Here is a 288,358-nt window from a genome sequence, read left to right on the forward strand (position 1 = left end):
TTCTAAAGTTCCGGTTAGCTCCATTGGAACTGGCTAAGTCACTTCCAAATGAACTGTATCTGCATATTGATAATAGGTGGAAGTATGCAATGGACTCGGAGAAACAGATTAGAGAGAGAAGTCTGGTTCATCTCTTTCCTGACATGTCAGTAGCTAAAATAAAGGAACATCTGACAACCTACAACTCAAAGTTTCTTGTCAAACAAAGAGCCTTAAAACTGATGAATGGGCTATATATTGAAGTGGAAAATGAGACAAAAGCAAAGTGGCAGGAAATCTTCAAAATCAAGGATGTCAGTGAGCAAGCTACAGTTGAAATCGTTGATGTCACCGAGCACGATCCTGATGTCACTGAGCAAGGTCCTGATGCTACCGAACAAGACGCTGCTGACACCATTCAAATAGATGAAGATGTCATGGATTCAGAGGCACCGGAACAGGAAATGATAGAAGGCACTGCATATGCAAAACTTGTATCTAGTGAATCAGTCTTGGAACAAGTTCAACCTTATCCACCGGTCAAGCAACCTGTCTCAACCAAAACTCCTTAGGATACAAATCAAGGCACTGAAGGTCACAAGTCTACAGTAGGAGAAGGTACTACTCAAGAACAAACATCTCAAGCACCTTCTAGCACTACAAATGTTGCAACTAAGACACCAAGTACCGAGACACCGAAGGAATCTACAGAGGCTAAAGGAACCGATCAAAGTGTTGCCTCTATCGAGCAACCTACCGAGGGTCATCAAGCCTCACAAGCCCTTGTCTTAGTTCCATCGATGAAAGGTAAAGAAAAGAAAATGAAAAAGCATAGTTTTAAAGTTGATTTGTCAAAACCAATAGTGTTGCCCAATGTAGATATATCAAAATTGAAAGGGCAGGTACTCATTAATTTCGGTGAACTGTGCAAAGCAAAGGCCAAACAAGAGAAGCAAATGGCCATTCAAAAGAAAAAGAAAGTACTTCAGAAGGTAAAAACACTCCTAATAGATATGCTACCTGAAGCTACAGTATCAACTGATGCAACCATCCACATTCAACTGGATGAACTCCTAACAAAGATAGAGACATCTGGAGTAGATGCATCGGAGTATTTGAGCAAGCTGAAAGACAAAGAGCTCACTACCAAGATGATAGAAGAGGTACAAAAAGCTATAGCTATTGGCAAAGTTAAACTTGTCAAATTTATTGCTGAGTTGACTCCTCAACTCAAGCACATTCTTTATTTATTTCAGAAACTCTGCACATTTTCTTTATTCATTAAAGACATTAAGAATAAAACAGAGGCAATTGAGAAAGAGATCACCGATCTCTCAAGCAAGTTGACCACAGAGCCAAATTCAGTTCAGAATTTTTATACAAGGTTACAATAGCTCATGGCTCAACAATTGGACCTAAGAAATGAAGAACACAAGATTAGGATGGACATAATGACACTTTAGACATTATTCCTTCCACATCTTTCATCAGTCCAAGAACAGATCAACCGAGCCACATACTTATCTACTGCTCAAGAGGGAATTACTCTAGATGGCTTAATATCACTATTGGCTGATATTCAAGCACATTATTCTTTAATGGACAATGTAAAGGATGCACTCTTTGTCGCTCTCACCGAAGCCTGGACCAAGTACAAATTCATTTTTGATCAGTTACCACCCCTAAATGGTAATTAAGTTTTTTATGTTTGTCAAAAAGGGGGAGTAATATGTTACAGTACTAGGGAGTAATACAATATATTTGGGGAGTGATACAGTATTGAGAGAATGATATAGTATTCGGAGTATAGTATATAGGATGAGTATACTGAGCAGAGTAAGCAGAGTATCCAAGAGTAGTAAACCACACAATAAACATAACACTAAGCAAAGCACACATAACATATCACCGAGCATGCAAAATTAGAGTTTTGTACAGTATATCGATAAGGGTAGTATATCTGATATATTATATTATTGACTATTGTATATACTGTCAGTATAGTCAAATTTTGAAAGTATATAGATTTTTGAGTTATAACTTTGAAAGTAGTTTTTGTCAAACATCTCAACTAATGTCAAAAGGGGAGATTGTTACTACTTATCAGATTGCGATTAGTTTTATGTCAAAGTTATACTATATACTCTAGTCGGTTATCTATTACCGAGATATTCAGTCGGTATGCACAGTCTAGTCAGTTACAGAAGAAAAGCAGTCACAGAACGCAATATACACCGAGCTATCTGCCGAGTATCTTTACATGTCTACCGAGCAACAAAGATGACACACCGAGTTGATATACACCGAGTGAAACGTGTTACCAGATTCATTGAACCTACACATGCATATGAAAACGTGTTACAAGATCGAGGCACATCTAACCGTTATCACATTGGAAATTGCACTTAAATATTGTGTATGATTTTAAGGTCATTTAACCAATAAAATAATTTGCATGGTTATTCATTCAATAAATCGTGTTTGTAAGATCAAAGCAATGAATTGGATCACCGTCATAAGAGATCTATTTATACAGCATGAGTTAAGAGTTAAAGGTGTGTGCATGAGTGTAAGAAGACTGTTACAGAGACACAAAGGTCATTGAGAAGGTTTTCAAAGAACAGTCAAAGAACAAAGTAAACAGAAGGGTTTACCGAGTTACTATATGGGTTATCTTATTCTGAGCACAAAATCTGCTATAACATTCCAGATGTAAAGTTGTAGATATTTGTAATAATTTTATTGTAATATTGTGAAGTTGTAAGAGAAACCTTTAATAGGGTAAAAGACTCTAATCAAGTCTATAAATTGCAAAGCCTCTAACCAGGTGCAACATTTAGTTTAAGTGTTGTGAAATCCTTTAGCAAGGTAGATCTAACAGATCTTGATACTCCTAACAGGGTAAGCTATCAGAAATAGCTAAACATGTATCTCTAACCGAGCACTCTTTATTATTACAGTAGTGAAGTTGTAGGTGCCATCCCCACCGTAGTTTTTCTCTCTAACCAAGAGTTTTTGCGTAACCAAAATATATGTGTTATGGAGTGAATCATGTATGATTGTTATCTATTTGTTTTAGCTTTATATTATATTTTTGCACTATTCGGTTTATGCATAATAGTCAAGTTATTATTGAAGAAATTTTTTGGAGTACTGATTCACCCCTCCCCTCTCAGTACATTATCTTTCCATATTGGGCCTAACAGACAGGCCACTTGGCATTTTGTGCACTAGGTTGGCCCTAGAAGGGATCTAACCTAGCTACACAACAACACTCCCTCTTAGCTAGGGAGGATTCCTTCTGAATAAACAAGTCATATAGTGACTACCACCATGGCTACTCCCATGAATAATACGTTCACCATAGCTACTCCCAGAGGGTAAACAAGAACATCATGGAATTTCTTCCATGCTACCCACCATACCTACTCGTAGAGGGTGGACTCACCATGCCTACTCGCAGAGGGTGGAAGAGGGATTTCACCTCAACCTTCTCCTAGAGAAGGGTGCATTACCACACGCCTACTCATAGAGGGTGGCTCCACCATGCCTAACTTACAGAGGGTGGAACGAGGGCTCTAACCTCATAATTCTCCCAGAGAAGAATTCATCTCCACCATGCCTACGTGTAGAGGGTGGATCCACCATACCTACTCACAGAGGGTGGAACCAGGGCTTTCACCTCAAACTTCTCCCATAGAAGAATGCATTAACAAGGGATTGCACCTCAAATTTATCCCTCACAGAGAAGAATGAAGAATGCATTAACCAAATCTTCATGATACAGTGGCTCCCTCTGAAGTTGGAAAGTCAGGCTCCCTTTGAAGCTCAAAAGTCAGGCTCCCTTTGAAGTTAAAAAGTCATGCTCCCTTTGAAGCTAAAATATCAAGCTCCCTCTGAAGCTGAAAATGTCAAGCTCCCTCTAAAGCAGATATCAACCTTCTAATCTCTTCATCCAAGGTTACTTCTGACAATAAGTCAGACTCCCTCTAAATGTTGATTCTTCCTCTACGAAGAAATGCAAGAAATATTCCTTCCTTGAATGCAATCTCTGATTAGACCTCTGTCTCAATGGCAGGCATATCAATGATGTAATTATGGCCTCTTTCAAAGAGATTGTAATGATTATGGTTTTGTAATATTATTACAGGAACAAGTATCTGTGTGGCCAAATCATCAATCTCAAACCGGACATCTAGAGCTATAACATGCTCAATAGTTATAGATATAAGAGCCGAGAGTTGTCCAGTAACTAGTTCATGCGTGGAACTTGCATTAATAGGACCTTGACCTCTTGAAAAAGTATATTTAACAAACTTGGAACTGTTATGTAACTTACACTACTTTTCTCTGTTTCTATCTTTCCATATGTGCATGGACTTGCAGAAAGGTCTATGACAACATATCTACTTGAGCTCAACCACATTTGTGATGCTCCTCCTCCATTATAACGATACCGATGAATATAACTCCCCTCTTGCTGCATCATTTGCTCAGTGGTAAGTCCTTCAATTTTATCAAAAATTAGAATGAAGATTGCATTTGACATTGGCCCATTGATCTCCGCAGCAGAAGAATATTCTTCAACACAAAACAAGTAGGTGTAAAGTCTTCGAAAAATTGGCTCAATGGTTTTTGCTTCAATCTCTAGTAGTGGTACTTTTTTTCCATACACTTTCTGCCTTGTTGAACCTACAGGTACCATTGCACTCCTCACCGCTTGCTCCAAAGCTATCAGCTTTGGTTTCCCAACAAGAATAACATTATAATGAAGATCATGCTCAATGACCAATGGTAAAGCAGTCTCCAAACATGCAGGATGGTGTGATGAAAATCTCCATTTCATAAACTCCTCCAGCTTGCGAGCATCCAAAGAGTACCTATAGCCACCATCACCATTGAATCCAACCAACACAATATTTATTTCAAGTGGAACCCAAAATCCGTGGAACCTCAGTTGTGGAAGAATGAAGCAATACGTGCACTTCGGACCTCAAGTTGGAGATATCTTGGAAGGCACTGTGATGCCACTGCGGGTGCCCTGGATCGTGTCTGAATGCCTTCTTCACCACACATTCAACTACTCCTCTTCTTGATAATAATTCTAAAATGGATAAAACTACCAAGGCCTTCCATTAATCCAAATATTTCATTCTCCTTCCCAAATCAAGAATTTAAATAAAAAATGTTTGATCGTGTACTTGCACTCGCCTAGATTGTTTCACAACTTGATTGTGCGGTCACACAAGGTGGACACAATCTGACGATTGTCAATGGAGAAGGCCACACTGAGGACATCCTTAGAGTGCCCCATAAAGCGTGGGGTGGTGAGGCCGGTGTTGAAATCCTCGAGCCTCAACTCACGGTCCCACGACCTCGACAAAGCAAACTGCCCATTTGATGAGATCACCACGTCTTGTATGAAGTGAGAGTGGCCTGTGAGGTGATGCCTCAACATGCCATAGGTCATGTCTTTGGTCAGTTTCCACAGTAGGATGGATTTTTCATGCGAGGCAGACACAATCATGTTCAAATTGTTGAGGGGCATCACAATGGTCATCACCTGGTCTGAGTGCCCCTCCATTGTGTCACACAGTACTAGTGCTTCCACCATGTTTCCTCGCTTGACCAAAAAATTCTTCTTTCTACTCTAGTTTTGGTTTTCCCCTTACCTCTTCTCTGTATGGTGTATTGAACTCCCTCAAAAAACACAGGATCTTCCTTGAAGCGGTTAGACTCTATAGAAGGAATCCGCTTGGATACCATGTTGAATTTATGATAGTGCTTGTTGACCACATGCAAACATCGGATTTGTTGCCTTCCCAACAATAGATGATAAGTTCTTATTGTCACCCCTGATCACACTACATGTCCTTCATGTTATTGAATTCATGTCATTGATGCAATCATGACCTTGCATATATATGAATCAATACTTCATAATAGACCTCAAGTTAGCCATATACTTTTGGTGCCAAGGATAGGGTAAGATCTATATATTACAAGTTACATACGAGTCTCCCTTAGTTTCAAGTTATATTTAACTTAATCACAAGTTACCCATAATTGGTTCGCCCAAATAGGGCCTGCCCTAAATTAGACTTGTACAACTAAGATATCCAAATGCCAAGGCCGACAGGCCACTTGGCATTTTGTGCACTAGGTTGGCCCTAGAAGGGATCTGACCTAGCTACACAACAACATAAGAGACCTCGATGTCAAAATATATCAATTGCTAATATCATTCTCGACATGTTATTAGAAGAGTACACGTGGACTTATAGAAAGAACAAGGATGTGCACCAATTGAGGGTATAAGAAACCATGAGCCAATGCTAGAAAAGTGTGTTACGTTACGGGTTCGTGTGGGAAGAGAGAAAATAAATATGGATTTCATGGGATAGAAAGTTGTGTTATGCTAGGTGATCCATGGGAGGATGGATTTTTTAGGAACCGAGAAGGACAATTGAGAGGGGGGGGGGTGAATCAGTTGTCAATAAATTGCAACCCAAAATAGATTATTCCAACTTAAAACTCAGTGTCGGTAAAACAGATTAACAATTATAGTATTATCGATACAACTTAATGCATGAAACAGAAAGAGAAACAACATCCACAACACGACACAAAGATTTTGACTTGGAAACCCAATAAGGGGAAAAACCACGGTGGGAAACCTTACCCACAATTAGATGATACTACTGCAGATAGTAAGTGAATACAATAATGGGGTCTGCACATGCAGAAAGGCCAACCGCCTAGAGCTCACTGCTCAATCACAAAATTAGGAGTCACATTGACTACACAGTTGGATGGTTAAATCCAATAACAATGTACTGCTTCAATTTAGCATCTTCAATGTCGGATTTAGTACCGGTTTAAGCTCTGCACATAAGGACCAAACACCTTCATAACCTTTAACAACCTTCCTTCAACCTTCAGATGATATCTGTGTGATTCGCACAAGGATCTTCTTGTTTTCGCTCTTTACAATGATCTTCAATATACGCACATACTCACACTCTTCTTCCAAATAAGATCTTACAATTATTTATACAAAACCTAAGACTTAATCATTAGGTTGGCTCCCAAAATATATTACATTTAAATCAATTACAAAATAAGTCTTGGTGCAATACAATATGTCGACCTCAATACATTCACATTATCCAATAACAAATCATTTCCAAATCGTGGCGTGCTGATCTGGAACATGTTTTCCTATGCCGGTTCATAACCTGGACCTATCTGTTGGTTAAGGCAAATATGTGAACCCAATCAGTCCAATACGCAAAACACCAAATGCAAACATCCAATCCATGTCTTCAACATAACCAAATGATCTCCAGATGATAACAAGTCATCATCAACTTCCTGAGCTGTCGGTGAAATATATACTGGTAACTATGCATAAGTCAATATCCATACTGGGACCACAATGTGTTGGTTCATCAATAAACCAATATAACCAGAGTGCCAAATCAACAATGTAGACCTCCAAAAAGATAAGTGTTGACATCAATGACAAAACCAATGCAACACATGATGAAGTCATCCATAATACCAACAATCTCCCCATTTGGCATTGATGGCAACACTAGATGGAAAAACATCTAAGTGCCAAAACAGAATGCCAACAATCTCCCCTAAATAGAACAACACAAAGTTCTGTACCAAAAATAGAAACAGTATAACCAAAACCAAAATACATCTTCAAAGTACAATGTTTTTCCATAGACATCTCTCCCCCTTTGACATCAAATGCCAAAGCAGTTAAAAATCAAAACATAAAATACAACTAACTACTCCCCTTGAGCAGTAGCTCTCTTTCATCAAGCTGGAAAAAGGTTTTTCTGTTAGTCGCTGTCGGTTTGATGCTAATCTGCATCATTTAAGTCTTTGTCGGTGGGGTGATTACCCCAAGCTTCTCTTTGAGATATTCAAATGTTTCCTTAGGCAAAGGCTTTGTAAACATATTTGCAATTTGCTCTTTAGTGTTCACATAAACCAATCTCACTTCATTTGCTTCAACGTTTTCTTTCAGAAAATTATATTTAATAGAAACATTCTTTGTTCTAGAGTGAAATACCAGATTCTTTGATATATCTATTGTTGCAGAGTTATCACAGTAAATAATTATCGGTTCATTGCATTTTACCTTGATATCCTTCAACATTTGCTTGATCCATAATACCTGAGTGCAATTAGATGTTGCTGCAACATATTCTGCTTCTACTGTAGATAATGATGTGAAAGTCTGCTTCTTGTTGATCCATGAAATTAATCTTCTGCCAAGCAATAATGCTCCATCAGTGGTACTCTTTTTGTCATCCACATCTCCTACCCAATTTGCATTTGTATATGCACATAACTCAAAATTGTCATCCTTAGGATACCATAAACCAAGATTTGTTGTGTCGGTTCATCAATAAACCAATATAACCAGAGTGCCAAATCAACAATGTAGACCTCCAAAAAGATAAGTGTTGACAACAATGACAAAACCAATGCAACACATGACGAAGTCATCCATAATACCAACAAGATTCTCATGGGACAACAAGTTGTGTGAATCACGCAAAAAGAGAAAGGAAGAGTTGAAATAGTCTAGCAAGATGTGTTATGCTAGTCAACTCATCCTACAAAAGGGGTAAACAAAAATTTATTCTTATTGCAAGGCCACTAAATATTGAAAATTGAAAAATGAGTCAAAAGGTATAGCAAGTTGTGTTATGCTAGTCATCTCATCCTACTATGATATTGTCTAGTTTCAAGAATGAAGCATGAGGATGTAGCAACATGTATAAGATAAATGATAGATTAAATGAAAATTTTTTGGTTTTGGGAACGAAACATGAGGATGCAACAACTCGTATAAGACAAATTATAGATATAATTGAAAATGTTTGGTTTTGGAAATGAAACATGAGAATGCAAAAAATTGTATAAGACAAATGATAGTTGACAAAGATTGCAACTCGAAGGCTACATACATGCCCCTCCTTAAGATGTCGACATAGTCATATGTTAATGTCTTAAGGTATAAAGATAAGACACATATAAATACTTTCATCGTCAAGGAGATGCCATCTAGGCAACAATGCATGTAATCCAAGCTAGGAAGAAAGATGCATGTAGAGGTTTCATTTTTTAAAGCAAGGAAGAGATAATTATATTAGAGACATCTCTCAACAAATGTAAATGGATCCTTTTGAGGGATGCATGATTAAAGGAAGAAGAGACCTTTGCCTAAAGATATCTACCTCTGAAAAAGTGAGGAGATATTTAATAAAGATGACATTTTTGCAAGGAGAAAGAGATTGAGAACACACACTTTCCCCTTTGCTAGAAAAAGTGGATTATTAGTGAAGGATTACACACTTTCACTAAGGAGAGATTTTTAATAAAAGATGTATCATTTAAAGAAAGGAATGGGTCCTAACCAAGGGACACACGTACTCACATGGAGGATGATTCTCTTCAAGAAAGAACATCAAGTTATGAAAGATGCAAATCAACAAAGGAAAAGTGAATCCTTAGATAGAAGGAATGATTTAAAAACTATTATTTCCCCCCCAAGCACGGAGACAATAATAAATAGACTATTATGTTTCTCACAAACTATGATTGCACCTTAAATTATACCACTATCAATGACAAAGAGCCCCCAAAAGATAAGCTTCCAATGTCACATAGCGAGGATCAACATGATAGGTCATAAATGTTATTTGGAATGGTGGTGATAAAGATGCCACTCGTTGTAATTTGTTACTTGAATGATACAAAAAGTCAATGAATTGTTGAATTTTAGTATGCAAATATTTAAATTCATTAGTGGAATTGCCATGGAGTTGACGATACATACAAAAAGAAAAATAGACCGAGATCTTTTTATGCTTCCTTATTCATTTGGGCCAAAGCAAGGTAAAAAATTAGGTTTGAAGAAGATAGGACAAAATACTCTCTTGTTGTAATGAAAAATGGGAATAAGAGGACATGGATGCATTAGACAATGGGGGAAGGGATGATGACAAAGGAAGGGGATGAAAACCTAAACTTTCATTGGAAAAGTGTGATGTAGATTTCTCATGAGCCTCAAAACTTTGTTGCACTCATCCTAAATCATGTCCATGTTAGAAGTACAGTTTCCATTACACCAAAAGATCGACCTATTAATGCTTGATACAACCACTAGACTTATAGAATCCACGGAGGTAGTTAAGCCATGTCAAAAAACTGAGCGTTGTGCTACACAACACAAGGAGACTAAGGGCACACAACTTGCAACAACAACCCCCCTCAATGAGGGGATTTGAACTTGTGATCTAGGCTTTGATACCACTTGTTGAACCCAAGGTAGGATTGGGAGCAGGGGTGAATCAGTCCAAAAAAATTTAAATGCAACACATAAACAATTAAACTTCAACACACATCCAACACATGAAAACCAATATTTATAAGTGGAAAATCCAAACAAGGAAAAAACATGGTGGGAGTTTTACCTACAAGATAATCTATTATATAGTAATGATTACAAAAAGTAGAGCTAACTGCTCTAGACTTGCACACCAAGGCTAACTACTCATGGGGTAAGATACAAAAAGGGACTTGCAAAACCTGAAGCTAACTGCACTCAGGACAAGATACAAAAATGATATGAAAAGAAGGATCTCCTGAACATGAAGTTGTCCTTGAACTCTACATCAAGCAACCGTCATCAACACACTCAGCTCTAATATCAACTGCCAACACTCTGCCTCAAATCTCTATCACAGTATCCACACAACTTGCATATCATTCGAACACAACTCTTCTTCTTCTATTTACCAAACCTCATAGATTATCCTCACATCTATATTCATCACACTTTCCTTCCTTGCATCTCTTCACTCTTCTACCTCTCCAACACATCTCAAACATACACATTCTTATATACAAGATAGATAATCAAAGCTTAAACCAAGCCAAATTGAATCAAGATACACTTTTTGAACCAAAGATACACACATTGACCCACTCCAAGGGAAAGAGGGGACCAAAATACATCTTCCAAAGAACAATTCACTGATCCAAAATCACCAAAACATAACCAACAACATATCCACATGCTATGCATCCATATAAGCAATTTGTAATGCCCCGCCAAGAAACCCCAAAGGGATAAAGCTAAAACACAAGAATAGAGTGCAATTTTTTTTTTTTAAAATTAAACACAACACGATGATACAATGAGATACCATAAGTTCATAAAACACATCAGAAGACTTCAATAACACCTAAAGAGTTTCCCAACGTGATTACTTAATTCAACACTTAACTCAACTCACGCTAATTAATCCAATTAAGCTGATTGACTTAATGATCAGATAATACTTTGAACAAGGGTAAATTCGTTCGGTAAAATAAAATTATAGATAACATGATAAGGTTCATCCATTGAGGTTAAAAGTATAGATAACATGATTAAGTTCATCCAATAAAATTTAACCATACATTACGTTCAAACTTTCATTAAAACATAAGACATGCATCTAATTTCAGAATGTACTTTAATTTCATAATAAATTAATGAATATTTTCCATGCATACTTAATTGCATTATGAACAATTGAATACATTCCATTATTCAAATCTACATTCTTCATGATCCAAATTACTGCATTTAATAAGATGACTACATACATGCATTTAAGATTTACTTCATCTAATCCACATTATACATTTTAACATAACATCATCCATACATGCTAAATTAAAAGGAAACATAAGAACGTAAACATCACATAGCACAAAAATGATATCGGAGTTCACCCCTAGTGGGCTACATCTCCGGGTTTGCTCAACTGCAAGACCTCTCTGATAAATAAAAGGGTGAAGAATACATAAGGTTCACATCATTTACATCCTGCCATCAAGGCATACATAAACCAATAATACATATGACCACATCGGTCCAATAAATACATGAATGATCCCTGGATAGGAAAAAGGATCCAACTGAACATAATATGAAGCAAATACAAAGATCATATGGAGCATCCGCAAATTGTCTTCGCAACCCATCATAAACAACCCATGGTCTAACATGAATATCAGGTTCTCACAAGGGCATAAACAACAGGATGACTCCACAACAGTGCTCCTATCAAAGACAACACAACAACACACTAGCGAACATAAGGGACAAGTGTCATCACATAACTTGGTATGGTTACCACGGTAGGTCTTCGTAGGTTTCGACCCCATCCACTGGGTTACCCTGACAACCTATTCCAAACCTCTAGTCCATCCAAGCCTCATGTGGATCCACACATTCTTTCGTGAAGACAAGGTTGATGGTTTGCCATTTAAGGGCTTCTCACTGCATGTCGAGTCTATACTAGCACTCATCCCATGCGTGAGGCACAATTATCTTACTTAGTGTTTTCATTATCTAAACTCTCTAATATACTATTAGGTTATCACTTATTTAGACACACTTTTGATGGGTTACCCAACAACCACTTTGGGCACGACCCCCAATCGAAAGCCACTTTCCCATATGACACTAGACCATAATCCAACGAACTCCTAAACCAAGGTATACACTAGGACAAGCTTACGAAGTTCAATATGACAGGGATACCTACTTGGTCAAACAAGACTTCATACGAGGTGCATTGACTGATGATACTCTAACTAGACACTTGACCAGCTATGGTCAACCATATACCAACATATTAACACTCGCATAAAGGACATGACCGGATAGAACACCATCACAAGAAAAAATTAAATACTCGAGATCAAGGACATAAACATGTACCCAAATCAACATACGACAATAATCAACAATCACAATCAAGGACTTGCCATTTCATAAGCAAATGCGAATACATAAATTTACACATGCATAGGTATAAACCGGAAAGGACAACCTTTTCCATATTGTTTAAACATTAAAATCGATCCAATTTTCTAATAGATCTAATTAGATTGCAATTTTGTCTACCTTATCTAGGTTCATGTCTCTCATGGTTTTCTAACTCACTAAAGTTCATTGCATCATACAATTATTTAAATACTTCATCGTGAGTTTCCAAACCAAAACCTCATGATAATAAATATAATATACCCATAACACCCAATGATATAAAATCAACTATTCATTAATCACATAAAAATATGATATTCATTTTCAAAATAAAACATCATTTTCATCCTATCTTGACACGATTTATCTAAACTTATTTTTTTTTTGAAACCAAGATATACTTTCTAGAAAATAGAAATATACATTTAAGGAAACTTAAACTAGATAATCATTTCCCAATGAAATAAAGTTCCGAGGCATATATTAAAACAGTATACCAGCTAGAAGGATATTAATTTGTATATATATATATATATATATATATCTTTATATATACCTTAATTAATAAATCCATAATTCAACCGCAATTAATGTATATTTTAAAAAAATATACATTAATTACAAAGGGCAATTAATATATGATTAATAATACACATCAATTTATTAATCACTACAATTAATATATATAAATGTTATACATTAATTAGTAATTATAAATTAATATATTATTAATAAAACATTTAAAAAACAACAACTAAAATTTAATATATTAATTTTTTTTGTTTTAAAAATAAATTGCCACATAGTGGCCCCCACACCATGATTTCCACGGGTTGTGGTCTCCACAGTCGTGGAGAACCACGAACTGTGGTCTCCATAGTGTGGAGCCACGGTCGTGGCCTCCACGATGTGGAGCCACGGAACGTGGCCTCCACGATGTGGAGCCACGGAACGTGGTCTCCACGGTCTGTGGTTTCCACAACTGTGGATTCCACGGGGTCGTGGGTAGAGCGAAAGCTCCCCACGCCCAATACGCAAGCTAAAAAAAATATTTAATTAATTTTTTTTTAAATAGCTTCATTAAAAAATATAAACCCCAATTATGAAACATAGTCTCAGACAGAGACTTAAACATTTTTATTTTTTTAATACAAACTTATAAAAAAGAACCCTAGTCTGATTTATTCACAGTCTTTCACAAAGAGAGAAACAAATTTTCTAGAATACCCATGGTATTCAAAATACATAATTTTATGTTATTGAATAACTATCAGATAAGCAAATTTTCTCAACCAGAAAACCATATTTGGCAAACTAAGATGGATTTACACCCATTTATCTACTCCATTTAACCAATCTTGCCCCAATACAAACCAGTTTTCCCAAAGCTAAAACTCAAATCTAAGAACATTCATGGAGTTTAAACAAGGTTTTATTGAGAACAATAAAAAAACATCTCTATTCAGCAAATAAACCAAAGAGGTAAACCAAAACCTACCTTATTCAACAAAATCCTGGAGAGATTTGATGAAGAGCCCAACCTGCAAGCTCAAGAAATCCTTCCTTCCCCAAAATGCCCAATTTTCTCCATCCAAATATATATTTTTTTTGAAATACTCTCCAAAATAATCCTCCCCCATATTTTTCCAAAACCTAGGTTAAATGGAAGATTGTTGACCAAAAATCACTTTTTTTTTTAATTTAAAATATTTTCTTTTAAATAAAATCCAAAAATCATTCTTTTCAATAAATCAAATATATTAAACTTGCTTTTCCAATAAAAATTGATTTTCTTAAATAATTGAAATTAACCTTTCTATTTCCAAAATGCCAAAGAGGTTAAATATTTCTATTTTGAATAAATTTAATCTTTCCTTTCAAAAAACATAAACTGAATAAATTCATCATTTAAAATTAACCATTTAAATCGAACTTGCTATAAACAGGAATTGAGCAATTTCTAATTAATGATTACTCGCATAAAGGAAACCTATTTAATTTAGTCCCTTAATTACTAATGCATAAACATACATTTAATCAAATTAAAAACTAAGGATTAAATACTCAATTTAACCACACACAAAACACGCAACCCAAGAAAGCCAGACAAACAAACGACCTGCATACCCAACCAAAAGGAAAACTAACGGACGACTGATGATGCTCACTTGAGCACGACTAGGGTAAAACGAGGGTCTTACAACCACCTAAACCAATCTCTAAGGACCAAAGAGGTACACTCAAACCTGCGAATCCAGGTGGAGACAAACCTCGCACCCATGTGGTACTGTACCTGCAATCTCATGCAACCATGAGTCTCACGCACACACACACACACACATAATGAAAGCGTTAACCCGAGATTAATAACACGAATTAGGAGAGCAAATAAACTTATATAAGAATTGATGCGAAAACCACATTAACAGGTACCCACAATAATCATAACATCTGACTATAACATTATAACATGGTAAACTAACCAAGGTCAAATCGAGATTAGAATCTGATTAAGGCAGGGGTACTACACAATTAACAGTCAAGAACATACTCTTCAATGCAAATAATAAAAATTTGGATCTCCACACGCTACAGTGAGACCCATAACATATCAAACACACTTCCACAAATCATATCCGGACCTAAGGATAGGTCAAACATAGAATCTCACAACCAACAACGATCAATGCCACAACACCTGGAGAACACAAAAATGTTTCCGAACCAAAGAACCATCATATCCATGATACAAACACTATATCCAATAAAGATAACAACAACACTCAACACTAGCAACAGATTTCAGATCCAAGCACTTTTAGATCAACCAATAGAAGAATTGCAACATCAACAATACAACAAGATAACTCTACACCACATACATTCCAAACCAATCCGGAACAAGAAGTTTGACGTCAATGACAACCACAACGACACATCAATGCATACTTTCAACAATCCACTGTATCCATGTTTAGAATCAAATAGAGGAGTTGGAATGTCTAGAGGAGAGGGTTCATTCTTATATTAAAGAGCCTCAATCATCACCAATACATGTTTTGGAAGAAGATGTGGGAATTGATATAAAAGAGGCAAGTGGTGTAAAGTCTAATGTATCCCAATTCTTCGTTAAAGTATCACTGACAAGAAATTGTGTTATTGAAAGAATCATAATGCGAAAAGAAAATATACATCCAACTTCATCTTAAACAACATCATACCAAAATGATAGCATTTCATGATGAATAGAAGTGGAAGTTAAATACCTTTATTTATTGTCCTATATGTTTAGATCGATATAAGAAAAGCGAACTCTATTCATCCTCAATGTGGAAGTGAAGTTAAATACCTTTATTTATTGCATTTACTTCCTATATGTTTAGATCGATATAAGAAATACGAAAAAGAAAGAACAAATCTAGTTAAAGGAAAAACCAAAATCGTTTAAACTAGCGAGACTCGACCTGGGGATCTATTATCTGACAATCATTTGTAATAACCACACTTGCCGTTTCGCGTCTTTCAATGTTATTATGAAGCGCATAATATCCCCAAAAGAAACCCTAATTGTGTAGTTTGGTTTCAAAGTTTCTCTACAGGCATTCATGTGGGTCTGTACAATAACCAGTTGATCACAAATACGTCTGGTACATATAATTATCAGTAGTATCGGCAGATTTCCACTTTTCTCGGCAGATTTGACCAGTAAAACCATGGGAGATGAGGCGAAGGAAGCCAGCAAAGAAGGCATTTCTCCATTTGGTAAGCCGTCTGCCCTGCCATTTGATTTGTTTAAGCAGCTCAAGACGACAGCAGACGGCCCCTCCATACGTAAATTTCAACCTAAATTGAAGGCCAGAAATTCAGCACAAAAATCTTCATCTGCCAAGGTTCAAAAAAAAATGGAGAAGGGAAAGAGCAAGAATGTTGTTCTTCCCAAGGTAGAGGAGCCATTTTTAGCCTTAAAAAAGGAAGTCCCAAATGAGAATTTGTGCGGTAAACATGGAGACTCTGTTATGATGGATGTGGCAAAGAGAGGAAGTGAAGCCAAATTGGGGAAGATGGAAGATGTGGAGATGGGTGTCAAAATTGGGAAGACTGGTGAGGGTAATGATGAGGCATTTGCCAAGCCAGGGGAGGACAAAATTGTGAGGGAAATTGATGTTTATTTCACACCCGCCATAGATCGGGATACCAAGGTATGGTTCCTAAAACTTGTGTGTTTTACAAGGATGATTTGGATAAAAGTTGCCTCTTCCTTCTGCTTTGTTTTTCTTTGTTCTTTCGTTCCTTCGGTTCTAAATGGTAATGGCATCTCTCTGTTTTTTTATTCTTTCGTTCTAAATAGTGATGGAAATTCATAGAATGGAAAGATTTTTAATTACCATTTAAATTTTAAATTTTTTGGGCCAATTTCAGTAAATAATTAGAAAATGTATTAATTATTATGATGATTTTTTTATTAAAAATAAATTAAATTTTGATGAAATAGTAGGGATCTAAAGATGGAAATGACTGATGGGTTTAAAAGATAGACTATATAATATTTATTAAGATAGACTATATAATATTTATTTGCCACCATTTACTTGAAATATACTATTAAGAGTTTTCATTGTATTTCTTGAGGGAAAATGTACATATAGCGTGTAATGTTCATGGAGCTTGAAATTGATTTTAGATCAATGATGCAAAAGCAATTTTGGACCTCATGAACATAACAAATTGTGGGTATATTTTATTGAGCATGAAATACAATAAAGACATTACATTATATTTTAAATCAATAGTGGAAACTAAAGATTGACAATATGATTCTATAAAAACTAATAAATATGATATATTGTTGGTGAATTAATTTATATTTTTACAATATCTTATAATTTTTAAGTGGATTTGATCTAATCATGTAAATATCATGGCAAATTTTTAAGTTAAAAAGTTTAATAAAATAAATGAATATCGTGACAAATTTTTAAGTTAAAAAGTTTAATAAAATAAATGAATATCATGTCAAATTTTTAAGTTAAAAAGTTTAATAAAATAAATGTTATGGTGATTTAAATAATACTAAAATAAAATTTTGTTAGAAATTGACCATTCAAGTTGACTTATAGTTTGAATTATTAATTAAATTGTGATTCTCAAATTTTAACTTTTAATCAATTGACGACGAATACGAGCCACTGAAAATATCACTATTCATATATTTAGGGTGATTACCATTCTTTTGCGCTCTATACGCTCAACAATTTTATTTATTATATAAGATTGGAAGGACGGAAAGATCCTTTCAATTGAAATTTAAGGAACATAATTTATGAATTCATGGAAATTGAATAGTGACATCTGTTTTAGTAGAGTATGCACACTAGCCATAACATGACATAGCCTAGCCCCTTAAGGGTCGGTTGCACTTTGGATAGATCAAGTTGTGGGTTTGACTTCTATTTTATTGAGGATGTTGTGGTGTGGGTTCATTGTGCATTGCACAAGAGAGGTTATAAAGGGTTAGGCTTTTAACAAAAGTTAAGTTCCATGAAAAAGAAAAAATAGAGTGATTTAAGATTAGTAAACATCCTATTATTTTCAATTAACAAGATATTCTCATCATTCATATCTTAGAAACATAGAGTGGGGAAGAGTTTATATAATAATCATAATATATATGATGTTATTTAATTTTATATATCAAAGTATAAAATTAATAATAATCATAATATTAATGATGTTATTTAATAATAAAAATTAAAGTATATAAATAAAAATTTATTTTTATTTAAAAATAATAAAATTACAAAAATAATTATAACCTATTTTAGTAGACTACGACGTAAGTGAAATAAACATCTCAAGAATGATATTTGTTGTGTCTTTTACATAAATTTATTTAAATATATATTTTATTGGAACAATGATTAGGAGACTATTATAGAGATACTTTGAGCTTGATGTTGATGGGAGGAGGCTACACTTGTGAATTTGTCTTAGGATGCTTTGTCAACACCCGAATCAGTCCTCTATAAATTTGGGCTTACTTGAATTAGTCTTCTATAAATTTGGGCTTGTAATTATGTTTGAGAACCCAACATTGTTGAAAAATACATCCAAGGGCCTACCACAGATAAGGGGAAGACTATTGACTTCTTTGGGAGTAGTGGATGGAAAACACACCAAGTAAATATGCATGTGTTGATACAATTAAGACCAAACTAAAAGTAGAATCAATTTGAAGTTTCTAAATGTGAATTTGTGATGCAAGTATACAATTATATGGTGATCCTAAATGACCTATGATGATGTCTTTAAATACAAATCTTGTACACACATCTCAAAGACTTTTGATATGCAAGTTATTGCTTAATAATCATATTGTGAAAAAGTTGAATTGAAAAGTAGGAGATATATAATTCAAAATAGAAGCATTAATAGTATTATAAATATGATCTAATATAAAAATAAAATTCTTGAAAATGAATCAATCTTATTTTAAAAGTTAAATACAAATAACATTAAACGATAAATTGTTAAATCAAATAATACATCAAGTAAATCAAATTAATTACTAATATTATATATTTAAACCATTCATAAATCAGTGAAATACACTTTTATATGTTATTGTTTTACTTGTTATTGTTTTACTTGATATTCATTCTTGTTTAAAGAGTATATGAATAATTACTTTTGAAACCAATTATTTTATCAATACTCGTCAAATTTATAGATGTGCCATGTATAAGGGATGCACATGAGTTGAAGATTAATTAATAAAAAGTTAGGAGGTTAAATTTTTGAAAATTTAAGTGTATTTAATTGCTGATTTATAAATTATATGTGTAATGTGTCGGTCATATATATATATATATATATATAAGAAAATAATTAGAGTACATAGGTATTGTTCCAAGTAGGTAGTTTTGTAGGTGAAGTATTGAAGGTATGTGGCATATTTAAAGATCGTACCATCATTCTCATCATTTGTGCTTAATTCTGTATCTAATTTTCAAAGTTATTTTGGTTTTATCTGCAGGTTTCTGGTTGTTGTTATTTTGGTTTGTTTAGCATATACCCTTTGTGCTTAATTCTGTAACTAATTTTCAAAGTTATTTTGGTTTTGTCTGTGGGTTTCTGGTTGTTGTTATTTTGGTTTGTTTAGCATATACCCCTTTGTGCTTAATTCTGTAACTAATTTTCAAAGTTATTTTGGTTTTATCTGTGGGTTTCTGGTTGTTGTTATTTTAGTTTGTTTAGCATATACCCCTTTGTTGTATTGAGGCTTAATGATTTTCTATGGGGCTGTTTGGATTTTGTGGTCTTTATGGCTTAATGGGCTTTATTGTTATAGGGTTTCAGTCCCTTCAAAACCCGTTTTTGCTTTAATCAAAAACTAATTTACAAAGTAAAATAAATAAAAATAGTTAAGTCAAATTGAAAATAAAATTATATTATTTTCATTTTTATATTTCCACTTTATAATGCATAAATTATTTTTTATAGGATTATATATTTTTTTAGTTTTTATATTAGTTGTCTATCTATTAAGCTAAAGGGTCTAGAAATTGTACACTTAATTTTAAACATCTTAGAAATTTAAAATCATATGTGATGATTTTGAATGACTTTTACATTTATATAGTAGCTTACTTCATAAGTTCATGGCTTACAAACTTGATGTCACATTAGTATACTCCACTTCACACAAGATTGTACCATTTATGAAAATAAAATTAGTTTAAAATATTTTCTCAAAATAAACTCAAAACTAAATAAAAATTTGATATGCACCATTACAACACATGCCAAGAATTACAAACATTTTTCAATAATAAAAACTAATAATTTTACTTTTAAATGTTAACCCTTGACTACATAGGTTGTTCAAGAGCCAAAATTCAAATCATCTCAATTGAAATTTTTAAAGAAGAGGTTCAAAACTATAGATTCAGATAAAATCGAGATGATAAATATATGCCTACCTGAGATTTTACATCCACTGTTATCCCTACCCTGTTCCTTAGTGGCCAATTATGGATAATTAACTTCTTTCTTGGGTGTTTTCCTCATAAATGCAGTTGTCGGCATCTATTTTTGTTTCCTCCATTTAAGGGAATGTTCAGATGCACACTTTGTTATTATTTAAATACATTTTTTCTCATTTCTTTCTTGCCAGTTCAATCTTACTTAGGATTAAGGACCTTGAAACACATCCTTAAATTTTTGTTCCACTGGATGTATCCCATGCTTATCAGATCACAGCCAGGGTTTTTACTCTCCTTTACATTACCAGAACTTGGCAACATGTTATATTGTTTTCTTCCATTAATATCGCTTGTATCTGGTACAGCAAATTTTGTTACAATTTGAATAAATTTGTTGTTACAGATTTATCTGATGCAGTATCCACTTCGGCCATACTGGCGGCCATATGGACTAAAAGAAAAATGTGAGGAGGTATGCTCTTTAACTTCTGTGCCTAGTTAAAATCCTGAAAGTTTTCGGGTGCTTTAAATAATTGGAGTAAAGTTATCAGGTATAATAGTTGTAGGTTGCCATTCGGTAATAAAATTTCACAAAGTACTTTAAGCAAGTTCTGCAAACTTTCAGCTGCTATGCCATTGTTTACAGCTTTTATAAATTCATGAAGCGCTTACACGTCTCCAAATTACCTGTGTGTTTAAGCGATTTCTTAGAATTTAACTTAAATGAAGTTGATCTACATTTAACAGGTCCAGGTGAGGGTAAAACCAAATCAGGCAAGGCTCGAAGTTGATCTGGTTATGGATAAAGCCGGGGAAAATTATGATCATAATGCAATCGAACATCTGAAAATTACAAAACAGGTTGGATTTGTTTGATGCATTTATCTTCATTTTATATATGAATTGTGACTTTGGCTTTCAAAATGTTGTCCCATTAAGTTTGATGTAGCGTTTTTTAATTTATCTCCATGGGATAAACTATCAAACTGAATAATAGAAAGGAGAAATTTTTTTCATCAAAATTTCACATATTTTAGTGTGGAAAGATGCATTTTTTGTTTTTTTTACGGAGGTTTTAAGAATATTTTAAAGCTGATTGTCTCATGAAGAATGTGAATAAAAAATTAATAAATAAACATCATTTTCTTTCTATTTTTCTATTTTTTTTTTTGGAAATCTAAAATATTAACTAATGTGAATCAGTATTTCTAAACTTATTAATAAAAAAAATTTAGAAAAATAATCCCCTTTTATTGAAAAAAAAAAAAAAAATGTTTCAACACCAAAAAAATAGGAACCTTTTCATCCTTCGACATACACTTAAAAACGCCCCAGGCTTCAGATTCCACAACTACTGTACACAAAGATTGAATAACAAATTTTTTTCTAAACTCCAGACAACACTCAGTCTGAAGCAAGTCCCTTTTAAAAAAAAATAAAAATCACGAACTGCCTAACACCACACACACCATAAAGCACGAACTCCCCTCCAATTTCATAACCCCTTTGTCGTATATCAAAAAAAAACTTAAATCTGCATCATCCTCATTTCGGCCAAACCACCTTATCTTCTTTTTCAGAACTACACCAAGAAAAAACGAATCCTAAAAGAGAATACATATTTATATCTGTTTTCACGCACTCTGTTTTTCAGCTTTTTTCATACGCAAAAATGCATTCATTCGCATTATACTTGCTGAGAATACTTGCTGGCATTCATCACGTCTTCAGGTTCACGCCCATTCACGCCCAGAAAACCTCTTTTAGTAGAAACTCTTTGCTAGCCATATCGACTTCAACTGCAACAGCCATAGACATGACATAAGTAACCCGCACCACCATTTACTCTATACGTTTAAGTATTTCAAAAGAAAGAAGTTGCCCGCCAGAATCATAAACAGCTCTCGATTCCTCATAAACATCTCACGTCTTTCCTCAAAAATTAAGCTTGGCAAAACAACCAACACACTCATTGACAATCATCATCTCTTGGTTAAATCACAACTCTTTAGCGCACTACCCGTATATAATTAAAAAACGATTCCTTAAAAGACGACTCTCCTGAATCACAGAAAAGCATCCACAAAAAGGAATTCACGATTTTCTTTTGAAACGACAACAATTAATAGAGTCTACGAGCTTTAATTAGATTCCACGATTTCCTTGTGAAAACGACAACAATATATTCGATGAAACCAAAATAAGACAGTCGAATTTTGTTATAGTGGGTTCTATTTTGAGCTCTTGCGTTGTGGAAGGCAGATGTATTAATTATGTCGACTATTCAAGGATGACTGACAGAAGGACAAGCAAGTTCACAACTAGCTTAAGCAGACACAACCAGCTGAAGTAGGCAAGCGAGTAGGTGAAGTAGACAGACAAACAGGTGAAGCTGACAGCCAAGCAACTGAAGCAACCAAGTAACTAGCTGAAGCACACAACCAACCAGCTCAACTAGGCGAACACACAGCTTAAGTTAGTAACCGAGCAGCTCAAGCAAGAAGCCAAGTAGCTCAAGCTCTCATCCAAGCAGCTCAACCAAAATTGAGAAGATCTAATGAATAATTAGCAGCTTGAATAGCATTACAAATTCAATCCAATATTACTTTGAATAATCCTCCAGCTTGAATAATCCAAGCTTGACAAAAGCTATTTGACATCAATGACAAAATGTCTTAACAATCTCCCCCTTTGTCATTGATGGTAAAACCATCTCTATCTACAGCTATCAGAAACCAAACCAATGCTACTTCCCCTAAGATACCGCTCCCCCTTTGACACCAATGACTGATACAAATCTACAATGAATCAATGACTGATTTGAATCTGCAAACACTGAAAAGGGGCATAACGTGATGCAATAGATACTCCCCCTAAAGAAGACATCTCTTCAATGATGGAGTGAAACCACTCTTAACTTCTGTCTCAGCCTTTCAAATGTATCTCTTGGCGATGGCATAGTGAACAAATCTACAATTTGATTTCTAGTAGAACATATTCAAGTTTAACCTCCTGGTTGCTAACCTGTTCTCCTAAGAAATGATATTTTATAGGAAAATGCTTGGTTTTAGAGTGCAAAACAGGATTTTTAGATATATTAATGGCACTTGTATTGTCACAAAAGATAGATATAAGATGACTGAAATGTATTTTAATATCTTTTAAAATCTGCTTCATCCAAAGAACTTGTATGCAACAAGACACTGTTGCAATATACTCCACTTGAGCCATGGATAGAGAGATAGACTCTTGTTTCTTACTATGCCAAGAAATTCAGCAACCCCTAAGGAAAAAAGCACCTCCACTTGTGCTCCTCCTATCATCAATTGAGCCACCTTAATTTGCATCTGTATAGGCTGTGAGTGTGAAATCATTCCCTTTAGGATACCAAAGCCCGTAGTTCAGTACCCTTGAGATACTTGAAAATTCTTTTAATAGCATGAATGTTAATTCTTGTAACGTCGGTCGTACAATTTCATAATTCCGATGCATGAATTGATTACATGTTAACATATATAATAATAGATAAACTATTAGTATATACGTTAACAATAAATAATAAATAAAATCAAAATCGAATTATGGTGTTTGCCACCGGTCACACCCTTTCATGTTAACAGGCTGTAATTAAGCGATTAATAATAAATCGTGTTTCCTCACGATCAGTCAATCAAGCGATGATCTTAATATTTGTTAACACGTTGTGTTATCATGAGTGGTACATAGGGAAGAGATGTGTCTTCCCATGTGGGAAGACATCTCTCTTCACTACATACCCTCCCATTCACATATATATAACATGCATACAATGAGGAGGAAGACAATACCGCAATCGATAAGTGTTGTGGATCCTTCCATTCACAGTACAACAGTTCAAATTTAATTTCAGATTATATCTTCATCTCTTCTATCCTCTTGATCACAAAATTTGAATAATCTTAACATATCTAAGTTAAGGAAGATCAAATTAAATTCTATAACGATCATAAGGACTTTCACCCGGCTCTTAGTAGATCACATTCCTATAACCCTAATGGCAAACGGAGTTAGGTTTGAAGATCGACTAGATGGAGCATCAAATTTTGTATCTTGGAAATTCAGGATCATGCTTGTTTTGAAAAAAATTAAAATTGACTCTCACGTCAAACGTGAAATTCCTGAACCCTCTGATGATACGGAGAAAATTCAGTGGAGCAAGGACAGTGAGAAGGCTCTTAAGATAATTGTGGATTCAGTGAGAGACCACATTGTGCTAGTTATTTCTAAATATGAGACGGCTTTTCAGATGTTCAAAGCCTGTAATGTCCCCTTCTCAGGTGTGATGTTTCAGTTGATCGATGGCCTATTTCAGAGACCCATAGGCTACTCAATGGGTGGAACTAGGGTTTCCAGGTTTGGAGGTTGTTGTTGCTCGTGAATTAGAGTTTGGATCGCGGATTCTTTTTGGGTTTTCAGAGGGCTTCGCAGTGGTATGTCCGGCTTTGCGTTCCAAGCACTTTTTGGAATTTACTATTTTTAGTAAATTCTATTTCTAGCAGTGGTCCTGATTATTTTGGCACGGTTGGTTCTCTTCTTCAGTTGGTTCAGTTGCCTTCGTCACTTTTGGCCTTGGGATGTTTTTGGAGAGATAAGTTCATTTCATTTAAATAATGTTATGTTTTAATGTTATATTTTAAAGTTGACCCCTTGGCCTAGCTTCATCACTTCACGTTGTTTTAAAAGGTGGTCTTCAAGGGTGGACGCATCATGGAAGGGATTTAATATTTCCTAAGGTATAAAATCTTGCTTATGAAAAGGGGTGCCAACTTTATGAAGAGAAGTGAATTAAAATAAAGGTTAATTAAAGCTTTTAAAAGTGGTGCCATCTCTTGGAGGAAAATTCAAATATGAAATTAGGGCGCACATTCTAGAAGCCTCTAGAGATTCCTTGTTAAGCTTCTAAATGGAGGCCTCTTCCCTTCATTTGGCATCGGATGTCTATGGAAGTGTTACTCTGCCGGAATGGTATTGGAGTTGCTTCGAGGAATGAATGCCTCCTAGCCTTGGCATTGCTTCTTGCTTGAAAGATAGCAACTAGTGGTGATTTAGTGTAGTTGTAAGAGTTTGTAGTGAGGATTGCATTGTAGCTTGATGTGTGTTGGAAGTTCAGTTATTTGCATTTCATTTCATTTTCGGGAGTCGCGGTTAGCAGGGCAGATTTGTAGTTTCACTCGTATAATTCAAGATAAAAACATATTCATTTTGGGTATTGCATATTTCCTCTTGTTTTGGCTGGGCGCTCCTTTGTGCAAATTTATAGATTCTAATATGAAGTGTTTTATTTTATAGAGAAGAATTGCCATTCTTGCCTGGCGTCACTGCTGGGAATTACCTTGGGGTTTGTGTTAAATAATTTGTTGGGTTAATGTCTGATTTCTTGGTATTGGTTTGTTCGCCTCCTTCATAGGAAGCCATTGCTTTTGGTTTTGGGTCATTCGGACTAGTATCGAGAGAGTAATGAGCATTTTAGTGATTCCATGTGTTGCTGATTAAGCATTTCAAGTGCAGGTCTGTCGTAAATCAGAATATTAAGATTAATCCTTGAGTAGAATTTCTTGGACTTATCATTTTGTTAAGCCCGGGAGAGTCTTCTATATTGTTGCAGCATTGTATAGTCTTAATCTTATGATCTTGGCAAGCATTCACTATCATATTGTAAGCTGAACAGTAGTATTGGCAGCATTTCTTCTCATTTTCATTTCACGCTTGTTATTTACATTTAATTCCATTTCTAAGTTCTTAGCATCTCCACCATATGGTAGCTCCATTCGCTCCCTGGGTTTGAAAGCACATGCTTGGTGTCGAGTTTTCCTTCCAGCAGTTATAATTGTAAAGATCCTCTGACCATATGTTAGTCCATCTTGGGCACATTCTTGGTTAGAGTTGCTTTCAGCATGCACTAAGATCCTCTGACCATATGTTAGTCCATTTTGGGCACATCCTTGGTTAGGGTTACTTTCAGAATGCTTTAAGACCCTCTGACCATATGCTCACGCCTTGCCCAACCCGAGATCCTGGTGTCCATTCTTGGTTAGAGTTGTATTCCACATCGTTTTGGTTTAAGTGCTAACCCTAACGGATGTGTGTTGCATTACTTTTTGTAATGGAAAAATTGAAAAAATTGGTCTGGGATATTTCAGTGGTATCAGAGTTTCACATCCTGCCATCCTGTGAAACAAACCTTCTATGAGTGACAGAGAAAGAAGATACTTAGCAAGGGAAGATAAGAAGGCTGCAAGTCAGTTTCAGTTTCAGTGGTATTAGGTTCCTGAAGGTCAGACAACATCAGAGGTTTTGACGGCTCATTGGGAGTCTTCTTCGGAAACAGAAATGGGGGATAGTGAGAGGCCAGTGGGTGGTACTGAGAGGTTTACAAGCAGTCGGGATGAAAGTGGAAAAGGAAGGGAAAGAACACCAAGTCCGGGGAGGAGGTTCAAGAGGAAGATGGATGCATTAATAGATATGGTATCTCTCATGATGGGGAAAATGGGTCAGAGTTCCAATTCACAAAACAATCAAGGGCACACCGGAGAACACAGCGGCTCCAACTAGCATAATGAACATGCTGCTCCGCATACCTCAAATAGAACAAACATTTCTTCCAAGCCTTTTAAACCCACCTTCTTGGCACTAGTAAACCCTCAACCTGATCCGGGAGAGAATGCATCATTTGTGGAACGGTATCTTGAACATAGGGAAGCAACAGTACAGAGGGATTTGCATCAAGCAATCAACAAGGTTATGCTTCCACATTTTGACGGGAGTGACAGTAGTTCAGCTAGAGCTTGGATTCAGAAGTTAGACAACTATCTAGCTCTTATACCCATGACAGAAGAGGAGGCAATCAAGTTTGCTACGCTTCATTTAGATGGGGTAGCACACGAATGGTGGTACCATGGTCTAGTCACCTTGGGGCATCGGTCGATCACTACCTATGATGAGTTCACCAATAGGCTCACAGTGTTATTTGAGAAAAAAGATCCAGAAGTGCATTTCAGAGAATTGGCACAACTTAGACAACATGGCACAGTTGATGCTTACATAGCCGAATTTCAGAGGCTTTCAGTAATGGTCACAGGAATCACTGAGAGGTGGTTGGTGATCCTATTCAGTGAAGGGCTTATGGAACCACTCAAGGGTTGGATTAAAGCTTTTGATCCATCCTCCTTACAAGAGGCAATGAAAAAAGCAAGAAATATGGAGTGGGCTGATCCTAAGGCAAAAATTCAATCCAAGCCATTATTTCACAAAAAGGATAAAGGAAAGGGACCTCACCAAATTCACCAAATTGAATACTATTCAGCTAGAGAAAGCGATTTTGATTCTTTAGACCAGCAATCAGATTGTGATGACAGCGAAGTGGAAAGAGTGCCCGAAGAATCTGAAGGTGAAAAGGGAAGTGGGGGTACCTTGGCTCAACTTTTGAGCTTTCAAAAAAATGAATCCTTCAAGGTTCGAGGGATGATTAAGGGGCAGCAAATAGTTGCTTTGATTGATACTGGAGCAACGCATAACTTCATTGATGAAGTGGTGGTGGCAAAGAAAGGGTTGCAAATAGAAGATTTTGAAGGCTTCAAGGTTATGGTTGCTGATGGGTTTCACATTTCTTGCACCAAGAAGATCCCAAATATGTCTATGCAATTGGGCAACTACAAAGTCAAGGATTACTTCTATCTAGTCAGCATTGGAGATACGGATGCCGTCCTAGGCATTCAATGGCTGCGTTCACTTGGAGAGATCTCCCTAAATCTGCAAACCATTGAGCTCAAGTTTCAATCCGATGGGAAGAAGGTGGTGTTAAGAGGAATGTCTAACGGTGGACCTCGGATTGTGTCATTCAAGCGAATGGCAAAGTTGATTCGGCATGATCAAGTTGAGTGGGCTGCATAATGTATGATTCTCCCAGCTAGTCCGGTTGAAACAAAGAGGGACTACCCTCTTGATATCCAACCCTTACTCACCAGGAAGAGTAAAGTGTTTGCTGATTTACCTCCTGGGCCACCTCCCGAACGAGGCTCAGAGCATGTCATAGAGCTCAAGGAAGGGGCTAAACCAGTTATCACAACTCCATATGGGTACCCTAAGAAGCAAAAGGATGAGATTGAGAAAAACATTAAGGAACTCTTGGAGTTGGGTTTCATTCGTCCAAGTAAGAGTTCTTTCGATTCAGGATTTGTCCTTGTGAAGAAGAAGGATGGTACCATTTGCATGTGTGTGGATTATCGTGCTTTGAATCAAAGCACCATAAAAAATCGATACCCCATTCCAAGGATAGATGAGCTCATAGATGAGCTACATGGAACCAAGTTCTTCTCAAAGATTGATTTGAGGTCAGGCTACTACCAAATTCGGATGAGAGGGTCTGATGTTGAGAAGACAACATTTAGATGTCACTATGGTCACTTCGAGTTTTTAGTCATGCCATTTGGGTTGACTAATGCTCCTGCTACCTTCCAGTCTTTTATGAACAAAATCTTTTTCAGAAGTAGTTGAGGAACTTCGTGTTAATCTTTTTTGATGACATTCTGATCTACAGCAGGACATGGGAAGAACACCTCAAGCACTTAGAGGAAGTGCTTAGCATCCTTCAAAAAGTCTGTTTGCCAAAGAATCCTTATGTGAATTTGGAATGAAGGAGCTACTTTACCTTGGTCACATAATCAATGCTGATGGAGTGAAGGTTGATCCGGACAAGATCAAGGCAATAGTTGATTGGCCACCCCTAGAGAACTTGACTCATTTGAAAGGGTTCTTGGGTCTTTGTGGTTTTTACAGAAGATTTGTGAAGGGCTATTCACAAAATGCTGCCCCTCTTACTGACCTCATGAAAAAGGGAGCTTTTTATTGGACAGAAAAGGCTCAAACTACTTTTGATAAGTTTAAGAAGATCATGAGCTCTTGTCCGGTTTTGGCAATTCCAGATTTCTCTAAGCCTTTCGAGCTACAGTGTGATGCATCTGGAGAAGGTGTTGGGGCTATTTTGATGCAAGACAAGCATCGCATTGTGTTTGAGAGAAGAAAATTAAGAGGTGTTGAAAGGACCTACTCCATCTATGACAAGGAAATGCTTGCAATCATGCATGTATTAGCTAAGTTCAGACAGTATTTGTGTTGTGACCATTTCACACATCGCCCCATTAAAATGGGGACCCCCTCTTTTTGCTCGTTTTTGCTCGCCTTTTGCTTTGCTTTTTAGGGTTTTGGTAGTTTGTCAGTTGTCTGGATTAGGGTCAAGCCTTAGGGTTTCCCGTTTTGTCGTTTTCAAGCCAGAATCCAGTCAATCTTGAGAGTTTTTTGAGCTTCCTCTCGTAGGATGCAATTTTGAATAAAGTGAATTCGCCAGAGGCTAAGTAAGTTGGTCTAGTTTCAGTTGGAATTTTGAATGCAGAGTCTAAATTTGCCCAAGTATTGATGATGAAATTTTTGATTTTGTCCGATTGAGTAATTTTGACCAAATTTTGAAAATTTTGATAATTGATCCCGGGCATTGGAAATGATTTGTTTTTGCCTTGTGAAGTGACTAAACTCGCAAAATCTTGATAGCAAAATCGCTCCTGTCCCTCAGTGAAGGACCGGAGCTTGTTTCTCAAAATCTTACTGTCTCTGCAGGATCAAGACAAATTTCGAATTAGAAGTGATAAAGGAAGGCATGATTTTTCCGTTGAATATAATTTGAAGAATTTCACAAGCATGGAAATGTGCCAGGAGTAAAAATCGCTCCTGTCCCTCAGTGGAGGACTGGAGCTCAAAATCAAACATTGCCTTGTCCTTGCAGGATTTGAACAATTTGATGATTTGAGGAGAACCAAGGAGATATGTTTCATCAGTTGAATATAATTTGGAAGTGCCTTTGTGAAGGAAAATGGACCAAAAATGCAAAATCGCTCCTGTCCCTCAGTCAGGGACCAAGGCGAAATTCAGTGTAGCTCCTGTCCCTCTCCCAGGGACCAGAGCGAAATTCCTCATGAGGCATGTTTTGGGCAAAGATCAAGTGAACATTAAGTTTGAGGCAAGAAAGGAGGATGAAATGAATCCGTTGAAGACAAATTGAAGATTACAAGACATCAACAGGAGACTCAAATAGGCCTAGGCGCTCCTGTCCCTCAGTCAGGGACCAGAGCGATTTTTGCCTTAGGTCAATTTCTCGCCAAGTTTGAACGAACTCCAGGCCAAAGATGAATGAAAGGGGACACAATGAGTCCATTGAAGATAAATTTTGAAGTTAGCAAGTTGTGATGGAGCCTACAAGTACAAATTCGCTCCTGTCCCTCAGCCAGGGACCAGGGCGAAATGTTAGTTAATTTGCCTTTCTTCAAAGTTTAAGATCACTCCAAGTCAAGATGTAAGGTGGCAAGGACGTTTTGAGGTATTTCGACAAAGAACAAAGTTACAAAGACCGCCGAAGTTGAACAATTTGCATCAAATGCCCAAATTCGCTCCTGTCCCTCAGTCAAGGACCAGAGCGAAATTTCTATGAAGGCTTGGGTTTTGAAGGTTTATCAAGTTTCAAGTGTCCAAGAGGGATCGAAGGACCTCATTCTACATGGTGAAAGCGATTGCAAGTTGATACAAACAAGGTTGAGCCCAGGATGCCCAAGTTCGCTCCTGTCCCTCAGTCAGGGACCAGGGCGATATTTACCATACTAGCCAAATCCTTCAAGATCACGTCAAAGCCAAGGTACACAAGGTAGAAGATATCGTTTGGAAGGCGATCAACAAGAAACAAAGGTTACAAAACAACAAATTTAGGCTAAGATACAAGGTTCGCTCCTGTCCCTCACCAAGGGACCAGGGCGATAATCCTTCAAGCATCAAAATGCCTTGTTAATGACAAGAGAAACAAGCATGGAACGAAAGGCTAACGTTGTTTCTTCCTCATGATGAAATTTGGTGATCGTAGAAACAAAGGTCAAGGAGAAAACATCAAGTTCGCTCCTGTCCCTCACCAAGGGACCAGGGCGATATCCACCTTAGAGGGCACTCATTCACACAATCAAGACGATCAAGCTCGAGGTTTTTGATAAACATGCCAGTTTCAACGTGGAGATGGAGGTTCTGAACGTAAAAAGCAAAAGAATCCAGGCTAAAATGACAATTCGCTCCTGTCCCTCTCCCAGGGACCAGAGTGATAGGTTGTATCTTTCCACCTCTCCCAATTTTGGCGCTAAAACAATTGTTTTTGAATTTTATTAAATGCTAGAAAAATCGAAAAATTCAATTAAATGGCATTTTACGCATGAGCATTTAATTAATTAATTTTGCCTATTTAAAAAATCGAATTAATTAAAAAACGAAGGCATTAATTAATTAATTATTATTTTAAATGAAAAATTGGAGCGCTTGGATTTATTTTTATAAAGTCGACCTTGGTTTTTATTTATAAATTGTTTTAAAATTGCCTTATTTCACCAAGTCGGCCTAAGGTAATTGTAAGGGTAAAGCGCCTATAAAGGAAGGTGAATTCATTTCATTTTCAAATCATTATTTTACCTTCATTCATATGCGATTTTGGAGAATAAGGAGAAGTGCGAATTTCTATCCAAAGGAGTGCGAGTTTGATTGGATTGAGCGAAATTGCCAAAGACTACTTCAAGGACCCCAAGGGTGGCGAAATTGCTAAGGTGGACATTCGCTTGAGAAAGATTACGTTGAAGACACCAAATTTTGATTTGTGCCTAGGCGATTTTCTTCATTTTGCATTTTAGAGTTAGCTCTCAAGTGAGGTATGGCGAATTTTTGTTTTTGTTTTGAATTGTTGTTCGTCATTGCCTTAAAATTTTGAATTTTGAAATTTTGAATTCCAATAGCTCAATTGTTTTTTAGGAAATGATAACTCAAGGACTTATCATGAAGTTTCCTAAAATTAATCTAATCTATGCTATACATTACAAAGTCTAGTTACTTATTATGAAATGTTGTGTAGGTATGGCGACCCTGAAGGCGGGAGCATCCACCAGCCGTCCAGCTCTCATGAAGGAAGATCAAAAGACCGAAGAAGTGGAGACCAAGATCATGTCGAAGTGGAGCAACATTGGAGATACCAACTTAGGCAACTTCAGCATGAAGAAGTTTCGAGAGGTCCCTTACATTGGCAAGCCATCACCTGTCGCCCGGAGAATAATTGAGAGTGGCATCATTAAGGCGGCCGGCTTTCCTCCAGCAGTACAGTGCCATGAGTTGATGATCGAGTGTGCTCGTCACTATGATCCACAGTCCAGAGCGATCGTGTCCAACGAGGGAAACACTTTAGCTTATCTTTCAGAAGAGGCTATAAGCGAGGCTTTTCATCTTCCAGAGCATAGAGATATGGTCTACAAGAGCATAGAAGGAGCCAGGTCCATGTACGAAGATGATCCAGATGCTTGTCTAAACATCATCAACAAGAACTGGTTACTCAAGAGTCGTCCTCACCTAAGCAAGATCCTGAACACACCACATAGGATCTATTTTCAGGAGGAGTACAGAGATTTGATTACAATGCTCAATCGAGTTACAGGAGCCCCTCAGGCCTTCTACTTTGAGAAGTGGATGTTTTACTTTATCCAGGTGATAGTTCAGGGAAAAGGAACGATTCATTGGGCTAGGATGATTAGTCATTGCTTGGACGTACAGTTGAGGAGACTCAAAGCTACCAAGTCCTTCCACATGAGTTCATATGTCATATATGCCTTGATCAGGAGCTTTGAGTACGTAGGACTACCTCACAGAGGAGTGATTGGAAGAGGACCCGGCAAGGTCAGAGTTTGTGATTCCTATGTTCACTTGCATCATCCGCCAGGAAGCAACTACAAGCTAGTTAATGATACCTTCACGATGAACATCACAAGGACGTTGCAAGGTGGGATTCACAACAGATTATCTCAGGATGCACAGGAACTAGTGAAGAGGTACGGTGCTTGGTTTATCCAGTTTCCGAAGTTTACTTATATTAGAGTTCATGGATGTCATTCACCTCCATACATGTTGCCGAGATATCCGACAGACAGAATTGTGTTACTTGAAGTAACAAGACAGTTGGCAGCATATGCAAAGGCATTCAGACACAGGCATGGGAATGGAGTTCCGGTACCTATCATTTTAGGCAATTCAGTTGAGGTATGTCCTAATGCTTTAGCCATGGATGACGCAGAGAAGGAGTTAGCTTTGTATTCTTTTTCATCCTTTGCCTTGAGAGAAAGCTTTGATCCACATGGATATATAGAGGAGACAGTCGGTAGGAAGTTTAAGCATGAGTTTCAGATAGAAGATTTTATGATGAATCTCTTAGACGATCTTGAAGTGAAAAGAAAGATGCATTCTAGATTGCCTTTGGATTTCATCAGGAAATGCAGGATTTACAGAGTCGCCGACCAAGCTCAGGACAGTGGCAGACATCTCCAATCATCCTATGATCGAGAGAGCAAATCAATAAGGTTAGATTGGAATGAGCCCGAGATCGTGGATCTAGATGCTTTGATGGCTCCAGTCTTGTCTTGTACTCGCAGATGGGTTGATGTGCAGCATCAAAAGTTGAGAGAGCAAGGTATAGCTATGACTTTCACTTTGGAAGAGAAACCAGCCGAAGGTGGAGCTAGTGTAAGCGAAGGCAATCCTAATCCTAGAAATACAAGTGAAGGCGACCTTCGATGTGCAAGTGAAGGCAATCTCCATCCTAGAGGTTCGAAGAGGAAAGAGAGACCTGAAAAGAGAGAATCTTCCAAGAAAAAGCAAGGGGCCAACCGAGATCGTTCATCCGGCACATCTTCTCGACCAGAGAAGAGGACACTTGAAGTGGAAGAATCTATGGAGTCAATGGTACAGAATGATAGGCAGGAAGAAGGATAGGCATCGCAAGGGTCACCAGATGGATCTCTCCAAGATTATGAGCTACATGAAGATAGAGAAGATAATGAAATAACATCTCCCCCCAGAGAAGAAGAAATATTGCATAAAGAAATACAGGTTAAAGAGACAAGATCGGCCATCCCAGATTGGTTGAAGGAAAGATTAACCAAGGTGATCGTGATTGAGGAAGAAGATAATGTAATTGATTTGGAGAGCCTTGTTGGACGTTCTCAGGAAGTGACAGAGAAGAGGAAGGCTACCAAGATGTCCAAGATGATTAGAGATGAGACTGGATCCAGAAAATTACAGATAGCTACACCGGCAGTGGACAAATATGAAGGGGAGATCCTAGCAGGGGAATATGATATAGAGACATTTGAGCTAGGTCCATCCACAGCCGAACAGACGATGGACGATGCCACTGATTCATTTGAGGCCTTGAAAGACAAGCTTAGAGAAGAAATGGAGAAGAATAGAAAGCTTGAGAGAGAGGTCGGTGCATGGAGAACATATTTTAGCCATCTCAATGAACCTTTGGGACGTCAGGATCCAGCAAGATCACCCGTGCAGGCACTTCCCCTTCAATCGATTAATGAGGCAGAGAGATTCAGGAGTATGGTCCAGCGTATGAGTACTTGGATGGACAAATCTCATACAGTTGCCATAGAATTTGCAACAAGGATGATGAAGACTATTCATAGGGCTATCCAGATTCTTGAGATCATCCACAACTTGATGATAACAGTAGTCGCTTTTGCCCATACCAAAGATGTTATCATTCCTGTCTTGAAGGTAATCAGACAAACATCGAGGAAGGTCTTAGCACAGGAAAAGATCATGGATGGAGGACCTCACAGTTTGCTTCAGTGGTCAACCTTACTCCAGATGAAGAGTGTTCTCTTTGAGGACATCAGTACTAGATGTAGCCATGTTGAGGAGGTGATCAACCCAATCCAGGACAGAGTATTTGAGGTACTTCGTACCATTCTTGGCAGGAGGATCGAAGTTGAGACAGATGTGGATTTGCAGGAATTGGAGGATAGAATCAAGGTCATCTTTTGCAAGGACGCTAATATCACAGATGAGCAACAGGACCAGATGTTTGCTACCATGCTCCTGATTGAAAAGACTAAGGAACATGAACCTGAATGGGACGTAGCTCTTCTTGAGGCATTTGATCAGGTCATCCATTTGGAAGAAAGAATGAAGAATCTTCCCGAGATTCCAATTGCTGAGATCGAAGGAATCGTATCAAGATTCATTGCATATGCTAAAAAGGAGCATTGGAAAGGGAATAAGATTCTAGATGAGAGGTTGTTGTAGATGACATGGCACCTTAATTGTCATTGGTCTATGTCTCTTAGGTTTTTGTGCCAAATTTAATATTTGGCTATGCATTTAATATTGTTCAGTAAAAAAGAGGCTATTTGTAACAAACCCTAATTAGGGTTTAGGTGTCATGATCTTGACCGTTGATCTGCTTTTGATCTGGACCATTCATTGTAATTGAGGATGCTATTTATACCCTCATTTCATTTCATTTTTGATAATTAGAAACTAGAAAGAGAAAGAGTTTGATGTATTAGAGAGATTAGAGTTTAGAAGCAATTTACTTTTGTAGCAAGATTGAGTTTTGAAGAAAGAATTCAAACAATTGTTGTACATGATGACTTTGAGATCAATGAAATATTAAAGTTATGGTGTTTTGTTGCAACTCTCTTGGTTATCTTCATGGTTGTTCAATTTACTTGAATCATACTCAATCAAAGTAGTGTGTTAATTAGAAGGACAAAGTGTTGGACTTGATCTTTGGTAGGATTCGCTTTCCAAACCACTAGCTTTTTGTTGATTGTAGGAATGCCTTGCGTGGTCGACTGGAGAATACTTGAATTATTTAACCTTTAATCGTTGTTGTATCTTGGATATGTACCTCCGTGGTAGTATCTTTGATCTTTGATGTATTGAAAATCATTTGTTACCTTAGAAGATCGCATCAATTTCAATTGAGTTGTTAGCTTATGGCAAAATTGAAGTTGGTAGAATCTCACCAAACCTTGTCCACATTAAGTCATTCTTAGGGTTAGGCTAGATTAGACCTCTTGCAAACCCTATCCTTTTGTTATTTTTTGAAAAAAACTTGTTTAACTCAGCAAAATCTTCGGCAACGTAAGGCCCCTTGAGGACACAGCAAATCACAACGACCACTGGTGCTTATCCACACGTAGAGACCCTACTTACAAGAACATTGGAGTCATCCTAACTGATCCTTTTTGCGAATCTTCAGCAGTTAGTGACTTTATTCAAGAGAGGATAAGATGCCTTTGGGTATTTTATTCTGTGTATGATGGTGTACAAAATACATGTCAACAATTTGGTGGGGAGCAAATTTGTGGTCAAGACTAATCACAATAGTCTCAAACACTTCATGCATCAGAAGGATTTGAACGAGAGACAACAAAAGTGGGTGAGTAAGCTTCAAGCTTATGATTTTGACATTGAGTATGTCAAAGGGAAAAACAATATTGTGGCTGATGCTCTATCTAGGAGACCTCATCTGAGCTCATTGTGTGAGCTCATTGCTAATTGGAAGTGTTTATGGTGAAAATGGATAACAATGATAACAATATTGAAAGGCTAAATGAATTCAACCACTAAACCCTAGCCTAACAACAACAAAGATCCACCATAACATATGAAGATAACCTAAGACAATGCAAAATAACTCAAAATCACAAAGATTATACCATCACATGTCCAATAGGGTTTTGATCTCCATTCTTCCTATCTCCATTGATCTTGCTTGATATACTTGCTCTCAGATTTTTGTATGCACAAGAGCTCAATAAAGAACGGAATGTGGTTGCAAGTGGAATTGTAGTGTAGCCAAGTTGCATGAAAGATCATTAGCATGAGTGATTAGGGTATGTCATTAGGCATTAGGGTTTGACAATGAAGAAAGAATCTTCTTAAATAGAAGACACAATAAGAAATGGAGGGTTAAGATTGAGAGGTGTAAAAAGAGAGGTCGGCTAGGATTAGAGGGTAGGTAAAAGAAATAGCAAAATAATGAAAGAGGTAGGTAGTGTATGAATTAAGAGATGAATGACATGTGTCATGTGTAGAAAAAGATAATGAATTAATTAAATAAATAAAGATTTATTTAATTAATAGAAGAAGTAGGACAATTAAATAAATAAAATATTTATTTAATTTAGGAAAGGGGTAATTTAAATAAATAAATGTATTTATTTAAATTAGAAATAAGGCTAGAAGAGGATAAATGAATTAATTAAATAAATAAAAATTTATTTAATTAATAGAAGAATTAGGCTTAGATAATTAAATAAATAAAATATTTATTTAATTAGACATGACAATTTTGAGTGTCTACATTTTGCCCCTCTTTGAGACAATGCGGCTTGTCGCGTTGTTTCAAAGAAGATAAGATGAACTGATACAGAGTTGCCCCAAGATGGGAATTATATGCCCCCTCGAGAGATTGGATGAAAATGTCTGAAAAGATTGCAAACAATCTCTCGATAAGAAAGACGGGATAGAATGGACTGATCAGATAAAGTGACAAAGTCACGGGATGAAAAAGACTGACTCGGGAAATGAAGACGAGGGCTAGGCTAGGCTATAAGATAGACCACGGGCAAAAGACATCCTCATTGTCATCTACACCGTCACAAGAGCTTAGTGCAAAGCGAAAATAAAGCAGCAACAGTCAGCAGCGATGGCTTTTGTTCACAGATTCGACCGTGTTCGTCGATTCTAGAGGCCAACGGAGGCAGGAGAGCCAGTGAGTACCACAAAACCTCCTTGTACTTTGATGCATTTATTGTTGTCATTAATGCATACTAGGTAATGTAATAAATGCGCATTTATGTCTTCCAGGTCAAATCGGCAGTTTTGTGATGAACATATGCTGTCGATTGGATAAGCTGCTGAGAGGATACACTCAAGAAGGTCCTCTAGGGAAGACTAAGATAGATCAAGGCACTTTGTGATGAACAGTGAGTACCAAGATAGAGTACTTTGTGATGAACAGGGAGTACTAAAATATGAGCAGCACTTTGTGATGAACAGGGAGTGCAAATGTGAGTAACACTTTGTGATGAACAGGGAGTGTCACACACGTAGTACTTTGTGATGAACAGGGAGTACTACTAGGATAGATAGCAACACTTTGTGATGAACAGTGAGTGTCACTAGGATAAATAGCTATGTGCATTTAGATAGCGAGTAGCATTTTGTGATAAACAGTGAATGCCACTATGACTGACATGATTTGATTTGCTTGACTGTAGGAGGACTTGCCGATGCTGGAGTCACGGGAGAGATTCCCATCGACTCAGAGGTTGCGACCTGAGTTGATAGCCGAGGACTGAGCTGCGATTGAGGTTATGGGATTGAGATACATTCTGTATGTGCCTGAGTTTCGGGTGAACATGGGATTGTTGACTGCACTGGCTGAGAGATGACACTCAAAGACTTGTAGTTTGCATTTGCCGATGGGTGAGATGACAGTCACCTTGGAGGATGTATATAGGATTCTACGGATACCGATCGATGGGGAGTTAGTACCCTATGATCGAGACGGAGATAGGGATGCACTGAGACGAGTGTTCTAGGATCCAGGACTAGGGATGAGGGTGGGACATGTGGCATGGGATACCATGACATGGACAAGATTAGCACTACCAACAGTGTTGGCAGGAGTTATCAGTGGGTTCCTCTGTCTGGATAGGATGACACGAGGGGTGGTTGCAGGGGACACAGGGGCTAGGAGAGTTGATTTTGGGGTGGGTCCTTCTAGGGCTCAAACTCCGTCGAGGCCAGGCGGCTCCGAGGGAGGGAGTTCATCATAGCCTTAGAGGGCTCCCTATGTATCAGTATTGTACCATTTTTGTATTGTAGACACCTGCGGGTGATTTTGTAGCCATATGATTCTTTTGACATCATTGTATCATGACACTTTTGATTATATATGAGATGAGTCACCATTTTTTGCGGCAGCTGTATGCATGTGTACCTTATGTGATGAAATGTTCTTATGTGATACATGTTTTATGATATGGATGCTTATATGATGCAATGCAATATATTTTTGTTCTTTTATGTTGTATATGTGATGCATGATGCAAATGTGAATGTATGTAATGCAAATGAATATGATAATGCAAATGATTATTTACATAATGAAAATGTGAGATGTGCTAACATGTGTTGTATGCAGGATGTGATGCAATTGTGCTATCTATATGTATGTATGAAATGCTTATATGTGGTGATGTAGGTGTAACTATATGAAATGCAAATGTTTTTGGTGTGTCATTATACTCAGTCATGTGATAGCGGGCTACGCGGACTCGAGAAGGACAATGGAAGTCAATCAAGAAAGGGGGATGGAAGACAGAAGATATGAACGTGAAAGAGCTTCTTGTGCATTATCATCATTGAGCTTTATTATGGCAAAATAGGTTATGACAATCGAGGCATTTGTTCGGCCCAAAAAGTCATTGTACCTGTTTGCATGGAGATAAGACAGTCACAAACAAGGAATGCCCCAGTTCATACTAGACTCATAGTGTCCTCATATCCTTGGACAAGTCATAGCATTACTAAGAGACAATCCACAGACAGCAAATGCAAATAGGTGACGATACCCCATCCTCGCCTTTCTAGTCAAAGACATCCTGGAGATAGAATCTCTAGTCAAAGACATCCTGGAAAAGCTAAAAGACATGTCACCAAAAAGATAAAATCAAAAAGAAAACCAAGACTCGACACCAACATCCACTGTAGTCCTCAAGTTTAGTGTCTCTTGTCACTTGTTTAATTCTTATTCGATTGTGGTCACAATGTTCACTTTCACAAAAAGGATAGATAGCACTGAACCATATGTTGTCTGAGTCTGTTGAAAGATTTGATTTTGTTGAAGCTCATTGTTGCTGCTGTGTCTCATTTGAAACTGACTGAATCCATGAAACTGATACTTTATTGTGGAGAAGATGGAACTTCATTGCGGACTGGCGATGTAGATGTTGCTTTATTGCGGATTGTGCGCGAATAGACTGAAGGAAGCTGGAAGAAACTGTACTCCTCGAAACATGTGATGTTCTCAGTTCCACACCCATTACTAGACTTAGGATCGGCCGTAGTCACAGAGAGGATCCGATTTATTATGGATGAAAAGGGGGTGAAAAGGGAGGGTTATGGATGGCTAACCAATCTTAGGTAGATCAATAACAAGCCATGATGGGAATGGGTAAGTTTATTGTGAGTGAATAGGTTGTGAGTGTGTGCAAAGTGAAAGGATGAAAGTGAATCCTGAAGGAGGGAGGAGCAAAGTCCCTACGCATGGCGCTGGTGACCCAGTTTTCACCATGGTACTTGCCCAGGGCGCCACCGAAGTGGTTTTCACCGTTGGACGAAATTATTTCTCTTTACTTTTTTCGATTTTTCAATTTTTTTGTTGTCACAAGGCGCCTGTTTGCCAGGTTTTCACCAAGTAACAATTTTTTTGTTTTATAATTTTTTTTGTATTTTTTTTGAAATTTTTTGATTTTTTTTGTATTTTTGAATTAGGATGTTCCGAAGAGCTTATGTGTAGAACCTGCGAAGGTGCATGCTGTTGATAGGATCCTCCAAGGGTTCACCTTCTGTAGTTGAGAGCTGATATGCCCCAGATCCATATGCTGCTGTGATGATGTAAGGACCAAGCCAGTTGGGTTCAAATTTGCCCTTCTTATCTCTGTCTTGTTGATTCTTGGGGTTCTCTCTGAGGACTAAGTCACCTACCTCAAATGTGCGAGGCTTGACCTTGTGATTGTAACTGCGACTCATTCGTTGTTGGTAAGCCTTGAGATGATTAAAAGCAGTGTGTCGTCGTTCCTCCAGCAGTTCTAGTTCTTGTAAGCGAGAGACCCTGTAGTCTTCATCGTTGATTATGTTTCTCAAAGAGACCCGTAAAGAAGGTAGCTCGACCTCAATAGGCAAGATGGCTTCAGAGCCGTAAACAAGTGAGTAGGGTGTAGCTCCTGTAGGTGTGCGGACACTTGTGCGGTAGGCCCAAAGTGCAGGATTGAGTTGGACATGCCAGTTACGGCCAGCGTCGTCGACTGTCTTTTTAAGGATTTTGAGAATTGTTTTATTAGACGCCTCAGCTTGGCCATTACCTTGGGGGTAATATGGTGTGGAGAAACGGTGAGAGATATGGAAGCGCTCACAGAGTTCACGAACATCCTGATTCTTGAAAGGACGCCCGTTATCGGTAATAATGGAAGTAGGAATCCCGTATCGGCAAATGATGTAGTTCAAGATGAAGGTAGCAATTTGTTTCCCAGTAACTTGTGTGAGAGGCACGGCTTCAATCCACTTTGTGAAATACTCTGTGGCTGTGATAATGAATTTATGTCCATTGGAAGAAGGAGGGTGAATCTTGCCTATGAGATCGAGTCCCCACTGACAAAAGGGCCAAGGAGATGCAAGTGGTTGTAGTTCCTGTGCTGGTGCATGTATAAGGTCTCCATGAATTTGACACTGCTTACACTTCTTGACAAACTGATATGCATCTTTTTCCATAGTAGGCCAGTAGTATCCAGTCCTGATGAGTTTCTTGGCCAAGGTAGGACCACTAGTATGCGGACCACATATCCCTTCGTGCACTTCTCGTAACGCAATCTGAGCTTCGTCACTCTCTAAACATCTAAGAAGGGTGCCATCTAGACCTCGTCGGTATAGGATATCAGCTAGGATAACGTATCGGGAGGATTGGCGAATGAAAGTGCGGCGTTGGTTGTTCGATAGATCGGGAGGTAAGATATTGTCACGAAGGTATGTGAATATGGAACCATATAACTGGGATTCAGGACCAACAACACATATCATTTCAGTAGGAGTGATCTCGTGTGAAGGAATCAGCAGGTTGTCTACCAGGAACTCATAGCAGGTCTCATTTTGCGGTAGATCAATGAGCGAAGCAATTGTAGCCATGGCATCAGCAGCACGATTCTGTTCTCTTGGTATCTGCTCAAACTCTATCTTTGCAAAGTGCTGTTTCAGATCATCTACCAGTTGTTTGTAAGGCATTAGCTTTTCATCTTTTGTTTGATAATCATCAGTTACTTGACAGATGACAAGTTGAGAATCCCCAAAAACACGAAGTTCTTGGATCTTCCATTGAACTGCAATTCTTAGCCCAATTGTTAATGCCTCGTATTCCGCTATATTGTTGGTGCAAGGAAATGATAAGCGGTATGACTTTGGTATAGAATTGCCCTGGGGAGTTATAAAAAGTATACCTGCTCCTGCCCCATGCTGTGTGTATGAGCCGTCAAAATATAATTGCCATGGCTTTGCAGGTGATATCGTTAGAATGGACTCATCTGGAAATTCTGACTGTAGAGGAGCATCATCTATCATGGGAGCATCTGCCAGTTGATCTGCGATGGCTTGTCCTTTTATAGCTTTTCTGTCCACGTATTCAATGTCGAATTCACTCAAGATCATTATCCACTTGGCCAGCCGCCCAGTAAGTGTAGCTTTGTTGAGAAGATATTTTAGTGGATCAATTCTGGCAATCAACCTAGTCTTGTGAGTGAGCATATAATGTCGTAATTTCTGTGAAGCAAAGACCATAGCGAGACATGCACGCTCAATTGGTGTGTAGTTTAGCTCGTATCCCACCAATGTGCGACTGATATAGTAGACTGCTTTTTCCTTGTCGTCAGGTATTTGCTGTGCTAAAAGTGCCCCCAGTGCTGTTGGAGTAGCTGATATGTAAAGTAGCAATGGTTGATCTGGAATTGGTGGCATCAAAACTGGCGGGTTCAAAAGATAGTCTTTAAGTGCCTGAAAAGCCTGTTGACAGTTCTCATCCCATTTGAACTTGATGTTTTTGTGTAGCAGGTGCTGAAAAGGATTGCACTTATCTGCAAGTTGTGCTATGAATCTTCGTATGGACTGGAGTCTCCCTTGTAAAGACCGAAGTTGACTGATATTCTTGGGTGGCGGCATGTCCAAAATAGCCTTGACCTTTGCTGGATCAGCCTCTATTCCTCTTTTAGACACAATGAATCCTAGGAGCTTCCCGGAGGTTACTCCAAAGACACATTTCTTAGGATTTAGTCTTACCTTGTACTTTTCCAACCGATCAAAAGCAACTGAAAGTATGTCCAAGTGTGTATTTCTGTCTATTGATTTAACCAAAAGATCGTCAACATAATCTTCCACGGTTATGTGCATGAGATCATGGAAGATAGTAGTCATAGCTCGTTGATACGTGGCACCTGCATTTTTCAGCCCAAAGGGCATGACATTCCAGCAGAAGGTTCCCCATGGACAAGTAAATGATGTTTTATGTTGATCTTCGGGTGCTATCCTGATTTGATTATATCCAGAAAATCCGTCCATTAAAGATAACATCTCATGGCCTGCTGTGAGATCAACAATTAAATCAATGTTTGGTAATGGGAAATCGTCCTTTGGACAAGCCTTGTTGATATCCCTGAAGTCTGTACATATTCGGATGCTGCGATCTGGTTTGCTAACAGGTACTAAGTTGGAAATCCATTCGGGATAATCAATTGGGCGTATGAATCCGACATCCAGTAATTTCTCCAGCTCTGCCTTGACTAATAATGCCACTTGTGGATGCATTTTCCTCAATTTCTGCTTTATTGGTTTTGCCCCCGGTTTGACTGTTAAATGATGCATTACCAAATCCGGGTCCAGTCCAGGCATATCAGCATAAGACCATGCGAAGTTGATTTGTCGTTCCTTAAAGAAGCCTATGAATTTTGCTCTCTCGGCCTCTGTCAATGATTGAGCCAAAAATATGTTGTGTGGAACCTCTGCTGTACCAATGTTTGTCTTTATAGTCTCCTCTACCAACATGGATGATTTTTCCTCGTATGATGTTGGGAGAATGTCAAGCCTTCCATCTTCGGGCGCCTCAGAGAGGTTTTCACCCTCAGATACGTCCTTTCTTTTTACTTTTTCGGAGTCAGATAGCGCCACAGTGTGGTTTTCGCCATAAGACCCTTGTTTTGTTTTTATTCTCACATTTTTGCGACTAGAAGGCCCGACACCCTCACCAAAGTATGCTATGTTGTTGAGCTCTATGGCGTATCCTGTTTTGTGGTCTCCAGGGGGAAGATCATCTCGAATGCCAAGGTAGTCGATAATAGCTTCGTCATTTTGAAATGTATCAAATTGTGCTGGTCCTTCATGATCCCAGTCAATGAGTTGGGGGTGAACAAGGGGAAGGTCTTTAGTGTTTTTAGAGTCCGCAAGGCTAATAGTGAAGATGTGGTTATATTCAGGTATGTCCAGATAGTCATCGAGGTCGTCAATGGCACTCTCCTCATCAGTTTCGATCGTGAGCGAATCCAAATTGTCGTTACTAGTAGCACCCTCAGGGACAGGTGTCCTCATCCTATGTGATCTTGACCTAGGGCCTTGAAACGACGACTGTGTGGGATCCTCATGGGTCGGTTCCTGACCAACTCTGAATTTCTTGTAAAACTCCTCCTCCTCTGTAGGTTTCTCTGGCTCTCTAAATGTCTCGTTGAGCTCATAGTCGCTGGAGGATTTGTCTGAACCCCATTCCCATTCGTTGGAATCTGTAGAATAGTCATCTTCTTGTTGAACTTCAGCCACTTTGACTCGCCATATCTGTTTTGTTCTTTTATTGTGAATCTTAGGATTTAGAAAACCAAGCCCCTTGGAGCGTTCCCTTCTTGTAGTTAGCTCAGGTTGTAAAGGCTCCATGACACCTTCTTTGCGTAGTCCAAGAGGACTTTTTCCATCATACCCGAATCTTTGCAGAATTTTGAAACCTTTGCCATAGTTCTCACAGGGTATTATAATTTTATCATGTGTATCCTCTTCAGCGTCCCTATATAGCATTTTATATAAATTTTCTTCCTCTAGTTCGCCCCATTTTTGAAAGATGGTAGGATCCCATTTGAGTAGCATGATGGAGATTTGCTTATTAGGATGTGGCCTCCCATATTCCTTGGGGGAGTTCATGACTTGTCGTAAGAACATTGTTTGATTCAGAGTGTATTCTCCCATGCCTTTGTCTTGAAACTTGGCTCTAAGTTCACCTTGTTTGGATGTCGAGGGCTTTAATGACTCAGGATCAATATATGCTGAAGAAGGAGTAGCCTCACGATTGCTGGGAATGATAGTCTCAGTATGTGATCTCAAGTTATTGCAATATATGAATGGATTTGGATCACCATTGACCGTTACCTCGACTCCATTATGAGGAAACTTAATGCATTGGTGGTATGTTGATGGGACTGCCCTCATTTCATGAATCCACGGACGTCCTAGCAATATGTTGTACGTGAGGTCTAGATCCAGGACTTGACAAACCACGTCCTTTGTGACTGGCCCTATTCTTAGTGGTAAGATGACCGTGCCCTTGGACGAACGCTCTTCATCATCATAAGCCTTAATAGTGATTTGGTTTGTAGAATTTACAGCTTTGTCAGAATATCCCAATTGTCTGATGGTGTTCAATGTACAAATATTAAGACCTGCTCCTCCATCTATCAGGACTCGTTTTATTCGGTGTTTATGTATGAAGGCTTCAATATGTAGAGGTGCATTATGAGGCTGACTTATGGAGGCGTCATCGGCTTCTGTGAATGTGAGGGAGTGTGGAACGGATAAATATCCCACCATGGCTTGAAACTGGTCCACGTTTAGATCAGTAGGGACGGCAGTATCTCTCAAGGTTTTATCAAGGATAGCTTTATGTGCAGGAGATATACGTAAGAGCTCAAGAATAGAGATGAGTGCAGGTGTTTTCCATAGTTGTTCTACAAGGTCGTACTCAGGCTTGGTAGATGAAAGATTGGTATTCTTGGTAGAGGCACCTGGCAATGTGATCTTACCTCGACGGGTTGTAACATGACATTCGGAGGTAGATGCGGACGAAGATCCCACACCTTTTAGGACAATTTTGGGTCTTTGAGAAGGATTCTCAGGATTTTTGTTTTTGATAGTAATGGTAGAAATATGATTGTCCATTGAGATGTGATTGATAGTGGAATCATAATTGTAAGATGCTCTAGTGTAATTGGCTTGATCATCTGTGACTTTGCCTTTTCCCTTGTCATGTTTTGGGAATGGTTCCTTAAACACCTCATGCTCTTGGTTAGATGAATGTCCCTCAATCTCAATATCTCCTCTGTCAATGAGATCTTGCACAATGTTTTTCAATCGATGGCAATTACTTGTCTTATGACCCTTGCTCTTATGAAATTCACAAAATTCATCATCATTCCACCAATTTGGTTTGACCTTTGGTTCATATGGAGGAAAATCTGGGACCGTGATTACTTTGTTCGCTACAAGCTTTTTGAATACTGATTCAAGTGGTTCTCCCAATGGAGTGTACTTCCTTCATGGTTTGGAAGCTGTTTGATTGTTCACTTGATTGTTGGTAGAATTTGAACCAGAAAAGACGAACTTTGGTCTTACTGTGTTGGCATCAACAACACCATCATTAACCGTGTTCTTGTTCTTGTTCCAAAATTTTGGTTTGTCCTTTCCTTTGAAGTCCTCTTTGTTGTCTTTGAATAGCTTGATAACTCCTTGTTCAATTAAGACCTTTTCTGTTGCTAGGCCCTTTTCAATGACATCCTTGAATGTAGACAAACAAGCTTTTCTGAGATCATAGCCAATAGCCTTGTTAACGTTTTGTGTGAACATTTCCACCATTTGTTTCTGTGGGATTTCGCAAGAGCATCTGCTAGCTAAGTTTCTCCATCTTTGTAAAAATGACGCAAAAGATTCTCCTTCCTTTTGTTTAGTATTGCACAAGGTAGTAACTGAGACATCTGTTTCTATGTTGTAAGAGAAATGTTGAATGAATGCTTCTGCCAAGTCGCCCCATGACTTAATACCAGGAGGTAATTGAGAAAACCATTCCATAGCTTGATCTCCTAAGCTCTGTGGGAACAACCTCATTAAGTATGTTTCTTCTGCCGCTACCTCAATACAAGCTGTGAAGAATTGTCTTATATGTGCCTTGGGGTCTCCTCTCCCTCTATATTTGTCAAATTTTGGTGTTACAAAGTGCGGAGGAAACGGAGGCATTGGAATGCTCTTATCGAAGGGATAAGGGCATATATCTCTCATAGTATATGTGGGTTTTGATGTGCCCATGTCTTCCACTTTCTTTTGTAGATCTCTAATTTGTTGCTCCAAATTATTTTTGGGAGGAGACTGATTTCTTGTAGCATACCCCATGTTTGTAACACCCATTTGAGGAGGAGCTTGTTGCATGTATGGATGATACTGATCGTAGACATGTCCATATGGAGGTCTATATTGTTGTGACATATATGGAGCACTTGGCATAACTTCTTGTTGAGGGACCCCATATCTGTTTTGCGTATATAAACCATATTCAATAGGCCTTTCATTTTCCATTGTGTTGCCCCCAATTTTGACATGAGGTCTCCTTGTGTCAAAATTTTGAGGATGTCCTTGTGTATCCACTTGTCTTAATTGACCCATATCTTGAGCATGTGTTTGAGCATAAGGCCTCCATGATGGTCTTTGAGTGTAAGTATCATATATTTGAGCTTGTGTATGTGGTATTGCTGGTTTTTGAAGCAAAACTGATGGTGACTCCGGCATCATATTATTTGGTCCTCCACTATTTGGTCTCCTTTGATCCATGTTAGGTTGAGTTTGTTGTGAAGGTCTACTTTCCATAAGTTGAGATAAGTCAAAATCATGCGGTATTTTGGCTCCACTTTGTGCCATCATGTTTAGAAAATATTGACGATCTCTCCTCATTATCTCTTCAACCAATCTATTGAATTGAGGATCCATTACAGATTCTTGTATGTCTGCTGATAGTATTGAAGAGTTGTCCACGGTGTCATTGTGTGTAGTATTGTTGTTTATAGCGTTTGCGCTCTCCACATTTGGATTGTGTCTATAAACATTCATGTCTGGTAATGTAGTGTGCTCAGGATTGTAGAATAGATCATTGTCATACTCATAAGAACTCATGTTGGCGGACCCTTGAGCTTCTTTAGCTTTTCTCCTAGATTTTTGAAGGCGGGTTTCAACCATGAACTAGGTGTTTGACCAAGATGTGAGAGACTTAGATGAAAAGTGAAAAGAGTATGGAAGACCAAGAGTTGTATGGAGTGTAAATGAATCTGAAGTTTACTTGCAATGTCCAAAGTGTAAGACCAAGTATGTAAGTATTAGAGTAGGTGTGACTTCCAAAGAGAGGATAGTTTCTCTTGATGAGGTAAGCTGACCTTGACTCTAAGTAAGGCCAAATGAGACCCAAAGGTAAGAAACCTTGATGAGGGACCACTTAGCAAAGTGTAGTTGTATGTAGTGTGTTGACAAAGTATGATGAGGACAAGCAAGTGACCTTTTGACTCAAGTTTAGACAAGTATGAATGTAAAATGAGGTATGAAGCAATGATGGACTATGTGAGACGTTAGAACAAGCTGAATGCTAGATGAAATCTGAAGAGACAACCTAGGAAGCTCAAGTATTCCGAAACTGATTTCTTTTGTTTGATGGACTCTGAAATTTTCTTGCAATTTTAAACACAGACGCGACTGTATCCTTCACAGACGCGGTTTCCTGACACAGACGCTACTCTGTTAAACACAGACGTGATTCTGAGATTTTCCTGTTGATGTTTGCTGGGACTGTAACAGTTTTTTTTTTTGCAATTGTGGACATAGATGCGCCTGTATACTTCACAGACGCGATTCCCAGACACAGACGTGTCTCTGTTCGACACAGACGCTGATAAAAACACAGACGCTATTCTGTACTTCACAGACGCGTTTATCCGACACAGACGCGGTTTGAACAGACACAGACGCGTTTCTGTAACCTTAGTGCAATCTTTCCTATCTGTGAATTTGTTTTGCTGTGACCAAATCTGATTGTTCGACTGTTTTTCGTGACAAGAGGACACAATGTTGTTGAGGACTCAGTGTTTGCAAGTGTTTAGACTCCAAAATGACTCCAAGAAAAGTGTGTTGTTTGATGTAAAAAGTTTTTGCATACACTTGAAGACACAAAAGACACAATGTTTTGGTGTTTTGTTTTGAGTGTTTGAGTGTTTAGCATAAGTCAAGCACAATTCTTATCGCTGGCCAAGACAATAGTTGTTGATCCCACATGGGGTTTTACCCCCGAGGCTACGCTATTCAGAGCGGATACTTAGATGCTTGACCTCACTGACTCCACCCTCGGCACTCACTTCTCGGGTCAGCCAAGCATCAGTCTCCATGAAAACTCCCCATGGCGAACTTTGTATCTCTACTAAGAACCGTATGTGTGTGGGCCGCTACCAGAGGTCCGACCTCCTGCCCCAACAACTAGAAGGATTTGGGCCTCTAAAACAAAATGGTGCTAGTAAGGGCATCCGCTCGTGTGGCCATACATGCGGCACTTTCAGCTCTGTAAATACAGAAGGCTCCCAGCCGATAGGGGTTACGCCCTACAAATGATCAAATAAATTTGATCAAACGGGTTTATGGGGAGACATAGTGTCGGTATGAACTAATCAGCACACGTTATTCATAGTTTTCACCATGAATACATTTGATTATAGTGGTTTGGATGAGGTGGGTTTTCCTCGCTACCACTTGGGTCGTTCTCTTCTCACTAGTAGTCCTAATGACCACACGGGAAGACAAGCCCTCTAAAGAGTAAACAAAAAGAGCCTATTGCTCAAGACACAAAAGACAATGATTCAATTTTAGTGCACCAATTGAAGTGTTTGCTAAGCTATGAAACAAGGCACACAATAAAAATTACAAAACCCTAGCTAAGGCCCTGCAACAAAATTGTTAGTAGTTTGGGTTGTTTCAAATGATAACCCCTTCCTGCAAGAACACGAGTTAGGTAAATTTTAGAAAACCCAAAAAGACTTTGTGAAAAGGGGCCTTCAACAAAAACGTATTTGCCTCCAAAGCAAGCTGCACAAACCAGGTTAGCGAGATCTGCAAAGGTTAGCCGAAAATAAACCAGATCTGAAACCCTAAGTACAAAATCCGAAAACCCGAATCAAAGAAACTTGAAAAATTTGCAAAACAGAAAGCACAGACGCCTTTATACCAGACACAGACGCGGTTCTGTAGTTCACAGACGCGATCAGAGGACACAGACACGACTTCCGAACGCAGACGCGATAAGATCAGTCACAGACGCAATTAAAATTCTCAGACGCGATTCCAGAAACCTGCAAAAATAAAAATCTGGCAAAAACACAGGCGCGATTCACGATATCACAGACGCTTCTGAAACACAAAAACGCGATCCGAACACTCGCAGACGCGGAAAAAAAAACCTAAAATGTCGTCGAAATCGTCCGATCTGCAACTTCAAAAATGCAAAATCTGCAACAAAAATGTTAAATGCAAAGGGACAAGAGTCCCACCGGGCGTGCCAAAATGTTTATGGTGAAAATGGATAACAATGATAACAATATTGAAAGGCTAAATGAATTCAACCACTAAACCCTAGCCTAACAACAACAAAGATCCACCATAACATATGAAGATAACCTAAGACAATGCAAAATAACTCAAAATCACAAAGATTATACCATCACATGTCCAATAGGGTTTTGATCTCCATTCTTCCTATCTCCATTGATCTTGCTTGATATACTTGCTCTCAGATTTTTGTATGCACAAGAGCTCAATAAAGAACGGAATGTGGTTGCAAGTGGAATTGTAGTGTAGCCAAGTTGCATGAAAGATCATTAGCATGAGTGATTAGGGTATGTCATTAGGCATTAGGGTTTGACAATGAAGAAAGAATCTCCTTAAATAGAAGACACAATAAGAAATGGAGGGTTAAGATTGAGAGGTGTAAAAAGAGAGGTCGGCTAGGATTAGAGGGTAGGTAAAAGAAATAGCAAAATAATGAAAGAGGTAGGTAGTGTATGAATTAAGAGATGAATGACATGTGTCATGTGTAGAAAAAGATAATGAATTAATTAAATAAATAAAGATTTATTTAATTAATAGAAGAAGTAGGACAATTAAATAAATAAAATATTTATTTAATTTAGGAAACGGGTAATTTAAATAAATAAATGTATTTATTTAAATTAGAAATAAGGCTAGAAGAGGATAAATGAATTAATTAAATAAATAAAAATTTATTTAATTAATAGAAGAATTAGGCTTAGATAATTAAATAAATAAAATATTTATTTAATTAGACATGACAATTTTGAGTGTCTACAGGAAGGACATGTTGCTCGCTGATTAAGCCAAAAATGAGTTGGCAATCAGCATCATTGAAGGTACTTTTCATGATGAAAGGTACAAGGTGGTTGACGGGCTGATACACTACAAGGGTAGAATCTTTGTGGTGGCTGATTCTAAGCTCAGAAAGAAGATATTGATGACATTCCATGACATTCCACTTGTTGGTCATCAGGGTTTCTTCAAGACATATAGGCAGATTCGGGAAAGATTTATTTGGAAAGGGCTGAAAGGGGAAGTTCAATGCTACATCCAGGAATGTCCTATTTGTCAGATGAATAAGAATGAGCACACTCTACCTGCTGGTCTGCTGCAACCTCTTCCCATTCCCAACAAAAAATGGGAAAGCATATCAATGGACTTCATCACTGGGTTGCCAAAGGGCCAAGGCAAAGATTGCATATATGTTGTAGTGGACAGATTGACAAAGTTTGCTCACTTCTTTGCCATCACGAGCTCTTTTTCAGCAGCTCAAGTTGCAAATTTGTTTTTTCATGAGGTGTACGGTGCTTACTCAAAGCACTAGTTATCACCCCCAAACCGATGGACAAACAGAGATAGTGAACAAGTGGTTGGAAGGCTATCTGAGAAACTATGTTTCGGAGCAGCAAAGAGCATGGGTGAAATGGCTCCATATAGGCGAGTATTGTTACAATTCTTCCTTAAACATGTCAATAAGGATGTGTCCCTTCATGGCTCTCTATGGTTATGAGGCTCCTAGCTTTGCTGATTTGGTGTTTGGTGATAGCAAAGTCTCTCAACCCAAGGATATGTTGCAGCAAAGTCAAGACATCTTGAAATCCTTGAAGAACAACTTGCAGATTGCTCAGAATCAGCAGAAGATGTATGCTGATCAACGATGCGTTGAGCACTCTTTTGAGGTTGGAGATATGGTTTATCTTTGACTACAGCCATACAAGCAATCTACTGTCAAGAAGAGTGGAGCTGAGAAGCTCAAGCCTCATTTCTATGGGCCATTCCAAGTCATCAGAAAGGTTGGAGTAGTAGCTTATGAGTTGGAGCTACCTTCGAGTAGTAAAGTGCACAATGTCTTCCACGTGTCTCACCTCAAGATGGCACTTGGACATACTGTTATTGCTTCTTCACAATTACCACCTTTGGACGAAGAAGGGCAGTTGATTTTGATTTCGAAAGAGATTATTGATTCCAGAGAGCGTTCTTTGAGAAGAAGAACAATCAAGGAATACTTGGTGAGATGGAAGAATTTGCCCTTGGAGGATGCAACTTGGGAGAATGAGGAGATTTTGCAGCATCCAAACTTGCAATTGCTTGAGGACAAGCAATCTTGGGGAGGGCATACTATAATGTCCCCTTCTCAGGCGTGATGTTTCAGTTGACCGATGGCCTATTTCGGAGACCCGTACGCTTCTCAATGGGTGGAACTAGGGTTTCCAGTTTTGGAGGTTGTTGTTGCTCGTGAATAAGAGTTTGGATCGCGGATTCTTTTTGGGTTTTCAGAGCGCTTCGTAGTGGTATGTCCAGCTTTGGGTTCCGAGCACTTTTTGGAATATACTACTTTTAGTAAATTCTATTTCTGGCAGTGGTCCTGATTATTTCGGCACAGTTGGTTCTCTTCTTCAGTTAGTGCAATTGGCTTCGTCACTTTTGGCCTTGGGATGTTTTTGGAGAGATAAGTTCATTTCATTTAAATAATGTTATGTTTTAATGTTATGTTTTAAAGTTGACCCCTTGGCCTAGCTTCATCACTTCAAGTTATTTTAAATGGTGGTCTTCAAGGGTGGATGCATCATGGAAGGGATTTAATATTTCTTAAGGTCTAAAATCTTGCTTATGAAAAGGGGTGCTAACTTTATGAAGAGAAGTGAATTAAAATAAAGGTTAATTAAAGCTTTTAAAAGTGGCGCCATCTCTTGGAGGAAAATTCAAATGTGAAATTAGGGGGCACTTTCTAGAAGCCTCTAGAGATTCCTTGTTAAGCTTATAAATGGAGGCCACTTTCCTTCATTTGGCATCGGATGTCTATAGAAGTGTTACTTTGCCGGAATGGTATTGGGGTTGCTTTGAGGAATGAATGCCTCCTAGCCTTGGCATTGCTTCTTGCTTGAAAGATAGCAACTAGTGGTGATTTAGTGTAGTTGTGAGAGTTTGTAGTGAGGATTGCATTGTAGCTTGTTGTGTGTTGGAAGTTCAGTTATTTGCATTTCATTTCATTTTCGGGAGTCGCCGTTAGCAGGGCAGATTTGTAGTTTCACTCATATAATTCAAAATAAAAACATATTCATTCTAGGTATTGCATATTTCCTCTTGTTTTGGCTCCTTTGTACAAATTTATAGATTTTAATATGAAGTGTTTAATTTTATAGAGAAGAATCGCCATTCTTGCCTGGCGTCACTGTTGGGAATTGCCTTGGGGTTCGTGTTAAATAATTTGTTGGGTTAATGTCTGATTTCTTGGTATTGGTTTGTTCGCCTCCTTCATAGGAAGCCATTGCTTTTGGTTTTGGGTCATTCGGACTAGTATCGAGAGAGTAATGAGCATTTTAGTGATTCCATGTGTTGCTGATTAAGCATTTCAAGTGGAGGTCTGTTGTAAGTCAGAATATTAAGATTGATCCTTGAGTAGAATTTCTTGGACTTATCATTTTATTAAGCCCGGGAGAGTCTTCTATATTGTTGCAGCATGTATAGTCTTAATGTTATGATCTTGGCAAGCATTCACTATCGTATTGTAAGTTGAACAGTAGTATTGGCAGCATTTCTTCTCATTTTCATTTCACGCTTGTTATTTACATGTAATTCCATTTCTAAGTTCTTAGCATCTCCGCCATATGGTAGCTCCATTCGCACCCTGGGTTTGAAAGCACATGCTTGGTGTCGAGTTTTCCCTCCAGCAGTTGCAATTGTAAAGATCCTCTGACCATATGTTAATCCATTTTGGGCACATTCGTGGTTAGAGTTGCTTTCAACATGCACTAAGATCCTCTGACCATATGTTAGTCTATTTTGGGCACATTCTTGGTTAGAGTTACTTTCAAAATGCTTTAAGACCCTTTGACCATATGCTCATGCCTTGCCCAACCTGGGATCCTAGTGTACATTCTTGGTTAGAGTTGTATTCCACATCGTTTTGGTTTAAGTGCTAACCGTAACGGATGTGTGTTGCATTACTTTTTGTAATTGAAAAATTGAAAAAAATTGGTTTGGGATATTTCAAAGCCCTAGCTGACATTTTGAAATCAACAACACTAGCAGGGCTCTCACCTTGAAGAATCAACTATACCATATAAAGATGAATAAAGGAGAGACAGTTACATCTTATTTCTTGAGGATCACTGAGCTTTGGGATCAACTATCCACTATTGGACATCTAGTAGACAACAAAGAACTTGCTATGGTGGCCCTAAATGGACTTCCTACCTCATGCGAATCATTCATTCAAGGAATCAGTGCTCGTTCTAAATTTCCTAAGTTTGATAGATTGAAAACCGATTGCATTCAAGAGGAATCTCGACTTGTCACAAGAAGAATAAAACAAAACAATGGTAATGAGGACATTCAAGTTCTAAACTCTAATTCCCACAGCAAAGGAAAGAAGAACTTTAAGAGAAAGAGGGACAACGACTTAAATGAAAAGGGGTCTTCAAAGAAGAAGATAGACATTTTTGAAGTACAATGTTCAGATGTGACCAATATGGGTACTATGCAATGAAGTGTCTAGACAGGATCAAGAAACAAGCTTCAATGGTAGAAGTTAAGAAAGGGAGTGATTTCGAGAAACTAGTCTTCTACTCAGCCCTCTCTAGTCAAGTCACCTCTAGTTCCAACACATGGGTGATTGACAGCGGAGCATCTCGACACATCACTGGATTTCGTGAGCATCTAGATACACTTGTGGAAAATTCAAATGAAGAAGTGACAATTGGTGATGACTCAAATTATCCAATTATGGGAATAGGAACCTGCAATATCAACCTAAAGTCAGGCATATCCCTATAGTTGACTGGAGTTCTATTTGTACCTGGTATAAAGAGAAACCTTGTCTCAATTTCTGCACTTGAAGATAGGGTTAAAGATTAATCTTTATGGAAGGAAAGGTACTTGCTTGGCCAAAGAACTCCACCATCAAGAAAGCCCACACAATTGGAGTAAGACAAGGGATCCTCTACAAAATTTGCACTACTCCACCTCAAGCCTTGATTCATGAGACTCCAAATTCGAATGAACTTTGGCACAGAAGATTAGGGCACCTTCATTTCCATGCCCTACCTAAGATAGAGAAGATGGTGATTGGCTTACCCAAGCTAAGCCATGGTTCTGAAGGAGCCTCCAAGGGGTGTGCCTTGGGAAAGAATACTAAAGGGTCTTTCAATTCTAGCAACAGTAAATCCAAAAATGTATTAGAATTAATTCATTTTGATTTATGTGGACCCATGTCTGTACCCTCCTTAGGGGGATTTTTATATTATGTAATATTTGTAGATGATTATTCTAGGAAGACCTGGATATATTTTCTGAGGTACAAAGAGTCTAAAGAAATCCTTTCTAAATTTAAGGAATTCAAAGCTCTTGCAGAAAACATGATAGTTAAGAAAATCATAACCTTAAGAACAAACAATGGGGGGGAATACACTTCTGATATGTTTAAAGATTATTGTATAAATGCTGGGATTAAGGGGGAGATAATTGTACCTTATAACCCACAACAAAATGGGGTAGTTGAAAGAAAGAATAGGACTATTTTAGAATTTGCTAGGGCTATGTTGTTTGACCAAAATATAGAAACCTCATTTTGGGTTGAAGCATCTAGGACAGTTGTGTACATTGAAATTAGATGTCCTCATTCTCTTCTTGATAATAAAATCCCTGAAGAAGCCTTTGCTGGTAACAAACCTGAAATAAGTCATCTTCGGATCTTTGGGTGTCCAGTCTATATTCATGTTCCCAAAGAAAAGAGATCAAAGTTAGAGCCTTCTGGAAAGAAAGGGGTATTTGCTGGGTACAGTGAAACCTCTAAGGCTTACAGAGTATACATACCTAGACAAAGGCAAATTGAACTAAGTAGAGATGTCATCTTTGAAGAAGACATAGCATTCAGGAGGTCCAAAAGCTCTAATGAATTAGAACACCAAGATCCTCCTACAAGCATGGATGAGGATCACACCCTTGAGATTCAGAGGGAGACCCCTGAAAACGCTGAGTGTGAAGTTCAAGTCTTACCTTTAGAAGAACATTATCCCGAAACTAGGAAGAGACCACTTTGGGCTAAAAAGATGCTTCAAGAGGCTGAAAATTATGTTGCTCCAAAGGGGACCTTCAAAGAAAGTAAGAGACCTAACCTATTTTCCAGTTATGCTGCCTTGATGAGTGAGACCATTGATGTAGGACCTTCCTGTGTTGGAGATGCTCTCGAGCATCAAGTTTGGAAAGATGCTATGTCAGAAGAGTATCAATCAATTCTGAAAAATGATGTCTGGGATATTGTGCCTAGGCCTAAAGGCAAATATGTGGTATCTTCTAAATGGCTCTTCAAAATCAAACATGCAGTAGATGGAAGCATTGAGAAGCACAAAGCAAGGTTTGTTGCCAGAGGTTTCTCACAGAAAGAAGGTATTGACTATGAAAAGACATTTGCTCATGTTGCCAGATACACTTATGTCCGAGCAATTTTGTCTATTGCAGCATCTAAAGGATAGAAAGTCCATCAAATGGATGTTAAGACTGCTTTTCTGAATGGTAAGATTGAAGAAGAAGTTTATATGGAGCAACCTGAAGGTTTTGTGATTCATAAGGCTGAATCACATGTCTGCAGATTAAAGAAAGCCCTATATGGACTGAAACAGGCCCCCCGAGCATGGTATGAAAGAATTGATCACTATCTCTTGGAATTAGGGTTTTTCAAGAATGAAGTAGATCCAAATCTCCACAAGGTAATCAATGGTGAATTATTAATTCTTGTTCTTTATGTTGATGATCTACTAATCACAAGAGAGGATAATCGTATTTCTTGGTGTAGGGAAGAATTAGCCTCTGAGTTTGATATGAAGGATTTAGGAATTCTTCACTACTTCCTTGGATTGGAAGTTTGGCAGTAGGTAGATGGTATAATCCTTAATCAAGGAAAATACACCATTGATATACTCAAGAGATTTGGAATGATGGATTGTAGATCCATGACCACACCTATGGAGACAAATCTGCACAAGTTAAAGGAAGCAGCTGCAGAATCAGAGTTTGCAGATCCTACCCTCTACAGACAGATTATTGGATCTCTGATGTATTTGGTAAACACAAGACCTGATATATGTTATGCTGTTAATACACTAAGTCAGTTCATGTGTGAACCTAGGGAAATACATCTTGTTGCTGCAAAGCATATTCTAAGATATCTTCGAGGAACTATTGGTTTTGGTCTGAAATATAAACATGTAGATTTTGACCTACATGGATTCATTGATTTTGATTGGGCTAGAAGCGTAGTTGACAGGAAAAGCACATCAGGATGTTGCTTCAGTTTAGGATCAGGAATGATCTCATGGGTATGTAGAAAATAGTAAGCAATTGCTCAGAGTTCTACAGAAGCTTAATACATTGCAGCCTCCATGGAGCAAGAGAAGCAGCATGGCTTCGGACATTGCTTGTATGACTATTTGGTCAGCCCTTAAATCCTATTGTCATCTATTGTGACAATCAGAGTTGCATCAAGCTTTCAATGAATGCAGTATTTCATGACAGGTCTAAACACATTGAGATTCCTTATCACAATGTTCGAGATATGGTGGAAAGGAATGTGATCCGACTGAATTATATTAGTACAGGTGATCAGATTGCAGACATTCTTACCAAGCCTCTCTCCAGGATCAAGATTGAACACTTTAGAGATAAACTTGGTATGGTTAAAATGCTATTTAATTTTGAGATAGAGTCTCATTTATTCTGATATATTAATATATTTAAGATGTTTAATGTGTAAACTCTTTTATTTGTCATGTGTGTGACTCCATGACTTCATGGGCCCTGTTGTGACGTTTTCACACATCGCCCCATTGCAAATGGGGACCCCCTTCTTTTTAGGCTCTCCCAGTTTTTTTGGCTTGCATTTTTGTGGTCTTTTTGCAGCAGTCTCGTCAGTCTATCTGCTTTGCAAGTTTTTGGGGGTCATATTGGTCAAGTATGCCTTTCGTTTGAGCAAATTCGGCTAAGCCTAGGGCTTGTTTTGTCTCGTTTTTGGGTTTATGCCTTTTATCCTAGATTTTAGGGGTTTCTGTTAGGGTTTTGGGAAAACTGAACATACGATTGGAATCAAGACCCTTCAAGGGACCTCCTAGTAAAATTTGAGCCCAAACGGAGCAACTTTCTATTTTTAGAAAGTCCCTATTTTTTAGGGATTTTTTTGAATCCCGGGATGTTGCCATTTTGCCAAAAATCAAACTTACTATTTTTAGTAATTTCTATTTTTAGTAAGTTTCTATTTATAGTAAGTCATTCCTGTGTCCTGTTTTAGGCTCTAACTTTGACATTTTGGAAAGTTTCTATTTCGGGAAAGTCTATTTGTGGCAGGATCAGGCTAGCAGACAGCGAAGAATCAACATGCACAATCACTTCTAAATCTGGAAAGTTGAAAGTAGACAGGCAGGGGTCTAAAATGGCTAAGTATGAGAATCATCCCTAAAGTGGAAGGCACAAAATTGTTCGAAGTCTGGAAAATCCACCTTCAAAATCCCAAAGTGGCATCTCAGCACAGACAGTGGTCAAAATTTGGCTGTTTGGATATCCTATTCCAGAAGAGGAAAGCAAGCATGATCATCCAAGTCTAGAAATTCACATCAATCCACCAATGTCATCCTGATCCGAAAATGGCCTGAAATTTAACTAAGTCTGGAAATTTGGAAGATCTTCCAAAATCTAGAATTTGCATTATGATTCCTATGGACCTGAAACCATTCTCAAACATCCTGACAATATATATGAAATATAATTTGAAATATACTTAAATGTTATATTTCATATATATATCCTGACGAAGAGCCTGCAATGATGGAAAAATCCATGAATCCATGAACGTGGTGAAAATGCGCCCAAGACTGGGCTGGGGCGCTGAATTGAAGATGCCATTCACAAGTGCAATAATCTACCTCTCCATGGATAGAGCCAAAATGTGCCCAAGACTAGGCTGGGGCGCTAAATTGAAGATGCCATTCACAAGTGCAATAATCCACCTCTCCATGGACAGAGCCAAAATGCGCCCAGGTCTGGGCTGGGGCACTGAATTGAAGATGCCATTGACAAGTGCAATAACCCACCTCTCCATGGACAAAGCCAGAATGCACCCAGGCATGGGCTGGGGCGCTGAATCCAAGAAGTCATTCACAAGTGCAAAAATCCATCATTCCATGGACATGGCCAAAATGCGCCCAAGCATGGGCTGGGGCACTGAATCCAAGAAGTCATTCACAGTGAGAAAATTCATGAATCCTTGGCGTGGTAAAAAATTTCGTCCAAGCAAAGAATTAAAAATTTTGCCTAAGGCACGGAATCCAAGGAGTCAAGGAGGAATAAAAAGAAGAATTCCCCTTGGGCGAATTTTCAGTTATGCTATTTTTAGACATCAAATCCCGGCCAAATATGGAAATTTTTATAGATTCAAAATTGGGGTGAAATTCTTCATCCAATTAACCTGGCTCCTAAATTTTAGGAGGATCCCAAAAAATAGGGATGTTGAAAAGGAGACATGTGAAAATTTGGCTAAGTGTTGGAAATTCCTTCCTTCAGGACATAATTCCAGGAAAGGTGAAAAATTGATTAAGTGTTGGAAATTCCTTCCTTCATGACAGAGTTCCTAAAAAAGGTGAAAATTTGGCTAAGTGTTGGAAATTCCTTCCTTCATGACAGAATTCTTGGAAATGTGAAAATTTGGCTAAGTATTGGAAATTCCTTCCTTCAGGACAGAATTCCAGGAAAGATGAAAATTTGGCTAAGTATTGGAAATTCCTTCCTTCGGGACAAAATTCCAAGCAAGGAAGAAATACACCCAAGGATGAATTGAACATAAAATTTCTAAGGCAAGGAAGAAATCAGGGATGAATTGAACAAGAAATTTCCCCTCCAGGGAAAAAATTGAAAAATCCATTCTCGGGCATCAAATCACATCCAAATTTCTAAAGTTTTACAGATTTGGATTTGTAGGAGGATTTTCTCTCTCCTGGACCGTGGAACCCTAATTTGGAAATTTTCCTAAAAATAGGAAATGTGCAAAATTGATAAAAAACCTTCTTCAAGCAAGGAAAGTTGAGGAGACTTAAAGAAAATTCTTCTTGAATTGAATTTTCCCTCTCCAACAATTCCAGATGTGTAGGAGCGGATATACAACGGTGGGGTCCACTTGCATGGCGAGGATCTATTGAACATGTGGTAGTAAAGTGGCGCATTCATTACCAGAATATTTGACCAAATGGCGACCCGGTCATTGCATGTTGAATTTATGACAGATTCCTTTTGCATGCAGTCGCCGCATGTGGAAATGATGGATCATTTATGACATAGTGGGGTGATTTTTGCATGGATGAATATTCAACGCATGTTGGACGAATTTGAAGGAGGTGGTGCATTTAATACGCAGTGGATGCTATTTTGGGTACTTTTGAATTAATTGTATATGGGCATGATGGGTTATTAATTGGAGATTCCCACCTTGTTGCATCATGTGTGGAGAATCTTTTGGGCAAACCCTAATTAGTGTTTTGCATGTAGCTAGGGCTTGAAGCCTATAAAGGGGTGACCCCCCTCATTTGCAAAAGGAGGGAGCTTTGTATGAAATTGTTGCGATAAGTTTTTGAGAAAATAATAGTGAAACATTGTTCTCTGATGGTGTCCACTTGAGTTATTTTTTCAAAACTTGCATGGTTTCACCTTCCTCACTTAGATTAGAAGTAGTAAAGTGCTTTGATTTCAATGGAGAATGTAATGGTGTCTGATGAATTTCCATGGTTCATACTTTTTGTATCTTGCTGATTGTAAGTTGTAGTGTAAAGTTAGCTTGAGCCACTAAACTTGTGCTAAGTTCGGTTGTGGATAGTCGTTTGAATTGCGCCATTTTGGGTATTCAAATGCACTTTCTCGATCTGAAAATCCTTCAATATCCTCAGAAGATTGCACCGGTTCTTGTGGAGTTGTAGTTGAACTTGGCGAAGCAGAGCTTGGTTTATTTGAAATTTGTCCACCAGAGCACTATTCATTGTTATCACTGCCCTTAGGAGTAGATTTAGATCCTTCTGAGTCCTTTCCCTTTTACTTTCAGTTCATTTTAGTCTGTTCGAAGTAGCAGCATTGCAGAATTGCTATATCCAATGATGGAGTTCCAGCCACAGCAAAGAAGTGAAAGAATGATGCAAACGTAAGGCCCCTTGGATTACCAGCAAACACATCAGCCAATTGAGTCATGTCTGTAGCATAAAGGAACCTTGGAGTCGATTGTTTGAACTTCTTGCAATCTTAGCATGCAATCGTACTTTGATCAAGAGAGAGTGAAGTGACCGTTAGGCAACTTTATTCTGTGTTAGACGCTGTCATAAAAAACACGTCAACAGGCCCCCTGTGAACATTATTGAAGGGTGACGACTTTTCAATAATGAACACTTGTTTCAAATTGATAGTAAGGTGACGATTTTACAATTATCAATTTATCTATCTTGATGGATATCATGCGACTTGATATCTGTGGACATGTCATGATAGTATATATCTCTGAGACATTATGGTAGATATCAGTTGGTTGATATCATTAAATAAACCATAATTATGATAGAGATCTTCATGGTGAATATTATGGACATAATATTCATGCACATGCCATGAATCATTATCAGTATGGTAGGCATCATGTGACTTGATGCCAGTGCACATACCTTACTTGATAACTATGAGTTATGGTGAGTATCATGAGACTTGATATTCGTTGTTGAACCATATCTCTGAATATCACTATGGTTGATATCTCTTCTCTCCACAATCAATGGATGAATTGTGATGTTTTCTCTAACATGAAATGTGTCCTCCCTAGCTAAGAGGGAGTGTTAATTCTTGTAACGTCGGTCTTACAATTTCATAATTTCGATGCATGAATTGATTACATGTTAACATATATAATAATAGATAAACCTTTAGTATATGTGTTAACAATAAATAATAAATAAAATTAGAATCGAATTATGGCGTTTGCCACCGGTCACACCCTTTCATGTTAACGGGTTGTAATTAAGCGATTCATAATAAATTGTGTTTCCTCACGATTAGTCAAGCAAGCGATGATCTTAATGTTTGTTAACGTGCTGTGTTATCATGAGCGGTAGTAGGGAAGAGATGTGTCTTCCTATGTGGGAAGACATATCTCTTCACTACGTACCCTCTCATTCACATATATATAACATGCATACAATGAGGAGGAAGACAATACCCCGATCGATAAGTGTTGTGCATCCTTCTATTCACACTACAACAGTTCAAATTTAATTTCAGAATATATCTTCATCTCTTCTATCATCTTGATCACAGAATTTGAATAAACTTAACAATGAACATGAGTCTCTTTAGGAGTAGCCTAGAATCTAGCAACATATCCTACAACTTGCATCATATTAGGTCTAGTGGCTATTACACACAACAAACTTCCTATCATAGGCCTGTAAAGTGTTTGATTAGCATATGAGGACCCATCATCTTTACTAAGTTTGCAATTTGTTACCATAAGAGTTCTTACAGAAGTATAATCTTGCATTTTAAATCTTTTCAACATCTCTCTAATATATTTAGTTTGGAAAATAAAGATACCTTCCTTTGATTGATGAATTTGTAGCCCAAGGAAGAAAGATAGCTCTCCCAACGTAGACATTTCAAACTCCATCTTCACGTTGGTAGCAAAAATCTTACATATTTGCTCACAATCGCTACCAAATATTAGATCATCGACATAAACAATTACAATCAGCATATGTTTACCTTCCTCTTTCACATACAAGTTGCTGTCCGCTATGCCTCTTTTGAATCCTTGCTGTTGTAAGTAATAGTCCAGCCTATCATGACAAGCATGTGGTGCTCGTTTAAGGCCCTAAAGATCCTTTTTCAGCTTGTAGACAGTCTTGATTATCTGATTACACAAAACCATTTGGCTGCTGTACATAAACCTCTTCATTCAAATTACCATCCATAAAAGCAGACTACATCCATTTGAAAGACTTTAAGACCTTTAAATGAAGCAAAAACTAAGAACATTCTAATTGCTTCTAATCGAGCAATTGGAGCAAAGGTTTCATCAAAGTCAATACCTTCTACCTGGGTATATCCTTTACACACAAGCCTTGTTGTTTCTCTTCACTTGGCCATCTTTGTTCAACATATAACTAAAGACCCATTTTGTGCCACTCACATCCTTGTCCTTAGGCCTTGGGACAACTTCCCAAGTTTCACTTTCTTGAATCTGATCTGACTCTTCCTTCATAGCAGCTACCCAAGACTTGTCTTTTGCTGCTTTTTCAAAACTTTTTGGCTCATCCATGGATAACAAAGAAATGTCTTCATCTTCATACATACTTAGTTCAACATCGTTCCATAGGCACAAAAATAATCCCTATAGATTTAACAATTTATACATCCATCACACTAAAACTTCAATCATTCCAGAAGACACAAAACTTTAATCCGTTAATATTGCTATTATTAGATTCATAGTTGGACTACTCGCGACTCGGCTCGACTCGCCAAGCCCCTAGGAAAAAAACTCAGAGAAAACTCGGGAAAAACTCGACAACTTAAAAACACGCTTAAATTTAATAAAAAATGCATTGTTTTGCAACATTTAATGAGAAGATGCATCCAATGAGTCAATAAATGATAACACAAAAGAAACAAGTTGATTCTAGATATATTTAAATGGAAAGTGTCTACAAAATCGCATCCTCATGAGGAATGTTGATGGTTGGAAGCCTGAAAGCAATATAGTAAATAGTTTTTGTAAAACCAAAAGTAAATACATCATTACAAATTACAATTACAACTTCCTCTTCCCAGCTCTAGCAAAAACTTGGGGAGAGGTAGAATTAGAGGGTCTAGTCCTATAAGTCTGCAGTGGGCGTGACTGTGCCTCCTCGCTCGGTATGGCTGGCTCATCCTCCATCCTGGATGAAGCTATGTCTCCACCTGCTTCTGGCACTGGCAATGAATCCTCCTCATCTTCCTCTTCCACTTCCTCGTCAATGTCATCCAACCCAAATCCACCCCCCTTCTCCATAGCCTGCCTCTCCAAATCAATGATGTCAGTGTTGGAAAACAATGGAGGCTGCTCCTGTGATGTCCAATCATTGTAAGGATCTATATCATCCAAGTCAATTGGACCACCTTCTACTTCCTCTACCTTCCTTACGCGCAATCAAAGATTATATTGCACGAAGATAAGGTCATTGAGGCGTTTCTGCGCTAACTTGCTCCTCTTCTTTGTGTGGATTGCTTCAAACAAGCTCCAATTGCGCTCACAATTGGATGAACTGCAAGGCTGACATAAGATTTTGAGGGCAAATTTTTTGAGATGTGGGGTGTTTCCACCCCAATTTTGCCACCAAGCATTTGCAAAATAAATAAAATGGAAAAGTTAGAAACCAAAGAGAAAAGGCAAAACATAATTTATCAATCATTTTAGATGCATGTACTGAGGCCCTCCATGACCTCTCCATTCAGATGTGAGTAAGAACCCCCGAACCTAAAACGAGGGTTGAGGAAGTACCCTGCTGCATGAATGGGTTGGTGGAGCTGATTGTTCCACCTCCTATCAACAATTTCCCAAATGGGATCAAATTTGAGTCTATCCCCTTTGTAGTAATTTTTGATAGATTCCTTGGCCCTATCCATGGCCTCATAAATATATCTCATTGGGGTTTTATCTCTATCCACCAAACGAAGAACTCGAACCAAGGGCTCTGACACCTACAATTGAAAAATACAAATTACAAAAAGATTAAATAATGAATTTACAAATTAGTAATGAGAGACTTGAATCAAGAATAATTAAAATAAAAAAAATTAAAGTTTTGAAGTTACCTTCACAATCTCTGCAGCTCTTTGTGCAAATTGGTTGTTGAAGACTATGCATGCGACAACCTCTCCTTTAGGCTTCTTTGAATAAGGTGAGTCAAGCCATTCTCCACTCACAAACATTTGTTTCAAAGAAGTCAATGCAGCAAGAAGGCTTTGCAACGTCAAGAAAATCGGTACAAACCTTGTGACACCAACTCTCACCAAATCTTTCCCTTGGCTGTGCTGTCCCATCAAATTTAGGACCCAAGGGTGATTGTAAATATATTTGGTGATCCTCCATGCATCTTCCGCAACTAGAGTCACCCACTCAAGTTTTCCTATGTCCTCCAAAAGAAGGTCAAGGATACGTGCTGCACAAGGTGTCCAAAAAAGAGTGGAGTGCCTCTCTGTTGTGAGGTATTCACACATCGCCCCATTGCAAATGGGGACCCCTACTTTCTCTTTCTAGGGTTTGCTTTTTAGGTCTTTTTTAGGTTCTTGTCTATTAGCTTTTGCACTTTGAGAGTTGAGAGAGGGATCATTAAGATAGCAGGCTCTGCTTGAGCTAGGGTGAGTCAGTAGATTGAAATATCCTAGACCAATTTTTTTCAATTTTTCAATTACAAAAAGTAATGCAACACACATCCGTTAGGGTTAGCACTTAAACCAAAACGATGCAGAATACAACTCTAACCAAGAATGTACACTAGGATCCCGGGTTGGGCAAGGCGTGAGCATATGGTCAGAGGGTCTTAAAGCATTTTGAAAGTAACTCTAACCAAGAATGTGCCCAAAATGGACTAACATATGGTCAGAGGATCTTAGTGCAGCTGAAAGCAACTCTCACCAAGAATGTGCCCAAGGTGGATTAACATATGGTGAGAGGATCTTTACAATTACAACTACTGGAAGGAAAGATCGACACCAAGCATGTGCTTTCAAACCCAGGGTGGGAATGGAGCTACCATATGGCGGAGATGCTAAGAACTTAGAAATGGAATTAAATGTAAATAACAAGCGCGAAATGAAAATGAGAAGAAATGCTGCCAGTACTACTGTTCAGCTTACAATATGATAGTGAATGCTTGCCAAGATCATAAGATTAAGACTATACAATGCTGCAACAATATAGAAGACTTTCCTGGACTTAACAAAAATGATAAGTCCAAGAAATTCTACTCAAGGATCAATCTTAATATTCTGATTTATGAGAGACCTGCTCTTGAAATGCTTAATCAGCAACACATGGAATCACTAAAATGCTCATTACTCTCTCGATACTAGTTTGAATGACCAAAAACCAAACGCAATGGCTTCCTATGAAAGAGGCAAACAAACCAGTACCAAGAAATCAGACATTAACCGAATAGATTATTTAACACGAACCCCAAGGCAGTTCCCAACAGTGACGCCAGGTAAGAATGGCGATTCTTCTCTATAAAATTAAACACTTCATATTAGAATCTGCAAATTTGCACAAAGGAGCGCTCAGCCAAAACAAGAGGAAATATGCAATATCCAGAATGAATATGTTTTTATTTTGAATTATATGAGTGAAACTACAAATCTGCCCTGCTAACCGCGACTCTCGAAAATGAAATGAAATGCAAATAACTGAACTTCCAACACACATCAAGCTACAATGCAATCCTCACTACAAAGTCTCACAACTATACTAAATCACCACTAGTTGCTATCTTTCAAGCAAGAAGCAATGCCAAGGCTAGGAGGCATTCATTCCTCGAAACAACCCCAATACCATTCCGATAGAGTAACACTTCCATAGATATCAGATGCCAAATGAAGGGAAGAGGCCTCCATTTATAAGCTTAACAAGGAATCTCTAGAGGCTTCTAGAAAGTGCGCCCTAATTTGACATTTGAATTTTCCTCGAAGAGATGGCGCCACTTTTAAAAACTTTAATTAACCTTTATTTTAATTCACTTCTCTTCATAAAGTTGGCACCCCTTTTCATAAGCAAGATTTTAGACCTTAGGAAATATTAAATCCCTTCCCTGATATGTCCACCCTTGAAAACCACCTTTTAAAACAACTTGAAGTGATGAAGCTAGGCCAAGGGGTCAACTTTAAAATATAACATTAAAACATAACATTATTTAAATGAAATGAACTTATCTCTCCAATGTTGCCAGGAATAATCATCATGTTATGTTGTTATATTATGTTTATGTTGTCGTCGGTAATAATGAGTTACGACGGCCAGTTAGTTAGCCGACGGGTAGGTAGTTGGAGTCGCGACGGTTGTGTCGCACCCCTTCGGGTATTATATATTGTGTACCTTTTTACTCAATTTGCCACCGCTACTGCTTTCCCCGTCAGAATCTTCATCATCGTCAAATGAATATTTATTACTTTTCTTCTTCCTTGATGTTTTGTATTCGCTCTCTAGGTCCATCGCCCTATTATAGGCGTCGTCATATGACGTCGGGGGTACAATTTTCATCTTTTTTCGTAGGGAGGATTTCAATCCTTCAACGAACCATCGTTTCTTCAATCCTTCTGCTGGTTGGCTTTCCATTTTACCCAGCAATTCCTTCAGCCTCCTGCTATATGCTCGTACTGTCTCCTTGGTACCTTGTTTGGTATTGTATATCTCCATTACAATTTCATTGTCATCACGGAGCAATCGAAACTCCTCCGTGAATTCCTTCTGTAGATTGGCCCACGTGGCCACTTTTTGCTTGTCTACATTGGAGTACCAATCTATGGCAACTCCTCGTAACGTGGCTGGGAACTGCTGTACTCAGTCATCCTGGTCTGTCACTCCGTTGGCGGACCAAATGGTTTCACATGTACGGCAGTGTCGTAAGGGATCTTCCTTGCCCTCCCTTGTGAACTTTGGCAATTTCTGTTTACTTGCCATCCCACCGCTGGGTCTTGCTCCTCTAATTCCTTGTGTGCTTGTACTTGGCGATCCTTCGCCTCCTGCAACTGAACCTCCACTCGTGGGTCCTCCAGAGGAAGTTGCTGACACCGAACCGAACAAATTGCCTCCCATATGGTACCCTTGTGCTCCCTCGGCACCTTCGGTCGTACTGTCACCTTCCGCTATCTCCCTCCGGTTGGTTGTCTCCCTCCGGTTGTCCTCCGAAATGGACAAATTCTTTAGTAGGTCTCGGGTAGCGTCGATCAGGTTTAGACTTCGCCTTGTTTGTTCCACCAACTCTTCGCGACTTCTTACCCTATGGTGGTATTCTGGCGAACTGTAGAGTTCTCCTTCAGCACCCTTCGTGACTCCTTCTTGGTTCCCTTCGGGCAACCCTACGACAGTGTAATTCTCTCCGTCTATTTCTGCCTCCGCAACCTCCTTGACACCTCCTGGGTTCCCTTCGGGAAACCCCTTGGCCGGTCGTCCCTCGGCAAGCTGCCTTAGCCTATGCCTTCGTTCTATCTGCTGTCTAAGATTCAATGCGATTTGCGCCACTTCCCATTTGTCACTTTGTATCTTTTTATTTTTGTCCTTATTTAGTCTATTGGGCATAAGTCACTTCCGTACACAGCAAACACACGCCATGTACAAAAAAAAACTTTTTATTATTTTTATTTTTATTTTGCCTTTCGGCCACGATTTATATCAACAGTGTGTCGGGATTATTCCAGGGTTCAATTTCCCCTTCGCCTCTTGCCATCACGCTCTGCGTCCCACGACGATTGTTCCCTTTGTGCGTCGTCACCCTCTGCGTTAATCTCACCGACAGGTAGGCCCATCGTGTCCGTGCGCCATCCGTGTCTTCCGTTCCCGAGTTCGTCTAGGCAACGGCGCCAAATGCCTAGCATAAACTCCCGCACAGCCGCACACAAAGCCGCTCTGTCGTCATGGTCCGCTGTACGGTGGAGGGGTGTAGGCCGCACGGGAAGGTGGCCGCACGATCGAAGGTGCCAGTGCTGTTGTTGACTGTACAGGGAGGTTGTATGGTCAGGGTGCCATCAGGGACATTATAGTGCCAAAAAAAAAAAAAAACGACGATGACCAGATTTAAAATGATTCGCTGGAGTTTGAAGCCAGGACCTCGCGATGGCGCTGCCCCTCGACCTCGCTGGGGACGTTGCCCCCATACCCCCAGTTTATTTTTGAGCTACAGAATACCACGGGAAGTGTTGTGGTTGTTCTGTGAGAAAGAAGTCTGCAACAAAGCATTGGCGGGGAAGCCATAAGTCGTAGAGGGAGACGGATTTGGAGGTTGGGAACAAATAGAGTTTGAGGGAAGGCATTGTAGGTCCACGCAGTTTTATGACACCAGGGAGTTATTCGGTTCAGTTTTTAGCCTTTGGGGAGTGTGATGGAGGATTTGAGGTGTCTCTTAGCATTTGTGCCAGCGGATTGTGGCCACCTCCAGGCATGACTGGTACGCTTTGAGGAACTCGGAGTATGTCTCGGCTGGACGTGAGGTTGCCTTGGTGGATGCACAGAGGACTCGGGAGGAGCTGACCACCAGGCTGGAGGCAATAGTCGCGTGAGACTTAGTTCAGCGTACCCAGGAGTTGGATGCTAGGAGAGCAGCACGGGTGGCTATCGAGGACAAATTGGCTAGGGAGACAGTATCATTTGAGTAGCAGTTGGTGGAAGCTGAGACTGAAAAACGTGTTTTGCAGACAAGTTTGGGTTAGGCACAGGAGGATTGTGATGGCAAAGGAAGCAATATTGGTGAAATCCGCACTTGAGCATCGGATGGTAGTAGAAAAGGGTTTTCAGGCGAGGACGCAGCAAGTGTATAAGATCTGGGCCCAACTGGCGTCAGTAGTTCCTGCCGTTCATCTCTATTTTGTATTAAGTCGTCGGAGTCGACTTCTTTTCTTGGGGGGGATCATGTTGTCGGGAATAATCATTATGTTATGTTGTTATATTATGTTTATGTTGTTGTCGGTAATAATGAGTTACGGCGGCCAGTTAGTTAGTCGACGGGTAGGTAGTTGGAGTCGCGACGGTTGTGTCGCACCCCTTCGGGTATTATATATTGTGTACCTTTTCTTCGAAGTATGATCATGTTAGTTGTGTCAGATGTAATGTTATAAGCACTTATTGTACATGAATTGTGGAATTAATACAGAGGCTGGTTATTTAATATATTTCCATTATGTTCTGTGCATTTACTTTCTGCATTTAACTGTTTACCCGAGAGGGCAAACATCCAAAAACATCCCAAGGCCAAAAGTGATGAAGCCAACTGAACCAATTGAAGAAGAGAACCAACTGTGCCGAAATAATCAAGACCACTGCCAGAAATAGAATTTACTAAAAATAGTAAATTCCAAAAAGTGCTCGGAATGCAAAGCCAGTCATACCTCTGCGAAGCCCTCTGAAAACCCAGAAAGAATCCGCAATCCAAACTCTAATTTACAAGCAACAACAACCTCCAAAACTAGAAACCCTAGTTTCACCCATTGAGTAGCTTACAAGTCTCCAAAATAGGCCATTGGTCAACTGAAACATCACGCCTGATAAGGGGACATTACAATCCCCCCTCCCCAAGATTGCTTGTCCTCAAGCAATTGCAAGTTTGGATGCTGCAAAATCTCCTCATTCTCCCAAGTTGCATCCTCCAAGGGCAAATTCTTCCATCTCACCAAGTATTCCTTGATTGTTCGTCTTCTCAAAGAACGCTCTCTGGAATCAATAATCTCTTTCGGAATCAAAATCAACTGCCCTTCTTCGTCCAAAGGTGGTAATTGTGAAGAAGCAATAACAGTATGTCCAAGTGCCATCTTGAGGCAAGACACGTGGAAGACATTGTGCACTTTACTACTCGAAGGTAGCTCCAACTCATAAGCTACTACTCCAACCTTTCTGATGACTTGGAATGGCCCATAGAAATGAGGCTTGAGCTTCTCAGCTCCACTCTTCTTGAGAGTAGATTGCTTGTATGGCTGTAGTCAAAGATAAACCATATCTCAACCTCAAAAGAACGCTTAACGCGTTGTTGATCAACGTACATCTTCTGTTGATTCTGAGCAATCTGCAAGTTGTTCTTCAAGGATTTCAAGATGTCTTGACTTTGCTGCAACATATCCTTGGGTTGAGAGACTTTGCTATCACCAAACACCAAATCAGCAAAGCTAGGAGCCTCATAACCATAGAGAGCCATGAAGGGACACATCCTTATTGACATGTTTAAGGAAGAATTGTAACAATACTCGCCTATATGGAGCCATTTCACCCATGCTCTTTGCTGCTCCGAAACATAGTTTCTCAGATAGCCTTCCAACCACTTGTTCACTATCTCTGTTTGTCCATCGGTTTGGGGGTGATAACTAGTGCTTGGAGTAAGCACCGTACACCTCATGAAAAAACAAATCTGCAACTTGAGCTGCTGAAAAAGAGCTCGTGATGGCAAAGAAGTGAGCAAACTTTGTCAATCTGTCCACTACAACATATATGCAATCTTTGCCTTGGCCCTTTGGCAACCCAGTGATGAAGTCCATTGATATGCTTTCCCATTTTTGGTTGGGAATGGGAAGAGGTTGCAGCAGACCAGCAGGTAGAGTGTGCTCATTCTTATTCATCTGACAAATAGGACATTCCTGGATGTAGCGTTGAACTTCCCTTTTCAGCCCTTTCCAAGCAAATCTTTCCCGAATCTGCCTATATGTCTTGAAGAAACCTTGATGACCAGCAAGTGGAATGTCATCAAAATCTTCTTTCTGAGCTTAGAATCAGCCACCACAAAGATTCTACCCTTTTAGTGAATCAGCCCGTCAACCACCTTGTACCTTTCATCATGAAAAGTACCTTCAATGATGCTCATTGCCAATTGATTTTTGGCATAATCAGCGAGCAACATGTCCTTCCAATCACCAATGAGCTCACACACTGAACTCAGATGAGGTCTCCTAGATAGAGCATCAACCACAATATTGTTTTTCCCTTTGACATACTCAATGTCAAAATCATAAGCTTGAAGATTACTCACCCACTTTTTGTTGTCTCTCATTCAAATCCTTCTGATGCATGAAGTGCTTGAGACTATTTTGATCAGTCTTGACCACAAATTTGCTCCCCATCAAATACTGTCTGAACTTAGCTAATGCATGCATGATTGCAAGCATTTCCTTGTCATAGATGGAGTAGGTCCTTTCAACACCTTTTCATTTTCTGCTCTCAAACACAATGGGTTGCTTGTCTTGCATCAAAACAGCCCCAACACCTTCTCCAAATGCATCACACTGTATCTCGAAGGGCTTGAAGAAATCTGGAATTGCCAAAACCGGACAAGAGCTCATGATCTTCTTAAACTTATCAAAAGTAGTTTGAGTCTTTTCTGTCCAACAAAAAGCTCCCTTTTTCGTGAGGTCAGTAAGAGGAGTAGCGTTTTGTGAATAGCCCTTCACAAATCTTATATGAAAACCACAAAGACCCAATAACCCTTTCAAATGAGTCAAGTTCTCTAGGGGTGGCCAATCAACTATTGCCTTGATCTTTGCGGGATCAACCTTCACTCCATTAGCATTGATTATGTGACCAAGGTAAAGTAGCTCCTTCATTCCAAATTCACATTTGGAGTCTTCGGCAAACAGACTTTCTGATTCAAGGATGCTAAGCACTTCCTCTAAGTGCTTGAGGTGTTCTTCCCATATCTTGCTGTAGATCAGAATGTCATCAAAAAAGATTAACAAGAAGTTCCTCAACTGCTTCTGCAAGACTCCGTTCATACAAGTCTGGAAGGTAGTAGGAGTATTAGTTCAACCCAAATGGCATGACTAAAAACTTGGAGTGACCATAGTGACATCTAAATGCTATCTTCTCAACATCAGACCCTCTCATCCGAATTTGGTAGTAGCCCGACCTCAGATCAATCTTTGAGAAGAACTTGGCTCCATGTAGCTCATCTATGAGCTCATCTATCCTTGGAATGGGGTATTGATTTTTGATGGTGCTTTGATTCAAAGCACGATAATCCACAAACATGCGAATGATACCATCCTTCTTCTTCACAAGAACAACTGCTGAAGTGAAAGGACTCTTACTTCGACGAATGAAGCCCATCTCCAAGAGTTCCTTAATGTTTTTCTCATTCTCATCCTTTTGCTTCTTAGGGTACCGATATGGAGTTGTGATGACTGGATTAGCCCTTTGGTTGAGCTCTATGACATGCTCTGAGCCTCGTTCGGGAGGTGGCCCGGGAGGTAAATCAGCAAACACTTTACTCTTCTTGGTGAGTAAGGACTGGATATCAGGAGGGTAGTCCCTCTTTGTTTCGACCGGACCAGTTGGGAGAACCATACATTCCGCAGCCCACTCAACTTGATCATGCCGAATCAACTTTGCCATTCGCTTGAATGACACAATCCGAGGTCCACTGTTAGACATTCCTCTTAACACTACCTTTTTCCCATCGAATTGAAACTTGAGCTCCATGGGTTGCAGATTTAGGGAGATCTCTCCAAGTGAACGCAGTCATTGAATGCCTAGGACGACATCCGTATCTCCAATGCTGATTACATAGAAGTCATCCTTGACTTCGTAGATTTTCAATTGCATAGAGATATTTGGGATCTTTTTGGTGCAAGAAATGTGAAACCCATCAGCAACCATAACCTTGAAGCCTTCAAAATCTTCTATTTGCAACCCTTTCTTTGCCACCACCACTTGATGAATGAAGTTATGCGTTGCTCCAGTATCAATCAAAGCAACTATATGCTGCCCCTTAATCATCCCTCAAACCTTGAAGGATTCATTTTTTTGAAAGCTTGAAAGTTGAGCCAAGGTACTCCCACTTCCTTTTTCACCTTTAGATTCTTCGGGAACTCTTTCCTCTTTGCTGTCATCACAATCTGATTGCTGGTCTGAAGAATCAGAATTGCTTTCTCCAGCTGAATAGTATTCAATTTGATGAATTTTGACTCCCTTTGGGCAAATATTATCTTGGGACCATTTTTCTCTACACCGGAAACATAACCCCTTTCTTCGGAGTTCGTTAAGTGTGTCATAACCCCTCTTTGGACATTGGATTAAATAAATACGATAATTAAAACGTTTATTAATTAACATTTAATAATATTAAAAAATCGTCTCATTTATGAGACTTCACGATTTTCCTCTAATATATGATTATTAATGTTTATTATTTGTTATGACTTTTAGTTATTATTATTGTTTTATTTTAATGTAACGTTCATATTTCAATTATTAATATTTTACCATAAAATACTATTAAAACATAAAATAGATATATTGAATATATTACACTTATCATATAACGTGCTATTTAATAAATATAAAATATAACATAAATTGTCCAAATACATTATAAATAATATCATATTAATACGATACCATAAATAGAACCAATATTAAAATACAATACAAATTTTGATCAGCTTATGGATAGCTGTTCAATTTCTACCAATCAATCTTAATTCAAAAGCTAATGTGTATTTAGTCTCTGATTTATGTGAGTTATTATTATTATTAATGTTTGTTTGATACTATTATTAATTTATTAATATTTATTAAAATTTGTTTGATATTATTAGTAATTAATTAATATTTATTAATTAATTAATAATAAAGAATAAGTCAGCCTCCTTTAATAGTGGTGACCCTTCCTTGAGTCACCACCCTCCCTTTCTCCTATAAAGCATCGAAAGGGAGGGGGCAACGGAGGGGGATAAGGAATAAATTAGAGAAAGGGGAATAACCAGAACTTGCACTTCATTGGAATAACTCAAGAAGTGTTCAAAGAGAGAAGAGTAAGAATTCTGCGCAGAAGTGAAAACTTCGGAAAGAGTTCATTTTTATTCGCACGCAAACATAAATAATATCTGATGTGAATGGATTTATGGCTCTCAGATCACCACGTTACATAACAGAAATAGTTGTTTTAGGTTGTTGGTGAGGGTTTTTGGTTATCAGTCTTATATTATATTTACATTATAGGGTGAGCGCATTCTATCATCTCAATTTGCAAGGTATAAGGAAGTGATCTATCTCATTCCATGAGGATCGGAAGGAGGGAATGGGAATCCTTTTATCTCTTTATCCATATTTGAATTTGCTTAGATAGAGCGCTTGTCTGATTGGCAAATCTGGTTGTGGGCATCTAAATATACATTAGAGACAACACCATTATTGCTGCCACAATACATATTCAGATTTGACACGGCAACTTCATCATTCTAAGCATCACCATCTTTGTTGAATACCCAAATCGTTATATCGAATATAGCAGCACCTTGTGATTGTTCAAGCATATCGACATAACAGACACAACACAAAATTACCATGCATTATCAGACCAGCAGGATAGCAAATATATTACGATCCTATCTTTGATCTGATAAATACATCAGAGTTAATGTGAGAGGATCTTAATAATAAAACAGTGTTAAGTCAATTAATGCTGATTGGTGGAGAGAAGTTTTGGCTATCTATTCGATCCATAGCAGATTGCGTGGGCAGTCAAGGGAGGAAGTGAATTAAGAGGAGGCTACAGCAGATATTTATGTCCAATACATGATCAGATTTAATTATTCTATTTGACTCAAGCAGCACTCAGAAAACACATATTGATTGAGCATCATTTATAATTATCTTATGATGTGGAAGCTTGTTATAAAGGAAGGAACACCACGTGGAGAGTCTTTGTTTTGACAGAGATATCAGATTTGAGAAAAAGGGTTTTCAGTAGAAACTCAGGTTTATTAGTATTGAATTAAGCTTGCCAAGTGTTTTGTGGGCTCCACATAATAAATATTCACATGCCTATAATAAAAGAATTCTCATTCAATGTTTGCAGTAATTAGAAAAGGTTTGGAGATTTGGAGATTATTATTGTGTTTTAGTAGCAAGCTCCACTAAAGGGAATGGGACCCAATTGAAAGTCTTCTGAATATAGGTTGTGGCTTTTATTTTAACCCCACTTAAACCTTGGAGATTATTGTTTGGGATTTGAACAATCAGCATTACCAAAAGGTCAACAATGATCTAAGAGGAGTCAACAACATGTTGAAGATTGAAGATTTTTTGTTCGGGAAAATTATTTGTGTTTTTTTCATCCATTAATTGTGAGATATAAATCAGATGGTCTGAGGGGTGTCTACAATATAGTAACATATATTTCAAATAAGAGAATCTATCAAGATAAGTACCATTTCCCCAAACTAGCCTTAAAATTTTAAGTTGTATATTATAATGAAATATATCCAAAATTAATACAATTATATATATAAATGTATTACAGTTCTCATATTAAGTTGGAATTATTGTTTCAGGACTAAATTACTGCAAATTCCAAAAGGGGACATTACAAAGTGTCTCTGGGTCCAGCCTTGTGCCATGAGTGTTATGCTGTTTGAACTCCTTATGGTGAGGTCCCTTTCCTTTATCCTTTTTGTGAAATAATGGCTTGGATTGCATTTTTGCTTTAGGAGCAGCCCACTCCATATTTCTTGCTTTTTTCATTGCCTCTTGTAAGGAGGGTGGTTTGAAAACTTTAATCCAACCCTTGAGTGGTTCCATAAGCCCTTCAGTGAATACGATCACCAACCGCCTCTCGGTGATTCTGGTGACCATTACTGAAAGCTTCTGAAATTCAGCTATGTAAGCATCGACTATGCCATGTTATCTAAGTTGTGCCAATTCTCTGAAATGCACTTCTGGATCCTTTTTCTGGAATCTCTCTGTGAGCCTATTGGTGAACTCATCATAGGTAGTGATCGACCGATGCCCCAAGGTGACTAGGCCATGGTACCACCAGTCGTGTGCTACCCCATCTAAATGAAGTGTAGCAAACTTGATTGCCTCCTCTTCTGTCATGGGTATAAGAGCTAGATAGTTGTCTAACTTTTTATCCAAGGTCTAGCTGAACTACTGTCACTCTCGTCAAAATGTGGAAGCATTTCCTTGTTGATTGATTGATGCAAATCCCTCTATACTGTTGCTTCCCTATGTTTATGATGTCTCCCATGTCCTTTATTCTTCCTTTTATGGTCCACGAAATCATTCTAAGACATGTCTAACTTGATTTCATCAGGAAGAGACTCATACTCAGCACGATTAAGTCTCAATTGTTCCACAAATGATACATTCTCTCCCGGATCAAGTTGAGGGTTTATTGGTGCCAAGAAGGTGGGTTTAAAAGGCCTGGAAGAAATGTTTGTTCTATTTGAGGTATGCGGAGCAGCATGTTCATTGTACTGGTTGGAGCCGCTGTGTTCTCTGGTGTGCCCTTGATTGTTCTTTGAATTAGATCTCTGACCCATTTTCCCCATCATGAGAGATACCATATCCATTAATGCATCCATCTTCCTCTTGAACCTCCTTCCCGGACTTGGTGTTCTTTCCCTTCCTTTTCCACTTTCATCCTGACTGCTTGGAAACCTCTCAGTGCCACCCACTAGCCTCTCACTGTCCCCCATTTCTGTTTCCGAAGAAGACTTCCAATGAGCCCTCAAAATCTCTGATGTTGTTTGACCTTCAGGATCCTAATACCACTGAAACTGAAATTGACTTACAACCTTCTTATCTTCCCTTGCTAAGTATCTTCTTTATCTGTCACTCATAGAAGGTTTGTTTCACAGAATAGCAGGATGTGAAGCTCTGATACCACTGAAATATCCCAAACCAATTTTTTTTTATTTTTTCAATTACAAAAAGTAATGCAACACACATCCGTTAGGGTTAGCACTTAAACCAAAACGATGCGGAATACAACTCTAACCAAAAATGTACACTAGGATCCCGGATTGGGCAAGGCGTGAGCATATGGTTAGAGGGTCTTAAAGCATTCTGAAAGTAACTCTAACCAAGAATGTGCCCAAAGTGGACTAACATATGGTCAGAAGATCTTAGTGCATGTTGAAAGCAACTCTAACCATTAATGTGCCCAAGGTGGACTAACATATGGTTAGAGGATCTTTACAATTACAACTGCTGGAAGGAAAACTTGACACCAAGCATGTGCTTTCAAACCTTGGGTGGGAATGGAGCTACCATATGGCAGAGATGCTAAGAACTTAGAAATGGAATTAAATGTAAATAACAAGCGTGAAATGAAAATGAGAAGAAATGCTGCCAATACTACTGTTTAGCTTACAATATGATAGTGAATGCTTGCCAAGATCATAAGATTAAGACTATACAATGCTGCAATAATATAGAAGACTTTCCCGGGCTTAACAAAAATGATAAGTCCAAGAAATTCTACTGAAGGATCAATCTTAATATTTTGATTTATGACAGACCTGCACTTGAAATGCTTAATCAGCAACACATGGAATCACTAAAACGCTCATTACTCTCTCGATACTAGTCCGAATGACCCAAAACCAAAAGCAATGGCTTCCTATGAAGGAGGCGAACAAACCAATACCAAGAAATCAGACATTAACCCAACAAATTATTTAACATGAACCCCAAGGCAGTTCCCAGTAGTGACGCTAGGCAAGAATGACGATTCTTCTCTATAAAATAACAGACTTCATATTAGAATCTGCAAATTTGCACAAAGGAGCGTCCAGCCAAAACAAGAGGAAATATGCAATACCCAAAATGAATATGTTTTTATTTTGAATTATATGAGTGAAATTACAAATCTGCCCTACTAACGGCGACTCCCGAAAATGAAATGAAATGCAAATAACTGAACATCCAACACACATCAAGCTACAATGCAATCCTCACTACAAACTCTCACAACTACAGTAAATCAGCATTAGTTGCTATCTTTCAAGCAAGAAGCAATGCCAAGGCTAGGAGGCATTTGTTGGTTTGAAAATTTTGTACACTTGGGGAAATATACAAAATTGTGTTTTCAACCACAGCACACGAGTAAAAACTCTCCTAATTAAGTGAAGACTTTGCCTATCTAACTACAACTGAAATAAAAACAGGATGGGACAGGAGTCTTCCTTCTATCTTCAAGAAAGACAATATCCTTTTCTCTTCACAGAAAAGGATAGCGATTGAATATGAACAACAGTAACCACTTTCAAATTAAATGAGAGAAAGAAAATGAAGTTTCTTTAAAGCTCAAAGACTCTCGTCACTTCCTTCGGGACGAGACAGCAATATCAAGCTCAAAGACTTGACTATTGGAAGTCCTATCTACCTTTTGCTATACTAAATTTTACAATGAATAAAAGATAACAACTCAAAGACTGGAATAATCTATTCTTTCGACACAAAGACAAGAACTAATGCAAGCTCAAAGACTTGCTGCTATTTCTTATCAAACAGTAATTTTTCCTCAAGAATAGATGCAAGGTCAAAGACTTGTTGCTCCTTCAAAAGAGTTTCCTATTTTAATTAATCTTCTCTACTTGCAACTCAAAGACTTCAAATCAGATTAGACTAAGCTCCTTTATAAACACTTTGCATAGAAGAAATAAAAAGATTCAAACTCAAACATGTAGCTCAAAGACTCAAAACTTGAGTAATCCTTCTTTATTATTCTTCAAAAACTTTCAATCCACATACATAAGCTCAAAGACTTCTTGTTGTAAATTTGGCAGAGTTTTTGCTTGCTTTTCCAAAAGATAAAAATTACAATGGACTCCTCCAGTATTTATAGAAGAAGAGCTTTCAGAAAAAGGTGGGAGGATCCTAACTAACTTGAGAGATTCTCTCAACCACCAAGACTCATTCAATAACTAACTGAGACTTCATTAACTAACTAATAATTACTCCAACTTAACTAAGACTTATTCCAACTACAGTCCTGATCGGACACAACTTGTAGTTGCCTTACATGTAATTACAAAAGTGCAAGTAAGGTGTAACTTGCATTTTACAAAAAAAAAACTTTTACATGTAACTTGCCAAAATTAAATTACAACTAAAGATTACAAAAGAGGGAAAATTCAAGAAACACTTAAGTTGCATTTTGTGAAGACACAAATCTTTGAAATTTCTGGATGCTCGCTTGTAGTCCCCCAGGATTTGGTTTATGGGTGTTCTTGGCAACAACCATGGTCTTCACAATAGTTTCGTGACACCGGAGGAGTGCAGAATTGTTTTTATCCAGGATAGACTAGATTTCATGCAGAAAGGCTTGGTGTTTCATCAATGCTTGAATCGAAGCTGCCGAGAATTGTTCGCTCCTCCATTCATTATGAATCCTCATCTGTAAATCAGCAAGAACTTCTTCTGGAACTAGCTCTCTATCCTGACTTACTATGTTGCAAGAGGCCCTTTCACAATGTGAGACAATATTTCGGTAAACTTCGCCCCGAAATCTCTTTGCATCACCGATTTCCTCAATGAGGGATTTAAGAACAAGGGTCTTGTTTTCTAGGAGTTCTTCAAATTCCAAGTACATGACCCTGGAAGAGATGATGGTGTGCTCTTGTAGAACACTCAGCTGTTGTTGGGGCATGGTACGCCAAATTGTCAAACTTTCTTCAACACTTTTCAGATTTTTTTTGAAAGTATTAGAAGTTTGATCTAGTTTCTCCTCAACAGTTTCCAACTTAGACATTATTTGAAAAATGTCTTTCATTACCTGTACACATTGATCATGAAGTTGATCAACCCAGGAATCCAGTGCTTGTACTTTCTGAGCAGCCCTTTCCACTCCACGAATTGATTCTTGGGAACCAGAAGAACCTATGAAGTTACTCCCTTCAGCAACAGGTTTTGTAATTTTATGAACGACTGCCATAAGTTGTCGGTTTTCCTCTTCTAGCTTGCCTTTCTTTGCTAGAAGATCATCACACCTTTGGACAATTGAAGCAACAAGAAACTGAGCGTCATGTTTAATGACCTCATGCGTTGGCTTGCCCAACTCTATCCTTGTAACTTTATAATCAGCAGCTGACATTTCATCAAGTGGCTTATCTGCAATAGGTTCCACAATTTCAGCTACCTTCATCTTGTTGCCTTTTGAGGATGATTGAGGTTGAAAAGATGAAGGAATTGACCCTAGAACATGATTTTCGCTCCTGACCCTTCCAAAGGGTCCAAAGCGAAAATCCTCAAAGTCATCTTTTTTTTTAAATTTGGGCAAAGCTAAGCTTAGACAAGGGTGAGAGAAGGTATTTGGATTGCCTTAGAGTGGAATTGGGTTGCTAAAAAGGCACATTTTGAAGACAAATGAAAATTTCGCTCCTGACCCTTCTAAAGGGTCCAGAGTGAAATTTCCAAATTCTCCTTTTTCCTTGCAAATTTAAGACAAGATTTTGCTTTTCATGACTTGGAGAGGAGTGAGGCAAGATGTTTTATGCCTTGGAAGTGATTTGAAGATGAAAGGATTGGAAAATTGCCCTAAAACCTAATTTTTGCTCCTGAGCCTTCCATAGGGTCCAGAACGAAAATCCTAAAACCAATATGTTCCTTTCAAGTTTGTGCCAAGACAAGACTAGACCAAGGTAGAAATTGCCCTTGAGACCACCTTTGAGTGGGTGTTTGTTTCAAAAAATGATGATTCTAGGTCAGAGAAAGATTTTCGCTCCTGACCCTTCCAAAGGGTCCAAGGCGAAAATCTCAAAATCCCCTATTTTGCCTTGCAAGAACAAACCAAGCTTGGGTGGAGTGAATGAAGAAGACCATTGCCTAGCCTTGAGGGGTGGATTGAAGTTAGAATGATGGAGGAGTAAGCCTAATCAAGGAAAATCGCTCCTGACCCTTCCGAAGAGTCCAGGGCGAAAAACATCAAAGACACCTTTTCCTCCAAAATTCGAGTAAAACTAGGTCTGGACTACAGTAAAAGAAGTCATTTGGAATGCCTTGAAGAAATTTAGACCTTCAAAAAATGAGAATTTTGAGCTCAGGAGAGAATTTCGCTCCTGACCCTTCCAAAGGGTCCAGAGCGAAATTCCCAAAAGAACAATATTTCCTTCAAAAATTGATAAGCCAACTCAGTGATTGAGATGAATAGACCCTGGAGATTGCCTTGGAGGAGGTTAATGATCAAACTAAGGTGAATTTTGACCTAAAAAGTAAAAACCGCTCCTGACCCTTCCAAAGGGTCCAGGGCGAAATGCACATTATCACCTAATTTGCATATGTGAAATGATAAAATTTGAAATGCAAGACTTTAATTAGGTCGAAACAAGCATGAGCTCGCTTTCCGGAAGATTTTGGAGTCAAGAAAATGAGATATTCAGGTCCAAATTTGAAAAATCACTCCTGACCCTTCCAAAGGGTCCAGGGCGAAATCATCAAAAGGCCTATCATTCAACCTTGTTTGAATAAGTCAAGGGCAAATTGCAAGATTGTAAAGACAAGGACATTAAATTTGCAAATATCGGTTGTGAAAATTTCAATTCAATGTAAAGTTCAAACAAGCCTTGAAGTGGTTTAGACCTTCATCATCTTGGATATTTCAATGCCCAAGGGAGAAAGGAAACTTCATTAAGCCTCAATCAAACCTCAATATTCCTCAATTTTCACTAAATTTGCCAAAATTAAGACATTTGGGGAAGCTAGATCAAATTCACATAAATTAAGGTCTTTACCATTTAATTAATTAATTTTTAAGCCTTAATATAAATATAAAATCCACCTTGGAAGCTTTGAAATTAATTATAAAACTTAAAAAAATGAAGGGGAGCGCTCAAAATCCTTTTCTTTGCTTTTAGCAAGTCAGCTTCCTTCTAAAGGGGATTTTATTTGTTTTATTGCTAAAAACCTAGGTCGGCCTCATGGTTAATTAGGGTGAGCGCCCTATATAAGAGAGGAGTGTTGTAGCATTTTCAAATCTTTCATTCATTATTCTTCTCAAGTGCATTTCAAGAGCAGATTGGAGGAGCGAATTATACCAGATTGGAGGTGAATTTCTTGCTTAATTGGAGGCTAATTTCCAGAATTTGCTAAGTGGTTGGAGGCTAGTGGAAGGCGAATTTCTTTTGAAGGTTAATTGAGGCATAATTCATCCAAAGGGAGACCAAAATTCAATCCTTATTTTGCAAGATCTGATCTTCTTTCTTCCATTTTCCAAGGTTCATAGTTAAGCTTTCAAAGAAGGAGGTATGAAGAATCAAATTTTTGAAGTTTCTATTCAAGACTTATTTTGATTTCATAACAATCTTTTAAAAATCTAAGTCTTGTAAAATCTGATTTCCATTTGTAATTAATTTGAAAATTTATAAGTCTTGGATTTATCATGTCATTTTCAGATTAATGTCTAAATTATTCCCTTGAAAGGTCTTAGATCCTATGCTTTAAGATATTATGCTCAAGGACTAATTTAAGTTTTTGTGTAGGCATCAAATGATGACCCCCAAAGCCGGAGGATCTACTACTCAGCAGGCTCTCATCAGAGAAGATCAAGCCAGGACAAGGAAGACCTCCTTCAGTCCAGCAGCATCAAAGACGACCTTCTCCATCTGTTTTCCAATCCAGCATTTGAAGGAAAGCATCACTAAATTGAGCATTAACCAGGTGTCAGACAAGGTGGCATCCCAGTCATCACTCTTCCAGTCGGGTTGGTCCACCTTAGCATGTCCAGATTCAATGTACCTGACTCATTAAAGATGGCACAAACTTCGATGTACCTACCTTGGCTATCCATTGGTCGAATATTCCAGAGAAGTGTCCAAATAATGCAATTATTTCATTGGTCAGAATTAAGTTTGTTGTAACAAACCCTAATTAGGGTTTCATTGTAAAATCTTGGCCATTGATCTCGAATTGATCCAAGCCGTTCATTGTATTTGAGGATGCTATATAAGCCCTCACTCATTTCATTTTAAAAAGTTAGAGAGAGAGTTTAGAAGTTTAGAAAGTTAGAAAGTTGGAGAGAAATTAGTCATTGTTTGTAGCAAGATTGAGTAGTGAAGAAAGGATTTTGAACAATTGTTGTCCATTTGGCTATGAGATCAATAAAATATTGAAGTTATGGTGTTTTATTGCAATACTTGTGGCTATCTTCATGATTGTTTATCTTCTTGAATCACTCTCAGTTGAAATAGCATTTAAATTTTAAGTTTGAAGGACGAATTGTTGTGCTTGATCTTTGATAAGATTCACATTCCAAACCACTAGCTTCTTACTGATTGTGAGGACACCTTGTGTGGTCAACTGGAAACATTAAGATTGATTAAGAATTCAATCATTATTGGAAGTATTGATATGTATCTCTATGATGGTATCTATATCCTTGATGATTTGAAAGTTATTGAATCCCTTTAGAAGATCGCATCAATTCCAGTAGTGTTGTAATTTCTTGGCGATACTGAAATTGGTAGAATCTTATCAAGTCTAGCGTTCATTGAGTCATTCTTAGGATCAGTTTAAGTCTCTATTCCCCGAAACCCTTATCTTTTGACATTTTTTGAAAATCTGTTAGTGTTAGGAAAATCCTGTTCCCTTCCCTCATTTGAAAGAAAGTAATACGGACAAGCTTTCTCTGAAAGTGCGTAAGGCCCCTTGAAGAAACAGCAAACACAACAACCACTGGTGCTTATCCACACGTAGAGATCCTACAAAAAGAACCTTGAAGTCATCCTGATTGATCCTTTTCGTGACATCTTCAGCATTCGGAGACTTTAATCAAGAGAGGATAAGGTACCTTTGGGTATTTTATTCTGTGTTTGGTTGTGTACAAAATACACATCAACAGGAAGTCCACCTACATCAGCAACATTAAGTGACTAAATTGATAATGCAAACAACTGAAAATTACAAGAGGAACTTGATTATAGTAGAGCCCTATGTTGAAGATGAAGAAGTAATCAATATCTAATGAAATGGGTTCCTTCTTAGCCAACGATGATGCCCTCTCCCAGCCACCCCTGTCCTGATGTAGAATAAAATTATGCACAGCCTTCAAGTCTCCGTTTAGGCACCAAATATCATTACAATGCCCTCACAAATGGAGCTCTCCAACTGGGAAGAGAAATCGATGCACATATGGGCCTCTATGAGTAAAATCATGGTCTGCCTGAAGTTGCTATGATGACTGGTAATGACTGAGATTCAAAAATCAGAATATGTGAGATGCAAATCGATTCCTAGATAAAAAAATCGATGAAGATTCCAAGCACAAATTGTCTCCAAAGATTGTCTCCAAAGAACTTCCAATTGAACTTAGCAAAAATTGGCCCTTGGCCGGCCACAAATTTTAATCACCAATGAAAGGACTGAAATATCCTTTCCAATCTGCAACCCTTTGGAGGATATCTCACCACCTTAGTTATGCTAATCTATGGGATTTTCTGCTACCAAAGACCAAGTAGACAGCCTGCAGAAACCCTTGGCTCCACAAAGACTCATCAAATGCCAGTGTCAATTACCGAATGAATAGAAGCGTAGCCCCTCCCCTTTTATTTATACTATTTCCCCCTCTTGAAGTCAGCCATCTAGAATCTTCTAATAAATCATTAATAATATAATTTTATATTTGCACTTTATGTCATTTAATTTCCTCCTTGGCTAGGTGCTCAATAATTATTAAAAAACATGGCCCCATTTTAATGATGAATTGACCCCTTCATTAAATTGCAATTATAACCTTATTTTATAATGTGCCATTAATGAATAATTATTAATAAAGTATTACTTTAGTGATAATTAAAATATCATAACTCCATGAATACTCATTATTTCTCAATTTCGTCTGAACCAGGGAGTCATCCATTGCATCCATTGTGCATCCGATTGCCTTACTAAAAATAGTAAGGTTCCATCTCAATCACCCCATGGCTTACTATAAATAGTAAGTATGAGAAACTGAGCCAAACGAAGGCCAAATCCAAACCAAACTGAGCTTCGAAGAAGATAACACTCTGCCAACTGCCCACCAGGACCCTGTAACCCTCTGCTTTAGCCTATGAGGGCCAAAATAATAGGCTAAACGATCAAGACAGGAACGAGCTAAAAAGGGGACATTACAAATTAAAAAAAACAATGTAAATACATGACCTAGCTAACCCTTGCCAAGAAGAAGCAATTGCCTTTGAGTGCCTTTAAATGTAAGATCAAGAGAATCGATTACACAATTCAAATCAGAATAATTCAATAGCAGATAAGGAGTGAATCACAGCAGATAGGTGCACTTTTGTGCAAAGAAATCAAATCTGAAGCCAAGTATTGAATGGGAAAGAGAGAAGCACCTGATTTTTAAGAACCAAGATAGGAAGAGGTTGACGTGGAAATCTGAAAGGAGGTGATTTTTGAGAGAAATATCAGCTATTTACATGCAGATCTGAGTGAATTCTTTCACTATTTAGGCATTTCCAGATTAAAAAACAAGAGAAAACACCATTAAAACCTGAAGCAACATTATTTGGGACCAATTTCCAGAAATCCCAAGTTAAAGTTGTTATTTCCAGATTGTTGGGGGTAAAATTAGAATGCATTTTTTCTGGAAAATTTTGTGCAAAAGTGAAAATAAAGGTTTGAGAAAGGTTTGTGAAGCATTTTATTGCATTTTGGGATTTTGGATACAATGATATTTTTTTGAAATTCCAAAATGTGTTTCTTTGTTTCACAACATTTTTGAAGAATAATGTTTTCATGCAATTTTCTTTAGTTCTTCAGAAGTGGAAGTCAATGAACTTTCATTTTCTTATTATAAATTTCTTGCATTTCTCTGAAGGAATTCCAAAATTAACATAGGAGTTTATTCACAATTGTAATTTAAAGCTATTTCTTTTAAGGAATTATGCAAGGGATACTCTCGGAAAGGATGGCGAAAGATGAAGATGAAATGGGAAAGAAAAGACCAAGGAAAGCTTTTTGAGGAACCGAAGTTGAATTGAAGAATACTTTGAGAAGCATGCAAGTTGAGGAAACTGCACTTGTCGCTCTTGAGCAGATGGTTTCAAAAGAGTTAATCATAGTTAGAAACTCATCTGGTGGAGATATAAATAATGGTATTATATCTGATGAAGATGATGCAATTTGGGAATATGAGCCGTCACAATCAGTCAAAAATACTGGATGATGTTGAATGTCAAGAGATATTGTTGGAGATGCAAAGACTTCTTTATGATGATGCAAAAGTGGAGTTGAAACAAAGAGCTAAGGTGGCATTAAGGATAGAAATCCTACCTACCTCACCAATAACAGGTCAAGGATTATTGTGTCTAGATTCATTGAACTTGACTTCAAGAGAAAAACAAATGTGTAGAAGGCATTAAATGCAATATTACCTTTTTCTCATTGGCCTTTCTCTAAAAGGATATGTAATGAAAGATTTCTAATATTCTCATTGGATGACATTAAATGTATGAGATAGTAGGTATACTTACACCCATTTAGGGTTTCCTTGATTTTTCTTGGCCGTTGATTAGAATCAATTTGGGCCTTTGATTTGTAATAAGAAGTCTATATAAGGCTTGTCCTTTTCATTTGTAAAAGGTGGAGATTAGAAATTGTTGTCGAGACTATGCTGGAATAAATACATAAATTTCATTGAAGGTATGGCAAACATTTGTATGAAGTTTCAATATTTTGCATGTTTCTACTTCTCAACATTTAGTTAAAGTTAATTGATTTTAATGGTGAAATGTGAAGATATTTGATAGATTCCTTGGTTCATACCATTTGTAGTTTGTTGATTGCAAATTACTTTGCATGGTTAGTCTGAACCTTATTGCAATAGTTTGATTGTATATATTCATTCGGATTGGGTTAGCATTAGATATTTAGATGGATGTTTACAATATGAAAATCGTTCACTACCTTTGAAGATTTCACTCTTTTTACGGAATTGTGAGCTATCTTTGGTTAAGTAGAAAGTAGTTCCATAAGGAATTTGTCTATCTAAAACACTATCCATTATCATCATCGTCTTTAGGATCTTAGCTTAATTTTTTTTAACCCTTATCCTTTTGTCCTTTCTTTTGAAGAGTTCAAGTTAGTTTAGGAGGAAAGCATCACTTAGATCGCCATAACAGATTTTCAAAGTTTTAGTTTTGTAGAGGTGTAAGTCCCTTTGAGATACCAGCAATATTGTATTATTTCACTGAGATTATCCATTGCATGCCGAGACTTGACAGTAGGAACCTTGTGGTATCCTTATTTGATCATATCTTTAGCATTTGAAGTTTCCTTATTCAAGAGAGGATATAAATCTAGTGAATAGATCTGATTTGGAAAGCAGTGATGTTCATTCTACAAGGGTTCCTTTGGAAGTAAAGAAATGGAATGATTAACTCAATTAGCAATACGTGTCTGCTTTTATTATTTACTCAAATGACTGACCTGGAATCCTGCATATGTATATATAGAATATATTTTGAATTGTGACTAGAACTACCTTGCATGAGTTCATGTAAATATATAGTTTGGCTTTAATGAATCTTATGGTCTGGAAATGTGTTGAAACCACTATCTATGACATGCATTTTTTTGTTTTTGTTGCATGATTTCTGAAGACATTAACTTCATCGAAGTCACCGCTTTCAACCAGTTATGTTCTTGGGATATTACAAGAAAATAAGGTACATCGTTGGCAACCTAAGCTTGAGACACACAACAATCATCTTGCTTTCTTTTTTTTCATGGGTATCAAATATATCTTCATCTCTGAAGTGATTAAATGCTATTTCCATTTCAAAGATTGCTCTGAACTGATTAATTTCAGTGTAGTAAGGCAACAAGTTAGCAATAACATCAGGAAAGTTATGCACCTAAAGTTCTCTATGTCCGACAATTCAAACATCAATGATCTCTTGAAGTTTTGCATTCTAGATGTGACACATAATATTTTCATTGTAAGCATGTATTCAATAAATAAATTTCTATCTTGCAGTTGCACTTGAGTCCTGTCCATTCAGCTTTGCAGCTTCGGCCCCTCATAAGTTATGTGAATAAAAGAGAAGAGCATAAAAAGACAGTCTTTGTAGATGAAGAATATGAAGAAGAACCCAACGAGGCTGAGCCAAAACTGGTTCCTCTAAAGGCATGCTTACATGTTGTCCTTTATTGTCTGCTTTAGTGGATTTGCATCTGTTTGAGATTAATCTTGTTGTTTGGATGTAAATTTTGTTCATCGCTTTATATATTATCACATACATGCAATAATAGTAGGAGTTTTTTTAAGGTCTTTTTATGCTTGCTAATTTTTTTACATCCATAATAATTAAATGCATTAGTGTAATACCCCTCTAACCCTCGCATGATAAGGCAGGTATAATGATATTAAACCTACTCGTAATGCAGATAAAGCAATTCATGAAATGGGAATCAATGTAGATTAGATGCAAAGGGGTGATATCACATCATTGGAGAATGCATGTGATGTTATGAGTTTTATATTTGATTGCTTATATGTATATGAGGGTGCTTAAGTTTAATGTGTTAATATCATGATGGTGCTAATTAGGAGGTGGCCCATTATGATACTATTTTATTGTTATAACGAGTAGTTGATAAGTGGATCTTCTAATCATGTTTTCTTTGTGATCTCTTTTGGGAAATAAACTATGTTCTAAGGTAACCCCGTCTATGTTCATTCTTGACTATGATTAGTTCTTGACTATGATCTTTTGGACTCATGTTGGCTTTAGTTGCATATTGTCTATTAGGGTAGGCATACTTAGTTGATTTATAGAAAGGTTGCGTATGTATAATGGATTTATAGTTTTGGGACTGATTGGGGATATTAGAGCTATGGTTATAATTATGTTTTCCTAGTGATTTTTATATGTTGAAGGTATAACAATGAAATATTAGGTTATAATGTTTATGGTAACTTGTTGATTATATGTGAGATGAAGTATTTGATGAATAATGATGAACTACTAAGGTGCTAACCGGTACTGAGAGGGGGGGTGAATTAGTACACACAAAAACTTGTTCAGACACTTTGACAAATCAAAACACAGATAATCGGTTGTCTTCACCACTATAGTTAACCATAGCAATACCGGTTAAACAAAAATACTTAAGGTAGCATTCAACAGATCTCAAATTTAGATGACTACTTCACCAATATAATCATGCATGCGTTGTGTCAATAATACCACAACCATTTAACACTGCATGCATAGCTAACTTAATCAGAATTACACAATCATCACATGAAAAACTCACAACCCATAACACATAGATTTTTCACATGGAAACCCGAATGGGAAAAACCATGGTAGGCACAAATACCCACAAGCTTGTTTGTGAACTCTTTTGAAGTCTGCTCTATTAGGAGCCTAGTCTGGTTAAAGACTTTACAATAAGCTCCTGTTAGGAACTGATCCTGTTAGGGATCACCCGGTTAAGGGATGGCTATATACCCTGTTAAAGGTTGAAACCCTGTTAAGAGTTACCTCGCTAGAGGATTTAAATAACTCAGTGAACTTGAGCCACCTAGTTAGAGGATTTATAACAAAGCCTGTTAAAGCTACCCGATCAAGGGATTTACCTTCTGTTGAAATGGTTAGAAGACAACATGTAAAACTCGGATTTGATGACAACACTCCTTGCTAAGGCAGATCCTTTTCAGTTCCTCTCTTCTACAATCACACTCTGCAGATTCCTCACTCTAGTTTGGCAAGTATCAAATCTCCAACATGCGGACACAAACACAACTTTTTCCAACAACAACAATAACAAAAGTCATCGACCTTATAGACAACAATTAGGTCAATAGCATAAACCCTAAACCCTAAACATTTTAGGTTTACAATTACAAGCGGTCCAATCCTGACCGTCAAATACATTACATAGAATAAAACGATCTGAAACAAATTTGAAGTCATTGTGCATCGTCCACTCTTCACCGCATTTGGAAAACAGTAACCCATCATGCGCTCTTCACACACCACTAAGAAAAATGCACATTCCCGAGGTAGACATTCAATGCATTCGATCTTCACGTGCAAGATCCCCGAAGAAATCCTTCATGTGCACATGGCTGACGTGGTATCTAGATCCTTATCCTTGTTCTTAACTAACTCATCACAAAACATCATCGGTTGCACCGCACAAGACAAACTGGAAACCCTAGAGTTGAACAGAGACTACCAACCGGTAGTCATTCTTAGTGATCCCCGACACCGGTCCACTCCATCCTGGTTGACCACAATCGCTTCCAATCTTCATACCAGTGCATACCGATCCACCTACTTGAGCACTTATTGACATCAATGACAACATACATTATCACCGCTTCATCATATGCCAACAATTTCCCCCTTTGGCATTGATGGCAATACTCAGTGTATTAGTGCTCAGTATTTGCACCATTCTGAATAGCATATGCCATTTCAACTTGAACGATCACCACGACCATCTGGACTGGTCAATGTGCACCTTGCTCAATCACTTCTCACACTTATATCTTCTCCCCCATATATCTTCATCATCATATATTTTCTCCCCCTTTGACAGCAATGCCAAAGTGAAGGCACAAGCTTTTGATCTCCACTATGCTGCTCCCTCTATGGAGTAGCATCCTTCAACACATCAATCCTGTAAGATCTGATACGGTAGTACCTGACCGATGTGGAGCACACAACTTTAATTTACTTCATGAAGGGGCAGAACCCCTAATTCACCTCTCAAATAGGTTAATGTAGTCTTCGATAAGGGCCTAGTGAATATGCCTACTAGCTGCTCCTTACTGGAAACATGTTCTAATACCACCTCTTTATTCTAAACCTTTTCTCTCAAGAAATGATACTTGAGCTCAATATGCTTGGTCCTAGCATGCAATACGGGATTTTTGGAAATATTTATTGCACTGGTATTATCACAGAAAATACTCACTGATTCAGATATAGTCACTTTGAAGCCATTCAGTACATGCTTCATCTAGATTACCTGAGTGCAGTTCATAAATGCTGCCACATACTCCGCTTCAGCTATAGACTGGGAAATACAGCTCTGCTTCTTGCTCATCCACAAGACTAGTCTTCGACCAAGGAAGAACGCTCCACCGGTTGTGCTCTTCTAGTTATCCACATTACTTGCCCAATCTGCATCGGTAAACACTTTGAGATCAAATTCACCATTGTATGGATACCACAATCCATGATCAATTGTCCCTTTCAGATATCTAAGAATCCTCTTTACCGCTACCAAGTGGGATTCTCTTGGACTCTTCTGAAAACAGGTCCCTTTCAGATATCTAAGAATCCTGTTTACCGCTACCAAGTGGGATTCTCTTGGACTCTTCTGAAAACGAGCCACTATGCCCACTGCATGAGCAATATCCGGTCTGCTGTGCACCACATAGTGCAGCTTACCGATCATCAACTGGTACTCCTCATCCACCAACGCCGTATCATCATCCTTTGTTAGTTTGTAGCCGGTCACCATCGGCGTTCCAACCGGTTACCATCGGCGTTGCAACCGGTTTGCTCTCCATGCCAAAGGTCTTCAATACCTCTTTGATATACTTAGACTGGGTAATGAAGATACCTTCTTTCATCTGCTGAATCTGTAGGCCAATGTAAAACTTTATCTCTCCAATCAAAGACATCTCAAACTCCTTTTTCATCTAATCTGCAAATGCATGACTTATATCATCATCTCCATCGAAGATTATATCATCTACAAATACTTCACATATTAGAATCTGATCACCTTCAGATTCTAGGTAGATGTTGTTGTCCTCACTTGTTCTTTGAAATCCTATCTTCACAAGATGAGAATGTAACCGTTCGTACCATGCCCATGGTGCCTGTTTCAATACATACAGGGCCTTGTGTAATCTGCACACCATGTCACTATCTTCTGACAAAGCAAACCCATCTGGTTGCTCAATATACACTTCTTCCTCCAGGATTCCATTCAAGAAGGTAGACTTTACATCCATCCGGTATACCTTAAATCCCTTGAGTGTTGCAAATGCAAGTAGCATTTGGACACCTTCCAGTCTAGCCACGGGGGCAAAGGTTTCTCCATAGTCTTCTTCTTCTTCCTGAGCATATCCCTTGCATACAAGTGTCGCCTTGCTCCTTACTACTGTGCCTTCTTCATTCAACTTATTTCTGAAGACCCATTTGGTACCTATGACATTCTTGTGTTCCGGTTTGGGTACCAAGGACCATGTTGCATTATTCTCTATCTGGTCCAACTCCTCTTCCATTGCCTTTATCTAGTTTTCATCGGTAAGTGCCTCTCTAGCGGTCTTGGGCTCAAATTTTGAAATCATGCAAGAATTTCCTTTCACCTTTCTCCTTCTAAGTATTCCTGCATCTTTGTCTCCTATGATTTGCTTTGGATCATGATGCAGTCTTACATACCTAGGAATGACCGTAGCTGGCTCAACTTCTTTTCCTCTTCTTTTTCTGCTTCATCTTGTTCTTCACCTATTGAAGCTTCTACCGGTACAGAAACACTGAGGTCTTTGCAGTGTTTGTCACTTGTTTCTTTCTTAACCGGTTCCCAGAAGGCTAAACCCGGTTCATCTTCCGTTTTCTTGCTATTGGTTTCATCAAGCTTCTCAGGGGATTCATCAATCCTGACATTGATACTCTCAATAATCTTCCGAGTCCTATTGTAGCACTTGGGAGTTTTGCTTTTATTGGAATATCCCAGAAATATTCCTTCATCACTTAGCATCAAACTTGCTTAGGTGCTCACCTCTCCTGATATAGCATTTGCTCCCGAACACTTTGAAATAGCTCACATTGGGAGTTCTCCCATTCCAGTACTCATAAGGGGCTTTGTCTTTACCTTTCCTAATGAGTACCTGGTTCATGGTATAGACTGCAGTGCTCACCACTTCCCTCCAAAATGTGTGAGCGACATTTCCTTGGATCAACATAGTTCTGGCCGCTTCAACTACAGTCTTGTTGTTTCTTTCTGCTATGTTGTTTTGCTGTGGTGTCCTTGGGGCAGACAATTGCCTCTTAATCCCGTTCTCCTCACATAACTTATTGAATTCATCAGAAGTGAATTCACCTCCCTGATCGGTTCTTAGGCATTTTATCCTTTTGCCGCTCTCCTTCTCCATCAATGCTCTAAAGGCTTTGAACTTTCCAAATGCCTCAGACTTGTCTTTCAAGAATGTGACCCACATCATTCTTGAGCAATCATCGGTAAGAATCGTGAAGTACCAATCTCCCTTAATACTTCTAGTTTTCATCAGACCACACAGATCGGTGTGCACTAGATCAAGTAAGTTCTCTGCTGAAAAGGACTTACCTTTGAATGTTAAGGAAGACATCTTCCCAAGTTGGCATTCTTTGCACAAAGCATTCTCCGGTTTGTTCAGCAAAGGCAATCCTCTTACTGCCTTGATCTTACTAGCCTTTACAATATTGTCAAAATTTATATGACAGAGTCTTCTATGCCATATCCAACTGACATCAAATTTCACCATCAGGCATTGACTAATCTTGGCATTCAGCTGAAACAGGTTTCCTTTGGTCTGCTTACCAGTGGCAATAAGCTCACCACTCTTTCCAATTATTCTACAGACTCCACCTTTGAACTCCAGAATGAGTCTTTTGTCATTTAGCTGAGCAACACTCAAAAGGTTGTGCTTAAGGCCTTCCACCCAGTAGACATCATCCGTACTGCTCTTTCCATTTAGTGAGATGGATTCCTTTTCCTTTCACCATGCAAGGTGCATTGTTACCAAACCGGACAACACCACCATCATATTCTTCAAGAGACAGAAACTTTCTCCGGTCACCGGTAATATGGTGAGAACACTCGCTATCAATGGCCCACTCGTTGAAGTTGTCAATACGTGAGACAAGGGCTTTCTGGTCAGACAACTCTTCCTTGACAGCCACAAACACTATGTCCTCATTCTCTTCATCCTTAGATTCCACATCGGTAACACCTTCATCCATTGCAACAAGACAATTAATGGCTATATGTCCTATCTTATTGCAGGAAAAACACTTCAAAGGAAAGCTTACCTCTGTATTTTCCGGTGCCTTTTGGAAGTGTCTTCGCAAGAAGATCTTCAAACTCCATCTTAATCTCCTCATCGTCCATATCTTTGCTTGGCCTGGATTCATAATTGGTACTTGTTGATGTGTCTTTTGTACACGACCAAACACAAAATAAAATACCTAAAGGTACCTTATCCTCTCTTGAACAAAGGTTCCCGACTGTTGAAGATCTCGCGAAGGATCAATCGAGGCAACTCCAAGGTTCTTGTGTGTAGGTTCTCTATGTGTGGATAAGCTTCTCCTGGTATGATGTGATTTCGCTGGAATCACAAGGGGACTTACATTCAACGACTTGAACGTCTGATTTGCTTTGGATAGTGCTGGAACGTGAGATTTTACTGGTCCTAGATTTTGAAAAAAAGGAAAAAGGAGAAGGGTTGAAACAGGATCTATTTCTAATACTAAGAATGTAAGAGCAATGAATGACCTTTGATGAAATTCTAACTAAGTCTTGCTTTGACATCCCAGGACCATCTCCACAAGGTTAGTGCGATCTTCTGAGGAAAGCTTTACGATGTTCAGATCACCGCTACAACCATGGACACCATCAAGCTGATGCATATCAATGAAGAAGCGACAATTGAAGTTAAGCTTAAGCTGAATGATTCCAGTTGATTACACAAGGCAAGTCTGCAATCAACAAATTGCTAGTAGTATGGATATACATATTTCACCATCGATCATACACATTTCTTCCACTCATCTAATAACATAAAATCAAATTTGAGAAGTATAGAGACCATGCAAATTGTTGAATCGACCCATAGAATTCACCATTTCTTCAATGAAGTTTATAAGTCCTTTACAACAACATCTTGGCAACAATCTTTGCCTTCTCTTTCTATTCTACTCTAACTATTTCCTACTCTCTGACTATTCACTACTATCTATTCTCTATTAACCAACAACTATTAACTATTAACTATTAACTAGCTATTCTCTATCAACCCACCATTAACCTTTACAAATGAGGACCAGGGCTTTATATAGAGAACCCTTTACAAACAAACGACTCTGATTGACTTAGAACCAATGTGTAGGATTACAAGATAGAAACCCTAATTAGGGTTTGTTAGTACAAACTTCCTTAGCCAATTAGAAAATTACATTCCAAGGGTGAGGACCAATAGGAAGTAGGGGTAGGTGCCTCGAAGGTTGTGTCGTCTCCGATGAGTTAGGTACATTAATTGGGACACGCCGAGGTGGACCAATCCAACTGGAGGAATGATGATAGGGATGCCACCTTGTCTGGCACTTGTAACTTAGTTGATGTTCAATTTGATGATGCTGAGAAGCTAACTTTTAATTAACTCTTCTGAAACTATCTGCTTCTTCAACGGAACCTTGCTTTGACTTCCTTTGTCTTTGATGTGCTGGATGGATGGTGTACCTTTCCTTGAAATGTTGGCATCGCCTTTCTTTGTCATGTTGTGGTTTGTTAGTGTGGTGAAGTGAAGGTTCTGGAGGTAGCCGGCAATTCCTTGAACACCTTGAGTCTTCCAACGCTTCAAAGCGCTTTGAGTCTTCCAACGCTTCAAAGCGCCTTGAGCCTTCCCTTTTGCCTGTGGAACGTTCTTGATGATGATGGACTGGAAGAGGTCGTCTTCATCCTGGCCTGGTCTTCTTTCATCTGGAAAACAAACCAAAAGATGATTAAAGACACATATGACATATTCATTTCAACATAGCATTTTCCACCTTAAATCATCAACAAGAAGCCCTCAAAATAAAGTTTGCTCAAAATCCTTCCCAGGGACAGGCCCTATAAGAATTTCGCCCTGGACCCTTTGGAAGGGTCAGGAGCGAAATTTGCATTCCTGGCCAATTTATACTTTTTTTCAACATTATCTCACAATTAGCTCTTCGCCTGGCCCAAACAAGGTGAAAAATAGGAGTTTCAAAAGATTTCGCCTTGGACCATCTTGAAGGGTCAGGAGCGAATTTTGCATTCCAGGATAATTCTATCACTTGTTTACTCCAAAATTCCTCCCAAGGCAAACAAATGATAGCTTTCCTTCCTCCAAAGCCTAGGGATCCATGCTTTGACCTTTATAATGAGGAAGTTAGGTGAAATTGAGGATTTCGCCCTGGACCCTCTGGAAGGGTCAGGAGTGAAATTCACCTTTTAGGCTTAATTTTCCATCTCCTTCACTTCAACTCATCTTGCAAGGCTTCAATAACCTCACTCCAATCTCTACCACATTCTAGGAATCAAAATCCTGACTTGACACAGGGAGGAAATAGTGGATTTGAAGAATTTCGCTCTGGACCCTTTGGAAGGGTCAAGAGCAAAATTCATGTTTTGCTTGTCTTCTCATACCTAGCTCCATTCTTTTCACTTTGTTTCCTCTAGATTGCTTCATTTGAATCCATTTCTCAACTTGGCAACGTCTACTTAATCCTGAAAAGCCTTGAAAAGGAAAATTCGCTCAAAAACCTAGCCAGGGACAAGACCTATCTAGAATTTCGCTCTAGACTCTTTGGAAGGGTTAGGAGCGAATTTCATGTTTAAGCTCAAAATTTGCATTTTTGGTGATCAAAACTCTTTCCAAGACAATCCAAAGAGCTTTTCTCACCTAGGTGTAGGCCAGACTTCACACAAATTTTGGAGAATTTAGATGGTTTTAGGGTTTTTCGCTCTGGACCCTTTGGAAGGGTCAGGAGCGAAAATCTTGTTTTGAGCTTATTCCTCCATCCTTTCAACCTCAATCAAGTCTAAAAGGCAAGAAAACATTTCTTCACACTCACCCAACCTATAAAACCCAAAGTTTGACTTATCTTGCAAGGAAAGTAGGTGATTGTAGAATTTTCGCTCTAGACCCTTTGGAAGTGTCACGAACGAAAATCTTGGATTTGCTCAATTCCTTTAAATTCATGGATCACTAGCAACTTGAAGTCGTTCCTAAGGACTTCTCTCATCACAACTCACCTTAGTTTGCACTAGGCTTGGCATAAGATTGAGAAAAAAGGTGGTTCTAGTGAAATTTCGCGCTGGACCCTTTGGAAGGGTTAGGAGCGAATTTCCATTTCTAGGACAAAATCTCCACCTTTCATCACTTTCAAACATTCCTAAAGGCAAAAACATGTCCATTCTTCCTTTCAACATGCCTTGGATATTAAAATTTGATCAATCAAGGAATAAAATGAGGGCTAGGTAGATTTTCGCTCTGCACCCTTTGGAAGGGTCAGGAGCGAAAATCTTGGTTCAGGCTTGGATCACTCACCTTTTCAATCCCAATCTTGATTGCAAGGCAAAAATCCATCGCTCTTCACCTAAGGAACAAGGTTTGAAGCCCAAGCATGGAAGCAAACAAGGTTAATAAAGAATTTCGCTCTGGACCCTTTGGAAGGGTCAGGAGCGAAATTCATGATTTAGGCAAAATCTTCATCTTTCAAAGCGTCCAACTACCTCTCAAGGCAAGAACATACCAATTCACCCTCCAACATGCCAACGCCTAGCCAAAACAAGGAAGAAAATAAGAGCTATAAGGATTTTCGCTCTAGAGCCTTTGGAAGGGTCAGGAGCGAAAATCATGTTTTGAGCTTGATTCTTGATTCTTCCAACTCCAATCCTCTTTGGGAGGCAAACATAGACCTTTTTTCTTGCATCTCCACCAAGGTCCTGATCTTGTCTAAGGGGAAAATGAGTGTTTTCAAGAATTTCGCTTTGGACCCTTTGGAAGGGTCAGGAGCGAAATTTAATTTTTTAGGCTGAAATTCTCCATTTCCTCCACCTCTAGTCATTCCCTTAGGCAAACAAACATGTCAAACTCTTCCATGCATGCTTTAGAGACCAACACTTAGCCAAAATTAGGAAGGAAATGAGGGTTATGATGATTTTCGCTCTAGACCCTTTGGAAGGGTCAGGAGCGAAAATCTTGATTTATCCAATTCTGTCTCAAACTTGATCAATTTCAAGGTCCTTTCAAACTCTATTCATCATTTTAGGCAAGATAGAAGGTCAAATGGAAGATTTCGCTCTGGACCCTTTAGAAGGGTCAGGAGTGAAATTTCCATTCTAGGTTGATTTCCATCACTTTGTAGTCTGAAACCTCCTCCCCAAGTCAAACATGCATCCAAGTCTCCTCAACTATGCCTCAAATTCCAAAACTTGGCCATATGAAAGAGCAAAATAGAGGAAAAGGTGAATTTCACTCTGGACCCTTTGGAAGGGTCAGGAGCGAAATTCATGCTTTAGACAAAATCCACACTTTCAAACATCTCAAATCACTTCCTAAGGCAAGAATATGTCAATTTGCCCTTACCATGCAATGTCCATAGCTCTCTGGAACGTGGCTCCAACATTGATTAAGCCAAATGGCATCCTTCTGTATGCAAACGTGCCCCACTTTTTGGTGAGGGCTGTCTTTAATCTATCTTCATATTCTACCATCACCTGATTGTATCCTGAATATCCGTCCAAAAATGACATCATCTGCGATCCATTCAGAATCTATAAAACCTCATCCAACGATGGAAGTGGGTAGTTATCTTTCTCTGATGCTTTATTCAAATTCCTGAAATCAACACAAAGCCTTATCTCTCCACTCTTCTTTCTAACTGGGACCAAATTGGCGACCCACGTCGAGTGTCGCACAGGAAAGATAATCCTTGCTGATAACAATTTCTTCACTTCTTGATATAAAAGGGGCTCTAGCAAAGGGTTCACTGGCCTCTGTCTCTGCCTAAATGGCTTACTGTCTGGCTTCAAGGGAATAGTATGTGTAATGATTGATGTATCATATGTCTTCAAATCATCATATCCCCATGCAATCACATCGGGAAAATCTCTCATGTTCTTTAATATGCCTTCCCTTTCACTGGGTGTGCATGTTTTCCCTATGAATACATTCTTAACCTCATTGTCATTTCCCAAATTCACTGTTTCACAGGCACTTCCACGTGAGTCATGCAATCTTTCAATCTTCATTTTATCTCTATCAAATATTCTTTCTAGCTCTATCATTCCCTTAGGAATGAAGTTTGTCTTCAACTCTAGGATACCATCTGAATCATATTCTGCTTCTTTGACTTCCTCTTCATCTATAACCTGACTCAGGAAAATATCTGTATTTGTCAAAAAATCCAATATATGCTTATCATCTTCAAAAACTTGGAAATTGGTGACATTATTTGGTACGGATGGAACTGTTGACGTGTATTTTGTACACAATCATACACAGAATAAAATACCCAAGGGTACCTTATCCTCTCTTGAATAAAGCCTCTGATTGCTGAAGATGTCGCAAAAAAGGATTAATCAGGGTGACTCCAATGTTCTTTTATGTAGGGTCTCTACGTGTGGATAAGCACCAGTGGTCGTTGTGAATGCTGTTTCATCAAGGGGCCTTACGTCCTCCGAGCTGCAGGAACAAGATTTCTCTAAACTAACAAGTTCTCAAAAAAGATCAAAAGGTAGAGTTTGCAGGGGATAAATTCTAATCTAATCCTAAGAATGACTCAATGTGGGCAGGACTTGGTAAGATTCTACCAATTTCAATATTGCCATGAAATAACAACTCAACTGAAATTGATGCGATCTTCTAAGGTAACAAATGATCTTTCAATTCATCAAGGATCATAGACACTACGACAAAGGCACATATCCAAAGTTCAATGACGATTGAAGGTTTAAGTAATTCAAGTCTCCTAGTTGACCACACAAGGCGTTCCTACAATTAGTAAGAAGCTAGTGGTTTGGAACGTGAATCTCACTAAAGATCAAGCCCAACACTTAGTCCTTCAAACGTAAATACTACTTTGACTGAGAATGATTCAAGAAAGTAAACAACCATGAAGATAGCCACAAGAATTGCAATAAAACACCATAACTTCAATATTTTATTGATCTCAAAGCCATCATAAACAACAATTGCTTGAAGTTCTTTCTTCAAAACTCAATCTTGCTACAAAATAACTTTCTTCTCCAAAAGCTCTAAACTCTAATTGCAAATCCTCTAATCTCTCTATTTTCTAATGACAAAATGAAAATGAATGAGGGTATATATAGCATCCTCAATTACAATGAACGGCCCAGATCAAAAGAAGATCAACGACTGAGATTCTAACACCTAAACCCTAATTAGGGTTTTATTACAAAAGTTCCCCTTTTATTGAACAATATTAAATGCATAGCCAAATATTTAATTTGGCACAAAAATCTAGGAAACATAGACCAATGATAATTAAGGTGCCATGTCATCTTTAACAACCTCTCTTCTAGAACCTTATTCCCTTTCCAATGCTCTTTCTTAGCATATGAAATGAATCTAGACAGGATTCCTTCGATCTCAGCAATTGGAATCTCGGGAAGATTCCTCATTCGTTCCTCCAAGTGGATGACCTGATCGAAAGCCTTGAGAAGAGCCGCGTCCCATCCAGGTTCAAGTTCTTTGATTTTCTCGATCAGGAGCATGGTAGCAAACATTTGATCCCTTTGTTCATCTGTGATAACATTCTTATCTTTGCAAAAGATGACCTTGACTCTTTCTTCTAATTCTTGAAGATCCACATCTGTCTCAACCTCGATCCTCCTGCCAAGAATAGTACATAACACTTCAAACACTTTGTCCTGGATCGGATTGGTAATCTCTTCAACTTGATTGCATTTGTTACTGATGTCCTCGAAAAGAACTTCCTTCATCTGGAGTAAAGTTGACCATTGGAGTAAACTATGGGACCCTCCATCCATTATCTTCTCTTGTGCTAGGATCTTCCTTGATGTTTGTCTGATTACTTGCAGGACAAGAATGATAACATCTCTAGTATGGGCAAAGGGGGCTACAGTTATCATTAGGTTGTGGATGATCTCAAGAACCTGGATAGCTCAGTGGATGGTCTGCATCATCCTTGTTGCAAATTCAACAACAACTGTATGGGATTTGTCAATCCAAGAGCTCATAAGCTGGACCAAACTCTTGACTCTCTCTACCTCACCAACTAATTCAATGGGAAGTGCTTGCACAGGAGATACTACTGGATCCTGACGCCTCAAAGGCTGATTAAGATGGCTAAAGTAGCCTCTCCATGCACCTCTCTCTCTCTCAAGCTTTCTATTTTTCTCCATTTCTTCCTTAAGCTTGTCTTTTAGTGCCTCAAACGAATCGGTTGCCTCATCCAATGTTTGCTCAGCTGTGAGTGCACCAAGCTCAAATGTTTAAACATCATATTCTTCTGCGAGGATTTCACCTTCATACTTGTCCACTGCTGGTGTAGCTATCTGCAACTTCCTGGATCCTGTCTCATCTCTGATCATCTTGGACATCTTAGTGGCCTTCCTCTTTTCTGTCACTTCCTGAGAATTTCCAACAAGGCTTTCTAAATCAATCACGTTATCTTCGTCCTTAATCATAATCACCCTTGTTAGTCTCTCCTTTAACCAATCTGGAATGGCAGACCTCGTCTCCCTAACTTGTATTTCTTTAGGCAATGTCTCTTCTTCTCGGAGAGGAGATGCAACTTCGTCATCATTCTTGTCTTCATGTAGCTCATTGACTTGGAGAGATCGACTTGATGAACGTTGAGGTGCCTGTCCTTCTTCATGTTTATCATTCTGGACCATTGATTCCATAGATTCCTCTATTTCAAGGGTCCTCTTCTCTTGTCGAGAAGATGTGCCGGATGAGCGATCTCGATTGGCCTCTGGCTTCTTCTTGGAGGATTCCCTTTTCTCAGGTCTCTCTTTTCTCTTTGAGCCTCTAGGATGGGGATTACCTTCACTTTTGCTTCGAAGGTTGCCTTCGCTTGTGTTTCTGGGATGAGGATTGCCTTCACTTACACTTGTTCCTCCTTCCCCTGGCCTTTCCTCCAAAGTAAAAGTCATAGATATGTTCTGTTCTCTCAACTTTTGATGTTGCACATCAACCCATTTGCGAGTACAAGACAAAACTGGAGCCATCAAAGCATCTAGATCCAAAACCTCAGGTTCGTTCCAATCTATCCTCACTGCTTTGTTTTCTCGGTCATAAGATGATTGGAGATGTCTGCCACTGTCCTGAGCTTGATCGGCCACTCTGTAAATTTTGCATTTCCTGATGAAATCTAAAGGCAATCTGGAATGCATCTTTCTTTTTACTTCAAAATCATCAGAGAGATTCATCCAAAAATCTTCTACCTGAGATTCATGTTTGTATTTTCTACCGACTGTCTCCTCTATATACCCATAAGGATCAAAACTCTCTCTTAAGGCAAAGAATGAAAATGAATATAAGGTCAACTCCCTTTCTGCATCATCCATGGCTGGAACATTAGGACATACCTCAACTGAATTTCCTAGTATGATGGGCACAGGAATTCCATTTCCATGCCGGTGTCTGAATGCCTTCGCATAAGCTGCCAACTGTCTAGTCACCTCAAGTAACACTATTCTGTCTGTCGGATATCTCGGCAACATGTAGGGAGGTGAAGGACATCCATGAACTCTGATATACGTAAACTTCTAGAATTGGATGAACCAAGCACCATACCTCTTGACAAGCTCTTGTGCGTCTTGAGATAGCCGATTGTGAATCCCGCCTTGCAATGTCCTGGTGATGTTCATCGTGAAGGTATCATTGACTAACTTGTAGTCACTTCCAGGTGGATGATGCAAATGAACATAGGAATCACAAACTCTGACTTCCCCGGGCCCTCTTCCGATCACTCCTCTGTGAGGTAGTCTTGCATATTCAAAACTCCCGATCAAGGCATATATGATGTATGAACTCATGTGGAAGGACTTGGTAGCCTTCAGTCTTCTTAACTGCACGTCCAAGCAATGGCTAATCATTCTAGCCCAATGAATTGTTCCTTTTCCTTGAACTATTACTTGGATGAAGTAGAACAGCCACTTCTCAAAATAGAAGGCTTGAGGGGCCCCTGTGACTCAGTTGAGCAAGGTTATCAAATCTCTATACTCCTCTTGGAAGTCGATCCTATGTGGTGTGTTTAGAATCTTGCTGAGGCGAGGACGACTCTTGAGTAACCAATTCTTGTTGATGATGCTCAAGCAAGTGTCTGGATCATCTTCGTACATGGACCTGGCTCCTTCTAGGCTTTTATAAATCATATCTCTGTGCTCCGGAAGATGGAGAGCCTCACTTATAGCCTCCTCTGAAAGGTAAGCCAAAGTGTTTCCCTCCTTGGACATGATCGATCTGGACTGTGGGTCATAATGGCGGGCACACTCGATCATCAACTCATGGCACTGGACTGCTAGAGGGAAACCGGCCGCCTTGATAATACCACTTTCAATTATTGTCCTTGCGACAGGTGATGGCTTTCCAATGTAAGGGACCTGTCGGAACTTCTTCACACTGAAGTTTCCCAAGTTGGTATCTCCAATGTTGCTCCACTTCGACACGATCTTGGTCTCCAATTCTTCATTCTTCTGATCTTCCTTCATAAGGGCTGGACGACTGGTGGATGCTACTGCCTTTGGGGTCGCCATCGTGACACCTACACCACATTTCATAATGAGTAACATGCTTTGCAATGTAGAAATATAGACTAGAAAGAGTTTAAATTTAGGAAACTTCATGATAAATCTTTGAATTATCATTTCCTAAATATAGCTATGTAATTTGGAATTCAAAATTCAAAACTTGGACAAGGGAGATCTCGCCATACCTCTCTTGAGAACTAACTCTAAGAAGAGATGCAAAATTAAGCAAGTTTGCTAGGCAAAATGTGGATCGAAGTCTTCAATGTGAGCTTCCTCTAGCAATTTCACCACCCTTAGCCTTCAACGGTTTGAGGAAAATTCGCTCCTCCTCTAACCTCCAACAAAGTTCGCACTCCTTCTTGGATCAAAATTCGCACTTCTCCTTGGATCAAAATTCGCACTTGAACAAATGATTGAATGCTGGATTAACATGCTCAACACACCTCCACTATATAGGCGCTCATCTTGGCAATTTCCAGTAGGCCGACTTTGACAAAATAGGCAAAAAATAAATAAAATTTAATAAAAGAGGAGGCCGACCTTGCAAAAAAAAAATATCAAAATACTATCCCAAGCGCTCTCTTTTAAATTTAACTTAATAATAATTAATTTAAATGCCTTTGTAATTAAAAATTTCGATTTTTAAAAGGCTTAAAATTAATTATTAAATGTTAGGCGCACTTATTAAATGTCAATTTAATTTCAAAATATCTTGGAGTTTTAGCGAAACTGGCATTTAATGTAATTTGAAGGATAGATGGCGCCCAATCATGAAAAATAATGGCTATTAACAAGATCGCTCTGGTCCCTTGGTGAGGGACAGGAGCGATTTCATTCTAGACCTCATACTTCCTGCTTTTTACGTTCGAAATCTCTTCCTTTACGTCCAAAATGGGGTTTTCATTCGTAACTTTCAGTTTGATCTATTCAATTTTTGGAATGAATGCTCCTTAGAACCATTTTCGCCCTAGTCCCTTGGTGAGGGATAGGATCGATTTCATTCTTTTGTCCTTGGTCCTTGTCTTTTTAATTGCCAATTCAAATTTGGAGGTAAGCAATAATCTTTGTTGTTCGTTCTATGTATGTTCAACTTGCTTTCCAAGACAAAATGAGCTCCTCCAAGGATTATTGCCCTGGTCCTCCAGTGAAGGACAGGAGCGAATTTTAGTCCATGGCACAAATCCTTAATCATATCAATATCAAATTATCTTCAAGGCGTAAAACGTTGTTCCTTATTCCATCTCGAGTCTTGCAAACGGAAGTAGCACTCCAAAATGGTAGGCAATCAGGCAAATTTGAAGATTTCGCTTTGGTCCCTTGGTGAGGGACAGGAGCGCCTTAGCCATTTACATCAAGTTTTTGCGGTTTTTGCAACCTCGTTCTTCTTAGAGGCATTCCAAATATCATTTTGACCTTGTGTCTTGACTTGGACTAGTCCAAAATTGGAAGGGAAGACTTGATAATGCATTTTTTGCCCTGGTCCCTGGGAGAGGGACAGGAGTGCGTTGGCCAATATAGGCTTCACTTGTGTTTCGCCAACTTTCAGAATTATCTTCAATGGGGTGATCAAGCCTTCCTTCCTTTATCTCAAACTTAAAACTCGCTTTTCTTTTGCCAAAAACTTGTCTCTTGAGAAAATCGCTCTGGTCCCTGGGTGAGGGACAGGAACGTCCTTTAAAAATCGCTCTGGTCCCTGGGTGAGGGACACGAGCGAACTTGCATCTTGGGTCGATTTTCTCCTTCGTAAGCCACTTAAGTTATATTCAACGAATAAAACATACTTCTCTTGACCTCCTCAAATCGCGAAAACATTTAAATCTTGTGAGGACAATGTAATTTAGGAACTCAAGCTCCGGTCCTTCAGTGAGGGACAGGAGCGATTTTGCAAACCCAAGCTTAACCGTCCTTTGTTAGCTTTCCAAATTATATTCAATGGATAAATCATGCTTTCCTTGGTCTCTTTAAATCATAAAATCACTTTGATCCTGCAAGGACAGTGTAAATTTGAAGATCAAGCTCCGGTCCTTCAGTGAGGGACAGGAGTGATTTTTGTCCTCAAGGTCAAATCTTTACGATTTTCATCTCAAATTTCTTTTGCTGGGGAAGATACCATCATTTTGCAAGCTATGAACAAAAGTCAAAATCCAAAAAATGTCCAAGAAGGTGTGTTTGAAGAAAATCGCTCTGGTCCCTGGGTGAGGGACAGGAGCGAACTTGTCTTGCTAGGCCCAAAGTTTAACCTTTCATTGCCGACGACTAAGTCTGGATACTCCATTATGCTCGTTTCATCCTTCATTGCGTCCTTGATGCTTCAGTTCGATCAACTAAGGCCAAAAATGATCTAAGTAGGCCATTTCGCCCTAGTCCTTCAGTGAAGGACAGGAGCGATTTGGTCTTAATCTTTAAAACTTGTCATTTTCGAGTCTTCAAAATCTTCAAGATCTTCAATTTATGTCCAATTGCATCTCTTGGCGACCCTGCACAAAACAATTAAAACAAGTCAATAACCAAGATGCACCAAAAATCACTTTCGCCTTGGTCCCTGAGAGAGGGACAGGAGCGATTTTGCCCTTATAAGCCAAAATATAAAAAATTTAGGTCTTCAGAGCACTTCATCATGCAGGGTTAGGTCGTCGCCAAGGCCAGGAATCGATTACCTTGCTTCCAAAATTTGGTCAAATTTACCCAGACAAAATTGCACAATTTAATCATTAAAATGCTAACACTTAGACCTAACTTGAATTTGCCCTCAAAATCCTGACTGGACTCATCCTGAGACATACTTGACTTCCTGGCAGGCTCATCCTATTTCAAAATTGCAACCTTCGGGAGGAGGCTTAAAAATCTTTCAAAATTTGACTGAACTTAGGCTTGAAAATATCAAAAGGAAACCCCTAAGGCCAAACCCTAGTCCAGACGACTCACTCACTCACTCACTCAAAACCCTAAAAGCAGAGAGAAGAACAGGCAAAACAAAAGCAAAAAGAGGGGGTCCCCATTCTAATGGGGCGATGTGTGAAATGGTCACAACAGGAACTAATGCGAGTTTCACTGTAAACTTCTTTAATCCTTCCATGGCGATGGGTGCCAAGGAACTAGCAACCTATGCAAGCGCATTTGCCATTGGATTCTGTGATTTGTATATTGACTTGATATTGAAAGCATCAAAGCTCTCAATGAGATCCCATATCCTGTTGCGGTATTTTGTCAATCTTTTGTCGTGGCAGACATACTGCTTTTGCACTTGTCTTACTACAATCTCTGAATCTCCAAACACATGTAAAATTATCACTTTTTTCTGAATAGCTAACAACAATCCATGGACTAAGGATTCATACTCAGCAATATTGTTCGTACACAGAAACTGCAATCTATGGGAGGCCAAATAAGTTTCCCCGGAGGGACTTATCAATTCAAATCCGGCTCTTGATCCTTTGTTTGACTTTGAACCATCAAATCTCAATGTCCAAACTTGATCTTCGTCATGTATTTCTTCTATAATTTCTTCATCTGGCCTAGGAGAGGCCTCTCTAATTTCTTCAAGTGTCAGAATTTCAGGAATTCTCTTGTGTATTTGATTCAAAGCTACCTTGTACATCGCACAAGAGAATTCAGAATGAGCAGTATCATGAATTGGACACCAATTAGGCAACAATAGATTTTGAATGCGAGCACAGTTGCCTAGCTCAACTCCCTGCTGGATATTCTTGAATACAAATCCTCTGAAACTTTCAAACATATCAATTTCCTCGTCTGTATCATGATCACTTTCTACAACCATCTTTGTGGAATTCACAATCTCATGATTTTCTTCTATCTTTTCAACTGGGTTTTGAAGCATCAAAACCTCTGCAACTTTCGGTCTGTAATTTCCTAGATCTGTTTCTAGGAAAAGAATTTCATTGTTTTCCCCATATTCTGTTATCATCAATCTTAATCTTGGGGTACTATCTATCTTGATCTGGTTTGGTACACCTCTCCATGGTAGCCACATGTGAGATAAATCGGTCGAAAAGTAACCATTCAGTCTTCGTGACCAATCTCAACTCAGGAGCATGCCGTATCTGTTCGGAATGTCTACAACTGATATATCTATGAAGTGCTAGACTCTTGGATCCGCAGGCAACTACATATGAATATTGTTCAACTCTCCAATCATAGGTACCTCTGTCTTATCTAATTGTGTAACTCTTTTACTAGTCTGTATGGGAATGAGACCCAATTTCTCCCATATAGCCTTTGGCATTACATTACTTGAAGCTCCGCAATCCACCAGACAATTATGTAAAAGCTTGCCGAAAATCCTTACTGAAAGTAAGAAAGGGGCTGGCTCATCTTGATAATTCACTGCTGGCTTATCCCTATGGACTTGCAAGCTCTCTTCTTTTTTCATACTTTTTTTGGAAACTTAGTCTTTTTTAACCGTGCTCTCGACAGAAGCAATCTCACTCTTAGGAAGGATTTCACCCTTGGTAGGATTTTCAGTCATAACAGGTGAATCCTTAACTCTCTTTACATCATCTCTTGTGAGAAAAGCTTTTCCTTCTAGCATATCTTCTTTCTTTGGCACATTTGCCGTCTTTACTAATTGCTCTTTCTTGGGCATATTAGATGAATCTTGAACACTATATGCCTCTTCTGATGATTGTTGAATATTTTGTTCATCTTGAACCACATTTATGCTTGCTTGAGGAATACTTGAACCTCTCTGAATGTTGGAACTAGTTTGAGCTGTTGCTCTCCCGACAGTATTCTCATTTAATCCATTCATTAATGTATCTTTGATATCAGGTACCTTCATTAGTTCAAACAATGGTAGGCTTACCTTGACTTTCTTGAATTCTTCTAACACACACAGACCCAACCGCTTCATCTCCTCTCTTGGAGGGGAAATGTTCTTCTGTCTATGCTCAGGTGAATCTTGTGGATAGCTTGGTGTATTGCTAGCACTTGGATTTGGTGGCGTAGCAAAATTGTTTCAGAGGAACGGAAGTAATTAAAGGCTCTTGATTCCTTTGATAAACTCTTGGTCCAGTGTTTCCTGACGACTGATGAAACACTTCTTTAATTCTTTCAACTAAAACACTGTTATTCAATGGTGGGAAATAGTAATCTGGATCTTCAATAGGTCCATTCGCTGAAGTAGGTGGGAATTGAGAATTAGACGGAACCATAGGTCCATTCGCCGATTCTGGAGGAAATCTTCCACCTTGTTTGCACATTAAACTTTCTTCATAACCTGGAGGAAACTTGAAATCTTCAATGATTAGTGCTTGGTCATATCTTGTAGTTGGAACAATTTCATACCCCGTGGTTGGAATGTTTTCTGAAGCTTCATTATTTCGCACTTCCTGCTGGAAAATGTCAGCAGCAACCTTGAATTCGGGACAATGCAACTTTGGATGCTGACTAGTATTATGTAATCTGCACCAATTTGATAAAGCAGCGTCCGTGAGGAAGACTTTGTTAGCCGATCGACTTTCCGAAGCAGGCGGATTGTCTAGGGGTGACGACACACTTCCATTGTTGGGCGCAGTATTCCACGTTCTCTTCTGATATTTCTGATTATTGCCACGATATCCTTGGTTATTCTGATTGTTGTTCTGATTGTTACTTTGGTAACCTTGATTGTTGTTTTGATTACCACCTTGATAATTTCTATGCATATTGTAGAGTTGATTGTTCTGGTTCCTCAAGTGAGTAACCTCTGTAGATAATTTCTTTACTTGGTCTATTAACTCTTTCATTTCTTCTTTCTCCTCCTGTGTCCTTGTGGATGTCACAGCATTTTGCTGATACAGTGGATGCGTTTGCGGAGCTTGAGAAATGGGTGTTCCAGGATGGGGTACCAACTGATTTGATGGCTGAGCAATTGGATACATCGGCTGTGGAACTTGATTCATTATTGGCGTATGATGCACCAAAGCTTGGCTTAAATTTTGAATTTGATTTGCGGCCGCGGGCGACCCCAAATTGAGCAAAGGTCCACTAAGATTTTGACGTAATATTTTACTAACTTCTATTACCTTCGCATATGCTTCGTTCAAATTTGCTGGAGAGGGAGGAGTTCGCACAAACATAGCTGTAAATGGATCTAAAGCATGATAATATATCTCTCGAGCATTTGGAATAAGATAAGGAGTCTGCAACCTTGTGTAAGCTTTTTGGAATTGGTGGTTGAATGAATTGATAGGTTCATTCTCTTGTCTTTTGCACTCAACAAACTGTCTATGCAACTCCGATGGGGAAATCTGTATTCCAAACTTTCCAATGAATGTCTCTTTTAAGTCCTCCCATGAGGTGATGGATCGTGCAGGTAAATGAATGAACCAATGATACGCTTCTTCTCCCAAGGAATAGGAAAAGAGCCTGCAAACAACATCTCCATACTCAATTGGTCTATTTCTCGAATGGTCTTCAAACATCTTGATGTGATCTTCCGCCATTTGGCTTGAGTCGCTAGCATTGTACTTTGAACAGAAATTCTCTGGATTCTTTGGCATCTCATGAATGTCATTGAATGCGAGCGGTGACGGGTTGGTAACCAACCAGGTAGCACCGTTTGGAGGTGGTCCTTGATTCTGGGCCATCTCTTGGTCTTCTTAGTCTTCTTGTTGAAACTGCTGAGCTTCCTCTTGATTTGGATCTAGAGGATCTGGAATGGTATTGTCTTCTCTCAGCATGTCATTTGGATTGAGTAATCTATCTCTATCTGCTATATCTAAACTCGGTGAAGCCTCCTGCCTTCCAAGTCTGGATCTGCGAGGAGTCCTCAACTCAATATGTCTTCGATCTCCAGTAGTAGATCTTAGAATTCTTTGAAGTTTCTCGAGTGAGAAGGAATTGATGCTATCCAGGGTGATCTATCTAGGATCAATCCGGACTTGTTGTAATCTTTAAGCAAGTAAATCTCTTTCAATCCGCTCTTCAATTTGTTCGTCAATTCGTTCAGCTATCTCTTCTTCTTCTTCCAAGATAAGAGAAACTCCGATGTATTGTGGTGCACTTGTTTTTACTTCCCAGGCAAAGTTGTTCAAACTGGATATAATCTTTCTTTCGTCTCCCAGGTTCGGTTGCTTGAACTCAAGTTCGTCCAATTCAAGCTCGTTTGTTCTATCAGGATCAGGTAGTACCATGGTATTTCATACTAACTTGAAATCTTCAACAGGTTCAATTTCTTCTAGGCTGATTGGTAGATTGGTTCTCACGATCAGCTGCTCCAGGAACAATGATAATCGGAGGCAAGTTTCCCAACCGTTCTTCTTTGTCTATCACTTTTCTCACTTGTTTGAATTCAACGTGACTACTTTGGATTCTCCAAGCAAGAGTGTTGAATTGTGAGATGATATCTCTTTGTTCACCTTGAATAAGTTCTTGTTTAGGCAACACCATTCCGGAACATAATCTTCGAACGATTGCAAAGAACTCCTTGCAAATATGAATTGATAGAATCTGCAGTCTAACTGCTCACAGCATGATAATGCTCAGCATGTTAACGCTCGGCCCTCCTTCTAGCGCCAAAAGAATGTTGAGCATGATGGAGGGACAAAAGTCCAGGATAACTCCTTGCGAACATAAACTGATAAAATTCGAAGTCCAACTATTTACGTATTCACTGCGTTCATGCCCTCCTTCTAGCACCAAAAGAATGTTGATGTGTTTTTTATGCACAAAACATTTCAGAATAAAGTACCAAGGTAATTTACCCTCTCTTGAACAAAATCACCTCAGATGCTAAGAATGAGATCAACTAAAATGATTCCAAGGTTTCTACATGTCAGGTCTTGATGAGTGGGTAAGTTCAGTGGTTGATGTGAATTGCTGTGTTTCACTTGGGGACTTACACAAATGTCTGGATTATCATGAATGATGCGAAATAGGTGTGCTGACAACTTAAGATTTATCAATGTGGCTCTAGATTTACTTCTTATTAAAAAAAGGGGGAAAAAGAATAGGGTTCAGGAAATCTATTTTAAGACTAGGAATGTAGGAAATGATGAATGGATCTAGTGGAATCAAACTATGCAAGGTCTCACAATCAAGTATTGACACAAGCTTAGTGCAATCATCTAAGGTATACTTAAAGATTTTCAGGCTATCACCATCAAACGTAGACACCATCCAAGTTGATGCTTGTCAACGAATGTGTAATAGTTGAATTTATGCTTACTTAAATTCCAGTTGACCACACAAGGCGCACTTACCAGTGGCAAGAGGCTAGTGGTATGGATTAAGGATTCCACACAAATGAATTCAACAAATCTTCCACTCAATCTAACATACATGAAAATAAATTCTAATCTAAATGCTAATCTAACTTGGAAGAATTGAGAACCATGAATGCAAATACAACACTTGAAGAGTAAAATCACCAACAATTGAACAATGATTAAGATTCAAATAGCTGCAACATATACCAACAATTCTACAAAAACTCTCTCTTACAAATGAGCGACAAAGGGGCATATATAGAGTCTCTTACAAAATGGATGGCCCAGATTGATGTAAGATTAACGGTCGAGATCATGCCAACAAAACCCTAGAATTGCCCTAATTAGGGTTACATAAAAAAATGGCGCCACCAACATATGGCCCAATGAAAAGATACCTAGTCATCAAATAGGGAATCTTCTAGAAGATTCCTCCCTGCATCTCTCTCTCTCTCTCTCTCCTAGCATACTCCAAGAATCTAGCCAATACTGAATCTAACTCCTCCATGGAAATGCTAGGCAAGGTATCCTGTTGTAAATCAATCACGTCCAATGAATCTGAGCAAGCATTCCAAGTGTTCTCCCATTCTGGCATGAGCTTCTGCGAACTATGAACATGAATCAACAAAGAGACCAAGTCATCTATCTGACTCTTCTTCAAAGAGTCCAATTGGCAAAAATACATTAATTTCATCTTGTCTCTTAATTTGGCTAAGTGTAAACCACTAGCATCACTAACATCAACACCCAATAATTCCTCAATCGAGGCAAGGATCTTCATCTGAATGTCCTGAATTAATCCTTCCATCTCCATACAACTCGACTGGGCGTTCTGATAAGTTGATTTCTTCACGGCTAGTGAACAATACCAGCCATGGAAATCGTATCTGTCTCCATTGTGCACAATGTTCTCGCTGACCAGGGTAGAACTAGGAATCTTCTTCAATGCCTAGAGGTGTGGAATAGTCTTGTCTTGAATAGGCCGGAATTCTTCCCAAACTCCCTCAAAATATTGGATTTTGAATATAAGCCCTGTTGCCCTATCATATGCATGAACAAACTGAGTAAGTAAATTATCTGCCTGCTTTCTTGTGCTTTCAATCCATTTCTCCACCTTTGAGTGTGTACCTCTCGCTACCTCGCAGTGTGAATGTATTCCATGGTCAACTGCAATAGGGGAAATAAGGGTGGGATCTCCATGCCTTGTCCCTGCAATATACTCTCTGAGTCTAATATTTTCTTCTCTGTACCTTTCAGTCTCCGCAACCGCTTTGTCTAACGTTGCATTGATTACCTAGAGGTTTTCACCAATCTCCTGGAATTCGTGTTTTCTGGATGTACGACCAAGGGCGATTGAAGTGATCTGGAAATCCATAGGAGTAGCAAAGTCCATTGTGCAATAGAAACAACAATCTGCACAATCTGCATTCTTGTCTCATCTCTAGCTATGTGCGACAAAATCTCCGCTCTCTTGGACTCCTCCTTCTTAGCACTCCTAGCTAGGTAGTCATCAATATCATCAATAGGCTGTACCTCTATCATTTGTTTACTTTTCTCCATAATTCTCTTCAGCCATTCAGAAATAGCGGTCATCTCCATACCATCATCGAGACATACTTCTCGATCAAGTCCTTTCAATGCCGAAATAACATCATCATTGTCATTAGGATTATCCCTAGTCCAATCATATACCTCATTTCCCAAACTAACTTCCAAAAGTATAGTAGGGGATTCCGGTGCTGTGGCATGGAATTCCTGAATATTCTCTGGTAGTATCACTGTGTTGGATCACTGTTGAGTCTCCTTATTCTGTTCTGTTACTTCAATCACTTCAATTGATGAGACATTGGGAGGGGGTGAAGGAATGATGAGTGGAGGAATGATAGTATTTTGTTTTTTCTTCACATCCTCAATCTTCTTCCCTCTGGCCTTGACTTCTCCTGGTGTGTTCTTCCTTCTCTTGGGAGCTTGACTCTCTTCGTCTGCATGAATCTTGACATCACTGACAATCCTTTGATCATCCTCGGAAGTAGACTCTTTCGGCTTCATCTTTTCATAAGTGAAGGGAACACCCATGTCAACTAACTTATTCATCTGTATATCCACCCATAGGCGAGAGAAATTCAAGACCTCTCTCATCAATATATTTAGGTCAATCTCTTCTGACTCTGACCAATTAGGCAATAGGATTGCCTTCTTCATTTCACTCTCATACTGTGGATGTGTATGATCTCTATCATCTAATACCTGATCAGGAATGAGGAAAATTCCACACTTCCTCATGAAATCCACTAACATTCTGAACCACATTCTTCTCTTCACTGCCTACTCGTCCATCAGGTTAGCCCAATAATCTTCTATGTCAATCTTATGAGTGAACTTCTTTCCTCTGATCCTTCCGACCTTCTTGTCTGGATCGAATCTTTCTCTCTTCTTATAGGTAGCAAATCGGTAGAATGCAAGCTCCTCACTCGTAGTGCTGGTGGCTATGGCGGAGTGGCAAACCTCTGGCGTCTTCCCAACTGAAATAGGGAATGTCATTCCTGTCCTGTGTTTCTCTCTCTGGATAACATCGAACTCTAGAAGCTGTCTCACCACTTCCAACAATATCATTCTGTTGGTTGGATACCTAGGAAGTCTGTAGGGTTTAGATTGAAACCCATGAATCCTGAGGTATGTGAAACTGGGAAAATGTATATACCATGATACATATTTTTCTATTAACTCTGTTGCCTCCTTGGACAATCTTCTGTGGATTCCGTCTTGCAACATCCGTGTAATCTACATAGTGATTGCATCATTCACTCTCTTATAGTCTTCAATTCTATGCATGCTCAGCTAGAGGTAGCATTCATAACTCTTGAATTGTCCTTGTCTATTCCCGACTTCACCTTTGCATATTAATCCAACAAATCGTGCAAGCAGGTACACCAGGTAAGAAGTCATGGTGAATGACTTGGACCGCTCTACATTCCTCAGCTGAAAATCCAGATTGTCACTTATAATCTTGGACCAATTCACTAGTGTTCCTCTAAGAGAATCCTGGATGAGGTAGAATATCCATCCATCAAATATTGTTCCCTGCGGCATCCCCATCACTCTGTTGAGTAGGAATATCAAATCACTATTTTCCTCCTTAAAGTCTATGCACATGAGTGTCTTGGGAGCCTTGGAATGATGAGACCTAGGCTCAATCATCCACTCTTTGTTAATTAAATTCTTGCATACACCCATCTTCTTCGTGTATCTTTCTGCATAATCCTCCTTGGTCACATCCTTCATGTCTGTTCTGCATGGAATTTCGAACACCTCAGCAATGGCATCCTCAGCAAGGTAGGTGATGACAATGCCCTTAGGACTCTTGATCATTGTTGTGAGCGGATCGTAACATCGTGCACATTCCACGATAAGCTCATTGCACTGTATGGACTGTGGAAACCGGAAAATGTCACTCTTCATAATATTCGCGTATGCTGGGGAAGGAACCTGATCTCTGACTCTGAACATCCGATGCTGCATCTGGTCGAAGTCCAGGAAATGCATGTTTGTAGCAGCGATCTCCTTCCATCTGGATGAAATCTTAAATTCTGGATAAAATCCAGTCTTCAACAGTTCTTTCCTTTCCTTATATCTCGACTTTGACATCGCACCTGTACGAAGCTCGAAGTTAGACTTAGGAAAATATTCGTAATAAAATTCCTAACTTTCTAAGTTATTTTAGAGCATGGAGTCAGGAAAATAATCCATACACTTGGTAAATTTTAACAATTAAGTTCAAAGTGTGACAACACTAAGGTATGGAAGCCTTACATAAAATTCATTTATACCTCCTTATGCTTAGAAAATATGCAAGCTAGAATGCAAAGGAGTATACTAGACAAATGATGACTAAGGAAAGGCGTGAAAGATTGTGTTTTCACACAATGAATGTCTGAAGACACCTTCCGCAGTCAACAATGGAGGTCAAAATTCTGAAGACAACCTAAAAATCAGACTTTTAAAACATGTTGTAATCTTCAAAATTATGCATAATCTTGATAAAAATCAGTCCTAATGATCAAAACAATCATTTTTTGGAATGTAAGTATGGCCGGTAAAAAATTTATTTCTGAGGACAAGTCTGAAAATCGAATACTTTAGACTTACCAGCGTTTTGCAAAAGTGGTTTAAATCCCTGAAATTGATGAAAAATTGCTAAGGAAATAACCCCAAGCAAATTCGCCAAAATTGGTTAGGTGGCTGGAAATGAAAAATTATGAGGACAATCACCTAACAATGGACTTTCAGACCTGCAAAAGCGATAAAATGGTCTGAAAAATGCACAGAAAATTCCATAAAACACCTTCGAATGCTAAATGTTTAAGTTGGAACTGGCTGGGCAATAAAAACTTAAGTCTGAAAATTAATGGCAGCCATTAATGGAGGTCAAAATCTGAAGCAAACTTCAGATCTGAAGCGAATCAGCAGGGTGGAAATGATGGCAGCCAACAAGAATGTATGAAAATCATCAAAATGAGGCACCAAATCACCTCCTTAGCAAAATCGAATTTTCCCAACTATGGTGCCAAACTGAAATCTGAAGATTGATGTCAATGGCAGCCTTGATCTGTAGTAGCAAGGATGGCAGCAATCTGAAAAATCGCCCAAGTTGGGATTGGATACCCCAAACACAAAAAAACGCCTTCCTTAGCAAAAATCGAAATTTTTAGAATTCTGAAAAATGTTGTTAATGGCAGCAATCTGCAGTAATGAAGGTTTGAACAACAAGCAAAAATGGTGGAGGAAAAATCGCCCAAGTCTCCAAACATGAAATTGCTACTTTTTACCAAAAAATGCTAAAGTTTGAAAAAATCGCCAAACTTAGCAAAATCGAAATTTTGAAACTGGTCTTTAATGACAACCAAGAGGAATAGATCAACAAGTTGGAAAAAATGGAGGAAAATAAATCCTCAATCCCACACTTCACAAAAACGCCTTGCTAAAAATTCTCCCAACTTGAAAAAAAATTGCTTTCATGGAGACACTTGGTAGAAATAATTATAAAATAATGCTAAGTCTCCTCTCATATACTTGCTTGGTGAAAACCTAACTTGTTTCTAGAAGGTTCAAATATTAAATGATTATTGCAAGTTATTAAATTTTGCTTTTAAATTTTAAATAATCATTAATAATCATTTAAAAGCAATTAAAAACGGGGCTTACCTATTAAAATATTGCAAATTAAATCAAAATTAAGCCTCCAAGGGAAAATCGATATAGGTTGGGATTGAAAAATCCCTTCAAAAATCATTAAAATGCCAAAATTTACGCGACGAGGGAAATTCAACTCATGCTTGGACAAAAATCCATGCATAACTTTATCAAAATACACACAAAAAACCTCCCAGGGGAAAATCGATATGAGCTTGGACAAAAATCCAGGCAAAAATGCACTCTATTTGCAAAAAGTCACCCCCCAGGGGAAATTCGATATTAGTCTAGACAAAAATCCACACTCAAAACTCACTTAACATGGAAAAAATCTCTCTGGTGGAATTTTGACCTCAGTCTGGATGGAAATCTGGACTCAAAACTCTTCAAAAATATTCCTAGTGGAAAATTGATCCTTGTCTGGATGGAACTCGGAACAAAAATCCTTACAAATGCTCTCAGGGGAAACTTGACCTCTCTTTGGATGGAAATCCGGACAAAAATCCTCACTTAGTTGTCACAAAAATCCTGGTGGAAAATCGACCTAGGCATGAAATCATCCTCGCACTTCAGTCCGCACTCCTGGTGGAAAATCGATGGCAGTCTGGATAAATCCTGACACTTAGCCAAATTCTAGCACTTCCAGGGGAATTTCGAACCAGGTATGGATAAATAGTGGGGGAAAATAGTAGCCAGTATGGATTTCAGGGGAAACCCATGTGTAGTATGGATTTTGAGTGGGGGAATGGGTTGGGTAGTTTGGTATGTGAGGGGAAAAGCACCTCTAGCATGGAATTTGACCCTTTAACCCTTGGAATAAGGATTTCCCTTAGGATTTTATAATTTGAACCACTCAAAATCACTTAGAAACATTAAATTTACACTAGACTGAGGCTAATTTTCCAAAAATATGAGCGAAACGCTAGGAAAATATTGGAATAAAGTGCGAAATCAACTTAAATAATACCTTAGGAGCGAGAAAACAACTCCAAAAGGTCTGTGAATATCTTGGCACTTTAAAATCACTGATGCGCGTGTTTAAAAATATGTTAACGCTCAATAGGTCTACACTTGGACAACAAAAAACTTAGGATCATTAAAATATCAACTTTTGCAACTTGATCCTATAACTTCAAAAACCCTAGATGACACTAGGCATGATCAAAACTCCGAGACTCGGGCACGGGAAATGCAAAATTGCCCACTAAGCAGCCAAAACCCTAACCTAACAACGCAGAAAGCCGACAAAGAGGGGGTCCCTGTTAGCAATGGGGCGATGTGTGAAACGGTCACAACAGACCCTTTGGAAGGGTCAGGAGCGAAATTTGACATTTTGGTCTCTCTGTCAGGAATCATGTATGGAATTGTTACCTATTTTTCGCTCCCGGCTGAAAAATAGGTCAAGAGATGCTAGCATGAACAAAAGAAAGCTAGTGTATACTAATTCTCTATTTTTTGTGTTTCCAACTGTACTAAGGAATGATTTAAAGATGATATTTTTAAGTACTTCTAGTCTGTAACAACAAAAGAGAAAAACATCTCATTCAAAAGGAGAAGTATTTTATTCATATTCAAACATGTGTCTCACACAAAGAGCCGTGAGACTAGCTACGTGCATCCAGTGCAGAAAGGAAATATACATATATGTATGCACAAGTACAAGAAAAAAAAAAAAGAGGAAAGGCATGTCGAGAATGGAACCAGTCATTGCCTGAATGACTGGAACAGTTGAGGTAGGCTCGATGTCGCCTTTGTCTTGTTGCTCCACCTTGGTCCGTTGATGCTTTCCTTCTGATATCTGCAAAAGAGTTGAAACAAGCAATGCGTTAGAACATTTTGTTCTAAGCAATGGCTGACTGCATTTCTAACATGTGTACTAATGCACGCATATATATATATGATCCCTACATGCATCAGATGCATATAACTCGAATCACAAAGGAATCTTGAAAGGCAAATATCAGATCAAAGGAAAATCACCATACATATGCATATTTTGCTAACAGGTTTGTTTCATGTGCAGGAAAAGGAAAAAGGACAGCTTGCTGGTCATGAAGTTCACAAAGATGAGTGGAGATGAATGCGGCTCCCACAAGGGTTGAGCCCAGCTCATGTGAAGCGATGGCAAGGTTTCATACAATCAAATCATATCAGAGCTGGTGATAAAAGGAAGAAGAGTAACAAAAACACAAGTATGCAATCACATTATCAACCAATAAGCATGATGAGACTTCTTTCTCTTTAGAACGTGAATAAGATGTGCAAATATCTACAAATGATCAACAAGAGGACATTTTATGCATCAAGCCTAAAAGATGTTTTTTTTAATGATAAACTGGAAAAGGCGTTATTGATTAGACATTTCGATAATTTCAAGACAGCTGCGTCCTTGGAAATAATATTTAGATTTAAGAGTATTTTGCAGAAATAGGCAGCTACAGTTTTCATAAAAAAACATACCTTAATGTGCAGCATTAAATGGCAGATGACAAAAGAGGGGGTTTTTAATGTTTGTTTTTCACCATTTTCAGTCCAAACAGTCATTCAGAGATGCACACAACAATGAAATTCATCAAAAGACTTGTGGAGCACCTAATAGGACCTAGAAATTGGCATCATTCTGCTTTATTCTGAACTGGGTTAGTGTTGCAATGGATTTGTCCAGTGAAAGTGACAGTGATATTAGTGAATCTGAGATTAGAGAATATGAAGAAAAATCATATGAGGATCTAGTAAAGGGAAATCATGTCATAAAGAATATGGATAGAGCTTTGAGATTTCCAAAGTAGAGGAAAGCACATCCAAAATAATTTCTAGAGAATCCTTGGTAAGAGGCGGAAAGAGGGGAAGATATGGCTCCCAAGCTATTCAATCATCAAAGCGACTTAAATGTGACAATTTAAGCATAACCGGCAAGCCAAAAGATCTTATTCCCTCTATGGAATTACCTGAGAATTCTAATATTTTATCCTCGGGTATTCATACTGTGTGTGTAGAAAAGAAAGTTATGACTCCAGAACAAATGCTCTCTTGTATAGAAGCCTATGAAAGTTTTGATAAAGAAAATCATTTGATAGATTCTGGCAGTAAATTGTTGAGGAAGAAGTCTCTCAAAGTCTTAGTATCTGAGGAAGACAAATATTCTGTTAAGAGAAATAAGAATACTGTGAAATATGATGTAATAAGAAGTATGAAGGAATTGAGAGAGTCCAAGAAGCAGATCCAGAGTGGGAGTTGTCTTGTTGAAGCCAAATTAACACAATTGTTGTGCTCAACTACAAAAGAAAGCGGTGGCCAAGACCAGACAAATAGCCATTTTGACAGTGCAGGGGACACTGTTCATCAAAGAATTGACAAGAATGGAACAGAGCAATCACCTACAGAGAATGAGCGTTTGGACCAAATGAAGAGCAACTGTACTTCACGAGTACAACAAACTCAAAAAATTCAAAAACCAGTTTCAGAATTTCCTGGTACAGGTTGCAAAACAGGAAAGTTGATATCATCCGATAAGTCACAAACAAAGAGATATAGAATGAGTAAATCTTCTCAAGCATCAAGGTATGAAATTTGTGGTAAAATTACAGATGAGACTGTAATAGAGTTGTCTAATGTGACTTGTCTTGAGGATATCACGAGTGCTGGTGAAAAATGTAAAAAGTACAACCTATTTCCATCTGATCCAGATTCTGGACTGATTTCTAATGAAATAACCAGCAATGAGGAAGATGGGAAGGAGTAGATTGAAGTAGACCGTTTAGCAGATGTTGCTGATTTTGAATTTATATGTATGAAGGAAGATATTTCATCTGCTTGTGCAGAAAATAAGCCCACTTCATTACCAAAAACTCATCTAAATAGTGATGTCAATAAATCTGTGAAACAGGTGAACAATTCAAGCAGTAATATTGCATGAGGGAGCCAGAATTAGCCTATTAGAACATGTCACACCATACAAGAAAACCTGTGGGAAGAAATTGAAAAGTATGGAGCTACACTTTCACAACTATGTGATTGTTTTGTAACAAGGAAATATAAAACCCATACTCATTGAAATCTTTCTGTTTCAGTGGTATAAGTTCTTGGGGAAAAATAAATAAAAATATGTGGCCCTCCGAAAAGAAGAGAATCAGTAAAGGATAGCGAACCTGTGAAGAATGAAGGATGCAAGGAGAAAAGATCGCGCCCAGCAAGGAAACCAAGTTCGAACGCCCAGAAAATGCGCAGAAGCGCAAGGGATTTCCATGGCGGCTCCCTAAAATGGGCCCGAAACTAGCAAAAACACAGAGAGAAGAGCAGGCCGTAAACAAAAAACAGAGGCCCAGCACTCATTTCGGCGCCCAGAACAGGAAGAGACTGAGTTTTCTTCTCCTTTCCATGCCCAGTTCGAACTCTAGCGCGCCCAGATGCAGAGCGAAGTTTCTAGAAGTGTCGAACATCAAAAGTGAAGAGGCAAATGAAACTTTTAGGGTTATGTTTCCCCTAAAATATCTTCAATAAAAAACTCTCTATGTTTCCTTCGCGTTCTATTCCCTTCTCTTCTATGCCACGCAAGATGTATGGAAGCCATGGTAAAGTTCGCCATATTCTTCTAAGTGATTTTAAATCACTTAAAAATTTTGTAAACTTTTGCTTCCTAAGTGATCTTATATCACTTAGTGTCCTCATTTGCAAATTACTTAGCAAGTAATTTTAAAACACTTAGGAAATACGCCCTCCAAGAAATGTAAGCAAATGTTTTTTGATAAAGTTTTCTTTTTATTATTATTTATCATTATCTGATCAAACATAGGTTTTACTTTATTTTATTTTATATTTAAAAAATAATAAAATATAATAAATTTTTTTATTTATTAAAGTGTAAATCAAACACTTTTATTAAATATATTTTTATTACATTTTATTATTTAATAAATAAAAATAATAAAATTGTCTTATTAAGGTGATTTATTTTATTTATCACTTTAGATTAAATAATTCTATTATTTTTATATTATTAAAACATTTAAATATAAATAAAAATAAAATCAAACAAATGTCTGACCAGATAATAAATAAATTTTAAAAAAAATCACTTTATCAGATATTTTGTTTGGAGATCAGGGAGGGATATTTTTGCATTTATGAGGGCTTGCAGGCCTGTCAGAGACATTTCAGGGTCATTTATGATGCATTTATGAGGTTTTATGGTTGCAGAATGGATGACTTGACCTTTTGGCTCAGGTTTATTCCTTTTCAGATATTTTTGAGGCCCAAAAAGTAGGTTTTTTGAGTTTGCTCGACCTAAAATGAGGAGGTGGAGTCTTCTTGATAACTTCGGAAAAAAGCATATATACTCAAAGCCTTCATTTTGGTGAGGGTTCTGATTCATTCGTCTTGGAGCAGACTGTAATTTTTTAGTTCTCTCTGCAGGAAGGGATGTCTTTGTAACACATTTTCAGGAGTTATAAAGCTTGGTGATACCTGTTTGGCAAGGATAATAGCTTGGTTTACCTCTCTACTTCTCATCTTTCTCTGTTATTGCATCTTTAGGGTTAGTCAGTTCTTTGTGGTTGGCTTTTTGCCCCCCTTAAAATTGCATTTTCTTTTGATGCCTTATGCAGAAACATATATACTACTTGCAGGTCATAAGCTGTGTTTTAGTGATTAATAGTCTTAGGTTGTGAAAAGGATTTTTCCTCTTAGGACTGTGATTATCCAGCCTTCTTATGAAGCATTGATGCAAGGATCCTGGGTTGTTGGTTAGTGTAAAAGAGGTTTATTATCACTATTGTACTGTGTGTCTTTTGCTTAGTTAGATTTCAAAATATCATCTGGTGCAATCACCTTAGATTTAAATTTAAATTTTACATGTTCTCCTCCTTACTCTTTTCCCTGAAAAAATTGTAAGTTTAGGTGCAGAATCTGAAAAGAACCAGCTTACTCTGGAGGTTCACTCCAATTTTTAGGCAACCCACAGGCCTAGGAGGGTTCTCATGTGTCACAAGCCTGCTGAGTTGATAGCTTAGCAAACAGGGGTGCAGGTTCAAGTGATAACAGGAATATAACATTTAAGTATAAGTTTCTTATACTTTAAGTATATTCCATATATACTGTCAGGATGTTTGAGAGTGGTTTCAGACCTCCAGGAGTTATAATGCAAAATCTAGTTTTTGGAGGATTCTTCAGTTTTCCAGACTTAGTCAAATTTCAGGATTAGGAAGACATTCCAGACTTAGCCAAATTTCAGGGTATTTGAAGATCAGGATGACATTCCAGACTTCATCACTCACCAATTTGACCTAACTTAGAGCTTCAAGGATGATACTCACTTACCAAGCAAGACACAATTGGCAACAAGAGCAAAACCAGGCCCTAAGGAAGACTCTCAAAGAAACCCTAATTCTGGGGCCTTGTGGAGTCACCTTGGCTCAAGCAGAGCCTGACATCCTAGTGATCCCCCTGGCGACACTCAAAATGCAAAGGTTAACAGACAAAACCCTAAAAAACCCAGAAAAACAAACTCCAAAAAGCAAAAAGTAGGGGTCCCCATTTATAATGGGGCGATGTGTGAATACGTCACAACAATACTGACCTCTTTTCCTTTCCTAGTCGGTGTGGAGGAAATAGACGCTCTAAAGGCTGACTCGGTCTTCTGAACACTACCATCATGGCTATTCAATTCATATGCAGTCAACTTTGCAATAATAGAGTCTAATGATACCTTGGTTTTGTCGATAGACCTTAGCTCCTGAATAGCGGCAACCCTAATTGCATAGACTGGCGAAAGTGATCTCAGAACTTTACTAACCACAGTGGCATCATCAATTGTTCCACCAGTGCTCTTGATCTCTCCAACCACTGTCTTGATTCTTATGCCATACTGTTGAATGGTCTCTCCTTCAACCATCCTCATATCTTCAAACTTTTCTCTAAGGCTTTCTTCCTTTGCCTGCTTGACATGTTCATCACCGCCATAAATGGATTCCAGTTTGTCCCATACTTCTTTCGGATTGTCCTTATCTTGTACATCAATGAACTCTATATCGGACAAGCTGCTAATAAGGGCTTCCATGACTTGCCCATTTTCTTGTATCTCTTTTTTCTGATCATCGGTTAGAGTGCTAGTGGGGATTGCCTAGGCATTCTCATCATAGCTCCAGTGTTGTGCACCCAAACTCCGGATATATATCTTCATCCTGTCCTTCCATATTGTAAAGTTGTCCCTGTTGAACTTATATCACCGAGGACCTGGATGTGCTCTGATACCAATTGATGAATAATAATGAACTACTAAGGTCCTAACCGGTACTGAGAGGGGGGGTGTTGATGTGTTTTTTATGCACATGCAAACACAGAATAAAATACCTAAGGGTACCTTATCCTCTCTTGAACAAAGTTCCCAATTGCTGAAGATTTCGCTTAAGGATCAGTCAGAGTAACTCCAAGGTTCCGTTATGTAGGATCTCTACTCGTGGATAAGCTCTTCGTGGTATGATGTGATTTGCTAGAATCACAAGGGGACTTACACTCGATGACCTGAATGTCTGATTTGCTAGAATCACAAGTCCTATTTACTAACTGGAAGACAAACAAATGGCAAAAGATACAGAGTTCAGGGAGTCTACTCTACTACCTAGAATGCGAGAAGATGGATGAACGACTAGGTGGAGTCCTCCTGGGTTGGGTCTCACCATCAAGCTTGAACAATCTGACACCAACTCAGTGCGATCTTCTAAGTGATGCTTCCAATACGTTCAAATTGTACACCATCAGACATTGATCACCATTCAAGATAATGCGTGAACAATATACGTGTAACGACTTAAGATTAAGCTCATTTTATGCCAGTTGACCACGCAGGGCGCACTTACAATCAATAAGAGGCTAGTGGTATGGATTAAACGGATTCCACACAGGTGCATTCAACAACTTCTTTCATTCAATTCAATTATCTATCATCTAAAATGAAGATTCAACAACAGACCATGCATATTGCAATGAAACAACACACTTCACCATAGCTTCAATGAAAATGGAGTTTGTTTACAATCACTAGCAACAATTTCTTGCCTTGTCCTCCTAATTTACTCTAATTGCTATTCTATCAGCTGACTATTCACTATTTCTAACTATTCACCGGCTATTAACTATTGACTAACTATTAGCCTTTACAAATGAGGAGTCAGGGCTTATATAGTGCCCACAATACAATTCAATGGCTCAGATCAATTTGAGATCAATGGTTGAGATTTTACAATAAAAACCCTAATTAGGGTTTGTTACAATAAACTTAATTTTGACCAATGAAATAATTGCATTATTTGGACACATGTCTTCTCTAGAATATTCGACCAATGGATAACTCGGGTAGGTACATTGAAGTCTGTGTCATCTTTGATGAGTCAGGTACATTGAATCTGGACACGCTGAGGTGGACCAATCCAACTGGAGGAATGATGGCTGGGATGCCACCCTGTCTAACACTTGTAAGTTGGTTGATGTTCAATTTAATGATGCTGAGAAGATAACTTTAATTAACTCTTCTGAAACTATTGGCTTCTTCAACGGACCCTTGCTTTAACCTCCTTTGTCTTTGATGTGTAGGATGGATGCTGTACCTTTTCTTGAAATGATGGACTGGAAGAGGTCGTCCTTGATGATGCTAGACTGGAGGAGGTCATCCTTGTTGATGCTGGACTCGAGGAGGTCGTCCTTAATCTGGCCTGGTCTTCTTTCATTTGCAAGACAAACCATAAGATGATTAAGGACACATAATATATTTATTCTAAAATAGCATTTTATACATTAAATCATCAACAAGAAGACATCAAAATGAAGTTTGCTCAAGATTCTTTCCAGGGACAAGCTCCATAAGAATTTCACCCTGGACCCTTTGGAAGGGTCAGGAGTGAAATTCAAGTTTTAGGTCTCAACTCTTCATTTCCTTCACTTAAATTTATCTTGCAGGGTAAAGCAATATCATTTCAACCTCAATCATGCCTTAGGACTCAAAGTCTCGACTTAACACAAGGAGGAAATAGGTAGATTGAAGAATTTCGCTCTGGACCCTTTGGAAGGGTCAGGAGGGAAATTCACCTTTTAGCTCAAAATTTGTATTTTTAATGGTCAAAAAATCTTTCCAAGGCATTCCAAATAGCTTCTCTCACCCTAGTCTAGACCTGACTTCACTCAAAATTTAGAGAAAAGGATGGTTTTAGTGTTTTTCGCTCTGGACCCTTTGGAAGGGTCAGGAGCGAATTTCTCTCTATGCTTGTTTTCCCTCACTCAACTCCATTTCTTTCACTTTCTATATTTGGAATCTCATCCTTGGCTCCCTCTCCCATGCTTGCAACATTTTGTTTGACCTCAAAATGACTAGAAAAGAGAATTTCACTAGGAATCATGGCTAGGGACTGGACCTATAATGGATTTCGCCCTGGACTCTTTGGAAGGGTCAGGAGCGAATTTCTTCCTCTAGCCCAAAATCATCATTTTTGGAGACAACAATCAATTCAAGGGCAATCTTAAGGGCATCCGTCACCTTAGTCTAGGCATGGCTTGGCACAAATTTTGGAGAAAATGATGGGTTTTAGGATTTTCGCTAAAATCTTGTTTTAGGCTCATTCCTCCATCATTTCAACTTGAATCCACCTTAAAAGGCAAGAAAACACTTCTCCTCACTCATCCAATCTACAAAAAACCCAATTTTGACTTGACTTTGCTAGGAAAATAAGGGTTTTTAGGAATTTCGCTCTAGACCCTTTGGAATGGTCAGGAGCGAATTTCCTATTTTGAGCTTGTTTTGGCTACTCCATTACCTCAATCCAATATTCAAAGGCAAGAACACATCAAAGTCCTTCTAACCATGCCATAAAACTCAAGAATTTGACCATCTCCAAGAAGAAAATATGAGTTTCCAAGAATTTTGCTCTGGACCCTTTGGAAGGGTCAGGAGCGAAATCCATTTTCTTGATTGATTTCTCACCTCCTTCATCCAATCCATCTTCAAAATTGATCTAACTCAACTCTCCTCTCCACAATCAAGTCCACTGACCAGCAAATTAGCTTGAAAACTTCACGTCTCAATGCCTTAGGCAAAATAAAAGGGGTAAATGAGGATTTCGCTTTGGACCCCTTGGAAAGGTCAGGAGCGAAATCCATGTTCTGAGTTGATTTCCACCATTTCTCAAGGAACGAACACATAAATCTACCTTTCAACACGCCTTAGAAACCAACACTTGGCCGAAACTAGGAAGGAAATAAGAGCTATAGAGATTTTCGCTCTGGACCCTTTGGAAGGGTCAGGAGTGAAAATTACTTTTTAGTTTTCTTCCTCCATCCTTTCAACTTGAATCCACCTCAAAAAGGGAAGAAAACACTTCTCCTCACTCATCCAAGTCATAGAAACCCAAGTTTGATTTGATTTTGTTAGGAAAATAAGGGATCTTAGGAATTTTGCTCTGGACCCTTTGGAAGGGTCAGGAGCGAAATTCACTATTTGGCTCAATTCCTTCACTTTCAATGATTTCCTAGCACTTGAAGTCATTCCTAAGGATCTCTTTCATCTCAATTCACTTTAGTCTGCAATTGCATTGGCACAATATTGGGAAAAAAGGTGGTTTTGAGAAAATTCGCTCTGGACCCTTTGGAAGGGTCAGGAGCGAATTTCTCATTCTTGACTTGATCCTCCATCTTTTCAACTCCAATCCTTTCTAGAAGGTAACTAAACATCATTCTTCACCCAAGGGACAAGGTTTGTGGTCTAAGCCAGATCAAAGAATAGGTGTGTAAGGAATTTCTCTCTGGACCCTTTGGAAGGGTCAGGAGCGAAATTCACCTTCTAGGCTAAAATCCTTCATTTTTCAATGCTTTCAAACATTTCCAAAGGCCAAACATGTCCATTCTTCCTTTCAAGATACCTTGCAAATAAAAATTTGGTCAAACAAGGAAGGGAATGAGGTCTAAGAAGATTTTCGCTCTGGACCCTTTGGAAGGGTCAAGAGCGAAAATCTTGATTTAGGCTTTGATTGCTCATTTTTCAAACTTCAATCTTCTCTGGAGGCAAACATAGATCATTTTCCACCTAAGGAACAAGGTTTCAAGCTCAAACAAGGTAGCAAATGAGGTTTATAGTGAATTTCTCTCTGGACCCTTTGGAAGGGTCAGGAGCGAAATTCTCTTTTGGGCTAAAATATTGATCTTCCAAAGCATCCCACTCCCTCTCAGAGAAAGAACATACTAATTCCTCCTTCATCATGCCAACGCCTAGCCAAAACAAGGAAGAAAACAAGAGACATAGGGATTTTCGCTCTGGACCCTTTGGAAGGGTCAAGAGCGAAAATCATGTTTTGACCTTGATTCTTGATGTTTCAAACTTTAATCTTCCTTGGGAGGCAAACATAGATTACTTTCCTTTCATTTCCACCTTGGTCCTGACTTTGGCTAAAGGAAAAATGAGTGTTTTCAAGAATTTCGCTCTTGACCCTTTGGAAGGGTCAGGAGCGAAATTCTCTTTCCTGGCTAAAATCTTCACCTCATCCACCTATAGTCACCTCCTAAGGCTTAGAACAAGTCAAAATACTTCCATACATGCCTTAGGACTCAAAACTTGGCCTTGATAATTGAGAAATTGGGGTTTATAAGGATTTTCGCTCTCGACACTTTGGAAGGGTCAAGAGCGAAAATCATCCTTGGGCTCAAATCCTGACTTCATTTTCACATTTCTTCATTCCAATAAGTGTTTTGCTTTCACAAATGCCTGGGAATGAGCTAGTTTATGACTTTGGGCAATGCAGAATGTCTTATGGAGAATTTCGCTCTGGACCCTCTGGAAGGGTCAGGAGCGAAATTCGCTTTGGACCCTTTGGAAGGGTCAGGAGCGAAATTTGACATTTTGGCCTCTCCGTCAGGATTATTTTATGGAATATAACATTTAAGTATAAGTGACATATAAGGAAATGTCACTTATACTTTAAGTTATATTCCATATATATTGTCAGGATGTTTGAGAGTGGTTTCGGACCTCCAGGAGTTATATTGCAAAATTTAGTTTTTGGAGGATTCTTCAGTTTTCCAGACTTAGTCAAATTTCAGGATCAGGAAGACATTCCATACAACCAAATTTCAGGGCTTTTGAAGATTGGGATGACATTCCAGACTTCATCATTCACCAACTTGACCTAGCTCAGACCTTCAAGGATGATACTCACTTACCAAGCAAGACACAATTAGCAACAAGAGCAAAACCATGCCCTAAGACTCTCAAAGAAACCCTAATTCTGGGGTCCCGTGGACTCACCCTGCTCAAGCAAAGCCTGCTATCCAGCGATCCCCCTGACAACACTCACCATGCAAAGGCTAACAGACAAAACCCTAAAAGACCTAGAAAGCAAACCCCAAAAAGCAAAAAAGTAGGGGTCCCCATTTGCGATGGGGCGATGTGTGAATATGTCACAATAGGGGGGTGAATCAGTACACACAAAAACTTGTTCAAACATTTTGACAAATCAAAACACAGATAACTAGTTGTCTTCACCACTGTACTTAACCATAGCAATACCGGTTAAACAAAATACTTCAGGAAGCATTCAACATATCTCAAATCTGGATGACTACTTCACCGATATAATCATGCATGAGTTGTGTCAATAATACCACAACCATTTAACACTGCATGCATATCTAACTTAATCAGGATCACACAATCATCACATGAAAAACTCACAACCCATAACACACAGATTTTTCACGTGGAAACCCAAATGGGAAAAGCCACGGTGGGGATGAATACCCACAAGCTTGTTTGTGAACTCTTTTGAAGTCCACTCTATTAGGAGCCTAGTCCGGTTAAAGACTTTACAATAAGGTCTTGTTAAGAACCGATCTTGTTAGGGATCACCCGGTTAAGGGATGGCTATATACTTTGTTAAAGGTTGAAACCCTGTTAAGAGTTATCTCGCTAGAGGATTTAAATAACTCAATGAACTTGAGCCATCTGGTCAGAGGATTTATAACAAAGATTATTAAAGCTACCCGGTCAAGGGATTTATCTTCTATTGAAATGGAGACAACAGGTAAAACTCCGATCTGATGAGAGCACTCCTTGCTAAGGCAGATCTTTTTCAGTTCCTCTCTTCTGCAATCACACTCTGCAGATTCCTCACTTTGGTTTGGCAAGTATCAAATCTCCAACATGCGGACACAAACACAACTTTTGCCAACAATAACAATAACAAAACTCATCGACCTTATAGATAACAATTAGGTCGGTAGTATACCTAAATCCTAAATTTTTTAGGTTTACAATTACAAGCGGTCCAATCCTGACCGTCAAATACATTACATAGAACAAAACGATCTAAAACAGATCTCAAGTCATTCTGCATCGTCCACTCTTCACTGCAACTGGAAAACAGTAACCCATCATGCACTCTTCATACACTGCTAAGAAAAACGCACATTCCCGAGGTAGACATTCAATGCATTCGATCTTCACGCGCAAGATCCTCAAAGAAATACTTCACGTGCACATGGCTGATGTGGCATCTAGAGCCTTATCCTTGTTCTTAACTAACTCATCACAAAAGATCATCAGTTGCACCGCACAAGCCAAACTGGAAACCCTAGAGCTGAACAGAGACTACCAACCGGTAGTCATACTTAGTGAACCCCGACACTGGTCCACTCCATCTCGGTTGACCATAACCGCTTCCAATCTTCATACCGGTTCACCTGCTTGAGCACTTATTGACATCAATGACAACATACATTATCACCGCTTTATCATATACCAACAGTATTATGGTTATGATGTTTTTTTCTCATGAGGACCTATGATGATATTAGGGTTTTATGCTATAATCCTTGATGGCTATATGTTAGATGATATTTTATGTCTATGATGGTTTATTATTTACTAAGATATGTTTAGATGATTATATTTGAGGAATGTTTATTGTTACTAATCCTATTTTCAGGTGTATACATGGATGTGTATGCGTGCAGTTGTTTTGTGTTTTGTTTGATGCAAGTACCAAGCATCGACTCTACCTGGCTTCACAGGTCTGAGCATGCCTAACAATCCCCAATGGTGGTAATGGAGATAGCATATAGGCCCCAAGTTGACTTAGCCCTTACCATTGTCCCATACTAGGACAAGTATCTTTGGTCATGTGTTTACCTATTCGAATAGCCACAAAGGCAATATTAGAATCTTTGTGTCAGCTGTCTTGAATTGGTGATGGATGGTGTCTTTTCTTGGTTATGTTTCATGCTTTCTTGTGTGATAGTTTATTTATGTTTTGAGTTGATAGTATTGTTTAATGTGAGTTCTTATGTTTAGTAATATTGTTATTAAAATAATCATATGACTATATGTTATAACTCATGTATTATTATTAAATGTGCGATTATTACTATGGAAGTTTTATATGGTAATGGTTAAATAAATATATGTGTTGCTTTATTTATGTTATCTCTTTGGTATGGAGATGGTATTTATATTTTGATTATGATATTTTATTGCTTATTATTTGGTGGAGATTTGGTTATCCATTTTATGCATCCCCTTTTGATTACAAGCTATTTTAATGAGTTTATTTTGTTGTGATGGTTGGCTTTTCATTTGATGGCTTTTGAGAGGGAAGTCTATTGGTTTCTTTTGAGTTTTTTAGAGGATGTAGGATTTTCATTTTAGAGAGTTCTTGGCGGAGTTTTTGTTGGAGTTTTTACTTGGTATTGAATGACAACTTTGTGATGAGGTTTTTGGGAGAAGTGTGGATTGCTTTGCAAATTGGAAGGAGTTTGTTTGGGGGGTGTGGTTGAGGAATTTTCTGGACTTTGAATGTTGTTTATACCTTGATATCTGATTGGAACTCTTATTACGAGAAGTAATTGGTAAAAAACTTGGATGATTTATTTACAAAGATCGAAAGATCTTATAGAGTTTACAAAGACGATGATTCTAAAGAAGAAACAATCGTAAAAATATTAAAAATGTAATATTACAAGATATTTACATAATTGACCATTATTAATAAGAATATAACATATTCTAACACCCTCCCTTAATGGTCAATCTGTCAACAACACCAAGCTGCCCCTTGAATTTAGCAAACTTATTTGGGTTGAGAGACTTGGTGAGAATGTTTATAGTTTGATCCATAGTTGGAACATACTGCAACTGAGATTTGTCTTCAACAAGCTTCCAAATAAAATAACACTAAGTTTCCATATGCTTGGTTCTTTCAGTGAAGACGGGATTCTTGGCAAGTTTGAGAACTCCTTGATTATCATAGAACAAGGGAGTTGGACCTTCTTGGGATATTTGCATATCCGCAAGCATTCGGAAAATCCAAACTGCCTCACATGCTTCCTTAACAGATGCTCGATACTCTACTTTTGTGGAGGAGAGAGCCACTGCTTGCTTCTTTTTACTAGTCCATGTGATTGCACCAGATCCCAAATTGAACACATACCCAAATGTTGATTTCCTATCATCAATCGAACCTGCCCAATCTGAATCTGTGAAACCATTGAGTCTTGGATCGTGACTCCTAGCGTAAATGGGTCCATAATCAGAAGTGCCCTTCACATAACGCAGCACATGCTTCGCTGCTACCCAATGATCAGGTCTAGTGGTAGTGAGATAGATAAGACTGCCCACTAGTTGCTTGAATGTTGTTTCATCTACAGGAGGAGAATTAGACTTGGCTGACAACTTCAGTCCTTTCTCCATAGGCGTGGAAGCAGGTTTACAATCCAACATTCGAAACCTGTCAAGCACGTTCTTGGCATACTTAGATTGAGAAATAAAAATGATACCATTAGTCTGCCAAACCTCAACACCTAAACAATAATGGAGAAGCCCCAAATCTATCGTGTCAAAAGCCTTGCATAGGTCTTGTTTGATTTCGGCAATCAAATGCGTTGAACTGCCAATAATGATCAAGTCATCAACATATACAACAGGAAAGAGAACATCATTACCAGAGTATTTGATGCATAGATTATTGTCAGAAGTGCTACGCTGAAAACCATGAGCAACCAAGTACTGATCAATCTTGATGTACCACGCTTGAGGAGCTTGTTTGAGTCCATAGAGTGCTTTCATGAGTCTACATACTTGATGTTCTTTGTCGACAACCTTGAAACCAGGAGGTTGTGCTAGGTAGACTTCTTCCTGCAACTCACCGTTGAGGAAGGCACTCCTAACATTCATTTGATGGACTTTCCATCCAAACTGAGCTACAATAGTGACAAGAAGATGAATTGTACTCATCTTGGCAATAGGAGAAAAAGTCTTCTCAAAATTAATGCCCTCTTGATGTGTGAATCCTTGAGCAACCAATCTGGCCTTGTATTTATCCAAGGTACCATTTGCATGATACTTTACCTTATACATCCATTTGCAGCTAATGGGCTTCTTCCCTGGAGGAAGATCAGAGAGAACCCTAGTGTTGTTCTTCAAAAGGCTCTGGTATTCTGCGTCCATTGCATGTTCCCACTCTAGAACCCCTTTTTCCTCTGCATATTTCTGAGGCTCATAAATACTTGGAATGTTGGCCATGAGAGAAAAATTGACTGTATTCTGTTGCTTGCTCTTATTTTTGGAAGATCCACCCTCAATGAGCTCATTAGGACGAAGATCACTGATGGTCTTAGCCCACCATTTAGGTCGGAGAATAGAAGTGCCAACATCAGATGTAGGAGGAAAAACAAGAGCTGGAGGTGGAACAAGATCTAGAATAGGTGGAAGATTAGCATCATCTGGAGGAAATTCAGGTAGTGCATCATCAAATTCAGAATTTGCATCATCCCTCCCATTAGGTGAACCAAATGGAAGACAAAGACCCAAATCAGAAGCCTTCAAAGGCTAATCCTCAGAATCCTACTCAGACGAGGAAATTTTAAAAGGTCCTCATTCTTCATTTAAAGACAACATTGCGACTGAAGATAAAACGATCAATGCCTATATCAATCAGTTGGTAAGCCTTGTGGTTGTCACTGTACCTTGTACACATAAGCTTCTGACTCTTGGAATCCAACTTGGAGCGCTTGGCATCTGCAATCCATACACATGCTAAAGAGCCAACAACTTTCAGATGATTGATCCTGGGTTTGTGATCAATCCTGTGTGGGAGACCGATTAAGGAGATAGACTTCTGTGTATACTACTTCTGCCCAATTTTTCTTAGGAATATTCTTGTGTTCCAGCATTGAACCGGTCATTTTTGTAATGGTGTGGTTGAGACGTTCTACAACGCTGTTTTGTTGAGGGGTGTATGGTGTGGTTAATTGACGTTTTATGCTATGTTACCCCGAATTTCCGAGACGGGGACAGCAGGGGATGAGTTTCCAGGACGACAATTTTTTTTGCCAATTTTGGGGATGGCGGGGGGACGGCTATATAAAATATAGGACAAATTTAAAATATATAAGGAAATTTTAAATGTTCATATGAAAAATAGATAAAGCATGTATGTATACATTATATTCATATGAAAACATAGATAAAGAAGTTATATGTACATTATAGAACCTTAACATACCACATTTGTGTTCAAAATTCATTATCAATACTCAATATGCATTCATAATTCAGAATATATTGTCAATACTCAATATGCATTTATAATTCAAAATATATTGTCAATATGCTAACACTTGTTTGCATGGAGTTCAATGTTTCTCTCTAGTTGGAGGATATTTTGATAGTCTTCCATTTCTATTATGACCTACAAACGCTTCTTTATGCAATACAAAGTTTTAGGTTTTTGTGAAATTTTGTACCAAGCAATTTTTCATATTTCTGAGTGCATTTGGCTATGATTTAGACCTGTTTACCTTTCATAATTGTGAAAAGTCCAATATTGCAGACCTGCAACCACTTTTTTACTCACTACCAGGTCCTAAGAGTTTGTGAAATTTATTACTAGGCTGTTGCTCATTATTTGTTAGTGCTTCTGGAAGTGATTCAGACATATTTACCCATCATATTAGTGAAAATCCAATTTTATAGACATATAATAAAATTAAAAAAATCTTTTTTTTTTTAGCATTTGAGTCTTTTTTTTTAATGTGCCGGGAAAAGGGGGACGACTGGCCGTCCCCAGAATGGTTAGGGGACAGGGGGACGTCTCCCAACCATGTTGGGGATGGGGGGATGTCCCCTTTGAGAATCAATGTCGTCCCCAAGTTTTTGGGACGTTTCCCACAAATTTTGTAATTTTGGGGATGGCGGGGGGACGTCCCCTAGCCGTCCCCAAGTCACCGAAACGTCCCCGGTATGGGGACGAGGGATTTTAGCTCGGCGACGCATCCCCGGGTTACGTATGTTTTATGCCATGTGTATCACAGAAAGTGGAGAAAGTAGTAGAACAAAACTCCCCCCATCATCAGAGCTAAGAATAATAATAGAACAACTAGACTCTTTTTCTACTAAGGCCTTAAATTTCTGAAATACAAGAAACATATCTGATTTCTTTTAAAGAAATTACACCCACATTTTACGACTGAAATCATCAACAAAAATCAAGAAATACCTACACCTAGTAACAAGTGTATTCTTTGGACCACATACATCAACATGGACCAACTGTAGTACCTTAGAGGCTCTCCACGAGTCACCATCCTTGAATGATGTCCTGTGCTACTTCTCAGCCTGACAAGCTTCACACACTCGTTGACTTTGAGTTTAAATTTCAGGTACACCATGTACTAAATCTTCTCGAACTAACTGAGCAAGGTAGTGAATGTTCAGGTGACCATATCGTTGGTGCCAAAGACTGCTGATAGAAGATGATTTAGCTGCGAAGACATGCTCAAGAGAATCACCCGTATCCACAAGTTTGTAAAGACCATGATCCTCAATGCCAACAACAACAGTAGTGCGTGTCACACGATCGACAATCGAACATTTGTGTGCATTGAATATCACATCAAGCTGAGGAGAGTGCTGCATAATCTGGCTCACGAAGAGAAGGTTCAATTCCATGCTAGGAACATAGTATACATTGAGGAATATAAGATTCCTCCCACTAGACTGTATCTAAACGTTGCCCTTACCGACAATAGTATACTCTTCACCTCCTCCAAAAATGACTGAATTGGTGTAAGGAGAGAAGTTTGTGAACCAATCACGCCTGTGAGTGAAATGTCGAGATGCACAAGAATCTATATACCAGGCAAAAAACTTCACATGGTCTGCACGTCTTTTAGCCATGAAGGCGTAAAAGGTAGACTCTTTCTGCTCTGTGTGCTCAGTGACGCTTTAGGCTGAGACCCTCCCTGCTTCTGTTGTTCGGAAGCAGAATGATTGTGACAATCCTTGATCATGTGGCCATATTTATGACACTAATTGTATTGAACCTTCTTCTTCGAACCATCCTGAGATTGACTGGAGCCCTTCTGTTGAGATGATTGAGATTTGCCTTTATCCTTGTGAAAGGATTTGGTTGCGAAGGCTTGTTTTGAGGAGGACGAAGTGGCACTGGTACCAAACTATTGTTTCTAATGATCCTACTACAAAAGTTTGGTGCACAACTCTGGAAATTTCAGATCAACATTTGTTGAAGTAATGTTGGGAGTTTCTTTGAAGTGCTCATAGGATTTTGGTAGACTTTTCAAGGTGATGACTACCATATCTTCTTCCTCCATTTTTTCGACTGATAGCTTTGAGTTGATCTCGAATTTCCTTAATCTTCGTGAGATGCTCCTGTAAGGACATACGTTCATCCATCATGAGGTAGAACAACTGGTTCTTCAAGAAGAATGCTCGACTCTTGTCGGACATCTCATGCAAATCCTTTAGGTTCTTCCAGATATCTGATGCTGACTTGCGAGAGCGAATCTGAGCCAATTCCTCATCTGTGATGGAGAGCTTGAGGAGCATGATAGCTTCCCAATTTGCTCATCAAACTTGTCCTGGTCCTATTTGGCTGTAGTAGGACGAGACAGTTTTCCCAAAACAAGATCATCAAGGCGGCGATATTCAAAAATTGTCAGCATGCGTTGCTTCCAGGTGTTATAATTCTTGTTCTTGAATCTCTGACTGCCTTCCAACATTAAGTTGGTCAATGATGCCATTGTGCATGCTTCCCAATGCATGGAAAACAAAAATCAAAGAAGAGGCGATAGCATGGAATCCAAGGCACAAATCCCAATGCAAAAATTGGAGGCAGATGCAAGTATTGACTTCAAAAAACAGATGAAGTACAACTAGCACAAATCCCAATGCACTAATTTTGCAGACCCACAAAGAATATGTAGGTTAAATTTGGATCCGACCAAAAAATCAAAGGATTTCGAAGAAACCCTAGTTGGCTAGAGCCCTAAATCAAATCTGAAACAATCCCAAATCACGATTATCGCTAAATATTGGCGTGAAAAAAAATGGCAAGAAAAATGCAGAGGGTCGGTGCGGAATAATAGAATCGTCACAGATAGAAGACGCAGAAAAAACCCCCATAACGAGTTGCAGGAAGTAAAAGAACTAAGGTCATCGGGTGCAGAAAATACAACACCTAAACTTTTTGTCGCGCGACAAGGAGAGCCGTTATTGCGCGCAAAGAAGAAAGACGGGTCGTGCGAAGAAAAAACACAAATAACTTCGCCCACCAAAAAATCATGAAACCCGGGTCGTTAAATAAGAATGCAGAGAAGAAATCCGACAAAGATCGCGTGCCACGAAGAGCAGGGTGTTTCAAAACTTGGGTCACAAATAAAATCGTGAAATACGTCATGATTTTCCCTATGAAATTCGTCACACAAAGCCCTTGAAAATCTGACAACAAACAAAAAATGCGAAATATTTCGCCATGTGGTTGCAAACCGACTAGAAACCCAATAGTAGAAAATGGTCCTAAGAAAAAATTCGAATTTTGAAAAAAATTTCTTCCAAAAAAATTTGACGAATTTTAAATGTGTTTCCTTCTCTGATACCATATTACGAAAGTAATTGGTAAAAGATTGGATGATTTATTTACAAAGATTGAAAGATCTTATAGAGTTTACAAAGACGATGTTTCTAAATAAGAAACAATCATAAAAATAGAAAGAACCTAATATTACAAGATATTTACATAATTAACCATTAATAATAAGAATATAACATATTCTAACAACTCTTGTTGGAAACTTTGAGAGTTTTTGGAGGAGTTTGGTGGGAGAAATCTTGATCAAATTGTGTAGAGATTTTGAGTTCGATTTGAAGAGGAAATTTGGTATCGATTCAACTTTGATTTCAAGAGGATTGTTCATGGATTATTGTGATTTTTGCTATTGTTAAAGTGGATTTTGGTTGGAGGTCTCATTTCAATTTTGTTTTTCTTCTTTCATTGTTTTTCAAATTTGAGGTAAGGTTTATCTATCACGTTTTCGTTTTCTTCGTGTTGTTTTCAAGCATAGTTTGTGGATTTCTTGTTGTGTAGGGTCTTATTAATATGTTTCAGAATTTGCTGCTGTTCTTATGGTTGTAATTATATTTATATGCTATTATTTCCATTTATAATTCAAAAAGAATCGGTTCCTGGTGTTTAGGGTGAATCAAGTAGTGTAGTTTTATCACAATTTTGTGGGTTTGGTAGAGATTTAGGATATAAAAGATATATCTTTTGCTTCTGCGGTAAATTAGATTTCAGACTTGATATTTTGTGGTTGAATGTCTGAAAATAAACTCTAATGGTGTTCTTTAATATTACATTCATTTTGGTGTCTCTTTGTGCAAAACTAGTTGTCTAGTTTTGATGTTTTCTATAGTTTTGACAAGTTTATTTGTGAAACCATTTTCAGATTTGAAATAAATCCTTAATATATTTTTGAGGGAATAATGGTATTGGAAATAAATTCTTAATATTCTATTAGGGACATTTTAGGTTGTGATCGTACTTGTTGTTAGTCTGGTAGTCTCCTAGTTAGATACCAAAGGCTTGTCATGGGATTGTTATGTATTGTCTCATTTTTGGGGGTCTTTTGGGTCTGATTTGTGTTAGTTCCATGATTGCTCATGATTGGTTATGATTGATTGATTGGATGATCAGTTGTTGTGCTTATGGGAGGACTTTCATGGATGTATATGATTGGAAGGATAAGATGGTTTTCAGTATGATTTTGATTCAGTATCAGACTTTGGATACATGGATGTTCTAGTTGGCATTTTGGATTTGTAGATGTTTATCATTCCCTTGTTATGTGTTACTTTTTTAGGGTGTCTAAGTACAAGTTAGAAGGAGTGGATCTCAATGGGGGCCGGGGGCCAGGGCCCAAAGTGGTTGCCAGGGTACTCATTGAGAGTTTGGTAATTAAGTGATAACACTAAATAAAATTATTTTAGGGGGAAGGGTAGATTCTCACATAAAAAAACGACAATTATGTTTTGGTGCCCCACTCATGGCCTCATGTGCTCGTATAGACAAAGGATGAGATCTCATGACCTAGAGTTCTCGTATAGACTCAAGATGAGATTGGGAAGGCTTAGATGGCATGATCAAACTTCCTTGTGTTCACAAAAGGATTTGTTTAGTTCCGCATGAGTACTTAATGGGGTGTAATGTCCCCATTTTAGCAAACATGGTTTTTTGGTGATTAGCCTATCATTCTGACCCTCTTAGGCTAATGAGTATGGATAGAGGGTCTCCCGAGGCTTGTATCAGCTCCAGAGTTCAGTGTGTTTCGATCTGGCTTTCATTTGGTATCATTTGGACTTCATTTGCTATACTTACTATTTATAGTAAGTTTGAGATGTTAGAGATGGACCCCTTCTATATTTAGTAAAGGGGTATGGTCATATGCAGCTTCATCATGTCAGCTCCCAGCTCAGACGGCGTTTAAAAATGTTGAGTATTAATGGACATATTAATGTTTATTTAGTTTAAATAAACATTAATGTTTTGAGCTTATGTTATTAAGTTATAATATAATTTTATATTATAACTTAAGTAAGGGTCCAAGTATCATTAAGGGGGACCATTTAATTAATTAATTGTGGCTCTTTTACCAAGGTGAAATATTAAATGACAAAGTGAAAATATTATATCATTAAATGTCATTTAATATCATTAATTGATTTAATGCCTTATTGGAGAAAATCGAACCTTCATGGGAAATATATATAAGGCTTTTGAAAAGAAGAGAAGGGGGATTGATTATGTGATTGGAGTTTTTGATTGAAGTTTTTCTGGAGCATTGAAGTGTGGAATACCAAGGGTTTCTGCAGGATTCAAGGCTTGTCGGCATTGGAGAGCGTGGCTTCTTCATTGTAACAGCATATAGAGGGTGTGCAATATCATCTAATTATGCTTGTGAGAATTGGCTTCATTCAGAAGTCAATATTGAGCTGATTGGAGGGTTTATTTCAGAGTTTGTTTGCAGATTGAAAGAGACTACAGTGCGCTACAGTGCCATGAACAGTGCGCTACAGTGCCGTGAACAGTGCGCATGAATAGTGTCATGAACAGTGCGCTACAGTAGTTTGAGTTCTATAGAAGGGGATTTATATATTTGACAAGGGATTTGCATATGAGGAGAATCAAACCAATATATCAAGGCAGCCATTGAAATACCAGGTTTTCTATCTATGGTCATTGTATTAGAAAATCATTACTTCATTGCATCATTTTCTATTATGATTATATCATGAAATACTTGGAGGTTGCATATGTTTAATGGAGATATAATTTGCATATTCCACATTCATGGTAACATTCAACATTGATCAGCCACTTAGCTTTCATGCCAATTGTTTGCTTAAATGCCTAATGGCTGTAGGTATACATTGGGATGCATGACAAGTGTTTGTCTTAATGTCAACTAGCTGTACTAGTTAATTTCAGTCATTACATATGTGTGGAAAGGTCTAAAACAGCTAGTATATCATTTCTATAACAACTTTGCATTGTTAGAAGCTTTCCATAACTTCATTTGCAGCCTACAAACCTAAAGAAGACAAATAAAGAATTCACTACAGCGGCTTCAAACATTGTATGCCAAGTGTTTGACAATATTCCTTGGGGTTCAAATAAGTGAAACAGGGTCAGATTAGCCAAGGGATATTACATGGGGGTCCGGGTCTAGAGTTCGTAGAGGGGTAAGACTGCTAGGGTAACTCGTGAGGCTATGCGATTACAATTCTCTCTATTTGTACCTTAGAACTCTAGTCTTGTGAAACCTCTAGTAGTTCTTGTGGCGAACCTTTGTGGTAACTCTTGTGATATGTTTGTATGTGTAAGTGATCCTTTGTGTCTCCTTTCATGTTGGTAGTGTATGGCCTATATTACTTGTGTTGTGTGGGACCTTGTGTCTATCTCCTAGAATGGGGTTGGGCCTTCGGGTTCCACATGGTCGGGTGGTTGTTGCCTTACCTCCATTGAGGACTGGTGGTCTAGTTCATGAGCATTAGTGGATCTTGTATCTTTTTTCCAGTTTCTCTCATACCTTGTTGCAGATAATTCAGTGATGTTTTAGCAGATGTTATGTATATTAGATATCATTGTAATTGTAACACTATCATTGTGTATTGGATACTCCTTATGAAGATTGATGCAATTATATTTAAAATTTTAATGTATTAGAAATATTATGTAACCTTGAATGATGTTTAAGTAGTGCGATGTTGGTATCGACTACTCTCTCATAGATGAATTTTTGTTTTTTTTCTATGCTTAAGGTTATCATAGGACCACTCTATTGGTGTTTTAAAATGAATTTAATACTAGATGTGAATGTGTTCTATCTCAATCATTGTTTAGAGCATTGCTTAGGTAGCAACTTTAGAGAACCCACATGAGGACTTTGGTTGTGTGTCAGGATATCTTCCATGTGCATATGTTATATTTAATTTCATTATAAGTTATTATGTAAGGCAATATGTTTAAAAAAAAAAAAAAAATTCCTATGATTATTTAGTTAGTTGTTGTCGTCCTCTGGGGTTCCTTAGCGGGGCATTCAAATTACAAATACATATTTTATTAATTATCTCTTTGAGCTTTATTTTTAAAGTTGTTTTAGTTTCTTTTGTTCTCTGCATCATTTCTGAACAGAATCATATTTTCTAAATAAATATGGTTGTAATTTATATACACAAACATACCTCAATAATTGCATGAGACGAAACAATTTCCTAACCCTCCTGTAACTATTAGTTATATTTTTATTTAGAATGTGATAAATATAAATGCCTTGAAAGCTCATTAATACAATTATATGATGGTTTTCTCTGATCTATTCTAGTATTTTTCTGCTAATTTTTTTTACATTCATAATAATTAAATGCATTACAAATACAGATATTTTTTTAACTATCTCTTTGAGCTTTATTTTTAAAGCTGTTTCAGTTTCTTTTATTCTCTGCATAGTTTCTGAGCATAATCATATTTTCTCAATAAATATGGTTGTAATTTATATATATGAACATACCTCAATAATTACATGAGACGAAACAATTTCCTGACCCTCCTGTAACTATTACTTATATTTTTATTCAGAATGCGATAAATATAAATGCCTTGAAAGTTCATTAACACATTTATATGATGGTTTTCACTGATCTCTTCTAGTACTTTTCTGGTGGATAGTTCTGCAAACGTTTTTTTCTTAAACATCTTAAATTGTTTGTACTAAGAAAAATTCATATCATGACTTGTCTAGGTTCAGCTGAAGAAGGAAACAGAATTGCAAGAGAAGTTGAGGCTACAATCGTATACCTACTTTAAGCAGCTAGATGAGGCAGAGGTGGGAAATTATTTATTGTTATCCAGAAGTATAGAAGCTTGATTTGAGAGAAATGTTCTTGGCATTAGATAAGAAATGCCATTTAATCTGTCCTTTTATGTTTCAACATAATAGTTTTAACAAAATAGGTGCATGCAATATCTATTGTTTTAAGTTTGTGGTTTTCATACTTAAAATGTGCCTGCAAGCTTATGAGATTCAGTAATCAAGTATTAGTTAATGCGAATCCATAGGTCATCATATTTAACAGTAGAAGTTAGAAACCAATAATAGCAGTGTTCCATGGAGTTTCGGAATGGGGGGATGGGGGACAGGTTTCGAAGATGACAATTTTTTTCCCAAATATTGGGGACATTGGGGGGATGGCAGCACAAATATAATATGGTTCTTTATATTATAATTTAAAAAAAATAAAAATTGTTATTTAACTTTTATGTATACACAATCAGTTGAACCAAGTTCCAACAATGCATTGAAAATTCTGAATATTGATATGTTCAATTTCATGATTACATCAAGTTTTCATTAGTAATACTATAATACAAAATTTTAGGTACAATGGGCCAACACCTTAGTGAACTAATCAACCACAAGAAACATTGTGACATAATTCTCATCTCTAGAACTGCTAGATTGATCTAGCTGAAGCTCCTCCAAGTGGGCACAAACCAACCTTTTTTGTATATCTTGATCCTCATTAATTTGCTTTGGCTTCTCTGGGTCTACATCCATCATGCTATTGGATTCCCCTTATACACAATTTTTTTGCGGTCCATAAAATGCAAGGTACTATGAACAATCACAAGCATCTCTGTCTCCTAGAGGTGAGCACGTTCCTCTTGAAAGAGTGTATTAAAATTTAAGATGTATGTAGACTATTTCCTTTCAGAATTAGAGGAACTAAAAATTGTGATAAGAGGTGAACAGCTAGTGTGGCTATCAGTGATGGAGAGCTAGACAAATGCCACCATGCTATTGGTTCCTCTTGCACATAGTCTCCCTATCTATTTTTACCACACTTGCATTGTTGGCAAATTTGGTCCACTCATGATGGATGATTGAAAATTCCTCTATATTGTACATATTTTTAGGTGCCTTAATGAAAACCTCTCATTATCTCATTGTCTTCCATATGGATAACTCTATTAGGCCTTCACACATACCAAATTGAATTCAATATATAGGAAACAATGTGCAAAGTAGCGTTGAGTTTCTCCCACCTCCATTGAATGATAAACTGAATATGCTCATTGTAGAACTACAAGGTGTAGTCTTTTTTTTGTATGACAACTTCATTTGTCTATCAATGCCTCATATTTGATTATTGTGAATTGAGGATATGATGGGCGTGATGTACATTGTATGCAACATCAAACCAAAAAGTGTTTCTCTTCACAACTTCATTGTCTCATGCTTTGTTTTTTATTTGGCCCATCAATTCCAATTTTGTGATGTGACCTTTAGTTGCAAGGGCTTTTGCAACTCAATAAGTATAATGCATATCTAGTCCCAATGGGTTTGAGAAATTCCATTTTAGATAGGGATTGGATTATTGCATGTGACGTGTGGTGATTGCTTTTGAAGCTCGATAAGTATGATGCATATCTAGTTTCAATGGGTTTGAGAAATTCCTTTTTGGAGAAGGATTGAAATAGCGCATGTGATGGTGATGATTGCAAATGATCATCTGCACACATTTTGAGTCAATTGCAACCTATTTGATCTACTCAAGTTTACCCATTAACTTGAATGTACTATTCATGACATGGCGGTCCAATAAAAATGTTTGTGGACAACTTCAACCAATTTTCGTACTACTTTGTAGTGTTGCACACATGCCATACATGTCATGACTTGCACCACATTGTCAAGGATAAGCTCTTTTATGGCATTTCCAAGGATTTGAAATTGAAATTTTGCATTCTTGTATTGCCTTGAACTATCAATTGGTTACATAATGCCCTTCCTTTGGTTCGCTTCAAGATCCTTGGAAACCCCAACTTTCTTGGAGAGCGTCAACTTAATTGGAATTGTATTCAAATGGTGGCAAAGAGTTCCTAGAACCAAGCCAGGTTTAGTGATACTTTATGTATGTAGATTCGACATTTAGGGAGCACTCTACAGTTCTTGGAGAAGTCTGTCATCTTGGGAAAGCACCAACTTTCATATAGATGATTACCAAATATCTCATGTACTTAAAGTCTTGCTGGTGTGGTTAGAATTCATATTTGGGGCTATTTTAATATTTTTTGTATCTTTGGTGGTTGTGTGGAAAATATTAAAATAAATAGATTTTTTTGATTCGTAAGTAGTTAATATTATCTTAATTTTTCAAAAAGATTTACATAGTTTGTCCTCCATTGGTCATACCAAAACCCTCCATCGATTCAAACATATCCATACCAAGCTTGTGTGCATAGCCACACAATGCCCATCCAAGTAGACATCTCCCATCCCCTTACCCTACAACAAACATTTACCTTTGTCGACTGTAAGTTCAAAAGACAATAGAGGTAAATATCTGTTGTCGGGTAGGGGGATGGGAGATGTCTGCTTGGATGGGCCCTATGTAGCTATACAAACAATCTTGGTAGTGATATGTCTTCTTGGATGGGCCCTATGTAGCTATACAAACAAGCTTGGTAGTGATATGTCTGAATTGATGAAGTGTTTTGGTATGACCAATTAACAATAAACGATGTAAATCTTTTTGACAAATTAATATAATATTTAAGTTGTAAAGTGGAAAATTAAAAGACAACTTATATTTAATTATTTAAAACGGGGATTGCTACGGAAAAATTAAAAGTAACTTATTTTTGGGCCCAAAAAATAATGTTGAATTAAAAGGTCACTTAAGAAAGAAATTAAAAGGTTATGGAAAATAATATTTTATTATTTGCAAAAAAGGTATATAAAGAGGAGAATGGAGGAGGAAAGTAAATTTTTGGCATTTTAGTCATATAGGTTTGATGATCAACAAGAGGCATATGTAATTATTGCGTAGATAAGAGAATTAGTCATAGTTATAGCTCAAAATGGATAGGAAAGACATCACATATTAGCTCAAGTAATTGTTAGTAGTGGCAACATCCTTAGAGGTGGACCCCACAAAAAACATTGTTCAATAAGCATTTGAATGACCTAGTCAACATGTGGATCTCAACAAGGAAATATCACAACTAACAAACAAGAAACCGAAAAGGGACAAGAAACAACTTGAAAGAACACAAATCATTTGAAACAAAAACCACAATTGAATGACCATTGTTTTTGGGTGACACAAGATTGTGGGTGACTTAGATGCTCTTGCATCAGCATCGTTAAGTAATAAGCCTAAGGACTACCATAAACTAGTTTTTTTAAGAGACCTAAGAAGTTCGGATTACACCATTGTGCAATATTTGCACTAGCGTCCTATCTTAATCCAAATTTGAGGGGCCTAAACAAGATAGTATTTCAAATCTTCTATAATGTCAACTTCATGAAGTCCAAGTGAAGACTCTCATCCTATATTACCTTTCTGCAAGAAGATGAGTCTAATTCAACTCCTATTAGGTGTAACAACATTAAAAAAAATTAGCAGCAAGAGGCACTGCACTAATTACCATACATGTAACAACATGATAAAGGAAAAGTAGCAAGAATCATTGCATGTTAAGAAATCGTAATGATATGGAATTTTCCAACAATTGTATTTTACAAATTGAAAATTAGCATAGGATCTTATTTCCATGGAAAGGGATTCAGCATTAGAGCATTCAAGATCAGCCTATCAACATTCCATCATAGAAACCAAATCATGCATATTGTTGAGAGCATAATACTGTATGAAGAACTCAAACTGAAAAGAGTCATGTATTCCTTAAGCATTAAGTTTAATGAAGTCCAAACCTTTGATGTCCATTCTCCATTAATTGAGTGAGAGAGAGAGAGAGCATCACCGGAACGATTTCCGCCTTGCCATGAAGCCATAGGCTTCGTCATGCTACCCACGAGGGGAGCCTGACCCATCATGAGGAGGCTAGCATTCTGTGGTCAACATGTGTGAAAATTGTGCACAAATGGAGTAACTGACATATGCAACCTATTAACGTCCCAAGCACAATATCTATGCATATGCCCCTTTACCCAAAAAGTGACTCCATTTAACCCAAACAATTCTTTGTCTAATTATTTGAATTATCTGCTTTGGCCAAAGCATTCATTTCATTTATTTATTTCCTTGGGGCCAACCTGGTAGCCACTTTGCTCCTTTACACATGTTGTATAAATGTATATTATTCTTAGAGTTAATATTAGCCAATGATATTGATGACTTAATCTCCACTTGCATATCTTACCTGGTTTCTTTGTTACAATCAATAAAACCACGAGTTATTGTTCTTATTGAACCACAATGGCAACTTCAAGGGAAAATAGAATGAGTTTACACTCAATTTGTGCATATGCCCATAGTTGAAAATGGAAAATGAAAGGACATATATACAAGCATGTTATTACAAAATCTAGGGCACAAAATTAGTTTCATGTTCAAATATGTAATTGCAAGATCTATGTAACAAGCTAGAAATTTAAAAGAACATTAATTCAAATGATCTAACTGAAACGAATGTAATTGTTGCAAAAGTAGCCATTATCATAATCATTACAAGTAACATGAAAGGAAGAGAATTTTTTTTTTTAATAACAAGGATAACGATAACAAAGTAATTTACATTGAACTAAAATCAAACATATACGTAAGATAAAGAAATAAACAACATTGCATTAAATGAAAGAGAGAGAGGGTTTAGAGATTACTTTTCAAATGATGCTAACATTCTGAACTTCATAACTTTGTCTTGATACTGGTGAGGAGGGAAAGTATCATTAGGGTGCTTTTCCACCCAACCACAGACTATCTAGTCTCCCATGCCATATTCAGCTGGATTGGCCCAGCCCTTCACAAGGAGGTAATGGAAAAGGAGAACTCAATGCTAACTAAACTAGTGGATAAACCTACACAGATCCCTATTCGGTCATACACTATAGGCCATCCCTATCTAGTATGACCTTTGACTGGATTGTGTATCTGGATTAACATATTGATTGACACTTTCGGCAATGGCCTCATCTTGACTGAGGGTTTCTAGGTTATAGCAAACTCGCTAAATCAAGAAATCAGTTGTTCGTCAACCTGCACGGTTGAGTTGAATTTCTGAAGTATCCGAGCACTCATGTCTGTCTCTATGCTATTGCATTTTGACTCTCTGAGGCTCATTGGTTGTCAATTATGCTTGAACCAAACTTAACTTATTGGTCGACAAACTTGAGGCATCGCATACCCTTAATGTGTAACCTATCCTTGACAAACCCTTGGATAAATTTATTACAGAGTTCATACTTGTACTCTTGAGCTAGCAACCTACTCTCTCAGGAATACAAGGATGAATCCAAGCTTAATGAATATGTAGAATTCACCATCCTTATCCTTTTCATGAACCACTGTTCTGTACAAATTTACCAATCTTAAGTACAATAGTTAAATAGTTCGTATATTGCATAATCTTAATGTTGTTTACACAAGAGAGGTAACACATGCCTGGCCTTATTAATTGGCATCTGCCATTAAGTTACGAATGATTAACATATGATGCCCTTTTTACAAAAAAATATTACATGATTAACATACAATCAATAGTTCTCCCTAGTCCGACATGTTTGAATGTAGCGACCGGTACTCTACCTCATCCTGAGGTTTAAGGCCTTAATACATTTTAGTTGGAAATTGTTCCTTTCTAGTTTAATTGTGACATGGTTTAAACCGGTAATCTTACCTTAGTAAGGAAAAGTTGAGATAGGCAACTGACTTCTATTTCCTTCAATAGCTTCAACTTCCATGTACTATATGCATTATGAGCATATGTGTTGCTATTGTTCCGACTAGTGAAGATATATATATTAATATGAATGCCAAAGTTCATTAGGACGTAAAGCTATGTATTGCTATACATACGACTATCTGCATTAAGTAGTGTTATAAGCTCTCTTGACCATCAAACCTTTTTGCACTACAAAAGGTTTGCTAAAAGTTTAAGTGCACCTCCAACATTATTTGCCCAACTGCACCAAAGAGTACGGAAATGGTAATCACGCTATCGTTCCTTACCACATTGAATTATTTAGCAATGGTCAAATTATCCAATATTGAGTTTAATTGAGTATAGTGGCCATTATCCAATCTCTTTCGGAGATTTAGGCCATAATATGAATGGATGATTTGGTTTATTTCCATTTCCCATTTTTTTCAACTTGCTCTGACATAGATTTTCTCAGTTTGATAAAAGAATGACAAACTTTAGCTACTAGCTCTTCTATACATTCAATGTTTGTATTCTGCATTTATCAATGAGACTATCATCAAGCCCAAAAGCTCTAAAAGTAGTCTCAGACTTTCAATAGTCATGCCCTCTTTGAGCAACAATGATTATGGAATGAACATAAAGGTTAAGAAAAGATTGTAGTCATAAGGTCAATGCCATAAAACCAATAGATTGGCTACAGTGGTTACAGAGATAAGAGGCTAGGGCACATTTGGAATGGTCCAAAGGAAAAACAGAGCCCAAGTTGATAGCACATAGTATGCTACAAAGTTCTAGACTCGGACTTGGCTTGAACTTGACAAGGCTGACTCGACTTGTGACTCGGCAACGACTCGGCAATGACTTGGCAAAATTAAAAAACCCTTGAAATTTAGAGATTTTTAACGATTTAAAACTTGTTTCATGCACCTATTATTGAATAAAGCTTAAAGACACTATAACATCATCAAATAGAAGCTAATTTGATCACATACATAAACATACATACATCACATGCGTAGAAATGTAAACTATAGTTGAAGGAAATAGAAAACATAGATATATAGAGTTATAAATGTTGTCAAATGTATATAAAATCCATGACATCAAATGTTCCCAAACATATATGTAACTGTAACAAAAACAAGTCTATGGCTCAAGCTCTAGCTCATCCTCAACCTCACCCTCAGAGTAGTCTGTCTGCCTCCTACAAAGGCGTCTAAGGTAGGTCTCGGATGACTGAGTAGCCATAGTCTCCGCCTATGAGGTGCCACAATGATCAACATCAGTTGTGCCTGTGCTGGATCGTGCTCTATCCTCCTCTGCCATAGCCATAGCCTCAGCCTCTCTATCTACCATGTTTGACATGACGAGGCGTGAGTCCTGGAGCTCAGACTCAGCGAGTCACGAGTTGTCAAAAATCGCCGAGCTTGGCAAACTCGCCAACTCGGCAAACTCGCCTACTCGGCAAACTCGCCTGACTTGCGGTGAGTTTTGATACTCTGGTAAGATATGCCAGTTAAAGAACAATCTGTAAAGTATCATTCATATTAAGATGAGAGAGGCAAACCAATGCAATGGAGACAATCTGAGCCGTGAGGGATTTCAAAGTAATAGACAAAGATATTTACTCAGAACATAGATACAGTTGCCAGTGATAAAGATCAAAGCATTCATGGCACTTAAGATGAGGTTCTTTACCATGTAAAATACCCATGAACAGTGAACTTAGCCAACACAAGGTCAATCAAAAGAGACTCAGACTTGAAAAGCAGAGTGGGGAAAAAGAACAGTCTTTATGAAGGTATGACAATGTAATGCCTAGAGACAGAGACAAGCCAAACACAAGTCATAACAGTGTTTTAGTCAGAGGAGTCTTTTTTTTAATTTTTTAAGAACAACAATTTTCATTAGCTTCTACGAATTATACATTCGTCTCTAGGAATATCAATCAGTTGAAAGATCATGATTCAAGTTCAAAGATCAGTCCCAAAGGCAAGAAGGTAGAGTTCCAACTCATTCAAGGTTTTGTTCTCTGTTCTATTATATCAAAATCGGATTACCAAAAACTATTGTTCTGCTGAGGTATTCACAGCTATACAACATACTGCCAGGCAGAGTATATTCTTGGCTAAGAGTTATTTTCTGTCATACCTTATACAGTACAGAGTGATCACAGAGATTTACAATTCCGATTCTCATATTCACAATATTTGGTAGTATTTACTGGGTCTAACACATTCACAGCTGTTCAGCATACTATATGATAGCAAATACTATTAGCCAAGAGTTACCCTATAATGCACAATGAGACTGCAGTTTAAAAAAAAAAAAGGAAAACAGAATCATATGATCATAACCTTAGGCACTAGGTACTGAGGATAACACATCCCCTTAGCAATGAAATGAATTCCCAAACGCTATTCAGCAATCAAGAGTATTTGCATCATTCCTTCTCCAGATTTTTTAAGGCTCAGAAAGAAAATCGAATAAGAATAGGAAGTTTTCAGAAAATACGTTATTTCTATTGAAGAATACTCATCTCTTAGTCAAATAATATAATAACAGAAAATACTTCTACATTTTCTTCTTTTGATTAATTCTGCCATGAATTTGAATTCCAACAAAAAGAATGGAATAAATAACAAGTTTATAGGGTTCTGTCAAAATATCATGTCTTGAGGATTCGGTTAAACTCGTCCAGAATATAAATCTTTGTAGCTTCCTACTCCTGTGAACCCTTTTGTGCTTCTATTAGAGGGCTCCTTCCAAGAATGATAGCCGTTTTTCTTCCCAGAAGGAAAAAAACGGCAGAAATAGCAGAACTGAAATGACAAATATTGTCGAGCAAAACCCCTGTTTCTCCCATAAGAAGAAGAAGATGATCCCCCTCCTTCTTATCAAAGTTTTCCTTATGTATTTTCAAACACGTTAGTCTTCTTGATACGCCCTAATACCAGGCTGAAATCCCCAAATCTGCCCCAAGAATCACGCGGATTTCCTTCATCCCCTTCACGTGACTGCCATTTTTAGCTTCCTGGAGAAGCTTTGCCATTCACCCTTCTCACCCCATAGAAATATATTCTCCTTTTTTTTTATCTCAATATTTCATGGAGTTTGACAATATAACTTATTTCATAAATCTCCAAAATATTCGATAAAGAGTAATGCCTGATAGGATAAAAAGGCAAGGTGGAGCGATAAAGAAAATGGTGAATTAAAAACTTATTCCTCCTAACATTATTAAAAATATTTCAAGCCAATAAACTAGCAACTTTAGGAGAGATAAATTTCATATCTCCCCCTCACATAACCTTCACTTGATTATAGAGTTGCCAATTTAAAGTTGGTAAAATAATAATTTATTTAATTAAAATAAACTTGCCAAGCAAATTATTAATTGATTTAAATATACATATTTATATATATACGACCCATACATCTTATGTATACTTGACTGCGGAAGTACATATACGACCATGTATACGTATTCTCGTACCGAGGTATTCACATAGGATATATATGTAATATATGTATACATATACTCATATATATATATATATATATATATAATGAAAAGAACATTAGACACAACTAAACTTGATTAATAAATAATTAATTAATGACTAATAAATTATTACCTCAAGAGGCGACAAAACCTAGGGTTATGAACCCTAAACTCTCTGCACTGACCTTCTAGGTTATCTGGCGTACTAGCTAACATGGTCTGACAGGGTCAACACAATTTTACCTAGCTAGGTTAGGGTTTCCAAACGGCATTGAGTCCTTTCTTTCCTCTCACCTCCCGACCTGATGATACTTTCCCTCCCTTCGTGGAGGACGACGATCTCCTGTACACACTTGGCCAATGAAATCAGTTAGATCCAAATCTTGTCCAATTGTGACTTAATAATTCATTGACAAAAGTAAAACATTATATCATATTGTGAACTATAAATTCATCAATTAATCAATCAAAGTCCATCAAATCATCATTGAAAGCATAATTGTCATCATTCACATATGCATAATCATCTGAACATATCCATCAATTAAAACATGAAACTAGGGCACATTAAACATCTTACAAGTATATAAAAAAATGCACTAGGGTTAACATGTATCAGGGCATAAATACTGCACATAAACGACTAGGGCACAAGTGGAATGTAACAATCTAGGGCACAAAATTTAGGGTCGGGTCACACTTAGGGCTGTGACACTAGGCAAATCTTCAAGGTTAGATCACATTCAATAAAGCAGTCAACAAATTGAGCCTCCAATAAAATGCATAAAAAGATGTCAACATGTGGCAAAAATTTGATTGATGAAGAATTCTTACCCCAAACAACATAGATTGGAAGAAAATTGTCATTAGTGAAAGGGTGCCCAACTTCAAAGGTCACCTAACCACAAGGAGCTGAAAATGCCCAATCATAGATGGGCCAAAGTTGAGTCACCATTTGAAGAAGTAATATGCTAGATCACCACAAGTAGCCAAAGATGCCTGCAAGGAGGCAAGTATGCATTATCGCTTGAAAGAGTATCAGTATGATTCGTCATGAAGAAGATTCCAAGACACAAGGATCAAGATGTTTGTTGCTACAAGGAGATAAAGTTATAAGATCAAACAGTTGTTTCTCCACATTAGGATGCTTAAGAAGTGCTTGCTCCAAAGCCAAGGATTATTCTCCAAATTTCTATCCTCATGACAGTAATAGATGTTAGAGTTTTCAAGACTGCTCCTGCAAGGGCTAAGAACCAAGTCCATGATCAAGATGTAAGTAAGATAATGCATGAAGAATACTCATTCAAGAGCCAAGAATGAACCCTCTTCAAACAAAGATACAAACAACATATGATGCTCATCAAGAATTGAGAAAAAATGGCCCAGCTAACCTTAACCAAATGGAAGCAAGTAGTCCATAGGAAATCATGATCCTCACATGAATGCAATGTATGTGCTCCAAAATGTGTATTTACAATGCAGATGGAGCATCGTATAACTACAGTATCCACGAATTATCAATGAGAAAAACGTACATGAATAGCACAAAATTCAATTTAGAAAGCTGAAATCCATTAATGGTTAAGGATGCCCTTTCCACTACATATTCTTTCTACAAGAAGTAAGATATGTATGTGCTCCTTAACACAACATACACTGCAAAAAGAAAAACAATATATTTGCTTCAAAATCAGGTGGTACAAGAAGTAGATCAGTCATGAACAATGGTTCAGAATATATAAGGATCATACACCTTTCAATCTGCTGGTTCTATCTTGAAAAATTCTTGAGCCCAACATTTTTTTGACAAAGGGCTATTACATTGTATAGCATGGAGCATAGTATACAAACCCTGTTCAAGTTTGGAGATTGTCTGAAATAGGAGAGAGCTTTCTAGAGGGATGAGAGTTGCAACATGGATAAAAGGATTGTGAAGTTACATGTAAAGCATATGATAAGCATGAAGAGTGAGTGCAACCAAAAACAAAAGCTGATATTCCACGAGCATAAAATAAGCATCCTCATTAGATGTCAAAAACTGGCCACTTATTTTTTCTTTCCAAAAAAGAGTGCTTCCATTTTTCATGGGCTTGTGTGTGGGGTAATTTAGAATAGTCAAAGGAGTCATATGGGCCTGCATGTCTCCTTCTTGTGATTCACTTAAATCTTCTTGGGGATGACTCCCATGATCTCAGTTTTGAATATCTGAGACTACCATTCTAATGCTTGTTTGACAGCTTCTGTTTGATGCTAGGTATACTGGGCAACATATTGCTTGGCATTGGATTGCTGGGTGTTAGGATGCATTATATCAGTAAGCCTATTCTTGGCTTCTTCACATGACGGAATCTGCTCAATAGCCTTAGTTTGACTTCACTGATTGAGGTAGTTTTTCCGAGGGAGTGAACACATTTTACCTGGTACTTGATGCATTCTTGCAAACAAATTGATTTTATTTTGATATTGTATATGAGAAATAAGATGAAAGATGCATTGCTGAACTAGTGCAATGTCAATGCTTTTTAAAATTGTCATTTGGAGAACTCAATGAATATGTTGTTGATGTTAGCTGATGTAATGTAGATTGGTCGAGGTGATATTTTTCCCACATTTGGAGTATGAATCAAGTACAAGGCTGGGGAGAAGAGCCCCTATATCTTCCAAACCCCAAATGGTTTGGGTACAGGTGAAGGATTGGGGAGTCATCTGCGATGATCATCAATCAAGATGCCCTATCTCATAAAATGCTCCAATAGAAAAGGCAGAAAGCCCTGATTTATAAAAACAATCTTCAACAAATATGATGCTGAAACCATCAACCAATCTGCTTTGTATGATACATTATTTCAATGGTCAAGATAGGATACTCCAGCTCAAAGAAGTCTGTAATGTCATCAATAAGATGGATTCTCATCATGCCATGAAACCAGATTTTTTTCTTGTGTTTTTGTTGTTTCTTTTACAAATGCAATATCCAAAAGACTGAAGTATCAACAGTGAAGTCAATCAAAGTGTAATCAACTCAATGCCATGTCCTGAAATGCTCTGACATGCCATAAACCCCAAATAAAGTGTGATTGCTTTAGAATTATGAACAGGCAATTGTGCCACAAGAAGAAAAGCAACCAGACACCAGGCTATAAAGTAATGAGCTTAACATGTATCAGCCAACGAAGATATATAAAAAATCTCTGAATTCAAAAGAGGCACTTCACATAAATATACCTTTAGATGCCTAAGATTACCTTCTGTTATGCCAAACTCCCAAGTAGGCAATAGGTAGAGAGACTTCTAAAACAATCATCAAATACACCTAATTGTCACAGAAAAAAAAAAGATCTAGAAATTCTCAGTTACATGTGTTGACATGGCAGTAGTTCCTTGAATTAATCATTGAGAAACCTCAGCTCACATGCAGCATACGAAGTATACCTTGAATCAGTCATCAAGAATGGTCAACTCTCATGTAACATAGGGAGTGCATTCCTTGAAAATTTGTCATTTATGGCTTACTGTCTCTGCGCATGGAAGGTACTAACCTCAGATCTGCATTTGCATTCATGAAGAAATAATAATGGAATATTGGTGAAATTATAGGGAATTATGTGACCCAAATCAAGCAAAGAAAGTCCCCCGTACAACAAAGTGTCCATTAATATGGATCCATATTATAAGAGTCCTCCCCTCATCATTGGAAGATTCACCATTTAAATCTCACTGATCATCACAATCAGTGTGTCAATACCCTCATTTTAAGCACCCTAGTCCTCTTATTTTGTAGTTCGCTTTCCAATTCATGTTGAAAGTAAAACCCTTAGAATGCTTCTCAGATTTAGCCAAAAGAGAATTTTCTTGTTCATCATCAAGTACATTTTTATCATTGGGAATGGCATCATCAAAATTGCCAACATAATCATTGCAAGAATCATCGTTACAAGAGATGGTTGTAGTGGAATACCCTTTGATATATTGGCTTGCCACATTATGGTCGCATGCTTTCTTCTTCCATTGGTCATCAATGCTAGTTTTATCATTGTGATTGTACATTTCATTACATTTTTCATCCTTTTTGGACTAGTTGACGTGTGTTTTGTGACCACGTGCAGCATAGAATAAAGTTTTTCCAACGGTCACTTTACTCTCTCTTGATCAAAGTCTAATTTTATGCTAAAATTGCGATAAGTTCAAACAATTGACTCCAAGGTTCCGATTACGCAATGGACGTGTAATATCCCCTTTATTTTTTTCAATTATTTCAGTTTACAATCAACACAAACACCCGTTAGGGTTAGAAAATGAAATCCCAATACTGCTAAGAGTAACCCTTTCCACCTTTTGATCACCAAGAGCCCAATCTGGGAGTGTGAGAGCATACAGTGTTGAGGGGATCGCTAGATGCAAGAAACTGAAATTGATTACAATTCTTGGGCGGCAAGCCAACCCCTTCCACTTTTCAGCAGGTAATGAGAATACTGAAAGATCACTTGGCGGTAAACCGGCCACGAAACTGAAGTAGCAATCACTCAACAACTTATCCAGCGGGAGGACTAGAAATGAAATTACAAATCAACTCTACCGCTTATGCAGTGGGTAGACAGTATTATAATATTCAAAGTAGGCAACAAAGCCAGCCTCTTCCACTTATGCAGTGGGACTAAGAGCAATAATCCAATTAGATAGCTATTAGTACAACTAACCAGCTTTACAATGCACAATATGGATTACAGATTAAGAGAAATCACTATCCCAAAGATATAATCCACGTATGCATATAATGATATAATCCATGTATATGTATGTTATAAGTTTTATGCATAGCTAGAACTAGAAGATCATTCTTTACTTGGTATTGATTCATTCATTTTGACCATATATAATGTCATTGAAATCATAGATAACCAATGTTATTGTCATAGCATATCATCATATACCTGATACCAAGCAAACACACAAAAGTAAATACAAGTTACATGACTTTATTTTTCTTTTCTAATTATTTACGGAACTGCATTAACAGTCATATGTATGCATAATAATTAAATAGAAGCATTCACTATATCATCCATATGCATGAGTTCATCAACTATGCGGTGTGTGATATTGTTTCCATCATGATCATTGTTTACCCAAATGGCTAGGACTCCTCTCCTAGACCATGTTCCAGCCTTCGACTAATCTTGCATCCACTTAAACTCATTTGCATGTTAATAGGTCAGCCCTCAAAAATCATAATCTTCACTTGTGCATAATCTAAATCATCATTAATTTCTCATATTAATATTACATCATCATTTCTATCATTAAAATCTAATTTAATCACTTCAAAATTAAACATATTATTATTCTATTTTATTTTAATCATTCAAACATAAATAAAATATTAACTAATTGAATGTCTAAAATTCTAAATCAAGTTTTATTCATTATTTAATCAAGCAAAAATAATGGGACATGACACAGTAACCTTCACCATTTTTGAGAAAGCATAAGGATTTACCTTTTTTTCCTCTATTTATTATACTGATACCTTTTTCTGCCTCTTTTTTAAAATTTACCAAAACTTGAAATGGTTCTGCAGCCTTGGATTCCATTGGAGGCACATGGTATTGACAGCCCTGTAACAGATGGAATTCGACAGAAAATTGTTGCTGTTGAAAATTTTGAAATACCGTTTAACATGAACCAGTATGTATATAACTTTATTAAAAAGATAATTCAATATGCTTTTTTATTTTATATTAATTCCTTAGTATGAGTATATAGTATATACATCTGTAACACATTTGTGTTGTAATGAAGGTATGAGTATGTCAATAAACTGGTCTCAGGAAGGAGAAGTACTGGTGTAAATAAAGAAAACTTTAAAGAATACGATAGAAATGAAAGATCCTCAAGAAGGCAAGATATTCTATCACCGGGTTTTGCTTGCTTACAGTTAATTTTTTAACTTTATTATATTTTATCTTAATTCTTTAAATATGCTGCTTCAGTATCTGTTTAGCAAAGCAAAGGATGCTAGCATCTGATATTTTCCAGGGTTTTGGTGGTGTTGAGCTTGAAGGGACCTATATGACTTCTTGGAAAGAATACGCAAATTTATGATCATAATGGAATCTGCTTACATATGGTTTCTACCAGTTGGGATCTCAAACAAATCAAAGTCCATATTTTAAAGATTGTTCATTTCAATCTTAATGGCAAAAAATGCTTTTGTAGTTAACATAATTAGTTCATTTAAAGTTATATCTCCCATGTATTAAAACATAGTCTACTTTATTGTGCTTGTTTAAATTTCAGCTGTAGCTAGATAAAACAGGCATTATTAATCTTCTTTCTATAAGGATCCCTTATAATGCAAATTTGTCATTATGGGCTATACTCGACGGGATGTATCCCTTTACCTACATCTCCTCCCTCGTGTATATATACTTGTTCTTTTCATCTCATTTTTTATATTTTTGTCAATCTATATAGTGTATATGTTATTATATTCCATTGGTCTACCCTCTTTATTTCATTACAAAGGGTTCAGAGCATAGGTTTGTGCCTAGCAGAATTTCTGCTACAAATAGATCAATTTCATCATAAATTGCAGACCTAGATTCACATATAATTGCTTTTCCAAATTCAGCATAATTTGATTTCTGTTATGCGCTGTCAATCCAGTCATCAACTAGTAGCCAAAGTTAGTAGTTATTATGGTTGCAAAGTAAAGAGTGTAACCTTCTATAAGCTTATGATCCTTAGCCGTAATAATTTTGATTAGTTTAAAAACATAACAAAAGAAATATACTTAGTATAAAAACAAGCAAAGATACCAAGAATGAATAACACTTGACTTCAAAGCATAGTTGAATAGGTGGAAAAGGACATTCTCACATATCGTAGATATATTAGTGCAATACATCAAGACAACTATACTTCTTCCCATAGATGAAAAATTGCCTATTTGCTTCCCAACTTCTTGTTACCCCTACAAAACTCTGTTTTAGGCCTCTTTTTGTGAGATAATGCTTCCAAATGGTAGGTGAAGTTGTAATGCCCCCTTCTCAAGCATTATCAGTTAGCAAACAATTAGCCTATTTTTCAAGTTTTTTCATAGCCTAATTGTTGTGCAAGCAAGAATAACTTCCTTGGAGAGCACATGATTGATCAAACAATAGTTTTTTGTGGTAGTGAATTCAAGTGATCTTGGTGAGCCTTATGAGGCTTTTAGAAAGTGATTTTGTCCTTTTGGGAGCTCTTGAAACTTTATAGAAAGTTTTGTCCAGTTTGTTGCAAAAATGGAGACTTTTGATGTCTTTTGAATTTATATTTTCTATTTCTGCTATTGTGTATGTGAGTGCTCAGTTTTCATAAGTTTTGAAGTGTCGTCAAGGGCAATTCTAGAAGTCTTGTTGCTGGCTATACATCTTGTCTAGGCTATGCTTCTTGCAGTTGCAGTCATGATTAAGTTTGCAGGATTTGTGCTGATATTCAATGACTCCTTCATGTTCCCTTGCTGATGCCATACAATAGGTGAAAGTTATGCAGATTATGGAGGTTGTACCATTCTGTCCAAGCCCTGCTAGGCAATAGGAGGGCGTTTGAGCTGGTGATTGAAGCACTACCTTTTGGGGGTGTTTCTCAAGTTGTTTGGTGACACCCAGGCTCTTAGAAGTCAATTCAATCTATGTTGGGGTAGAATTGTACGATTTGCTTGATGTTTTTATGATTTTGGCCTTTGTTGTTCCTGTTGCAACAGCAGCAATAAAATCCATTTTCAAACCTACAGAAGTTTGAAAATGTAAACCAGTTTAATGAAAAGTGTTTCTAGTGGTTTTTGGTGTGATTATAGAGCTTTGGAGAGTGTACTAGTTGATGATTTGGACAATGTGTGTTAATATGCTTGTATTAGTGTTTCCTGAGTGTTACCAATAGAGATTCTAATTTATCGGTTTACCAGCAAGAGAAAGTGTTATCAGACCTACATCAGACACTAATATCATCTATTAGAGGTGTATCTTTGTTGGGTACTTCGAATACACTTGTTATCTATGATTATTTGGCTTATTATAGATATTTGCAACAAAGTTTAATGCTATTCTCTAAGGCAATTGATATCTTGTAATACCACCAGTGTTTCCATATTCGCATCTTGTTGTAATCACACTTTGCTGAATAAGCGAGAAGTGAGTATGGTTGTGTAATTTCACTTTGCTGAATAAGCGAGAAGTGAGTATGGTTGTGTAATTTCACTTTGCTGAATAAGAAATAAGTGATTGTGTTTGTGTAATTGCACTTCGCTAAATAAGTGAGAAGGGATTGTGCTTATCGTAATTGCACACTTTGTTGAATAAGTGTGTGAGTGTTTCCTATCAGTTCTCGCATCAAAGTTTCAAACACACTCCACTGTAGAAGTGTGGTCTTGGCTAGCTTTGCCACCTTGTGTCCCTTAGCTAATTTGATCAATCATGTTGTTACATTCTATATAATTTGGTGTACTCCTTTACACCATATGCTATTGCCTTACCCATCTTGGGAACTGGGTGATCAAAAACTAAAAGTAACAAGGGCATTGCATTGAAGCTTATTTCAGTTGAAAATTTGAATTTTTTTTGGGTGATTATTATATAGTGGTATTAGAGTTGATGGTCATGCTAACCTTTTGTGTGATCAATATTCATCTATTGACTATTAGAGTTGCACTTGCATGGCAATATCGAGTTCTGAAGTATGGCATAATTCAAAGAAGAAGACATGGGAAAGAGACTTTATAAAGCAAGTAAGAGATTTGAACATGCACCATAGTCAAATATTGATCTACTTTGGATTCTGGAAGAAGTGGGTAATTGCTTATTTATGATAGATTAGTTAGGCTCAATGAGGTTGAACACATTGTGACTCCATCAGTAAATTCTTTGGTTAAGTTAGAGTTGTTGAAATAAACAGATGATGAGGAAAGACTTGCAGTTGCCCTTTGTGTTAATGAAATTATGAGAATAACAGCCCCACAAGATCCTTAGAACAGCAGCATTATGAAGGAGGTATTTCAATTGATTGTAGAAAGTTTCCAAGGTTTGAATGATATCAATAGTTTGTTGTGACGTATTCACACATCGTGCCATTGCAAATGGGGCCCTGTTTCACACATCGCCCCATCAGGATGGGGACCCCTCTTTTTCTTGAGTTTTGCTTTCCCTTAGCTAGGTTTTTTCTCTGCTTGCTAGGTGTTTTGAGTGAGTTAGTGGTCACCTGGGTTGGGTAGATTAGGGTTTCTCTCAAAGAGCTCATCCTAGGGTTTCTTTCAAAGCTGAGTGTAGCCTGGATTTGGGAAGTCATATGTTGTCTGCCTTGAACCTTAAGGTTATCTTAGAGGGGTCTTACCTTTCAGGAGATTGAAGATAGATGAATTGTGCAAAAGAGATAAAAGTCTCAAGTTAGGGTAGGTCAGGAGTGTTGGTTTTCATGTCAAAGTCTTGTCTTCCGTCAGGTCAGAGTCGATTAGGCAGAGCCAGTGGCCAAGGGAAGATTTAGGAGCCGATTTTAGGAATTGTTAAGCAAATTGAGCAAGGATATGGGAGGATATGCACCAAGGGTTGAGTCTAGGGCAAAGTCAAGTTAATTCCAAAGTAAATCTGAGCCTAAGGGTGAATTTTGCTCCTGACCCTTCCAAAGGGTCGAGAGCGAAATTCTTGTATGACCCTATTTCTTCACAAAATCTTGAACTAAATGCTAATTTGATGAGCAAATTCACTTCATGATGATTGAAGGAGGCTTGCGAAGTTATGTCCAAAGCATGAAAAAGAGGAAGGAAGTGAGAAAGGTGCTCAAAATATGAATTTCACTCTTGACCCTTCCAAAGGGTCTAGAGCGAAATTCACATTTCCTCTATTTTGCCCCTTGTTATGACCAAATTTGTTGACTTCTAAGCATGATTGGAAAGACATTGATGTGTTCTTTCCTTTTAAAATTGGATTGAGGTGATGGAGTAGTCAAAATCAACCCAAAATAGGAATTTCGCTCCTGACCCTTCCAAAGGGTCTAGAGCGAAATTCTCATCTGACCCTCTATTTTTGCCTAGGACATTGGAAAGACCTTGTTTTTGAGCTAAGTAAGTGACAAATCGACTTGGTGGTGATAAGGAGAAGTGAATTTGATCAAGTTTGAGGGTAAATTGAGACAATGGAATGTAAAACAACCTAAGACATGGATTTCGCTCCTGACCCTTCCAAAGGGTCCAGAGCGAAATCCTCCATTTGACCTTCCTTTTTGCCTTGAGACCTAGGTTAGCCTTGTCTGGAGCTAGTTTTGATGGTGGATTGACTTGATTGGGGTGAAAGGAAGTTAAATGGATTACATTTTGAGGAAGAATTGGATGAATGAAGTGCCAAATCAACCTGGAAAGAGGATTTCGCTCCTAATCCTTCCAAAGGGTCTAGAGAGAAATCCACTTTTCCTCCACTTTGCTCTTTGATATGACCAAGTTTGTTGACTTTTGAAGCGTGATGGGAAGGCTTTGATACACATTTGTCTTTGAGAAGAGATTTGAGGTGATGAAGTGGTGGAAATCAACCTAGAAGGAGAATTTCGCTCTTGACCTTCCAAAGGGTCCAGAGCGAAATCCTCAGTTTGACCCCCGATCTTGCCTAAAATGATGAAATGACCTTGTCTTAAGCTAATTTGATGGTAGATTCACTTAAGTGAGATGAAAGGATCTTGAATTCGATCAAGTTTGTAGGAGAATTGGATGAAGGAAGTGGGAGACCAGCCAAGAACATGGATTTTGGTCATGACCCTTCTAAAGGGTCCAGAGTGAAAATCCCCATAGATCTCAATTTATTCCTTGTTCAGACCAAGTTCTTAGTTTCTAAGGCATGTTGGGAAGTGTTTGACATGTTTTTTTCCTTAGGGAGTGACTAAAGGTGGAGGAGATGGAGAATTTTAGCTTCAAACTTGAATTTTGCTCCTGACCCTTCCAAAGGGTCCAGAGCGAAATTCTTGAAAACACCCATTTTCTCCTTAGATAAGGTCAAGACTTTGGTTCTTATGGCGTGGATGTTAGGAGAGTGATGTTTTTTTTGCCTTCTAGAGAAGATTGGAGTTGAAAAGATGAAATATCAAGCCTAGAATGGGAATTTCGCTGCTGACCCTTCCAAAGGGTCCAGAGCGAAATTCCCCAAAACCTCTCTTTTCTCTCAATTTTATGCCAAGACAAGTGTGGATCAAGATGAATTGAGATTGGGGATGTCTTTAGGAATGACTTTGAGTTGCTTTTTATGGCATGGAGGGAAGTGAGAAGGTGTTTCCTTGCCTTTTGAAGCTGATTGAGGTTGAAAGAATGAAGAAATAAGCTCAAAACAAGATTTTCGCTTCTGACCCTTCCAAAGGGTCCATAGCGAAAATCCTAAAACCCATCTTATCCTCCAAAATTTGTGCCAAGCCAGGCCTAGACCAAGGTGAGAGAAGCCCTTAGGATTGCCCTTGAATGGATTTTGGTCACTAGAAATGTAGATTTTAGACTAGGACAAGGATTTCGCTCTTGACCCTTCCAAAGGGTCCAGAGCGAAATCCTAGATAGGTCCTGTACCTGGCCATGATTTTGAGCGAATTTTCCCTTTCAGGCCTTTTGGGGATCAAGCAAATGTTGTCAGGTTGAGAAATGGATCCAAATGAGGGAGTCAAGAGGAAACAAAGTGAGAAGAATGGAGCTAAGTAAGAGAAGACAAGCAAGGAATGAATTTAGCTCCTGACCATTCCAAAGGGTTCGGAGTGAGATTCTTCAAATCAACTATTTTCTCCTTGTATGAAGTCATGGCTTTGATTCCTAGGGCGTGGTTGAGGATGGAATGATTTTATTTAGCCTTGCAAGGTGAATTGAAGTAAAGGAAATGAAGGATCAAGCCTAAAACTTGAATTTCGCTCCTGACGCTTCGAAAGGGTCTAGAGCGAAATTCACAAAATATCATGTTTCCTTCAAGTTGGTGTTAAGCCAGGACAGTGATCAAGGTGGATTAGACTTGAAGATTGCCACAAGCTTGCATTCGAGTAAGTCTTGAGTTCAAGAAGTATGAATTTTGAGCTAAAACTTGAATTTCCCTCCTGACCCTTCCAAAGGGTCTAGATTGAAATTCTCATGATCACCTAATTCACCCATGATGGAAACTAAAAAATGAATCCCTAGGCTTTTGAAGAGATAAAGCTAGCATATGCCTACCTTGAAGAGAAATTCGGAGTGAAGGAGTGAGGCAATTGAGACCTAATCAGGGAAATCGCTCCTAACCCTTCCAAAGGGTCTAGAGCGAAATCCTTTGAAATGCCTATTTTTCACCTTGTTTGAGCTAGGCAAAGGTAAGTTGCAAGGTCATGATGACAAGAGCATGAAGTAGTAAAAAATCAAGATTGTGAAGGTATGGAAGGATGAAGTTTTGAAGTTTCTCACATCATCAACATTCTATCGATTATGAAGACTAAGTGTGCCTTCATCAAACTTTGAAGAAACTCTAGCATCTTCTAGGCTTACCTATACCCTCTTGAGAAATTCGCAAATCAAACCATATTCAAGACACAATTTTCCTCTCATTAATTGCTAATCAAACCTCATTTGTGTGAGTAATGCAAATCCGCCTGAATTAGACACCTATCAAAATGGGTAAATTGATTTTTAAGCCTTAAAATTAAAAAAATTATCCTTTGGCACCCAAGAACATTTTTTTAGCTTTATTGCTAAGTCGGCCAGCTTGGAGGAAATTTTATTTTATTTTATTTGTGCATTTATGCAAGTCGGCCAGTTTGGAGGAAATTTTATTTTATTTTATTTGTGCATTTATGCAAGTAAAATGGTGAATGCGCCCTATAAAGGAAGATGTGTTTTGAAATCTTCATTCATTCATTTGTATTCTTTCCTATGCGAATTTGAGGAGCAGAATTGGAGGAGCGAATTGCAGCAGGTATAGACGAATTTCTGATTAAGGGAGGCTGATTAAAGGCTAAATCATCAAGGGCGAACCTGAAGTGCAGATCAAAGACCTTTCATCCAGCACAAATCTTCATTTTTTTATCCATCTTTTCAAGTTGATAGCTAGAAATCAAGAGAAGGTATGTACAATCAGATTTTTGAAAGTATATTGAAGATCTGATTCAAATTTCTATATCAATCTTTTTTGAGATTAAGTCTTCAATAATCTGGTTTGATTCATAAGTGATATCAATTTGAAAATTCATAATTTTAGGGGTTTATCATTCTATTTTCAAATTGTAATCTACTCATTTCTTTAAAAAGTCTCAAATCTCCTATCTTGGGTACTATACTTAAACCTTAACTTAAGCCTCTTTTGTAGGTATCAAATGACGACCCCCAAGGCTAGTGGGTCCATTACCCGGCAAGCTCTCATCAAAGAAGATCAAAAGAACGATGATTTGGAGACCAAGATCGTGTCCAAATGGAGCAATATTGGAGACACCAATTTAGGAAACTTCGATGTGAAGAAGTTTTGAGAAGCACCCTACATCGGCAAGCCATCACCCATAGCCAAGAAGATAATTGAGAGTGGCATAATCAAGGCCGTAGGCTTCCCTCCTGCAGTTAGATGTCACGAGATGATGATTGAATGTGCCCAACACTATGATTCACATTCAAGGACGATCGTAGCCGAGGATGGAACTGTCTTAGCATATCTTTCATAAGAAGCTATAAGTGAAGCCTTTCATCTACTGGAGCCAAGAGATATGATCTACAAGAGCTTGGAAGGAGCTAGCTCCATCTACGAAGATGATCCTGACACTTGTCTGAACTTCATCAATAAGAATTGGTTACTCAAGAGTAGGCCTTGCTTGAACAAGATACCCAGTACGCCACACAGAATTGGTTTCCAAGAAGAATTCAGGGACTTAATAACCATGCTCAATCGGGTTATAGGTGCTTAGGCGTTCTTCTTCAACAAGTGGATGTTCTTCTTTATTTAGGTGATCATCCAAGGAAAAGGAATGCTCAATTGGGCTAGAATCATTAGCAACAATCTAGATGTACAGTTGAGGAGGCTAGTCCTTACTAAGTCATTCCACATGAGTTCATATGTCATAAATTCCTTAGTAAGAAGTTTTGAGCATGCAGGGCTACCACACAGAGGAGTTGTTGGGAGAGGACCCGGAGAAATAAGAGCATGTGATTCTTATGTTCAACTGCATCATCCGCCAAGGAATGACTACAAGTTAGTCAATGACACCTTCGCAATGTATATCACTAGGGCATTTCAAGGGGGGATTCACCATCGACTGTCTCCAAAGGCACAAGAGCTCGTGAAGAAACATGGTGCATGGTTTATTCAATTTCCAAAATTCACCTACATTAGGGTCCATGGATGTCCTTCACCTCCCTATATGTTGCCAAGGTATCCTACAAATAGAATAATATTACTTGAAGTGACTAGACAATTGGCAGCTTATGCTAAAGCATCAAGACATAAGCATGGAAATGGTATTCCCGTACCCATTTTACTGGGAAATTCAATTGAAGTGTGTCCTAATTCTCAAGCTGCAGAAGATGCAGAAAAGGAATTATCTCTGTATTCATTCACGTCCTGTGCCTCCAGATAGAATTTCGATCCTTATGGCCATATGGAAGAGACAGTTGGGAAGAAGTACAAACACGAGTTTCAAGTGTAGGACTTCTGAATGAATGTTCAGGATGATGTAGAGGTGAAAAGAAAGATGCATTATAGATTACCCCTGGATCTTATCAGGAAATGTAAAGTTTATAGAGTAGCCGATCAAGCCCAGGACAGTGGTACATATCTCTAATCGTCTTATGAGAAGGAAGATAAGGAAGTAAAGATAGATTGGAATGAGCAAGAAGTTGCAGACCTAAGAGCATTGATGGATCTTGTTTTGAATTGCACTCGTAGATGGGTGGACATACAACATAAAAAATTGAAGGAGCAGAATATAGCCATGACATTCACCCTAGAAACAAGAACAGAAGAAGGAGAAGCAAGTGTGAGTGAGAATACTTCTCATTCCAAAGGGTCAAAGAGAAAAGGACTTGAGAAGAGAGAACCTTCGAAGAAGAAACAAAAGGTGAATCCTGATCATCCACCGACTACGTCTTCTAGACATGAAAATGATATAGCCATGACATTCACCCTAGAAACAAGAACAGAAGGAGGAGAAGCAAGTGTGAGTGAGAATACTTCTCATTCCAAAGGGAAGAAGAGAAAAGGACTTGAGAAGAGAGAACCTTCAAAGAAGAAACAAAAGGTGAATCCTGATCGTCCACCGAGTACGTCTTCTAGACATGAAAATGAGATAAGTCAAGGAGAAGATCAAAGGGAGATAGTGTATGAAATTGATGAGTCTATGGAATCCGTGGTGCAGAATGATAAACAAGGTAAAGGACGAACACTTCAGCACTCATCGAGTCAATCTCTTCAGGTTGGTGCTAATGAACAACAAGAAGAAAAGAATGATGATGAAGCAACATCTCCTTTCAGAGACGACAGACCTTTGCCTAAGGAAATACATGTAAGGGAAAGAAACTCTTCCATTCCAGATTGACTAAAAGAAAGACTGACAAGGGTAGTTGTGGTTGAAGAGGAAGAACAAGTATTCGACTTGGAAAGTCTCATAGGAAATTCCCAAGAAGAAATCGAAAAGAAGAAGGCTACAAAGATGTCAAAGTTAATTAGAGATGATGTAGGATCCAGGAAGATACAGGTTGCCACACCAGTAGTGGACAAGTATGAGGATTAGATTATGGTAGAGGAATATGATTTAGAGACATTTGATCTTGGTCCACTTACACCCGAGCAGGCCATGGAAGAAGCAACTGATTCAGTGAGAGCACTTAATGACAAACTCAAAGAAGAAATGGAAAAGAATAAGAAGCTAGAAAGGGAGGTTAGTGCTTGAAGGAATTATTTTAGCCACCTTAATCAACCATTAAGGGGACAGGATCCAACAATATCACCTTTGCATGCACTTCCTCCTGAATCAATAAATGAGGCAGAAAGGATGAAGAACTTAGCCCAACTCATGAGTTCTTGGATTGATGAATCTTACAAGGTAGCCATTGAATTTGTAAGAAGAATGATGAAGACAGTCCGTAGGGCTATCCAAGTCCTTGAGATCATTCATAATCTATTGATAACTGTGGATGCATTCACTCACACCAAAGACATTGTCATCCCAGTCTTGCAAGTGATAAGAAGGACGTCAAGGTAGATTTTAGCGCAGGAAAATATAATGGAAGGAGGAACCCATAACCTTCTGCAATGGTCAACTTTGCTCCAAATGAAAGAAGTTCTTTTCGAAGACATCAATAACAGATGTAGCCGAGTTGAAGACACTATCCGTCCTATTCAGGATAAGGTGTTTGATGTGTTATGTACAATCCTTGACAGAAGGATAGAGATCGAAATAGATGTGGATATTCAAGAATTAGAAGACACGACCAAGATTATTTTATGCAAAGTGGAGAACGTGGTCACAAAAAAGCAGTGAGATCAGATGTATGCTACTATGTTCTTGATCGAGAAGACAAAAGAGCTAGAGCCTGGATGGGAGATGACTCTTCTTGTAGCTTTTGATCAAGTCCTTCACCTGGAAGAACGAATGAAGAACCTGCATGAGATTCCCATTGTTGTGATTGAGGGGATTACGCCCACATTCATTGAATATGCCAGAAATGAGTAGGGAAAAGCGAACAAAATTCTAGATGAGAAGTTGTCGTAAGATGATGTGGCAATTTTATTCCCATTGGGCTATTTTTCCTTGTTATTTGTGCCAATTTCTATTGGCTATGGATTGATAATGTTTATCTAAATGGGGTCTCTTTGTAACAAACCCTAATTAGGGTTTAGGTGTCAAAATATTAACCGTTGATCTTCTTTAGATCCAGGCCATTCATTGTATTTGAGAGTGCTATATAAGCCCTCACTCAATTCATTTTAAGGAGTTAGAGAGTTAGAGTCAGAGAAAAGAGAAATAAGATTAAAATTGTTAGCAATAGAGAAACAAGTAGTGAAGAGAGAAAGTTAAACAATTGTTGTTTTACTTTGCTATGAGATCAATGAAATATTGAAGTTATGGTGTTTTATTGCAATCCTTGTGGCTATATTCATGGTTGTTTATCTTCTTGAATCACTCTTAATAGAGATAGTACTTAGTTTTAGAATTAGATTGAAGGACAAATGTTGTGTTTGATCTTTGGTAAAAATCATAGTCCAAACCACTAGCTCCTTACTGATTGTAAGCACGCCTTGTGTGGTCAACTGGAGATGTTAAGATTGTTTAAGAGTTCAATCATTATTGGAGATATTGATATGCATCTTAGTGATAGTACCTATCCCATTGATGATCTGAAAATCATTGAATCCCCTTAGAAGATTGCACCAATTCTAGTAGAGTTGTAATCTTTTGGCAATACTGAAATTGGTAGAGTTTTGCTAAGACCAGTCCTCATTTAGTCATTCTAGGATTAGTTTAGTATTGCCTCTTAAAACCCTTATCTTTTGCCTTTTTTTGAAACATCAGTTAGTACTAGGAGAATTCAGTTCCTCATTGAGAAGTAGTTGCAAGAACAAGCTTTCCCAGAAAGTACGTAAGGCCCCTTGTAAAACAACAAACACAACGACCACTGGTGCTTATCCACGAGTAGAGAACCTACATAACAAAACCTTAGAGTTTCTCCGATTGATTCTTCTGCGAAATCTTCAACATTCGGGAACTTTATTCAAGAGAGGATAGGATACCTCTAGGTATTTTATTCTATGTTTGGTCGTGTACAAAAGACACATCAATAGGACCCCCACATTTTTTTTGCCTTCTAGGATAGTAGTAGAGTCTTTTGCAATTAACCTTTTTGTTGAAGAGGTGTAGGTTCTCAAGTGGCTAGGAGGAAATCAGGTTAAGTCTCTCTCTTTAGGATGAAGTGAAGTCAGTCAATTGTCAAGGCTTGGGAAATGAATGACATTTTTTGCTTGCAAAACTAAGGATGAAATGCTAAATTTGGCTAAGGCATGAAGATTTCCTTTGATTGCCTAGATCACCAACTAGGGCATTGACAGTCACTTCCTTTGACCTCATAGAAGCAATATGTGAGATGTGAGATGAGGTATCAATTTGAATAAGGTAGGTGAAGAGGTTTGAGAGGCAAGTCACTTGGGCAAAATTTGACTATAGAAAAATTTCCTTTGCCCTCTCAAAAGTCCAATTGTTTTTCCTTTGACACCTGAAAAGTTCGAAATTTTGCCTTTGCTCCCTATGGATCACAAATTATTTCCTTTTCTCTTTGCTAAGAGATGTCTTCCAATCACCGATCTGGCCTAGAATGTATTTTTGACTTCTTAGAGGTCTGATTTGGGCACAAAGAGTTGTTTTGAAGGTTATTTGATGATAGTAAATGGAAGAGCTTGAGTGAATGGAGCAAGAATCTTTAGTATTTTTTGTGCCTTGACACAAGTGCAACCTTTCCTTGCTCATTGACATGGATGATTGGCATGAGGATTGAAACCAAAGATCGAATTAATGAAGATTTGATGGGAGCGAACTGGAAGATAGCTATTCAAATATGACTTCCTTTGCCATTCAAAAAGTTTGATTGCACTTCCTTTGCCATTCAATAAGTCTGATTGCACTTCCATTGCCACTCAAGAAGTCCGATTGCACTTCCATTGCCACTCAAGAAGTCTGATTGCACTTCCATTGTCACTCAAGAAGTCCGATGGCACTTCCTTTGCCATTGCAAAAGTCCAATGGCACTTCCTTTGCTAGTGAAAAAGTCCAATTGCACTTCCATTGACACCTAAAATGTATGAAATTCTTCCTTTGCTATTCAAAAAGTCCGAAATCCTCCTTGCGATCATGCCAAGCAACAATAGGTAATGAAGATCATTAGCGCCAAGGGTTTGATTTTAAAGTTTTAAGGAAAATGTTTAATTATGGAATCAAGTCGGCTTCTTGCTATCATCTCCTATAAAAGGAAAATTGATGAGAAGTGATTTTTTTCTTCCTTCATAAGTGGTGATCGTCCTTCAAAGCAGCAATTCACTTTCATTGAAAGACAAATTTGTATGATTGTAGCCAATTCGAAATCAGAACTGAAGTGGATTTGATGAGGATTGATGTGAAGCAAGTTAAGGCATTTTTTTACTGGTTTCCAACCCAAGGGTGATGCGAACTTCTTCAGATGGAGCTAATTTGGTGCAGATCTGAGTTAGGTCATTAAAATTAGACCTAATATGAATTTATCAGACCTGATGTAAAGTTAAAATTCAGTCAAGGAGCATTTCCAGATTTGCATTTTCTGATTTTTCAATTTGATTTCCAGATTGGGAGGGGTTTTAGGAAGAGTGATTTGCTGAAGTATTAGTATTATTCTTATTAATTGCTTAATGTTTTGATGAAAATATTTTGTCCTTCAGGTTTGATGCATTAAGAGAACTTCACAAGAGACACCTCAAGGGTGTGGGAAGGATTCACTAATACAAAAACATGATCCACACATCCAAGGATGTGGATGAAAGAATAAACAGCCTGAAGGGAATCACAAAGAAGGAATTCCAAAGGAGTGAAGAAGCAGTTGTGATGTCAAAGGTTCATTAGAAGGCAATATCAAGAATAAAGACTAAGAAGAAGTCAACATACACACCTTGCACCCTCATAACTTTCAGCATTGAGACATTCAAGAAGATTGTTTCATAAGAGTTAATCAAAGTGGATAAATTTGGGAAAAGTCATCATCACATCAAGTGCTTGATAATTTTGAGTATCAAGAGATATTTCTCAACATTCCTTCATGATAATCTATCAAGTCTACAAGTGCAAATTGAGGTGGCATCCTAGTTGCCACTCCACCAATCAAGAGGCTCCACATCAGCATGTCCAGATGCGATGCACTTGACTCACCCATGGGGACATAAACTCCAATGTACCTACCCTCACTATCTATTGGTCAAATATTCAAGAGAAGACATGTGTCCGAACTCCAAATATTGAAATTATTTCATTGGCTAAGAAGAGTTTGTTCCGACAAACACTAATTAGAGTTTCATCTTGAAATCTTGGCCATTGATATGAAATCAATCCAAGCCATTCATTTGTAAAGGGAGCACTATAAAAGGCTTCTCTCTCTCATTTGTAAGGGTTAATAGTTAATAGTTCAACCATAGTGAATAGTTGATAGATGTTAGATAGCAAGCAGTTAGAATAAAGTAGGAGAAGAAGAAATTGTTGCTAAGGCTTATAAATAGATATACACTTTTCTTTGAAGATATGGTGAAATGTGTTATTTCAACAAGCTACATGGTTTCTACTTCTCATTTTATTTCAAGTTGATTAGATGAATGGAAGGACTTGTGAATGATTAATGATGAAATTCATATATCCATAGCACTAGCGATTTACTGATTGTAAGTTTGCCTTGTGTGGTCAACTGGAATTCTTAAATGAGCTTAACTTCAATTGCTATTCACACTTTGATATGCATTGCCTTGATGGTATCTTTGTTGTTGATAGTGATTAGAACATCACGTACCTACTTGAGGAGATCGCACTAGCTTTGTGGAGTTGTTCGTTGATGGCAAAGCAAAGCTTAGTTGAATTTCATCCAATCATTCATTGTCTCTTGCATTCTTAGGATTAGATTAGACTCCTTGAATCTTATGTCTTTTGCCCTTTTTATTTCCAAGCAAATAATTAGAATCTAAGTTCCAGCAACATCTAAATGTTCAACATTCAAGTATTTAACATAAGTCCCCTTGGATTACCAGCAATCACATCAACCATTGAGCTTATCCACGAGTCAAGACCGAACAGTAGAAACCTTGGAGTTGTCTCATTTGATCGCGAAGCATAGCATTTGAGAGACTTTGTCCAAGAGAGGATAAGGTACCTTGGTATTTTATTCTATGTTTGAAGTGCATAAAAAACACATCAACACAGTCCATATTAGGCAAAAAGGGTCATAATCCTAGAAATTGTTGCAAAAATCAGATCTTTTGTTATTATGTTAGATGTTGTTTGTGAAGATCTTATTCTTGAAATTTTTCAACATTTATTGGCTGCTGTTAATGAGATTCATACAAAAAGGTTATTTTTTCTATGCATACCTCATGACTTTGATTGTGAATGAAATTGATGAAATTTTCCAACCACTCTTATCTATTCCATTGGCTATCTTGGGGCAAAAACAAGTTACTTCCTCAACAGCACATGATTTTAACAATGTTGTCAAACAATGCGAGCAAAAGTTGATGCTATACTTACCATCACGGGATGAATCTGCAAGTGAAGAGGAGTACATGAGCCTTCTTGAGAGTGTTGAGTTTGAAGTAGATGATAGTCTCAGATTTGGAGATGTTATTGTTCCTACAAATGAATGCTATTCAGAAAATTTGTTGCATGAACAACAAATTCACTTTGTAGAAATACAGCAAGGGCCTTAAAAGTTGCAAGAATTGAAGAATCGGTTTTTTATCACAGATAGAAAGTGGTGCAAGATTTAAAAAGAATTGATAGCACACACAATTTCATTGAAGACCTCATTTGGAAGGCCCAAATTGAGAAGATACAAAGGGGTTGAAGGAGGATCAACTCTTGTAGTTCTTTAAATAGTCAAAGATGCTTTGGAAACAATGAAATTAGATTACTTGCAATTTCTTTTAGACAGGGATCATACCATAAAGTTAGCAAAAGACACCCTTGATGCATTAGAAGGAAAAGAGAAAGAAGTTGATGTGTTCACCTCCAAGCTTAAATCAACAATAGATTCATTAGGAAGTAGTACCCAAATGGCACTTCTAGAAACAAAAAATCAGCTTGAGGTTGCAGAATAATTTTGGGAGCAACATAATGAAATATTGGCAAAGGAAATCAGATAGGTAATTGAAGAGCTTGATAGCCTTCAAGAGGATTTTGATTAAAATAATTTCCCAAGGAAACCAGAAGCTGCATGTTCAGGTTTGGATTAAAAGAAAGATTGGTTTGTGCAAGAGGATAGAAATAATTTTCATCTTGTTGATAACCCACTTTTTGAGATGTATGCGAAGCCATCTTTGATAATCCACTGTCTATGATGGATGCCAAGACACTTCCTGATGCTAGGAACACAGGTGATGACAATAATAGGATATGAGATCTTGGTGTTGTTCTCAAGCATGAGGTGTTGCCTAATGATTTGGTTAAGGGACCACCAACGATTATTGATGTCATGCAAATGAAGAGGGATTCCTCTCATGATCAGTTTCTTGATTATGAAGACCAAAGATCTAATCCTAATGATGTGCAAAATCATGTAATCAAGCATGATAAGATTCTTGTTGGTAATCCTCTTGGTTGGCCACTTGATAAAGAAAAACAAAGTGAAGCAGTAGAAGAAAATTCCCTATGGGATGACATGATACTTAAGACTTCACCATCTTGAGGACACTTGGGTTGAATTATGATATGAAATCAAGGTATGCAATGTTTTGAATCCAGCTAAGACATACTTTCATAATGGAGCTTGTTCTATATTGCATCAAACATGCATGGTGTTTAAACTTTAAACTTACAAGTTTGAGCTTGCTAAGAAATAGTAAACATCATCAGTATTGTGAGATGAGGAATTGTATTGAATATTTTACTATCTTTGAAGAAGTCCTTATGATTGTCAGAAAGTGGAAGCACATGCATGATGATGTTTCTTAAATAATCAATTTTCATGCAAGAGAATATCGGCCAGTTGTGAGTAAGATTAGTAGTGATAGGAAGGAGGTTGCATGGAGGCCTATTGGCCAAAAATTCATCATCAATACTGCTGTTATCATACAATCCAGTCACTATGAAACTTCATCTAAATACTTGCAAGCATTAGGGTAGTCACTTTTGTGCAAGGGAAAGAGCACATTTCAAATGGTGATAAATTGTGATGATTTCCTAGCTTTTGAAGAGGCAATTTTCATTATTTTTCTGCCCAGAACATCTATGCAAATGAAAATAATTCATTTTGCATCTATTGTTCTAGTTTTAAGTTGTTGATCTTGATGAAATAAGCTAATGAGCTACTGATTTCATATTTGAACAATTGAAAAGATTAATCTTTGTAAGGATTTCTCACATAGATGATGGAACACATCTCGGGATTGGAGACAAAGAAAAGATGACAACTTGTAGCAAAGGAAACTCATATCCTTTCACTCAAGGTTGTCTTCACATAAAGAGTGTGGGATCCAAGTGAAGTGTTTAGTCATGAAACATGTGTTATTAATCAATAAACTTGGTTTCCAATTTGCTGAAATTTTGAAGTCAGCAACTCATCATGAAGAATTTTCGAGTATGCCCAAGAGATCTCTAGATGAAGAGCATAGAAATACCAGGGTAGCACTGCAACACGATAGAAATTATTTTCAAGTAAGTTGGTAATGGTTTTGAAATATTGAATGGAGAAATTCTCAGTTAGTGAAGGCGGTAAAAATAAACACTTTTCAAGCTTGCAAAATGGTCTCATTTGCCCGAAAGCCGAAATGCCAATGCAGAAAGGGACGTTAAAACTTAGATATTTTCAAAACCAACTTGTAGGCCGAAATTGAACAATAGGGCAAAATCACTATTTTGCCAGTAAGCCAAGAGGCTTCAGTGGATTTAGGTCACCCAAACACCATCAAGACGAAGGATCAGATTTCACATTTGAAGAGAAAACGACATTTCAAGATACATCTCACAAAGAGCTTCTCAAAGCCCGAACCCCACAAGATGAAGCCAGACGTTAAAATTTGATATTTGTTAAATTAAATTATTTAATTTTTCAAATTGATTTATTAAAGTAAGGTTGATTGTTCGCAGGTCACAGGACGTCATTAGAGAACCAGGAGAAAAACCTGAAATGCAAATCGAAGAAGGATCGCAATCGAGGTCGGGCACTGAGGACCAGAAAAGAAAGGATGTTGGAACGTGTTACAAGAGCGCAAGAGCAACCAAACATTGGGAACAGTACTGTTGAACAAAGATGAAGTCCACCACCGGGACCAAAGACCAAAGAACACTCCGAGTACAACAATCATGCGTTCTCAAGAAAAGTGCACAGCTGGATTTAATTCTATGAATTCAATTTCTAAAAAGCTGAAATTGTCTTATTGTAAAACTGCTTGTAGGCCCCACTCAAATATTTTGAAAGAAAGGGGAAACAAGTCAATTGTGGACAGTTATGTCCAACTATCGGATAGACTCAAATTGAAGCCAAATAGTGGCAGGTAGTTGAGATTGTGGTTGAATGGATGAGTGAGAACTTAATGGGCATGGGTTAAGGATGCTAGTTTCTGGAAGGCAGATTAGGACCCCTGGATGCAGTCCATCCTAGCCTTCGATTCAATATTGTAAAATCTATAAAAGGCAGAGGCCTTTCTTTTGTAAAGGGTTAGAGATTTTTGTTAGATAGTTAGATTTTAGAAGTTAGAATAGGTTAGATTTTAGCAGTAGCATAGAGATGTTGCAGAAATTGTTGTAATAGGCAGCTGAAGTAAATATATGAACATTGAAATATGGTGTTTGTTGTCTTTGTTTCAGTCTGTTTGCATGGTTTCTTTCGGCTGGTTAAGTTTTAGAGTGCAGGGATTTTAATGGTGAAGTGTAGAGGGGTATTTGATGCATTTCTGGTTCATACCATTGGGGGTTTGCTGATTGTAGGTCACCATGCATGGTTAGTCTGAACCCAAACTATGCTTAGTTCAACTGTAGGTGTTCGTCTTAGGCTGCGCCAGAATTGGGTGCCTAAAACGAGTGTCTCCGGTCTGAAAATCCTTCATCCCTTGGAGCTTGCACCATTTTTGTCTAGTTGTGAGGGTATCTCTAGCGAAGCAAGAACTGGTTTATCGAAATCTGTCTACCCACTACAACAGCTGTTATCATTTTTGTCCTTAGGCTTCCTGAACCCTTCCCTTTTGATTTTATTAAGCAATTCGAGAATCGCAGCAGACCGGCTTGTTGCAAAACATAAGTCCCCTTGTGCTCCCAGCAAATCACATCGACCACTGAGTAATCCCGCAGTCAAGACCTGGCAATCAAAACCTTGAGGTCGTCCCCTTTGATCAAACGCAAAAACAGCATTAGAGATTTCTTTATCTCAAGAGAGGATAGGATACTCAGCGAGTACATTCTATTCTGCGTTGGCCGGATGAAGTCGCAAGTTCAGCGATTTTAGACACGTCAACAGGTTGTATATCTTACAAATGTAGTCATGATTAAGTTTGCAAGGTTTATGCTGATGTTCAATGACGTCCTCATGTTCCCTTGTTGATGTTATACAATTTGGTGAAGTTTGTGCAGACTATGGAGGCTCTTAGGAGTCAGTTCAATCTATAGTAGGGTGGACTAGTATGATTTTCTTGAGGTTTTTATGACTTTGGGCTCTTTTGTCTCTATTGAAACAACAATAAAATCCATTTTCAGACCTGCAGACTTCTCAAAGTGTAAACCAATTTAATATGAAGTGTTTCCAATGTCTTATGGTGTGATTATAGGGCTTTGGAGAGTATATTTGTTGATGATTTGGTCAGTGTGTGTTACTGTTAATACGCTTCTATGTAGTGTTTCCTAAGTGTTACCAGTAGAGGTTCAGTTCTGATTTACTAGTTGACCAGCAAGACAGAGTGATATGGGACCTACATCAGCCACTAATATTATGTATTAGAGGTATATCTTTGTTGGATACTTTGAATACATTGGTTATGTATGATTATTTTTCTTGTTATAGATATTTGCAACAGTTTATTGCTATTGTATAATGCATCGATATTGTGTAATACCCTAGATGGTAGTACCACCAATGGTTCCATATTTGCATCTTGTTGTAATTGCACTCTGGTGAATGTTCCAGAAGTGGTTGTGCTTGTGTAATTATACTCCATTGAATGAGTGAGAAGTGATTGTGCTTGTGTAATTGCACTCTGTTGAATAAGTGAGACACGGTTATGTTTGTTGTAATTGCACTTCACTGAATAAGAGAGAAGTGGTTGTGCTTATTGTAATTGCATACTCTGTCAATACGCATAGAAGTGTTTCCTTTCAGTTTTTGCATCAAGCATGCTCTGCTAAATAAGCATAGAAGTGTTTACTGTCAGTTCTTGCATTGAGCACATTCCATTGAAGAAGTATAGTCTTGGTAGGCTCTGCCACCTTGTGTGACTTGGTTGATTTGATCACTCATGTCATTACATTCTAGACAATTTGGTGTAGACATCGTATGCTCTCATCTTGCCTATTAGGAATTGGGTGATTAGAAAGTGATAAGGACATTGCATTGTAGCATTTGTCAGTTGAATTTTTTAATAAAAATAGGTGTGGTTATTACAAAAGTGCTCTCTATTTGGACTGTAGAAAGCATGGCATTTGTCACTAATAATTTGATCAACATGATTGATACTCTGACACATTCATCAAACTTGTCCTAGTCATTTCCTGCAACTGTTGGTTGGGTGGTGGTATCGAGGAGGATCTTTTTGAGGCATTTGTACTAAAAGATTGTTAGCATTCATCGCTTCCAGATGTTGTAATTATTATTGGTAAAAAGTTAGTTGCCTTCCAACATGATGTTGGGTAAGGAGATTATTTGCAATTTTGCATTATTCTTCCTTCCTATAAGTTGCAATCATAGAGTAAGACCAAAAATTAACCCTCTAGTCTGTTGTTACAGGAGTTTCGAAATTTTTTATAAAACCCTGGCTTTGCAAATATTGCATATTTTCTTTTAAAAATGGAAAAATGCCTGAAATTTTCTCTGTCAAACCCTAGTCAGCAACTAAAAAATCTATGTCCTCGCCCTTGCCACCAAAGTCCACCAATGATTTTTGTGAACAATATATGAAACCCTTGTTGGACTGTAGATCATGATTTTGTAAAAAAATAACAAAAAGAAAGTCTCAGAATAAAACCATAGCTGCCAGACATGATTTTGTAGAAAATTGCAGTGTTTTTATTGCAGATTTACAACTTTAAAGATTGCGATTTTAGGGTGTGTTGCAGAAAACCCACAACTTTTGTTTTAAATAATTCACCAAAAATTCTACCTTCCTGCCACAGCCTATCAAGAATGGCCTTGGAAACACAAAAAAATGTGATTTAAATCTGCGATTTTGCAAAAGATGACATAAATCTGTCTATCTCACTCTTTGAGGCTTACTGCTACTTAAAAACTGGCCTTGAAGTGTTAGGCATGTTCTTTCTATGATGCTGCGATTTAAGCATTGTCAAAACATGCTCCTCATGTCTCTTCATTAGTTTTCAACCTCTTAGTTAAATTTAATTTCACTTGGACAGATTTGCAGCTAGAAAAACATTGTGCCTTGGATCATGGTTCTTTGTCTATTGTTGCTTACAGTACCTTGACAAGTTGACAAAAGAACCATAAAAAACAACAAACTTTGCTCAAGACAGGACCAGAAGCAAAGGCATCATCGTGAAACAGAGCTTTAATATGATGAGTTATATATGTGTGCAACAAAATTCATTACAGATTTACAGGTTTATACCTCAATAGTGCCTTTCAATTGTTAATGGAGTTTTTGGGGCCTATTTGGAGGGATTGGAGGAGGTGGAATAATGGAAATCCTTTCTAGTTTCCCTAGAACCTTGTCTAACTTTCTTGTCTGACAATTTTTTTAAGGAGGAGAGAAAGTTGCTCAAGCAAGTCCATAATTGCAGTCTGGATTGTGAGTGAGGGGACTGTTGTGACCATTTCACACATCGCCCCATTAAAATGGGGACCCCCTCTTTTTTGCTCGTTTTTGCTCGCCTTTCGCTTTGCTTTTTTTAGGGTTTTGGTAGTATGTCAGTTGTCTGGATTAGGGTCAAGCCTTAGGGTTTCCGTTACTGCGTTTTAAGGCCAGAGTCCAGTCAATCTTGAGAGCTTTTTGAGTTTCCTCCCGTAGGATGCAATTTTTGAATAAAGTGAATTCGCCAGAGGCTAAGTGAGTGGGTCTAGTTTCAATTGGAATTTTGAATGAAAGTCTAAATTTGTCTAAGTGTTGAATGATGAGATTTTTTATTTTTGTCCGATTGAGTAATTTTGACCAAATTTTGAGAGTTTTGATATCTGATCTCGGGCATTGGAAATGACTTATTTTTGCCTTGTAAAGTGATTAAAATCCCAAAATCTTGATATTTTGGCCTGTAGTAGCAAAATCGCTCCTGTCCCTCAGTGAAGGACCGGAGCTCGTTTCTCAAAATTTTACTGTCTCTGCAGGATCAAGACAAATTTCGAATTGGAAGTGATAAAGGGAAGCATGATCTTTCCGTTGAATATAATTCGAAGAATTTCACAAGCATGGAAATGTGCCAGGAGCAAAAATCGCTCCTGTCCCTCAGTGAGGGACCGAAGCTCAAACTCAAACGTTGCCTTGTCCTTGCAGGATTTGAACAATTTGATGATTTGAGGAGATCAAAACAGATATGCTTCATCAGTTGAATATAATTTGAAGGCGCAAAAGTGAGGAAAATTTGACCTAGAAGTTAAATCGCTCCTGTCCCTCAGCCAGGGACCAGGGCGAAATTCAGTGGTAGCTCCCGTCCCTCTCCCAGGGACCAGAGCGAAATTCCTCATGAGGCATGTTTTGGGCAAAGATCAAGTGAACATTAAGTTTGAGGCAAGAAAGGAGGGTGAAATGAATCCGTTGAAGACAAATTGAAGATTACAAGACATCAACAGGAGACTCAAATTGGCCTAGGCGCTCTTGTCCCTCAGTCAGGGACCAGAGCGATTTTTGCCTTAGGTCAATTTCTCGCCAAGTTTGAATGAACTCCAGGCCAAAGATGAAGGAAAGGGGGTACTATGAGTCCATTGAAGATAAATTTGGAAGTTAGCAAAGTGTGATTGAGCCTAGAACATCAAGTTCGCTCCTGTCCCTCAGCCAGGGACCAGGGCGAAATGATGATTATCTTGCCTTCCACTCAAGTTCAAACCATTCCAAGTCAGGATACAAGGAGGCAAGGACGTTTGGGGTGTCTCGACGAAGAACGAAGTATCAAAGGTCGCCAATGATGAAAGAATTGCACTATAACTTCAAGTTCGCTCTTGTCCCTCAGTCAGGGACCAGGGCGATATTCATTATATTAGCCAATTCATTCAAAATTCACGCCAAGTCAGGGATGTACAAGGTTGCACAAGGTCAAAGTGTTCTTAAGAAGATGATATATGAGGAAGTTAAACGTTAAAGGGTGACCAAATTGAGCTAAGAAGCTAGATCGCTCCTGTCCCTCAGCCAGGGACCAGGGCGATTTTTACAAAAACACTCATTTCCTTCAAAGATCATGTCAAAGCAAGATTACACAAGGTCAAAGATATCATTTTGAAGGCGACAAACGAGAAGTTAAGGTTAAGAATGAAGAATTTTGGCTAGAACATTAAGTTCGCTCTTGTCCCTCACCAAGGGACTAGGGCGATAATCCATTTAAGCATCAAGGTGCCTTGTAGAAACCAAATGAAGTAAGAGTGGAATGAAGAAATAACATTATTGTTTGCCTTATGATGAAGATTGGTGATCGAAGATGCTAGGATCACGGAGAAAACATTAGGTTCTCTCCTGTCCCTCAGTCAGGGACCAGGGCGATGATGGTCACAAGAGGCATTCATCCACAAAATCAAGTCAATCAAGTTCGAGTTTCCCAGCGAAAATGCCAGTTTCAACGTGAAGATGAAGATTTTGAAAGTCAAAGGCAAAAGAATCAAGTCCAAGATGAAGTTCGCTCCTGTCCCTCAGTCAGGGACCAGAGCGATTAGGTTTGTATCTTTCCACCTTTTCAAATTTTGGTGCTAAAACATTTTTTTGAATTTTATTAAATGCTAGAAAAATAGATAAATTGGAATATTCAATTGATAGCATTTAAAATTTGCGCATAACATTTAATTAATTATTTTTGCCTTTAAAAATTGAATTAATTAAAAACGATGGCATTTAATTAATTAATTATTAATAAAAAATGGGGCGCTTGATTTAAAATTCTTTTATTTTTGCAAAGTCGGGCTTGGTTTTATTTAAAAATTGTTTTAAATTACCTTATTTTGCAAAAGTCGGCCTAAGGTAATGCATGAGGTAAGCGCCTATAAAGGGAAGGTGATAATTTCATTTTCAAATCATCATTTCACCTTCATTCAAGTGCGATTTTGGAGAAGATAAAGAGGTGTGCGATTTGTATTTACAAGGAGCGAATTTCATAAAGGAGAAGTGCGAATTTCCATCCAAAGGAAGGTGCGAAGCATTATCAAAGGAGTGCGAGTTTGAGTTGAGCGAACTTGCCAAAGACTACATTGAAGACCCCCCTTCAAAAGTGGCGAATTGCTAAAGTGGACGTTCATTTGAAGAGAGATCACGTTGAAGCCATCAAATTTCGATTTTTTCCTAGGCAATTCTCTTTATTTTGCATTTTAGAGTTAAGCTCTCAAATAAGGTATGGCAAGATCCCTTGTTTTAATTTTGAATTTTGATCGTCATTGCCTTAAAATTTTGAATTTTGAAATTTTGAATTCCAATAGCTCAATCGTTTTTTAGGAAATGAGAATTCAAAGACTTATCATGAAGATTCCTAAATTTAATCTAATCTATGTTATACATCGCAAGATCTATTTCTTATTATGAAATGTTGTGTAGGTATGGCGACCCCGAAGGCGGGAGCATCCACCAGTCGTCCAGCTCTCATGAAGGAAGATCAAAAGACTGAAGAACTGGAGACCAAGATCGTGTCGAAGTGGAGCAACATTGGAGATACCAACTTGGGCAACTTCAGCATGAAGAAGTTTCGAGAGGTCCCTTACATTGGCAAGCCATCACCTGTCGCCCGGAGGATAATTGAAAGTGGCATCATTAAGGCGGCCGGCTTCCCTCCAGCAGTTCAGTGCCATGAGTTGATGATCGAGTGTGCTCGTCATTATGATCCTCAGTCCAGAATGATCGTGTCCAACAAGGGAAACACTTTGGCGTATCTTTCAGAGGAAGCTATAAGTGAGGCCTTCCATCTTCCAGAGCACAGAGATATGGTCTACAAGAGCATAGAAGGAGCCAGGTCCATGTACGAAGATGATCCAGATGCTTGCCTAAGCATCATCAACAAGAACTGGTTACTTAAGAGTCGTCCTCGCCTGAGCAAGATCCCGAACACACCGCATAGGATTGATTTCCAGGAGGAGTACAGAGATTTGATTACAATGCTCAACCGAGTTATAGGAGCCCCTCAAGCCTTCTATTTTGAGAAGTGGATGTTCTACTTCATCCAGGTGATAGTTCAGGGAAAAGGAACGATTCATTGGGCTAGGATGATTAGCCATTGCTTGGACGTACAGTTGAGAAGACTCAAGGCTACCAAGTCCTTCCATATGAGTTCATACGTCATTTATGCCTTGATCAGGAGCTTTGAGTACGCAGGACTACCTCACAGAGGAGTGATTGGAAGAGGACCCGGCGAGGTCAGAGTTTGTGATTCCTATGTCCACTTGCATCATCCACCAGGAAGCAACTACAAGTTAGTTAATGATACCTTCACGATGAACATCACAAGGACGTTGCAAGGTGGGATTCACAACAGATTATCTCAGGATGCACAGGAATTAGTGAAGAGGTACGGTGCTTGGTTTATCCAATTTCCGAAATTTACTTATATCAGAATTCATGGATGTCCTTCACCTCCATACATGTTGCCGAGATATCCGATAGACAAAATTGTGTTACTTGAAGTAACAAGACAGTTGGCAGCATATGCGAAGGCATTCAGACATAGACACAGAAATGGAGTTCCGGTACCTATCATTTTGGGCAATTCAGTTGAGTTATGTCCTAATGCTTTAGCCATGGATGACGCAGAGAAGGAGTTAGCTTTGTATTCTTTTTCATTCTTTGCTTTGAGAGAAAGCTTTGATCCACATGGATATATAGAAGAGACAGTCGGTATGAAGTTTAAGCATGAGTATCAGATAGAAGATTTTATGATGAATCTCTTAGACGATCTTGAAGTAAAAAGAAAGATGCATTCTAGATTGCCTTTGGATTTCATCAGGAAATGCAAGATTTATAGAGTGGCCGACCAAGCTCAAGACAGTGGCAGACATCTCCAGTCATCCTATGATCGAGAAAGCAAATCAATAAGGTTAGATTGGAATGAGCCTGAGGTCGTGGATCTAGATGCTTTGATGGCTCCAGTCTTGTCTTGTACTCGCAGATGGGTTGATGTGCAGCATCAGAAGTTGAGAGAGCAAGGCATAGCTATGACTTTCACTTTGGAAGAGAAACCAGCCGAAGGTGGAGCTAGTGTAAGTGAAGGCAATCCTAATCCCAGAAATACAAGTGAAGGCAACCTTCGAAGTGCAAGTGAAGGCAATCTCCATCCAAGAGGCTCGAAGAGGAAAGAAAGACCTGAGAAGAGAGAATCTTCCAAGAAGAAACAAGGGGCCAACCGAGATCGTTCATCCGGCACATCTTCTCGACCAGAAAAGAGAACACTTGAAGTGGAAGAGTCCATGGAATCTATGGTACAGAATGATAAAGAAGGACAGGCACCTCAAGAGTCACCAGATGGATCTCTCCAAGATTATGAGCTACATGAAGACAAGAACAATGATGAAGTAACATCTCCTCCCAGAGAAGAAGAAACATTGCATAAGGAGATACAGGTTAAAGAGACAAGATTGGCCATCCCAGATTGGTTGAAGGAAAGATTAACTAAGGTGATCGTGATTGAGGACGAAGACAATGTAATTGATTTAGAGAGTCTTGTTGGACATTCCCAGGAAGTGATAGAGAAGAGAAAGGCTACCAAGATGTCCAAGATGATTAGAGATGAGACTGGATCCAGAAAATTACAGATAGCTACACCGGCAGTGGACAAGTATGAAGGGGAGATCCTAGCAGAGGAATATGATATAGAGACATTTGAGCTAGGTCCATCCACAGCCGAACAGACGATGGATGATGCCACCGATTCATTTGAGGCCTTGAAAGACAAGCTTAGAGAAGAAATGGAGAAGAATAGAAAGCTTGAGAGAGAGGTCGGTGCATGGAGAACATATTTCAGCCATCTCAATGAGCCTTTAGGACGTCAGGATCCAGCAAGATCACCAGTACAAGCACTTCCCCTTCAATCAATTGGTGAGGCAGAGAGATTCAGGAGTATGGTCCAGTGTATGAGTACTTGGATGGACAAATCTCATATAGTTGCCGTAGAATTTGCAACAAGGATGATGAAGACTATTCATAGGGCTATCCAGGTTCTTGAGATCATCCACAACTTGATGATAACAGTAGCTGCTTTTGCTCATACCAAAGATGTTATCATTCCTGTCTTGAAAGTAATCAGACAAACATCTAGGAAGGTCTTAGCGCAGGAAAAGATCATGGATGGAGGACCTCACAGTTTGCTTCAATGGTCAACCTTACTCCAGATGAAGAGTGTTCTCTTCGAGGACATCAGTACTAGATGTAGTCACATTGAGGAGGTGATCAACCCGATCCAGGACAGAGTATTTGAGGTACTTCGTACCATTCTTGGCAGGAGGTGATCAACCCGATCCAGGACAGAGTATTTGAGGTCATCTTTTGCAAGGACGCTAATATCACAGATGAGCAACAAGACCAGATGTTTGCTACCATGCTCCTGATTGAAAAGACTAAGGAACTTGAACCGGGATGGGATGCTGCTCTTCTTGAGGCAGTTGATCAGGTCATCCATTTGGAAGAAAGAATGAAGAATCTTCCCGATATTCCAATTGCTGAAATTGAAGGAATCGTATCAAGATTCATTGCATATGCTAAAAAGGAGCATTAGAAAGGGAATAAGATTCTAGATGAGAGGTTGTTATAGATGACATGGCACCTTAATTGTCATTGGTCTATGTCTCCTAGGTTTTTGTGCCAAATTTAATATTTGGCTATGCATTTAATATTGTTCAGTAAAAAGGAGGCTATTTGTAACAAACCCTAATTAGGGTTTAGGTGTCATGATCTTGACCGTTGATCTGCTTTTGATCTGGACCATTCATTGTAATTGAGGATGCTATTTATACCCTCATTTCATTTCATTTTGTCATTAGATTATTAGAAGAAGATTAGATATCAGCATTAGAGAGAGATTAGAGTTAGAAGCAATTTACTTTTGTAGCAAGATTGAGTTTTGAGGAAAGAATTCAAACAATTGTTGTACATGATGGCTTTGAGATCAATGAAATATTGAAGTTATGGTGTTTTGTTGCATTTCTCTTGGTTATCTTCATGGTTGTTCAATTTACTTGAATCATTCTCAATCAAAGTAGTGTGTTAATTCGAAGGACAAAGTGTTGGACTTAATCCTTGGTAGGATTCACTTTCCAAACCACTAGCTTCTTGCTGATTGTAGGAACACCTTGCGTGGTCGACTGGAGAATACTTGAATCACTTAACCTTCAATCGTTGTTGTATCTTGGATATGTACCTTCGTGGTAGTGTCTTCGATCTTTGATGTATTGAAAAATCATTTGTTACCTTAGAAGATCGCATCAATTTCAATTGAGTTGTTAATTTATGGCGAAATTGAAGTTGGTAGAATCTTGCCAAGTCTTGTCCACATTGAGTCATTCTTAGGGTTAGACTAGATTAGACCTCTTGTAAACCCTATCCTTTTGTCATTTTTTTTTAAAAGCTTGTTTAGTTCAGCAAAATCTTCGGCAACGTAAGGCCCCTTGATGACACAGCAAATCACAACGACCACTGGTGCTTATCCACACATAGAGACCCTACTTACAAGAACATTGGAGTCATCCTAACTGATCCTTTTTGCGAATCTTCAGCAATTAGCGACTTTATTCAAGAGAGGATAAGATGCCTTTGGGTATTTTATTCTGTGTATAATTGTGTACAAAATACACGTCAACAGGGACTTAGCTAGTCCTCTATGCCAAAGATTATCTTACTCAATAAGCCTTGAATGAGAACTAGAATCTTGCAAATATTGTGGTGGCAGCTCATGAAGAGGAACATTGTCTCACTGGATTATTTCCATATTTATGTGTAATTGCTATATCCAAAGAAATCTCCGCATGTCCATGTTTGAAATAGGTAGAAAGGAGTAGGTAATCAGCCAAGTAGTCCTCAGAGTCCCATGCAAAACTTGATGTTTGGTAGAAAACTCCCAATGGTAAAGGGCACTAGTTTGATATTCAAACAAAGTTTTGAGTTGGTTACATTTTTAAAACTTAGCAGCATGGTTTAGATTGAAGAACATTAAATGCACTTACATGGCAACAAGAAGATGGTATGCCACTTAGCTTTTGTTAGTGGAAAATAGATATTTTGTGTGTATGGGCGCAAGTAGAAATTGCAATTCTTTTTGTTGAGTGTATTACATAGGAAAGAAGCCACCCTAGGTGTTTATTGGATAATTGGAGATCTGTTGATGGTGTTTTTATGCATTATGCAACATAGAATAAAATACTAAGTATTCTATCATCTCTTGAACAAAGACTTCTAAATGCTAAACTACATGATCAAATGGGAGGATTCCAAGGTTCTCAAATGTCAAGTCTTGACGTGCTCTCGGATAGACTCGTTTATATATGATATGATATTTGCTGGAATCACAAGGTGGACTTATGTTGAATGCTTGAATGCTTTAAGTATCATTGGAACGTCGAATTTCACTTGATTTGAAAAAAAGGAAAAAGGATAGGGTTTGAGGAAGCTATTCTAACTTTAGGAATATAATAGCAATGGACATTCTTTGGTGGAACTGAACTAAGTCTTGCTTCGACATGCAACAAACATCTCCACAAGGCTAGTGCGATCTTCTAAGGACAACTTTAAGATTTTCAAATCACCACTACAAGCATAGACACCATCAAGTTGATGCATATCAATGAAGAAGTGATAATTGAAGTTAAGCTTGGCTAAGATGGATCCAGTTGACTATGCAAGGTACTTTACCATCGACAAGGTGTTAGTAGTATGGATATATGAATTTCACTATTGATGATACACAAAGTTCTTCCATTCATCTAAACAACATGAAATCACATTGAGAAGTAGAGACCATGCAAATTGTTGAATCAACATATCAATTTGACCATACTTCAATGAAGTTTACATGCTTCTTGCAACAATGTCTTGGCAACAATCTTTGCCTTCTCTTCCTACTCTATTTGTTATATGCTACTAGGCTACTAAGTATTATATCTACAAATGTAAAAGTGGAACCTTTATATAGTGCTCTTATTACAATTGAATGGCTTAGATCCATTCACAATCAATGGCCAAGATTGAAAGATAGAAACCTATAGCAAAGCATTTAATGCTTGACCAATGATAAAATTACAATTGATGGGACACATGTCCTTCCTTGAAAATTCAACCAATCGGTGATGATGGTAGGTGCATCGAACTTTGTGCCCATGTGGTACTTATCTTCTTTAATGGATGAGTTAGGTTCATTGAATTTGGACACCTTATCTTGAAATGATATGATTCGATAAACGATGACTAGGTGCCACCTCAGCTTGCTTGATTTTGGTAACTCACCATAGGTGAGTGAATGTAAATGAATGAGGCAAATCTCTTGATACACAACATTTCCAAGTTCTTGATGTGATGATGACTTTGCTCATGTCAATCTTCTAACTTTGATTAACTCTTTTGAAACTATCTCTTGTCGTGATCACTTGCATTCTTTGAGCTTTCATTTGGCTATATTAACAATGATTCTTGGATTTTCGAAGTAAATTCAAGATTGTGAAATTTCTACTTGTTATCACAAAACCTCGCACCCTTGCCGAGCTATCAACTCAACAACCTTGTGAAACATGGAAACAACCCCGAAGTGTGGGACCTTGCCCAAGGCGGTTGAATCTCCGAAGAAGGTCGGCTTCCTTCTCAATCTAGGTGTAGGTGTTGAACCAACTCAACACTTCAAAACTAACTCCTAGGCCTATCCTCAAAAGAGAGAATGCTTGAAAGAAAAGGACGTGATGCACAAGAAGAGATTGTTCCTCTCCCTACCGAAATGACACAAAGAATTAACTGAAACACCCAGGAGATGCACAAACTTCAGTTGCATGAGTGAATCCAATGCATGTATGGAGGTTAGAATTCGTTGAGTGTCAAGAGGGGAGAAGGATTCCCACAAGTCACACTCATAAAACAAGTTAAGACAACATATATGGAGAGAAAATCCACAAGACATACACCTATGATGAAGGTAAGAAAACATACATAGCATGCATAGGTTGAAAGAAGGCAAGAATGGTGATTTTCAATTAATTATAAGGCCAATGGCCAAACTTACAGTTGCATAAGTGCAAGATAAATACAAAAGAAGGGGGAGAGCATGGGATAGCTCGAGCGAGCAGGGAGAGAACCCTTTACAATGAGGCTTAACAACCTTTATATAGAAAAATGGTTACAAGGGTGATCATGACCCCAGTATGTCAGTCTGGGAGTGCAGGGAAGTGCATGCACTTGACTTGTACATGCAAGCAACCTAGCCATACTCACAAAAGGCAACTCTAAGAAGATGGATTGACTGACCTTCCAAAGTTAGTGTATGCAGACATGACATAAGTCACTGCAACAAGCATGGCCCCGTACCTCCCCTGATGGAAATCTTGCCAAAAACATTAAACGCACCCCTGTGGCTGCACAAAAGAAAGTGCATAAGTCACAAAAGCTGTCAGAGCATTTAAAGCCTTGAGTGTCGATCACGCCATCTGGAAGTGTCGCCAGTCGGAAGGAAGCCCTGATACTTTGGAAGCTCAGGCTACCGAAGTGGGAAGACAAGGGAAGAACTTCAAAACCTCAGGGTTTTGGGATAGGAGAAAGGAGGGTAGCAAGGAACTTCGGAACCTCGGGGTTCCAGAGTTCTGGGATAGAGAGAGGAAGAGAAGAAAAGGAACTTCGGAACCTCGGGGTTCCAGAGTTCCAGAGGAACTAGAGAGAGAAGGCAAAGGGGGAAGGAACTTCGAAACCTCGGGGTTCCGTAGAGAAGAAGGGGAAGCGAGGAAGAGAACTTCGGAACCTCGGGGTTTCGAAGAAAAGAAGGAAGAAGGGCTAGGAGGAAACTTCGGAACCTCGGGGTTCCGGAGAACTACGCAAAGGAACTTTGGAACCTCGAAGTTTCAGAGTTCTGGGAAGAGGGAGAAGAAAAGAAGGAACTTTGGAACCTCGAGGTTCCGAAGTTCCGAAGAGGGAAGAAAAAAGGACAAGGAACTTCAGAACCTCGGGGTTTTGGAGTTCCAGAGGAGGGGCTAAGCAAGGGAAGGAAGGGAACTTCGGAACCTCGGGGTTCCAAAGTTCTGGAGTAGGAAAGAAAGCGACTAAGGCAAAGAACTTCAGAACCTTGGGGTTCCAGAGTTTCAGAGAGAAGAATAAAAGAGGGCCTAGGAACTTTGAACAAGGCAACACTTCAAACCATGATTCCACTACTTTTAACCTTGATCAATTGGGGCAGTGCTGGTCCATGGAACATATCTCTGATCGGTTCTTACTGATGGACCAAGGGTGTCATAAAATGACAACATTTGAGTTTTTGGCACGCCCGATGGGACTTAGTTCAACATACATGCTAAGGATTCAGTGCTAATTCTTAGTATTTCGGCCTTTAGAGGCAGTCATCTCTCAAGCACTTGGCGACTCTTCTCAACAAGTCCAGTTCTTGTTCATATGAAGTTCCTAACTTTGGGACCCCGGAACCCCCAAGTTCCCAAGTCACCAACTTTTGAACTCCGGAACCCCCAAGTTTCGAAGTTCACAAGTCCAACCCTAGAACCCCCAGGTTCCGAAGTGCCTAAGTCTTCAACTCCAAAACCTCGAGGTTCCAAAGTCATGCAGTCCTAAGCCCAAGCCAACTGAAGATTTGGTGTGTTCTTCAGTTCATCAAGCCTTTGGAGGCAACATCTTTCAAGCACCTAGCGACTCTGCAATCATTTGGTGGATTTGTGGTATGCTACCAGTCTCTGGTTGAGAGGGTCCATGTGCTCTTTTAAGCATTAAAAAAAAAAAGCTCCATCTCTTTCAAATGCTTTAAAATGAGTTCATATCATGGGTGTAACTTCTATTCACCCCCATTCTATGAGAATGCCAACCAATTTTCCCCTCCTTACCAACAGGACCGAACTAGGACTGCTCCTAGTTTCAACCCAAACAACTTCACTTCAGCAGCAGGTGGGTACTTTCCTAATGCTTGCCACCCACCCACCCCTGCTCAACGTTCTTGGCAGCCCAACCAGCCCTAAGATGATGAAAAAAGGTAAATTGCAGAAATCAAAAGTGTGTTGCTTGATTTCAGCAAGCAACTAGAGGATTTGAAGAGACAATAGGAGTGGGATTTACAGCAGGGTCAGCTTGCTTACCAGGCTCAACTTCAGCAACAACAGATGGGAGCCCAAAGACAACATGAGGAGTTCCTTGCAAGGTAGCTTGCCTCTGCTAGGAAGAAAGAAATTGAGCACCTAGCAGCCATAGAGATGTGGCTCATACAGGAGGAGGTTTCTGCTCCTAAGGTTCCTAAGTTTGAAATCCCAAGCTTCAGGTAGGGGAGACCTCCCAAGCCTTGAACTAAACCCCCTAGTTTTAAAGTTCTAGGTTTCAAGGGAGCTCTAGCTGTTGTTATACAAGAGCCTTCTCCTTAGTGCCTTTTGCAAAACACCCCACCACCTAGGCCCTTTCATGATGCTATCTCCCTTTTTAAGGGCGGACCTGTTGTATGGAGGACAGATGGTTCCCATCCTCATCATGACGAAGGGGTTCAATCAGCAATTAGGGAGTCTTCATATGCTCTAAAGGATGAGGAATCGACAATGTTGCAGGAGGATATTGAGAACAATTAGTTGCAGCAGCAAGTCATTGAACATGAGGAGTGTGAAGGTAAAGAGGACACTGTCCTCTCATTTGACAATCTTCCTTTTTTTATTGATCATGAGGAGAAGGATATGTCTACACCTCCCCCGGTGGTAGCCCTGGAGCAACATGCTAGTCTTTAGGAGGGCACAAGGGGTAATGTTTTTACTACAGATTGCATGGCGGATGGATCGTGCCATGAACCTGAGGTTGTTGCATTCTGTTGCTAGGAGGAAACAAAAACAAAGAGACAATCTAAAGATTTTAGTTCTTGTTTTGAGGTGTCTCATAAACCTGAGATTTGTGCTGATGAGTTGGATATCAGCACATGTGATTATGATGTATGTTGGTTCTCCCCTGTCCCTAAAAGTAATAATGTTGAATATGAAGTCTTCATTCAAGGTGAAGATGTTTCTTTTGGCATTAGGGATGATGTGCCTGAGCTTGAATGTTTCACTTGGGACCAACATACCAAGTTTGATGATGTTGAGCAACAACATGTTGGTCATGCCGACAGTTTTTTGGTTGCTCAACTTAATAGTATACTCGACCTTCAAAGTTTCCAATTTTATGTGTCTGAAGAGCCCCGTCGTGCAGGCCAATACAAAGATATGGTATACTTTTCATCACCATGTGAGTTCGAGGCCTTTTCCTTTGGTTTCAACTGACGCCAAGAGGAGGTCGGCTATTTTGAAAAAAAATGATGCCCCCTTGTATAAAAGCGATGCCTTATCTTTTGCAAGGAGTAGTTCTTTTGATGCTAGCCGACTCCTAAAAAACTCCCCCCTTGCTACTATGTGTATTCTTCATGCATCCGCGAATGTATCAAGTGGTTATTTTCTATGGGTTCCCTATGGTGGCAAGGTGAATGGTGAAGTGTTCTTTCACCACATGAGTGGTATGTGTGATCTAATGCATGCATACAAGAGTGTTAGAATCAATGATAGTCCCAAAGACACTGAGAGGGGGGGGTGAATCAGTGTCTAATCGGTTTGCAGAATATTTAAACTTATTAAGAACTTTGTATCCCAAAACAATGTACCGGTAAATAAGAATTAATGCAGCAAATAAGAATAACGTAGACAACATAGAGAACACACCATAACACAAGATATTAACGAGGAAACCCGGTGTGGGAAAAACCTTGATGGGATTTGTGACCCACAAAATTCACTTGCTGGACAAAGAATAAATATTACTTACAATGAGGGGCCTGCACATGCAGGAAGGCTAGCAACCTAGAGCTCACTGCTCAACTACAAAACAAAAGTCTCACTGACTTACAAAATTGGATTATCAAAATCCAATACAATGTACTGCTTCAGATCAGCATAAACTATGCTAGGTTCAGTACTAGTTAAGCTCAGTCTATAACCAAAACCTTTGTTGTCAACTATGTCACCTTATACAAAAATATCATCTATCTTCTCTCTCATATATCAAAATGACCTATAAGATCTCATACATATACGAGTCTTTTACAATATGCCATGTCGGCTTTTACAAGAGATAATTACATTATAAAACAATAAACAAAAGTTTATTCCATGTCGGCTTGAGTGTCGGTATGCATTGTTGCCGCTACCGGTGAAGTGCCTGCCGGTGTATGTAGAAGTCTATTGCCGGTGCCGGTAACTGCCGGTGGGTTCACAAATGATTGCCAGTTGGTTGCCATCAATGACAACATCAACTATTCTCATAAGAGTGTAGAATGCCAACAAAGAGATTTCAACCATTGCAGCTAGATGGTGAATGTAACAATGGTACAAGGGGGGTCAGCTCTTTCAAAAGGTTCCTCTTTGACAAAGGCAAAAGCATCAGTTGCCTCTTATTGTAACAATGTAAATATTTGTTAGGTTACTTGTTTTAGAAGAAGTGCACAAGCACAGGCCGTTCCCTTTCAGAATGACTAATCTTGATCCTTTGCAGGTTACAGAGGAGAGAGTTTTCTTCTTCTTGCAGTTGTGACTCAGTGCCAAATGGATGCTCAAGGTTTTTGATCTATATGCTTAGCAGGCAAGCATCCTGCAGAAATCGCGAAAATGTTGTCATTTTATGACACCCTTGGTGCATCAGTAAGAACCGATCAGAGATATGTTCCATGGACCAGCACTGCCCTAATTGATCAAGGTTAAAAGCAGTGGAATCATGGTTTGAAGTGTTGCCTTGTCGGAAGTTCCTAGGCCCTCTTTTTCGCTTCTCTTCGGAACCTCAGGGTTCCGAAGGTACCTTCCTTCCCTTGCTTAGCCCCTCCTCTGGAACTCTGGAACCCCGAGGTTCCAAAGTTCCTTGTCCTTTTTTCTTCCCTCTTCGGAACTCCAGAACCTCGAGGTTTCAAAGTCCCTTATTTTTTTCTCCCCCTTCTCGGAACTCCAGAACCCCGAGATTTCGAGGTTCCCCCCCCTTCTTCTTTTCTCCGGAACTCCGGAACCTCGAGGTTCCGAAGTTCCCTCCTATCCCTTCTGCCTTCTTTTCTTCGAAACTCTAGAACCCTGAGGTTCCGAAGTTCTCTTCCTTGCCTCCCCTTCTTCTCTCCGGAACTCCGAAACGCCGAGGTTTCGAAGTTCCTTCCCCCTTTGCCTTCTCTCTCTAGTTCCTCCAGAACTCCGGAACCCTGAGGTTCCGAAGTTCCTTTTCTTCTCTTCCTCTCTCTATCTCGGAACTCCAAAACCCCGAGGTTCCAAAGTTCTTTTCTTAGCCTTTTTGAAAGTTCTCCAGAACTCTGGAACCCAGAGGTTCCGAAGTTTCTTGCTGCCCTCCTTTCTCCTATCCCGGAACTCTGGAACACCGAGGTTTTGAAGTTCTTTCTTCGTCTTCCCACTTCGGGAGCCCGAGCTTCCGAAGTCTATGGGCTTCCTTCCGACTGGCGACACTTCCGGATGGTGTGATCGACACTCAAGGCTTTAAATGCTTTGACAACTTTTGTGACTTATGCAGTTTCTTTTGTGGAGCCATAGGGGTGCATTTAATGTTTTTGGCAGGATTTCCATTAGGGGAGGTACGGGGCCATGCTTGTTGCAGTGACTTATGTCATGTTTGCATACACTGACTTTGGAAGGTCAGTCAATCCACCTTCTCAGAGTTGCGTTTTGTGAGTATGGCTAGGTTGCTTGCATGTACAAGTCAAGTGCATGCACTTCCCTGCACTCCTAGACTGACATACAGGGGTTATGATCACCCTTGTAACCATTTTTCTATATAAAGGTTGTTAAGTCTCATTGTAAAGGGTTCTCTCCCTACTCACTTGAGCTATCCCATGCTCTCCCACTTCTTTTGTATTTATCTTGCATTTATGCAACTGTAAGTTTGGCCATTGGCCTTATAATTAATTGAAAATCACCATTCTTGCCTTCTTTCAACCTATGCATGTTGTGTATGTTTTCTTACCTTCATCATAGGTGTATCTCTTGTGGCTTTTCTCTCCATATATGCTGTGTTAACTTGTTTTTTGAGTGTGACTAATGGAGTCACTCATGCAATTGAAGTTTGTGCATCTCTTGGGTGTTTCAGTGAATTCTTTGTGTCATTTCGGTAGGGAGAGGAACAATCTCTTCTTGGTGCATCACCTCCTTTTATTTCAAGCATTCTCTCTTCTCTTTGCCTTTGTAAATTTAATTTTTAGGATAGGCCTAGGAGTTAGTTTTGAAGTGTTGAGTTGGTTCAACACCTGCACCTGGATTGAGAATGAAGCCGGCTTTCTCCGGAGATTCAACCCCCTTGCGCAAGGTCCCACACTTCGGGGTTGTTTCCATGTTTCACAAGGTTGCTGAGTTGATAGCTCAGCAAGGGTGCGAGCTTTTGTGATAACACTACCCTTGAGTGCTTGATGAGGACCAATCGTGCTCTTGCCATGGTCTACCTGCAGAGTTTTTTAAGCTAATTTTTTTATAATATGACAATAACGCTTGCAAATAAAACTAATGGCCTAGGATAAGATTCATAATCCTAGCGTGTATCCCTAACTCCTAACATGAAATATGATCACCTTGCTAATGATAAGGCTTTATAAATGCTCAAAAGATTATCAAAATGTATTAAACATAATCTTCTAAGATTGAAATCGATAAATGACAAGATATACCAGCACTAAAAATAAGGTCTGATATGACAAAACTAACTTGTCCCAGAGCTGCAAACTGATTAAGAATGGGCTGGTAATTGATCTGTGGGCAAATTTGCCCTCTCTCAAGGCTTCACCGATATCAACTTGGGGTTTGTCAAGTTGCAGATGTAGGATCACTGATTACTTCCCAAATTCACTGTTGATCGATGATGGATTCGCTGGGACGTAATTCGCTGATATCTAACAACCTCAATATCACTGCCCTCCATAGATGAAAAACTCGGATTTTGCAATAACTCGGCAAGGCCAAAAAATTTTAAAAACTCGGGACTCGCCAAAACTCGGCAAAAAACTCGGCAAAACTCAGCAACTTTATCGAACATTTGAAAATACATTTTTTTTTTATATATAATTCAAAAACACACATTTACACCAAATTTGTATAACATATATGATTTCCATGATATATAAATCAAATTTTTTTGGTAATACATAGCAACAAATGCAAGTATCATAGCATAAACCAAAAACCAAGTGCAACATATGTATAAGAGTTCAATACATATCAACGTATCATAGTGACAGTCTCATAGAGTTATAGAGTCATAGACCACAAAACAAGAACCTCTGAAATTCTGATTACATATCAAGTTCAAAGTTTGGTATCAATGAAAATAAGAAATCATAAATTGCGTCTACGACTAAAGCTCAAAACAGATTGTGGCCGCTGGATAGGTGGTGCTGAAGTAGTGGCAACATCCTCAACACTAACAGGTGCCTCTGCTGCATGATCAACCTCCTGCTCCTCCTCACGTGCTGCCACTTCTGCATCCCATTCCTCTCCTGCCCTCTCCAACTCACTCAGCTGCTCATTAGTAAGGAATGGATCCAAATCATTATCAACATCATCAGGAGAAGCAACCCATTCTGCTGCATATGGATCAATGTCATCCAAGTCAAGTGCTTCATGTGAATCTTGCCCTAGCACCTTCTTCTCATGTAATCGAATGTTGTACCGCACATAGACAAGATCATTCAAGCGTTGTTGAGTCAACCTATTGCGCTTTTTTGTGTGGATGTTCTCAAAAACACTCCAGTTGCGCTCACAACCAGAAGCACTACAAGGCTGTGATAATATGCGGATGGCAAGCTTTTGAAGATTAGGCGTTGTGGCACCATAATCTTCCCACCACAAATCTGCAAGGATACAAAATGTGATTTATAACTTGTAAAGATTTCAATAATCTTAAAAGAGAGAAATAAATGGTAAAAATTAAACATATGTTTTTTTTTACCTGGTCGTAAGGTGGCTCTCCTACGTTTGCAATCAGGTGAAGAAAACAATTCCCCTAGGGCCTTCTTATAACTCTGCAACTCATCAAGTATCAGGTCTCGAAGGATCTCATCATCAACTAATCTCCGAATGCATGTGTCAAGGCCAATTCTAACCTCTGCATCTGCTCTGAAACTCGGAGAGTAAAAAAACTTGGGATTCAAGAAGTAGGCAGCAGCATGAATATGTTGGTGGAGTTGATGGTTCCACCTTTGATCAATTATGCGCCATATGGGTTCATACTTGGTCTTGTTTGACCCATACAAGTGTTGAATCGCCTCTTTGGCCTTATCCATGGCCTCATATAGATACCCCATGGAGTTATGATCCCCATCCACCATTCGTAGCACCCTCACCAACGGTTCCGACACCTAGATATAAAAAATCTAACAAAATCAGCAGATTGAAATATTAGAAAATTAAATAATAAATCATCAATTAAAGTTTCAAAACTTACATTGATGATCTCCTCCACTATCTTGGCAAAATTAGTATCAAAAATGGCAATCACAACCTTCTTTGCTTCAGGCTTTGTAGCATAAGGACTCCCCAACCATCTTTCACTCACGAACATCCGCTTCAGGTTGGGCAATGTAGCAAGTATGCTCTGCAAGGTGAGGAAATTGGTAGCAAAGCGTGTGACCCCCGACCGCACAAGATCCTTACCTTCAGTGTGCTCTCTCATAAGATTCAGGACCCATGTGTGATTGTAGATGTATTTGGTGATATTCCTTCCATCTTCAACCACTTTCTTTACCCAACTTAGTTTCCCTATGTCCTCAAGGAGCAAGTCAAGACAATGGGCAGCACAAGGGCTCCAAAATAATGTCGGATGTCTAGCCATTAGAAGTTTGCCGGCTGCCACATATGCAGCTGCATTATCAGTCACAACTTGGATGACATTCTGCACTCCCACATCCATCACCACTTCATCCAACATGTTGCACAAGGTCTCCGCATTCTTCACTTCATTGGAGGCATCAATTGATTTTAAAAATACTAACTGTCCTCCTGAAGCAACTAGAAAGTTGATGAGTGTCCTGTTCCTACCATCTGTCCATCCATCAGAAAGAATGGTGCAGCCATTCTTTTCCCAAATAGTCCTTTGCTCTTCCACTAATGCATGAGTGTTTTGGACCTCATCCTGCAATAACGGTCCACTTACCTCGTAACGGCTTGGGGATTTGAACCCCTTACCTGCCACAGTCAACGCGGTGACCAATTGGTCCCAAGATGGACTAGAAATAGCATTGAACGGAACATCGTTGTAGATAAAAAATCTAGCACACGCCAGCTTGGCTTGTTGGTGAGCCTCTTTATTCCATGCAGTGCCAAGCAATCCAGGTTGTGCACCAGGAGTGTTACGTGGAATAAAGAAGTTTTCCATGTTGCTGTCCAAAGTTCCCTTTGCTCGTATCCGTGGCCCAAGGGAAGAACCAGATGTCCCCACATCTGTATGTGACCCCATGGAACTCAAATCTGCCCTTGGGGCTGCCATTGCCTCTACTGTTCTCTTTTTTGTTGCCTTCCTTTGATCATATGCTTCAAGCGTTGCTATTGCATCTCTCGTAGCCTCTTCAGTACATTCCGTACAGCTTGTGGTATCTCGGCATTGAATTTTTGCAAGGTGATATTTGAACCTATTAATGCCACCTTTTACAATTTTTTTGCAATGGTTGCAAAAAACATCTCCTCGTTTTGGACCTGGTCTCCCATGTTTCCAACAAGGGTCTCTCTTTTTGCCACCAACTTTAACTGTAGAAGCTGAATCCGTTTTCTTTCAAAAAGATGTGGAAAAGAACCTAGCAAAAGAGACGCAACATTTAGAGATAAATAACATTGTTACCAAAAAAAATCACAAACATCCAAAAATTACAATGACTGTATAACTGTATTTTATTTACAGTCATCTATTAATAGATGACTCTCTAAAATTAAAATTTTTAATTGGTTGTGTATTTTTTTAAGTTTTTAACTTCAAATTTAAATTTAAATGAAATACTTTAATACACATTGACATTACACAGTTGACAGTCATTTCAAATGACTATGAGTATTTCACAATTGGCTGTGTAATACACAGTCATTAATTACAATGTACATTAATGATTAATGTATTACACAGTCATCAGTCATTTGAAAATGACTATGTATTACACAGTCATTTCAAAATTTGAAAATGACTCTGTATTACACAGTCATCAGTCATTTGAAAATGACTGTGTATTACACAGTCATCAGTCATTTGAAATTTTGAAATGACTGTAATGACTGTGTATTACACAGTCATTTGAAAATGACTGTGTAATACACAGTCATTTCTCATTTGAAATGACTATAATGACTGATGACTGTGTAATACATAGTCATTTGAAAATGAATGTGTATTACACAGTCATTTGAAAATTTGAAATGACTGTGTATTACACAGTCATTTGAAAATTGAAATGACTGTGACTGTGTAATGATGACTGTGTAATACACAGTCATTTGAAAATTTGAAATGACTGTGTATTACACAGTCATTTGAAAATTGAAATGACTGTGATTGTGTAATGATGACTGTGTAATACACAGTCATTTGAAAATTTGAAATGACTGTGTATTACACAGTCATTTGAAATGACTGTGACTGTGTAATACACAGTCATTTTGAAATGACTGTGACTGTGTAATACACAGTCATTTTCAAATGACTGTGTATTACACAGTCATTTCAAATGACTGATGACTGTGTAATACACAGTCATTTGAAATGACTGTAAATTGTAATTACTAATGATTGTGTATTACACAGTCATTTGAAATGACTGTGACTGTGTAATACACAGTCATTTGAAATGACTAAGACTGTGTAATACACAGTCATTTTCAAATGACTGTGTATTACACAGTCTTAGTCATTCGAAATAAAACAATACAAAAAGATACCTGGTCGTGCGTGCAAATGCAAACAATACAGTCATTTTGACTGTGTAATACACAGTCATTTCAAATGACTGTGTATTACACAGTCAAAATGACTATGTATTCGAAATAAAACAATACAAAAAGATACCTAGTCGTGCGTGCAAATGCAAACAATACAGTCATTTTGACTGTGTAATACACAGTCATTTCAAATGACTGTGTATTACACAGTCAAAATGATTGTGTATTCGAAATAAAACAATACAAAAAGATACCTGGTCGTGCGTGCAAATGCAAACAATACAGTCATTTTGACTATGTAATACACAGTCATTTCAAATGACTGTGTATTACACAGTCAAAATGACTGTGTATTCGAAATAAAACAATACAAAAAGATACCTGGTCGTGCGTGCAAATGCAAACCCTATGCAAATCGCGTGGCGTTTTTTGCCTTCCGGAGTCGCGCAAGCCGCGAAATGGAATAAAGACTTCGGTTTTTTTTTTGCCTGCGACTTAAGTCGCATTTTTCTCGCATTTTGTGCCGCGTTTCGGGCGGGTTTTGGCCATTAACGGCGATTATTTGCCAAAAAAATCGCGGTGAGTATATAAAAAAATCGGCCCGAGTATTTCCGCGATTAACTCGCGCAGCATTATGGATCGCGATTACTCGCGAGTTTTTGAATTGCTCGCCGAGTTTTGCAAGCCTGCTGCCCTCAATAACAAATTTTCTGATCAAATGATGTTAATTAGCTGTTGATGATGACTGAATTCAATGCATGCCTTCTCAATGACTTTGCCTTAATTCCAGTCCAAGCCACTTTCGATCAAAACAAAGTTCGTTGTGCTTTAAACCAAAGTCACCTCTCTTCATGGATTTGTCATAATTTTAAACAGAATCGCACCCAAAGAAGATGGATTTAGTATTGCCTTGAATCAAGATAGGCCCTGGATTAAGTTTGGTTTGGTTTAGACATAAATCATTGTCAATAGTGAAATGACTTCGCTGTCCTCTCAATGACCAATTTGCTGAAATTCGTTGTCTTTTGAAGATGCAAATGGTGAATTCTCTACCATCAAATGAATATTCGCTGAAGTTCATGGATGCAAGTTCGCTGGGGATGATAACCGAATTACTGCACTCAGACTGTTACCCTCTTCATTTTGATCAAATTTGCTGCCACCTGAAGGAAATTGTGGCTTCAGGATGTGTTGATGTGTTTTTTATGCACATGCGAACACAGAATAAAATACCGAAGTATCTTATCCTCTCTTGGACAAAGTTCCCGACTGCTGAAGATCTCGCTGAAGGATCAGTCGGAGTAACTCCAAGGTTCTGTATGTAGGATCTCTACGTGTGGATAAGCTCTAGTGGTCGTTGTATATGCTGTTTCTTCAAGGAGCCTTACGTACTTTCTGAGAAAGCTTGTCCGTATTACTCTCGTTTTGACTGCAGGAACAGGATCTTCCTAACACTAACAGATTTTCAAAAAATATCAAAAGATAAGGGTTTCAAGGGATGAATGCTAATCTAATCCTAAGGATGACTTAATGTAGGCTAAACTTGGTAAGATTCTACCAATTTCAGTATTGCCAAGAAATTACAACTCTACTGAAATTGATGCGATCTTGTAAGGTGATTCAGTAATTTTCAAATCATCAAGGACATAGATACTATCATAGAGATACATATCAATACTTCCCAAAATGATTAAATTTTTAAGCAATCTCAATATTTCCAGTTGACCACACAAGGCATCCTTACAATCAGTAAGAAGCTAGTGGTTTGGAACGTGAATCTCACCGAAGATCAAGCACAACACTTAGTCGTTCAAACTTAAACTTAAATACTATTTCGACTGAGAATGATTCAAGAAAATAAACAATCATGAAGATAGCCACAAGTATTGCAATAAAACACCATAACTTCAATATTTTATTGATCTCAAAGCCAAATGGACAACAGTTGTTCAAAATTCTTTCTTCGCTACTCAATCTTGCTACACAATAACTTTCTTCTCTCTAAGCTCTCTCTCTTCTCTAACTTCTAACTATCAAAATGAAAATGAGTGAGGGTATATATAGCATCCTCAAATACAATGAATGGCCCAGATCGAAAGAAGATCAACGGCTGAGATTTTGACACCTAAACCCTAATTAGGGTTTGTTACAAAAAAGGTCTCCATTTAGATAAACATCATTAAATGCATAGCCAATATTTAATTGGCACAAATATTGAGGAAACATAGACCAATAGGAATTAAGCTGCCACATCATCCTATAACAACTTTTCATCTAGAATTTTATTCCCTTTCCTATGCTCTTTCTTAGCATATCCAACGAATCTGGACACAATTCCCTCAATCTCAGCAATGGGAATCTCAAGAAGATTCTTCATTCGTTCTTCCAAGTGAAGGACTTGATCAAAAGCAGTGAGAAGAGCTGTCTCCCATCCAGGTTCAAGTTCTTTGATCTTTTCAATCAGGAACATGGTAGTGAACATCTGATCTCGTTGCTCATCTATGATGACGTTCCCCTCTTTGCAAAAGATGACCTTGACTCTCTCCTCCAACTCTTGGATGTCCACATCTGTCTCAATCTCGATCCGCCTGCCAAGAATGGTACACAACACTTCAAACACCCTATCTTGAATTGGATGGATGATACCTTCAACTTGACTGCATTTGGTGTTGATGTCTTCAAAAAGGACCTCTTTCATCTGGAGCAGAGCTGACCACTGTAGGAGGCTATGGGTTCCTCCATCCATTATCTTTTCTTGTGCTAGGATCCGTCTTGGTGTTTGCCTTATCACTTGTAGGACAGGAATGATAACATCTCTAGTGTGAGTGAAAGCGGCTACAGTTATCATTAGATTATGGATAACTTCAAGGACCTGGATAGCTTGATGAACTGTCTTCATCATTCTTGTTGCAAATTCAACGGCTACCGTGTGGGATTTATCAATCCAAGAGCGCATAAGCTGAACCAAGCTCTTGACCCTTTCTACCTCGCCAACTGATTCAAGAGGGAGTGCTTGTAAAGGAGATACTGCTGGATCCTGACGTCTCAAGGGTTGATTGAGATGACTAAAATAGCCTCTCCAAGCACCGGCCTCTCTCTCAAGCTTCTTATTCTTTTCCATTTCTTCTTTAAGTTTGTTTTAAGTGCTTCAAATGAATGGGTTGCCTCTTCCATTGCTTGTTCGGTGGTAAGTGGACCAAGCTCAAATGTTTCTAAGTCATACTCATCTACAAGAATCTCACCTTCATATTTGTCCACTACTGGTGTAGCTATTTGCAATTTCCTGGATCCTGTCTCGTCCCTTATTACCTTGGACATCTTTGTGGCCTTCTTCTTTTCCATTACCTCTTGAGAATTTCCTATAAGGCTTTCTAAATCAAATACATCTTCTTCCTCTTCAACCACAACCACCCTTGTCAGTTTCTCTTTTAACCAATCCGGAATGGCGGATCTTGTTTCTCTTGTATTTCTTTAAGCAGTGGTCCATCCTCTCGGAAAGGAGATGTCGCTTCATCATCATTCTTCTCTTTATGTAGCTCATCAGCATCAACTTGGGGAGATTGACTTGATGAATGTTGAGGCGTCTATCCCTTTTCTGGCTTGTCATTTTGTACCATGGATTCCATAGATTCATCAATTTCTTGTACCATCCTCCCCTGATCTTCCCCTTGACTTGCCTTCTTTTCATGTCGAGAAGATGTGCTTGGTGGGTGATCGGGGTTTGTTTTCGGCTTCTTCTTGGAGGGTTCCCTTTTCTCAGGTCTTTCTTTCCTCTTTGAGCCTTTGGAATGAGAAGTATTCTCACTCACGCTTGCTTCTCCTTCCTCTGGTCTTGCCTCCAAAGTGAACGTCATTGATACATTCTGCTCCTTCAACTTTTGATGCTGTACATCCACCCATCTATGAGTGCACGATAAGACGGGAGCCATCAAAGCTCTCAAGTCTAAAACCTTGGGCTCATTCCAATCTATCTTCACTCCTTTGTCTTCTTTCTCATAGGAAGACTGGAGGTATCTACCATTATCCTAGGCTTGATCAGCTACTCTATAAACTTTGCATTTCCTGATGAGATCTAAGGGTAGCCTGGAATGCATCTTTCTTTTAACCTCTAAATCACTTGGGAGATTCATCCAAAAGTCCTCCACTTGAAACACATGTTTGTACTTCTTACCGATTGTCTCCTCCATATAACCGTGAGGATCAAAATTCTCCCGCGAGGCAAAGGATGTGAATGAATATAAAGATAATTCCTTCTCTGCATCTTCCGAGGCTTGAGTGTTAGGACATACTTAAAGTGAATTCCCTAGTATGATGGGCACGGGAATCCCATTTCCATGCTTGTGTCTGGATGCCTTTGCATAAGCTACCAACTGTCTAGTTACCTCAAGTAGCACTATCCTGTCTGTTGGATATCTCGGCAACATGTAGGGAGGTGAAGGACACCCCTGAACTCTGATGTATGTAAACTTTTGAAACTGGATGAACCATGCACCATATTTCTTCACAAGCTCTTGTGCATCCAGAGATAGTTGATTATGAATCCCACCTTGCAATATCTTGGTGATGTTCATCGTGAAGGTGTCATTGACTAACTTGTAGTCACTTCTAGGCGGATGATGCAGATGAACATAAGAATCACAAACTCTCATTTCTCCGGGTCCTCTTCCGATCACTCCTTTGTGAGGTAGCCCTGTATACTCGAAACTCTTGATTAAGGCATATATAACATATGAGCTCATGTGGAATGATTTGGTGGGTCTTAGCCTTCTCAATTGTGCGTCCAGACAATTGCTAATAATTCTGGCCCAATGAAGCATTCCTTTTCCCTGGACTATCACTTGAATGAAGAAGAACATCCACTTTTCGAAGAAGAAGGCTTGAGGAGCCCCTGTAACTCGATTGAGCAAAGTTATCAAATCTCTGTATTCCTCCTGGAAGTCAATCCTATACGGTGTATTGGGAATCTTGTTCAGGCGAGGCCGACTTTTGAGCAACCAATTCTTATTGATGAGATTCAGACAAGACTCGGGATCATCTTCATAGATTGACCTGGCTCCTTCTAAGCTTTTGTAAATCATATCTTTATGGTCTGGAAGATGAAGAGCTTCGCTTATGGCTTCCTCTGAAAGGTAAGATAAGATGTTCCCGTCTTTGGATACGATCATCCTTGATTGTGAGTCATAGTGGCGGGCACACTCGATCATCAGCTCATGACACTTGACTGCGGGAGGGAAACCTGCCGCCTTGATGATGCCACTTTCAATTATCCTCTTCGCAACAGGTGATTGCTTGCCAATGTAGGGGACCTCTCAAAACTTCTTCACATTGAAGTTTGCTAAGTTGGTGTCTCCGATATCACTCCACTTGGACACGATCCTGGTCTCCAACTCGTCACCTTTCTGATCTTCCTTAATGAGAGCTTGTCGACTAGTAGATCCTCCAGCTTTAGGGGTCGCCATTTGGTGCCTACACAAAAATTTCAAAATTAGTCCTTAAACATCGTGCCTTAAAGCGTAGAAATTAAGACTTTCCAAGGGAATGGTTCAAAACATTAATTTGAAAATGACAACTCAAGACTTTATGAATTTTCAAATTATGAATGGAAATCAGATTGCACAAGACTTAGATTTTCGAAGGATTGCTATAAGATCAAAACAAGTCTTGAATATAAACTTTAAAATTTAATTCTTCATACCTCCCTCTTTGAAAGCTTAACTATCAACCTTGGAAAAATGAAGAAAGAAGATCAAACTTTGCTGGATAAGGATCGAATTGCTGGTCTTCTTGGATGAATTGTCTTGATTCACCTTCAAAAGAAGTTCGCCTTCCACCAGCCTTTCAAAATCTGGAAATTATCCTCCAACACTTACTAAATTCTGGAAATTTAGCCTCCAATCTGCTGGATTTCACTCCTCAATCTGCTCCTCAATTTCGCACTTTAGAAGGGATGAATGAATGATTTGGATTTGAAACAATGCCCCCCTATTATATAGAGCGCTCACCCTCCTTTTCCCCAAGGCCGACTTGGCAAAAAGGGGTAAAAAATAAATAAAAACCTTTAAAAAAGGTGGCCGACTTGCCAATAAAGGCAAAATAATGCCTTTGAGTGCTCAATTTGTATTTTTAATTTTTTAAATTAATTATAATGCCTCCAAGGTGGAATTTTTTATTATTTCAAGGCCTAAAAATTAATTTATTAAATTAAATATGCCTTTATTAATGCGAATTTAATTTAATCCTACCAATTGTTTCAAACTTAGCAATTTTGATGATTTGAGGAATATCAATGTTTGATCGAGACCCAATGAAGATTGCTAGTAATTTCGCCCTGGACCCTCTGGAAGGGTCAAGAGCGATTTTTGCAATTTTGACCAAAATCTTCATTTTCTTCACTCCAAAATCTCCTGGAAGGCAAGCTTATGTTTGTTTTGGCCTAATCAAGGTATTGCATTTCAATTTTTAATCATTTCTCATGAGTAATTAGGTGAAAATGTAAATTTCGCCCTGGACCCTCTAGAAGGGTGAGGAGCGATTTTCTCATTCTAGGCCAGAATTCACCTTAGCTCAATCATTAAACTCCTCCAAGGCAATCTCCAGGGTCCATTTCCTTCCATCATTGGGTTAGCTCATCCAAATTTTGAAGGAAATAGTGCATTTAGGGGAATTTCGCTCTGGACCCTCTGGAAGGGTCAGGAGCGAAATTCACAATTGGGCTCAAATTGTTCATTTTCAAAGTTCAAAAACCACTTCAAGGCACTCCAAATAGGCCCTTTCATTGCATTCTAGACTTAGTTTTATTCAACTTAGGAGGAAAAGTGTGATTTTAGGGTTTTTCACCCTGGACCCTCTGGAAGGGTCAGGAGCGAATTTCCTCCTTAGGCTAATTCCTTCATCATTTTTTGTTGAATCCTTCACTCATCGCTAGGCAATATTCTTCTTTATTCACTCCACCCGAGTTTGTCCCATTTCTGCAAGGAAAAAATAGAGGTTTTTCAAATTTTCACCTTGGACCCTCTGGAAGGGCCAGGAGCGATTTTCTTCCCTGGCCTAGAATCATCAAGTTTTAGAAGCAAATCGTCACTCATCATGGTCTTAAAAGATTATTTCCACCTTGATGCATCTTTGCCTTAGCAAAACTCAGAAGGAATAGGTTGATTTTGTGATTTTTGCCCTGGGCCCTCTGCAAGGGTCAGGAGCGAATTTTCAGTTTTAGGCATATCCCTTCATTCCTTTAGCTTCAAATTACCTCTTAGGCATAAAACATCACGTCCTTCTCCCACCTAAGTCATGAATAGCAAGATTTTGTCTTGAATTTGCAAAAAAAGGGGAGGACTTGGAAATTTCGCTCTGGATCCTCTGGATCCTCTGGAAGGGTCAGGAGCGAATTTCCCTCTTGGCATCAAAACTTTCACTTTCAGCAATCCCACTTCACTTTAAGACAATCCAATCATCGTTATAAACCCATGCATAGGCTCAGCTTCGCTCAAACTTTGGAGGAAAAGATAGGTTTTAGAATTTTCGCCCTGGACCCTCAGCAAGGGTCAGGAGTGATTTTCCTTTTTTTGGGCTTGGTTGCTTCTTGTTGGCCATCAAATTATCTTCAAAGGATAAGACATACCTTTTCACATCCACTCCAACCATAAAAATCATTTTGACCTTGCAAGAAAAGGTGTTTTTGAGAATTTTGCAATTTTGACCAAAATGTTTCACTTTTCACCTTGAAACCTCTTTGCCAAGTAAGATTTCATCTTGTACTGTGCTATGAATAGGATTTCATGTCCAAGAAAACCAAAAAAATGTGTTTAAAAAGGAATTTCGCCTTGGACCCTCAAGAAGGGTCAGGAGTGAAATCGCCTTTCCTGGGCAAAACTCCTTCATTCTTTCATCTTCAAACAAGTTTGGGGGCTTCATCATGTTCATTTCGCCATTCATCATGTTTCTGACACTCCAATTCAACCAGGGTTAAGCAAAAACATCTCCCATAAAGATTCTCGCCTTGGGCCCTCTGGAAGGGTCAGGAGCGAATTTTAGGTTTTCAACAATGTCCTTCATCTTTTCAAGTTGAAACTTTCTCAGGCGGGTAAAGTGAGTTGTTCTTGTTCCATTCATGTCCAAAACTTGACCCTTTTTATTGCAAAACAAGAGATATTCAAAATTTCGCTCGGGACCCTCTGGAAGGGTCAAGAGCGAATTTACCCTCCTTGTCCAAAATTCATCTTTTCTCATGCTTTCAAACCTTCAAATGCATCAAATGAGGTCCAATTTTTCCTCCAAAATGACCTGCACATCACAATTTAGCCAAAGTCAGCAAAAAAATAAGCTCAAACAAAATTTTCGCCCTGGACCCTCTGGAAGGGTCAGGAGCGAAATCTTCATTCCAGGCTAAACTGCTCAATTTTTAAGTTTCAAACCACTTCACAAGGCAAAGTCAAATCATTTTCTAGGTTAAGAATATGTTTGCAATTTCATCTAAGGCAAGAAATAGTGTTTAGAATGAAATTCGCCCTGGACCCTCAGGAAGGGTCAGGAGCGAAAATCCTATTTCAGGCATCATCTTGCTCTCCAAAATCGATCAAATCCCTCTCCAGGCAAGAACACATAAATTCATCTTCAAACACGCCAAAACTTAGTCAAAATTATGAAGGAAATCCAATCTACAAAGAATTTCGCCCTGGACCCTTAGCAAGGGTCAGGAGCGAATTTGACATTTTCAAGCCCTTGATCCATTTCATTCCCTATTTAACTTGGCCGACTGGACTCCCTTTCTTCACTGACCACTCTTAGCTTACCCAGACTTAGAAACAAACTGGACCTTACCCAGGAAAACCCTCCTTCAATCTAGACCTGACCTGAGACTTGTCCTATCCCTGACCTAACCAATTTGACTCTCCTGAAAGGTATACCTCATTCCGACAATCTTGAATCTTCAGGTAAACTAACAATTTTCCAAAATTTGGTTAGACTTAACTTGAATGAAACCCTAAAACTGAGCTTCCAAGGTTCAGCCCTAATCCAACTAGCTCAGACAGACCACTCACTCACTCAAAATCTTAAAAGCAGAGAGAAAAACAAGCAAAGAGAAGGCAAAACCAAAACCAAAAGAGGGGGTCCCCATTCTAATGGGGCGATGTGTGAAATGGTCACAACAGGATGCAACTTTCTTTATGTTTTTAAATGCAAAATGATTTCTATATAGGCACTCATTGAGTGAGGTGCATTTTCATCTTCCAAAGCTAATTCGATTTCATTCATTTAATGTTTCTATATAGGCACTCATTGAGTGAGGTGCATTTTCATCTTCCAAAGCTAATTTGATTGCATTCATTTAATGTTTTGTATTTATCATTTTTTAAACTTTAAATGAGAGCATCCTTTTCAAAATTGTGGGGTCTTGGGAAAATCAATTTGCCATGAATTGACCCCTATATTGAATGCCTTGCATTCAATGCTTGGGATCAATCTTGGGCCTTGAAGTTCACATTTTAAATGTGTGTCCCCAGCTTACATCGTGGTAAGGTCTAATTATGCATCGATCAAAACATGTTCATCAAATTAAATGTTTTGAATTGAGGGTGGCATCATCCTTGCTCATCGCACCCATTAAATGGATTGCTACGTGTTTTAAACTCAAAGAAACATCATCTCTCAAATTGGAATTCATTGAAAGGTGTATCACAAGGCGAAGTTAGCCTAAGATGTGCTTTCTTTGCCAAGAGAGGTCTTAAAATTTCAAGTCATAGAGGTGCTACAGTCGGAGTTACAAGGGAATAGTGAAGGGTTTGGATGTAGGGTGTAGGGGGTAGTTAAGGGGTTGACGGTAGTTGAGGATAGGTAGGCTAAGATGGGATTGGGGTTAGTGAGGGTAGAAAGGAAGGTGAATTAGGATAGGATCGGGGTAAGAGGTGGGTAGGCTGAGATGGAAGGAAGGATAGATGAGGGGTAGAGGGTGTAGGGATGGGAAGTTAGAAAGTGGGAAGTGTTTGGAAATGAAAAGGTAGAAGATATAGGTGAGATAGTAATGATAGGTGAAGGTAGGGAAGGGTAGGAAAGGGAAATGGAAGAGTTGAAATGAGGGAAGGGATAGAAGATGTAGGAATGGAAAGTATGAAATCTAGGATGGATGGAGAATGGGAGAAGGTGAAGTGGAAGGATGAAAAGATGGAGGGGTTGTGCAATGAAGAAGCGATCGGGCTTGGGCACCCACTAGCAGTGCTGGGAGAGGTAGATTGGAAGCTTGGTTGGGCAAAGGAAGTGTTGTGTCTTACTTCATCCTAAAGAGAGAGAGCCTTGACTTGATCAACTCCTAGCCACCTGAGATACTACACGTCTTCTAAAGCAAAGGCAAATAGCCAAAGACACAACAACTAATCTAGAAGGCAAAAAAGTTTGCAATTTTTTATTCTGGGTTTTCAGAGAGCTTCGCAATGATGATACATGCATCGCATTCAGATGAGGTTCACATTCTTACTATTTTTAGTAAGTTGGGGTTTGGCTAACTCGATGGTACAGTTTTACTGAGCTTTCCAAGCTCTTTCTGTGGGTGCGAAGATCATGCTTTTCGGAGCAGTATTTCATGACTTCTATTTTTAGTAAGTAGTAGTTTGAGTGTTGCTATTTTTGGCAGCCTTGGACAAGGTCCTGATCTAGTTCAGTTTAGTGGTTTTCATTGCTCAACTTCATCCTTGATTTTGATGATAATCAGTAGTGGAGTTAAAAGTTATTTAATTAAATATAATTTCCTTATCCTAAGGTTTAATATTTAATTATTTTAAAACTAATTAATTTTATTGAGAATTGTACATAATGTTGTTTTCCTAAGTCTGCTAGGCGAAATATTTATTTTATGAAGGGGGATGCCAAAAAGTGAATGTGGAGACATTATTTTATTTAATAGTGTATTTGCATGCCAAAAAATCGTGGTCTTTTCCCTCTAGGTGTGTGTTTGACTTATGAGTGGGACGCCATACTTGGGTCCACCTTGGGGAAATGAAATGCAAATTGAAGGGGGTGAATTTGGCGGTAATTTGGATTTGAATTTGAATTTCAGACTGGGAAATCTATAAATACAGGTGCTTGGCCTCTCATTTGGTTATCTAGAGAATTTACACTGTTATGCTATCAGAATGACTCCAGACTTCTTCGAGGGTGAAAACCTCCTAGAGTATCCTATGCAGTTTCGAGTGTGAGACATCACTCCTAGTTATGGTTCGATTTTGTTGGGTTGCTTGGTTGTTTCCTGTGGATTGTGTTTTGTGTGGATTTGGAGAGTTTGTTTGCTGTTGTGATTTTTTGGTGTTGTTGGACGTGGTGGCTGAAGCATTATTTCGTTCATATCTCCCTGCCTGTTGATCATTACATTCTGGGTATTGGCTCTATCCAACCGTACTCCCTGGGTGATATAACTCACCAATTTGCAGATTGGGATGTGGTGATTCTGATTTTTAGCCACAAATCAAAATCTACAGCAGGTCGTACCATTTGGGAGGTGCCTCGAGTTGCGTGCATCATTCCTGAATCTTCCACATTGCTGATTTGAGGTTTGGAGATTGATCGCCTATGTCATTTCTTTCATTTGTTTCAGCTTTGGTGTGATTTGGTGTAGATTTGAGTGAGTTGTGAGTTTTTTGGTGTTGCCTAGTGTGGCTGGTTCTAGGTGTCATTGATTTTCAGTTTCAGAATAGCAAGTAGTGTTTATGTTGTGTGATTTTGGATAGCTTGAGATCTGCACTTAACTTCTTATCTATTCTCATATCTCTATTTGTAAGATTGTTTCAGTAGTACTGATCAATCATTCTTATTGTTTCTTATTTATAATTCCCACTGTGCAAGTGGAAGAGGATGGCATAGCCGCCTTCTTGTTTGTAATTCAGTTTGTAACTTTTGTCCTCCCACCGAGTAAGTGGTTGAGTGATATTGTCCTCCCATTGAAATATGCGGTGGAGTGATAGTTCCTATGTATTGTCCTCCAGTTGAAATATGCAGTAGAGTGATAGTTTCTATGTATTGTCCTCACGCAGAAATATGCGGTAGAGTGATTGTGTCGAAATTCCTTGTTTTCTTTAGCTGGTTCATTGCCAAGTAGTTTAGTTTTTATCCTGCTAGATAAGAAGAAGGGGTTGGCATGCCGCCTCTGCATTGTAATTTCAATTCAGTTTATGGTGCTAAAGGTCCCCAGAACACTGTATGCTCTCACCCTCCCAGATTGGGCTCTCGGTGGTCAGATTGTGGAAGGGTTACTTTCAGTGGTATTGTGATTATCTTTCCTAACCTTAACGGGTACATTGTAGTGTTTGATCTGTTTAAAAATATAAAAAAATTAAGGGGGATATTACACTGTATGCTAGTCCTCTCTTCCAACTTATTTAATTATTATTTTTCTTCAATTGTTAATAGATGTGTGTTCTCTTTCACTTACAGTATGGATTCAATGAAACCAAGCGTTGATGGTGCAGTCTAATATACTAAGTTTACAAAAGTTGTTGAGGGTGTAGTCCAATATACTAAATTAGCTTACTCATTAACCCCTTAATGAGAACGAGAAGCTTGCAGATATTATGGTGGCAGCGCATGAAGAGGAACATTATCTCACTGGATTATCTCCATATTTATGTGTAATTGCTATATCCAAAGAAATCTTGGCATGTCCATGATTGAAATAGGTAGAAAGTAGTAGGTAATCAGCCAAGTAATCCTTGGAGTCCCATGTAAAGCTTGATGTTTGGGAGAAAATTCCCAATGGTAAAGGGCACTAGTTTGACATTCAAACATAAAGATTTGAGTTGGTTACCCTTGATGTGTTTTTCATGCACATGCAAACACATAATAAAATACCCAAAGTATCTTATTTTCTCTTGAACAAAGTTACTCAAATATTGAAGATTCTCTTAAGGATCACTTGAGACAACTCCAAGGTTTTGGTATGTTGAGTCGTGACATGTGGATAAGCTTGTTGGTTTCATGTGATTATGCTGGAATCACGAGGGGACTTACGTTGAATTGTTGAATGCTGGAATTGCTGGAATTTGATCATCTGATGTTGCGATCTTGTGATGCTTTTTATCCTAAACTAGCTTGAGTTGAAAAAAGGGCAAAAGGAAAGGATTTAGGAAGCCTACTCTAATCCTAAGAATGCAAGAGAATGGGTGAATGATTAGTTGGAATCCTACTGGGCGAGGTCTCACCATCAACTTGAACAATTTGATACAAGCTCAGTGCAATCTTCTAAGGGATAATTCAAAGATATTCAAATTATTATCATCAAACATTGATCGCCATTCAAGTTAATGCATAAACAATGGATGTATAACAATTTGAAGTTAAGCTCATATCATTCCAACCGACCACACAAGGCACACTTACAATCAACAAGAGGCTAGCGGTATGGACTAAACAGATCCCACATAAACGCATTCAACAAATTCATCCATTCCGTCTAATTATTCATCTAACATGAAGATCCAACAAGAAACCATGCACTTGTAAAGAAACAACACATTCCACCATAACTTCAATGAAAAGGAAGTTTATTTACAACTTTGGCAACAATTTTTGCCTTATCCTCCTACTCTACTCTAGCTTCTATCTGCTATCAAACTATTCTCTATTCTATTCTTCTAAAACTATCTATTAACTATCAATCCTTACAAATGAAGAGCTTGAGCTTTTTATAGAGAGCTCTTTACAATGAATGGCAAGGATCAAACCCAATCAATGGCTAAGATTTTACAATGAAACCCTAATTAGGGTTTGTTACAACAAACTCTATTCTGGCCAATGAAATAATTGCAACACTTTGACACATGTGATCTCTAGAATATTCGACCAATGGATAACGGGGGTAGGTGCCTCAAAGTTTGTGCTATCATGGATGAGTCAAGTACATTGCATCTAGATATGCTGATGTGGAACTTCTTGATTTGGTGAGCAATAACTGCAATGCCACCTCTACTTGCTCTTTTAGACTTGATTCATCATCATGAAGGGATGTTGAGAGATATCTCTTGAAACTCAACATTTCAAGTTCGCTCAAAGTAATGGTGATGGGAAGCATTGATGTAGCTAAGTCATTCCTCCATCCTCGCCTGCTTGCCTTGGGGTGAGTGTATGATTTCTCATTTGCACTCCTTTGATCTCTTCATGTCTCCATGGTGTGGTGAGAGTTGGGATTCCTCTTGGGCATTCTCGTGCTTGTAGATGAAGTTTTTCCCTTTTGCATGGTGGTGTAGATCTTACAATCTTCTGCCTTTTTCTTTGCAATCACTATCCTTGATGTTTTTGTATGTACCAATGAAGTTTTCCTCTTTAGAACACTTGTTTTTATCTTCTTCCAACGTGATCCCCTTGATTTCTTTCTTCATTTCCTACAAAACAAACAAATGAGCATCAAACACACATGACATATAGCCTCTATAATCTCTTAATTTGATCTGATTTTATGTGATTTGCAGATTTGATAAGAGCATTTAGAGAAAATTTGCTCTCATGAAGGAGAAATTGAAGTGTTTTTCGCTCCTAGAGAGGAGCACTTGAAGTAGATTTCGCTCCAAGGAAGGAGCACTTGAAGTTCGCTCCAACCTTGATGCACTTGAAGTTCACTCCAAATGGTGTGCACATGAAGTTACTCTCAAATCTCGCCTTTAATCATCATCTTAACTCATAATCATTCATTCCTAAGCATCAAATCGGATCAGGGCAATGATCTTATAAACAATCTCATCTTCTCTTGGGCAAATAAGGCAAATTTACTCTCAATTAGGAGCACCCTAAGTGAACTTCACTCCATGATCCATGTACTTGAAGTTCGCCCCAATTTGCATGCACTTGAAGTTCGCTCCAATTTGCATACACTTGAAGTGAATTTCAAATCAAAAAATAAACTTGTTCTCAATCATTTCATTGTTTCATCGATTCAAACCTTCATTCACGAAAACATGTCAAACTTACCTCATGGAAGGCCTAAAGGAAAATTCGCTCCTATCAAAGAGCATATGAAGTGAAATTCGCTCCTAGGAAGGAGCACTTGAAGTGATCTTCAAATCAAAATCATGTTCACTATCTTCACTCATGATAACTCAAAAGCTCTAATTTGCACTCAAACAATGCTTCTAAGGCAAATTCGCTCCAAAAGTGATGCACATGAAGTTTGCTCCTGAGGTCATGCACGTGAAGTTGGCTCCTGAGGTCATGCACCTAAAGTGAATTTCAAATTAAAACTCTAACTCTCCTTTGCTCACTTTCACTCACTCTCTAAACTCTAATGTGTCATACCATGCTCAACATGAAGTCTTAGGAGGAATTTCACTTTGAGGCTTGAGCACATGAAGTTTGCTCCAAATCACATGAACATGAAGTTCACTCCAGCATTGATGCACTTGAAGTGGATTGAAACTTGACTGTTTTCTCGCTCACCCTCCTTCATTCCATTCATTCAATTTGATGAAACTAGGCTCATGGGGCATTCTAGAAACAATTTCGCTCTTAACTAAGGGCACTTGAAGTGAATTTTGCTCCTCAAGAGGAGCACTTGAAATTTTTTGCCCTCAACCTTGAGCACTTGAAGTAGCTTAAAAACGCACCTTTGGGTTGAATCTTATTACTTCATGCCTTAGTTTATGCTTCTATATTCTATAAGACCTCAAAAATCACCTTGAATGATTTCACCTTCAACTTGAGGCAAAAAGAGTGAAATTCGCTTTGAGAGAGGATACTAGTTAAATTTTGCCTCTAGAAGTCACCTCTCACTGTAACATATATAAGTCACCTGGATGATCAAGGAAACACCTGTGTTGTTGATTAGACTTGTAAAGTTATTTCAATTTTAATTAAAGAACAAGTTATGAACTATGAATGCTATATATGGATATGAGGAATTATGTCAATGTCTAATAATTTTGATTTTTATCTGCAAGTCTGAAGGAGAGAGATCATTTAATATTTTCTATGTCTTCTCCAAATGAATTCAATTGGCATATATATCATTTAGGCAACCGGTCAATTGGTGTATTGACCGGTCAGGCATGACCGATCAATGTGCCCATTGATCGGTGCCTTTACAATTATACCATTAACACAATGCTGATTATCGGTTCAAAAACCCCCGATAGCATATTGTAATATCATAATATAATGACTGATCAATTTAATGAATCGGTTCATATAAACACCGATGATTCAAAGTGCATGATGAATATAATCCAACCGGTGCATTTGTTAACCAATGTTAATGCCAAATGAAGCGGTGTATTCATTAAACCTGATAACAAATATGCCCAATATAATTAAGCCTGATAACAGATGTGAGTCGGTGCCAATGTTTATGCATCCGATAGCAAGTATGTAATATAAATCAGACATGAAGCATGTAGATAAATAATAGAACAAGGAAGGTTAGGAAGATCTTATCTTGCATAAGCTACCATGCATTAACAAGACTTGATTAATACCTCTTCAATGCAAAGGCTACTAGCTAAGGGCTCTAACACTACCCTGGAAAGCAGAAAAAAGTGAGGGTCCCAATTTGCAATGGGCGATGTGTGAATACCTCACAACAGTTACATTTTTAAAGCTTATCAGTCTAGTTCAGATTGAAGAACATTAAATGCACTTATGTGGCAACAAGAAGATATTGTGCCACTTAGCTTTTGTTAGTTGAAAATAGATATTTTGTGTGTATGGGCGTGAGTAGAAAATGCAATTCTTTTGTGGAGTATTTACATAGGAAAGAAGCCAATCTAGGTATTTATTGGATAATTGGGGATCATGGGAAAAGGAGATTGCAACTTATTTAACTTGATGCAACTTTTTAACTTCGGAAAACAAGTTGCAAGCTAATTGTTTAGGAAATCAATTTCTTTTGTGTGTATATATATATATATATATATTATTTTGCATTATTCACTTCCATTATTAGTTCTAGTTTCTATTCAATTTGTGTAGACACTAGATTTGAAAAACATTGGTTGCATTTTTTAGAGTTGAGTTTCTATGATTGTGCTAGAATATATGAATGGTCAAACTGTATTCTGGTCCTCTCTTCAGTTTCTTTTATTATACTTGTTCTTCGATTCTTAATAGATGTGTGTTCTCTTTCATTTACAGTATGGATTCAAAGAAACCAAGCTTTGATGATGTAGTCCAATATACTAAGTTTACAAAAGTCGTTGAGGGTGATCAAGTTGCACGGAGAGGTGCAGCAATCGGAGATATGCCTGAGAGGATGATGTCTGAAGAAACTCGAGCAGCTCTTCCTGGAGTTTTGCGTGAAATATTAGCCAATCGAGTTTGCAAGTATCTTCTACGTTCCACACTCTGAAATAAAACTTATTATCCATTTATCCAATTTCTTTGCTAATTCTGTTTTCTTTCAAGTTTTTTATAAAGGCTAGACAAGAAGAATGTTGGTTGCATTTTAAAACTTGAGTTCCTATGTGCACACCAGAATACAGCAATGGTCGCTTGGTGCGATCTTATCAGCGTTAGTGCACCGGATCCCATAAGAACTCCGCAGTTTAAAACGCTTGGACCAGAGCAGTACTGGGACGGGTGACCTCCCAGGAAGTCCTGGTGTTGTACACTTTTCAAATGTGCGTTTGAGCTCTGAGCCTCATCAGCTCAAAACCAAATATATATATTTTTTTCCATATCCTATTTTCAAAATTTTCATGAACTGTTTGTGGCTGGGTGTTCTCTTTTTCATTACCAATTTCTGGCCTTCCATTAATTATTTTTGTGGAGTTATTGATATTTTGCATGAATCTAATTAAAACTGAGATTTTTCTTTTGGTAATTTTGTTAATACAGATGGTCACAAATTCTCCAATCTTTGCAAAATTTTGCAAAAGAAAAGTTGTCTGCAAGAAAACTAAATTCAAAGGCACTTGCAACTGCAGTAGCTGCTTCAAAGGTGGCATCAGCACCTGAGGATGAGTTAAAAATTGTTATTGATCAGATTGCAACAAATATGAATGGTGTATACTTTTTATCTTCTGTAGGGAACAACGAGTTGGATCCTTTCAGGTATATTGCTGGATATTCACTATTCTACTCTCCTATATTACTTAAATGCCAGAGTATTTACAGTCATAAGTGAATGCATTTCTTTGATGCAGAAATGTTGTGATTGAACTTCTCTCAAAGGACACTAGCAGAGCTATTCGTAAGATGGACATAACAAAGGCATCTAAGAAAGCGCTTGGAAGAGAAGTATCTAAATCTGTCTACAGTAAGGTGAGGACTGTGTAAACATATTTGTTCAATCTTTTGGGTTATCAACTTATCTGATCTAAATTTTCAGCATGTGCAAATTGTATTGGCTTTCAAGTGATGATTGGATCTTTTTCAACATAAATGACCAGTACACATTAACGTTACTGCCAATCTAACAACTGTAACTTGCATATTGCTTGTTGGGAAAGAGGGGTACAGATTTTGAAAATCACAATAGATTAAGGTTGACATAAAACTCTTCTGCTTCTGTGATAACTACCATATCTATCTGCTAAAGTTCTTACGAAAATCTTAGTAAAGAGATATATGGTTGTCATCATGCAAATGGCACAGATAAAGTGAGGCTGATAAATACTTTAAAGTTAATCTTAATGATGTCAAGGGCAGATCTGCTAGATAGGAGATTAAGTTATTAGGGAAGATTCATATGTTCTGAACAGTTATTTTGCTAACCTTCAACCCTTGAAAACTCTCATACACATCAAAAATTTGATAAATCTGTCCCTGTTGTTCTACACCAAACTATCTTTTCACGTAATTTTATTGATGCACATTTGGTGACCAAGAGGGGCCTTGCAAGAAAGGAGTGCAATGGCTTTAATTTCATTTTTGCACATGGATATACCATTCCTTGCACACAGAAAGTGAGGTAGCTTAGTATTAATTTAGGGGAGCACAAGATGCATGAAGATTTCTATGTGGTTAACCTGGGAGAAACAAACATGGTTTTGGGTGTGCAATGGCTATACTCCCTTGAGGATTTTACTCAAAAGCACTGAAGGACTACTTGCCAAATCAAATGCGTAGTGAGTAAATTTGCCAAAAATTTGTCAGTATGACTCACCGAATTTTGGTGAAAAATTTGCCAAGCTTTTGGCCAAAACTTGGCAAGTTTGTGCCAAAAACTCGTCTGCTCAGGAAAAAAGGCCCATAGCTAGCAAAAAGGGTATTCTATTTTCATTTTTGGTCCTCCTTTTTGTTGTCCAAGGCAAGTAAACTCTCACAACCATCAAGTGCGCCATTTACAACAATTTTTTATCGATGAGAGAAGATTAGATTTTGGTGAATTTCGAAGGCAAATTGGAATCACAGGTAGGTTTTAAATTTTTCATTTTCTTTGGTTTTTTGACATTATATTTCATTTTTGCTGCATCTAGGCTTAAAAGAAATCATCAATGCTATACTAAGTACCGAGTAGTATGTTTAGACTTAAATTCCATAAAACAAGATCCATCACCCTTTTCAGTCATTTTTTTCTGATTTCTTCATTATTTTCATTGTTTTTCATCCTCGACATTTTTTTTAATTTTAATACTTTTTTTTTCGAAGAAAATGTTTAAAATCTTTAAATTAGCTTAATTTTTACTATCTTTAACTAATATAGGCTTTTATTTAATTAAAAAATTAAATCAGATGAAGATGCACTTTAGGTCATAGTGGGCTCTCTTCGTGGTCCACAATTTGCGTGGCACTTCCTCTCCTCTTTTCATGATTGCAATAGCCCATGAGCTAGCTTATTTATAAGTTTTCTAGAGTGCTGCGCCCCCTTTAGCTTCAGAGTTAGGGTTTTAGGTTTAATTTTTAGTCTTTTATATTCTCTCCTCTCCACCGTACCCTAGCTCCTTCCCCTTCCACACTGACCCTCTCCCCCACCTCTGCTTCCCCACTTTGAGGACAGCAGTGTCCACCCCAGAGGGTAACGTCCCCATGGATTTTTCTGCATCTGCAAGGCCAAATGGAGACAGACCCCTATTATAGGGGTGTTGCCCAAAGGGATGGTGGGTGGATGTTTCATCCTTGCCTCCATCCAAACTTGCCCATCACCCCTCACGCCCTAGGATTTCCCTGTTCCTGTAAATGGGGATATTAATTACCCTAGGAATGCATCTCTGGAGAACGCTGATGTGTTTGACTTTTTAAAAGCTGGTAAAAGCTAAATGAACATAACTATACACTATCTTATTTTAAATTCTCTGTTTACCAGAAACGGGACGGCACCCTACCGTTTCCCGTTTCAATCCTTCAGAAACTGGTTTCTCAGCGGTGCCAGACATTTAGGAATGTTTTTTTTTACTTTTTCTAAATATTCATCTAAAATTTCTGTTTTTCAAATGTTCACCAAACAATGTGGATTTTTCAACTTTCTAAATATACACACGGGAGTTGGGAGTTCGATTTTTGAACAGTTTTTTCTAAAACAAATTATGAAATTATGAAATAAATTTTACAAATTATTTTAAGTCAAAAAGATTACTATAATTTTTGGTTTTTTTAAATTAATTTAGAAAGTAATTTACATAATATAAATTATTTTAGAAATAAATATTCTATATAAATTTACTTGTAATTAGAATGTATTTTACGAATTTGAATACGCATATACATACATACATATATATACACGCGTTTCTTATATACAACCTTTAAATTTTCTAGTTTCTGTTTCTATTTTGTTTCTCATTTCTGGTTTCTGGCAACATAGGTTATATGTGAATTTTAATAACTATCAAAATCTAGCTAAAGTTGGCAAGTTTATTATGCATGCTAGCCACAGACCATATATGTTCAAAATTAGCGTATTGCAGGATGTGGAGACAAATTTCAAATCAATCCCATATCATATGTTAATGGGCTTCAGGGAGATTCTAATTTATATTTTCGTCATTGATAAATGTTTGAAGGCTCAGCCTTGTCTCAAACACTGTTATACTTCTTAGTCGTCCAACCATGTTTGTCGATCAAAATAAACTTTGAAATATCTTCTCAAACGCGCACATGCAGAGGATAGTAAATACTTTTTTTAATTGGAGTAAGCAATCTCAGATTACAAAGATGAATAGAGAAACAAGAAAGTTCTTCTTGTTGCTGTGTGTTTTGATAGTAAAAGCTTCTTGTTTTGTGACTTGAGTTTGTAAATTGCTAGCTGGTACAGTTCTTTCGCACATTATGAGTTCAAGTCTACTTATAATGAATATTATGCTTTCTACTCTGTTTTGTGACCCTAAATTGTATTTTAACCATAGGGTATTTCGCTTCTTAATCTAAATCATACACAATGATGAAGTTTGTGAGAATTGGATACAACCGGCATTTAATCTATATTTACCATTAAGTAATGCCACTAATCTACAAGAGAGAGTTTAAAATATAGAATTGAATCCACTACCATGGTGAGATTTGATGAATCCGAAACTAAGGTTGCTCCTAGCATGGTAAACATAAGCTGTTACCTTTACTATAGTGATACTTTATGATCTAGGAAAATATATGTCGTGTTTTTCTCTACTTTAGCAGAATCCAAAGATTGAACTTTGTTTTCCTGTCAGAATCAAAAACTACTTATGGGTTAATAGATTATTCCTGGAAATAGACTCTTATATGTTACCAGCTTACCACTCATATATCACTTTCAGTTGATTGCACTAATATACTGTTTTTCGTTCCAAATTGGAAAAGAAATAACTGAAACTATCCATTCTATTGTGATATGTTTGTTTTATTCAAATATAGGTGATGAAAGAGCTATGCACATGGACCGGAGATGGTTGGGTGTTGAAAACAGGAGAGTGAAGACAGATCTGGCATTCTGCTCACTAGAGTATCTATTGGATAACAACAGGTCAACTAAAACAGAGTGCATAAACTGCACAATAGCCCTTTATTATTGACTGTATATAATCAAATTCATGTCGAATATTATTCAAGAAGGGTTGAATCACTGTGAAATTGCTTCTTATATTGTGTACCATTATACCGCTTACAGAAGATTGGTGAATCCCATTACAAGTTTGAGCTTGTTAGACGTTCTCTTGAAGAGTTGTTGAGTATCTTGGACATGTTCATTATCGAGGATGAAGATGTGAGAAGAAAATGGAAAGGAATCATCAAAATTCTTTTAAATAAAAATCGTCAAGTTATATTGTTTATTAATCAATTGCTAATGTTTGGCTAAAAGAACGTGCTTATTTAATGGTAAATATTTGGATGATATAATGGTGAAATTTGTGTATTTATAATATTTTTAATTTAATTAATATTTATTTCAAGATGATGTTTTAATGTATTCATATATTTATAAATGTTCTATTCTTGTACAAGTTGGGCTCGTTCTTCTAACCATTATCTATTATCATACATTTTATATATTCATTTGTTTATTATTCATATCTTCACAGAGAGTCACATAAGTTACATTAATTATATTTATTGTTCTATCTATGATTAGACATTGATTCCCTACAAAGAGTATTATTCCATCCTATGGGATCATTTTCTTGGGTGTGCAATTGATCATACATTTGTGTATTTGATCTTTAATTTTCAAAATACAAATTCAAATTTATATTGATCCCACTCGTTTTTTTCACAAATCATTGTAAGATGAATATACATATGCTTTCATTAATTTTTGTTGTGTCTTGGTATTTAAAGGCATCCCTTTATAGTTATTTCACATCCTCTCACACATAAGGAGCATTTTTTTAGAAAAACATCTTTGATTGGTGCACTAAAGGGAATTAGAATCTATATATTTATCCTAGAAGCATTGACACAACTAAAACTACTCATTTCTTTAACCTAGACATGATCCTAAAGTTGATCCTTTTGGAGGTTGACCTAGGAGAATGTGAACACTTGCAAATATAACAATCCTCCAAAGGTATTCATAAATACCAACCTAAATAATAGAGTAGATAAGGGCAAATTAGTGAATTAGAGAGCAAGAGTGCAAAATCATAGATATTAAATGTAAGTAATAAAAAAGATAGGTAAGTCATGTAGAAAAGACTTGAATTTGTTGATTCTACCCCAAATGGGGTATGCAGAAAATCCCAGGCATTACATAGGCAAAGATATGATAGTCCCAAAAAGATAGTTTTGAACTAGTTTTAGAATCTTCGTTGAAGTCATTAGTTCAAATTCTAGAATCTTTGTTGAAGTCATTCATTCATCTATCATAAAGCTAAGTGCCCAAATCCATCACATTTATTTTCCTAGAACAACATTTATTTGAAAATAACATTTGCACATAGTTGATTATCATAAATTGATCTACACTAATTTATGACTATATATATTCATTCTATTAGAAAAGCCTAGATTAAGCATAGGGAAAGTTTATATTACTTTACATTCAACAATAGCACCCTAGTGGGGTTTGAACCTTGATGTCAAGAACAACACCACCATGACTTAACCATCACAACATGCCAATGTTGGCCAACATCACATTTGTTGAACTTGATTATTATTAAACATCCTAATTTTTTGTTAGGGCAAGCATCATTAGGCTTTTTATATCCACGGTTTTTTAATTTCACATGTTATTTTGACATCTAATCTTTTTTTTTTTATAATATTACTTCATTAATGCATCTTCATTTTGGTGTTTATTTGCTTATCATATCATTTACCTAGCCTACCCACTCGTGTTGGCCTTGGGATTTATGTTTCCAATTGTTTAAATATCTAATATATTGATTATTTATTTATTTATCTCACATTGATCATCCTTAGTCAAATTATTGTTTATGCCACAAGCTACTAATGATTCTAATCTTTCATTTAGAAGTGCATGCTTAAATTTTACTATGATTGCTCATTTGAATAGTAGTGATATCTTTAATGGTGATCACATTTAGACCAGCTTAAGTTATCACAAAGATTATGAACTTGACCCACACGTGGCCCCAAAGACATTCATCTTACTAGACAAGATATTATTGATGTATTTTTGCAACTTAAATCCTCTTAATTAATTGATGATTCTCTTTCACAAGGCATTAGCCAGAGTGTCTTCATGGAACATTTTTTAAAACAGATCTTGGATCCTTGATGAATGATTTTGATGATATACCTTTCAGTCCATCCTCTTTCAACTCTAACTCTACCACTTCAATGGCTACTACGATTGTTAATTCTAATGTTGCTCCTATTTCACCCATTGGCTTATTTCTCCTTCTAGCATTCTATTGATATCTAGCATTGTCACTTCCATTGCAATTACACATTATTACAACCTAATCATATTGCTCATATTGTTACTCCATCTCCTTCTAGCATTCTATTGATATCTAGCATTCTCACTTCCATTGCAATTACACATTATTACAACCTAATCATATTGCTCATATTGTTACTCCATCTTAGCATATGACCAATACTTCTCACATTGTGTTCAACCCATTCATAATTATGTTCATGCCTCTTACATCAAAAGTCGTATTTACCTCCATTTCACATATTCAAGTAACGACACTTATCATCATTGCCATCTTGGACATGGTTGTGCAAGAATTAGCAAATCTAAACAATGAAACTAAGAATAACAAGAAGGATACTATTATGTATTTAATTTTGGACACTACATGCCTTTAGCTTTTGAAGTTGTTGCATATTTGTTGCCAGTAGGATTCATGCTCCTTGTTTTGAATTGTAGAATGGAAAAAAGAAATCTTAACATTTATTTACAACATCATGCATTGACTTTGATAATGTGATATGATCTTAACTAAGTTGTTCCCATGAACCTTAATAGGTTATGCTATTCAATGGTTTTATTCATTACCTTTGGGTTCTATTAAATGCTAAGTTAGTGATCTTGATACCACTTTTTCTTACAATACTTCCACATGAGCATGGGTTTAAAGATCAATGTCAGTGACCTTAAAGCAAAGAGCTTATCAATGAGTGTTTATTTTCAATCTTTATGTGGAAAACTTAAACACCAATTCAACCATGATGAATTACTAAATTATTTGTCTTGAGGGATTACTTTAGTGGTAGAGAGTAATGTGTATAAGTAGCTTTCCATTTTTTAGAGACGTGTACACATTTGAAGAATCTTGAAGTTAAACTTTTAGCATGAAATGCCTTAAGCCTCTAAGTTCCAAAAGTCATATATTTTGAAGGGTAATTGCATGAAGGAAAATGTGAATCAATTTGTTGTCACGTCCCTAGAAGACATTCATTCTACGTTATCATTGATTAATACACTAATTAATTTATGGATGGTGAGATGTGAATAATGGAGGTTTGACAATTTGTTGAAGATGTAAATGGCATTGTCTTCTCATGTTGTCGTCAAGATCCTATTTTAAAAGGATATCTTGCTTGAAAGAATTCATGTGTTGATGTTTTTATAGCTTCGGTCGGAAAAGTCTCATATGCATAAGTAATGCAAATTATCGTTGATATGAATATATACATATTAATATATGTATGATTAATAAGTGTTCTTATTATTATATAATATATGGATATCTATATATACATAATTTATATTTATCATTGTTTATACAAAACAGAATATGAGCACTGTATCTATAAGTATCGATTATATTGATCATTTCATTTAATCAATATAAATTGACTCTCTACATTAAATAGTTCGATATATATTTATCGTTGTGCATATCGACTTTAGTCGATCTCCCTTCAAAGATGATTATGAAAATCGTTACTTGCACGTAACAGTAATGATTAACGATTTGAAGAATCGTTAAACTGCTAAACGATTAAGAGGAATCGGTGTTTGATTATCAATCGAATAAATAACGATTAAGTATCGTTGTCTTGCATAACCTTAGGTATAGAGACATGTCAATGCAGAGACATGTCTCCATGTACGTGGAGGCATGTCTATTCATTGACATGTCTCCACATACATAGAGGCATGTCTGTCCATTGACATGCCTATACTATAAGGTATATATCATGGTGTAGTTCGAGTTTAATAGGCAAGTACAATAATTATAAGTGCAAGCCTTTTAGATATCAATCTTTTTCATTCAATAGACTCTCATATACATTACGCAGTAGGTTGTGTTCCCTTCACATGTGCAACAACCTGCACTCAAGAGTTCACTGTCATATAGTTTAGTAAGAATCAAGTATTAAAAAAAAAACTATTCACATATTTAATCTAATCCAGACTTTAACATGGTATCAGAGCTAGTTTAAAGAAAAGATCCGATCAGATTTATAAAAGGGAAACAACCAAACTCCATTAAAAGTTCTAGATTTCTATATTCGTCAAAATGGTGAATAAAGTTAGGCCTGAGGACCGACTTGAAGGAGCTGCAAATTTTGTATCTTGGAAGTTTGGAATGATGCTTGTATTAAAGGAACATGAATTAAACACTCTTGTGGAAAAGACCTTACCCATGTCCAATGAAGAAGATGAAAAAATCCTATGGACAAGAAATAATAATAAAGCTATGAAACTATTGGTGGATGTAGTAAAAGATCACATTGTTCCTATTATCTCAGAATTAGACACTACTTATCTCATGTTTTCAACACTAGAGAACATGTTTGAGATAAATAACACTAGCATGGTTCTTGCTCTGAAAGAGTAACTAAACCACATCAAAATGAACCAAAGTGAAACTATCACTTCATATTTCATGAGGATAACAGAACTAAGAAACCAATTATCTACTATTTGTCACACATTCGATAGCAAGGAGTTGACTATGTTGGCACTCAACGGACTTCCCACTTCTTGGGAATCGTTTATTCAAGGAATCAGTGCTCAATCCAAACTCCCCAAATTTGATTGATTAAAGACTGATTGTATACAAGAAGAATCCAGATTGATTACTAGATAGACTGGAATTAACTCATGAAGAAACACAAGCCCTAAATTCTCAGTCTCACAAAAGAGGAGATAGGAATAACTTTAAGAAGAGGAGAGGTAAAGAATCAACCAAGAAGTAATCCTTCAAAAGGAAGAGGGACCTATCTAAAGTACAATGCTTTAGATGTGATAAATATGGTCACATTGTTGTAAAGTGTCCTGACAAACCTAAGCCTCAAGCCTCAATTGCTAAAGTCAGTGGCCCAACACAGACTCTGAAAGACTTGTATTCTACTCTCCTCTATCCAGTCAAGTATCAACCAACCTTAACTCCTGAGTAATAGACAATGGGGCATCTCAGCATATAATAGGATTCAGAGAGCACTTAGACACTATGATAGAAAAATCTGATGAGGAAGTCACAATTGGGGATGATTCAAACTACCCAATGAATGGGATTGGAACTTGTATTATTCAACTTAAATCAGGCATTGCCCTTCAATTAATAGGTGCACTATTTGTTTCAAGCATCAAACACAACCTAATCTCAATATCAGCTCTTGAAGACAAAGGATATAGAATCACCTTCATGGATGGAAAAGTCTTAGCCTAGCCTAAGAACTCAACCATCAAGAAGGCTCACACCATTGGAGTTCGACATGGTTGCCTATACAAACTTTGCATCTCTCCTTCACAAGAACTTATTCTTGAATCTTCTAACACTTGTGAACTATGGCATAGAAGATTAGGGCATCTTCATTTTCGTGCTTTACCTTTAGAGAACATGGTGACAGGGATACCTAAGCTGACTCAAGAACATGAAGGAATCTGCAAAGGGTGTGCCTTAGGTAAAAATACCAAGGGCACATTTCATAATAGTGAAAGTAAATCCAAAAATGTATTAGAAATTGTTCATTTTGATTTATGTGCACCCATGTCAGTACCCTCCCTCCTTAGGAGGATTTTTGTATTATGTTATTTTCGTAGATGATTATTCTAGGAAGACATGGATATATTTTCTAAAGTGTAAAGAGTTTGATGAAGTCCTTAAAAGGTTTAAGGAATTCAAGGCTTTAGTAGAAAACATATCAAGTAAAAGTATAAAGACTCTTAGATCAGATAATGGGGGGGAATACATCTCTGAAAACTTTAATTTTTTTGTAATAATGTTGGGATTAAGAGGGAGCTCACTATTCCTAACAACCCTCAACAGAATGGGGTAGCAGAAAGGAAAAACAAAACTATAGTAGAAGCAGCCAAAGCCATGATGCATGACCACCTTCATACCTCATTCTGGGTTGAAGCCTCTAGTGTTGTGGTGTATATCCAAATAAATGTTCACATTCCTTTCTTGATAACAAAACTCCTTAAGAAGCATTCACAAGAATCAAACTAGACATAGGTCACTTAAGAATTTTTGGTTGTCCTGTTTACATTCACATCCCTAAAGAGAAAAGAGCTAAATTAGAACTCTCTGGGAAAAAGGGAATCTCTGGTGGGTATAGTGAAACTTCTAGAGCCTATAGGGTCCATATTCTAGGTCAAAAACAAATTGAACTAAGCAGGGATGTAATATTTGAAGAGGATGTTGCATTCAAAAGATCTAAGGATGTTAATGAAACAAAAGATGAATGCCCTCAATACAGTGAAAAGGATCACTCCTCTAAGATTCAGAATGAGACTCACAAATCAATTGAAGGCAACAATCACATTGAACCTATGGACTATATGGTTGAACCTAGGGACACTAATGTGATGAAGAAAAGACCACTATGGGCCAAGAAGATGATTGAGGAGGCTGAAAATTATGCAGCTCCAAAAGGAACTTTCAAGGAAAGTAAAAGACCTAATAGATTCTCTAGCTACATTGATCCAATGAGTGAAATCATAAATTCAGAACCTTTTACTATTGAGGAAGCCTTCCAACATCAAGCCTGGAAAGAAGCCATGACATGAGAGTATAAGTCTATTCTCAAGAATGATGTTCGGGACATTGTGCCTAGGCCTAAGAACAAATCAGTAGTGTCTTCTAAATGGATTTTCAAAATCAAACATGCTGCAGATGGAAGTATTGAAAAATAAAAAGCAAGGTTTTTTTCCAGAGGTTTCTTTCAGAAAGAGGGAATTGATTATGAAGAAACTTTTGTCCTGTTGCCCGATACACTTCTGTTAGAGCTGTGATTTCTATTGCTGCATCTAAAAGATGGAAAATCTATCAAATGGATGTAAAGTCTACATTTCTTAATGGTATAATAGAGGAGGAAGTCTATTTGGAACAACCTAAAGGATTTGTAGTGCATGAACAACATTCTCATGTTTGCAAATTGAAGAAAACCTTATAGGAGCTCAAACAGGCTCCTCGGGTGTGGTATGAAAGGATAGATCACTATCTATCAGGACTTGGCTTTTAAAAGAATGATGCAGATCCGAACCTTTACTTCAAGGTAAAAATGGCGATATGTTAATTCTTATCCTTTATATTGATGATTTGTTAATAACAGGCAAAGAGCATCTCATCATCAAATGTGAACAAGAATTTGCAACTGAATTTGATATGAAGGACTTAGGGCTTCTACACTATTTTCTTGGTTTAGAAGTGTGGCAGCAAACCAATGAGATCATTATAAATCAAGGGAAATACACTATTGACATTCTAAAAAGGTTTGGAATGATGGATTGTAAGCCTGTGTCCACTCCCATGGAAACAAACTTACACAGGTTAAGAGACACAACTACAAGCTCTGAATCAATAGATTCCACCCTCTACCAACAGATGATTAGATCATTGATGTACTTGGTCAATACTAGACCAGATATTTGTTATACTATGAATGCACTCAGTCAGTTCATATGTGAACCAAAGCAGTTACATATAGTTGCAGCAAAACACATCTTGAGATATCTTTGTGGAACAATTGGATATGGCTTAAAATATAAAAAAATATAGATCTAAACTTATATGGATATACAGATTCAGATTGGGCTGGAAGTGTGGCAGATCGTAAAAGTACATCAGAGTGTTGCTTTGAAGTTTAGGATCAACCATGATATCTTGGTTTAGCAGAAAACAATCTTCAGTTGCTCACAACTCCACAGAAGCAGAGTACATTGCAACATCTATGGGAGCATGAGAAGCGGTATGGTTGAGAAAAATCCTTGTAGGATTGTTTGGGCAATCCTTAAATCCTACTATTATCCACTGTGATAACTAGAGTTGTATAAAACTTTTAGTAAACCCAATATTTCATGACAGATCGAAACATATTGAAATACCTTATCACTATGTTAGAGACATGGTGAAGAGAAAAGTAATTCAATTGAGATATATTAGTAGTGAAGATCAAACAACAAACATTCTCACCAAACCTCTTGCCAAAAAAAAGTTAGAACACTTCAGAGGTAAGCTTGGTATGGTTGAAATGTAAATTTTGAGTTTTGAGTCTCAGCATTATTATTGTACTAATATATTCTAAATATGTTTAATATAAACTCTTTTTGTCATTATGGGTACCTGTGTACATCATTAAGAAGTGACGACTTTTGAATGATAATCACTTGTATTTCTAGTAGTTATTGGAAGGTGACGACTTTACAATAACTCTACCATCTATCATGATAGATATCATATGGTTGATATCTGTGAACATGTCATGATAGTGCATATCTCTTAGAACAATTTTTTATCATAAGGTTGATATCCTGAAATTGTTAAGATACATCATGGTGGATATTAAGTGCTTAATATCTGTGAGCATGTCATGATTTTCATACATCCCTATGGTAGGCATCATATGGTTGATACCAATGCACATACCATATTGGACATGTTGGGTTCTGGTAAGTATCATAAGTGTTGATACTTGTAGACCATTGCTCCTGATATCATATAATAATTTCTACTACACTATGTGTAGTTCTTCTATGAATACCTTATAATCTCCCTAGCTAAGAGGGAGTGTTGATGTTTTTATAGCTTCAGTCGAAAAAGTTTCATATGTATAAGTAATGCAAATTATCGTTGATATGAATATATACATATTAATATATGTAATAATAATAAGTGTTCTTATTATTATTAGATATATGAATATCTATATATACATAATTTATATTTATCATTGTTTATACAAAACATAATATGAGCACCGTATCTATAAGTATCGATTATATTGATTATTTCATTTGATCAATATAAATCATCTCTCTACATTAAATAGTTTGATATATATTTATCGTTGTGCATATCGACTTTAGTCGATCTCCCTTCAAAGATGATTATGAAAATCGTTACTTGCACATAACAGTAATGATTAACAATTTGAAGAATCGTTAAACTGCTAAACAATTAAGAGAAATCGGTGTTTGATTGTCAACCGAATAAATAAACGATTAGGTATTGTTGTCTTGCATAACCTTAGGTATAGAGACATCTCAATGAAGAAACATGTCTCCATGTACGTGGAGGCATGTCTATTCATCGACATGTCTCCACGTATGTAGAGGCATGTTTGTCCATTGACATATCTATACCATAAGGTATATATCATGGTGGAGTTTGAGTTTAATAGGCAAGTACAATACTTATAAGTGCAAGCCTCTTAGATATCGATCTTCTTCATTCAACAAACTCTCATATACATTACGCATTAAGTTGTGTTGCCTTCACATGTGCAACAACCTACACTCAAGAGTTCATTGTCATATAGTTTAGTAAGAACCAAGTATTAAAAAAAAAAACTATTCACATATCTAATCTGATCCAAACTTTAACAATATGAAAAATAAATCTAAATTTTAAATTATATCAAATATCAAATATTTAATTCATTATAATGCAAATATGCATAAATTTAACATATCATCCTAATCTACTAACATTCTAAGATAGTCATACTGTAATGAATAAAAAATTAAATGTATTTGTATTCAATGAAAATAAAGGTGGTAAGTAGGAAGATAAACATTTATTGTGTAAGTATGTCCATCCTGATAGAGAGAGGAGTGTCATCTAGAATGTTATAGAAGAAGCTATGGCCATAAGTCCGCCCTTCCCCCATCTCTAATTCTCTTGGATAGATGATCTATTATGTCATTTTTGCACTTGTTCACATAATCTAAATTTTGGAGCCACGTGGAGGATTAGCTATCGACAATACTCATTCTAGTGTATCCTCATCAAGATATTTCTTTTGTAGCACCTGACGCCATAAAGCTTCTAGCTCCTTATATATTTGTCATACCAGTTTTGCCACTAGAGCTTTGTTATAAGTTGTGAGATCCCTTACACCCGCACCACCTGCATGCTTTGGATTTTTGACACTATCCCATGCTAAAAGTGGTATTCTATGATTGTCATTCACTCTATCCCACAAGAAATTCCTAAACTTTTTGGTTATGTCATGAACTAATTTGCTTGTGACTTCCATTGTGGAGAGCGAAACTGATTTTATCATTATTAAATGTCTCTCCATCATTAACCATATGCCCTTCCAACATTCTGTCTTCTTTTTGCATATCTCCATCACATCCTTCCATAGTTTGTTCTTTACAGTGATACTCCCAAGTATGTTGTCAAAAGTTTCTCCACTCCAAAGATAATAATAGAGGCTATCCTTATCTAAGTCATTTGGTCTGTGTTAAAAGAGTAGATTCTTCATAATTTGTCTTTGTTAATATGTTGCCCTGAGAGCATACAATAATTATCCAACAATTGTTTGATAACTGTAGCTTCGTCAAGGGAAGCTTTTCCATATAAAATGGTGTCTTCAACAAATAATTGGTGGGAAAATGGAGATAAATCTTGCACCACATTAACACTCGACCAAGCCACTGACTCTGACAAGGCCCTTATCTTCTTGCTCAATGTGTTTGCCATTATTACAAATAGAAATGGCGACAAAGGATCACCTTGTCATAACCTGCCTTTTTTACTATTATTTAAATAAATATTTTAATTTATTTGATTATTTTATTTAGCATTTTTTTTAACTTTAATAAATATTTATTATTTATTATTTTTAATCTCTTCTTTTTCTTAAATTAAATAAATATTTTTATTTATTTAATCTACCATTTGTTCATCTATTAATTAAATAAATATTTTATTTATTTGATTAATTCATTATCTTTTTCTTTGCGATTCTTGCTTTCCAACTTATTCACATGGATCAAAATCTGAATTCGTAGGCATTTGACAAGTGTCATTTTCCTCTTCACTTCACCTTTCTCTAATCAAGTGTCATTTTCCTCTTCGCTTCACCTTTCTCTAATCTCCACATTCATTGAATCTCAAAGTCAATCCATTGCTTAATTATATCCCTCCATTTTAAAATAACCTCTTAATCCTATTCAGTCTTATCGTGTACCTTTACACCTCTCAATCTCCTCCCTCCATCTCTACCTATTCCTTGATCTTATTTATTCTCTTTCATCTATGAGATCTTGGCCATACACAATTTAACCTCTTAATCTAAACCCCCTCATTTTTATGGAGATCTCTTAAAAGAGGCTTCTTCCTCTCATTCTACATCACACATAGCTTGAGCATACCTATACTTTTCCAAAATTATCCTAGAGCCATACATCATCACAATCATAACCTTACATCATCACAACCATCATCCATTCCTTGTTGAGCTCTTGTGCAATTGCATAAATTCTGAGAGCGAACACCATCAATACAAGATCATGGATGATAGGAAACCAATAAAGAGAAGCCTACCATGAATATGAAGGTATATTTGTGTTTTATGTTTTGCTTACATGTATGGTAGATCTCTATTGAAGGTTTTTTTGAATTAGTATATGATAAATATTACATTTGAATAAAATGTTTAAAATTTATTGGGCCAACTTAATTAATATAAATGTTTATAAATATTAGTTGATTATTTAATTTATTTTACATTGTTTAATGAAAATTAATATTTATTTTATTTTATTTTATTTTAGAAAAATAAATCTGTTATTTTACTTTATTTACACTTCTTATTTATTTTTATATAAAGAATTATTTTTTATAAATTTAAAAATTATTTTATCTACATTACAATTATTTAAAATTTACCTTAATTGCATAATTATTTTTCCATTTTTAAACACACACACACACACACATATGTATATGTGTGTGTGTGTGTGTGTGTGTGTACATATACATATGTATATATACATATATATATACATATATACATATACATATATATATATGTATATATATGTATATATATCTATGTATATATATACATATATATATATATATGTATATGTATATATCTGTATATGTATATATCTGTATATGTATATGTATATGTATATATATATATATACATACATACATATATATATACATACATACATATATATATATATACATATATATATATATATGTATATACATATGTATATGTATATACATATGTATATATATATACATATGTATATGTATATATATATATATATACATATATGGATAGTGCCCTATATTACTATAGAAACTGAGTACAAAAGTATTACACCAACAAAAACCCTTCATCAAGGGAAGCCAGAGCTTAGGAACAATAATGTATTCTATTCCTAAAAAAGAGATTAATTCTACATGCCAACCTAGTCTATCCTACCAACAAAAACGACTTCTAAATCTAGCTTTGTCTAATAAAGCGAAGGATGGCCAATACTGCCTCCCCAATGTTGAGGAGATTATCGGTAGATCCCTCGGAAAGCCACCAATCCTCTGATTCCAGCAGCATCCTAAAGCTGTCAAGGTTGTCGTTCGTCACTCTTGCTTTGAACTTGTGCCATACCTCTCTTGCGAACCGAGATACCCTTCTCTGGTCATCTCCATGAGCCTCCTCTGCAGGATCCACATCACCCTCTTTGAGCTCTGATTCTGTCATGTCTGTCACACCCTCTTCTTCTGCCTCATCAACATCCTCTCCTACCTCGCTCTCATTTACTAACCCTTCGACACCTTCTTCTTCTGAATGGCTATTCTATGACGAGTCCTCTAAATCTGAAGTAGAAGAAGAACTCTCAGTAGGCTCGAAATATAGCCTTAAGATACTCTCCCTGGTTCCTTCCCTAAGCTCGAAGATGGCATTCTCTACAGCATGTATGTTGACTGGGTTGACAAAACCTTGCATCTGGCCAACACCTTCCACCCGCGACTCTAAGATGTCTACAATGGGAGTAATTACTGCTCCATATACTAGCCCATCACACCAATGCCGCTCCAAGTTCAAAGAACAATCCACCAAGGAGATGATTGCCCCGCAGATTTCTTCCTCCAGGATGAACAGATTGAGACATTGACACTCCAAATTGTGCCCACAATTAATGCAGCTCAGTCCCACAAATGGCAACATTTTCACAAAACTTGTGACTGGCTCCCTTGTTTCCCTCCATTTAAAACCAATGGAACCTTTCAGATCTTATTGCCCAATCGAGCATGTGAACTTCACCTTCCGATCTTTACCCTGCAACTTTTGGATTTCTGCCAGGAAATTGGATATTCTATACCCTTCACCGCCACTTTCTAAAAGTTGAGATCCATGACAAGTCCTCAGAGCCGATGCTTTATGTTCTGGTCATATTACCTTGCCACCTATGCTTCGGCTTGTGTAAGGCTATCATGAACCAAATCTATCCAATCCCTGTATTGTGCCATTCTGGTCTCTCACTCAAAATAGTGTTTAGTACCATTGGATCAACATCCTCATTACCGAAAATAATTGTACCATTATTCTTCTCAATTCCCATGTTGGCTAGGAGGTCTGCCACTTTATTCCCTTCTCTATATGTGTGTTTGAATTCAAATGAGTTGATGGATTCTAGAGCCTTGTTGATATGAGGTACCCACTTGCCGAGTTTCCAATTCGGGAAGTTTGACTTGGAAACGCCATTGATTATAATTTGTGAGTCTCCTTCGAAACATATTTTGTCCAGCCCTCTTTGTACACATAAATCTAGTCCTGCCGCCAATGCCCTGATTTCTGCTTCATTGTTTGTGGCTAGTCCCAAGCTCCCATATAATCCTCCTAGTAGTATCCTTGAGGAATTTATGATGACCGTTCCAATTCCTGCAGGTCCAGGGTTCCCTCTATAGGCTCCATCAAAGTTTAGTTTGACCCAATCACCTTGTGGAGGAGCCCATCTAATTAACATTCTATTAAAATTGGGAGCAAGGATGACCCTCAACCCCCAATCTTTGAGTGTCCAATTACTTTCCATGTCCCTATCCCAATTGTCGTGCCTGAGTGGTTTCACTTTGGGTGGTTTGCCATTGATTACTTCTTGAATACCCTCCTTGATTTTGAAAATCACCTCCTCCACCGAGAGTGTTGTTTCCCTGAAGATCCTTTTGTTTCTCTCTTTCCAGCCATGATAGTAAAGCAGGGGAGATCTGCCACAATCCACTCCACTTTGATTGGGTGTTTTTCGGCCATGCCACTAGGAAGTCCTTGAGTGACTTGTTTCTAACTGAAATAAATTGTAGCTTATTCATAAGCCACTCCCAACACACTTCAGCAAAGGGACATCTAAACAATAAATGATTGGTTGATTCTTCATTTCTTTTGCACATGATGCACCAGCTTGGTCCTGCGATCCCAGTGAGTTTAAGTCTGTCACTAGTTAGAAATTTGCCATGAAAGGCAATCCATAAAAAATCTCTAGCTTTAGGAAGTCCTATGTTGTTCCAGCAAAGGTAATAAGGCCAATTGCTTTCCCTTACTCTTTGACATTGGATCTCATATCCCAATTTCACACTGTATTTGTCTGACTTGGAAGCACACCAGAAAATGGTGTCCTCTTGTTCTGACTGTGTGATGCATCTGTTTTTGAGTAGCTCTGTCAACTTCAAGCACAACCTACTATCCCCAATATCGATTGATTTGCATCCCAGCCTCCCTCCTATGTTCGAGCTACCATTGCCATAATCTTTAACGAATATACCAATTTTACTTTCGACTTCTTTAACCCAATCTTGTTTGGCAAAGAGATCACCAAGTACCTGCTCACCTTCCCATGAATCTCACCAAAACATGGTCTTCTGGCCATTGCCTATATGCCAAGATAAGTGATCAATGATTATGCTCCTACTATCCCACAAAAAGTTCCATGTCAAGGAGCCTCTTGCTACATCCGCAATGGTAAGGATCTTATTCGGATTTTCCATATCCAAGTATTTTTTCCTAAAAATTCTGCACCATAGTTTGTTTGGATGTTCATACATTTTCCATGTTAATTTTGCCCCCAGCGCACGGTTCTGAAGCTCCATCTTTCTTAGTCCGGCACCACCTTCATCTTTAAGCAGGCACATTGTATCCTAGTTGATTAAATGTATCTTCCTATGTTCTTTGGCACCTTCCCAAATAAATTTCTTAAGCAACCCATCTAGCTTCCTCCCAGCGTCCAGCGGTATCTTGAAGCAGGACATACTGTAGATTGGAATGGCCGAGAGTACTACTCTAATCATTGTTAACCTTCCCACCTGCGTGAGCCACCTATTTTTCCAATTGTCTACTTTCCATTGGCATTATTGTAACACATCCTCCCAAATGTGGCTTTGTCTGCAACTAGAACCAATTCTTACCCCTAGATATTTGATGGGTAGAATCTATATCTTGAAGCCCAACAGGCTAGCAATCCTATTTTGAAGGGACTTGCTAGTATTGAAGAAATAGATCTGTGATTTATCCCTATTCATCTCCTGCCCCAAAGCTTGACTGTATATATCCAAGACACTCTTGATATCCCCTGCTTCTTGCAACGATGATTCTCCAAACAAAATTGTGTCATCTGCAAATTGCGGATGCATCATGGAATCTAAGTTTTCATGCACCTTAATGCCTTTCCAAAACCCTTCTCTGTTTCTCCTTTGGATGAGATTACCCAATACCTCTACCATCAGAACAAACAACGAAGGGGAAAGAGGATCCCCTTGTCGCAATACATTGGTGGCCTCAAAGAAACCACACATCGCTCCATTAACCAACAAAGAAAATCTAATCGAGGAGAAGCAAAATTGGATACATTCAATCCAGTCTTTCAGGAAACCAAATTTGTTAAGGGCACACACTAGGAAAACCCAAACTACCTTATCATACGCTTTTGCAACATCCAGTTTAATGGCCATACCTTTTAGTTTTACTTTCTGCATGGAGTGCAGAACCTCTACTACCAGTATGATGATGTTTGCTAATTCTCTACCTGGGGTGAAGCCGTTTTGGTTCTCGGAGATTAGGTTGGGCATTATAATCTTGAGCCTATTAGCCATACATTTTGAGATGATTTTATACAATGTGTTGCATAACGAAATGGGCTTGAAGTCCTTCATGGAGTCGCAATTCTCTTTCTTTGGAATTAACACTATCATAGTATGATTGAGTTCTTTCACAAACTTGTGTTTTTTCTTGAATTCTTCTACCACCAGCCAAATGTCTTTCCCCATAAATTCCCAGCAGTTCTGAAACAAGTCTGTAGTCAACCCATTTGGGCGAGGGGCTTTATTTGGGTGTAGACCAAATGTCACTGTCTTGACTTCCTCCATTGTGAAGGGTTCTATCAGTAGATCCTTATCTGAGTTGGATAGGATGTTATGTATGGTGTTTGCATCAACCAGGTCTTCAAACTCCACCTCTCCTCCTTCAGTAAACCCTAGCAATCTTTGAAAGTGCTGAAGGGATGTTCTCTGAATATCCTCATCACCCACATGCCACTCTCCTTTTTCATCTTTTATAGCAGTGATCTTGTTGTGAATTCTCCTAGCTTTAGCAGAAGCATGAAAAAATTTTGTATTGCGATCCCCTTCTGTGATCCATAGTTCTCTTGATTTGACCCTCCAATAGATTTCTTCTTGTTTGAGTACTTCATTATATTGCTGTTTCAATTCTTTTTCAAGTAGATATTCTTCATTGGTCATCCCAACGCTCATCACTGTTTGGTTAAGTGCTTTGAGCTCTTCCTCTATTCTCAATTTTTTTGAGAAGATATTTTTGAAGGACAATTTATTCCATATCTTGATCTTGTGTTTTAAACAGTGTAATCTCTTGGCAAGTCTGAAGCTTGGAGTGCTTGCGATATTGTTCCCTTCCAACCACCATTCTCTAAGCTTGTCTTTGAAGCCAGGGTCACTCCACCAAATATTAAGGAATTTGAAGTATCCTTTATGTATGTAGTTCTCCTTGCCAATTGACAGGGAGATTGGTAAATGGTCCGAACCACATTGAGGGACAATACAAGTTTCCAATTCCCTATCTCCTGACCACCACCATTTTGAAGCAAAAAACCGATCCAATCTTTCTGATATTTTAGAGAAATTTAGCCTTCTGTTTGTCCAGGTAAATTTGCCATTTTTCGGTATGATGTCAATAAGCTTATTTTGTTCTATGAATTCTCTGAAATCCTCCATAACTTTTGAGCATTTTTTGAGCCCCCCTTCTTTTTCGTCCACGTCCAGCAAAGCATTGAAATCACCAGCTATGATAGCTCTATTTGTTCCATCTGAGTTTACTTGAATTGTAATTTCTTACTAGACTTTCAATTTATCTTCAGTCTTCGTCGGCCCGTAAACATTAAAAATTAGGAATTGTATATCAGTGCCAATACCTTTGATCTCACATGCCATCCAATTCACATGGGAAGCAATAGGCATCACCTCAACCTTTGTTGGATTCCATACCATTCCTAACCCCCCTGAAGAACCTCTTGCATCCTGGAAAACCCCCTCCCAATTGGAGCATGAATTGATAAATTGCCCAGTCTTTTCTCCACTAAGCTTGGTCTCTTATAGAAGTAACACATCAGGGTTGTGAATAGACAAGAATCTCTTGACCAAGCGTTTCTTGTCAGGGGCCGTCAAGCCCCTAACATTCCAAGAAATGATTTTCATCCCTTACCAAGGGAGAACCTATCTCCCTTGGATTTCTTCATAAATTCTAGTACGCTGATAACACCTTTTTCCCCAGCCCTCGCTCTCTTTTCTGCCTATTACTCCTTCTACCTCTAAGTCCTTTGGCCTTCCCCAACATGGTGTTAGCTGACTAACTGATGCACCTTGGATCAGTGTTTTCCAATTCATCTTCTTGAAGAAAACCATCCTCCGAGCCTTTTTCAAATTCAAATTCGGTATCAAATACTCCTCTGCACGAAGGATTAAAACTCGGGTGAACATCTGATTCCCCAAATGCTCTGTTGTTCAAAAACAACCCATCGCCACAGTCCCCAAGGACCAATACCTTTTCTTCTTCGTTGTTTGCTTTCAACAGACATGGTGTTGAAATTGGGAAAGTTGAAAGGTTTTGATCTTGGGGTCGAGTCTGCCCTTCCTTTTCAGGTATCTTGCCTTCTTGGTCTGTAACTGTTTTTGCGCTTGACTTACGCCTCCAGACCTGGGGTTGTTTTCTAACTATTTTCTTGGCCTTCCTCACAAACATCTTGCATGCCTCCTATCCATGGAATTTGCTCCCACATCTAGGACATTGCTTGATTTCTTTTTCTATTTCCACTTGTTGTCGCCATTCTCCGCTGGCTGTTATAAGGGTCAAGGTTGTTGGTAATCTTTTGACCGCATCGATCCTCAGATGGACAATCTTACAGAGGTCAGCCTTGTCATCAAAGTCTATTTCCAGAAGGGTCCCTAGAGTCCTACCAATCTTCTCTAGGACATTCTCGCTCCAATATTCAATGGGAAGATTGCATAGACGAATCCAAATCGGAGCCGAATAGACGGCTAATGGTAAGGGGTTGAAGTTTGGAAACCATGGCTGCAGATAGATTTCATGATCATTCACAAACCAATTCTCCTGGTTGATGACTTGATCTCTATCCTTCTCCTCCTTAAACAGAACCACAAAAAAACCCTTGGGGATAAATTTGGTGACTGTCCGCCTCCCCCAATTGCATTCTACCCAATTTTTGATATCCTTTCTTGACCAATTTAGACCGATAATTCTGGCAATGATTGCATGCTTTTCCTAGAGTTCTGTATGCTCCTCCAGATCCTTTGAGACGTCTATGCAAATCTCCTCCGTGTTCTGGCTTCTCCCTCCAGAACCGCCATTGATGGTTGATGGCATTTGCAAAGCATTTTTTTATATTTTTTCCTAAAACATTTTTAAATATATATTATAAATGTTTAAAAATGATTTTATCTACATTACAATTATTTAAAGTTTACTTTAATTAAATAAATTTTTTTTCCATTTTTAAATATATATTATAAATGTTTTATTTTTGATTTTTTAAATACTAAGATAAGAATTCCAAAAGTATATTGTGAAATGATATCACAATTCTACATTCTTTTAAGTAGTAAAGTGAAATCTAATTAAGGCTCAATATGATACTATGTATATTTAAAACTTAGAAAGATAATTCATATAGATTTTTTTTTTGTTAAGATCGATCTGCGTAAGGAGGCAGTACCTTTCTATTAAAGAAAAAGTATTACATAACATAACTTAGCGCTAGATAGGTCATCTCATTGCCATGCTCTACCAACCTAGCAACCATCTCTTCAGTCACGATCTCGCTATTCTCCCTCATAAAGGCTTCAAACTTCCCTAGGCTATACTCCTTTCCCACCTCGAATTTGTATAGGGACCATGCCGCCTTCATCTTTGTCTTCACATCCTCAGCATTAAGATCAAAATACCCAACCATCACATCAGACTCTGGAACTGGTTTGATGTTGTTGAGAGAGGACTTGACCGTGCTCGCTAGATCCTCCCAGACCATTCTATGCATGATCCCGAATGCAAAAACAGGGTAACCCAAAATACGATCGGGTCAAACAATGCTTCTAACATCACTCCATCATGTATGTGTCGATCGCTCCATAAGTTTGTGCCCAGTATTCGGAGAATGGTTTCCTTCTCTTTATCGTTCGCCTTGTTGAACAACCTATTGATTTGTTCCTCTGGCGCCTCGGCAAGCCCATCCTGCTTGGTGCACAAGCATTCCAGTCTGAACGATGCAGCCATATCAATTCTGATCTTTAAACACTATGTTTCAATACTGCCAACTACCGCCTTCTTAAATAGAAATCCAATAGACCTTCGAACCATCAGAAATATTATCTTCTCACCCCTATCTCGAAGCACTCCGACCGTCTGCTACTTCTCTTTCGAAATTCGGACACCATATCTACAGGAAATCCCTCAAAGTTGGCAAATCAATTCTAGAATCTTACTTGCCATACATACAACCTCCAACTATATATCTATCACCTGGACCTAAAAAGAAGAGCAACTCAGCTAATCCCGACTCGTGGTTGTACTTTCCCTTGATCTAACTCTGCGAGTATGATATCCATCAACTCCTTCTGCACTGTCCTCTCATCTACCTCAAGTACCTCATTACGACTCTTGGTCCCTTCACGTGTGAGCTAGTCTGCTGCCATGTTCCCCTCTCTGAATGTGTGACTAATATTAAATTCTGAGAATCTGCCCAACTTGTCCCAGATTGCAGGTAACCATTGGTCAAGTCTCTAATTATTGAAATGGGACTTCATTACTCCATTAAACACCACTTGAGAATCTCCTTCGAATAAAATTGTAGAAACACTTCGTTCCAAACACATCTCTAAGCCCTTGTCCAAAGCATTCAGTTTAGCCTATTGTTGGTAGCAATTCCCATAAAGCCCATGACCGCTTAGACCAACCCTCCCAAATCATTCCTAACAATAGCCCCGAACCTACAGTCGCTAGGATTCCCCTCGCTAGCCCCATCAAAGTTTAATTTAATCCATCCCTGCTTAGGAGCCAACCAATGCGCCCTTATCCTCCTTGACCGACTATAAACGATCTAACAATCTCCTGCCTTCAATGTCTTCCATTTCTCCTCCATCAACTTATCCCATTTCAAGAAAACCTTAATGTGCTTGCCTTGCAATCTCCCATTGACCACTTCAACTATCTCAATTTCAATTCTCCCTATGATGATATCTACTGATGAATACTCTTCCTTGAAGACCCTTCTGTTTATTTCTTTCCAGAGTTGCCAAATAATCAAGGACGGCCCTACCATCCATAGATCACCCCATTTAGAATTCAGTCTATCCATCGGCCAGGACAACAAGAGCTCAAATAACTTTTCACTTCTCGTTGAACTCCATTCAACCATGAGCATAAACCAGTCCCAACACACCTCTGCCACTGGACACCATAGTAGGAGATGGGAAGTTGATTCTTCACTTCTTTTACACATTGGACACCAGTTCGGCCTTGCTATTCCTATGGATCTCAATCTGTCCCCTGTAAGATCCTACAATGAAGGGAAATCCATAAGAAAGCCCCAGCTTTCGAGAGGATCCTTTTGTCCCAGCATAGTCTACAAGGCCAGATAACTTCTCTGCACCTTTGCCATTGAATGGCGTACCCCAAGTTAACTTTATAATTCATATAGAATTTAATTTAAAATTGTATGTTTAATATTTAATGCTTAGACTATCTAAAAAAAATTATATAAGAAAAATTCAAGGTATCCACATAGAAAAGTGTGGAAAGCTTTTTATTAAATCGTGTGTTACTTGAGTGAAGGTTTTGTACAATTTAAAAAATATTATATATTAATAATTATTTAATTCATTAATATCATATCAAGTATCTCATTTATTTTTAATTCATATATTTTTATTTATTAAATTAATATATTTATCTTAAATATATTTAATTTAAAGACATGATGTATTTAATCTAATAAAAAATCAACTATAATATTGTATATCTACATTTATTATTATATAATTTCATAATCTAATTTGAATTATTATTTTTAAAGATGATTAAGAATAGTGTCAATTGTTTTGATTAGGGTAAATGAGTTATGAATTGGAAATGGGGTTTTGAAAGGACCCCAAAATCATTTAACAAGATCAATGACGAACATGGAATAACATAAGACAAAGGAATAAGCCTAAGAAGGTCCCCCCAAAAAGATAATATGATATAAAGTTGTCAAACCTAAAGAAGTGGGACACCAAGCCAATAATCAAGGCAAGTTGAAACCAAATATAACCAAAGGTCTCCAAAGAGGAGCAAGTTCAAAATGAATAGTTCTACCTTTTTCAAAGAAGTATTAGTCTCAATCAAAGGGTCACAATCACAACTTCAATGTTTCTTTATTCCTTGTATGGGGATTGGCAATCCATGCTAGAGTGAGCCACCATAGTGGTTTGTAGTACCATCTCACAATATGTAGACAATAGGAACAACTCAACATGTGCCTTGTACTTAAAGGATGGCCCAAGGGTATCCCAAACTTTTCCTTCTTGGCTAAACTTGGATTTCTCTTTAATCAATGAACATGACTCATAATGTATTTTATGCTTGCAAACACCTATCTTGGAGCATAATTTGATACTATTTGGAAAATCCTTATCAATTCGAACACAAACACAAAATCTATCAAAGATGATTTTTTTTTGAGATTTTGTAGCATTTTCAATGGCAACACAATCACCAATAATAGCATTAGCAATATATTGAATCATAATGTCAACCTATAATTCCAACAAAAGCTTAGGAAGCCTAATCCAAATAGAAACCATGTTAAAATTGGTAGCATCATAGGAACCCATATTGTTAAATGGAGATAAACCTTACGAAGAAAACAATGACCTCCTTGTCACACACTTTAATAGTACACTAAGGATTGGAAGGAGAATAAGAGGAAACTATTTAACAAGGAATTAACATGATGTTGACTTGAGACATTCTATCTTTTGAAATCACAACAATGAATTAAATAAATATTTGGTCAAAAGCCATAGAACATCCACATAAGTGTTGATTGTAAACTACAAGAATCTTTGTCCACAAAAATATATTGAATCTTAATTGAGGTAAAAGAAACATTTTCAAGACTAGGAGGCATGGACACCACTGAGTACTATACAAGAGGAATTGAAAAGTAACTTGGGGTACCTCAACATCCCCATCAATGCTAACATGCATCACACATAAAGGATGAGAATGAACACTAGTGTCCCCCATCAAAGAGTACCAATCCATTTGACTTGAGTACCCCCTTGAGTAAGGAAGCCCAAACATAGTTCAATGATAGAATTGATAAAATAAAATTGACCATCACTAGAAACATAAAGTCAAATTCCTACTAAGGTGCATGAGATTGGAGGCTTGCACAAGATGAACAAAATATGATATACAACATTCATGATTTGGGCATGGGAAGCATCAACGATAGCCCCTTCACTACATTCTTGTGAGAACTTTGTATACCAAGGAAGAGAACATATCTCAATCCTATCAGGGCTCTCACAAGATAAGAATCCATCGCTAATAGATGTCAAAGCAGGAAACATAGTCAAAAGGAAAACAAATTCCACCACCCAGGGAAGAAACCCCTTTGAAAGGCCGAGATTAACTCTAGAAGGAATTTGGGTCATGAAATGAGAAATATTTGCAAGGGTAACAAAACCCTTACATGACCCCAAAGTAGAACCAGCCTTAGAAACACTCTTCCCCAAAACCTCCATGGAAGTGTTAAATTCAAATAGTTTTCCTAAAATGGCCTCTTAACACTCTTGCATGAGATGTTATGGCTCTAGCCACAAAGCCCACAAAAAATTTCAACCTTGTCCTCTGAAACTTAACCATAGAACCAATCCTCAACTTCACTATTTTTTGAATTGTCCTTATCTTTGTCTTCATCTCTATTTGAAGATCAGCCTATTTTTCCTCGTTGCCATCACCATATTTTAAAAACCCTCTAACTCTCACTTGCCATTTTTCCGAAACACTTGAATCCTATCACATAAGATAGTGTTAATTGTTTGTATTTATCAAATAGATTATATTTTCCATTCAACATTTATTTATTTTTTATCGATAAATGAGTTTATATTGCATAATCACAAAAATATACATCTTCCTGTTTTCAGAAAAACATTCAACAGTATTTATGCATCATCATCAACGATGTTGGTTCTATCTAAACCAGTTGCTTCCTATATGTGTTGCTAGCCTCCCCATAAACATAATACGAGGATTACATAGCTTTAAACAAAAAATATTTAAAACAAAAAGGGATTAGATCAAAAGGTGCTCTATATTCATGAAGTAGAGAATATCTCCTTGCCTTTTCCACTAGACATCTTGGCCTGCTCCATTCCTTCTTCCTCTTCAACAATGTCGTCATCGTTTTCCTCGGGAGGAAACCCAATCCACAATGTGCACCTGGTCTCCCTTTTCCTTTCCTTCCTTGGTCATCCCCTTTTGTGCTTGGTTGGTGTGGAGCTTCCCGATTGAGAGGGTTTGGACTCAAATCCTCCCCACTTCGACATTTCCATCCTCAATTCATATTTCTCCCATGACCTCAGAAATTCCTTGACACCATGCAATCCTATCTGTGCAATAGCATGTTTGGCCTCCTTGTTACAATTTGCGCTCCAAAAGAAATAGGGGTGCAAAGGAGGTTTGAAGTCGCTTGAAAATAGCTAGGTGTCATTGGGGCACACAAATCCTATGCCATCCTTGGTCATTCGTAGGAAGCTATCCAGGCCAACACGCCGTTCTTCTCACACACACCCTCAAATTATCCATTTGGCTTGCTCTTTACTCTCCAACTCCAAGCACCAAGCGATGAACATGGAGGCAACCTCAACATTTGTCCGATATTTGAACTCCCCCCACATATACTCGTCTTCAAACATGATCTTCACATACATAAGAAATGTTTGTTCTTCAAAGAGAAATATGTTAGTCAACCTCTCATCTGAGATCGGGCCCCAAAATACCATCATTGGCCATGTAACTCTAAGAGAGAAACTCGGGTCCATGATGCAATCTTCGCTCCTAGTTTGCCAAAGATATGCTTATGATGAGTACATTCTCATCTTTATTCAAGTTTATTTTTTAAGTGAGGCTTGTTGAAGAAGCTATCCCAACCACCTTCGCATTCTCTTGAGGCAATTGAATGCAATGTTTCCTCTAGGCTGGCAGAAATAAATGTGGGAGATGTTGTCTTCTCCCGCATGTGTGAGTAGGTGAGCATCGCCGTCACCTTTTTGCTTAGCCTACTCAGTTTGAAACTGCCGCCAAGATCCATTTAGAGTTGAGGCAAAATCGTATCTGCTCACATCTAAACTAGTCATCTTTTGTCCTTCACATTATTGGTGCCGGCACACCCACCTTTCCATGGAAATCTTATCATTTGAGCTGAAAGATTGAAAAGGCATGACATTTTCTATCCGTTGGAGGAAGTACATCCCACTTGACCTTGCCAACTTGGAATTCGAAGGCTCGGTTAGCACATTCTTCAGCTTCCATGTTCCCTTCTCTTAATGGGGAATTTTTAAACTTTGAAAGTCATTGAGAATGATTCTAATCCATTTGTTCTCCTTGTCTATTCTCCAATTTTGAGCTTCACCTTGGATTAAAGTTTGCGTGATGATTTGAGAGTCACCTTCTAGGTGAAGCCTCTCAACCCCTAATCTTTTCCCTACTTGAACCACTAAAGAAGCAACTTTTACCTCCGCTTTATTGTTTGTGCCTTGATGCATTGTGCGTGTCTAGCTAACAACACTCCATTACAATCTTTGGCAACACACCCGACATTAGATGGTCATGGGTTACCCCGAGATGCGTCATCTTAACCCAACCTAATTTTGTGGAAGCCAGATAGCAGAATTCATTGTCAATTTAGAAAGATTGGCCCTTAATGACCTATTAACATGTTAATATTTTTTTTTATTATTGTCATATATGAAGGACAAATACTAACTATTTTGTAACATTTTTTACTAAAACTCAAACAACATGCAAAATATGTTACATTTCTTAGTTAATATATTTTTACAAATAAATTTTAATATAACGCATGCTTAGAAGTTTGGTTCATCACATTGAGAGATATTTCTTAATCTTTAAAGACATTATCAAAGAGGGAGGAATGTCATGCTTAAAAAAATATACCTAAGATCAAATAGTTACTACAATCTTAATTTTTGATATTTTTGTTTTTGTTAGTTATGAGGTATAGACTTTCTAGCAATTTAGAGGATATTTATAATCTCTTGGTTGTTCTTGGAGAGGTCCTATTTTGATGTAATATTTGAATTAAGTTTGGAATTTGTAAACATTGTAATTTTAATAAAAGAAAAGTAACTTATAATCTTATGTTCATTTTAATAGTTAAATAATCAATAATAATTTTTTATTTTATGTATATCATGAAAAATAATTATCTTTCTTTATTGACTAAAAATTATTTTAAATAGAGTCTATTGATAAACCACTAATAACATATATTTATAATAATAATTGAATTTAAACTCTTATTAAATATCAAATAATCAATAACAAATAAAATGATACATAATTAACTATTTTCATTGAAAAAAAATACTTTAATCATTAAATTATTTAATATTCAATTAATTTTTTTTATTATTAAGATTTCATATAAGTTTCAATGTAATTGCTAATGTTGTCCTACTTATGATACTCAAGCAAGGAAGGTAAGTAGGAATGTGACTTCTTAACCAAAGTGACAATATAAAAAATCATATAGAATACAATTAGGAATAGGAATGAAGGATAAGACAGTTCTCATAAACAATTCTATATGTTTAATGCCCATTCTTTACTCTTTTATTTAATCAAACGTTCCTCCTTAATTTAAATTTCTTCCAAATAGAAACCTACAAACTCAAGGCTACTATATATTTTCCTCATCTAAAACTAATTAAAAATATGGTGAAACTACTGTTAAACCCACATTCTTGTTTGTGAGTAACAAGTTTGCTTGAAGAAAATGTCTTGTTCCTCATATGAATCCATTAAAAAATCTATTGAACTTACCATTAGACCAATATTCGTGTTTTGGAGTAAAGAAGTTTCTTTGAAAACAACTATTACTAACAACTTGACACTTAAATCAATCACTTACTTCCTTTAAATTACATGTTTTACCTAAAAGAATTGACTTTGGGGGTATACATGTGTTGAAAATGATGGATTTACAGTGGCTTGATTTGGATTTTTTTGGTTTACCAATTTTAAAACTGGTTGTTGAGCTTCTTCAACAAATGTGATGTGAAGCTTCCTTCTACTACTGATAGTGGTTTTGGGTATTTTCTTACCATTAGTAGCTTAGGAGATGAGAGTTCATCCAAGAAAGAAAAGTTAACATAGCTAAACTTTTTATATGTTAAGAATTGGCAAGCTGTAATTAGTTATCTTACCCACAAATAAGGCATTGATATTTAATGGGTAGTCATTAAAATATTTAAATGGTAGTTCAACTTCATAAAAAAGAGCCCAACTTATAATCTAATGTCTATATAATGCCTTAGAGTTTTGTGGAATGAAATTGTAAATTTATCATTTAAAATATAAATATTTAATATTGAAAAGAATTTAGTGTAAAGGTTCATATATAAAAAAACTTAAAAGTAATGTAATCTTATATTTAGTTTAGACTAACTAAAAAACATAATTTAGACTAATTTAACAATAGACAAATGCATAAGTACAAATAAATCTGAATTAATAAATTGCGTAAATAATTTGAAACTAAGTTAATTTGATGAGATATAAATATATAAGTATAAATTAATCTAGATTAATAAACAATATAAGTAATTTTTGAGTTAAATATAATATAAATAAGGGTATTTAGTTTGAGTAATAAATAATGAATACTATTTTGAAATGTAAACCATCTATTGTTTGGGAATGGTACCTCTTTATTTGAGAAATGTCTTCAATTATGCAAGACCCATATTTTGTTTTAGGTTGAAGCTATGGGTTTAGGTCTTTTCCATGTTTGTGGATCTAATCTCTATGATTATATACTCTTTCTCTTTGATTCTCTAAAATTGTCTTTGTTTACATTGTCATCTAGATTGGTAGTATTTTAAAATATCTTTAGAGAGCTGCTAAAATTATAGGTATAAATGTTCTGCTAGGTTAACTTCCAAAGATGACCATCTATACAATTGTTCCACTGATCGAAAATAAAAAAAATCATTTGTGCAGATGCTCCTAAGATAAATATACAAATTCTAATTCTTTTTAAAATGCATCAATTTGAAAAAAAATTCTAATAATTTATCTTTAGGATGAGAAAGGATGTTCGAATGTGAGACAATGTGAAATGAATGCAAACAAATTCCTTTAAATACAAAAACATAGAAATAATTCACAAATATATGCTTTTAGTCATCTCATAATGGTTACTAGCTTGGGTGAGAGTCAACTAAATATGAATTTAAAACTTAAAAATTCAAGGGTTAAATTTGTACATGCAAGATTTATCCCACACTTGTTAAAATGGGTGAGAGTCATGGAATGATAAACTTTTTGTGGGCACTGAATTCTTGATCATGATAAAGCAATAAATACAATCGATGTGAGGGTATTTAGATTTGGTTGATTAAAGATGTGTACAAGCTATGATGATCATTATGAAGCTCAAATTGATGACCCAAGAGGAAATGCCTCATTCAAACAAGCACATGGACAACTGTTGCTAACTCCAAGTAGTGAGTATAGTAGCTTTTCTCATGATCCTTAAGATTACATGACTCATATGCAATCACTTGACCCGAATCCTACATGAGAATCACCCCTAAACTCTTCAATGATGCATTAGTGCAAACAACAAAATCTATTGTAGGATTTGGTATTGCTAAGATAGGTGCACTAGTCAAACACTCTATAAGAGCCTGAAGCATTGCTCCACACTTCTCTAAACAAACAAATTTATTTTCTTTTCTCTAAAGAGAAGTGATAGGAGGAGCCAACCTAAAAAGTCTCTCACAAAGAGACGATAATACCCTATTGAATCTATGGACTTCAAACCTTAGAGACATTTGTTCATGTTGGCCAATCCAAAATAGACTGAATCTTTAAGGGATCTACTGAGATACCCTCACTAGAGATAATGTGGACCAAATATCTCACTTCGGTCTAGAAAAATTGGCGCTTTTCCAAGTTTCCATAGATTTGATGGTCATGAAGACACTAGAAAACCTAACACAAGTGGACCTCATGTTCCTCCACTATCCTTGAATAGGCCAAAATTTCATCTAGGAAGATAAGACAAATTGATCAAGGTAGGTGTGAAATAGTCCATTCATCAAACTCATGAAAACAGATGGAGCATTTGTTAACCCAAATTGAACCACTATGAACTCATAGTGTCCATAATGAGTACAAAATATTATTTGATGAATGTCATCCTCATGAATATGAAGTTGATGGTACCCTGACTTGAGATTAATCTTGGAGAACACCTTGGCTCCCCTCATCTAATCAAATAGATCATTTATCCTCCACAAGGGTTATTGGTTCTTCACCATCACCTTATTCAACTATTGGTAATCTATGCATGAATGAAAAGACCTATCCTTTTTAAGAAATATGATTGTTTCTCCCCAAGGGGAAACACTAGGATGGATGTGTCCCTTCTCCAACAACCCCTCCAACTCCAAATGAATATCGCTAAGTTCTAGAGTGGTTACACAATATGGTGCCTGAGATATGGAATCTACTCCAAGAACAAGAACAAAGAGAAAGTATATATCCTCCTTATGAGGTATGTTGGGATCTCTCGAAAGCACATCTATAAAATCTTGAAGAACAAGATGATCATCAAGAGATACTTCCCAACACTCACCCTCACCAAGGTCACTCACTATTATGGGAAACATCCAACAATCCTATCGTATTCTCCACTGTAGCTACTTAGCCAAAATCATATGAAGTGATATGGGTCTTTGGACCCTTGAAAGCTCTAAATCGTCCAAAAACTTAACCAAATTACATTGGTAATCAATACAAGCCTAGTGGGCCTCTAATTAATCTATTCCCAATACAATCCCATAAGATTCCAAAGGTAGAATGCATTGGTCGATGGTGGTGGTGAAGGTGCGCAAATCCACACACAATTGTGAACTAGGGAGTCTATGACCACCTTAGAACCAATGGCCAACTCCACTTGTCAACTATTTCTTTGCCTCACTATCACAAGCTCACAATGCTACACAAGGAATGAGGAATAAAAGAATCTAAAGCACTATAATCAAATAGAATAGAAATATGAATCCCCCTCAACACACCTGATGACTCAACCATGGTCCTTTGATGCTCAGCCTAATGGTTATCTATGCCCCCATAGATATTTTATTAGATATCCGAACATACCCACTATAGGCTTTGAAGCTTCCTATATTTTACTACACCCTGTATAGTTGACCTCTAAGGATAATATACTAATATGCAAACCTGCTATCGACAAGTGTAACAACCTCCTCCTCTACCTTTTCCATATTCAAGAGTAGGTTCACAAGACAAATGGTAACTCACTTTACTTGAGATATACTGATCTCTCTATGTTTTCTACCTATAATGTATGTCTCTAAGATATTGTCCACCATGTCATCTTGAATGGTGACCACTTGAACCCTGTCCACTAAAAGGGGCTTGTGAAGACCTTTGTGTCTACTACTATTATTTTTTACTTGACCTAGGAGGTACTTTGAAAGATCCTATGGGTTGATATTGAGATCTTGAGCACCTAAACTTGATGAAACTACACTCCTAGTCTGACCTTCTCTACAATGGCCTCCAAAGTCTTGAGCTCAAATACCTAACCACCACCATTGCTCTTGGAATTAAAACCCCAAATAAAACTCTAAACAGAAAAGGGATCATCGTCAATAATAGTTGCATACTACTTGAGCTCAAAGAAGTGGTGCTCATACTTAACCACTATCGATGCCAACTAACATAACTTATGGAGCTCATTTTCACATCTTTGTTTATAGTTATCTAAGTGAAATCATGCTTAAAATATTTATTAAAAATATCTCCCAAGAAAACAAACTGATTTTAAGATGAAACTTCTACTCCTGCATGCACCACCAAGTGGTTGAAAATCCCCTAAGAGGCATGATAGCATAATGAGCCCTAGTGTTACTACCATAGGGATAGATGGAAAACATCACTCTAAGTTTATCAACCAAATTTCTACCTTATTACCTTTGAATGTGCCCTCAAAAGCAGGTGGATGGGCTCTAAGTAGGTCTCTCATGTGCCCTATAAGAATGTTGTCCTCATCCACTGCTAGTTTGTCTCACCTATGGGGGGACTCTCAAACTCTACAATGGTTTACTATCAAATGAATAGGGCTTTGAGAATGCTCTTACTATCCTTTACCCTCTTGATTACCCTAATTGGAGGGGCAATATGTCTCTTGTCAAGGCCCCAATTGGGTTATTATTTACTGAAGGAGATTAATAACTTAAGGACCCCCAAGCCCATCAAATTGACCTCCTCAATAATCCTCCACAGAGTGCTCCTCTTGATGGTCATCCTTATTAGACTCTTAATTAGGATTAAGTCAAACACTTTGTCAAGTACTACAACCTCTACATTTTCCCTTAGGAGGAATCCATCATGATATGAACACTGCATGGGTTAGAACAAACATGATCATATCTATAATCCATACTAAGGCATATATCACAATGATGAGCATCATAAAATACACCATAACAAGCACACACCACAAATGCTAAACATAGTAAGGACATATACAATAAATCTCCTAGCATATGAACATGGGTCCTGATACCATATGCAATTCTTATCCAAGGAACCCCAAAGGACATAAGATAATAAATTATAAGTAATTTTTTAAAAAAAAATTGAAACGCTAAGATGATCATAAACAAATTCCACAAGAAAACTATCTCAATTACACACTTACAATATCATGTCACGACTCGACAAAACACAAGCAAAATAATTAAACTCCAAAACATCAATTGAGTATAGGAGAAGACTCAAAACACCTTAGGAAAGGTCAACAGGGGTTTTTTACCCTTACAAGGCTTCATAATTGTTGGTGTAATTATTTATTCATCTTGGCTATAATTACACTTTACTTAAGTTTACTTAGGTACATGCATAACATTGTAGTTTGCATATGAGACACTTAGGGAGATGTGCTACATTGGGAGTGTGTATGTAGGATAATTTCCACCTTTTATGGTGTGATCTTATTGTTACTTTATCATATCCACTTATTTTGGAGTGATAATTCCACCTTCGGTGGGTTATCCACCTCATGTGGAATATTTTACTATTTCTCCTACTTACCCCTACCTACCCTTGCATCTCATTGTGCCACATGTCATCATTGTGTGCTCTCTTGTCTCTTAGCCTTGCCTTTATAAGTAGGCTCATCTACATTGTATGTGATTCTGATGATCTAGTTGATCTCTTTTGCATCTTGATAGGAACACTGTTAGGGTTCCCACAGATACTGAGAGGGGGGGTGAATCAGTATCTGACCGGTAATGAAGTTTTCTTAAAACTGAATATGCAGAATATAAAGTAACAGTATACCAGTATGCAAGAATTAATGCAAATAACAGAATTAAAAGCATCCACATGAAAAGAACACCATAACATAAGATTTTTAACGAGGAAACCCGGTGTGGGAAAAACCTCAGTGGGATTTGTGACCCACAATATTCACTTACTGGCCAATAAGAGAATATTACTTACAATAGGGGCCTGCACATGCAGGAAGGCCAACTGCCTAGAGCTCATTGCTCAATAAGAAGTCACACTGACTTACAATGAGGATTTACACAAATCCGATATTCTGTACTGCTTTACAATAGCATCTTCAATGCCAGATTCAGTACCAGTTTTTGCTCTCTTCTTTACATATACCCTTGACCTACAATTCACACATTAGGTCTGCCTTATAATTTATTTATTGCATTCTATCCATATCCTACAAATGACTACAATGATCTCTTTTATATACAAGAGTCATTTTACAATTTGCCAAGTCGGCTTACAATAATAAACAAAATATTACATATCAAAAATCCTGTCGGCCTCTGTGCCGGTATACATATTTCCTTCAGTGCCTATGCCGGTGTAGATTGATCTTCTGATGTCGGTGCACTATCTTGCTTGTGTTATACTTTGCCATTATAATGTCTTGCCAGTGCCATAGGATTGCAAGGTTTCCAGTATGATGCTTTGCCAGTATAATTTCTTGCCGGTGCCATGGGATTGCAAGGTTGCCTATATGATGCTTTGCCGGTATAATGTCTTGTCGGTGCCATGTGATTGCAAGGTTGCCTGTATGATGCTTTGCCAGTATAATGTCTTGCTGGTGCCATGGGATTGCAAGGTTGCCATCAATGACAAAACCTTCAATCACACACAATGTCTCATTGGAGTGTCCATATGCCAACAATCTCCCCCTTTGGCATTGATGGCAACACTCATGAGAAATTTCAAAAAGATATCCAAAAATGTGTATACCAAAAATGTTACCAAAAGTGTGAGGGCTTCCCCTGAGCATGTGATCCCCGTGTTTTGAATTTTCTCATTTACTACTCCCCCTTTGGCATCAATGACAAAGGTTAGTAGATTTTGTAGTTGTACCAATAACCTCAACCTTGTAGTTGGGTAGTTATTATTTGAAGAATATCTCCCAAAATTAAGTTTATACCATCCATAAACTTCTTGCTCTCCTTTATTGCTATCTCAGTTTTGTATACTGTATCGGTGAGATGCTACAAGTGCTTTGCCGGTGTTTTGCTACCTTGTGTTAGTGCTTCTGAGATTTCCTTACACAGAGATGCTAAATAGTCCAATCTTGGACTTAGTTTAGATCTCAAAAATTTTGCCTTATTTATTATTTTCTCTTTTTCTCTCTCTAATTTGAGCAGTTCTTCCTCAAAATTTGTTATCTTTTCCTCAAAAACTGATAATGTATCAGGTGAGTTAACAAAATTATCAGCAATTTTATTGATTTCTTCCTGTACCTTGCTCATCTTTTTATCTACATTTGTGGTCAAAAAGTTTATCTTACAGGTGTCTTTGTACAGAGTTTTGTACTCTTTCAACAAATTGCACAATTCCGGTAGAAGTGTGTCAAATTCCCTATTACACTTCTTTATTCCTTCCTCAAAGAATTTTTGTTTCTCTTTTTCTACACTTTCCTTTACAGTTTCTACCTTTGTTTGCTCAAAATTTCCAGAAATATATTTACAAAGTGTATCCAACTAGCCTAAAGAATCTTTGTTGGCTAAATTACAATTGGGAGCTATTAATTTCAAAACTGGAATTGAATCATCTATCGCTTTATAGGCTTGTGAGCTATAATCAGTTATTTTCTTGATAGATTCGAGAAATACCTCTGTCACATTTGATGGTGACCCAATAAACTGAGTGCCGGTGGAGGGGACCATGCTAGTATTGACCTCTGGTAGGTCTGTTTGTGTCTCCATCTCTTTAAGCATAGTTTTTCCTACATCATGTCTTACCGGTGGAGTCTGTTCTGGTGGTTGCTCTGTTTGAGTTCTAGAATCCATCTTTTTCTCTAAATCTGCTGCCGGTTGCTCTTTGTTTCCTCTTACCGGTTGCTCTTTGTTATCAAATTTATCTATGGTATCCTTATCTACCACTATGTTGATTTTTTGAGTATCAACATTCACAGTATATAGGACTTCAGGATTAGGATTATTATCCTCTGTGTCCATGCTCTCAGTTGCTGGTTGATCTTCTGCAGTTGTTTTTACTGGTGGAGTAATTAAAGGAGGTGGGGGTAAGTTGTCTCTAATCTTGATACCTAGCGGTCCACCAACTTTACCTTTCCCTTTATCCTTTTGATATACCAAAATGGGCTTGGGATTCATATATTCTTCTTGTTTTTCTTTTTCAACCAAGAATTTATCCCAACCATCTTCTGTTTCAGTTGAGACTTCAGTAACTCTACCTGCCATTAATGATATTTGTCGGTGTGCAATGGAAAAGACTGTCCAGTTGGCCTGAGCTATCAAATCATCAATTTCCTTAGGTGTGTTGACCGGATATACTGCAAGTAATTTTTCTATTTTAATTTTCTTATCTAACTCAATTACTCCTTGCCTTCTAGCCTCAAGTCTTTTATATAATTCATCTGGAATTTCATTTAGAACTTGCATCAAAAACTTTTTATACATATCCATGTGTAGTATAACACTTTCCTCCACTTGTCCTTTCTCATCCTCTGATAGGGTGTCATATATTTTCCCTATGTTTTTCAATTTTCCTTCCTTTGTGATCTCATTCAGCAATATATCAAAAGGGGTCAAGTCAGTGTCTATCTTCTTCTTCTTCTTGGGGGTCAGCTTTTTCTTAGGTGGAGCTTTCTTGACCAGAGACCTTACAACTTGTTGCTTCTGTCTTGTCCTTCTAGGTGAAGGAGTGGATACTGGTGAGGGGTCTCTTTTCCTAACAACTATTTTGAAAGTTGCTGGCATGTCTCCTTCTAAGGAGGTATCTACCAGTGATAGATGAGTTTCAGGTTGTTGGGCTACCAACTCTTCTTCTGTTATGCTGGTTTTCTTTAATACATCATCTTTTAAGGCTTTTGCTTTCCTGGATCCTCTCCTCACAGATGCCTCAAATTTCTTTACTCTCTTTTAAGATTGTATTTGACTTTCAATGTGCTCAGCACTACCAAATACTTCTTCCTTTGGTTCAGGGGGGGCTTCCAGAAGTGCTTTGGCATAAGTTTCCACTATGTGGTCATCTATTTCATACCCCATCTCTGTAACCAAGACTATTCTTGGGACGACTGCTTCCATCTAGATCTCATCCTTTTTGATTACAAAACATATATCATCCTTGTACTTGTTGACAATTTCTTGTGATAGTCTGATCCTCTTATTCATTTTAACCTTAAGTGCTTGGAAGTACTCATGGATATTCTTTTCTTTGTTTTCACGCATGCTGTTGAATAAGTCAAACAATTGTTTTCCTACCAGTAGGTCAAATCCAAAATCCTTGTTGCCTATACTGGGAGCCTGTTTGGTTATATGTAGCATTAAGCATATAAGTAAATTTCTAAATTTAAATGTTCCCTTCTTATCCTTCTTGATTTTTGCCAGATTGTCAGTTAACTCATCTTTTAACCATTCACAAATATCAGTTTTCACATTGTCCTTAACCATGTCATAAGCACTCTTTATGCCTAAACTGGAAACAGAGTTAAGCCTATTTGCATGAGTTGCTTTATAACCTAGAATCATGCTAACAAATCTAACATTTGTATCGGTCACATCATTAAACCTTAATGATCTCTTGTCGGATGTTGCACCAGTTAAGTTTGTTACTAGGTCATTGGAGACCTTCTTGGTTTTGTTGGGTCTGGCACCGATGGAAGGTAACTCTGTTACTGCTTTCACAGCTTCCTTGGTAATCTTGTGAACTGAATCAAGCCAAAAGAATGAACCATGTACCCTGCTAAGAACTATCCTAACCACTTCCTTGGGAAATTCAGGAATGCAGAGGATTTCAGTGAATCCTAAGGTTTCAACAATTTTATGTTCAGGCTTCACATTTCTGACATTGTCACATATAATAGATTTATACATGTCTTTGATTTCTTCATCACCTAATTCCTCTATGTTGCAATGAATATACATTCTAGGGTCTTCTCCATAAACAACACCCTTTGGAATTTTGGAAAATGCACCTATGTTATCATCTTTCTTAGCTGCTTCGGGAACTAGCTGAAACACGGGCCTAGGTCATTTTATAACCTCAACTACTGTAGGGTTTGCTATGAATTCAGGTGCAGAGGAGGATGCCATGATGATAAATACCTTTTTCTGCCTTTGGATGGATTGATTGCTGAAGTGCTTTGCCTCTTTCCTCAGAATGCCTTGGCTCGGAAATCTTTGCGCTCTCTGAAAGTTTGAATTCATGGTGAAATGAAATGGAGCCAAAAACCTTATTTTATAAAGTCTTTTCTGTCACCTACCACATTAATTGTTTGCCGGTAATATATTAACTCAACTCTATTTGCTGGTAATGAAGGATTTTCAACTTCTTTTCTCTAACCGAGGGAATAATAGCACATTTGTCATTAAGTTGCCAAACCCTCAAGATAATTTTCTTCAATTTGATGAAGAACATCCTGTCGGTGGAGCATTACTCTGTCCTGCCGGTGGAGCATCATATTGTTCTGTTGGTGAAGCATTTGTTGATTCTATTGGTGGAGGAGTAACACCAATATTTAGATCACCTTTTCTAATCCATTGCTTTGAAAATTCTTGCTTAACCTCTTCAACCTTTTCTTTACCTTTCAAGCTAGCACTTTTATTATCTACTGGTGTACCTTTACTTCTACAGAATTTAGCAATATGACCAATCTTGTTACATGCATAACAAGTTACATTATTTTTCTGAATAGCTTTCCCATAACCTATGCCGGTTTGTGTTCTACATTTATTTGATAAATGACCAAATCTTCCACAAACATAACATCTTACATTCATTTTGCAATTTTCTGAGTTATGACCAATCTTGTTGCATTTGGTGCATTGATCGGTGGGAGGATTGATGTTCTGATAATTCCTAGATCTACATTCATTTTCCCTATGACCATATTTATTACAGTTAAAGCATTTTCCATTGAATTTATAGGTATTAGAGGGTCTTACCAGTTTTCTTTGATCCTGGGTATTTGCAGTACCAGAGCTTTCTCCAACTTCAAATCCAACTCCAGAAGTGTCACCTTTGGGTTTTTGATTCTTCAATAAGCTACCAAGTTCTTCTGAGCTTTTCTTGAATTTTTCTTTGTGTTGATTTGCAGTTTCCAATTCCCTTTCCAAGATCTCTTTTTGTCTCATTAGTTCATTCGAGTCATTTTGAGTATGCATCAGATCTGTCTTCAACATATCATTTTCATAGCTAAGTCTTGTGTTCTCATTTGCTGCATCACTTAGTCTTCTGGTCAATTCTTCTTCATTCTTCTTTTTGTCCTCAATCTCTTTGCAAAATCTCATAGTCATATCCTGCATTTCATTTTTTGTTGTCATGATCTCTTATTTCAATTTGCCTATCATATCATTTAGTGATTCTTTTTCATCATTTTCATTTTGCAATTTTTCACAAAGTTCTCTTCTCTTGTTTTTTGTAACAGTGAGATTTTCTTGAAGTGCCTGAATAATGTCCTGAGCTGTTTTTCAATCATCTTCTAATTTGATATTTTTCAACTTCTCTGCATCATAGTTAGTAAGAGCTCCTTCAAGTTGCTTCATCAGATTTTCCATCTTTACCGGTGTCAAGATCTTCCTCAAGCTGTTAGGCTTCTGAAAATAGAGGACCAGGCTCTGATACCAATTGTTAGGGTTCCCACAGATACTGAGAGGGGGGGGGGGGGTGAATCAGTATCTGACCGGTAATGAAGTTTTCTTAAAACTGAATATGTAGAATATAAAGTAACAGTATATCGGTATGCAAGAATTAATGCAAATAATAGAATCAAAAGCATCCACATGAAAAGAACACCATAACACAAGATTTTTAACGAGGAAACCCGGTGTGGGAAAAACCTTGGTGGGATTTGTAACCCACAATATTCACTTACTGGCCAATAAGAGAATATTACTTACAATAGGGGCCTGCACATGCAGGAAGGCCAACTGCCTAGAGCTCACTACTCAATAAGAAGTCACACTGACTTACAATGAGGATTTACACAAATCTAATATTCTATACTGCTTTACAATAGCATCTTCAATGCCAAATTCAGTATCGGTTCTTGCTCTGTTCTTTACATATACCCTTGACCTACAATTCACACATTAGGTCCGCCTTATAATTTATTTATTGCATTCTATCCATATCCTACAAATGACTACAATGATCTCTTTTATATACAAGAGTCATTTTACAATTTGCCAAGTCGGCTTACAATAATAAACAAAATATTACATATCAAAAATCTTGTCGGCCTTTGTGCCGGTATACATATTTCCTTTAGTGTTGGTGCCGGTGTAGATTGATCTTCTGATGCCGATGCACTATCTTGCTTGTGTTATACTTTGCCGGTATAATGTCTTGCCGGTGCCATAGGATTGCAAGGTTGCCTGTATGATGCTTTGCCGGTATAATGTCTTGTCGGTGCCATGGGATTGCAAGGTTGCCTATATGATGCTTTGCCGGTATAATGTCTTGCCGGTGCCATGGGATTGCAAGGTTGCCTGTATGATGCTTTGCCGGTATAATGTCTTGCCGGTGCCATGGGATTGCAAGGTTGCCATCAATGACAAAACCTTCAATCACACACAATGTCTCATTGGAGTGTCCATATGCCAACCAATATAGTTTATTCTTGTCGCATTTTATCTCTCTTGTCATTGTGCTATCTTATGTTCTCTTTGATCTTGGTTGCTTCAAGCATAATCTCACATGGTATCAGAGTGGTTGGAGCACCATTCCATAGCCTTTGGAGAGATTCTATTGCGTCTTTGAAGGAGGTCAAGAGGCAGATCTGAGGAGCAACATCTTATAGAGGCATCCTAGACTAGATCTGACCTCACCATTGCGTTCGGGTGATCGTTTCCATGAATTTTGACTATAAATTTGCCTATATTGGGTGAAAAGTCAATTTTGGACATTGGAGAAAAAAATTGCCCTATTTGGGCAAATACGATACGATTTTGTAAAAAAAAAAAAATTTTAAATTATTTTCTGCAAAAAGTTTTTTAAAAAATATCATTTTATATTTCATAGTTTTTACTTGGCATTGTAAAAGGTTTTATTTAAAAAAATAAAAAAATAAAAAATTTAACATTTCGGGGGGGTCCCGTGACCACCGCCACTTGTCCTCACCGTACTCTATGTATTACACATTATACAGGATTGTACTTTTCCCGACAATCATACTCCCAACATGGGCCTCGCTCCTTCGGCCGATCCACTTACTCACCGACGATTTTCACATCGGACCACACCCTCCTCCGCCGCCGACAACATCCACTGGAAGTCGCGTCCCACCGGCGACCCACTCCTCTCCAGCTCCGATCTCCCGCTAGCCTCCCTCCGGCATCATACTCCTGACTATCTACCTGTCATCCATAGGCCGCTGTCCTTACTGCCAACGACCCTGTTGCTCTGGCCACGTGTTGCCCCCCATACACTGACCAACCTGTTGGACACAATGGATCACTGAGAGGGGGGTGAATCAGTGATTCAAACACTTTTTATTCAATAGGGATATACCGGTAATATATAAATAAAATTGAGTGCTAACTAGTAGCTCAAAAAGTGCAAGCCAAGTGTGTGAAAGGATTTGTTATTGCTATAACATCAACATAACTCATACACAAGAATGCATCACACAACACCAGATATATGAGAAAAACCCAATGTGGGAAAAACCTCGGTGAGAATAGCTACTGGAGATCTTCTGCTCCAATCCAACCTCACAATGTACAAGATCTGATTACAATTTTAGGGCACCAACCCAGAGAGTTTTTTAGTGGCGAATTCTGCTTTTTTTTTTTGAGGAAATGGCGAATAGTCTGGGGCAACATAGTGGTCAAATCGCTCGAAATTTTGGGGTTAACGGTACACTGTATTCTGGCTTCTCCATTGACCACACACCGTTCGACGTACTTGCCCATAATATTTGCCTGGAATCACTTGAAAGTGGGTATTAGATCACCTCCGTTATTCACCATAAATAGTAAAATGACCATGTACCCAGGACCTAATTCACCAATGGTAAATTAAATGTTCATTGCATGCGTCAGCCAAATTCGTCAATATCAATTAAAACATTATAAGAATTCAAGGACCCATTTCACCACGCTTAAATCAAGATGCATTTTGAAATGCCCGCGCAATTCGCCAAAAATGCAATCATGGATTGATATAAATACAATTAAAATTTTGAAACACCCTTTCTTACAATTTATTCATGTCTAATTAGTAAATTTGGGAGCTCTTGATTCACATTTCGTAATTTGAGTTGGAACGTCGAAGTTCATTGTAGGGTGGAGGGCCAGAGTTACAATCCTGCAACACAGGCCTAAGCATTCCTGATTCCTGATTTAGAGATTTGAGAAGGCATAAAGGTGAGTAATCATTTCTTCATACTTGATTGTATTAGTTTTAACTTTTAATTTGTAGTGAAAGGTCAAGACTCAAGATGTCATAGTCAGACATGGGTGAGACTCCTCAGGGTGGTGAAGGGATTGAGATGTCAGACAAGGGTGAGATTGAGACTCCTCAGGGTGGCGAAGGGATTGGGAGGTCAGACAAGGGTAAGACTCCTCAGGGCAGTGAAACTGAAGGGATTGGGAGGCCATCAAAACACACAAAACTTAAACTTAAAGATACTACCATAAAGTCTTACTTTGGAATTGGCAAAGTTTTTGGTCCACCAACTTCTGTAGTTGCAGAAGTCATTCACAGTAGCTCACCACCACCACAAGGTGGGATTGTCATTGAGTTAAATGCATCAAATGAGGATGACAATATCGACATGACAAAAGATGTTCTAAGGGATACACACAATGAGATAATTCACTCGGATGCAAATCCTAGTACTGAAGATGATGTTGGTAGGAAGAAAAGAAAAAGGAAAGTAAAACTGGGATGGGAGTGGGAGATGACAAGGAGTTTTAAGATTGATTGGGTAGAAAAGTACCCATTCATTGAACCAGTCCCAAACAATGATGAACAACCAATAGAATGCAGGTGTAAGATTTGTAGTTGGAAAACTAAAAGAGAGAAGAAGATGCAACTAAAGCTTGACACCATAGAAAAGCATATTAGTAAGTGTAGACGTATAAAAATGACCATATTCCTAAATGAATATTTTATGTTCATTTCCCTATTTAATTAAGTCCAATTTAATTAAATTATTCACATTCTTCTATTTAATTAAGTAAATCACTTGATTAAATTCACTATACCATTTAATGAATAAATCATTTTATTCAATTAAATCCTTTCTATCCACTTTTAATTAAATTCAAATTTAATTAAATAGTTATCCTAAATTGAATAAATCAAATTTATTTAATTACAACCAAATTGAATGAAAATCAAATAATTCAATTAAAACCTATTATCCCCCATCCACTTGCAAAATCCTAAATCCCTTCCTAATCCCTTCTAGAATCTTCTAATCGATTCTAATTAACCTAAACCCCCTCTAAACTTTGTCACATCCCTAAGCAAAAGGAGGTCACTTCTCAAATGGCCCAAAGTCTTGGATAACCATTGAAGGTTTTCAACCTTCAACCACCAAAACCCCCAAAGTCTTTGAAAACCATTGAAGGCTTCCAACCTTCAACCACTTAATCCCCAAAGTCCCCAATAACCATTAATGGTTATTTCAAACCCTCCCACATGGTTAAAACATTTGTTTTGACTCAACCTCTACCCAACCCAAGGGTCTCATCAGGTCATTAATGCATTAACCATGATTATCTCTTAATCATTTGCACAAAGGTTTATCTTTGGATTAGATCCTAATTCATTGGGTAAACCTAACTTAGACTTGACCCTTAGCCTTTAGATAACCATGAGGTCTCCTCAAGCCTTTAATGCCTCCAACCTCTTCTTTCAACCCAATCCTATGTTGACATTTGTCATCATTTCATTGGTGCCAATTGTGCACATGGATTCCCAACTTTCAAACTTGGCCCTTGATTAAACCATTCAATCTTGACCATCCATTGCCCTGTTTGTGCTATAAATAGAGCTCTCATTCCTCCATTCTCAACAATCATCTTTCAAATTTGAAGCATCACACTTATGCTCAAATTCTTTCAAAGCTTTCATTTTATATATGCTCCTCATTTAGCCTCTTTTAGATCATAAATTAGACTAATATGCATGCTTAGATTACTTTATTTACCATTTTAGCTCAATCATAGACTAAATATAGTATGCTAGGATAGTATTCATACTAACCCCGTCATCTTATCATTTAGTTTATTGCATTTTAGTATCACACATAGCTTAACATTCATCTCATACTAAAATCGATTAAAAATCTCTCTCATTCTCATATTTGCCATCCCTAAGCCATTTTGCTCAGTAATCTGAGAGCAAAACATTGGTTTGAGGGACATTGTGAGATAGAGAACCATGGGACCCTCCTTGGGAAGCTGAGTAACACCACGTTACTCCATAGCTTGCATCAAGAAGTCCTGTGTGTGTGTGTGGACTGGTATTTTACGTATTTTTCACATTTTAAGTTTTATTCACCCACTTTTCCCACATACATTTCTGGCGACCACCGTGGGGCACGAACCCCAATAACCTATCATTTTTTGAATTTGAGGACTTTTGCAGGTATGCGAGAAACTAGAATTAGCGCGTCTAAGAGATATTTTAGCGCATTCGCCTGACAGTTTAGCGCTTCTAGCCTACTGTTCAGCGCGTGTGCTCTCTGTCTTAGCGCGTTAAAGTTGTTCTTTAGCGCATGATACTATTTGACAAATTTTTCTGTAGGTGTCGACGTCGGCAAAACACAGATTAGCTCATATACCCGACAGATTAGCGCAGCGGCCCCAACTTTTAGCGCTTAAACTGCATATTCCAACGCGTTGCAACAAACAGTTAGCGCATCAAATTCAAAATTTTCCTGCACAACAGACCGCGGGAAAACCAAACCACAGATTAGCGCGTCTAACACACAGAATAGTGCATCCGAGAAACAGAATAGCGCACAGAAAAGAAATAGTAGCGCATCCGCGGAGTATTGTAGCGCGTACAGTTATTTATGTAGCGCATCACAAATAAAACAAACAAAAATAAATTTGTAACCGAATTAAAAAAATTTTTTAGACTTGTGGAAGTCCCCCGAAACAAACTAACAACTTTCTTGTTCTGTTTATTTACAGGGATTTAACAGTTTCTTGCAGGTAAAGCGAGGAAATTTGTCTTCATAGCAAAACGTTTTTCCTTTTGTTGACCTCCAAAAAGTCAAAATTTGCTTTGTTGACATTTTATTTTCCATAGATTAGATAATTATTGCTATGCACGATTAAAAAGAACATCATGCTTGTTGGAGCAACATCTCCAAATAGAAGTTAGCAAATTATTGTCTTAAGGGTTAAAAAGAACAAACTTATTTGCCTTGTCTCGAAAGTGGAAGGTATATGCTCTCCCCTTAACTGGGTGACCAAAAAGCCAAACCATTCTTATGATTTCAGTAATTCAAGCGATCAATCCTTTAGCAGGCCTGCCTTCCCAAGGAGTTGCAATCAACTCTTAAAGCCGTTTATGGCCGGTGTGAAGGGAATGACCTAAGTGGGGAACGACTTTGACGCCAAGAATTCCAACCCACTATAATCAAATGTGAAAAGTGACGAAAGTCCTTTTCAATGGTTGCGCGCAGTGATTAGCCTTCCCCCAGTATCCTCGAGATACGTAAAGCCTTTGTTATAAAGGTTGGGAAGCCTCCTGAGGGAGTTTATCACTGACGGCCGAACGGGAAGCCTGATTAAGAACCTTAGCATTAGAAACTTTGAGCTGAGTCAGTATCCAAACATTTGTAACATCATAGTGCAAGGGTGGGGAAGAATCCGCCCCCAAGATTACTCACCATATATCTCCCAAGATAACTACTCAACGGTGAAGCAATTCACTTTGGGTTAACTTCTGGCAAAAGGCAAAAAAACGGGCACCCTCTAGGGGGTGACACGGCTGTTTGAGCTGATGGAGTATTGAGACTAGTGGGCTATGATGTTGCTTATGACCCTTGAATAAAGAGTCTTTCTGAAGTGTTTATCTTGTATCCAACCTGTTAAAACATTGGGGATTTGAACACATCCTCAACAGAACATACACTTTATGTTAGATTAAGTGAAATGATTGTACTTTGTGTGCCGTGCTTGCATTTTGTATTTCAAAAAATCATCCATCCCACTTGAAAATTCTCTCAACAAAAGTCAAAAACATCACAAAAACATCAATAGGAAAAATCAGGATAGTTTAGCGCGTAAGAGCAACATCTTAGCGCGTAAAACAGTTATTTTAGCGCATCCACAGAACAAAATAGCCTGTACAACAAAAACAGTAGCATTTCAACTGCAAAGCAAAACAGAGAGAAATCTTTTAGCGCGTGCAAAACAGATTCTAGCGTGTATAAAGAAAACATTAGTGCGTAGGTAACCAAAGTTAGCGCATTAACAGAAACAGATAGCGCGTAGAAGGCACAGTGTAGCGCGTTTGTTTTCCAAAAAAATCACAGCAAATCTCAAACAACTTGTTTTAGCGCGTGTAACAAACAGCTTAGCGCGTAGAAATCCTATTTTAATGCATTAGCCAAAAAAGTCAGCGCGTGTAAAACCCAGTCTAGCGCGTACATCTTTCACAGTCACAAAAGCAAAATTTTCCAGAATCAATCTTTAAGCGCGTAACCGGGGGCAGACTAGCGCGTGTAAGAAACATTTTAGCGCATAGGGGTAATTAAGTAGTGCATTGAACATCTGTTTTAGCACGTGAGAAAAGGAGAAAAAAACAGAGAGTTGGAAAAACCGAAAATTTTGAAAATTTCAAAATATTTTAAAAACAGTTTTTCATCAAAACACATCTTTTATCAAACCAGAGTGACAAAAACGAATCATTAAAACTATTTCTCAAGCCAAATTTGTGTCAAACAAAGTTGTCAACATCCGAAAATGAATCGAGCAATAGAGGATGTCTTTCCTATCATAATCCGGAACATTTTCATCATTAAGTATCAATCAAATCCTTGAAACATCTTACGGATTTTATCTCAAAAACACTTGTCTAAAAATTTCCAAATTGTCAAATCCAGTTTCCAGATCAGGAAACTTTTATCCATATCATTTGACACGCTTTATCGTGAAGGGATAGCTAAACCTTCACTCGGATAAAGTAAAATTTGAAATTTTCAAAACAAGAATCAACTAAATCTAAACAAATCAAAGGAAATCATTGATCACTCATGCATGACTAACCCCCTCATTCTGAGAAGAAAGAACCTCTATCGTAACATCACGTTGAAGAAACAACAACCGAGCTTTTCCAAATTCATCAAGAGAAATAAATTTTTATACATCAATCGTCAACTCTTCAAATCCCATCGGGTATTTCTTCATCACGTCAAACGTTATATCCAAAACAAATCCAGCGAATTTGACAAAGAACCCCTGAAAACAAGAGCATACTGTCAAAAGTCTGCTTTTAATCAAAAGATAAACCGCGGATGAAAGATCAATCCAGCATTCCTACCCGACGAGTGCATCACATATAATACATCTCAACCAGAACCACCAACGCCAGAGCAAAGTATCAATGAGGACTTTTTTCCCTTCATCACTGAAAGTTTCTATTGAAATGCCTATCACTCGCTCTCAACGAAACAAACAAAGCGAGACACCCGCGGAATCAAGTATGAATCATAGATTATCAAATCCTTTTGAAGTTCCATCATCAGAAGATCTTGAAATTACTGACGCAATTCTTCAGGAATGCCAAGAAAATCCTTCATTCCAAAAACTCATTGAAAAACTCATGGAAAATGATAAAGAAAAATATCTACTCATGCTTACAAGCAAAGGTGTCAAACTTCCTGAAGATTTTGACGCAAACGTCTTTCAAACAGGGTCTCAACAATATACATATCAAGAACAACAAAGGGAAGAAGAAACTCGCATACCTGAACAACATATTCCAGAACAACATATACCAGAAATGTGAGTACCTGTGTTTGAAACCCCAGAACAACACATACCATTTACTACACCTTTTCAGTTGAGAACAAATACGAGGGAAGAACTCTTCCCTCGGCAAGATAATGCACCCTTGGTTGCTCTTACTCAACAAATGCAAATGTTGCAAAGACAAATACATGATATGCAACAAGGGACAACAGTGCGGTACTCTATAAACGAAATCTGTCCTTATCCATTTGATAGAAGCTTAAACATGATACCTTTTCCTCCAAACTCAGACATTCCCAAATTTGATAAATATGATGGGAAAGGTGATCCTCGAGATCATGTTCGAGAATTTTGTACTATGAGTCTTGAATTTGCTCATAATGACACTTATCTGATGAGGTTATTCCCAAGAAGCCTGGGAGGACAAACAATGGAATGGTTATCCAAGATTACACCACCTGTTAGATCATTTGACGAATTGGTTAACAAGTTCATCACCCATTATTCTTACAACATCCAACATGCCATAACCATGCTAGATATTTGCAACACCAAACAAAAGAACAATGAAACATTCATGTTATTCCTTCAACGTTGGCGACGCATGGTATCAAGATATCCTCGAGATATTCCTGAAAAAGAGAAAATGGAAATCTTCATTGATAACTTAAATGGTGAAATGAGTTACAGACTCAAACTTCAATGCATACCATCTTTTGATAAATTGATCGAAAATGGCATCCAAGTAGAGGAAGCTTGTGTCAAAAAGGGAACACTCAAGTTCTACAAAGAAGGGACGAACTCATCAAACTACAATAACTAGAACAACACCAATCTAGACAAAACTTGATTTTAGACTCGAAACAAAAATGAAGGCAACAGTGAATCATATGATCCTAAATCTAAACAGCCAGTGCTTGCCTTATCAGGAAATACTCAAAATACGAAAAATCCTAAAAATGCTACTCCCAGTGCTAACACATATGCGCCAAACAATGCTCAAGGACAACTCAATACCAACAACGCCAACGATAATCAAAACAAAAACCTGAATCCAGGGCCTAACAACAATTCACACAACAACACCAACAACTTCCATAAACGTATCTTCACACCATTGGGCCAATCATTAGAGTCCGCATTCAGAGAACTGTTGGCAAACAAGGTTCTTTCTTTACCTCCAATCAATAATTATGAACCTCCAATCAAACCACCTTGGTGGAATGATTCACACTATTGTGATTTTCATCGAAACAAAGGTCATAGAACAAACGAGTGCATGAGATTGAAACACATAATTCAAGACATGATTGATCGAGGTGACTTAACAGTGGATGGTCTCAAAACAAATAATGATCACGAAGCCTTCAAAGATCCTCTTCCAAATTATAACAAAGATGGAGCATCAACTTCAAATGATACCCACGGAGCACGTATTAATCACATCTACAACAACACAATCAATCACATACTAGCCGACGACCATCAAGTCAATGTTATAACCATTCGAGATAAACGTGATCATGAATCTGTCAATGTAACAACCCGGACTCAGAAATATGTCTTGAAGGGACATACTGCACCTCCAACTACCACACCAAAGATCCAATACGACTTAGTTAATCAACTACGCAAGACTCCGGCTCAAATATCTATCCTAGAATTGTTGAAACTGTCTCCAAAACACAAAGACATATTGGAGCAAGCGCTATTAGAAACAAATGTACCTCAAAATCTGGATACAGACAAATTCCAAGCCATGGTTGCCCATATGACAGAATCTCATAACCTCACCTTCTCAGAGCATGATAATACTTCATTGAGTCATCCGCATAATACTCCTCTACATATTGAAGTCATCATTTGCAAACACCGTGTCAAAAGAGTCTTAATAGATGGAGGAGCCGGACTTAATATATGTACTTTAAAGCTTATCCGGGCACTAGGTTTCTCAGAAGAATCTATTGATCCTTGTAAGAATATTACCATAAAAGCATACGATGATGAGGAAAGGTCCTCTAAAGGAACAGTAATATTGCCTATTCAGGTAGGACTAGTACAAAAGGATACTATATGTCAAGTTTTAGATATTGATCTCACCTACAATATCTTATTAGGCCGACCCTGGATACATGAAATGCAAGCAGTACCTTCTACATATCACCAGTGTGTCAAGTTTCCTTATGATGGACAGGAAATCTCCATATCAGCTGATCACAATCCATTTCAACATTGCAATGCAATGGGGGCAGCCCAAGATAGTTTGGTTCCTTATAACAAAGAAAAGCAGCGGTCTTCAACACCTGATCCACCAACAGCAAAATCCAACTCCTTATGGGGAGACTTCAACCAGAAAATGCAAATCAAAGACCAAGGCATGGGCGAATACTCTATGGAGCCTTTATGTTTGACCAGACTGCCAACATCACCTAGATCATATGGTTTACCTACTATATCAACACATTTGGCAACTCAGCCTATAACTAAATTTGATGGTACCTTCATCCAATTGGGGACTCTAGCACATGAATCAGAAGATAAAGATGTTCTTAACTGGCTATACAAAGATGAAGAAGAAGCTAATAGAGCGGCCACTCTAGACATTGTTCTACCGACACACCTATATGGAAAAGGCTACTTGATCATGAAACAAATGGGATATGGCGGTAAAGGACCTATTGGGAAACGCCGAGAAGGAGTCACTGAACCTATAGATCTTCCTTCACAACCTAGTAGAAATAAAGCAGGATTAGGTTCTAAATTCACTTTCCTATTGAAAAGGCCGCCACACACAAATGCAAAACCTCAATGGAAGGAAAAGAAGAAATACAAGGAAGAATCCTGGCAGGAAGCTCTCTTTGAATCAGCAGAAACAATTCGCAAGGCAAGAGAACGTCAAGATCAAAAGATACATCAGGGAAAGCTTTTGAATCATAAGAAGGCCATATCTGCAGCAGTGGCTCATATTCACACACCAATGGCTCAAGAACAAATCATATCATCACAAGAAACCATCGTTCCTCCCCGAGGAAGCACAATCTATGAACAAATCCAGACTATAGAAGATGGATCGGATACAGAATCAACACAGAATATCAAAATAGTATCTATCATCAAGGATTTGTTTTCGCCATACAACATACCTGTTTAGAGCACAGATAGAATTTGGGATGATGCCTATGAGACAGATTCAAATGAATATGAATGGGGTACCTGCTCTGATACTACTACAAATATCCCAGATGATACTGATTTCATATCCATTTCTCAAGAAGAACATAACACAGAAGATAGACCTCTCGAATTTGGACCACAACATATCTATGATGTTCAGGAAAGCGAACAGAAATATTATGAACAAGTCTATGTAGAAGATGATACCATTGAAGACCTTGATGAAACCCTAGACTTCTTTAAAAACAAGACCCATCACGATAATAACTCTATCCTCACACTTACAGTAGCTGAACTTGACCCGCCCAATGATTCCTTACCACTTGTCTTCCCTGATCTCATTGACTGGACTGAACCCGAGACTCATGATATCCCAATTTTTCCAGATGATGAATCTATTATCCGCTACCTATGTACCGTAAATCCCGAAACAGGCTCTACCAGTGAACCGAATAACGATGTCTGTTCTTTAGGGAGTGCCAAGTCTCTCAGTCGCAAAAATGAATCAAATAATGAATCTAATGCTGAAAACCAGTCAATGGCAGCAATGGATCCCAAAAAAGTTAAAATAAAGGACACATCTGAGGGTGAAAACCTTTTTAAGGCACCTAACGATGGGAGACTTGACACTCTTCCTGAACATTTTTATGAGCGATCACCCATATTGATTGAGCCCACTCAATCAATCAACATTGGTACCATCGAAGCAGCCAGAAACATTCACCTTGCAGAATCTCTGACAGAGGAGGAAAGATCGGCATCCATCATCTTCTTTAAAGGACAACAAATTAACTTTGCCTGGTCATATGCTGATATGCACGGAGTAGATCCACACCTAATCATGCATCACTTGTCCATATCTGTGGGGGTCAAGCCAGTCAAGCAGAAACTACGAAAGATGAATCCATAGATAGCACTCATGGTCAAAACGGAATTAAAGAAATTATTAGATGTCGGATTCATCCGACCTATTGACTATGCAGAATGGATTTCCAACATTGTTCCAGTCTCAAAACCGGATGGTAGTATTAGAATATGTACTGACTTCAGAGATGTCAATAAAGCTTGCCCAAAGGATGACTTTCCTCTACCAAGTATTGATATAATTGTAGATCTCACAGCAGGCCATGCAATGCTCTCATTAATGGATGGTTTCTCAGGCTATAATCAAATTAAAATAGCTCCTGAAGATCAAGACAAAATAGCATTCACCTATCCTTGGGGAACATACTGTTGGAATGTTATGCCTTTTGGCTTAAAGAATGTCGGAGCCACTTATCAAAGAGCAATGACAACCATATTCCATGATATGATGCATACATTCATGGAAGACTATGTGGATGATTTACTAGTAAAATCTTACACCAGAGCTGAACATCTTGGCATCCTAACAAAGATCTTTGATCGATTGCAGAAATTCAAGGTCCGACTCAACCCTAAAAAGTGTGTCTTCGGGGTTACATCAGGCAAATTACTAGGGTACATCATCTCAGCTAAAGGTATTGAAGTTGATCCAGCAAAGATACAAGCCATCATGGATATGCCACCACCAAAGAATATCAGTCAACTTCGATCTCTCCAAGGATGACTTCAATCAATCAGGCGATTCATCGCTCAACTAGCAGATAAAAGTCTACCATTTAACCATTTGCTACATAAAAATGTGCCATTCAAATGGGAGACTAAATGTGCAGAATCTTTTTACCAAATTAAGCAGTACCTGATGAATCCACCAGTTCTAGTACCACCAATTGCGGGAAAGCCTCTTATATTGTATATCTCAACGACAGATGTTTCACTGGGGGCACTAGTGGCACAAGAAGATCAACAAGGGAAGGAATGTGCCATATATTACATTAGTAGAACATTGAATGGTTATGAACTCAATTATACATTCATTGAAAAAGCTTGCCTAACAGTTGTTTTTGCATCTCAAAAGTTCCGACATTATATGCTAGCACACACTACCAAGCTAGTAGCCAAAATTGATCCTCTCAAGTATTTACTTAGCAAGGCAGCTCTCACAGGCCGATTGGCTAAATGGGTCATGATTCTCAGTGAATTCGACATCCACTACACAGAAAGATGAGCCATCAAAGGACAAGCAATTGCAGATCAGCTGGCTGAAGCACCGCTACTAGGAAAACAAACCATGGACATTGAATTTCCAGACAGGGATGTTTTTGCTCTTTCCTCCAAACAATGGACCCTATACTTTGATGGATCCTATACACAACATGGTTCAGGGGCCGGCATTCTATTCATCACCCCTGAAGGACACACTATGCCAAGATCATACAAACTTATGTTTCCATGTACAAATAATATGGCTGAATATGAAGCATTGGTCATAGGCATCAAAATGGCTATCGAATGGAAAATCACAGAATTAAAGGTCTACGGAGACTCACAACTGGTCATCAATCAAATCAACAACAACTATCAGACAAAGGATGATAAGTTACTCCCCTACAAATGGATGGTGGATGACTTCAAACAGTATTTTGTGCACATCACCTTTGAACAAATACCAAGGTTGAACAACAAAGCAGCCGATGCAATGGCTACGATCGCTTCATTACTACAAATTCCAGAACAACAGAGTCGTTATGAGTTCCTGGTAGAGCAACCGTTCTCCCCCGCCTATGACCACTCTGAATCCCAGGTTATATATGCCTTAACCGGTTCAGATTCTCCGTTATATGGACCAATATACGACTACCTCAAGCATAATATCTTACCCATTGACCAATCCCGTAACCAAAAACGTAACTTTATCCGACAAGCTGCCCGTTACACCCTTACCGCTGATACTTTATATCATCGAGGTCTAGATGGTACTCTTCTTCGTTGTCTTGATCGTAATGATTCTGATTCAGCTTTACATGAGCTTCATGAAGGTATTTGTGGCACACATTCGAGTGGCACTACTCTTGCTAAAAAGCTTCTACGAATGGGATACTACTGGCCTACAATGGAGAAAGACTCATATCATTTCGCCAAGAAATGTCCTAAATGCCAAATCCATGGCAACCTGATACATGCACCAGCATAGGAACTGCAACCATTTACCACATCCTGGCCCTTTTGTCAGTGGGGATTGGACCTGGTAGGCAAAATACATCCTTCATCTTCAAATGGACACAAGTTCATCATAACTGCAACAGAATATTTTACCAAATGGATCGAAGTAGTTCCCATGACCATAGTGACTGGGAAACAAATTGCCTCTTTTATCCTGAATTATCTGATCTGCAGATATGGTATTCCAAGTTCAATCGTCACAGATAATGGACGACCTTTCAAAAACCAAGATGTGTAGGAACTATGTGAAAAATTCAAAATCCAACATCGGTTTTCTACACCATACTATCCACAAGGAAATGGTCAGGCAGAAGCATCTAACAAAACGATCCTAAAAATCCTCAAAAAAATAGTGAATGATGCAGGCAAAGATTGGCACGTACAACTTAATCCAGCACTTTGGGCCTATAGGACTAGCATCCGCACACCTACAGGGGCAACACCATATTCCTTGGTATATGGATCAGAGGCTATTTTACCCTTGGAGGTAGAAATTCCATCTCTTAGAGTCTCTTTGAAAGGTTTGATTCTAGATGAAGAGTATCGAGTCAACCGACTGCAAGAACTGGAACTATTAGATGAAAGACGCCAACATGCTTATACTCATCTCAAAGCATATCAGCAACGCATGTGCAGGAGCTACAATCATAAGGTCATTCCTCGTAACTTCAAGGTTGGTGATCTAGTCTTAAAAGAAAATCCAAGAAACCAGCAATATAGAGAAAAGAAAGGGAAATTTGAACCTAACTGGTTGGGTCCCTATGTCATCATTTCAGTCTATGGATCAGGTGCCTATCAGCTAACAAATTCTGAAGGAGATATGCTTGATGATCCAACTAACAACATTCATCTAAAGAAGTACTATACTTAAGGTAGCCTAGTGCACGGAAAAAGCCAAAAACAAACAAAAAAATCAAAAAAAAAATCCAGAAAAAGCAAAAATACAAAGTACAATAAAAACAAATAGTGAAAACCTGGTAAACAAGCGCCCTTGTGAAAGGTCGGCTCCTTTGTCTATATCTATGCCATTTTATCCATCAAAACACTATCGGCCATCGCCCGACACTTAGCATATATCCATCCAGGACATACTTAGCGTAGTCACTATCCTGAGTTATTCATCTACCACATTCCACCATGGCTTGGAAATCACTGTACATAACCATATCTAGAAGAACACTCATCTAGGGGCATTAAACTGTTCAAAAACTTGCAAACATTCAAGACATGCCAACTATTGTAAAATCTCAGACACAAGACATCTTCATCACAAACACAACTACACTTCATCACAAACAACTAAAACCAAAAACAATACACAAGAAACTCAAAGATGGATGATTTTCTGAAGTACTAAATGTTGCATTATCGCATTAAAGTCTTGATTATTTTGCATTTTGAAATTTTTTAAATAAAATTGGAATCTTCTCCTTATCTCATCAAAAGCTTCAAAGCCAGAGATCAAGAGGAATTTTCAAAATTTTCTTAGTCTTCTGTCTGGGAGGCGATCACTTGTACTGTGTGAATATTTGTCTCGAGACATGATCCATATCACTAAAGGCCTGATTCCATTTCACGCATATAAATGATCTAATCTTGTATGTTTACGCAATACGCACTCAGGTCGTCCTGGTTCAATTATACCTTGACGCTTGTGCTATCTTGCAAAATTAAAATCATGTAAATTTTACTCAGGTCATTATGGTTCAATTATACCATTATGCTTGTATAAATTTTCAACATATCCAAAAATTAATAAATGCTCCATTATGATATTTACAAAGAAAGCAAATAAATGGTTATATCGGATGGCAAATACAGAATGAGAGATGCTCCAAAAACAATTAGTTGCATATCATTTTACAATTAGTTGCATATCGTTTTACAATTAGTTGCATATCATTTTACATCATTATCATAACATTTTACATCATTATTATATCATTTTGCATCATCATTGCATCATTTTTACATCATATTATCTTACATGTAGCAGCATATTAAAATCATACATCTCATTTTCAAGATACATCTCACAGCATATAAAAACATACATCCTGCATCACACATTACATCATATATGTAAACATTACATCATCATATAAACGGAAGTAGCACACATAAAAATGCATCCATAAACACATCACATCGATAAAAAATGGTGCTCTATATATATATATCTCTCAAAAAATGATCAAAATCTACAAAATGTGTCAAAACTGTGTCCCGTACAAAGAATACATTGCTCAAAATACAATAGAGACCATGTCTCTCAAGTGTGACTATCCCCTGATGGAGATGGTCTAGCTCCTGATGCACCTGCTCCTGGTTCTCCAGGAGGATCTTGTCTAGCTCTCGATACACTCGCACCCGGATCTGCAGGAGGGTCCTGTCCCGCTGGCCCTGTCACTCCACGGCTCTCAGATCGTGTCCCAGCAGTTCGAGATCGACTCGATCTCGACTGTGCAAAGCTCTCGACATGCCGCTCTCTAGGTACTGCCGCCTCATAGCGACGCCTGTAATACGCAGCCTCCTGGACACTCCGTGTCAGCTCTCTAAGGGTGTCTCTCAAGGGACCACCCGCTACTGCTCTCTGCACGGTCGCTAAGGCCTCCTCTGCTCAACCCCGTCGCTCCATCTTTGTATCTCTCTCAGTGGTCAACTGAGAAATCTGCCGCTGATAAGTCAAAATCTGTGCCTGCAGCTGCTGCACAGTGATCTATAGAGTTCGGATCTGAGCATCCTCTACGTGACCCGGCACTCGAACCCACAGTGGTACCTGTGCTAGCGCCACTCCTCCCACTCAGCCTGTCCTGGGTGTAGGAGGTGGGAGTATATCTATCCTCCTCCTCTGTACTGGCCTCCCCACCTCCTCCTCTCCTCCCACTGCAGCTAGCACCTCTGTCACTCTACCCTCTCTCCCAGCTCCAATGGCCAATCCTCCTCTCCCCCTCTCAATCCTGCCCTGCCGTACCGCTCTCTGCACACCTCTACCTCCCCTCCTCCCTCTACCTCCTCCATCATCCCCATCATCCCCCTCATCTCCCCTGTCTCCCTCCTCTCCATCAGAATCAAATGCCGGTCTCATCTCCTCTGGATCTGAGATCCTAGCCACGGCCCGAGCAACAAATAACCGAGCAAACTCATCAGTCATGCCAGCATCTTGTATCTCTGGGGCATAGTCCCAAATCTGTCCGGCCAACCCTGTAAACTCCTCAATGGCCACAACACTGTCAATAGTCGGCCCCCAATTTGCCACATCCTGCTGACGCCGTGCGTACAAGCACGCTCCCTGCGGAATCCCCTGCTGCCTCTCGAACTGCCGCAAAACTCGGGTAACTAGAAACCGCTCAATAACAAATGGAGTCCTCCCAATCAGATACCTCGTCATGAAAATGAAAGGCATCTCCATCCCATCCTCAGCCCACACCTCACAGTCTGTATACGGTCTCCAGGTGACCGTATCTATATCGTCGAACACCCTCCTCCAGTGCTCTAGTTTGCCCAGCTTACGTTGGACAACTAGGCCTCTATATCCATAAGCATAAGCCGCCCCTACGGGCCTATCCCTGTTTGCCAATGGCCTAGCTGCTGGAATGTGCTCCCAGCACCATACCTGTAAAAGGGTCACCCTTGCTGATAAACTCCCATAACCGAGGTATACTACCTCATGCAAGCTCCTGTAAAGGTGGGCCAACATCGCTGACCCCCATGCAAATCTCCGGCCCTGTGTGACCATCTGCTCCAGAACCAGCCTCCATCCCACTGAAAATCCCTTTGACCTGCGATCAGGACAAAGGAATCCTCCAATAAATCCTGCCAGTACAGATGGCAGCGGTGCATAATCTAAATCCAGAAACTCCTGCCAGGGGATCTCATAGCCGCAGACACTCTCATCATGGAATATATGGCGTAGTGCCTCTGTGCCGCCCTCCTCCGTCTGCTCATAAGGTAATATGGCTCCTACCACAGGAATGCGCAGAATGCGATAGCAGTCCTTTGGTGTCACTGTCATCTCTCCCGTGGCAAAATGAAAGGTGTTTGTATCACTGTGCCACCTCTCTGTCAAAGCTGTCAACAGTCCCCAGTTCATAGTGAACCGAGGCATATCCAGAAGCGAGGTCAATCTGCATCGCTCAATAATATCCAAGTCTGCCTGTGACAGATGTGGTATCAGCGTCCATGGTCTCGAGAATCTCTCCCTCGACTGCACGATACCCAATCGCTCCTGTCAACCAACAAAACATATCCAATATCAGTTTTCACATCAACACAAAGATATCAAAATAAAACTTACATAAAAAACATGAAACAAATTTGCTCATTTACAATCAAAGTTCAAAATCCTATCATTTCATATCAACTTGTAAAACAACTCAAGTTCTCAACAACCATATCAAAACTTGTAAAACAACTCAAGTACCACAATCACATAAACTTGTAAAACAACTCAAGTTTCCCACCCATATCAGCTTGTAAAACAACTCAAGTTTCCAACCCATATCGCTTGTAAAACAACTCAGGCTTTCATACACATTTGAACTTAAAACAGACAACGCAAATAATCATGTTCTGATCAAAACAAACAGCTTGATATCTATACATAACTTGAAAAATTGCAATCAAAACAAGTTATACAAATACTCATCTTGGATACATCTATCAAAAACACGACAAGCACGCAAAAACACAACTTTTCAAAATCTGTCCAAACTACAAAATTTTCATGGATGCACTAAAACAGACTTGAAATGCACTAAAACAGACCCACGCGCTAGGCTGCTTGTCCTACGTGCTAACCTATCTGCCTTATGCGCTAGATTCTATCTATGCGCTACCCTTTTCTACCTATGCGCTACCCATTCTAACCTATGCGCTAGACTCTGTCTACGTGCTAATTTATCCTCCCTAAGCGCTCCCCTTTTCATCCTATGCACTAGGTCATACCTACGTGCTAGACCCCTTGCTCTATGCGAACTTCTATGGCTCCTATGTGCTAGGTTAGTCCTACGCGCTACCCTGTTCATCCTACGCGCTACTAAACGCAACACTTGCGCTATTCTACGTGTACGCGCTAAACTAAGTGGCCTATGCGCTAGCAAAATTATTTCGGGCACAACTACTAAATTGACTTCAATGCGCTACTTCGCACTGCATATGCGCTAATATACGTCTTAGACGTGCTAAACTGATTTGACCGAACTTGAAAATTCAAAAAAACAGCTAAAAACGACAAAACCAAAAATCAAAAAGGGGTCAAAAGGGTTGACTTACTGGTGGTCCACGCGCTACTGGTCTCCGGTACCTCCGAACGTGCTCGAAACGGTGTCTGTGATATGGAATAGACATTTTCTCTCCAGAGCTAATTCTCTTTTCTTCAAAGTCAACAAGCACAAATGAGTTTAAATCAAGCCCTTTTCCCCTTTTATAGGAGGAAAATGAAATTAGGGTTAGCTAACTGGGCCTGTAATATGGTCGCGGTCTCCCCTATACCAAAACATTTGTAATTTATCGGGAGATGAATCAATTTACACACTTTCTACACGCATGAAATCCTACACATCATACGAACTTCATCAATTTAAATCAAAAAAAAAAAATTTCATCTCTCGAGGGGGCATCACATCAAATATCGAATCTGGGTCATCACATCAAATCTGGGGTATGACTTGCAAATCAAAAGAGCGACACAAAAAATTGCATTTGATCATAAATCACAAAAACACATCATTTTCTTTGAAATAACATGTGCACACACGTCACTTCAAAGAGGGGCAAAATGTAGACGTATAAAAATGACCATATTCCTAAATGAATATTTTATGTTCATTTCCCTATTTAATTAAGTCCAATTTAATTAAATTATTCACATTCTTCTATTTAATTAAGTAAATCACTTGATTAAATTCACTATACCATTTAATGAATAAATCATTTTATTCAATTAAATCCCTTCTATCCACTTTTAATTAAATTCAAATTTAATTAAATAGTTATCCTAAATTGAATAAATCAAATTTATTTAATTACAACCAAATTGAATGAAAATCAAATAATTCAATTAAACCCTATTATCCCCCATCCACTTGCAAAATCCTAAATCCCTTCCTAATCCCTTCTAGAATCTTCTAATCGATTCTAATTAACCTAAACCCCCTCTAAACTTTGTCACATCCCTAAGCAAAAGGAGGTCACTTCTCAAATGGCCCAAAGTCTTGGATAACCATTGAAGGTTTTCAACCTTCAACCACCAAAACCCCCAAAGTCTTTGAAAACCATTGAAGGCTTCCAACCTTCAACCACTTAATCCCCAAAGTCTCCAATAACCATTAATGGTTATTTCAAACCCTCCCACATGGTTAAAAAATTTGTTTTGACTCAACCTCTACTCAACCCAAGGGTCTCATCAGGTCATTAATGCATTAACCATGATTATCTCTTAATCATTTGCACAAAGGTTTATCTTTGGATTAGATCCTAATTCATTGGGTAAACCTAACTTAGACTTGACCCTTAGCCTTTAGATAACCATGAGGTCTCCTCAGGCCTTTAATGCCTCCAACCTCTTCTTTCAACCCAATCCTGTGTTGACATTTGTCATCATTTCATTGGTGCCAATTGTGCACATGGATTCCCAACTTTCAAACTTGGCCCTTGATTAAACCATTCAATCTTGACCATCCATTGCCCTGTTTGTGCTATAAATAGAGCTCTCATTCCTCCATTCTCAACAATCATCTTTCAAATTTGAAGCATCACACTTATGCTCAAATTCTTTCAAAGCTTTCATTTTATATATGCTCCTTACTTAGCCTCTTTTAGATCATAAATTAGACTAATATGCATGCTTAGATTACTTTATTTACCATTTTAGCTCAATCATAGACTAAATATAGTATGCTAGGATAGTATTCATACTAACCCCGTCATCTTATCATTTAGTTTATTGCATTTTAGTATCACACATAGCTTAACATTCATCTCATACTAAAATCGATTAAAAATCTCTCTCATTCTCATATTTGCCATCCCTAAGCCATTTTGCTCAGTAATCTGAGAGCAAAACATTGGTTTGAGGGACATTGTGAGATAGAGAACCATGGGACCTTCCTTGGGAAGCTGAGTAACACCACGTTACTCCATAGCTTGCATCAAGAAGTCCTGTGTGTGTGTGGACTGGTATTTTACGTATTTTTCACATTTTAAGTTTTATTCACCCACTTTTCCCACATACAGTAAGGTTTATGAAAAATAGATCATAGATGGAAAGGAAACACTAGTAGTAAGATGGAAATCAAAGTAAGAATGTCTTCATGTTAAGTATGCTGCAGAATATGAAGAGCATAACCACAAAATGACACTGATTGGTAATAGTGGATTTGGAAATACAATCAAGGCTGGGCTTGAACTTGCAACAAAAGATGCAAACTTGACAAAGACTATTCAGATGAGTATTATTTTTGATATTCTATTGAGAGGGCGTCTTATGAAAGATTTCCCAGAATATAGTAATTTATTATCTTTTTTGAATGTTCCTCACTATCCTATGTCACATTGGTGAATAAATGCTGGATGGGAAATGGCAAACTGTCTCGCTGAGGTGGAAAAGAAAAATTTACAAGAGAGTGTAAAAGAGTTAAAATCATTTCATTATCCATAGATGAAGTTACTGTGGTAGATAAAACTGCTTGGGTCTGTATGCATGTGTATACCGTAAAATAATATGTCCACCAAGCTCATCTACTTTGTATTCGTAAAATGAGGGGTAATTCAACAACAGAAAATTAATATTTGGAAGTTAAGAAAGCTTTGAATGAACTTGCTGGTATGGATGACTTGACAATTCCCAAGAAGTTGGTTTGTGTTGGAGCTGTTGGAGCTGCAATAATTCAAGGTCAAAGGACCGGTCTTTACGCAAGATTACAAACTAGTATTGCACCATACATGGTTGGCATTCACTGCATGGCCCATCGAATAAATTTAGCATATAGAATTGTAATAAATTTCTCTACAGTGTCAAAAGTTGAAGATTTGGTCCATGAGCTCCACTCATACTTCTATCGGAGTCCTAAACATTTTGCAAAATTTTAGATTTTTGCTGAGGGGGTAACAACATGAAATAAGCTTCTCATGGATGTTGAGACTAGATGGATCTCCTTGCATGAACCAGTGGAATGAGTTCTAATAGAATATCAATCCTTGATCGGACTAATGTATGAGCAACACCTTACAGTAGACAAAGGTCCTGATCTCTTACATAAGTTAAGTGATATAGAGACTCTGTTAACTTTAGCTAGTCTTCACCCCATGCTGGATTCAATGAACAAACTTGTTAAGAAAGCCCAAGATAGAACTATGTATATCAGTGAGTATAGAACTCTACGTAAAATGACATGCTTGGGCCTGGATGGTCTATATTCAGATCTAATAGGGCGAAGCCCAGATTTTTTTAGGTGGCAGATAATTACAGATTTGAATCATGCTGAAATTTTTTTACATTTCAATACAAAAAATGAGTTACGTGTCTTTGTAAAAGGATTTTAGATACCAATGCACAAATCTAAGATGAGCAAGCGAGGCAGAGCACTACCAGTTAAAAAGGAAGATTTTGACAGGATTGTTAAATCTGTTAGTGATAATTTGAAGTCTATTGCATATGAACTTTCAATTGAGATTCATGAAAGATTTCCTCGAGAAGAAATAATTGAAGCCATGGGTTGTGTGTATCCTCAATTTTGGCATTCAATTGGAGATAATCCAAATGACGCAAAGGTGTTTCATAAAAAATTAGAGGAATTGATATTGACATTTTCAAAAGATGCATATTGCAATGGACAACCAATAGAAGGAATTTTAAATTCAGATCATCTTAAAAAATAATGTAAACTCTTTGCATTGTCTATGAAACAACAGTTGGTTGACTTGGAGAATCCATTTGAACTTGGGTCAATCACAAGGCTTTGGAAAAGGATAAATCAAAGTGAAGTATTGCACATTGCAATACTAGAATATTTGAAACTTGCTGATTTATGTCAAACAATGATATTGGGGTCAATGGAAGATGAGAGAGTTTTCAGTGCATTAGGGCTTTTGAAATCAAAGATCAGAAATAAATTAGAAAAAATTTGGAAACTTGCTTGAGGTTGTTTGTAACTCGCTATAATGTTAGAGATTTTCCATATGATAGGGCATTGGCAATCTAAAATTCCATGTGTGAAATACAAGGGATGTGCAACACTTTAAAAGCTGGTGGTGCTACTCCTAGTGCTGAGACAAATGATGGATCACAGACTCAGAGTCAGCATGAAGATGAAGAAATTTTTGAATACCCGACTCAGAATGAAGATGAGCCTGTTAGTACTAGTCAGTTTCCAGATCTTGAGTCCATTTGGGATATAGAAGCCTCAGAATGAGTCACTCAAGTGAATTAGCAATCAGTTTATAGGTATTTATACTATAGTTCTTGAGTCATATTACAATTTATAATACTATAGTTGTCATTGATGATTTTTGATATTGTGTTCCTTGAATTTATCAATCAGAATGGATACTTATTTCATTTTTTAATTGTGAATTTGAATTATTAGTAAATAATTAGAATTTATTTTCTGAATTATTAGTAAATTGGTTCCACATTATGTTGAACATGAAATGCAGCAATTTGTGTCATAAGATCCATAAAATTATTCATATTGCATAACTATTATAACCTTTCTACTGTTCTACATTAAATGCTTAACATGATGTTCATGGCGATTAGGGTTTTGTGTTTTTTTTGGTCTTAGTTGGCTAGTAAACAGAAGTTGTCATGCGTTGAAAATATGAGTTGTCCATTCTTTATTTGTCCATGTCAATATCAAGTATGGTCAAATAGTTGGTCAGACAATGAGACATGTTTAATGTGTCATCTCTAAATCATAGATAAATTTCATGTTTAACAATTTAAGTGGTGAGTTAGCGAGTGTTGGTTTGGGTTTAAATCGCGAGGTCTCTAGTTTTTTGGGTGTTAGCATTTTATTTTAGCGAGTTGGAGATTGTTAATGAAATTTCTTTGGTCGTGAGGTCTCAAATTGGTTTGATGTCATGCATTATAGCCACGAGAGTTAGCGAGTAAGTCATTATTGATCTGTGTGCCACTGCTTGTGCTTGTTTATGAAGGTAATTAACATAAAGCATCGATTTTTGTTGGTACTCGCTGGGTTGCTGTGGTCAAGAGATAAATAGTTTTAAGATTTTATGGTTATCGCTAGCTCACAGGTCCTTTATCATCAAGTCAGTTTAAGTCACGAGCTTGTGAGTATTGGGAGATTTTAGTTGTCCCTACCTCGCAAGATGTGTTGCACTTGACCATTGTATGTTGTGAGGTTGCGATTGGGTGTGATTTTATGTTATCGCAAGGTCACGAGGTGTTTGTGGTTAAGTCATTTTAATTTATGATCATGTGATGTGGTTGGTATCGCAGCTTAGTTGGTTTCATTGCTTGCTCGCAGGTTTTCAAGTTGTTTAGCATTTTATGTTGCGATCTGGTGATAGGTAAGTTTTGGTTCGATTTTGTGGTCATCGCATGCTTGCGAGTTTGTAAGTCTTAAGTCAAAAAGTGTTACGAGCATGCGATAGTGGTTAAGTGTCTTGTTGTCATGGGATTGCAAGGGTTTAAGTCAAGTTAAGTTTTGAGTTGCGAGCTTGCGATGAAATAAGTTGTTTTGTTAGATTTATAGTGGTCGCCAGCTCGCAAGTAAAGAAAGAATATTACAAATGTTGTTGTGAGGTTACGACTGAAGGGCTTGATGAAGATCAACGGTTGTCTCTCACTCGCGAGATTCTTTGAGGATTCACAAAAGGGGTTGCGAGCTTGTGATTAAGAGGATTTGGTTGCATTGTCGCTAACTCGTCAGTTACTTTCCAAATTGTTATAACTAGTTGCGAGTGTGCGATTAAAGATGGGGATTGACATGTGGACTTATTTGTTGGGTTCTGTAAAAGTTTTGAATGGCAATCGCCAATCAAATAGAAGGGAATGAATTCAAATTTCATTCTAGTACTTCATCTTTGAATTAATGCTACAGTAGCTAGTTCATGCAAGTGTGGCAATTAATGAGACTTAAGAGAAGTGACAGTGCCCAAATACCATAAATTGCATGATTGAGCTAAGATTTTGTATAATTGCATTAATGCATTCTATCTTCAAGGTAATCCAGTGAATTGAGCTCTGCAACAACGTTGGAGAATTTAGAGTGTTGGATGTGGGAAAATTTTAGAAAATTGGTTAAGTTTTTCTCTTGCAGCTAAAATGAGCAAGGTGACAAGTAGAACTAGAGGTTCCAAGCCCAAGGCCATTGAGGAAAAGAATGATAAGAAATACAAAGAATAATTTGTAGATTTGCTGCCAGGGACTTCTGTTGCTTTGAATACAAATGATTTGGCATGGAAAGATTTATGGAGCCAATGCAAAAACTTGACCACGCTTCATATGACTGGTACTGTTCTGTTTCATTATTTCTGGAATAATAGGGTTAAGGGTGTCCCGATGTCAAACACTTGGGATTTAAATATGGCAAAGTTAATTGTGCCAGATGTGTATGTTGATGTGGATTTGATGAAAGAGTTGGCCAAACTCTATTTCCTAGTATCTAGGGTAATCAGAAGAAAGAACCAGTTTGTCCTAGTTTCAATTAACAGAGCTAGCTTTGTTGAATCTTTCCAGATTACTGGTGCTGCATGTACAGATATAGATTTGGAGCGGATTTCAGAGGATTATGAAAAATACAAAGGTGTTATCAAGAAGCATGCAATGCCCAGATACATGTCTAGGGTGAATAGGAAACCAATTATAATTCTAGATAGTATTGAACCACCATTTGACATCACACCTTTCCACCATTATATGCATTGTATAATCTATGGATTGTGCAGAGTGTTGGGTTTTGATGGAGATTCAATAGTGTCAACTGAATTACTGATGATGACTATGGACATTCAACATCCATATGTTAACAAAGATTGCGATTATGTGGGCTATGTGGTTGAACACATTCATAATGCTCTAGTTGAAATT

The 288,358-nt window shown here is 37.9% G+C and overlaps 2 protein-coding genes and 2 pseudogenes across 6 annotated transcripts; 2 read left to right on the top strand and 2 right to left on the bottom strand.

The window, feature by feature from the left end:
• Positions 1-4,034: 4,034 nt before the first annotated feature.
• On the bottom strand, positions 4,035-5,593 carry LOC131037253 (uncharacterized; annotated as a pseudogene).
• Positions 5,594-16,282: 10,689 nt separating this feature from the next.
• On the top strand, positions 16,283-223,973 carry LOC131037266 (uncharacterized). 5 transcript variants are annotated; one of them, XM_057969339.2, is made up of 12 exons: positions 16,283-17,031; positions 21,218-21,286; positions 21,562-21,675; positions 89,287-89,352; positions 89,664-89,813; positions 144,214-144,291; positions 159,221-159,327; positions 159,442-159,576; positions 218,852-219,040; positions 219,554-219,769; positions 219,862-219,979; positions 223,490-223,973. In XM_057969339.2, the coding sequence occupies exons 1-12, from the start codon at positions 16,546-16,548 to the stop codon at positions 223,547-223,549; spliced, it is 1,788 nt and encodes a 595-aa protein (XP_057825322.2). In that variant the 5' UTR covers positions 16,283-16,545; the 3' UTR covers positions 223,550-223,973. The 5 variants fall into 5 exon arrangements, with proteins under 5 accessions (XP_057825322.2, XP_057825320.2, XP_057825323.2 ...); XM_057969337.2 differs by having other exon boundaries at positions 16,285-17,031; positions 144,208-144,291; XM_057969340.2 differs by having other exon boundaries at positions 16,288-17,031; positions 144,208-144,291; positions 159,442-159,540.
• On the top strand, positions 219,210-219,328 carry LOC131037279 (5S ribosomal RNA; annotated as a pseudogene).
• Positions 223,974-237,200: 13,227 nt separating the features above from the next.
• LOC131876037 (uncharacterized) lies at positions 237,201-237,722 on the bottom strand. Its single transcript, XM_059220804.1, has one exon. The coding sequence runs from the start codon at positions 237,720-237,722 to the stop codon at positions 237,201-237,203; it is 522 nt and encodes a 173-aa protein (XP_059076787.1).
• Between the last annotated feature and the right edge of the window lie 50,636 nt (positions 237,723-288,358).

Source organism: Cryptomeria japonica, chromosome 5 (assembly GCF_030272615.1).
Source record: "Cryptomeria japonica chromosome 5, Sugi_1.0, whole genome shotgun sequence".
NCBI classification, from domain to species: domain Eukaryota; kingdom Viridiplantae; phylum Streptophyta; class Pinopsida; order Cupressales; family Cupressaceae; genus Cryptomeria; species Cryptomeria japonica.

What these genes read in the sequence shown, in the direction of transcription:
- LOC131876037 (XM_059220804.1), bottom strand. Translation starts at nt 237,722, where the DNA reads ATGTTAATTAGATGGGCTCCTCCACAAGGTGATTGGGTCAAACTAAAC.
- LOC131037266 (XM_057969337.2), top strand. Translation starts at nt 16,546, where the DNA reads ATGGGAGATGAGGCGAAGGAAGCCAGCAAAGAAGGCATTTCTCCATTT. An exon ending in AGCAGCTAGATGAGGCAGAG is followed by an intron (nt 144,292 to 159,220) that starts GTGGGAAATTAT and finishes ATGGTTCTGCAG; the next exon opens with CCTTGGATTCCATTGGAGGC. An exon ending in CCGGGTTTTGCTTGCTTACA is followed by an intron (nt 159,577 to 218,851) that starts GTTAATTTTTTA and finishes TTTCATTTACAG; the next exon opens with TATGGATTCAAAGAAACCAA.